Genomic DNA, 288358 nt, shown 5'->3' with positions numbered 1-288358 from the left:
GAGCACCTAACTGAAATATTCTATTAGAGTTGAAGATACAACTCCTGGTTGTTTCTAAAAGTGGGTTATATGTGGCTTGCATGCCAAAGACAAACAGAGTGATCATTGTGGGGAAGGTAGGTTGAACCCTGCCTTCCTGCTCCCACCCTCCTTGCCCCAGTATTGGATATGAGAATGACCTTACAGAATTGCTTCAGTGTGATTCAGCCATAGACAAATGCAAGCTAACCAGTTTTGCAACAGGCACAAGACCAGGAGGCTGTCCTCATGCACAGCCTAACCCGGGGTAGGAAAGCCCAGCCTAGGTTAAGCTGCGCATAAGAGCCTCCGGGATCTGCATGCCAAAGAAGCCCACCAGTTAGCCAAGGTTAAGAGCATGTTCACACCTGTAACTGCATCTAACTGCTTGCAGCTGGCTCTGAGACATTGCAGGGCTCCCAGCCAGTGCCGGGGTGCATTGTGGGAATTCTGGGAGCTGGGATGATGCATCCCAACCTTCGCACTTCCAGAGGCATCCATGTGCCCAGCCAGAGAGAACAGCAGGATTGTCTGCAGGAAGGTAAGTTCCTGCAGCCTTCCCTGCCACCCGCCCTCAAGCCCTCCCATGGGATTGTGAGAAAGGGCTCAAGGAGTAGCTGCCACTTCACAATCCTGTTACTTATAACCCAGAAGGTTCATATTCATGAGAAATGGTTAGGGATAAAATTTATGTATTTCTTTCTACAATGTCCTTATTTATTGCTGACATTTACTACCAAGAAACAAACACAAGTCTGCTGCTTGACAGGAAGCCACAACTAATCCCATCTCTCTGATGAGATACATGTTATGATACATGCATTTCAAACACTTGGATGATGTTCGCACCGTGCATTATGTTACACACAAATTCTTAAGGGCAGCATATCAAATAATTTATTTTAATGTTTTATATGCAACTTTCAGTTGCAAAATTCAATTGGCCAGTTTTTATTAACCATATTAAATGTCTGACTTCTGTCTGTAACTCAGATATGTAATTTTAACAGCACTGCATAATCCCACTGTTTTTAGCACCGTTCAGAAATCATTGGCCTATTATCTCATTTCCTGTATTCTGCATAACGAGTTCTAGCTTCTACAGTAACATAAGCAGTTAGTTCTCTGGGAGGTACATTTAGATTTTATACATGTTAACAGAATTTTTTGGAAATGTTTCTCATTTAATTTCATATTGCCATATTCTGCTCATTTGTGCTGCTGAAATAGCACCCAATAATTTTTTTGCTGCGGGAGAAGTCCACCACCGAAGTACAAGAGCAGCAAGCTCTGATTTGGTTCCCCACCCCCGCACAATGGACTGGGCTATATTTATTCTAATCAATGCAGAGGGTGTTATATACCACCAAACCCTTAACTTAAAACAGTTCTCTCTAATACTCACACATAACGTGAATGTCTTCCCCATCACAGGAGCACAGTCAGTAAAAGTAAATGTACTTTGAATGTTTTCATTTTTGTGGTTAAAAATAATCTCTCACTTTCCCTTCTAGCCATTAAGGGATTAAAAGGTGTGAAGTCCTTTTAATCCCTTTTAAAAGGTCTGCCAATTCCTGCAATGGGAAAGGTAAAAAATAATATAAAATCAAAGGAATGTCCTTTTTCCTCCCCATGGGGTGGAATGATGGTCCAAAGAGGGGCTTCAGATCCAAAATATTCTGGCTTGAAACAAGCCAGATTTCACCAATGTGTTTTTTCTTCAAGATTTCACCAAAAATCAGAAGAGTTACCCATAGTTCTTGGGGCGGGGGGAATTACACAGAGTCCTTCCAATGTGGACTTCATGTGTGCCAGGTTTTATAACTGAAATATAATTCCAGAAATATAAAAGGAGGCAAAAGGGGCATGCTGGTACCCCTTTTGATGAAAACAAAGGGTAGATTCCTCCACATGCTAGAGGAATGGTGGCTCAAGGAGCATCTTTAGTTTAAAGATCTAACCAAAGCAAAGCTCTGTTGTCCCATTCATTTCAATAGAAGAATTAATCACATGTTTAATCTTGCCAGTTGGAATCAGTGGGGCAGAAAATGGCTTAATGTGGGCAGGATTACACACATTGGTTTCACACACAGAAGCATGAGACAGATTTACTGGGTTAAAAAGAAGTGCTGTTGAGACCTTGCTTGTTTATTTCTATAGCGTAGCATTCTCTCTTTAGCTCAGTTTCATCAGAATGTGGGACGAGAGCTAAAGATCTCAAACTGTTCAAGTATAATTTAAGTCGTCAGGAAACAGATGTGCTCACAGTTTCTGGTCAGAGAAAGAATTTTATTACCTATTCAGAAGCCTCCAACCATGATGAGACCTTGGCAAGAGCAGTACACATATGTGCTTTCTCTCACTTGCCTATGCCATATTATATGAAATCATGTCAGCTTTCAAAGATATGAGTAAAACCAACACAGCATAATGAGTCATAATACATGTTTATGAAAGACTTTAGAGCTGAGCTGCACGTTACTGCCCCCATGTGCAGAGTGTTTAAAGAAAATGCTTCTGCATATTAGCATCTCCATGTAGAAGCTGTAACATAAAGTACTACTTACCACATGGAGTCTCCACACCATTGCCAAGACTTCTTGGTGGTAGCTGGCATTATTATGGCGATTCTCCATTCAGTGATAAAGTAAAGGTAAAGTGTGCCGTTGAGTCAGTGTCGACTCCTGGCGACCACAGAGCCCTGTGGTTGTCTTTGGTAGAATACAGGAGGGATTTATTATTTACACAGTCAGACAGGTGTTATTGACTGGTTTGTTTTATCCAGACATTGAGTCCTTCCCAAGGACCTGGGATGGCTGAATTTTATGGTCAATGTTGTTGCTGTTGTTATAGATATCGTCGCAGAATATAGGCTGTTCCCAGTAAAGTTGCTTTTTGTAACTGGCTGATGGTGATTTCTGTGGCCCCTATGGTGTTGAGGTGCTCTTCAAGGTCTTTTGGAACTGCACCCAGGGCGCCAATTACCACTGGGATTATTTTGGTCTTTTTCTGCCACAGCCTTTCAATTTCAGTTTGTAGATCTTTGTATTTGGTGATTTTTTCTATTTCTTTTTCGTCTATTCTGCTATCCCCTGGTATTGCTATGTCGATTATTTTCACTTGTTTTTTCTTTCTTCTCGACTACAGTGATATCTGGTGTATTGTGTGGCAGATGTTTATCTGTTTGTAGTCGGAAGTCCCATAATATTTTTGCATCTTCATTTTCTACAACTTATTATTTATTATTATTTCTTGTTTACACAGTCAGACAGGTGTTATTAACTGGTTTGTTTTATCCAGACATTGAGTCATCATCATCATTATTATTATTATTATTATTATTATTATTCATTTGATTTCTATACCACCCTTCCAAAAATGGCTCCGGGAGGTTTACACAGAGAAATAATAAATAAAAAAGATGGATCCCTCTCCACAATCTAAAAAGAAACATAAGATAGACACCAGCAACAGTCACTGGAGGTACTGTGCTGGGGATGGAGAGGGCCAGTTACTCTCCCCCTGCTAAATAAAGAGAATCACCACATTAAAAGGTGCCTCTTTGCCAAGTTAGCAGGGGTTTACCATTGTCTCCTCCCATGCAGTATGAGATGATGCCTTTCATCATCTTCCTATGTCGCTGCTGCCTGATATAGGTATATCCCATAGCCTGGGAAACATATCAGCATGGATTTGAACCGGAAACCTCTGCTTGATAATTAAGTCATTTCCCAACTGTGCCATTAGGTGGCTGAGGAGGATAAAGGTCACTACATATTATAGTCCTGACATGGAGTAGTGGTGTGCACGGAACTGCGCCTCTGCGGTTCGGCGCCAGGGGGGTGGTTCTTTAAGGGTGGGGGGTGCACTTACCCCTCCTGCTGCTTCCTCCCCCACCGGCACTCCTTTCTTTTTAAACTTCTTGGGGTGGAAGTGTACCTCCCTGGTGCCCCTGCCCGTTTTCAGCAGGAAGTGGCTGAATGTACAGCACCCAGGCCCACACGGCCAGCGTGCACATGAGAGACGTGTGCATTGTACTTCCGGCCACCTCCAGCCAAAAACGGGGGCAGGGGTGGGCAGGGAGATACACTGCTGCCCCAAGAAGTTTTTTTAAAAAGAAGCGCCAGCGGGAGAAAAGTTAAAAGAACTCAAAGAACAACCCGCCCCGCCCCCCGGTGCTGAACCTTCGAACTGCACCACGTTTGAACATGTTCTGAAGGCCTCTACAATAGCCTCTGGACTGGTTCATGCACATCCCTAACATGGAGCTGCAACAATGCACAACTATTATTTGCAGAACCAATGTTTGTTTCACAGGAGGCCATAGCATGTAGCTCAGGTTTCTGCTACCTTACATGCCTATATGAAATAATTTTTTAAAGGTATCGCAATAATCACATGCCTGTTCAAATGCTGAATTTAGTCACTTTTGTACTATATTTTTAAAAGTGAATGGAAGAAGAAAAAAATATAGAGAAGCTGCAGATACACTTATCTTTGAGAGGTTTTAAAAGCCTGGATACACATCTGGAAAATAAGGTTTCAGAAGTCTCTTCAGATATAGGTTTCAGCATATCTCTTCAGTTCAGAACTAGCTTCATGGACCCCATAGGAATTTAGGTGATGAAAATAAGCCATGAATAAACTATGCCCCTAGCCCTCGTTTCCTAGTGTAGTGAAGACTAAGTCAGTTGAATTGCATTTGCTCATAAATTGCTGGTTCCCAACTACTAGTTAGGGTGTAATCAGAGCTGAAATTTAAGTTGCAAATGAATGGTAAGTTCTTAAGTAGCAGGGGTGGCAAACTACAATTTATTGCAGCTGGGGATGATGGGAGTTGTAATTCGGCAACAGTTGGAAAGGCTTTGCTTGTCAACCCCTACTATATAGCTTCACACACACACACACACACCACACCACACCAGGGGGAAGGCTATTATAATAAACTATTAATTACTTAACCCTTTTAAACCTGTAGAGATACAGTCAATTCTACATTTTTAGACAATGAGGCTCTTCTCACGATCAGTGAGAAAAGCCTGAATGGGTTTTGCAGGGAGAGCAGGCTAAGCCCACTCTCCCCGCAGACGAGCAGTCAGACGAGCAGACATGACCGCTGGCTCTGTTACGGAGCCATTGGGGCGGGGGGGGTCAGGGGCTGCGCGACCCCCAGAAGCTCGAGCGCGCAGGGCATGCTGGAGAGACCCCTGAGCCGGGAGGCTGCTTTTAAGCCTCCCCACCCTTCTGTCATGAGTTGTCACGGCGCAGAGCCACGCGGCGGCAACTTACAATTGTAGAGCCCGGGTTAGTGGAGCGCTCATAACCTAGGCTTAGGGGAGGGTTACTTAAGCGGGTTAACTGCTTTGAGGCCACCAGGCTCGCCTGCGAGTCCGGTGGTTCTCACGGTCAGGCGAAATCAGGCTAGGCTCCCCTAGCAATAAGCATGTACACCGTTCTGAACTCCTCAGAGGAACCGCAGGATGGGAATGTGGAAGAAATAAAAAGTAAAAGTAAAATAAACCACTGGGTAAACATAGGTAAGTGGTGCACTCTCTCTTCCGCTCTCTGTGCCATAGTTTCCCCATCTCTATTGCAGGGATACTACTTCCACCCATCTTTACGGGATTGCTGTAAGAATTATTGAGATAATGAATCTGAACACTTTGAAAAATGCTTTCGCAAGTCATTTTGCCATCATTAACAAAGAAGGAACCTGTTCATTGCTGCAACAAAGAATCTGACCAGAGAGACTCTGACTGCAGTGCAAAATGAGGAGGACATAAGGTACTAATTCATGTGAGGATCAAATACGATAAAGCACATGGTGGAGAATGAGAGCAAAAGAGAAAATGTGGTATAATATTATACTTGCCTGCTTAAAATTCAGCAAGACTAAGAGATGGTGTATAGAGTTCCACACCATCTGGCAGCTGCATGGAACAAACAAAATAGAATTTACAGGTACTCTGTTGTGCGCTCTGAATAATACACTATAGTATACCAATTGTGCGTGAGAGACAGTGCAGCATTAAAAATAACTGATGTGCAGCCCTGCACTTGTAGTTTTAATTTATGTCACAGGAGTGCAGTTCTGGTTTAATTATATGGAATATGTCACGCACTGCATAGCTACATGCTACAATGTAATGTAGCTCCAGGTAAAATATATATAGCTATTTATTTTGATTTAAACTGAACTCTCTTCTCCAGTTTTCCCAGCACACCAGGCCCTTATCAGATCAAAAGGGGGGCAGAGGAATGGGGGGGGTCCCTCCCAAGAAGCAATCCTTGGGCTGAATTCTTTGTGGCAGGCTTCACAGACTTCTTTTCCCCATAAAATCTGGAATAAATAGTGTGGGCAGGTTTGTTTTTTAAGAAAAGATTAGTCTACCAAAAAAATGCTAGCGACAACATCCCCTATAATAAAAGCCTTGGTGTCCATCCGTGGACACCCAGGCGTGTGTCTGTGCCTCCCTCGGCCGTTCTGGGCATGCGCAGAGCGCATGCCCAGAACGTGCTGAGAGAGACACGACTGCCAGCACCAGGCAGCCGTGTTGGACAGCCAGAAGCGGCCGCCGCGAAGAAGCCAAGGAAGCCCCACAAAGCCAGGAAAGAGGCGGCGGGGGAAAGTGGACGCGGCGCGGCCGAGGCGGCGGCGGAGCCATGGCCGAGGCCTGGCAGCGCTGCTGAAGCCGGTCGGGGGGAAGAGGCAGCGGGGGAAGCCGGCCGAGGTGGCGGCGGAGCCGCTGCCGAGGCCTGGCAGCGCCGCCGAAGCCGGGCGGGGGGGAAACTTTGGGGCCTTTGCCCAGCCGGGGAGACCGGCTGCGGCATGGAGGCGGGCAACAGAGGCGGGAGGGGGAATGGTGGCGGGGGCCCGGAGCTCACAACTGCACTAGCACCCATTATTTAATGGGCCGAAAATCACTAGTATATAATAAAATACTATTTTGAGCTAACACAGAAATTCTTCATCCAGTCAAAAGGTTAAGTACTTGCATGTCCAGTTTGGTTTAAATAAAGCAAAGTCGGCTAATGGCTGCTGGTTTAAACTTCTGTCTTGTCAAAGGTGGACATCTCTTATCAAGCCTCCCACTGTCAGGGGGCTCCCTAGAATGCCCCACACACTAGCATGGGGCATTCTGGGACTTCTGGGGGCCAGGTGGCCCCCAATCCCCACCACCACAACTGGCTCTGTGATGGAGCCGGAAATTGTGTGGGCAGCCGATCTGGCCGCCCAGGGTGAGCTGCCTGTTCGTCTGCGGGGAAAGCAGGTGAAGCCCGCTCTCCCTGCAGAACCCTCTTAGGCTCTCCACACTGCTCATGTGGAGAGCCTTGATGAGTCTTTGTTGGGAATAAGGGGGAGTACATAGCAGCAGAGATCTCCTCTCCCTTCTGCACCCCATGGCCATCTCCCCCACCCATTACATCCAAACAGGATTATCTTTAAAGTAGGACTTGTGAGACTGTCACACAAAGGCTCAGTTTTGATTCGCTAAATACCTGCTCTCCCCTCTGTACAGAAAGAACCAGAACCCTTTCAAGTTGGTGGAGCAAGGTAGCAGTCTAATATAGTGATGATTTTTTATTTTATTTATTTTTACATTGTATATCCCACTCTTCCTCCAAGGAGCCCAGAGCGGTGTACTACATACTTAAGTTTCTCCTCACAACAACCCTGTGAAGTAGGTTAGGCTGAGAGAGAAGTGACGGGCCCAGAGTCACCCAGCTAGTTCCATGGCTGAATAGGGATTTGAAAGGTTAGAGTCCAGCACTCTAACCACTACACCACAATGGCAATGATGATGATGACAACACCTGATGAATATTTATTATTTGTTCAGCAGCACCAAGAACCTCTATAAATAGTATTGTGTAAGAAAAGAAACACAGGCCCTTCATGAAGGTTTATTATCAAAAAGTATGCATGACACAAAAGGGAGGAGGGGGGAAAGTAAAACATAAGGGAGAAGAAAGAGACCAGACAGTTAAAGCCTGAGGGATGGGGGGAACTGGGTCTCTAGAACCCATTTAAACAATGCAGTTAAAAGAGAAGCCAAGCAACCGATGACACTTCATTTCAACTTCGTTATTCTGTTCCGTGTTTCACCCTCCCGCCCGCCCCTTTCTTCTTTCCATGTTGTTTCAGCTCAACCACAACTTTTTGGATGGGTTTGCTTTTAAATTTTTACCAGCTTCCTTGGAGAAGCTCCTCTCCAACAGAGTGAATCTGACATCTCGGAGGGACCTGCTTTCCTCATTCTGTACATCTTAATTATATTCAGAAATAAATTATCTTGTTAGATACATTATTACATTAAGATGACAAGTAAATTTTATTATAAAAATGTAATGATAAAATAAAAGATATTTTATTCATGCATTTAGTCTTCTCTTTCTCCCTCTGACATTTAATTATGTCTACTGCTGCATGGTGATCTAAAACATTAATCTGGCAAATCAGCTGGAATGGTCTGTAATAGATTGCTTTCCTGTTTTGCTTTTAAGATTCCAGTTTACCAGTGACAAGTGGTTTGATGCCAAGAGCCCTAAGAAACACAAGGGGCTTGAGAAAGTTCTGTGTACTTTTCATAGTCTCAGATGTATCACAAAGTGATGTGGAAAAGTCTACTTTGGCTGGCAAATGTGTGGGCACAGATAACCAACATCCATAACATCTCTGCATGGCCTATTGCGGTAGCAATATTGTAATAGATTATTAACTCAGTACAATTCAAAATTGCTAGACTGGGTTCTGTGTTTGAGGGGCAGGCTAGTACAGAGTTCACTATAGATAACACCATCAACCAGACTATGAGTCTTTGTTGGAAATAGGAAACTTCACCTCACAGCTATATTCAAGGAAGTTAATACCCTTACTCCTCTGCAGTTGAATTCAGACACAGCTTTGGAGAACTACAGTTCACATATCTTTCGAGCATAAGGAGGAAAGTGAACACTTGTTTGAACTACACTATGGTTCTGCATTAACATATGGATTCTAGGAACTGTGGCTTAGTTCAAAACGTAGCTGGGAAACAAGCAAGGATCTGAAGTTCAATCCTAGTTTGTTATATGCCTTAGGTGAACTAAACCACAGTTTCCCAAGCTTATATGCAACACAAAACTGGTTTTCTTCAAACTGAAAACAAAAGCCCCCACTCTATCCTGTTCCAGACTGAACCAGGATCTCCACAAGTGTGCCAGACCTCAAAAAGCTCCATAGCCCAGAATTAGAACCTCAAGCAGAGGTTCTGAGCAATAAGGGCTGGACAATGTAATGCAGGAAAATGTTGTTCCAGCAAGGTGTAGCTTCTGCCTAGGGAAGGTGAATTGGCCCCTCCCCTTTCCTTGGAAAGGCTTTCTTTCTTAAAGGGGCCTTGCCAGGTTCTTCAAAAACTATTCTGATGTCACTGTGTTGCCAAAACAGTTTATCTGTGGGCTGCAAACAACATCCCTACAGCCTCTCTGAATCTCCTCATCCCCTTTTCTCTTCCACTTCTCAGCCTGTTCTTCCACCAGCTTTAAGCTAATCTAGCAACAATTTGAAACATTAGCTAAAATTCCTCTTCGTGAGATTCTTGTTAAGATTGCTAGTTAATATTGTATTGCTCTGCCTAACCAATACTTTTCCATTTCCTGTACCCCGATTTTATCCTCAATAAATCTTTAAACTACATCCACACTTCCTCATCATTTCCAAGATTTAAACCTTGCATAAATTAATACTGTGACAAACTGCTCCCCCATAGCCAAGCTGATTCCCCATGTCACCCACAAAGCATAGTAAGAGTGTTTAGCCAGCACTCTGGAGCAGTTCTAGTAACAGCTGGGAGGCCTCTAATGCAACTGGATAGGTGATCAGGGAACTCTGATGAAAGCAAGACTGTGACTTTGGGTCAAGATCGGAGTGCTGGTTTAGGTTCCCCTCATTCCTGGTGTGTGTGCGTGTGTGCGTAGTCCTAGTGGCAAGGGGGCATCTAAGATCTAGATCCAAAATTGTTTCCTCACTCTTTCATCCCCCAAGTGGGGTGTCCTGGATCTAAGTTGATGACATATTCTCCTTCTCTTTGGGGCACAAAAGGAAAAGGGGAGGAGACTCCTTGAGGCTCATTTTCATCGCAGGGAGCCATAGCTTCCCTTTACCTCTGTACCTAGCTTTAGTGTTTATGCAGAGATTAGCACTGAGAGAAAAGTGTATCACAAAGACCAAATAGGCCAGAAGGATGTTAAATACCATAAGAAAAAGGCAAGTACGATGCAATCTTAACAGAAAATTATAGCTGAAGACCATCAATGCACCTTTCGTTGTGCACATCTGAAAGACAGTGCATAGCAGCCTGTCTCTCCCCCACAACTCCTGAACTGGACCAGAAAAGACTGTGACTGCAAGGACCAAGGCCCTAAGCCCTATAAATGTGTAGGGTAGGTGGGCCAATGCCTCAAATACTGAATGGGTGCACTAAAGGGAATGCGCTGACATCTTCAATGGCTTTCCCTTAAAGTTAAATTCCCTCTGTTAACCACCCACAGATAATCCCTGAAGCAGGAAACCTGTGTCTGGGTAGTATCTTCCAGATTGCAGGAGGGAGATCACACAATGGAATGCCCCCACACAAAAGGATTCCTTTACATAGGCTAGTTGAGATGATACTTTTGAAGTGTGATTAGACCCCTCTACTGTAGAATCCTGAGGAGAGATTTGTGGTATGCAAGGACAAGTCAGTGGAGTTGAGTCAGGAATATTAATGCTTTAATGAGACAGATGTTGTTTACAGAGAGGCAAGTGCTGTCTGTCTTCAGTGCTGTTGTTGCTGGTTGTTTGTTAGCCCCGTCTCTACTCCAGAACTGGAATAAAAATAACTAAAGAAAAGATTATGCCGTCGAGTCGGTGTAGACTCCTAGCAATCACAGAGCCATGTGGTTTTCTTGGTAGAATACAGGAGGGGTTTAGCATCCCCTCCTCCTGCACAGTCTGAGATGATGCCTTTCAGCACTTTCCTGCGTCATTGCTGCCCAATATAGGTGTTTCCCATAGTCTGGGAAACACACCAGCAGGGATTCAAACTGACAGCCTCTTGCTCTCTAGGCAAGTTGCTTCCTTGCTGAGCCATTAGGTGGCTTAAAGTAACTAAAGCACCATTCAAAAGCTAGCCTGGATCAATAAGTGGATTAACCAGAAACACCACACTCAACCTGTGTGCAAATGATCATCCGAATGGAAAACCATACATTGTCTACCCTGGATTTACATAGTAAATGTAATGTAGGATTTAGAATGCCGGGTAGTCACTATCATGTGATTAGATGATTGTCCATATTGCAATGTGTGTGTCACACACACACACACACACCCCAATAACCATAGAGTTTGAATTGTAAACAGGACAGGGCCTAGGACTGGATCATTTATTTATGTAGGTAGGACTTTTGGCACAATTTTTCTTCTCCCTGCCTGAGGTGGAGAGCTGTGAGAGAGTTATTTTAATCTCTGCCGCAATAACTGACATAGGTGGAATAAATGCTGCTTACCAGAAAAGCTGTTTACAAGTTTCACTCACTGTCTGGTATAAAATAAATGTGAAAAATTATGTTTGTGCCTGTATTTTAGTTTCAAACTTTTTTTTTTTTTTTTGCTGTGAAAGGGGAAAATGGGCAGTCTTACCCACAAAGAAAAGGCCTTAAGGGTCACCCTGGTCCCTTATCTTCACTCCTCCACCTTCCAGAGCCCCACTTACAGTCTCCTCAGTCACTACCCTGCCCCCACTAGGATCTGACGGAGCATTTTGCCCAGGAAGTTGGGGATGATGGATTGACACAGAGAGGTTGCAAGAGGAGAAAGCCCAATATAGCCAGATCACCAGGCAGGTCCCTTAAGGCATAGGTCACCCCTGGTCCCTTACCTTCTCTTCCAGCACCCCATTTACAGCTACAAAAATGTGTCTTTTCATTCCCCTGCAGAAATCTGGGGTTGTGGGTTTGGAAACTGTGAGGATCCTTTCCTATAAAAGGGTCCCCCCCCCAGTTTGGAGCTCACTATATTGCTCACTATATTGCTCACTATTATCTAGCTAAAGCTATAGTGGGCCTCACTCACTCACTGATATGAAACTCCTAGACCAATGCACAAAAGACAGAAACATCTTGAGCTGGGTCTCACGATTGGTTTAAACAGAGGTTTGCCCCACTTGGATGGAAGGAGAGTGTGGGTGTTAGGTAGGTATATTCAGGATCGGTGTTTGGCTGAAGGACCATTTGGGGTGAGGGGGGATCAAGGAACAGTCCTTCAGGGTTTTGACGGACCGAAGGACTGGGAATGGCCCCCACTCGGGGGAGGTGCGACTCACAGGCTCAGATCTTTGGCAGCTTGGGTTTGAGGTGGGTAAGGCCATCCCTCAGCGGGGGAAGCCTCACGGTGAGAGGAAATCAGGACATGGAGCCTGACCGAATCAGGACTTGGCTCTTCGCCCTGGTGTGGGATGGCCCTCACTAGGAGGGGCCACCACATGGGAGGAGTACCCACACTCTGATTAGTTATGGACCTCATTGCAAGTTTGTTATCGCTGTACAATAATAAAGTGGCCCTTATTTACTCCAACTAAGCATAGCCTGTCTTCATTGGGGCCTGGGGGTGCCATGCCGCTCCCCACCCCCACACTCGCATGGTGAGGTCGGGGGGCAGACTAGTGCCTCTGGCCTCTGGGACAGGCATGGCTCCCACCATCTTGGAGAAGGCTCCACATGGCCAGGGCTGACCAATCAGGAGAGGGGGCGGGGAGGAGCTTGCCTGGCAGCGACCATCTTCTTCAGTCTCTCGGCTGCCGGGCACCCACTCACCCGGGCACCCACCCACCCTCCCAGGGCTCAGTGAGGGATAGCCGGTAACCTGCGGGGGACCAAGTAGGAATTTGGGGGGTCGTGCCAGATTGGCTTTGGATACGACCTTTTCTTGCCTACTTCTCACTGAGACTTAGGAGCTGTGTTGTAGGCAGGCACTGTAAAACTGGTCACTTGGCAGGAGAGTGCGGTTGTTGGGTAGGTAGATTCAGGATCGGTGTTCGGCTGGAGAACCATTTTGGGTGAGGGGGGTCAAGGAACAGCCCTTCAGGGTTTTGGTAGTCCGGAGACCTGGGAATGGCCCCCAGTCGGGGGGTGGCATGACTCACTGGCTCAGAGCTTTGGCAGCTTGGGTTCGGGGTGGTTTGGGGTGGGTTGGATCGGGGGAAGTGGGGGAAGCCTCACGGTGAGAGAAGATCAGGACATGGAGCCTGACCAAATCAGGACTTGGCCCTTCGCCCTGGTGTGGGATGATCCTCACTAGGAGGGCCCACAACACAGGAGGAATACCCACATTCTGATTAGTTAGGGACCTTGTTGCAAGTTTGATACCACTGTACAATAATAAAGAGGCCCTTATTTACTCCAACTAAGCTTGTCCTGTCTTCATTGGGGCCTGGGGGTGCAACATTTACTGCATCAATAAGAATTAGGCACAAATCTAAATTTATTTGCTGAATAGTACAAGACTTGTTGACATTTTTATATAGGAGACCTTGATTTTTTGCAGTTTTTTGTATCACAGTTTCTGTTATTCAAGGGTAGGTCATAGAGACCCAGTTCAGAGGCTCAAAATAACCCTATTTTGGGCTATTTGCAGTATAGAGACTTGGTTTCTTTGGTCGCACACCTAAAACTATTCTTGGCTATTCACAGTATAGAGGCCAATCTTTTGGTGTGCACTAAAACTAGGGCTATTTCCCGCTGCTTGTGGTTAGGTGCCACCTGGAAATGAGTTCTAGTGTTGGTGGCCATTTTGTGACTTTTCCACACATACCCAAAATGTCCTGAATATCAGAAGACACATTTATTCACCCAGGCTTTTAATTAGATTTATAGTTTTAATATTGGGTTTTATAGAGTTTATAATATTGGGTTTTAAACTGTTTTCAATATTTAAAATGATTTTAGTTGTTAATTGGTTTCATGTTTTAAATTACTTTAATTGTAAACCACCCAGAGATGCAGGTTTTGGGCAGTATAGAAATATTGTTTGTTAATTAATTAATTAAAGTGGATTTTTATATATTACAAGCACATTTTTCCAGACGAAGAACAATTGAACTGCCAGTACAACAACCAATAGGATTGGCATGGGCCTTTATGGGAAACTACTATGTCCTTCATGGGCATTGTCATTTGATTTCTCCTTTTCTTCAGAAAACATGTATTTTAAATCCAGAACAAAAACAAAACAAATAAAATAAAATTGCATAATCTTAAATCACTCTTATTTTGACTTAAGACTATGCATTTTTGTTTTATTTGTTTTGTTTTTGTCCTGGATTTAAAATACATGTCTTCTGAAGAAAAGGAGAAATCAAATGACAACTTTTCAGATTCTAATGAAAAGCATCTGCAAAACTATGAAATGTCAGATAGTTTGTGAATAATTTTGGTAAATAAATATATTCCCCCACTAATACTGACAAGGTCACTATCTAACTTGGTGAACTATAATATTCATCACTGAAGTGACAAGAAAATAAATGTGATCTGACTGGCAGCAATGGATAAACAGTCTCCGAAACGTTCTTCAAATGTGGTTTGTCATATACGAATTGCCACTCTTTGTCCACATTACAATGCACATACCACTTGATTGGTCTCATCTTCCTTCAGCAAACACTGTTGATGAAAGAGAACAGTGTGTTAAACAGATCAGAGCAGCATTCCCTTTAATATTTCAATTTAAATTAAAATCCAGCTTGTGCAGATAGTATGGCTAATATCTGTAATCCAAAGGAAAGTTGAATGTCTACTGGTTAATTACTAACCTGGAACTATCCTATCTCCACCTAGTGCTCTTAAGTTTTTTCCTCTTGTTCAACCTTCTGTGCATTTTGCCACTTTTACTAAAGTATGCCTCCTCACTAATCCCAGCAGCCATTTCCCCTATGAGCATCTAGTTTCAAAAGATATGGGACATGGATAATAAGATTTTATTTATTCTTCCTCCATCAGTACCCACAGTTTAGAGTTAGCTCTTGGCAAATATATATATTTTAGAAAAGCAGCGTTAAAGTAGTGAATTCCAAATCATGGCCTATTAGAGGGCATATGCAGCTCACAAATAGTACAAAAAATCAATGTAGAACTCCCAACTTGTTTAAATGGGTATTTGGAGCATGTATGCAGGGGCCATTTGGATGAACAGCTCCCACATGCAATCAAAGGACATGCCACAAGGGCATCAGGACATCCATGAAGTTCATTTCAACAGGTACACTCTCCTCATGCTCCATTCATTTCATATGTGCTACCAGAAGTATCATTTGAACCAGTCCACAGTCTAAAAAGTAGCAAGGGAGACAGAAGTAACAGCCATTGGGAAAGATACTATGTTGAGTTGCACAGGACAGTTGCTTTTGCCCTGCTAAGTTTAAGAGAGCCACCACTTGGAAAAGTGTCCCTTCTTTGCCCCAGTTAGAGGGGACAGTATTAAAGGGGAGATGAAGTGGGACTCATGCATATCCCCCAATTATAAGATGCAGAGCTGTACCCATAGCAACAGTTCATTTAGTTAACGCTGGAGAAAAACTAGATATGTGCATGGAACCTGTCTGGAGGCCCTTCATGGGCCTCTGAACCAGTTTGAAAGACTGGCGGTTCAGCCGGTTTGAAGGGGGGGAATCTTGATGAGGGAGGGTGCTCTTACCCCTCCCACCACATTTCCCACACCGGCACTGCCTTTTAAAATGGTCCAGTGGGGTGGAAAAGTACCTCCTTGCCACCCCGGTGCCTCATTGGACCGGAAGTGACCGGAAGTTGCTGCTACGCATGCACACGTTGCAACATGCGTGTGAGCGAGTGCACCTTGTGCATGCGCAGCAGCAAGTTCTGGTCACTTCCAGTCCAAGGAGGCACTGGGGCAGCAAGGAGGTGTGCTGCCGCTCTGCCGGACCATTTTAAAAGGCAGTGCCGGCATGGGAAATCTGGTGGGAGGGGTAAGAGCCCCTCCCCCATTCTTGAAGAGATCTCCCCCACCTTCAAACCAGCAGGCACTGGTTCCATGCACACCACTACCAAAGACCCAATTTTAGACATCAGACACACACCAGAACAGGCTGAAAATGGAGCCCATGTTGCTAGGTGAGGTAGCTGAAGACATCTGTAACAGGCTTTGGGATACTTTTGTGGGGATTGTGCATGTGTACACAAAATTAAAAAGGGCAGACAGGAAACAGAGAAACCCTCTCTGAGGTTTCTGCTATAGACTGGTATTTTTTCTGCTTCCTTGTAGATTTGTAACCTTTGCTTTGTTTGGCTTTTTGTGTATTGGTTTGTATTGTGTATTTTTTGTGTATTGGTTTGTGGACAAATAAAATACTAAAACTCAAACCACTGAGTGATTTAAACTGGCTCAAATGCCTTCCAGCCATCTCATGAGACGGCCTAGCTACAAGCTAAAAAATTACCCATTGCTTGAAATTAAACTCCTCTGATGAAGATATTCCATGAGTTTCTTAGGGCAGAAATACAGTGTATTATAGGATATTTAGCCTTAGTAGGTGGTGGTCTTCGGCCTCATGAAATGCTGCTTAAGACTTGTATACTGCTTTTTAAAATTGTGCCCTCCTGTCAAAATAAGCTGGAATATCATAAAAACTATCTCCTGATTTATCAGTTACTTGATCCTAGCCCAGCACAATTTCAAATATACAGAACAAGATTACACATCCCTCCACCTATTAACACAGAATGAATATCATTTCTTATCAGAATGATTTTCATTATTTTACATTTCTGCAGCTTCAAATGTAACACCTGGGGCTTTTACACACAGCAGAGTTTACCGCAAGTTTATGGGGAGGCTTTACTGCAAACTCAAAGTTGTCCCCAAACACCAACACAAATAGTGGATTTTTTTACCCTGGATATAAATCGATTTACACTGTAATGCACAGTCAAAAAACAACAACCCCGGAATTGTGTGTGAACTGCTCTCCAATAACTCGCAGGGACTTCAGGGTAAATCTAGCAGATATGTGGGGAGATGTGAGTTAAAGCGCTTCAAAAGCCCTGTGTGAAAAGCTTCGTGATGAATGGAGATTATTTCCTCTCCCCCTCCCCACAAACAAACACACACACACACTTCGCAAACTGTATTTATATGCCTAGAAGCTTTGTTACTTACCTTTCTTCTTGGCTGGAGAGAAACCTCCATTTCATTAGTACTCTGTACATGAAGAACTGAAAAGCTCTTTGACATAAGGAGAGTTGTTCTTTGCGGAAAATACCTTTATTATGAGATGTAATTCTATGATATGGATTAGGGTTATAACTTAAACCACTCATTCATTCATTCATGCCATCTCACCCGGTTCTGCAGGAGTATAAGCATAGCACTTAAAAAAATTAAATACCCCAAGATTACTTGGCAACTTATTTGTGTGTGTTTTTTCCTCCATTGCTATGGAAACAAAGTGGATATAATGCCCATCTTAATGTACACTGCGAGCAACTTCTGCTTCAGACCATTAAAAGATGTGCAATTATTTTAATAGCAGGCTTTATGACAAACTTTCTATTTTATATGAATTCTTTTTCCTATTAAGCACACCATTGATGGAGAGCAAAAAAGTGGATGATGATTGAGAATTTAGTTATAAGGGAGTACCAGAGACTGATTATCAATAAAGTTTTTTTTTAATGTACTCTCATTCCATTTCCTAGCTTTCATAGGCACAATCTTTCTGTGCACAGGCACAGTGCCTATAAGCAGAGGGATCCCTGTGGGACATAACAGAATCCTGTCCTCCCTGCTTTTCTTGACAAATGTGCAGGGATCACACTAGGGTTGCCAAAAAGGAACTTTTACAAATGACATGCGACTATTTTGGGGACCAAATGACTTCTCTTTTTTTGCATGGGTTGTGCTGTCTGAAGTTCTGGGGAGCAATTGGAACATTCTGTTGGCTCAGAACACTTTGCTCTCCTGAGCAGCTTCTCTTCCTCTGTCTCCTCCCCCTTCCTACTGACCAGCCATCCAATGGGGAAGCCAGAGGGGAGGTTCTGCTTCAGTGGCAGGTTGCAGAGTGATGTGGGTTTGCCACCTGAAGAGCTCCAAAATAAAGAACAGGCAGGGCGGCCAGCAGGCGGGAAGGCTGCTTAAACTCTCCTTTCCCCCCAGATGAGCGATTTCATGTTCCTGGGAGTGCAGACTCACCTTTTTAAAGTGGTGAATTTATTCTGTATATCATGGGGAGAGCAACTGGCCTATCCAGTCCCAGCACAGCATTCCTTCAGTGGCTGATGCTGGTGTTACCTTGTGTTTCTTTTTAGACAGTGAGCCCTTTGGGGTTTTTCTTTTAAAACCACTGTGAAAACTTCTGCTGAAAAGCTGCATATACATGTTTGTACTCATAGAGAACAGCAAGTGAGTAGTACACTGTGCATGCTCCACTGGACCAGCATGCAAAGAGGCTGGCTCAGTAGCTAGCTGGCTGCCCTACCTCACGCCAAGAGGTGAAGTTGCTGGCCTGGCTGGGAAGAACAGGCTGGGTGACCTGAGGGGGAGGAGGACAGAGGACTCTGTGTGTGGTGAACCTAACCAGGAAGTGAATTTGCTGCTCAGAAGCAGGGGCCTTGAGAACTCTGCACCTAGACAGACTGAGCAGACATAGAGCTCACTTGGTCATCAGCTTCACAGTGGTAAGCTCTATTTATTCTCAAATTATCCAATTTGTATCAAAATATGTATATCTAATACCAATAAACAAATTTATGTATTATTTATTACATTTCTATACTGCCCCATCCAAAACCTCTGGGTCGTGCACAAGTTAGGGATGTGCAAACCAGCTTGAATTGGAACCATTTTGAATTCAAACTGGTTTAGCTCAAAGGTTTGAACTCAGACCAAACAGGGCATTGCATTGGCAATGCTGGTTCGAGCTTGTTCGAGCCAGTTCGAAGGTTCTAGAGGCCATTTTAGATCTTGTTCTCCATTTTGTGTGACTTGTGTTCCTTGATTTCAGTGGCTGAGCTCTTGCTTCCCTGATTGACCAGATGAATCTGGTTCTCTGGTAGGTTCTGCACTGTGCCAATCCTTGAGAACTGGCACCCTATTGGCCAGGGGAGAGGGCAAAGGTGGGGGCTCCCAAAGGAGGAGTTTCAAATCCTATTTAAAGCCAAGCCTCTGGCCTAGCAAAATCACTCTGGCTGCAGTTGGTGCTTGCCTTCCTCTGGCCAGCTGCTGCTGTGTTTTTGTTCCCAATCCCCTATTCCCTTCTTCCTGTTTCTCTCTTCCCCTGCTTTAAACCATTTCCCCCCACTATGTGTCTGTTCTGCTTCTTTTATTTCCCCCCCGAGTGAATTAGGGAGTGAGTGAGTGTCTGTCTCCCCACCCCCACCCCGCACTCTCCTCTGGGCCAAGGGGGCCCAGGCCCTTTGGCCTTAGGCCTCTCTCTGGCCCATCCATTTCCCTAACCCAGTCCCCACTTTCCCCTCACTTTTTTGCTTTTGGTGGCTGGCTGCTGCTTTAAAATCTGTTGGCTGAGTTGAGAGCCTCCTCCTCAGCTCAGGAACCACTGCCAGTTGTTTTTATTTTATGCTGGGTTCCTTGGGGTTCCCCTCCCCCCCTTTTTTTCTCTGGAGCAGGTGCTTTTCTTTGTTAACCCTTTTCTTGCTGTGCTCTGCACACTGCCTGCTGCAGAGTCCAGAATTCACAGCAATTAAGGCGACACACAATTCTATGAATGGGGAGAGACTCCTAATGCATTGCAATGATGGGGAAAATGTCTTTTTCAAAATATTAAAAACAACAACAACAATAAATCCTACAAACTTGGGGCTGCCTGGAGGGAGTTGAGGCAACTAGACCCACTTTGGGGTACCCTGTGCCCCTAGACCCACTTTGTGGTACTGTGCCCCTAGACCCACTTTGGAGTACCCTGGCACCCGCCAAAGGGGGGAATGGGGCTGCCTCAAATCCCTATCATTCCCTATGGGAGGCACACAAAAATTGGAAAAATCTTCAGAAATTCATCAATAATCACAGAAGTGTCTGATTGCTTTGGGGTTCAGTGGGTGGTTGGCACCCCTGGGTGCCTACCACCCACCCTAGTTTTGTGCCCCTAGGTGCTCAACATAGGGAATAATGGGCCAACTTGAGCCCCCATTATACCCTATATAGGACCTTTTAGAACCAGTTCTAATTCAAACTGAACCGGGGGTGCGGGGTTCGAGCAAAACCAAACCAAAACCTACCCACCACGGTTCAAAGCTGGTTCAAATTCGAACCAAACAGGCCAAGCAAGTTTTGCACACATCCCTACAACAAGTAGGAACACAGGAAGCTGCCAATATACTGAGTCAGACCCTAGGTCCATCTAGCTCAGTATCGTCTACACAGACTGGGAACAGCTTCTCTGAGATTGTAGGCAGGAATCTCTCTCAGCCCTGTCTTGGAGATGCCAGGGAGGGAACTTCGAATCTAGATACTCTTCTCAATCCCCTAAGAAGAATGTCTTACAGTGCTCACATGTGTAGTCTCCCATTCATATGCAACCAGGGCAGACCCTGCTTAGTTAAGGAGGCACGTCATGCTTGCTACCACAAGACCAGCTCTCCTTTTCACATAGGTAAAATACAAGAACAAACACTATTTAAAACAAACAGGTTAAAACAATATAAAAACAAATTTAAAACAGTTCAGAGCAATTTAAAACCAATTAAAATATTTTAAAACCTTGCTGGGCCAGGTATAACATTTTGCATGAAATATGCAAATTGTATGCAAAGTGGAGGGTTTGGGGAGACTTTTTTGTGTGAAAAGCATCCTTTATTTCCATTTTTGGGGTGAGTTTTTCACCATCTAGACCTGGCAACCCTACACCATACTAGGGCAGGTTAGGGAACTAGAGACCTATGCACAGCTCCCAAATCTCTCTTCCAGCTAGTGCTGAGCTGAAACTTCTCACTGGGGAACTTATTGAGGGTGCAGGAGAAATTTGAGAGGTGTGTGACACCCAGCAATTTTTAAAGACCCTGAAATATTCTCTGACAGTTTCAGGGATGACTTTTCCTTTTCCTCTGAATTTGTTTTCACCATTTCTTTTAGCAGCAGCAGCAGTGCAGCTTTGCTCGGCAGCCAGCTTTTACACCGGTATTCATGATTTCTGGATTCCTGAGCTCTACTACTACGTCTGCTTACAAAAAGAAAGAAAAAATTGAGAAAAAAGGACAGCAGCTGCCAACTAGCAAATGCCCACCATCAAACTTTTGCAAAATTTATCATGCTTTCCCTAAAAATCCACAAATGCCCTTCATTTTCTCTGCTTGTGAATGGGGCAAAGAAAATGGAGGGAACATCTCTGCTTTGCAGTTCACTCATGAAGAAACAGCAGCTTCCTTTTCTTGACTGAGTGGAGATGAGAAAAGGTAGACAGGGGTACAAAGGGGCACACAGAGACCTGTTCCAAATTACTTTCAAAGTTCAGTTCTGCTGACCTTGGCCTCTAAAGTTATCAGCAGTTCAGGGACTCCCTTATGAACCTGCCAGCATGGTCAGGTCCAACATCTGAGGTCCTGCTTCATGTTTCACCTGCCACTACAGCCCTATTCAAATGGTCAGGGAATTGTGGACACTCCTTGTGTGTTTTGAAACCCTGCCCCCACCCGTGTTCACCATGACGACAGTCTGTACTTGACATTGTGGTTGCAGACATTTTCACCCCAGCATTCCCTATCATGGGGAGCATTCATCTCAAAGCACAGTCCTTGTTCAGAAACATGTTGAACTCTGGTGCAGGACGGTGGTGTGGGGGATGCAGCTAAGGAGCAAGTGGGGGCCAGAAAGACCGGGGTCATGCAGAAGGCCAGTGTGAATGTGTAGCAGCCACCAAAATGGCCACTGCCAGTGGGAAGAGGCCCAGAACGGGCCAAAACCAGACTAAAATGGCCTGAACCAGGCTGATTGGAGACGGGGGGGAGGGGAAGTGCCCGAGACCCCTCCACAGCAGCACCCCCCAGAGATGAGGAGTGTGTGTGTGTGTGTGTATGTATTCATTAGAACCCCTGGACCGGCGAGGGGGGAGGTTTTGGATCGAGTTTTAGCTGAACGGAGTCTGGTTTGGCTTGAGGCTAAGTTTGATGGAGAAGCGGCTCGATCTCGAGCTGGTTTGCATATCCCTAGTGGAGAGCGGACACTTTAAAAGGAGGAAGGCTTACCTGCTCCTCTGCTGCCCCCTGCTGCACCAGAGCAGTGCTGTTTGCATTAAGCAGCTAGGCTCTCTGTTTGCCCACCTGCATTTGCTTAGGAACAGGAAGTTCCCTGTTCCTAGCAGCTTTTGGACAACATCAAGCAGGAAATGGTGTCTGAGCATGTGAGGATACCATCTTGAGTGCTCAGCAACACTGACCACTCAAGATGGCATCCACACATGCTCAAACTCCATTTCCTGCCTGAACTTCCTGATACTAAGCAAATGCAGGTGGGCAAACAGAGGGCCCGGCTGCTTAATGCAAATGGCACTGCTCTGATACAGCAGGGGATGGCAGAGGAGCAGGTAACACCTGCCTTCCATCTTTTAAAGATCCCACTTGCCCCCAGCCCAAACGATTTGGCTGGGGCAGCTTGAAGCCTTTTGGTGACTGGAAACAGAGGTATTAAAATGCTTTAGTCACATCCCTACTATATAGGGCTTAGGTTAAGCATCACCAGAAGCATCACCTTTTCATGGGCTGACCTACACACCCCTACTTTACAGTTGCTTCAAAATGGCCACTTCAGAACCTAAGAAAAGCCCTGCTGGATCAGACCAAGGGCAACCCAGTCCAGCATCCTGCCTCATACTGTGGTGAGTCAGGTGCATCTGGGAAGCTTGAAAGCATGAAAATAAGGTAGACCACCCTCTCCGGTTGGTGCTCCCTAGCACCTAGTGTTCAGGGGCATTTCACCTTCAATCCTGATGGAAATATAGTTACCAAGGCTAGTAGGCCTTATTAGCCTTATTCACCATGAATTTGTCTAATCCCCTTTTAGAACTACCTAAATTGGAGACCATTCCCCACATCTGGCAGCAGTGAATTCCATAGTTTAATGGTATGTTGTGTAAAGAAGTACTTCCTTTTTTCTGTCTTGAATCTACGTACAGGGGCATAGGGTCCATTGGACAGAGTGGGGGCAATTGCCCAAGGCCAAGAGGGTCAAGAGGCCCCACAAGGCTCTACAGACTCATGGTCAGGGTGTGACATCCCTCCAAAAAAATGTTTCTCTTCCCCCACCCCCACCAGCTGCGTGACTCCCAGTCATGGCCAGCTTGCTGTTTCTCTTTTTTCAGGCAAGAGGACAACGACGACTGCTGAAAAAGTAAAAGGTTAAACCAGCCCAGCAGCAGCCATCTTTGATTGGTCCTCCTTAAGTTGTGCTCCTCCCCTGCTTAGCAATTCAATGCAGAGCTGGCAAGGGAGCAGGAAGGAAGCATAATGGTCACAAGGAGAGCTGGAAAGGAAAGTCAAACAAACAAACAACCCTTATCTTTTTCCCCCCCTGTGACTGTGATTTCTTCCCTCAGAAGCCAATGTGTGTTTTTCTCTTCCCCACATTCATGAAGTAAGTGTGTGTGTGTGAGAGAGAGAGAGAGATCGATCGATCGATCGATCGATCGATCGATCCCATCCCCAACTGACAGCTTGGGTGTCTCTTCCCCATCCCCAAGCCCTTGTTTGGGCTTGTGTGAGAAATTTTAAATTTAACTTTTAAAAAATGATTTTAAATGATTTGAGTTCTTTCCCAATAAGTCCTAACCCATGTGATCTTCCCCTCAGAACTTGCAATGAGTTGTTTTCCTCTCCATGGAAAGGCAAGCAGAAAGTAAGAGAGCGAGTGGGGTGGAGCTTATTGGCTGCTCGGTGGTGGTGGTGGTTGTGGTTGTGGTGGTTGTTAAATATATATTCAATTGTTTTTCAACCAAACAAGTTCTCAGAATTGCATACATAGCAGGAAAGTATTTTTAGACTAAAAAAAAAATCATTTTCAAACCTCTCAGAAGTATGCATTGAGTTATTTTCAATGCTTCTCATTTTTTATGTCTGGAAGCTAAGGGCTACCTCTGACCATAGCTAGTTTTGTTGTCCAAGCTTTCAAAAGTCACGTCCTTTCTTACTTCTCCTCATGTTGTATCCAGAGTCCTTGGAGCATCTTTGATGGGTGTGTCGGTGTGTCTGAGAGAGAGAGAGTGAGAGAGAGAGCGAGCAAACGCACAAATGGACAAATAGGAATAGGAACATTGCTAGCTATGCATATATCAGGTCACAGTAGTAGGCATATTTGTTAAACACGTTTCTGAGCTAAGGGAATATGCATGCACAAGTATGTGTTTGAAAGTCTCTGTGTTTTTATCCGTGTATAGTTTTTATGTCTGTATTTTATATATTTTAAACCAGATTTGTTTTATATTTTTAACTTCATACTTTTAACTGTCATTTTTATTATATTTTTTTAACGTTTGTAAAGTGCCTTGGGATTGTTTTTAATGAAAGGTGGTACATACAGTAAATTTAACAATAAATAAACAAACAAATAAATAAAATAAAGTGTATGCATATATGAAGAGGGTGTAATATATGCACAGAAGGGAAAGAAAGGGCATGCTAAGATGCTTGTTTTCATCATGTCCTTACAGTTTTTCTGCAAAAAAAAAAAAAAAAATGGAGGAAGAGAGAAACAAAGAAGACAGGGAACAAGGGGGCCCACCTTCATTTTTTGTCCCTAGGCCCACTCCAGCCTTGCTATGCCACTCTGCTTCAGCATTTAGCTGGCTTCTAATATTATGAGTGGGTGGGGGCACCCACCTCCCCTCCACTCGTCTCATTTCAGAGACTGGCAAATCCTGTTATTTTCCACAGAGCAACAGATAAGAAAGCAGTGAAGAATAAACTGGCTATACACTTCTTTCTACTCATATTGAATTGTTATTTATTTTATTGGCTTTATGTGTTTTATAGCTGCCTATGTCTTTTTATTATGCTGGAAGCCATCTTGGGTGCTGTTTGGAGCACAAGTGGCAAGATATAATATTTTAAGGCCTTCAGAAGAGCCTTGATGATCCATCTTTTTAGTTTGGCTTTAATATAATCTAATATTAATTTTAATGAGTTTTAATTCTGGTTTAAATGGTTTTTTTAAAAAAATAATTTTTTTATTATGTGTTTTTTATTATTATTTTAATGATCATCAACATGTAAAACCACCCTGAGTAACTTTAGGAAGGGTGCTATATAAACTGAATGAATGAACGGACGAACAAATAAAAATGAAGGTTAATTCAGCAACTGGGCTTTGTTTTTGAAGCGTATAGTGAAAGGAGTCATAGGAACATAGGGAACATAGGAAAGTGCCATATACTGAGTCAGACCATTGGTCTATCTAGCTCAGTATTGTCTTCACAGACTGGCAGTGGCTTCTCCAAGGTTGCAGGCAGGAATCTCTCTCAGCCCTATCTTGAAGAAGCCAGGGAGGGAACTTGAAACCTTCTGCTCTTCCCAGAGCGGCTTCATCCCCTGAGGGGAATATCTTGCAGTGCTCACACATCAAGTCTCCCATTCATATGCAACCAGGGCAGACCCTGCTTAGCTATGGGGACAAGTCATGCTTGCTACCACAAGACCAGCTCTCCTCATAAGGAGGAAAGGAGAGGGTTTAGGTTTTTTTGCCCTTTGTTTACTGATTGATTGATTAAGTACCATCAAGTTGGTGTTGGATCTTAGCGACCACATAACTAGATTCTCTCCAGGATGATCTGTCTTCAACTTGGCCTTTAAGGTCTCTCAATGGTGCATTCATTACTGTCGTAATCGGGTCCATCCACCTTGCTTCTGGTCATCCTCTTCTTCTCTTTCCTTCAACTTTTCCAAGCATCATGGACTTCTCAAAAGAGCTGGATTTTCGCATAATGTGTCCCAAGTATGATAGTTTGAACCTGGTCCTTTGTGCCTCGAGTGAAAATTCTGGATTGATTTGTTCTATGATCTGTTTGTTTGTTTTCATGGCTGACCATGGTATCCTCAAAAGTCTTCTCCAGCACCAAAATTCAAAAGCATCAATAATCTTTCTATCTTGCTTCTTCAAAGTCCAGCTTTCACATCCACAGAGTGATCATGGGAAAAACCATTGTCTGAACTATTCTAATCTTTGAAAGTGTGGACACATCACAGCATCAAAATATCCTTTCCAAGGCCTTCATTGAAACCCTATCAAGTGCTAGTCTGCAGTGTATTTCTTGACTGCTAGATCCTCTACTGTTGATGGTCGATCCTAAAAGGCAGAAGCTATCCACCACTTCAATTCCTTCATTGTCAATTCTGAGGCTGGTTGCTGTACCCATTGTCATTAGTTTAGTCTTCTTTACATTTAGTTTAGTTTTTGTTTACTACCTATGTCTTTTCTTCCCTTTGGTGCACAAAGAAGGAACACAGTTGTATTAATGCAATGGGATGACCACAATTTCAGGAAAAGAGAGCACAAGAATGGATGAAGGATCTCTGCAGAAACTTAATATGAGGAAAGATTACTGGATTAGTATACTGACCTTTTTGACTTTTAGCAAGTAATGCCTCTATTCAATCTAGCAGAACATCCTTTCGTGTGTGTGTGTGCGCGTGCGCGCGTGCACGCACGCACACTCACTCACTCTGAGGTCATTCACACAATCAAAAATGGTGCTCTACCCGGGTTTGGGAGCTGTATGTGCTCTCAATTTTCAGTTATGTGGAAGCAAGGTAAGAGGAAAAGCTACCCAGGTTTTCCTCCTACCACACAATCACTTCTACCCAGGTTTTCCTCCTACCTTGCTTCCTTACAACCAAAAATTGGGAGCACACACAGGGAATCATTCTTTTCTTTCTCTGCTGTGTAAATTACTTTGTGAACTTTCATTTAAAAGCAGGATATAAGTATTCTAAATAGTAAACTTACTCCCTACAACAGGCTCCACAGGCCAGTAGTAAAAATGTTATCTTCCTAAATTAGTTAGCAGTGGAGATTTTATCACTAGATTCAACAACATGGCTGACACAAAATATTAACACAGAGAAGTACTCCTTCAGACCCATTCTGAAAGCAGTTATCCACCACACTAAAAGAGTTGAGTGAATTCCTGTTCAATACCGAAGTACCTCTTCCATAGGAGGAGGAGGAGGAGGAAGAAAACCTGGAAACGCTGACCGACTCAGGTTGAAATAAACCAATTTGGGTTATAAGGTTAGTTGTCTGCAGCTGGTCTCTCTAGATGTTTCTGTGATAAACAAGGTTTTGATATAAAGCAACATATGGTGTCTAAAGTTTGCAATGCCTTTGCTGCCAGTCAATGGAATGGAATTACTGAAACCTACTCCAGAGTACGGATGGTATGAGTGGTGCAGTGCAAGTAATGTTTAAAACACCATCTACTTTTGTAAATGAAAGCTGTCAAGACTCATAGAAATAAATTGGAGGGAAAAGTAGCTCTCTTGTGTATAGCTGTGAGAGCCTGAGGGTATCAGTGCATTAAAAAAAAAAAGCCTCACAGTGAGAATGAGAAGGAGAAAAATTCTATTATGGCTGCAAAGGGGAAACAGCAAGCATTAGGTACGAAAAGGAGGAATGCTTGGATTTTGTTTTTATTGGGAAATGTGACTGCTTCAGGGCTTGGCTAACTGACCCCAGTGAGGTAGGGAAAGTCCATTCACATGGCAAGGCCTAGTAGTCAGAAATGTTGTTTCCGAATTGCAAGGACTCCTGAAAGCTATTCACATGAGCAGCCCTACCCAGGCTTGGGCTGCCCTACCTGGGTAAAGCTGCTCGTGTAAAGCACCACAATCGAGGCTGAGCCCAGCACTGCCTCCCCAGATAGCCCAGGATTTCCCTTCCCCCCCCCGGGTTCTACCTGGGTAAAAGGGCATGAGAATGCCCTTTAACCTTTTTGCAGGCAGCCGAAGCAGTCATAGGAACATAGGAAGCTGCCATATACCAAATCAGACCATAGGTCCATCTTGCTCAGGATTGTCTACACAGACTGGCAGCGGCTTCTCCAAGGTTGCAGGCAGGAATCTTTCTCAGCCCTATTTTGGAGATGCCAGGGAAGGAAATTGGAGCCTAGATGCTCTTCCCAGAGCAGCTCTATCCCCTAAGGGGAATATCTTACAGTGCTCACACTTCTAGTCTCCCATTCATATGCAACCAGGGTAGACCCTCCTTAGCTAAGGGGACAAGTCATGCTTGCTACCACAAGACCAGCTCTCTTCCCTAGTCACAGTCACAGAGTTGATTGTCTGGGGGGGAAGCTAAGTTCAACCCTGCCTCCCCACCCTCCCCACTGCAATAACAGTCATGTGAACAACCTTAAGGTTTAATTTATGCCAAAACCCATCAGAACTGAAAGTCTAAAGTAATAACAATGCCTCTGAGCATGTGCAGAGTGTAACACTTAGCAGTAAGTAACCCTAGCTTGTACCAAGACTAAAGTAGTACCACACGGTAAGAGACACAGCTCACAGGGAAGCCTTTCTAGTGTAGGGGTGTGCAATCCAGCTCAAAATTGAGGCAGTTCGAACTCATACCAGTTTGGTTTGAAGGTTTGAACCGGGTCCAGTATAGTCTGAGGTCAAGCCAAACCAACTGGGCCAGCTCAGGCCCGATTCGATGCCCCTGCTGGGCTAAGTAAAATGGCTTACTTTACAGCTTCTACTGGCGGCTGTAGTGGACATGGGGGGTGGCAGCAGTTGCCCCAATCCCCCCAAGTCTCCAGGGCTGGGCTAGGCCTGGGCTGGACCACCTTCAACCTGTTTCAGGCCTTTGTGCACGTGTGGAGGCTTTTTTTAAACCTCCGCGCATGAACATGGTCTATTTGCATAACCACGCAATTTGCATAGTCATGCAAATGATCTGTGTGCATGTGTGGAGATGGACTCCATGCAGTGCAAAAGCCCCAAACAGGCTGAAGGCAGTTCAAAATGGGCCAAAGGAGGCCCATATTGGCCCCAGATCAGCCCTGGCGACTCAAGGGGAGGCTGGTGGTGGTCAGGGAATCCGCTGCCTCTCCCCCCGCCCCGCCCCGGTCACCAGAGCCGCTGGGAGAAGCTGTCAAATAAGCCATTTTACTGATCAGTAAGTGTTTTGAACCAGGCCCAAGTCAGTTCAAATTCAAACCGAGCCGAGGGCCTGGTTCTGGGGGCAGAGCTGGTCTGGTCCAGTCTGAATCTGGTTTGCATTCAAACCAAACAGGGAAAACCAATTTTGTGCACACCCCTCGTCTAGTGTTTTGGTTTGGAGATTGTAACGACAATCTTTTACTGTCTAGCTCCCTCCCCATCTCTATCAGCACAGACACGAACTTATAGGAATAGTTCTGACTGACAAAAATAAAGAAAATCAGCATTGCCTGGAAAGACCCCAACGATGATACTTCACTGGACATGTCTCCAGGTACCAAGCCTCAAGACTGATGGTAGTGTCTAGTTTAAATACTATTTCCTTAAAAGCTGTGATGAGGAACCGAAAGAGATGAACCAGAAGTGTCTCCAGAGATCCGCACTGCTCAGAACAGTGTGGATCATGTAGACGTGCAAGCCGCATGCTGCACCGAAAATGAATGATTGCCTGGGGGGAAGCTAGGTTCGACCCTGCCTTCCCCCTATCCCCCCACCCACCCCAGAACTGATAGGAATATTTCACTTCAAAATGCTTTCAATGTTTATTTCCAACTGTGCAAAGCATCATGGGATAAGTAGTTTAACCAAGAATATTACCTGGTGTAGAATAAATATATTCAGGTGACCTAAAGCCATTTTTAGCTCAACTAGTTGCCTAAATAGAATTATTCATGGGCGGGGGGAGCATTTTTCCCTAATAAAAACTTTTTCTTTGGCAGGCAAAGCATTATCCATTGGGGGAAAGCTCTTGTCAGAAATTTCGAGTGAAGAGCCACTTCTGAACCCCATTGAAGAAACTTTCTTTGAATAGGAAAAAAGAAGAATCAGCCCTTAAGCTACTGTCTTTTACTTTACTCAGTTGAAAACTTTCCTCCTCTCTTCTGGTTCCTCCCCACAGCTTATAAGCAACAGTATTTAAACTAGAGACTACCATCCATCTTGAGGCTTGGTATCTGGAGACATATCTAGTGAAGCATCATTGTTAGGATCTTTCCAAACAACAAAAGCAATGCTGATTTTCTTTATTTTTGTCAGTCAGTGCATTGATTGCGGTCCATAGACCATAAAAGAGAAAAAAAGAAAGTCAAACCATCATGACTACAGCACCACATATGTCAGTAAAGTGCCTATAATACCATTCATATTTACCAGGAAAATGACCTAAGGAAACCCCTACCCAGGGCTGCAAATCAGTCGTTCATTAATTTTTGCGCTATGTTTGCATTAGCCTTCATCCAGCGTATTTTCCTATTCAATAGCACCAAAGGTGTAGCTTTGCTATAGGATGGGGAAAGTTGACCTTTCCTGCCTTTTAATAAAAAGGGGGAGATTCAAGCATATCATTCCTTGCCTGAAAAATATGTTGTTTGTGTATATTTTCAGTAAAGTTTAGAGTAAACCAAAAGCAGAGACTTAGGCCCTGCTTACATAAGCAGTTATGCTGGGGTAACACCACATGAATTCCGTTCCATCACTGATTTCTGTATGCATTCAGGGCTAAATTACACATTACATTAAGCAGGTGATTGTCTTGTGCATGCTTGTGTTTCTCCTAAATAGCAGCTGCAGGGAGGCCCAATCTAGACAGGGCCAAAAGGCAGCTAGTCTCAGCCAGTGGGGAGGGCCTTGCTTGGTTGTAGCCTGATAGAATAGCCACTTATGGAAGCAGTTCTGGGACTGGAGTGCCCAAACAGTTGGGCCAAGCCAAGTTCATAGTAATACCAAGCAGAGTTGTCAGACTCTGGCAAGATCAAAATCCTGTGAATCTCCGCTTCAGTGTAAGCTGGATGGCCAGGTGCATATCACTAAAAAGGGACACCAATCTGCATTTGTTAATTAGTTAATTACATTTATAAACTGCCCCATTCAGAGGCTCTGGGCAGTGTGCAATTTATAGGTATAGATGCAGATTTAGAATTACTACCATGTAAACAGAAATACAATAACCTCACTGCCATGGGGAAGATTGTAACCCAGTAACCTGTGTGCCTACTTATTGTGCTGTCCAGGTGCTAGCTTTGAGTTCAAGGCTGTACAAAATCCAACATTAAACTAACACACACTTTTTACAAAAACGACATCCAGCCTCTTCAGTGATTTTTAAACAGAATGTCAGGGCTATAGCAATTGCCATCATCTTTGTAGAAGGGCTCCTGCACCTTAAAAGCTGTGTGGCATGCTAGAATTCATAACAGGCTATCTATCTATGCGAGCATGCTGGGGAAATCTCATGACCCCAGCTCTGAGCTGCAGCACGGAGTCTGGCCCTGAGGAGAAGGGAGCAGTTGGGACAGAAGAGCCAGCCGCAAGACTATAAGGGTAATCTGAGCCTGGAGTTATTTAAGTTCTCATTCTACCTCTGGTCTGAGTGTTCATTTGGAGCTATCCAGGGTGCTGCAACCACAACTGCCTTGCTTTGTCTCCTGGATTCCCGATTGCTCCCGATTGGGCAAGGAAATCTCACCTGTTGAATGATGGCATAGAGTGTCCTATCTATGTCTAGAAGAGCATACATGTGTATAGGATTGCAGCCTTAGTTATTTTGGTACAGGGCACTTTTCTCCCCTTAAGAAAAACAGTTTAAAATCTCAAAAAAATGCTGTTTACATAGTAAACTGCAAATATTTGCTAAATAAAGAGACTTTTAGTAGTACAAAAATCCTGGTAAGAGGATTTAAATTTTTGAAGTGGCAGTAGCTCAGTTCTCAAACCAGACTGATCTGCAATTCATCCCTGTGAGTGTCCAGATCTGTGGTCAAAAAACACTGAATGATGCAGGACATGCATTGTGTATGTGTTCAGAGTTGTCATTCACATATTCCTGGGGCTGAGAGGGGGCACTGAAAACAGATTCCTGGGCTGAGCTCAGACTCACAGTGAACTCCTCCTTGTGATGGGCAAATAAGCTGGAGGACGGGGGGAGAAAGACCTGGAAGGTGAAGGTCAACAGTGCCTAGCCGGCTATTGCTTTCTGTCTCCTCTCCTCCTCAACCAGCAGTGGCACGGAAAGGAGAAGCAGAACCCATACTGTCATGGGATGATGTTGGAGGGAAGAAGACAAATATCTGGCATTCAGAGCTGGAGTCTCCTATTGGCTGGTAGTCAGCCACAAGAGGACCTCTTTACTTCATCTGACATGATTATGCTATTGTCAACGGTCACTGAGGAGTTCAGAATGACATGAATGATCAAGAGGAGCGACAATGTAGATTCACAGACCATTTCATACCAGAAGGATGTTAATCCCAGACCAGATCCTGGATAGCCATTTAAAAAGAGGACTGTCAGGCTAAATGAAGGGCATATGGCCACCCTGATAGGTCTTTTCAACCAAATTGGCATCCCATTGTAAGAGTGATGCCAATCAGGTGGGAAAGGTCTACATAACTGGCCCTGCCAACAAGTGGCCCTGCCCCAGTGGCATAAGATCACACTGCAGAGAACCAGATCCCACACCACTTGGTGCATTTCTGAAAGGGGCTTGAATCTGGCACAGTGCAGGGTTCAAGACAGCAAAAGAACTAAGTTAAAATATTCAGAAATTGTTCACATAAACAGGGGTAGGGGCGTCCCTAGAACCACTATCCCAGCCATGGTACCCTCTGAATATTGATTTCTGTAAACAATTCTATAAATAGCTCATTCTCGCTGCCCCCAACAATTCCTGCCAAAACATAGTTATATTCACTACATGTTAATAAGTACCTTTGACAAAGTTCCTCTACATTTTAACCCCATAAGTCTCTTACACATAAACATTAGGAATCTCATTGTATGGCATTTCTCCCCTCTGAGCTTTAAAGTCATTACTGAACCATAATTTCAAAAAGGAGGGTATATCAGTCAGTGTTTGGAAGTGAGCCTGCTGAAGAGTAAACAAAATCATTAAGTTGGTACATGGAATCTGAATACCTTAATCTTGAGGATATTGCCCATCCAAAGCAAAATGATGAGTCTCAATCCATACTGCTTGTGACAAGGCCCAACCTCAAAGGTACTGACTAAGAGAAGCAATTATCCTTCTACAGTGATTGGTGGGGGAGAGAAGATTATGGGATTAGTTTTGGTGATCCCCCCCCCCCGTGATCCATGACACTGGGGAACTACTTGCCAAGGCACACTTTAACATATACAGACATATAACATATACAGGCACACAGGAACAACAAACATTACTATCACATCTAAAAAGGGATGAAAAGGTCAAAGAAAGGCAGACAATTAACACAACAGCCAATTCAAACTTTTTTTTTAAAAAAAAGAGTAATAATAACACCACATTTTCTTCAGTGTTTCACTCACGGTGACTTTTAAACTCAGGTTTGTTACAATAAAACAACATGTAGTTGCTTCAGGTAACGTTTCCAGAAGGGATACCACATTCCTGGCTTCAGTCTCCCTCTCTGGATGTCATTTATTTAAAGGGGGTGAATAAAAAGAAAAGTTCCAGCCAAATGCATGGATTTCTTTGTAAAAAATGTCTCAGGCTGCCACCCCCACCCCCACAAATATATCATACTAGTGGCACAACTAGGCATTTTGGGAGCCCCCCCCCCCACTCTGCACTTCTCTCCACTCCTCAAGGGCTTCCAACTGTCCTGGGGGGCCTCTCCAGAAGCTCCCCACTCCCCTCATGCCCACCCTGCCACTGCACTGATCTTTCCCAGTTTCGCCGCCATGTGCATGGCCGGGGATGGGGAGGTGGGAGCCAAGCGGACCTCTCCCTTGGTGATGGCAGCTGTAGCTGGTGGGCCTGCCCGGACCTGACTGAGCACAGACAAGACTCTCCCACGTGTCTGTGCAGTGCAAATCACAGACTTGCAATGTTTGGGACTTGCACTGCGCAGGTGCACAGGAGTGTCTTGCCTGTGCTCAATCAGACCTACAGGCCCACCAGCTGCAGCTGCTATGGGGGAGGCCTGCTTGACTCTCACCCCCCATCCCTGGCTGCACACATGGCAGCAAAACTGAGAAAGATCGGTGTGGCAGCAGGGCGGGTGGGGGGAGGGGGGCTTCTGGGGAGCCCTGCCCCCATGGCATTTGGATGCTCCCTCCTGCTGCTGAGGATCAGACTTCATCCTGGAAATCCAGTCCTAAGAGTGCCATAATCATACACCCACAATTATGGTCCTAATCATACACCTACAGAAGCAAGTAAAGTATAGAGGCTGTCTTTTAAAAATATTTTGCTCTGCTTTGTAGTATTTAAAAGACATAAAATACAAATCTTGTGTGTTTACAATGGGTCAGTTTGGACAATACTGTCCATGCAGTCCTCCTGTCACACTACCAGGGGTGTGAGTGCACATTTCCCATCCTCCCTCCCATCATGACATTGCTTAATCACAGGGTGTGTGTGTGTTCAAACGGTTTCTCCATATGATTCAAATGTTACTTGGAGGCCCCCCCTCCCCTGCAAATTAAGCATCATCGTGCTCCACCAGGCAACCACACCACCCGGGACAGACTACAGAGGATTGGGGGGGGGCAGGGGCAATAGAGACCCTGGACTTCAGGCCCGATGTCCAGCGGTAAGAGCGCCTCTGCGTGTGAAGAGGCAGTTCAGCTCACACATAAATAATTAGGCAAAGGCATGAATGAGAGGCAGGATGAGTGCATTCACACTTCTAATGGCACAAAAGCTGGTCATCCAAACTGGCCCAATGAGTGATACTGAAATCCTAAATAATAGGCAAGTTTTGCTGTGCTCAAATGGCCACCATGCAATGTGGCAGGGGCATGCGGTAGGGCTACAGGGCAGGGCAGGCATGCAGGATGCTGGGTGGTGGCAGAAGATTTTACCAACTTTTAAAGGTATACTCTACCTTCTGCTCTTCTACCCCCTGCCACCACTGCATATGCACAATCTGGGGTGGAACCTGAAATCACTCTCTCCTCACATGCATCCATTTCCCCCTACATTAATATATATGAAAAAGGTTTTAGTCAAACAACGTAACTGCAGTATAACAGAGTTATGAAACCTGAACATTAGTACCAGTAATGTCCAAGCTGCCCTAAAACCCATCCAATGGCCAACATCTAGACAAACCCTGAGCTGATACACTAGGGGTTTTCATCTTATGAAGTGGGAGGAATTCCCTCGTGTAGATAGAAAACTGTGACAAACTGGCATAGGGATGTTCTGGATGTTCACTAAATATAGAACCTACTACTAAATATTTAAGAGATATCCTGTTACTGTGAAATGTGTGTGTTACTACATCAACTTCATTTTAAAAAACAAAAAGCCTTAGATCCATTAGCTCCCACTATATAGTACACAACCAATATACAACTGAAACAATGGATAAATTAAAAACCAATATTATTAGCCAGGCCACCTTAGTTTGACTCTGTGTATAAGCAGGAAATAATTTATAGAAAGATTTAAAGGCACCACAATCCTGCTAGGGATCAAAGCAGGTATGAGGAAAAGAATGGAGCTCATTCTTTTTGTTATTTGATTACATCCCACAGAACATACATGTCACACATCTACAATGTCTAGAAATGCCTCCTACTGATGCATAAACTAAGATGAGAGAACTGGTCCTCAGAGACCACAGTCTCAAAGCATAACAAGAAGCCACAGGAGACCATCATATAAACAGTACACCAAAGCAATCTAAATCCATTTTTCTTCATTTAAACTAAAAGGGATAACTGTGTTTAAAATGAATATCCTGAGGGATTCTCACTATAACATCAATAAATTTAAATGCAGCCTGTTATGTTCATATTTGTGAACCAAATCAATAGCAAACAAATCCCATGTCATGCTTTGACTATTTATGATCAAAATAAAATGCTGCACAAAGGTGTTTCTAACAAACCAACATTTGATCTTATTTTTATGTTCAATAATCCTCTTGGTCTTCAAAAGGCCTTTTTGTTTCCCTTACATATAAAAGATCACATACATAAAAAGTTACCATCAATTCATTATCAGTTCTGCACTGGATACAGACAGAGGTGCACCTAGATAATTTTGGAACCCAGACCTAAAGGCCTTTGGAGGCCCGCCCCCACCTCCTGCTGCAAGTTAAGCATCAACCCCCTACACACACACACAGTATTTTTAACACAAGGGTTCTCTTTATTTAGCAGGGGGAGAGTAACTGGCCTATCCACCCACAGCACAGAACCTCTGGTGACTGTTGCTGGTGTCTTTCTTATGTTCTTTTTAGATTGTGAGCCCTTTGGGGACAGAGATCCATCTTATTTATTATTTCTCTGTATAAACCGCTTTTGAAGCTTTTGTTGAACATAAGATGTAAGAACATAAATCAGGTACATTTATGCAAATATGCATTAGCAGAAACATTTCAACACACAACTTAAAATATTCCCATCCCATATGTTTCTTTCTCCACTCCCCACTCTGTCTCTAAAGCACCCGCCGCAGGTCACAATCACTTGGCCGCCCAGCACAGCATGGGCTGGCAGAGCAGCACAGCAATCATACAACCCAGGACTAAAGAGGATTTGGGGGCTTTCAGGGGGTGTGGAGGTCCTTGACTTTGGCCCCAAAGTCCAGGGGTAAGAACGCCTCTGCGTACAGTCATTTAACCGATATTATGGTATTTGTATTATTCAGGTATGCTGAATATATACTTTATCTTTACTAACTCTATGCTAACTCTAACTCAAAGTAAGTCCATCCTCTATTGGTGGCATCACCCTCTGTCTATACAGAGAAAGATTGATTTTTCCTGACTCTGATGTTCTGGATTTTTTATTTTCTGGAACTGGAAGTTCGACCATTTTGCTTCCTCATTCTGTTCTTGACAAGTGCTGTGCAACCTCATGCAGAATAATCACTTTCTATGTCCCAAAGAGTGTTTTGTATGGTAGCATACAAATTGTGTTGTTGTTCATTGCCTTTCATGTCCCCAATGTTGTGTTGTGAAAACTTATTTTGCTTATTTTAACACATGTTGTCACCATGAGCTTTTGGTCTCAATTTTCTGGACAATCATCTAATCCAGACTGACTCTCCCCACAATTACTCTGGAAAATCAAGGTGTACTTGGTCTGGGAGTTAACTTTCTGCTACATTCTCTCCTTCTCTGGAAGGTTCAACATATTTTAATTATAAACTATTCAACATATATACCTGCTTTTCTTGCTCATTATTATTTAGTTATAATATATTCTTTTATAAGTAAGTTCACTGGAGGAATGGGCCTGATCTGATCTAGTATGGTAAATCTGATATATTTGTCAGAGGCGCTCTCAACTCCAGTGAAGGGTTCTCTTAGGAGTCTTCACTAGATATGAACAAGGACTATCTGCAGTTGTTTGTATGGTTCCTTGTTTAGCAACATCAGGGATCCACACTTCCTGTCTTAAGAGTTGGGACAGTTCTACTTATGTATCTGAGTTGAAATTACATCTCTATTAACCTTTGATCAATTCATTTTTCATATGAAGTTCTTGCATGACCACCAGTTTCAGAGCCAAATCAATTGCCATGACTGGTAAGGTTGTACAATGTTTTTAATCTCCAAAAGGAAGAGAGGGAATATCTCTTTGTGTGTCTTTGGAGTGTGTGTCTGTGTTTTCTTTGGCGCAAGCTCTTCATTGTCTAGACTGCCCTTTCTGTTTCCCTATTACTTGGGAGCAAATGGAAACTGCTAATGAAAGTTGAAATCAGCTGCAAAATTTGAATGCAGCTCCAGAAAATTGTGGTTACTAGGATTAATGAATTGTGGCTATTATAATGCCTATTATAATATTATAGCTATTATTAATATGGCTTTATTAACACTAATACTGTGACTATTATAATATTATAATGCCTCTATTGTGCCTATTAGGATTAAGGGGATACTATGGGAAACATATATGCTTTTTGACTACGATCACTTTATCAGAAGTGGTGTTGGCAAATTTCATTATCTCTCAGCAGAGAGAACAGTAAATGCATGGGCGGAACTCGGGGGGAACAGCCAGGGCACGTGCCCTAAGTGCCACTGGGGAGGGGGCGCCATGCCAGTTCCTGCCACCCCCACCCCATTGCCCGCCTGCCCAGCCCCAGGGCCCCTCAGCCACTTGCCATCCTGCTTGCCTTGCCCTCCAGCTCCAGCCTAGGATCCTAGTGGCCTGCAAACTGCAGATAGCTCTTCTCTCCCCGCCTCTCAGCTGATCAGTGGGTGGGCAGGGCTTCCAGAGAGGCCTTAGTGTAGGCCTCCCTGAAGCCTGAACTCGGCAGGCCCCAAGCAAGCCAGGAAGGAGGCAGGCAGAGTTCTCTGCAACAGACTCTCTGCCCAGACCATCCAGCACAGCTTTTGCCAGGTAGACTGTGAATTCCTTTTTGTGGTTACCCCTCCCCACACACCGGGTATATAGGGATCTGCTTGCCATAGGGCTTTGATAGGGGCAGGGGAGAGAGACTGAGAAGTCTCTGAATATTTAATTTAAAACAGATTGAAAAATTTCTGGTTTTAAATTTCTGGCTTTTTACTAACTAAAAGGCCTATAAGTGGCTTGTTTCATGGCAGAAAATTACAAAAACTTCTGGAACAAACAATATTATATTTATTTATTTATTCATTCATTCACCCCTGCTAACTGGGCAAAGAGGCACCTTTTACTGTGGTGATTCTCTTTATTTAGCAGGGGGAGAGTAACTGGCCCTATCCACCCCCAGCACAGTACTTCCAGTGACTGTTGCTGGTGTGTGTCTTATGTTTCTTTTTAGAATGTGAGCCCTTTGGGGACAGGGAGCCATCTTATTTGTTATTTCTCTTTGTAAACCGCCCTGAGCCATTTTTGGAAGGGCGGTATAGAAATCAAATTATATTATTATTATTATTATTATTATTATTATTATCTAAAAGGCCTATAAGTGGCTTGTTTTATGGCAGAAAATTACAAAAACTTCTGGAACAAACAATATTATATTATATTTATTCATTTATTCATTCATTCATTCATTTATAAATGCACTTATGTTCAAGTTGTTTTGCAACCCAGAAGCTCTGAGTGAGCACTGTGAAGCATGTGTTGTGCTTTTATCTTATCTTATATTATTTTATTCTTCTTGTGTGTGAACTGCTCCCCAATAACTCACAGGGACTTCAGGGTAAATCTGGCAAACATGTGAATGCAGCTTCTCCATTCCAGAGGAGATGTGTGTTAAAGGGCTTTAAAAGCCTTGTGTGAAAAACCTCCTGGAATCAAACTTTACTGAATTTGTTCAGAATTCCAAGAAAACAAACATAGGCTCACCCTGCATGGTTGAAAGTCTCCTTTGCTAATCTGCAGCGAGGGGGCCATTTTAATAATTAGTGTTTCTAGTGTGTTCTAGGCATTAAAAGTAGCACAAATATATAGTACTCAATATATAGTACTCAATGTATAGTACTCAAATATATAGTACTCACTATATATTGTGAAGTGTGCATGTGTGTATTCAGTGAAATGTATTTCCAGGCAGCATACTTAAATCCTTGGGGGCCTGGGGTGTGTGGAGGACCTGGACTTTGAGTGGGGCTGGGGACCCATTTTAAAATCTCATCTTGGCCCATTCCAACCTTGCTATGCCCCTGGCGGTCACAACACATGGGTTTCTGCACAACACCTGCACAGAAGAGACTTCCATGTAGAAAATGTGTCTCTTGTAAACTGACCCTGAATTTTCCATCCATGACTAGGATATTTGAGAGTTAGAGTCAATAATAAAAGAACAGCACACTGCTTGTGACAGGAAGGGGCAAATTACAATGATTTCTTAGTCTGGCAAGGGCTGGTTTTGGCCCTGGCAGAACTTGGCTGTCTGCTCCTGTTGCAAATTCCTCTGCCTAGTACAACAAACTAATGTATCCTCCTCCCTCCTGGTGTCAAAGTAAGCACTAGAATGGTGAATGCACATATACCCCATCATGAGCCAACAGTAATTACAAGACAAAGGCTGGCAGGAATCATTCACTGGTTTATAGGAATCCCCCCCCCCCGCCACCTTCTTCTTCCCCTATTTTGCTCGTGGCTATTTGAGCAGGTGATCCTCTAGGACAAAGTCATGTTTTTTTGGTGTTTTTTTTTTTTAAGAATGAGATAAGAGAGAGAAAATGACACTTGGACTCCTCACATAACTCCTGACTGTTGTTCTAGGTCTGTTACAGATCATGTTTTCAGGTTTTGATCAACTACCATGTCTAGATGGTACAGTGTTCCTTTTAACAGGGATTTCCAGATATTGTTGACTACAAGTCCCATCATTCCTGTTTGGACAGGGGTGCAATTTCAGTGCTTGCCCTAGACTCTTTTTTCCCTAGATATGCCTCTGAGTAAATGACAAGAAAAGAATCAGAGTCGTTCCCAGTGAATAGGTCAGCTGCCCCCATGTGTCATGTAAGTAGTAGAGGTGTGTATCGAAGGGGTTTTGTGTTCCATTCTGAGCTCAGAATGCTCAGAACAGAATGCAAAACAACCTGAACATTCTGACCAAAACACCGGAGGGAGGAGGAACCCAGTGTTTTGAGGGAACAAGCCTGAATAATGTGCTTTAAAAAAAATTAAGATAGTGGGGCGTGCTGTGGGGTGGCAAGAGGTACCTTAAACATTAAATTAATGGAAGCTCTTAACAGGTACCTGCCTATGCACTGGTCCATGACCGTAATAAAGGACTGACTGACAGGTACCTGCTTTAACATATAATTGGGTGCCACCAATGGGGTGGTTTGAGTCTCCCAGTATTCTCTATGGTCAAACTAGAATACAAACCAGACCAGCCAGTTCACAAGCCCATGGCCTGCTTTAAATCTGAATGGAACTGTGGAAGTTGGTTTCATACACACCCCTAGTAGCCACCAAATTTTGGATGTCATTATTTATAGAAGGTCACCAGGGAGTCTTACTGGCTTGGGCAAGATAGTTTATGGGCTTGCTGGATTGTTTCTTTTTAAAAAGAAAAAAAAATTGGCATGATTCAGGAGGGATTCACACTAATTTTGAAACATGAGCACATTTTTAACCACTTGGATACTAAGTATTTTTCATTATTCAGCCTAACCTACTTCACAGGGTTGTTGTGATGAGAAACTTAAGTATGTAGTACTTAAGTATGTAGTACAAGGAGCTCTGGGCTCCTTGGAGGAAGAGTGGGATATAAATGTAAATAAATAAAAATTAAAATATATATATTATTTATTCAGCTCATAGCCTCCATCTTCCCCTTGAAGCCACCCTTCAAAACAGGTGGTTGTTGTTTTCTGCAGAGTAGATAGGTTTCCTGTACTCCCCAAATTCTCATGAATGAAGAGGCTGAAAGAAATATCCCCTCCACAATAAATTCAGCATAACTTGCAGCCTCCTGTCCTTGACATAGTTCATTTGGTGATAAGGGTGCTTGTAATGGGGCCCTTGAAAACAAATCTGATATCATTAGTTCTTTCTGAGAAATGAGTAAAATGGTATGAGAAATCAGAGTCTAAACCTTTGAAGAAAAGTTCATCAAGGCATGTGACCTGTTTGCAGAATAAATGTCAAGTCAGCAAGTTAAGTTCTTAGACACTTGTATGTGCAAGTAACTAAGTGCTTCTCCCTCAGTTTGAGGACACCTTGTCTCTGCAGGTGTAACTACTCTAGCATCAAAGGCTATAGGAGCCCAATGTCCTGTTGCTTGGCGTTGATGTAGAACTCCACTCAAGCTGAAGGACAAAACATCTGCTGCAATTCATGTCTTCCAAGCAGAATTGTATTGGGCTAGAGCTAAGGACGCACCCAGGACAGTTTTTATTTGTTTGCTACATTTTAATACTGCCCTGTCCAGAGACTCTGGGTAGTGTACAACAACAAAACAAAAAACTAACAATCACTGAAAACCATTGACTATATTGACAACAATATAAAAACAAATTTAAAAACAGTTTAAAACCAAACATTTAACAACTTAAAATCCTTGGAAGGCCAAACCAAACAAATAAGTTTTTTTAAAATATTTTTTTTTATTTAGAAAAAGCAAAAGCATCATGGTTACATCTCTTGAATTTCCAAGTTACAAGAGTTATATATAATAATACAGATAATCTAAAAGAAGGGGGGAAAGGCAAACCTCTTCCACCCTATCATTGACCTTCCCCAATAAGAAAGTTTAAAAAAAAGGAGTGCATGAACAAATACTGCAATTCAACATGGTTATTAAAAAGAAGAATCCATTTTCAAATATAAATTGAAACCTTGGAAGCCATTAAGATTTGCAAAAATTACCCAAATTAACACAAATAATCCAGTAAAAACAACTTGGTAAATAGCGAAAGATAAAGAAGAAAAAAGATATGTGCATCCCTGATGTCTAAAATCTGTAAAATGCAATTCAACATCATATTAATGGTACCATGAAAACGGATTATTGATAAAAAAGAAAGAAAGAAAGACATGAATACATCTCTGATATCAGCTTGTAAAGATTATATATAGAAGAATAATAAAAATAGCTGGGCGGGGGGGAGGGGAACCATGCAAATCTTACATAAGGGGACCTAGATTGTAAATATATAGAGGATATAAAAAGTTCAAACTGATATTAACCTATCTGGATTATACTGCAAATTAATTATGTTTTTAATGATATAGTCAGGATTTAGTATATGATAAACTATCTCTGCTACAGTTAATTTTTTGTTATTACTTGCAATATACGTTAGGATTTATATAATTTGGTTACTATTGAATTTATTAATTACATATTTTATCTACTTGTAATATCCCCTACTAGAAGCTACTAATATCCCATTAATTTTGCAGATTTCTGTTCTTCCCCGTAAGCAAGTATGCCAATCTTGTGCTTTATCTCCATCCAGAACTTAGTCTGAAAGTATATAAGGAACAGTTATATTCAAAAATGCTGAGTAGGATGATACATCAGGAAAAACATGTATCAGATTCTTCCAAGAAAACCTCCAGCTGAAAAAGCACAAGCCATTTGTATTTAATTCTTCCTTTTTGATAGATGACAATCATGCCGTTTTCAGAAGGGGAAATTCTTGAAGTAAAAAGATTTGCTTCATTAATCTTTTTATACTCAGGTATGGTTGTGATGTCTCTTGAGGAATTCTTATCTTCCAAGGTCTGCTTTCCCAATCATCATTCCGATCTAAAAATCTTCGTGTCAAATCCAAAAGTTCTAGTTTTTCTGGCCCAACCAGTTTCTCTTCAACCAGATCACATCTTGGTATGAGTGTATAGGTAAAGTCCAATTGTGCTTCAATTCAGTTAAAAAATAATAATTCCATAATAATTCTGTAATTCCAAATAATTCCATAATTCCATAGATATGATTCCAGGGCTTAGTCTGCAAATATATGAGGAGCAATTATACTCACAAATACCAAGTAATGTGGTGCCTCAAGAAATACATGTATCAGGTTCGTCCAGGAAAGCCTCCAACCAAAAAGGCACAACCCATTTCTATTTGATTCTTGAAGATAACAGACTGCTTTCAGAAGGGGAAATTCTTGAAGTAAAAAGACTTGCTTCATTAATCATTTTATACTCAGGTATGGTTGCGATGTCTCTTGAGGAATTCTTATCTGTATCTTGTCTGGGACTAAATCTGTGAGTTTCTAAAGTGAGGCAATCCGGAGGTTGTGCAGAAGAAAGCCATATTTCGTGTTCCAAAGTCTGCTTTCCCAGTCGTTATTCCAGTCTGAAAAGCTTCATGTTAGGAGTGAGAGCTAAAGGTTCTTGTTTTTGTGGCCCAACCAGTTTCTCTTCAGCCAAATCACATCTCAGTATAAGTGTATGGAGATATAATTGCTTGAAATCTAAATAAATTGCTTGAAATCTAAATAAAGATAAAATCTTTTCTTGGGGTTGTAGCGCTGCCATTCCAATTACATCTATTAATGAACCCTTTGCCCTTGTCTTAACCAAATATATACTCTAGCTTGAAGTGTTTAAAAAGGTGAATAAAAAGAAAGAGAAAAAAGAGAAAATAAAATAAAAATTCGATGGAAGAATAAGCTATCTTCAATTGGGAATTATAAGGTTAACTTTTCTTTTTCCAAAATTATGTCCCTAATTTAAACACAGATATAAACAAGCTATTAATTTCTTTGGGAATCTAAAGTTAAACCTCTGTATTCTGAAATAGATGTGATTATAATAAACACAATTCATTTCCCTATTTAAAGATAGCAAACAAATAGGTTTTAAGGATTCTCTTGAAGGCCAACAATCATCCCAAATCACGAATTTCTGCCAGTCCAGGAGCAGCTACAGAGAAGGCCTGGTTCCCAGATGTTCCAGTGGTAACTGGAGACTAACATCTCCAGATGATTTTAACGTACAGTGGGGATCATTCAGAAGAAGGCGCTCTCTAAGGTAACTCAGACCTAAACCGTTCAGGGCCTTAAAGGTAAAAACCAGCACTCTGCATTTTGCCCGGAAACACATTGGCAGCCAATGCAACTGTTTTAAAACAGCATAATATGATCTCTCCGGGTTACCCGAGACCAATCTGGCTGAGACATTTTGGACTAACTGAAGTTTCTGAACTATGTACAAAGGCAGCCAACCGTAGAGTACATTGCAGTAGTCAAGCCTGGAAGCTGCCAGCTGATGCACCAATGCTTTGAAATTGTTCTCTTCAAGGAATGGACACAGCTGTTGAGTCAGCCGAAGCTGATAGAAAGTGTTCCTGGCCAGAGCCTCCACCTGAGGGACTCCATATAATAGCTCCCATTTTGAAGAGCAACTGTCACCAAGCTCCACCATCTGGAATCAGAGATAGGAGCGAAGCCACTGCAAAGCAGTGCCTCCTATCTCTAACTCTTCCAGGCGATCCAGAAAGATACTATGGTTGATGGTATTGAATGCTGCTGAGAGATCCAAAAGAACCATCAGAATCACACTCCCTCTCTTGATTCTCTCATAGAGGTCTTCCATCATGCCGACCAAGGATGTCTCTACTCATTAGTAAAGCGAACTTTGAGCTTTTCAATTAGCTTGGATAAGCTTAATTGCATTGTATTTTTGCCTCTATATCTTGTGAGTGCTTTTGCGTTCAGTTTTTTATACTTTATAATGTTATAGATACCGTTTTATGTTCTCATTCCATTGTTCCAGCCTGTGTTAATGGGAACCAGCCCCTGATGAAGCCTACGGCGAAACAGCTCCTTATCCCAGGGTAGCTGTCGTGATTTTTCCCTGGTGTGCCCTGTCTCTCATCGTCAATCATCATCAGTCATTACAGAGCAGGTTGCTTTCTTTCTTCATATGCAGGATTCAAGATTTGAACTACATGTATTTACAACATCCTACTGAATACATTGTCTCCTCCAATTGGATTTGAGGGCTCATTGCCTGTACTGCATGCACTCTTCTATGTCTCTTTTTGAAGACATCTCAGACTGTGTTTGGACACCTGGATATATTGGTTTCTCATTCTTTCATTGCATTTTGTTATTTCATTTGGTAGTTTGTCATTGTATTTTGTTACATGCTATACAGATGTGTTTGATTATTCTTACCTGTGTTGAGAGCTGGTCATTCATTATTTTCATTATGGTTTTTTTGTTCACAGGTCTTTCATTTTCCCCCTTCTCCATTCCGTGGACCCCAGTTTTTCCCTCAACTCCATAGCCAGCTCTAAAGCCAGTTTGAAATGAGTCTAGATAATCTGTTTCCTCCAAAACTGCCTGGAACTGGTTAGCCACCACTATCTCAATCACCTTACCTAACCATGAGAGATTGGAAATTAGCCTATAACTAACCAGTGCTCAGCGATCTAGGGAGGGCTTCTTGAGAAGTGGTCTAACCATTGCCTCGTTCAGACAAGGAGGCATCCTACCCTCCCTCAGTGATGCAAAAACTAGGCCACCTCCAGTTTTGATCTCAAATGCTGATCGTTGTGGTTGATTTCAAATCCATGTATTCTCACTTAACAAAACTCAATGTTTTTGAAATAGTTGCCATGATGGGTACAAAGAGGCCTAGATAAGTGACCATTCAAAAAAATCTACAGAGGGACACCTTTTGGTTATCACAAACTCTTTTGGTTTCCTCTTGCCTTTGAAGGATATGATTGGATAGGAACATAGGAAGCTGCCATATACTGAGTCAGACCATAGGTCCATCTAGCCCAGTATTGTCTACACAGACTGTCAACGGCCTCTCCAAGTCTGCAGGCAGGAATCTCTCTCAGCCCTATCTTGGAGATGCCAGGGAAGGAACATGGAACCTTCTGCTCTTCCCAGAGCACCTCCATCCCCTAAGGGGAATATTTATTTATTTTTATTTTATTTTTTTACATTTATATCCCGCTCTTCCTCCAAGGAGCCCAGACTACATACTTGAGTTTCTCTTTCACAACAACCCTTTGAAGTAGGTTAGGCTGAGAGAGAAGTGATTGGCCCATATCTTACAGTGCTTACACATCAAGTCTCCCATTCATATGCTATCAGGGTGGACCCTGCTTAGCTGTAAGTCATGCTTGCTACCTTAAGACCAGCTCTCCTCTTCTGGATTCCTTGCAACGTTATCCAAGGTAGCCTCAGTTTCTTAAGAAGTTCGAAGGATGTGAAACTTTCATTGTATTTCCCTTGACTTTCCCAAAACTAAATTATTATTAGCATTGCAGATGACATCCTCCAGCCAATCCACAAATTGAGACATCTGATGTGGAAAGAACTCTGGAACAGAAGAAATTCCAAAAGGGTAACCTCCTGAATCAGTATCTGCCAAATGAGGTAATGAAGGTTATCAGTTTGGATGATTCCTCTGCCAAAGCATCTGTCTAAAACCCCATTCTTATATCCAATTTTGTAAAAGCTGTAGCTCCTGCTAATTGTGCCAAAGTATGCTCCACTGAAGAAAATGTGTCTCTCTCAACAAACCTATTCATTCAGTTGATCGTTCATACAAATCCTTACTTTGTCATTGGGTTTAGGTAAAAGCTCCATTCTGGCATACCAAGGCATAAGCTCTTCAGTTCTTGAGATTACTCCCAACTCTTCATTTCTGGCCAGTTCTTCTCTCAGTCTTCCTATTAATGAGGAAGTTACTCTCCTGGTGGGATTGTCACATAGGGAATTGCACCTGCTTTCAAAAGTGTATTTTATTCAGCTGATCTTCCACAGACGAAAGGGAATTTTCTCTGGCACTATGCTAAGGGTGTTTGATCTACTATTTCATCTAGCCTCTGGATAGGTTGTAATGCTTTCATGGCTGGCAGACCAAGCAATGGCATGGCAATACTCTGGACCACATACGTTTCTTGCTTCACACTCTCTCTGTGTGTATTGATATATGTGCCATATCATCTCCCCCCTCGCCAACTTTTTTTTGGGGGGGGGCAGGAGTAAGGGTTCCTTGTATATGTGGAATATAGCAGATATCTAGGATAAAGTGTGCCGTTGAGTCAGTGTCGACTTCTGGCACCCACAGAGCCCTGTGGTTGTCTTTGGTAGAATACAGGAGGGGTTTACCATTGCCTCCTCCCACGTAGTGTGAGATGATGCCTTTCAGCATCTTCCTATATCTCTCCTGCCCAATATAGGTACCAGTGGGGATTCAAACAGGCAATTTCATGCTTGCTAGACAAGTCATTTCCCCCTGCGCTATTAGGTTAGCTGTGCTTAATACACCTGTGCCTATCTTGAAAGTAACAGTGTGATCATTGAGACTTTTCTGTCATCAATCTCATAAGAAGTTCCTGCAAGTTCTTCACATTTTCATTTGATTTGTGTTCTGTCAACTCTCAACTCTCATAAGTGACTAATATACAACCACATAGTGGCCCTTGTTTTTGCACCCACGACTGCATCTGTTGCTCTAAGTCTCTTGACCTTTTCTGGCAGTGAGAAATGCAAGACTTTGTCTCTTGCCCTGTCAACTTCTTATATAGTTGGAGGCAGGATTTGACTTCTTCTGACACCATGTATCATTCAGGAGAAAGAGCAGAAACTCTTCTGTTTTCTCTCAGTGCTTACTTTCAGGGAACACAAAAGAAGTCCATCTGCTGTTTGTGACGTCATCTGATGTCTCTACTTTGCCTGGCAGTTAATTCTTTCTGCTACAGCTTCTTATTGATGGTATTAATAAATTACTTCATCTGCAATTATTGTTGGCAACAAGAACAATTGCCATAACGGCTTTCTCTTCCTCTCTCTGTTTATGAGCATATCTGAACATACAACCAAGTCTCAGATGGGTTTTTTTAAAGGCTTGTATCAAAAGGTTTCAGGCCACATCCAGAATATGCTTTTATTGATTTAAAAGAGCTTTTATATCACTACAGCTATGTAAGCAGCCTTGATGGTTTTATTATACAGAAAGGCAGGAAAAAAGTTTTATAAACAAACAAAATAAAATAATTATAAATTCTAGTTCAGGCTACAAAAGGAAAAACTAATCTTCTTTAGTACTTCATTAAAATTCATAGGGGTTGGTACAGAAAGGATGAAACTGAACAATTTAGTGCTCATTCATTTAAACAAATTAAATGAAAATATGGTTAGTATAATAGCATGCATTATATGTTTTATATATGTTCTTTCATTTAAGAAGATTAAATGGAAATGTGTTAGTATAATAGCATGTATGCAATTCAGGATTTGGAAAAAGACATCTAAATTTCACCAACAACCCCAGCCACACATGCATTCTAGGAGAAATTCCACTTCTCTTCATTGGTATCTGCTTTATTTCCGTTATACAGAAACTAAACATGAGCTACTTCCTTCTCTGAGATAATCCAAAACTGTGAAAACCGTTTTATTACCAGCAGTAATTAATAAAGATGTGCAACTCCTGCATTACCATTTCTAAAACTCTTTGTTACTTAAGCAAACCTGTTCATAGATTTCTCTCTTAGTCCTCCCCTTTGTTCTGATTGCCCCTACCTCCCCTTTTGACCTTTTCTTTCCCTACATTTTGTTCAAGATCTAACTCACATTGTTCTGTTGATAAATAAAAGCAATCTCTCTCTTGATCCACTTCCAACTTTCATTGTATTCATATCACCATAATTTCTGTACAAAAACAGTTTTAAATCATTTTGCAAAATGCTTATCTCTTTGATTTGAAAATCACCATTGCAACATTCGTTTTCTTGAGAGTTTTACCCTTAACGTTTTAACTTCTTGTAAATTAGCATCATATTTTAATTTTTCCAGTTTTTAGTTAAGATTCTGGAATAAAAGAGTGTGGTCTTGGAAGTCCCCTAAGTTTATCTGCAAAAATGAAAGTTACATCCAAAGAAGCATATCCAAAGAAGGCAGATCTGGCCACGGTTACCCACGCCTTAGTCACGTCACGGCTGGATTACTGTAACGCACTCTACGTGGGGCTACCCTTGAAGAATATCCAGAAACTGCAGCTAGTGCAAAACGCGGCAGCGAGGGTTTTATCCGGAGCTGCCCATTGGGAACATATCACCCCCATTTTGAAAGAGCTGCACTGGCTGCCGGTTCGTTTCCGGGTCCAATTCAAGGTGCTGGTTTTGACCTTTAAAGCCCTAAACGGTTTGGGCCTGGGGTATTTGGGGGACCGCCTGCTCCCAAGGGTTGCTGCCCGCTTGCCAAGGACATCTGAGGGGGCCCTGCTCCGGGTGCCAACAATGAGGGAGGCCCGGTTGTCGTGCACTCGGGACAGGGCCTTCTCTGTTGCTGCCCCCAGACTCTGGAATGCTCTCCCAGTGGCCATTCGTTCCTTGGACTCCATCACGGCTTTTAGAAAGCTTTTAAAGACTTGGCTTTTTATCCAGGCTTTTACATGATCGTTTTCTACTGCGGCTTCTCTGTGTTTTTATTTTGTTGTATTTGTTGTATTGTTTTTATGCCTGTTTTTATATGTTTTTATACTTTTAACATGATGTTTTTATTGTCTTTTTATTGTATGTTTTTAACTTTTGTAAACCGCCTTGGGGTTATCTTTTTAACGAAAGGCGGTATATAAATGCAAAAATAAATAAATAAAATAAAATATTATTAAATGCTTAAAATTAAAACCAAGTACTGTATTAAATCACAAATATAGGCAGGCTCCTGATGGAATGGCTTACAACGTAATAGTCATGACAGAAGAAAGAAGAGACAAATGAAGGAAGAGGAATCTTAGCAAATTCGGATGCACTGAAGTTACATAATAATGAGATTAAATGGCCACTGATGCAAACAATTCTGTGAGGGGAGGATCAAGTTGTCAGTCCAGCATGATTGGTCTGAAGACTCTAAAAATCTGCATCAATCTCCAAGTGAATCTTGAACATAATCCTAGATGTGTTAATACTAGCTTGCTATATTATGCTAAAATGCTAAAAATATTGCAGGGGTGGGCAGGGAATCTCCAGGAATAGCTTTAAACAGAGCTGGCAATCCATAAGGAGCCCCTGGTGGCGCAGTGGTAAAAACTGCCGCCCTGTAACCAGAAGGTTACAAGTTCGATCCTGACCAGGGGCTCAAGGTTGACTCAGCCTTCCATCCTTCCGAGGTCGGTAAAATGAGTACCCAGAATGTTGGGGGCAATATGCTAAATCATTGTAAACCACTTAGAGAGCTTCGGCTATAAAGCGGTATATAAATGTAAGTGCTATTGCTATTGCTATTGCTATTGCTATAATATTGATTCTGCCTATGCCAATGGAGAGAGCTTTGCTTCCTCACCTGTTTTTCTGATACATGCAGTGGGATGACAGCTGATGGGAAAGGTTCAAGGGAGGTCCAAACTGCAGCTAGTCCCAGCCAAGCTGAGAGTAATATCAGTCCTGACAGGCTGCATATAGGAAATTTGCTTTGGAATCAACGTCGAAAGAGACCTTAACAGAAAACAATTCCAGTTCTCTTGTGGCCGAAAACCAAAATGTTCCATAATTTAGGCATCCTCAGCAGAAATCTGACTTGCTTTGTCTTAAAAGCTACCAGGAATTTGATGATGCTGACCAATTCCAAGAACAGCTCATCTTCATGCCATCTGCTCTTTTCAGCTGATTACAGAAAAAGGAAAGTTAAAACATTCTTTATTGTGCGTAAATGGGCATATTGCTCACCAGTGCCTTTATACATCATATGTACTTCGATGCCATGCATGGAGAATTCAGGGAATTCCACAATCAAAGATGGCTACACAAATGCTCTCTGCCTATTTTTCCCCTCTAGGATGGGGCCTGAAGGAGAAAGGAATGATAGGGCAGAAAGATATTTGGGGAGACAGCAAAGAAATCTGTTCCAGTCTTTAAAAAGTAAAGCAACTTAGACAGATAGCTGGACAAATGGTTTGAGTCAATGTAAAACAGTTTCAAATGTACTCATGCATGAGATTTATAAATCTAAGGTTTGGATTCAGGGGTGGAATTCCCTCAGAAAAAGGAGATAAAGTAGCTAACAAATCTTTATTATGGTCAATGACCAGTAACCAGAAAAGTACAATACATACATACATACATACATCTTTACATTAAACATTTGACTATCTGTCATGCTGAGAATTCTTAAGTTTTATATAGCAAATGTGCCACACAAGAAAAGATAAGGGGCTGCTTTGCCACACCCCTTCTGTGGAAGGGTACAAATAAAAAGATTGTGGGTGCACATTTATTCTTAAACCCAGGAAAGAAATTCTAGAGTGTGGCCCCTACAGCATCTTATGTCCTTGCTAGACTGATCTTTACAATCATCTTCCCGCTCTTAATTTGGCACACAGATAGAAAATATGAGAGCAGGTAATCTCTCAGTAGTTAGATGTATTATATGCATGCACACGATCCCAGATTCAATCCCTGGCATATCCAGGTAGGGCAGGAAAATACCTCCCATCTGAAACTCTGGAGAGTTTGTTGGCAGTTAAGAGTGGACAGTACTGATGAACTAGTAGCTAGATGACCCAATGATCTGACTCAGTAGAAGGTAGTTTCCTATGTTCCATAAGAAAAGTTATTTCTGCTTTAGGATAGGGGCCACTTGTCCCATTGTCATTTTACTCCTTTCCCATCTTTTATCAGCATTGACCTCCTATTCCTGCAGCCTTCCTTGGATCCTTCTATTTTAGCTAGTACCAGCTACTCCCAGCTCATTGACTATTCAGTCATTATACATGTGGGCATATTGTACCCAGGTTTAGGTGTATTTGGAAAGCTATGGGGGGAAAAGGTCTCCCTGGGATTGATGCTTGCCTCTTTGGACAAGTGCTGAACCTAGGGAGAGCAGGGGGACTTGGCTATGGACCATGGCACATGGCTAGTCAGTGTACCCCCATTCCCTGTACCTGGGCAGAGTCAGAGAGGACTTGTGGATAATCTAGTCAATGCCTCCTGCTTGTTGAAGAAAACCTAGAGGAGCATCGCCAGCAGATGACTGTCCATCCTCTGCTTGAAGACCTCCAATAAGGGAGACTCCCCACACACTCCTAGGTAATTGATTCCATTGCTGAACTATGCTTACTGTTAAGAAGGTTCTCCTAATGATGAACTGAAGTCCTGTAACCTAAGCCCATTAGATGTAGTCCTCCCATCGGGTAGCAGAGAACAAAACGTTGTCCTTTTCATTTGTTTTACAACTGAATAGGACTTTAGCTCTCTCTAATTTGAAACTCCAAAACAGAGTTTCTTTGCCTTTCCCAGTAGCTGCAGAGTGAGGCATTGCAAAGGTTGGAGACAAATCCTTAGTCTTTTAGGACCAGTGAGCTCATTTGTCTATAATAAAGTGCCAGGAAATATAGATAAACATGTGGGCCCCAAATATCATCATTATTAGGATAATCATTATCAGGATAATATTATCATCCTTATAAGGACATCATCATTATTAGGATAAACTAAAAACAAGTCACAGAAGAATGGTCTCGGTGTTTGATTTTATGTAGCTTTGCCTCAGGATCAATGCTAAACAAAAGGAAAGTAGGGGAAAGAAAATGTTGGTAAATGGCAGATGAAGCTTCTATAGTGTAATGTGCTATGTTTTCAGACTGCTCTATGAAGTCTAATAAACAGGGATGTGTCTATAATTGGGTGGATGTGTTCAAAGAACATGACCCACCTGACATCTGGGAGCTACCTCTCGCCTCTCCCCACTCCTCCCCCGCCCTCCAGTGACCAGCTAGCCACTCCTTTGCTGGTTGTGCCACAGCTAGACGCAACCTGAGCCACTGTGCCACATGCAGCCGGCTCCTGGGGTGGTGGGAACAGAGGAAAGCCCTGAGCAGGGGTTTCCACCAGCCCCGAGTGGAAGCCCCCATATGAGCATTCTCATTTGCAGCCAGTTCCAGCTAGGTAGAAGCCCCCATTCGGGGGCCCTCCTTTCCCTGAGGAGCCAGCTGCACATGGAGGGGCAGCACAGTGGGTTTGAGCAGCAAGCAGCATTTCCACTGCCAGGGCAGGCTGCCCAGGTGGAGGCTGAGGTACTGGTGGCAGGGATGCCAATGGTAATGGGAGACATGCATGAAGCAGCAGGCCGCTGGTGAAGGGGGCAAACACAGACCCACCCTCACCTAGCTATGCCCCTGCTAATAAGATGAGTTTGTGCTAATTACAAAAATTGCACATTACACCAATGCATACTGGGACCGAATAGTAATGGCCACTACTCAACAATTATTTGATCTGTTTCTGGAGCTACCTAGACATATAAATCCTATACAAGGCTGAAAGCATAAAAAGTAAACTGTGGTCATTCTTATAATAGCAAGTATGGAATTTAATTTTAAATGACGCACTAGTAATAGAATCAGGTTCTGGATTATAGAAGACCATGACAATGGTTTATTCACATTATTCAAGATTGCCAAATTCTCAACAATATGTCGGTCTCTTTTTTGTTGGGGTTCAGACAAGGAAAACCAATTAGAACCATACTTATGCCTTAGCAGTTTCTGTATGGGAAGACACCAAAGCTTTCACAGAAGTCATCTCATAGAGGTCACTTTTAAAAGACAAAGTAGAATAGAAGACACAGAGGAATGATATCCTTGAATTATGCTCCTCCTCTTTAAAGAGTCTGAAAATCCTCACCCAGTTCAGATAAGTTAAACTCTGTTCTCCAAAGAAAGTTGAATTTCTTTGTTATGTTTATAATAAAGTAATCAGGAGATGCAGGAGCTGGAAAACCATTTGCATACAGAATCAAAACAAAGAGCTAACAGAAATAAGACAGCTGTAACTCAACATGGTAACAAACTGTACACAGTTCCATCTGGAATTAGTAAAACCATTTTGAGCTTTGTTTAAAAATATACTCAGCTTATTGAGCCAACACATGTCATCTCTGGAAGCCATCCTTAAGACAACTTTCATTGCCACAACACTCTTATTTACTCTCAGTTTATGGGTTAACTCCAGATATTATAGGTTAACTCCAGACATTAAGGCAATGAAGTCCAGTATAGCTTCCTGCACCAATGGAGATACCTTTAATAAGGTATATTATTATTAACAGTCAATCAGCCAGTCATCTTTATTATGGTCCAAGACCAGCATATATTATTAACAGAATATTAACAGAAAAACGTGTCATGTAGGAGGAGACTGAGTGGGTGGCTGGGTTCTTCTGAGCATCTTTCACAATGTAGCATACCATTCTGGCTACATCTGCTCTTCAGTCTGAGTATTGTAGTTATGTGACTGCACTGAGAATGCTCTGTTAATCATCTTTTGTGTCACAAAAGTGTGTCTTGGAACTGAGGGTTGTTGGAAGAGATTCTGCCTGCAAGAGTGGAATCTGCAAGGAGCCATACCAGCAAAGAAGCCTCTTTATATCAGTAAGCCAGAACAGATGAGGTGATAAAATGTTCCCTGTCCTGTAAAAGGCTACAGGGCAAGCTTACTCACTGGTCCAAGCAAGCAAGCCAGACTGTTCTAGCTGCTGCTCTTTTCTGCCTACATTTCACCTCCACCTTGTTTCTCCCTACCTTTATCCCTTTTGCCTTTCCCCATCAACTGAATAGGAGGGCCTGACATTTGGTTCTTAACAACACTACAATACCCAGGGTTCCTTTGGAAGGCAGAATGTCAGCTTTTTAAAACTGTTTACATTGGTAGTATAGACATGCCTTCTAAAATAATAAGTGGCTTCCAGAGTCTCATTCTAGCAAGGGCTCAATTTTGGTGAGCCTATGTTTTAGGGTTGCCAGATCTCTGGTTTTTGGCCTAAGGCTTGGCTTTTGGAGGGATATCTTCAGTCTTCCAAACACAACAGCCCAATCTCTGGTCACTAGCCACCTCCATAACTTCTCCCTCCCTCCACTCAAAACTGAGTCTGTACTGCAGAATTAAGCATGCACCACTCCACCTCTTCCAATTGGCCTAGAAGGAGAAAAAGAGGCAGATTTTAATGGTCAGTCGATCCAACCATGTGACATCACCAGATCCCACCTCCTGAATCTTGGATTTGAGAATGCCTCTGCGTCAACAACCCGGATATGCAGAATGGTTTGAATTAGGCCTGTGGGAGGTGGTTAGTATAGAATGCTTAGGAGATCTTTTACCATCTTCAGCTGAGAGACCTAACACCACAGTGGCTCTGCTTTCAAACAGTCAAGCCAATCAACTCTGGATCATTGTTGGGTTAAGAAGTTATGCACTGTATATTAGAATATATGCATGTTATTTGTCCAACACAAAAGTCTTACAAATATTCAGTGTCCACAATCAACTTCTTTGAAGAAATCCAAACTTCAAAATTAATCCCAAAGGTTTAGCAACTTGTTATGAACAGATTGCTAGATAGACAGGTTTATTTGAAACACCCTAAAGCAACTAAAACACAGTTGCGAGATAATATGGTGCCTTAAATTAAAAATTAATATTCTAGTACAGAATCTCCTAAGGACCCATTTATTTAAATACATTTTAAACTATTCATTTCCCAACAGAATTTGGGTGTTTTTTGTTTTTTTTACACCAGTTTGAGGCAGCACATCAAAAACAAAAGCTCTAAACATACTCAGCTATGTGTGAAGCAGCACAAAATTTGTAATACTTGTGGAATCAGAGCCTGAAATGTTTTGACAGAGTGTGAATAAGCATCCACATTCTACAGAAGTAATATTTAAATAACTATAATACAGATTTTGCATTTGGGTTTGGTTTTTTAACTGTATTGTATTTGGGTGCTGTAAATTAACTGTGCATCTTCCTCTTAAGCACAAGCCAGCCTCTAAACTTCCCCCTTCCCCTCTTCCTTTAGACTAGTCCAACGGTTCCTGACCCTGAGTCCCCAGAGATCCATTGTGGCTGTGGACGAGGGGTATTGTAGTCCAATAAATCTGGGGACCAAGGTTGGGAGCTCCTGAATTAGTAGAAAGTCTGCCATAGGCCTGTGTTTTTAACATCTTTCCAGGGTGTAACCAGAACTGCTCCCGAGTGCTGGCTAAACACTCTTATTATGCTTTTGGGATATTGTGGGGAATCAGCTTGGCTATGGTGGCGACAATCTGTTACATTATTAATTTCTGTCAGGTTTCATCTTGGAAATGAGGAAGCGTAGATGCAGTTTAAAGATTTATTTTGGATAAAATTGGGGTTCAGGAAATTAAAAAGGATTGGTTGGTCAGAGCAATGCAATCTTACTTAGCAGTCTTAACAAGAATCTCACGAAGAGGAAGTTTAGCTTAAGGTCCAAATTGTAAATAAATCAGCTTAAGGCTTGTAGTAGAACAGGCTGAGAAATGGAACAGAAAAGAGGGCATGGAGATTTCTGAGAGACTGAAGGATAGTTTACCTATCTTTGTCCGGTGGTGCATCCGGAGCACTTGTAGAATAGGGGTGAAAGTGGATATGCTTGCCAGGACAAGGCAGCAGAAAAGCAGGAGAAGGAAGAAGAAGAAAATGACATGGAGCTGCCACTCTTGACAACCTGACTGGTGTAAATTCAGGCAGACTCAGATTCAAGTGCAGGTTCTGAGGCCATGTGGCTGGGTCAGGAGTACTTGGGCTCCAAAACATGGCTGGGGGCTATGCCCATACTAGAGGAAGTGAAGCTTGTGTGGGACAAAGTTCATAGCTGCATGAACTAGTCAACTTGGATGTAAACAAAAGGAACAGAAGGATGGAAATGGCTTGGTGAAGTGTATGTGCAGGTTTGAATGAGTGACCTTAAGCTTAGCTGAGAACCAGGGTGTCTCTCCCAGGTGGGGAGATAGGTTTTTCTTAACGATTTCTCTTCCTTGGCTCTAGTCAGCTCATTAGCTTGCTGACAGAAAGGTAGGGATGTGCCATTCTTACTGGATTTACTGCAGAGTAAAGTCATCTCTTGCAGGAGAGAGTTAGTTATTCCCTCTGAGAATATGTTTTAACCTCACATATAATTTGCTAGTCACCTCTTTGATAGAGAAACAACAAGGTTTTTGGGGATGACTCTCTTTCAGTTTTTGCTATTATGACCTTGGGGTAGTGTTATTATGACCTTGCCACATATGGGCATGTGCAGAGTTTACAATCACATGAGCTCAGGTTTTCTAAGATGGAAGCTGTGGTCTTATAGTTCCAAATCCTATAGATGAGTGCTGTTTGCAGCCCCAGGATAAACTGTTTTGGCAACAAGGAACCTATGTATAATGCTTGCAATAAACACATTAAATTACCAATATCTGTAAAGGGCCTGAATCAGTAGTCAATGTTCAGACCACACCCTGTAATGCAAACATCCAAGCAAGCCAGGTTTTTGCTCTGTCCCGGCTGCTCTGTCACTATTAGTCCCACCCTTTCCCTAACAGGACCGCCAGATGCTATTCTCCATAGCTCAGCTTCAACAGTCTAAACCAGGGCTGCTCAACTTCGGCCCTCCTGCAGATGTTGGCCTACGACTCCCATAATCCCTCGCTATTGGCCACTGTGGCTGAGGATTATGGGAGTCGTAGTCCAAAAACAGCTGGGGGGCCTATGTTGAGCAGGCCTGGTCTAAACTAATGTTAGCACTGGGGGCAGGCTAAACCAATAAAAAGAGAGTTGCTGTTTTTATGTTCTGGCTATATCAGTTGTGGCCATCTGATTTAGAGGTTTCACATTTGTCCTTTATATTTTTATTAGTGTGAGTCATCTCAAATATCTCTGTTGGGCTGAGGGAAATGTTAAACTCAGTCACTGAAGTTGAACATACAACACAAACCAGAGCTAGCAACTGCCCTGGAATGAGAACCTACATTTGCAATTTAGGTTCTCAAATTAAGCATTTTGGTCAAAAGTTAATCCTGGTGAAAACTGTGCAGCTGTAGGAGCATGCAGATGTTTCCTCTATGGGCCCACCTGGGCTTGGACAATATCTCCCAGGCCCATGTGATTAAAAGAGGAGCAAGTTGAGTGCTCACACTTAATAATTTAAAACCAATAAGAACACAAATAGGTAATTGTGGCAGCAGATAGAACTAGTCCAGCAATAAGAAGTAAAGATACCCAAACAGCTGGAGAAACTAGAAAGTTCTAGAGAGAAAAGGGCTGTTTAAATCCATTGGAGAATGGTAGGCCAGCAGAGGGGTGGGGGTGGGGTGGGCAGGATAGGTCACAGTCTCTGAAAAGCCCCAATGTCAGCACTATCCCTCCTCAAAAGCTGATTGGCCTGCCATAGGTGGTAATCATAAACAACAATAAGGTAAGTATCACCTGGATTCAAAACAAATGACAAAATCCAACAAGAATCCAAACGGTCCAATAAATAAGTGTGTTAACAATCCTCTATACATTTTAAAAACAAAAGTCCAATATTATAACAACAAATATGTCTCTAGTTGTGATAGGGGCATGTAACAGTCCAAACCAATTCATTGTTCATAAAACATAATTGTGTATCTTGGAGATATAATTGAATATTTTCCAGAAAGACAAAGAGATTAATTAATAGTCCTCACACGAAAAAACCCTATTGGCCAAACAATTGGTAGTATTCAGACGTAATGGGACGGAAACTGGAGGTCCCTTCGTCTCTGGTTCCAAAACCTGAATGTCTGAAACGGCAATTGGAGTTCCAAAAACAAAAATAGACGAACGGTTTCCCTCCCCAACTGCAATAGTTACCTTCCATTTATATTGGGTTACACCAGCAATAACTGCATTTTGGTGGTGCCTCTATTATGTCCAATCCAGGGATCCTTCAGGACATTAGGAAGCCAGCACAGCCAGCTCCCCCACCTCTTTGCAGTCTTGCTGACTGCAGTCAGCAAGACTGCAGTAGATCTGATCTCAGAATGGAGAGCAAGGGGGAGAGGAAGCTTGGAACCATGGTATTGTCTGAACCAGCCCCATGTAGCCTTAAATTGAAGCCAATCATAAAAACCTCCAGTCATTATGTCATGCAACCCTGTCATATATGGAGATTAGCACTTGCACTGTGATTCCTTGATTAGTACTGATTCAATGCTCAGTTTCAGTGGTCTTTTAGTTTCTGTATACTTATCCATACTTCCATGCATATCGTTTCATGTAGAAAATGAAATACATCAGCTCACAATCTAGAAGTCTTTACATAAAGAGTACTCCATTGCTCTGATTTTCAGTTTGTGGATTATGAACTCAGGTTGGGTTGTATATAGCCATAATTACCATCTCCACATTTAAGGATGTGCACAAGTTGCGCAGGCAGCCACCGGCGGGGCGGGGAGTGGTTCTCTTAAAAAGCAAGTAAGCAGCTCCTTACCTCCTTGGCTACCACTTTCCGGCAGTGGCAGCAACTGCTCTCCAAATGGCTGTGGGCAGCTGTGGCACTGTTCTCTGCAGCCTCAGTGTGGCATTAGCACAGACATGGCCAGTGTGCATTTGTACCAGTCATGTGCGTGCCAATGCTGCATGGTGCCACTGCTGGAAAAGTGGTGGGGCAGCTGCTTACCTTCTTAAGGAAACCACTCCCGAGCCCACCAAACTGGTTTGAATATCAGCACCCAAGTCAGTTCGGCGCTTCCCATTTCCATTGAGGGACAATAAACTGCAATTATATCATGAGAGTAAAGGCCTTCTGGCAGGAAAAGCTTCAGACCTTGGTAGCGTAGCAGGACTTGCTTACTTCCTCTTGAAAACTATGCCATTTCTTGGTGCAAGTAGCTCAAGAAAGTGTTACTTGCGCCAATCCCTGGAGTGTCCTTTGTTCACCATTGTTACTGGTGTCCTGTAACCTCTAACTGTGAAATCAAACAGACCTCTTCAGGTTGCTTTTACAATTTTGCTCAACAGCATATCTGCCTCAATTTTTTCCTGCCTACCTAGGCTTCATCTGAATAAATGATTTTATTATTACAGTCAGTGACCAGCAATCAAAAGATAAAATAAAAAATAAAATTAAAGTAAAATAAAATCGAAACAGGAGGGCTGGGTATCGGGTAACAGAGCATCAGAACATATACATACAGAGGTCTCAATTAAAATTAATTAACAGCTCCTGTCTCAGTTTACATGCTGCAGCACAGAATCTTGCTACCCCAGCTGCAATTGTTGTCTACTGGTCTGCCAGAAGGAAGGAAGTATAATTACTCTTCCGGTCAAGCTGGCATGCTTTTTAAAATGTGGTTCAATCCAGGCAATGCGAATGTTCCTATAATATAAACGAACTTGTGAGATGGACTTGATATTGCCCGAACCACATGGACATAGCCGGTTCCTGAGCAGTATTCTCTTAAATCTGCTATCCAAAACAGCAGAAGGCAGGGCATTAAATTGTGCCAGCAAGAATGTCTTCCTCTGATTTAGAGTGATCAGATTTATCAGGTACACAGCTGGCTGAGGGTAGTTTGAAAAGCCACCTGGAATACAACTAAGGTATGAAGACTTAAATCAGATTGCTTCTCCATATCCACAATACATTGTTTAATAATTTATTTGGTGGCACCATGTCCCAATGAAAGCTGATACTGTGGGGAGAGGCCATATCTGCCCAATTTATCATGAAAGCTCTTACACCAATTTGAATGGAATTCATGTTTCAATACAAGGCAAGGCCTGGTGGCAAAAATATAATTTGAACCAGTAGTTAAATGTGTGAAACCACCCCTGGGCCTTGACTCTGGTTAAACCCACTTCTAGGCATAGGATGGCATTTGAAATATGGCACAAAGGAATCCAGACTGAACAACTTCCATGGGTTTGAGGTTATAGGTGGAACAGATCTGGACCAAATAACATTTGTGCCAGTATTTTGGCCTGGTATAACCTTGACAGCTGCTTGGATGAAATAGCCCCCTTTAGTGTGGAAAGTTTTTAATACAGCAGATGTACTCCTTTGTGCAGACTTCATCTGTTGTCCAGACTTTTCTGCTTCTTTCTCTAACCTATATGATGTAAAGATCATTTGACATCTATTTGAGAAGGTGAATGTTGCCCAGAGTGAAAACATCTCTCGAAAAATCAACATTGTAGCACTGGTAGCTTCCAATTTAGCAATAGGTAGCTTCCTATTTAGCAATAAAGAAAAAAATAATGCAGATACTAATGACATGAAGAAGCTGCTTTGTGACAGATTCCCTTCCACCTATAGTATCATGGGACAAACAGCCAGTTATTTTGCACCACATTAATAATTGATGTATAATTGATGTACACATTCCAGACATCACCTGTGTGGGGACTTTAAGCTCCCAATGAATATTAAAAGAAAAGCTCTTTGGAGAAGGGCCACAGTTTTCATGAATGTCACCAAGCAGTTAGGCTAGCATACAACACAGCACATTTCTCTGTTGGGCAATCTCATCCTGACATCCTTTGATTTGGGGACTTTCAGTGACAAGGAAGGACACATCCTACTTAATACCCCAAGTTACTCTTTCTCCTTCATCTTGCCCTTTGATCTCACCTCATAGATATCTCCTTTATTCTGAAAAAGATACTCTATGATTCTACCTTCGAATCAGTTGTAGTTTGTAATGAGGAGCTGGAGGGGCGTTACCAACATGTGAGTGGGAATACTACTTATCTCCTCTATTCTAAGTATAGGCTGCAGGTAATTTAGGTAGTTTTGGACCCTGGACCTAAAAGACTTTGAGGGCTACAGTAAGGAGCCCCCCCACTGCAAATTAAGCATCATCCCCCTATTCGTATCCCACATATTTATTTCCACACACCCCACCTCCTCTGTCTCTAAAGCACCTGGCACAGATCACAATCACACTCCGCCACCCAGTGCAGCACTGGCCAGCAGCAACCACACCACCCGGGACAGACTAAAGAGTAACCTAACCTATAAGGAGGTGTGGGGTCCTAAAGCAATTTCAGGGCTGATCCAGACTGCTAAGGAAAACTAGCTGCATGAGAGAGAACAATGAAAGGAAAGGCTGCCACAAATCTTATGGGATGCCATTTCCTGGAAACAAGGAAAGGCAAGGGGGCACATGCACTTTCCAAGCTCTCCCAGCTTCCTTTGCCTTCAGGTTTCTAAACAGACACAGTTGAACCGTCTTCCACAAGGTTAAGTCAATTGTCACCTGTTTTCAAAGAACGCAAATGGCTCGTTGCGCCAAACACTCATTGTTGAACACCTCTTCCCCCACCTCTCAGAACTTGCTTCCTACAGTGCTGGTTTAATGTCAAAACACAAAGTCACAAATGTGGGAAGCTGCAGGCTGGACACAACTTGAGACATACTTGATGCATTTTCATACATTCACAACTTATTGATGGTGGTACTGCTCTTTTGAATTTTATTATTTTTGTACCAACTTTAGTTGATTGCTTGTTCTCTTTAGACTTCTGAGCAACTATCTGATTATTTAATCTGCATTGGATTGTCTTGTTTTAAATTTACCTTCCTCCCTGTCTGTTGAGTCCCAATCTATAATTATTTCACTAAACCAGTGCATGGCGGGCAGAAATGCGGGGCTGGAAATGGGTGCGGATGTGTGGGGATGTTTGGTGGGTGGAACTGTGGCAGGCCTAGGCCTGGTCGCTGGGAGAGGAGAAAAGAAAATGGGGGGGTGGAGTCAGAAGCTGATGGGGGGGAGGTGGCAGTGGCAGTGTGTCATGGCTCAGACTTCATAATCAGAAGACTCAGAGCAGGAAGACTTGCCTGCTAGTGAGCTACAGTAGCAAGATTTGGCAGAGAAACCAGACTCGGGACCTGAGGATTCTCAACAGCTGTCAGACTTGAATTCTGATGTGGAAGAGCTTGGGATTCCACCTATAGTGAAACGAAGTATCAAGAGGCAGGCTCAGAGAGACTCACGCAGGTGCAGGAGATAATAGGGAAGAAAGCCAAACTGCTGACTCAGGGAAGCCCGATTGGTTCCTGGTTCTGTTGAGCCATATATATTCAACAGTCTCTCATGGCTGAGTTGCTGTTTGCAACTTCACTGGCAGCAAATACTGTGCTCTTGGAATTAGATCTTTTCCTTGTTCCAGTTTGTCTTGTCTGTACTTCCCTGTATTGTTCCCTTAATTCCTTGTTCTGTGTCCTTCGTTTGTTTCATTCCTTGTTTTGTCTTCTTCCACTTATTACTCAGTTATTGTTAGAGGGGGGTACCTAGTTTCAGTTCAGGGGACTTAATTCATTTACTGTTTTCTTTGCGAGCCTTTTACCTTCCTTCATCCAGTTTCATTGTTGCTTTCTGTTTACTCTCTCTCCGGGGGTTGTAAATCCTGTAGGGATAGCCGGGATAGCAGTTCATGACATGGTGGCGAGGAGAGGCGGCTGGGCGGGCAGCAGAGCCATGCAGGCCCGACCTGGGCTGGCCGCGGTGAGGAAGCAGCAGTGAGGAGGAGGTGGCGAGGAGAGGCAAGGTGGCTGGGCCCGGACCGGCTGTGGTGAGGCGGTGGCTGGGCTGCCAGGAAGAGGTGGAGGGCAGCGGGCAGCAGAGGAGAGACTGGGGCGGAAGGTGTGGGGGGGGAGGGGGATCCGCCAGCCCCAAAGAGTACACAGATGCTATGTGCAGGGTCGGCTAGTAGTATTTTAAAGACATTGCAAGTCCTGTAGATTTTTTTAAAAAGCCTAACAAGTATAAATTGCAAATTCAAATAAATAGCTAGATGAAACCAATATATCAGAAAAGGTTCTTCAGAGATTTCTTTAACAGACATCTAAAATGAGAAAGTGCTTCCCCCCACTCCACCCCCACCCCCCCACCCCCGAAAACAAACCTCCTCAATAAATCTTTGTTTCCTTTGGATCTCCTTGATGTGACCCTGCTGGTTAATGGGAATGAGATAATTTGAAATTGAAGGACTACTGTCATTATCTTAGACACAGACACTTTTGCTATCTATACACCAGTTCCTAATAAACAAGGTTTATAGAATGAAATAATAAATCAACATATGCATGAGGAGACGGAAATAAATGATTAATGTTATTATTTTCTCCTTAGAATTTGATAAACCCATGTATCTCCTTTGATTCCTCTCTGCAGGTCTCCATATAAAGTTGGATTAACTTCTTATGGTTCTTATAAAAAGCACACTCAGTTGGGGAGGGCATGAGCCTTTAGATATGGGTGCTCTAGTTCTCTCTGAAAAAGGTTTTCCTCATGCTGGACACGTATCAGAGATTTTATGCAAATACACACAATTATGTAGGATGGCTCACCTATTCTGGACACTGTCTAAATGCAAAAAAGCACAGTTTCCATGCACACAGTTTGCTGTCACATCTTCATTTTAAAAAACAAAACTATGGGCATTTAAAACGGACAGAACAATCCACTCCTACATGCACAGCTTGACCTATGCAGTAGGGATGCCTATAGATTCTACAGAGGCCTTTAGACCTGAGCCCCTCAGTTTCTCACTGCCCCTTACGTAGCTATGTTGGAAGGTACACGGCCATTACTGATGAAGGAAGGCCTTTTAAGTGCTTCACGTATGAGACATTAGGTGGCCTACTACCCTCCCCATTTCAGGAACACAGGCTACTTTAAACAGGTGTATTAGCCAGCAGTGTAACAGAATGAACACAGATCTACTTGGCAAAGTGGAAATTAAAATTACAGTCCAGAAAATTTGTTCTTTTCTCAGTTACTGTTTACTTGCATTACTATGAATGACTCAAAATATCTGTGTCTAGAATGAGACTGATTGCATTCTCTGGCTTTTGGTATTGAAGACTTATCATCCATCTTTTATTATCCAAAATGCCACCCTCTGCTGGCTCTATTTAGCTTTATTCAATTTAAACTTTTGTCTGCAGGAAAATCTTTTTTTATTATTATTCTCATTATACAGCTTTTGCCACACCAGTAACTTCACTTTCATCTTGGAAAATGTACCCTTTGCATCAGGGCAGGGCTACACAATTTCGGCCCTCCAGCTACTGTTAGATTAGAACTCCCATCATCCCCAGACACAGTGGCCAATAGTTATGAATGAGAGGCATTGTAGTCCAACATCTGCAGGAGGGCCATAGTTGCGCAGCCCTGCTTTACATGATTTGTAACATCTCATGACTGTAACACAACATGTAGGATTCTCAATTTTAGATACTATTTTCACCAAAACTTATGTTGTGTATCAAACACACACACACACACACACACACACACCCACCCTGAGAAGGACAACCACAGTCTTGGGTAATTACATTTTATTGTTTAGATCTCAAGTTAAATACAAATCTATGGGGCTTTTCCATATGAAATTAAAGACTAGTGCAACCAGTTTGTTATAATGTATTTGAGATGGACAGATGATTGCAAGCTAGAGTTATATTCTTTCTTGTATTATATATACATATTTGATTACACTGCACACTATTTACATTTCTAAATATATGTCATAGATATAAATCGGTTATCTGCACTGTACATTTCTTTTGTTACACATATTAGTTAATATTGCATTTAAGACAAACTGTGCCTTCAGGACCTCCCTAAGAACTCTATGAAATTAGAAATAAGGCTGAATTAATGAAGTGTCCCGATAGTTTTCCTATGCTGAAAAATATTAACTCATAAGAATATTGTATTTGATACCAACTTATTTTGATTTCCTAGTTGTAATAAAGTGGCATAAATTGGCAGAAATAGTTTTATGTAACATTTGGTTGGGATGGCACTTTACCTGAGATACAAAATTTTTAAAAAGGTATATAGGGAATACACAATATGTATATAAGGAAACATGTGCATTAAATAATATTAACCGTCTGTAAAATATCCCATTTATATAAAACAAGAATGCAAGTTATGCATTTAGGAAAGTTTGCACCCTCATTTACCGATGTGCTGAATTCTCCCCCCCGCTCCCATGCAGATCCTTTTTGCAGCATGACAGCACTTAATTTTTAAATGGGAAGCAATACAGATCCTAACTGAGCTTGGAAGACGTGATAACTCAACTCAAATGGACCTTACAGAGGAAGATTTGTTTAAATGTGCAAATTTTGTTGTCTAATAGTATCTAAGATACAAACTCCTCTAGAAAGTTTTTCATAGTTCAAAATCCTATGTAAATATGGTAATTTTTTAAAACTTGAAGTCCCACATCAATGTATACAGCAACTTATTTTTCTCTTACTAAAATTGTCATCCCCATTAGGGAATTTTGTGTGTTAGCTTTGTAAGTTCCATTATTGGAAGATGCTTTGTTAGGCACAACACTGATCAGGGAAATCAATATAACACTTGAACCATCAGAGAAATCAATGTTGAACTTAAAATAAAAACTTTAAAAAGTATTCTGATGTTTGAGAAAGACACATAGCCTACAATCTGTAGACATGATAAATCAGGCCACAGACTCTAATCCCATTTCTATTACATCATTAGTACACAACCACCTATGGAAGCTTGAGAGAAATGATGACAATGTCCACAGAAGCAGAACTGGCTTGGGGTTCCCCAAGCACAGTGAATAGAAGATAAGAATAGTGGCAGGAGAGATTCTCTCACTGATTAGTTAGTTACCTGGTATATTAAGACCTCCTAGATAGTACAGCTTCATGAGATCACCTTTATTGTCTTAGAAACCCTCAATAATGTTACCCCTATGAAAGAGGCCAAACCTGCTTGTTACAAAATTATGAGAATAACCTTATTTTACCTTAATAAAGCTAATAAGCCACCAAGTACTAGAAAATGTGGACTTGGATTGGACTTTGTCTCACAGTCAATGCTCCTAAACAATCCAAATTCATGGATAGACAAGTATAAATAGTCTGCTAGGGATTATGACTATACAGTACCTTGAGGAATTTGTACAGCCTACACCAAAAAGCATGCATCAATCACTTGTTTGGGTCAACCTTCCAAATAGGGAGCAGATAAGCACCTCTGCTGCCTGTAGTTCTGATGTGTTCAGGCAACCAAACATACAGCAGGCAGCAAGGTAACAAGTATAACTAAGTTGAAAGGCATAACAAAAAACCTAAAGGCACCCTTGAAGAATTCCTGCAAAGAAATAGTACACTAATTTAGGGTCAGGTTTATGCAATCTGAATTTAGTGGTAAAAAGCTCTTCCTGGACTAAATCTCTATCCTTCCACTTCAGGCAGTAATTGGATGACTCCATGACTGAATGCTCCTCCACAGAAATCTAGCATATCAAGCTTCAGCCTAGCTTCTCCCTGGAATGCTAGATTTCTATGCATAAGGACCTCTGATGTAGCTGAGCATTCAAATATTTGATCAACTGAAAGTAATACAGGGAAGCTTACTCCACTTGATTTGCTAATTCTACAAACTAACTCTTACAGTAGATTAATGGTTTAATATTTGCTAGAGCTTTCTATAAAGTACTGTAAACAACTTACAAGTACACACAAAAACAATTATATTCTGTTAATAATCCTGAAAGAAGCTTTGCTTCTCAGATAATTCTGCACGAAACCCTTAGTGCACATCTATTTTATGCAGCTGAATTCCTCTGATGAGTTAATGCGATAGAAACTGGCACACTTCCTTTATCTCGAGTGGCTGGGGAGTTAAGCAATCAGTCAACCTGATTGGTGTGGAGGAGAGCAGACTGGAATTGGGGAGTCTTCACCAGCCCAACCTTCCAATCCCTACCCCAAGTAGCACAAAATCCAAGCTCTTTATTCCAGATGGTAAGATATCATCTTGGTTGTTGGCCACTTAAAGTGAGTGGACTGGACATCCCAGTGTACTTGGGAACTGGCTCCTTCTAGGCTTCTCTTCCACACTCTGCTTATGTCTAGTGGGAGCTGAGGTTAAGTAAAAGATGTAGAGACTATTCTTCTCTCAAGCTTTCCTACCTTAGCAGAAATTCAAAGTAAGGCAACAATAAAATTTAAAAATAACTTATTTAGTGTAAACTAAGACTGAGTAGGAAAAATAATCCTTGCAGATAAAAAAATCCTGACAAACTTAATAGTTTTAAAGCATTTACATTATGGCATAATAATTCACATAAATTATTATGGCAGGAAAAAAAAATTAATTTTATATTTTAGTCTATGTTTCAGAAACTCTGAAGTGAAATAATTTATTAAACACTATCTGCAAACCACAGCGTATCACAACTGAAGATCCCTTGTGAACATGTACAATACAGCATTCTAGTAAATGCCTAGATGGTGCATTCCATTAAAATGTGTGTTTGGGAGTTCACTGTGTAAACAAACATTTCGTGTTTCAAACTAAAATGAATCCACACACCCCCTACATGACCTTACTGCCTGATGCCTCTGTCCTCATTTTCAATGCAAGACTGATTATTCCTATTAGCTGACAAGCACATCAGAGACCAGCAACACTTCCATCAAAATAATGAACATAATCGACTAGGAACAAGGCTCATGGAGAAAAACGGTCAGTCATTAGATACCAATGAACATAAGACACTTTCTTCATTCATATACTAACTCAATTACCAAAGGAAAAAGGGAGCACGATGAAAATGAAATTGAACTTGCATTTGTTCTGTGGGCACTGAGTAAGAATCTTCACTTTTAAGTCAACATGGTCTTCTCAATAGTTTGCTTTATCCATTTCTTTGGTAATCCACTAGTCTCACAGCATCTCAATGAACTATAAGGGAGCTATTTCATCATCATCAACCCCTGATGTTGATAAGGGAGCTATTTAAATACACAGGTGGGTATGTTAGCACAACAAGAATTTTAAAAAAAAGATATTATGCACCAACAAGCACATCATCTGCATAATGTTTCTGGTTCTTTCATCTCTTGTAGTGATTGGGGGCATCTGCAAATGCAAACTTCAGTCTGTAGGCTTCTGCAAGGAGAACACCGATTTCTTCATTTCCCCACTGCACTGTGGGCAAATTCTGTAAAAAGATTAACAATTCCTAATAGGAAAAAAAGAGAAAAGAGAAATCAGAATTTTTTTAAAAAAATACAAGTCTCAATATATATCAGGCTGATCACATTTGTTCTGCTATAGCAACCCAATGCATCAGTCATGCTACAACCGATGTTGCAACTCAATGTTACTTTGGGCTGTTTCTAAAATGACTTGATTGTGAAACATCTGTATGTCCACATAAAACACACAGCTAATAGCAAATGATTATTTTAGGAAGCATACCCATGACCAAAACCCTGACTAATCTATAATTCTAAATAAATAAGTTAATCAAGGTAGGGGAATGGTTAGATAAAACATGATTAGTTAAACCTCTCTGTCATATGGAATTTTCCAATTCAGATCTGTTTCCTCTTACTTCCTGCTATTTTTTCCATTTAAAAAAATTCTGGGTTTGAACTACACCTCTACTAAGGAGCCCAGGTCCCATGTTTGCAACAGAGATGAAGTTTGGCTTACAGTAAAGGTGTTTTCTAAGGCATATGAAGAAAGCACAGTGAATATGCCTCTTTTACTCTGAATCATTTGGAGCTTCGAACATTCATACCAAGAACTTCTAGCCCAAACAGTTTTTAAAATGTTCACACACACAAAAACAACAACCTGTAATAATGATCTACAAACATCAACTGTTGTGCAGTAACTATTTTATTATTTATATCCTTTTTCTGTAATGAATTTCACTCAAGGAAAATTGCAAACAAAACCAGCAATCAACAGGACAAGTCTGGTCTCAACCAATTATTCCAGCACTAGTTCTTAACAGAAAAATACAAACTACAATTAAAAACAATAAAACAGCAGACATCCTTTGCTTTCTTTATTGGACCGAAAATAAAAAAAAAATTAAAAAATCTAACTGCAGGTAAAAAGCACACATATCTGTTAACAAATACTGTATTTTTGTAATAACCAGTTCAAACTGCAGCATGAACTCTACCTTGAAAATAATGAGTTACATCCAGAGTGGCATTATTGCAAGAGTTAGTGCAAGTCATTTTCTCTGTTCCATAGTCCTCACTGCAGCCCCAAGTTCTTCTTAAAGCCATTCTTAAAAGGACTCTTGGCAATGGTGTGGGATGCAGTGTGAGGAGCTGCAGAAGGAGGAGGAACACCCCAGACACCAAGTAGAGACTTCAGTAAAACATCCATTCTAGATGCTACCAGTTGTCTAATCTTGTAGAAGGGAAGATTATTGTAGTGCCCACGGGCCATTGGACAACGCGGTGCAAATGTCCCTGAGTCTGGAGGGTCAGGGGACCCACAAGGGCCCAGCCACCATTTCCTATCTATTGACCTGTGGTGGCGGCAGCAGCGGGCTTCTCCCTGCCTCCCCGGCCAGCATGCGGGCTTCCCCATTCCCCGGCCGGCGTGCCAGCTTCTCTCAAGCCTGCACAGTTTGAGTAGGGAAAGCGTTGTGTGCCATGACCAAGTCTGACCAATGGAAACTCCATCTGGATATGGGAGGATCCCCCACTGCTGAGAAAGCTTGCATCCTAGAGGAAACCCAAGTTCCAATGAACAAAAGATGTTAATGCCTTGAGCACATTCAAGGTCATGAGAAGCTTCCACCTATTCAAAGTACTTCAAGACACAATCAACCTAAGTAACTATGTTCAGAGGCGCTCTTACCCCCAGACCTTGGGGCCCTGGTCCATGGCCTCCAAGGTCTGGGGGGGGGGGCTCCTGTAGCCACCTCATGCCTGCCCCTGCCCTGCCATACCTCCATGTTTTCCTCCATAATGTAAGCCACTATGCGTGCGGCGGTGTGTGTGTGTGTGAGCCGAGCAGACCTTGCCTCCCCCACTGCGTGGTGGCCGGAGCAATCGCTGGGCCTGTCCATTTGGCCCAGTGGCTCTTAATAACTGTGAGGTGCTCCAGCATGCTTCACAGTTATCAAGAGCCACTGGGCCGAATGGACAGGCCCAGAGGTCCCTCTGTCTGCTGCTGCCACAGAGGGGAGAGGCGAGGCCTGCTCGGCTTTTCCCCATGCCCCACCCCTCAGCTGCGCACATGGCAGCTTAAATTATGGGGGGGGGGAAATAGAGGTATGGCACAGAGGTACAGCATGGTGGAGTCACTGCAGAAGGCCCCCCCCAAAGCAGGTTTGGGGGGGCCTCGTGGTGGGCAGGCCTCATAGCGGGGGCAGTCTAAGCACCTCAATTACCTAGGTGAACCCCTGACTATGTTTACTTATGATAGACTGGGAACAAGAGCACCCTTTTGTTCAGACCATCAACTGTATAGACACTGAGGTCCACATCTTTTTCAAGCCCGTTACCTTAACAGGGGACTGAGTTTTCCCCACCTTTGAACTTCACACCAGCTCAAAACTCTATGAAAGATTTAGTCTTGCTGCTGCCGCTGCCACCCACAAACCTCTAACCAGGACCTGTTAAGCTGCCTTGAGAGACAATTCTCTAAGCTTGCTGACTTTCAAGAGTCCAGTGACATATGGTACTGGCTACTGCACAAGAGTTTGGGCCAGCCAGGAGCCAAATTTGCTCCAAAATTCCTCTCCTTTGAGCTGAAGTCAATAGGCTGGTTTGAGCCCTAGATCATAGGATCCATAATAATGAGAAATCACTAGCTCTGAAAATACCTTGAGTGGGACACTTGTATATGTCACCAAACATTTTGAGAATATGCCATCAACCTCTCTTAAATTCAGAATTCTCTTGAAACTGCAGATTAATTGCATTTACTGCTGGATCACATGTCTCACTTCCTGGTCTTCTATATTTCTGTCATATATTCCCTGAGATGATAAAGCCACAGTAAGAATCCCCAATTCAGTTATAATAGAAAGAGGTGGACCAAACCTACACAGCACTTGTTTCATTTCAATTATATCCATAAACCACTTTTCCAAAGTGGACTCATTACAAACAACAGGATGCCAAAATGTGTAATGATGATCTACATAAAAGGTCTCATAGTTATTAGACTATCATTCACATCTAAGTGAGTCTGTAAATTAGGAAGGTCTTCTGTGTAATCAAAGGTGTCTATAATAAGGGCTTGAGGATATTCTCTGCATTAATTATTTTCAAATTCTTCCAATAGGGTCTACAGGGCATTCGCCTCTGTCTGTTCACCAAAGCTAACTTTAACAGTATTAACAGGTCAAATTCCTTCTGTGAAGCTGCCACTGTACTGTTTGTAGCTGCTTTGAGAACAGAGCCTCTATACAGTTCAAGTGCTGAACAGATACACTATTCAAGTGCTGAGTGTTGGGACTCCAAGCAAAGCAAACTGGGTTCCTACCTATGTAATGGCAGACAATCGACATTTCACACATAGAAATTAGTCTCATTTGCCATCTATTTCATGTGGAAAGAAAACACTTGCTATTTGGGAACTGTTTCTAAAAATAAAAGAGACTATAACAAATTCTTAATATAATGAGAGCTGCAGCATAAGAAAATTTGGAAATATTTTGGAAAACGATCTCAAGATTAATCCAACTGCAATATCATTATCCTCAGTTATTGCAGTTTGAAAATGCAACAGTAACTGGAAATATAGTGCCCAGTTTAAAATAAAAACATACACAGGGATGAAATACAGATGCCACGATACAACTTGGAATGCTGTGGAGAAGGAAGCATCAGCACTGTGGGGACATGATATAGGCTGTGATAGGCAGATGAGATAGGCTGTGAAAACAATGCAAAAGAAGCAAGAAAATAAAGAGAGTGATCCTACACCAATACCTGAACGTCATCTTCAAAAAAATCTTATGCTTAATGCCACATAAATATTGTGAGCTAAATGTAAAATTTCCTAAAAGAAATATAGCATTGTGCAACCTGAACAAGTATACAAACATTTGTAAATCAGTTTTTGAGAAGTCTTTTGCAAAAACTATGTAAAACATATCTGATATGGTAAGGATATTTATTGCATTCTAACAGGTGGGAGACAAATAAACCACCATTTACAACATACATGCCAATAGTGAAGCCAAGTTAACTGGTTTCATTTACTGTTCATATCCGAACAATTCAACTGTTCACATTCAAACAATTTAATCTGGACTATGCTCCACTGAAATGTTTAAGCTGTGATGCCTATTGAGCAATATAGGAGTTTTAATTAAAATTTGTGTTTGGCGTTAAATGATTGAAAAATAAGTTCTGAGACATATGAATGGATAAAACAATCAATTCGCACAGTCTCAGAGCCCAAAATACTATAGGCATGGTGGAGCAATGGGCACAATTAAGTACTCCCACAATCAGCATATCATTAATTACATGGCAACTGTTACAAAGAAAGCCTGTTTGGGGGATCCCCGAAGTACCCCTGTACATAGTTTCGAGGCTAAAGACTGTGGTGCCCACCAGTGTTTCTCAAGACCTCATGGGACCATGAGATCTCCATTTTTAATTCACTTCTAACTTACAGGGCATATCGCTTGGTTTGCTGCCTAGGATTATTACTCTGAGGTCAAGGTTCTATTGCAGGACTGCAAAGAGAGTATCTTACCTCCAGGTGAGAAATGCCAAAACAGACAGGACTTACCTTCAGGTAAGTGTGCTTAGAATCGCAGGCTAAAGTATACACATATGCCCATGATTACTACAACAGCAGCATTTTTAAAAAAACATTTATATCCCACACTTCCTCCAAGGAGCCCAGAGGTTATGTTTATTCTCACAACAACCCTGTGAGGTAGGTTAGGCTGAGAGAGATGTGACTGACCCAGAGTCACCCAGTGAGTTTCAAAGCTGAATGGAGATTCGAACTCAGGTCTCCCTGGTCCTGGTCCAACACTAACCACTACACCATACTGACACATTACATTTGTATTACATTTTTGGAGTACACAAAGCATTTCACATGTATTGTCTTGTTACCCTTACAATAACCCTGGAAGGTAAGTAAGTAGTATCTCCATATGGCAGCTCAAGATTTGAGACAGAGGGAATGGTTTGCATCTAGTGAATTCATGGCAGAAGTGAGAGTAGAACTGGGAACGTTCTGCAGGTACATGCATAAATTCTATTTACTTCCCTTTTCCAATGGCTCCATGTATGTTAGCTGTCATTTGATTTGTTTTTACTGTAAAAATAGTTAGATTGTTTAGTATCTCTTCAAGGTTTTGATTGTGCGTTAGCTGCACAAAAGGTATGGCAAAAGCTCTATTGGAATTCAATGGTACCTGTGATGTAGCAACAGCCAGTAATCCCATCAACCAGAGAGTGCTAATGCTTGCACTTCCTGTGCTTTTAAAAATGAAATGTCTATATTATTATTGACATGTTAGTCATATCAACAAATATATGCAGTACCTATTTAATTATCTAATTTTAAAATGTTCAGAAGTTATTGCTCTGCCTTTCAATACTGCAGGATAAAAGCATTAGCCTACAATACCAAACTAAAAATACTGCTACAAAAGCAGGAGAGAAGCTTTTAGTATGAATACAATACATATTCATGAAACACTTCAAAGTTTCAAAGATATGTTGAATTAGTAGGATCTGGAGCCACATATCCTAGACATGCCATAAATCAGCATCACACAAACTACTTTTGTTAATTTACCAGTTCTAATTCTACTCCCCATTTACAATTTGCAAGAAAACCACTGATACTTGCTGCATTACTCAACATTCAGCTTCTTGAATCTTGGCAGTCTTGATTTCATGCTGAACTTCCCGGCTTTTCTCAGTGGCTGCTAAATAAACTAGAAGTCAGGGATATTTTTCCTAATACAGTGGTCCCTCTACTTACGAAATTAATCCGTTCCGAATGCACATTTGTAAGTCGAAAAGTTCGTAAGTCGAAAAGCGGTTTCCCATAGGAATGCATTGGGAACGGATTAATGTGTTCCGGAGCCTAGAAAAAAGACCCAGACCCCCAGTAAGGCTTGCAAACTGCACAGGAACATTTCTTTTCAAGAATAAACAGGCAGTAAACAGGCAGGCAAGTCAAGGAAACTGCATGTAAAATTCGTAAGTCGAGGAAACCCCATCTAAAAATTTGTAAGTCGAAAAAACCGCATCTAAAACCAGATCTAAAACTGCCGTTTGTAACTCGAAAAATACTTATGTCGAGTAGTTCGTAAGTCGAGGGACCACTGTAGTCAGAACTTACAATAGTGTTTGAAAACTTCATGCAAGCCAATTGCCCATAAAAAGAACATTCTTATCTTATTTTTAACCTCTCTTTCACATTCTATGACCTTTTAACCAATGGATCAAACAGAACACAAACATGATTCACAGAACAGATAAAACTATGTGTAGACAAAAAAGGTCAATCCACACACTGATGAGAATGGCTAGGGCTTACATGGATATGCTTTTGAGCGCTCTCTCTCTTATACGCATCCTAAAAACCAGTTTTCTATGCCATATAATAATATTCAGTAATTTGATCCTTTGCTTTCACAAAGGTTATTTTGTTCTGGTTTTGTGCCTTTTAAAATGTTGCCACTCTTTAGAACATGTCAGTATTCTGAGCTGGGACTCTGCAGTGCGACTTTTATCCATCTTCCTCAAAATTATCTCTGATCTCACAGATATGGTTCTAGAAACATTTCAAGCCTCAACCCCAAATGAAATCAGTAAATGCAGTCTTCTATAGCAGATCTGACAATTCTGTTATAGTCTGAAAAAATCTTGTCAAGATTGGGAAGAGTCAGCTTCTAAAAATAGAAAAGTAAGTGATAGTTATATAGGCCTCAACTGCCAGCTTTTAAAATTGGTCAACTAGAGCTGACAGTTCTCAATAAGGTGAAACTGAAAAGGTGACACTTTGACAGAACAATCTTCTATTAATCTTTTGATAACATAGGAAGATATATTAATTTCAGATTTTTCAGAACAAACAATTGTATGGAAGGAAATGCTTTTTAAGTGCATGAAATAGAGCCTTTTTTTGTCCCTTTTAAAATTTCATGTCATAAACTAAACAGAGCAATGTACAGCATAGGCTGGACAACAAAAAAGTTAGATGAATCTTTATCTAATAGCAATCCATTTTTACCTTTAATTGCCATTCATATTATATGTTTCATAGACTACTGTCACACCAATCTATTCTAGTCAGACAGGAAAGACTTGCTTATAGTCTAAAATGTTATTGATTTGGTAGACACAAGTGTACCTTGTTATCTAATAGGTTAGAAAGAGCATAAGATCTCTACTATTAATAATCTAATAGAAACCACCAAAACAAAGTTAGATTTTGGGGGACAATCCTAGCACTCCCTTCAGCTCTCCATAAATACTCTTCTGTATTTCTGTCCTGTTCAGGCATTATGATATACTTTATGATATCTCTTTCCTCTTTAGACATTCAAAAGTGCTGCAAAGCATTTTATCACATAATGATACCAATACAAAACACAGGGGCACTTTAAATATCACCCTAGTAATCAGAGCCACTTTTCCATAAACAACACTGCACAGTTGGAGTAATGGAGTGAACCAACCACAAAGTCTGTGGCTGAAAGCACAGGTCCAGGCCATGAATCAGGATGACTGAAGGAAAGAACCCTCTATGGTTTGATCACTTCAGTGATGCCCCAACCATGTGGAAACCACTCATGGGAAAACTAACTTTTTAAAAAGGGACCAACAATCTTAATCAACTTTATTTGGCTTATACAGGTGGACCTCACTACTCACAGTCCCAGGATCTGCGGTCCCACATATCCGTGGTCGGGCAATTGACAGCTGACCTCAGTATATGTGGTAAACAAAAGGACTTAAAACCATGTATCTGTGGTTCCTAGGTGACCAGAAATGACCTCCAAGGCAATTTCCATCTACCATTTTGTGGCTCTTTTTTTTTGGAAGGGGGGCGGAAAGGATTTCCACCATGATTATTCATAGGAAAATGGCAGAATTGCCGCTTTGTGTGGGGCATTGCTAGACAGTTGGAGACCCACAGAGCATGGCAGGGTTCTTTCAATTATTTCTTCAGTTTTCAGCCTTTTTAACCAATTTTATCCCTCCAGGAACCTAACCCCCTGATTCCCATTGTCTCAATGCCTCGTTATCTATGGTTTTGCTATCTGCGCTTCAGCTGAGAATGGAAACCCTGCGGATAATGGGGGCCATCTGTACTGGTGTCTCTAATTTACACAAAATGGCCAGCCATTCATGTTTCCCATAGCTCTCCTGTCTATTAGTTTTGATCAAATCAGGATTAACAGCAGGGGGGGGGTTGGGGGGCGGGGAAAGAAATCTGAACTTAGCTTTCAATCAAACATGATTCCTGACATCCTCAACCGAACATACACATCACAGGAGCATAGGTATATGCTTCCTGCAGAATATATTTTCATGACCAATATATCTATATTGGTTGTTTAATACAACACCAACATGGGATCCACACACATCCTGGCAGGTTTGCTACTTATTAATACACAAGTTTGGTTTAGGACTTAAATTAAACAATTAAATGAAAGTGTAGTACAAAAATGATTTTGTGTGTGCGAGTTATCTACTGAGAGTTATTCAGTGTTAGGTGAATGCTGAGTGGCAATAGGAGGTGGTAGAAGCAGGAGCGGGGCCAAGGGAGAAGGAGTCTGTCTCACAGCCTGGACTGTTTTGCTTGATAGAACATACTTTATTACTGTAATGAATCTAACATGTGTATGCCAACTGAACCAAAATAGTTTGCCGCACCAGGCTACAAAAATCCCAGTGTCATTCATGACTGCTCGGATGCTCAAGAGCCATTCATGCTGCTCGGATGCTCATTAAGTACTGAAATTAGGCTCAATGACCTCTAAACAAGAGTCGGATATTGGCACTCTGCAAACACTTGCTTGATCACCAACCATCCTGAACATACATCGATAGGCAGCTCTGTAGTATACCATCTCCCAGTCTTTGTTGGCCATATGGCTTTATGTAGAGGGCTCTGCTAGTGGTCATAAACAGCATAAAATCAAGACTACCATGGCAGCAGGATACGGTCTGTGGACAAGGATGAATGATTTCTTCTTGAACCTAGCATGGTCCTCCAACACTTAAGAAGAATGCATTTCTATGAAAATTCATGAGTCTCTTATCTACATGCCCAAAGATATAAAGAAAGCAGATTGGCTGTTGTGTGAAAGATTCTTCTTTTTTTGTGATTGCAAAAACCAACTAGGGCTTACAACAATAGACAATCTGTAACAAATGCCATTTCTGGGAGGAATTTTAAATCTAATTTGTTTACAACTGGCTAACAAAACAATCCGCATTTATGATTTTGCTTGTTTTCAGTCTTACTCTTGCAGTGTGGCAATTTTGTTGTAAGATAACAAAATCTACATGCAGCAGCATTTAGTGAACCATAAGAGACTAGAGTCAAACAAAGAGAGAGAGAGAGAGAAAGAGAGACAGAGAATTACTCCTCTTCCATCAGCTTGCCTGAAAAGAAAGGCATCTGTCAGCTCATCCCATATTATCCATTTCATACTCCAAAAGCTTTTTTGGTTTCCATTTGTCCTCTTATCAGCAACTTTGATTGAATTTGGTAGTTAAGTATACAGGCTCATGTGATTTTCATCTTCTCTGGGGGCTACATACTGATAAAGGCAATAATTGACATTGTTATTCAGTTTCTACTGAAGAAAGGAACATGGAAAGAAAACAATTTTCTTTAGAGTGAGGCGTCTCTAGTGACAGCTATGAATTACCGTCTAAACAGAACTGCTGCCAGGACATTTTAGCTGGGCAGGTCACCTAGATTGCTTAAGAAGCACAACTTCGGGTTTTTTGTCCTTTGCAAAAGGAGGCTTTTTCTGTACTGAAACAGGAAACCACATGCCATGTAATTCTTCTGTGGCAGCTATTAAAAATAAATTACACGTCACCTGGTTAGGGAAAAACATATTTTGAAATTAACCAAACTGTGCTCCTAAAAGAAAACTTCAGGTCAATAGGTTTATCCAACTGTTAAAACACAGATGAGTTGGACAAGCAATCCACACCGCAAGATAAAAAGGCCCCCTCCCCACTTTGCCAGAGATGTTCTCTGACACTTACTAACTTGTGTTACTTAGTTATGTCTAAGACAGAAGGATAATTTTGTGGAGCAGATATAGTTTAAGTAGCAAGCGGTCTGCTGGGCTGGCTCACTTGAGGCAAATTCAACTAATCAGTCCCCACAACACCCAATATTAAATATGCCCAATTGTGCCAATCCATAATAAGGTTTCTTTCTTCTAATTGTGAGCAGCTGTAGCAACTATAAGAAAATATAGCACCAAGGATTTAGTCAGATGAAGATGACAGAGTGTTTCATCTAAATGGGCTTGGCTGCCCGTTATCCTACTTGTATTTTTTGTTCTTTAAAAACCAGTTATATTTAACAAACATATATGGCATAAATATATAACATATAAAAACTTTTTTAAAAGCTTTTTAAAAATACAGAACAAAAAGTCAGTTTTATATAAATACAGAGAATTCCAGCCTACTTGAAATGTACATATGGCTCCAATAAGCAACAAGTTGTTCTGGTAAGAACTAATCTGCCCATTTTCTTTTCACTATAATCTTGATTGATTATTATGACCTTCACAAGTTAACCCACTTCAGCCTCAAATGTTCACCATCTTTAATTGGGGTGGATGACACAAACTATGCTGTTGAGGTGTCCCTATACCTGTAGCAAATTTGGTTCAAATTGGTTAGGCAGTGAGTAAAACACAGCTATCCCCTCCTACCGTGTTTCCCCGAAAATAAGACAGTGCCTTATATTAATTTTAGCCCAAAAAATGCACTAGGGCAATTAGCGGTACATCAGAAATTACTGCTAGGTCTTACTTTCGGGGTAGGTCTTACTTTCGGGGAAACATGGTAGTTTCGGCACCTCTTTGATGAAACGCCGAAACAATTCGCATTTCGGCGGGGGGCAAGCGGTAGCTTTAAAAGAAGGCACGTCTTTGCTCCTCCACCACCCCACCACATGCGCTGTCCGTTTCTCCATTCTAAAAAGCTATGCGGTGTGGCTGCTTCCCTCTTCCCAGCAGCGCGCATAGGGTGTCGACATGCACATGGCACCTGCACATTCACAGGTGCCACGTGTATGGTCAGCAACACCATACTGACCACACAAATGGCACGTGCGCATGCGCGGACACCATGTGCGTGCCAATGCCCCTCGCGCACTGCTGGGAAGAGGGAAGCAGCTGCGCAATGCTGCTTTTTAGAATGGACCACCACATGCCCTGTCCGTTTCTCCATTCTAAAAAGCTATGCGGTGTGGCTGCTTCCCTCTTCCCAGCAGCGCGCATAGGGTGTCGACATGCACATGGCACCCGCACATTCACAGGTGCCACGTGTATGGTCTGCAACACCATACTGACCACACAAATGGCACCTGCGCATGCGCGGACACCATGTGCGTGCCAATGCCCCTCGCGCACTGCTGGGAAGAGGGAAGCAGCTGCGCAATGCTGCTTTTTAGAATGGACAAAAGGACAGCACCATGGTGGGGTGTGTGTGTGTGGATGAGCAGGGACAGATCTGTGTGACTCCTTTTAAAGCTACTGCTCTCCGCCATGAAACGCTTTGTGCACATCCTTAGTACAAACTTCAGCTGGCCAATTCTCCAAAATGGTGGCTTTCCTCTCAATTGAGATGGCAGGGGTCTAATATACAGATTAGAGAGGTGGGCTCTAAAGCAAGAATTGAAATCAGGCCTATTACTCAAAAGCTTTGAAGCTAGAGAGAATCAAGGAGGGATTTCTAGGGCAAGGATTCTCAAGGCTTAAGGTCCATCCCTTTGATTCCTCCTCAAAATGCCTTTGTTCCTATCAGCCAACAACTGCCTATGCCCTGATCCAAAGCCTCACATGCTTCTTCCCCTATCACTTCAACTAATGGAAGAAAAGGGATGTGTATGAGGACTTCTGCCTTCATTGAAGTCAACAGGGCAGGAATAAATAAAGACTGTTACATAGGAACATAGGAAGCTGCCATATACTGAGTCAGACCATAGGTCCATCTCGCTCAGTATTGTCTACACAGACTGGCAACAGCTTCTCCAAGGTTGCAGATAGAAATGTCTTTCAGCCCTATCTTGGAGATGCCAGGGAAGGAACTTGGAACCTTCTGCTCTTCCCAGAGCCGCTCCATCCCCTGAGGGGAATATCTTACAGTGCTCACACGTCGAGTCTCCCTTGCATATGCAAACAGGGCATATCCTGCTTAGCTAAGGGGACAAGTCATGCTTGCTACCACAAGACCAGCTCTCTTCCCAACTGTTATACTAAATATAAGAGTCAGCACTATAAAAAGGTGCCTTTTTGCCCAGAGAGCAAGGGCGAAGTACTTGATCTAGCAGAGGTAGTAAGATCTCAAATGCAGTCACCTGATGATGTTGAGTGGAGTTCTGTCTATCAAATCTGATTGATCACATCTGAATTATCACTTGCATGGATTTCACAAATACACAATTCATTTACCATTATTCTGCTCACAGTAAGCCTACACAATTTGTCACACAAATGAACTATGATTCGGGAACTGGAACCCTAGCTTATTAGAATGGACAAACCGACAACACCAGGGTGGGGGTAGTGGAGGAGCAGGGATGGACCTGTGTGCCTGCTTTTAAAGCTACCATTTTCCACCAAGCCAGTATTCCATATATAGAAGGAATGAATGGGTAGCAAGCAGACTAGTAAGTCAATTAGGGACTAGGGATGTGTACGAACCTGTTTGGAGGCCCTTTTACAGGCCCCCAAACAGGTTTGAACACTGGCTGGTTTGAAGGTTAGACGGTGGGGTGTGTGTCTGCTTTTAAGGGCAGGGAAGGGTGTACTCCCCACTCCCCGCTGCATATTCCCTGCTGGCACTCAGTTTCCTAAAAGTCCATCGGGGCGGCAGCATACCTCCCTGCCCCCATTGCCCCCTTTACCGGAAGGAACCAGAAGTACTCGACGTACCGGCGCAAGCCGCACAAACGCCCAACGTGCACAGGCACATCTAGTACTTCCAGTTATTTCTGGTAAAGGGGACAACAGGGTGGCAGGGGGTTATGCAGCCGCCCCGACTGACTTTTAGGAAACCGAGTGCTGGCGGGAGGAGTGCGTCTTCCCCTGCCCTGCCGTCGAAATGGCCCCCGCCGGTTCTGTGCACATTCCTAGTATGGACCCACAGCAAAATTTTGCCATATATTCCTGGTGTGCATTTATTTATTGAGCCTGCGGGAGAGCATGGAGGGGAAAAACCACAGAAGTTAGCAACAAAGACTGAAGGGTCTACTCTTGCTCTTTCATCTTATGCACACACACACACACACGTACGTTTTCTGGTTTGTTTGTGGGGGTTTTGGTGGTTTTTGGGGGGTGGGTGGGTTGGTGATACTGGTGCTCAGCCCAGCTCCTTTTCATTCAGTTCTAAAGTTTCAAGAGTTAATAGCTTACGAGGGATCAGTTTAATGTTTTCATCAATATTTGCTGAGGTTGTAGGGGGAGAAAGGGATCGTGGAATAGGTTAGACCTAAAGGTGAATATTAGTTGATTGGGAGACTGTGTGTGTGAGCATGCACACATACAATGATCAGCAGATTAACAGATTTAGTGCACAACTACTCCCTCAGTTCCTCAGAAATGTTCACACACATAAACACTACTGTACATTATTGGAGATGGTGTAACCTCCCGCCGCCCTCATGCCCCACACACCTCAAATGTTTCAAATCTCTCCTTTGAAAACTCAAATGGCTGGTGGGAACTTAAGATTTTGACAACCTTCTTACTCAAAAGCAGAAGGAGTTGTGACTGTCTTAAGTATTTTTCATGTTGATAATGTATCTTGTTCTCTTTGTTCAAGCTCTTTTCTCCGCCAGTACCTAGTTCCATTAGTTCTGCCTACCTCCTTTTCTGTTAACTGCACTCTAAGCCTAAAAACATTCCATTCCATTGATTTACATGAGGTCAGTTTGGCATTCGTATTTTTAGCACCTTAGGGTTTTTCTCTTCAGATTTTTTGAACACTGACATATCTGTGAACACTGACATGTGACATATCTTTGAACACCGACATATTTTTTTGGACACTGACATGTATGCCAGTACCTCCCACACGCCTGCAAGCATTCCAGTTATGCATCCATAAGTATCATGTTTCCAGCTCTTTCAGAAACAGTATATACATGTGACTAGCATATATACACTAGTCATCACTACTAAGCACCACTGAAGTCAGTGATCAAGTTAATCATGATTAATTTATGATTAAGTCCCACTGAAATTAATAAGACTTAAAACTAACTTGCTCGGGATACTGCCCATCAGATCTACTCCACAAACACATTACATTTCAGCCCCTGCACAGGATGCTCCCAGGGGTTATTGCTGGTGTTTACCTTATGTTTCTTTATGATTGTGAGCCCTTTTGCAACAGGAAACCATCTTTATTTATATATTATTACTATTATTATCCTACGTAAACCACTTTTAAAAGTGCTATATAAATATTGACAGTAGTAGTAGGCAACCAATATAGATTAACCTGCTTTGCATATATAAAAATCAGAAACAAAGCAACTAAATCAATAGCTGCTACCATGTCACCACTGCTAATCCTTACATCTATCCTATCTACACAGTGCTCATAGCTTTCCTGTACAATTCACAGACTTGCGAAGGCCACCATATATAGGTGTTGATCCTCTATATATGGGGCCAACTACACCCCTGCTGCAAGTCTAAATGATGCTAAGTATCACTACCTAATGCACTTTAATGAGACATGGTTGACCTAACACTGCTGAGTCCAGAAAATGAAGCTATGGTTGCTAAGCTATTAGCTATGCATCTACCAAACAATACAGAGAGCATGATCTACAGAGGGTTTTGTATACACAGTCTCCACAATACGGAATACATAGGCAATCTATTATTCTGGCCATTAGAAACCCATAAAAGGATAACTGGAGATAGAACAACTCTCTTCAGTTTTAGTTTAAACAGACAGGTAAATGTTCTGGAAGTTTTCCACTTATTTTATTTTATTTTATTTATTTAAATACATTTCTATACCGCTCCAAACCAAAGTCTCAGGGCGGTTCACAATCATAAAACAACACAAATAAACAAAACATTAAAATCAATTAAAACTCCAAAAAGCTGCCTAAAATGAAAACAATTTACAGTATTTAAAATTACAAAAGCTAAAAGGCCTGGTTAAAAAGATGAGTCATCAAAGATCTTTTAAAAACCGCTAGAGATGGGGAGAGTCTTATGTCAGTGGGAAGCGCATTCCAAAGGATTATGATTCTTAAGGATTATGATTCTACTTTATTCTCAAAACTCACTCATAGCTTTTTTGGAGGAATTTTAGTACTTGCCCATAAAATCTTCTGCTACACAGTCCAATGAATATTGACTCAGAAGTAAGTCTCACTGAGTTGGATGGCGCTTACTCTATTACATATGTTTAGGATCACAGCCTTTGTAAAGAGCAGGGGGTCCAACTGTGGCCTATCTTCAAGGGTCCCCCAAATAAAGAGACTGTGTCTATCCCAAATATTCTTATCTGAGATTCTTTGGTTAGGGGTATGACTGGGAATTAGGTGAAACATTCACCCAGAGAAAAGGAGGAAATTACTTGACATACTCTTCTTAGGTAACTGCTAAGTGCCTTGAACAATATCTTGCATTGCTTGCCAATATTTTGCTATTCTACTGTAATGCTGAAAGTACTGGGTTTTTATCTTTCTATCTGGAGCTGCCTGAAAATTGTTGTGCTATAGTGAAGATTGCTTGCTAAACAATATTGAAACACATGGTGGTGGTGGGGAACACTGATCACTTAACCATGATCCAGTGTTCTTATGTGGAACCCACCTCTCCTTTTGTTATTTCCCTGACCCTCCCTGTCTTGACCCAGACAGAGGCACTGAGTTGCCTGCGCAAGTTACATGCTACTTCAAAAATGGAATTTTATTATTAAGAGCCCCATCTAGGTGGAGAGGGGGACAACTGGGGGTGTGCATATGCTGAGTCTAGAGCAACTGTTTACAGCATGAGGTTTGACAGGCATGGAAAAAACCATCTGAAAGCTATAGAGGCAGATCTATGAATCTGCATCCTATAAGAGAGGTTGTCTTTAGGAAATATGGCAGAACAATAAGGAAAGCAATCCACCTTGTCTGACTGTCTGTCTAGTTTTTGAGTATTGTCAGAGGTCAGTTTTCCTAGAGAGAGATTGTTTGGCATGCCATAATGTAATCGGCATGCGAGGCAAGTCTCCTACGCCACTGTCATCCAGGCCAGATCCAAGATGCCTGCTTTCTACACTTGCCAGCCTGAATGACTCGAACCGGAATTTCATGCCTGCCAAGTTTAGACGGGGTAATTGTGCAGTTCCCTTGCCTTCTGGAGATTCTTTCCACTTAAAAATCCTCCCCCTTTCCCCTTTACTAATTAGCAGCAGCAGCTTGTCTGGGCTGCTCAATTCCCAGAATCCTTCCCTTTCCTGAATTCCACCTTTCTCTGTGTTCATCTAAATTGGTCTTCTCTCCCTCCCTTCTCGGTTGAAACTGTTTTAAAAGTTGGCCAATGAGAACAGAGAACAGCTTACATGCATCCAACATTAGAAAGCTAGAATTGGGCTTTGAACTCTGAACACTAAACATTGTATGTAGTATTGCCTAGATGCTCCAGTATATTTCTATTTTTTTACAAATAAAGCTTAGATTTCTTCAATAGCCTTGGGTCTCTCTCTCTCTCTCTCTCTCTCTCTCTCTCTCTCTCGTCAGTCTGTCCATGAGCCACATTAGGAATTAGAATTGTGGGGGCTGCAGCACCAGACTCCTCTACACTCTGCCGCACAGTGTGCGGGTGAACCCCCGGTGGTGGTGGCCAACACTTTAATCTGCATTTTTCTAAAAGTCTTTTGGCCAAGGGTAAGTCTCATAATATTTTAAAGGGAAGCACGCGCACACACACACCAGTTTTGTTAAGGCTCCAGTGGAGTGAGTGCTCACAATCAATGCAAAAAAGTATTCAACTGTCTTATCTCTGAACTACAGAAATTTGAATGCCTTCTGAACAAGAGAAAAAACAAGGAAATGAAACTGTGAGGCTTATTTTTTGTCCATCGGGTACACATCACTTCCTGAAGAGGAAATATGCAAGCAGAGGGAAGCACATATACCACAAGATTACAATGAGACAAGATCACATACCTGTATCACCTGAAAAACAGAAATTCAGTTCATTTAGGATGTTTGGAACTATTTCAAATATGCCACCCCATTAATTTTTGTACATTCACTATAGATAGAAGGGTTGCATTATAGAGTTGGCAAGCCCAAATTGCCCACCTGCTGAGTCATGCTGGCAATTCATGCTGCTATTCTGCTATGTTTCTGTGGCTGTCACATTATGTAACGATGAGACATTCCCTGTGGTCAAAGCAAGTATAGAAATGTAGAAGAAAAACTACATGTCAAGCCAAACATCACTTGCTGCCTTGTATTCATATCTGCAATTTCAACTATAGGCAATTCTATCAATAAAGAATAGTATAGGTTTAATATCTCCCTCTAGGATTATATTGCATAGGTCTTTGTACATGAAACCCATAGCTATTATTCTTACCAACATTAATGCTGACTCTTTAGAAATCCTTTCCTAACAAAAGCAGTGATACAAGACTGTTTTTCGTGTTTAAGAACAGTAGCAAAGTTATCTACTATTGCTTATAGTGGCTTTCCACCCATTTTATATTACTACTAGGAGGTGATGCCCATTGTTGACCGAGCAAAGTGATGTTATGTAGATTACACTTATAGGAATGTTCAAAAAATTTATTTCATAATCTTTTTTATTAATTTGCTTGCAAAAGGGAACTAAAAGAACAAACATGATTTATTTCATGTTTTCAAAATTATGCCACACCATATAGCTATGAAATCTTAACTTTACATGTTGAATCCTATGGCAATGCCAAGGGTGCAGAAACATTTTCTAATGCCAACACTATCGTTAACTACAGAATGGTAAGTAAAGTATGCTGGCGAGTCGATTTCGACTCCTGCCGCCCACAGAGCCCTGTGGTTTTCTTTGGTAGAATAGAGGAGGAGTTTACCATTGCCTCTTCCCGCGCAGCTTGAGATGATGCCTTTCAGCATCTTCCTATATCGCTGCCTCCCAATATAGGTGTTCCCCATAGTCTGGGAAACATACCAGCAGGGATTCGAACTGGCAGCCTTCTGCTTGTTAGTCAAGCATTTCCTGCTGCACCACTTAAGGTGGTACAGAATGGTAGCAGACACTTAATAAAATGATGACATTTACACAGAAGATTCAATATTGTTAAAGAAAGCTTTTCTGAACCAAGCCCAGCAAAAGAAAGTGCAGGGTTTTGAATTCTACAGATTTCTTCAGAAGCTTAAAAACTATATCTAATTCAGATTTATATTATACACATACATTTTGCATTGGAAAACATTCTATAATTCGGACAAATATTGAGCCACAAAACATTTTCAATATATACAATTGATTAACCTGATGGTTAATGAATTTACAGCCAAAGCTAGTTTTTAACTATAATGACAAGAACAACAAATGTTAGCACTGACACAGCTGAAGTGGCACCTATAAACATAGCAAATGAGTCACACACAAAAAACTGTGACATATAAAATCTGCATGGTCCATTGTGTAAGTGAATTTTTCAGGTGTTCCTTTTAGAGTTAAATTGAAGAAAATCATTGGAGGTTGAAGAGGTATTATATCAGTCAAGAAAATTCACTTGAGGGGAGACATAGTATGAGAATATAACTCTGCTGGTGTATTATCTCATGTCCATCTTCTTCTTCCAGAAGTGGAACAGGCATCACTTTTGAAGCAGAGAATGACAGATCCACTAACGTCCTCCCTGCCATGTATTTTAAAAGCTGAGAAAATAATGGAGGGAAGAATTTGTGGAGGAATTGGTTTGCAGCAGACTGTATTGAAAGGAGGCAATGGGGCAAGGTTGTGATATAAAGAAAAAAGGAGGGAGTTGTTTTATTACATTGTTTCAGGACAATGGTTACTTTTACAGAAGCGGAAGGAATCTGAACTTGCTTCAGTATACTGTACTTGGCAACGTCTCAGCTGAAAGGTAACTTCTGTAAGCCACTAGTGCTATGGCCAAAGCTAAAACATGCATGCATCCAAGATAAAAACAAAAGACCAACGAAGGGCCTAAACAAAATATTAACATATCCAACATCTTCAGAAACCCAAATGCATCTGCTGTGTGACTACAATGGCAGAAGTAGCCTGCATGTTGCAATGTTCTTCACAGGGACAGAACTATGTCTTTTTTGGTCCTAAGAGGAGTCACATTACAAAAAAGGAAGACAGGATAGAGTCATAGGCTAGGTTTAGATATAATGTCAAAATGAATAGAATAAATGAAGGTATGTAATGAATCCTCACAGGGATTCATTGAGGGAAAGTTATTATACACCAAAGAATCCAAACACTTGAAAAATAATGACCACACATTTTGCTCAATAACTCCACTTCTACAAGGGCTAGAGGTTAGCTTTTTTAAAAAAATGAAAGCTGGGAATGTGGGGAAATTGATAGGAGGGATACGAATCTCAAGTTTATTCTAATCGAATCAGGCATGATTTGATTTGTACCCGAATCTAGCCAATGGACCACAGGGGTGATTTGTTTTGTCTCCAAATCACCTGAATCAGCTAGATTTGTGTACAAATCTATTTGTACCCGAATCAATTTGCACATCCCTAGTAAATACTAAAGTATAGTAAATACCTTGTTCTTTCTCAACCTTATTATTAGCTTGGCTAAATGCCAACTTGCACATTTTAGAACACCCTTGTTATGACTTTTTAAAAAAAAAGTTGATTGTTTTATTAGCTGCCAGAAGGTTCAATTTATTTTTACATGTTCAGATTTCTATAAACAAATGAAATGGTCAAACTTTCCCCTCACTCAGCACTGGTAAAGAAAATCAATATGGAACATTGTCCAAAATTGCAATTTACATATGAATAAAGTATAATTGAAACTTCATTCCTGAATCCTCAATTTGAAAAGACTCTAAAATAGCTCTATAAGGTTTTCACTTTTATCATAAAAGTAATTTTGAGAAATTGCTTTTCTAAATAAAGTAAGAAATCTATCTATGTGGTTGCTAAGAGTCGACACCAACTTGACGGCACTTAATCAATCAATCAATCAAATCAATTTTGTGAAGAAAAAACACTCAAGGAGTTACAGACAATACAGAATCACATGAAGTATAATATATTCACTACATATTTTTGGTGGAAAACAACTTTGAATTTTTCCTGCATACAGAAAAAGGAAGTCTATGCTGAAAAGAGTCTTACACATACCAATGGAGATGCTAGGTTCCACTAGGCTCTGATACTGAGGAAATCCTCTGAAAGGAAGGAGGAAGAGCAAGCTCCAGATGAAAACCCTGGCCCCAAGAAAAGCCCCTTGGATCCAACAGACCCTGAACACTAGTGTTGCCAGCAGTCCCGGGTCTTCCAGGATGTCCTGTAATTTCAGGGGAAAGTGCTTGTCCCGTCTGGGACACATTCCCACCTGTATTTGGGCAGCTGGCAGTGGCAGCCAGTGCAAGCTCAACTCCCCCATGGCTCTTTCTGTGCTCACAGTCTGCTGCTTCTGCTGAACTGCTCCACCCATCCCCCACCCACCCTGCCCAATCAGCTGTTTTGTGGGTGGGCAGGGCTTGCACAGAAACATGCATAAAGCTCCTCCTAGCTCCTACAGCAATTCCACAGCCCCCTGCCCCATTGCTGTCAACAGATGCTCCACAGCTCCTCACTACAAGCTCTCTTTTTAAGCCCCTCAGCTTCTCCCCATAACTTTGCAGCCTTCAGGTTCTCCACATCCCCCTAGCTCCACTGCACCCAAGTCTCATAGACCTCTCCCCTGAACCAAATCGACCCCATAACTCAGTCCCCCAGTATATCTTAAAAAACCCTCTCCTCCCCACATCTTCCAACTCACATTTTCTGCATATCTCTTCACAGCCCCTACTTTCAACCCCATACCTCTTCCCTGTTGCTACGACCTCCACCTCCTGACCCCACTTTCTCCCTTACTCTCCTCTGCCTCCAAACTTCACAGATACTTGCCTGCCCCCTCCTAATGCACCCCACAGCTCCCAGTTCTCCTGTCCCCTCTCCTCTCCTTACCACTAATGCTCCCCAATTCATCCCCTTGCTGCCCACTTTGAAAAAATATTTATTAAGATAGTCAATGTCTGCATAATTGACCCTACTTTTCCATAGGCAGGGCGGGCAGAGGAATGTTGTTGGTTAAAGTAAAGGAATGGGGAGTGAACTTTTAAAATTAACTGCCCAGAGACGAAAGTTTGGGTAGTATATAAATGTGACAGACAGACAGACAATCTATCTGTCTGTCTGTCTATCGGAAGGTCAAAGTTCTAGTGTGGTCTGAGATCTTCATGAATGGCCCTGCCTGGAGATGCTCCTGCCCGAGACTAAGGATGTGCACAGAACCACGGAGGTGTGGTCCGGTACTGGGGGGAGTGTGTCTTTAAGGGCGGGGGGTAGTACTTACCCCCCGCCCCCGCTGCTCTTCCCCCTCCAGCGCTGGACTTTCCTAAAACGTTCTTGGGGTGGCAGAGTTCCTCCCTGCCGCCCCTGCCCCCATCGTCTTCAAAGTTAACAAGCAGAAAAAGATGGCGCCACGCATGCACTCTTCGCAGTGCGCACGCCCGTCGCCGCTGCTGGCACACGCCACATACATAATTGTGACGTATGCAGTGTGCGCGCCGGCGACGGGCACGTGCCTCAACGGGCACATGCGTGGTGCCAGCTTTTTCTGCTTGTTAACTCTGAAGACAACAACGGGGGCAAGGGTGGCAGGGAAGAACTCTGCTGCCCCAAGCACGTTTTAGGAAAGTCCAGCGCCAGAGGGAGAAGAGCAGTGTGGGGGGGAAATAAGTGCTAAGAACCGGCCGAATTCCAGACCAGGAGGCCTTTTGTATGGCCGCGGACTGGTCCGTGCACACTCCTACCCAAGACCTCTCCCCCCCCCGCCCCTTATTTGGGGAACAGAATGTTGGCAACTCTACTGAACAGTCTGAGCTCACCCCTCCTATAGTTAGGAACACAGGAAGTTGCCTTATACATGTCAGACCATTGGTCCATCTAACTCTGTATTTCCTACCCTGACTAGCAGTGGCTTACTAAGGTTTCACGCAGGAGTCTTTCCCAGCCCTACCCTGGTTCAAACCAGGATTGAACCTGGGACCTTACCCATCCCTAATTGTTCTTTGGAGTCTTGGAACTCTGGTGATCTAGTACCTACCAGCACTATACCTGTCCCATCCATGACCCTCCCTTTATCTCCCTGGGGACCACAGGAGCAAAGTTGGTGCCAAAACAGGGTAAGCTTCAGCATTGGAGGTGGAGTGCTTGCCTGGCTGCTCAAAGCCTTCCTCTGGGAACACTCAGCAGGAGGGGGTACAGCTGCCTTAGATGGAGCAGGTGTGAGCTCCAGGAAGAAGTGGGGATCCTGGTTCCCATATAAACCTTTCATTCAGAGTGGTACCACAGCTCCATATAGACCTCCTCTTGGAACCAGCTTCAGCCATTAGCTAACACTTGCTTCTTCCTGCGCTCCTCTTCATTCTTGGCCTTTCCAGCCTTCCATCCTGGCCTGGGCTCTGATCCCAAATCCCAATCCAGCCTTGCTGCTTAAGACAAATAATCCTTGCCTTGCTAGAGCCAGGCTTTGCCAGGAGGCTAAACAGTACCCTTTAAAGTGAAACATGTTTAACTAATTGTTCTGAACTATGGTAAGGATACAGGCAAACCTATTTCAAATAGGACATAATCCAAGAGCTTTAAAGATGAGTGAGGTGCAAGGGATGTGGAGGCAAAACCTATTTACAGTGAGGGAAATAAGTATTTGATCCCCTGCTGATTTTGTCCGTCTGCCTCTGACACAGAAATGACCAGGCTATAATTGGAATGGTAGGTTTATTGTAGCTGTGAGAGACAGAATAACAACAAACAAACCCTCAAAAGCCCATTGCCCAAAAGTAAGCGATGGATTTGCATTGTAGTGAGGGAAATAAGTATTCGATCCCCTATCAACCAGCAAGATTTCAGGCTCCCAGGTGTCTTTTCACTATATGCAGGTAACGAGCTGAGATGAGGAACACCCTCTGTAAGGGAGTGCTCCTAATCCCAGCTTGTTACAGTACCTGTATAAAAGACACCTGTCCATAGAAGCAAGCAATCACTCAGCTTCCAAACTCACCACCATGCCCAAGACCAAAGAGCTGTCGAAGGATGTCAGGGACAAGGTTGTAGACCTGCACAAGGCTGGACTGGGCTACAAGACTATCGCCAAGCAGCTTGGTGAGAAGGTGACTACAGTTGGCACGATAACTCGCAAATGGAAGAAACACAAAATAACTGGCAGCACATGTACAGGCCTGTCTGCAGTTTGCCAATGCACATCTGAATGATCCAGAGGAGAACTGGGTGAAAGTGTTGTGGTCAGATGAGACCAAAATTGAGCTCTTTGGCATCAACTCAACTCGCCATGTGTGGAGGAGGAGGAATGCTGCCTATGAGCCCAAGAACACCATCCCCACCGTCAAACATGGAGGTGGACACATTATGCTTTGGGGGTGTTTTTCTGCTAAGGGGACAGGACACCTTCACCGCATCGAAGGGACGATGGATGGGACCATGTACCGTCAGATCTTGGGTGAGCACCTCCTTCCCTCAGCCAGGGCATTGAGAATGGGTCGTGGATGGGTATTCCAGCATGACAATGACCCAAAACACACAGCCAAGGCAACAAAGGAGTGGCTCAAGAAGAAGCACATGAAGGTCCTGGAGTGGCCCAGCCAGTCTCCAGACCTTAATCCCATAGAAAATCTGTGAAGGGAGCTGAAGGTTCGGGTTGCCAAATATCAGCCTCGAAACCTTTCTGACTTGGAGAGGATCTGCAAAGAGGAGTGGGACAACATCCCTCCTGGGTTGTGTGCAAACCTGGTGGCCAACTACAAGAAACGTCTGACCTCTGTGATTGCCAACAAGGGTTTTGCCACCAAGTACTAAGACATCTTTTGTGAAGGGATCGAATACTTATTTCCCTCACTACAATGCAAATCCATCGCTGACTTTTGGGCACTGGGCTTTTGAGGGTTTGTTTGTTGTTATTCTGTCTCTCACAGCTACAATAAACCTACCATTCCAATTATAGCCTGGTCATTTCTGTGTCAGAGGGCAAACGGACAAAATCAGCAGGGGATCAAATACTTATTTCCCTCACTGTATTCTATTAGAAATGAGACAAGTGGCACAGTGAATACAAGCAGTAGACAAACCCAGGGAGGGACTTTAAGGGAACATATTACAAAGAAAAACTAGGACGTAAGAAGGCGATAGCTTGAGGAAAAATGAGCTCTTTCTGTTTTCCTTTTTCTAAAGCTTTAATTTAACAAAAATCTTTAGGTCCATCAGTGATGGGTCCAAGGATTACTCTGGGAGACTCATTTTTCCCCTCATTCTTGAAGATACTCTAGGGAAATGCAACACACAAGTCAGAATAGGCCAGTCAGATTATACATCTGATACCTTACTTAGTGGTATTAATGTAAAACACTCAAACAAAATGTTTCCACCGACATAATTCTGGTGACTTTTCAACAATATTGTCTTTTTCTAAAAGTTCCACACCTAAGAGGTTGAGATTGTCAGTTTATTTGACTGCTGCCCAAGAAGATGGATTGGCCCCACCCCTTAACTGGGGAAGGCTTTGGAGAGGAGAGCTGGTCTTGTGGTAGCAAGCATAACTTGTCCCCTTAGCTAAGCAGGGTCTGCCCTGGTTGCATATGGATGGGAGAATAGAAGTGTGAGCACTGCAAGATATTCCCCTCAGGGGATGAAGCCGCTCTGGGAAGAGCAGAAGGTTTCAAGTTCCCTCTCTGGCTTCTCCAAGATAGGGCTGAGAGAGATTCCTGCCTGCAACCTTGGAGAAGCCACTGCCAATCTGTGAAGACAATACTGAGCTAGATAGACCAATGGTCTGACTCAGTATATGGCAGCATCCTATGTTCCTAAGGCTCAGTAATTCTGTAAATACTGACTCCAGCAACACTGGGATATCTCTACTTGGATTAGCAGGTCCTAAAGTGATTCCTCCAAATCAAAGAATGAAGGCAGGACTACATCCTTAAATTGTGATGAGGATGTTGACTAAGGTCACCAGGGCTCTGGGTCATAAGCTCATCACCTGAACTGTTTCCCTTGTCCCTTAGTTGAAGGGGGCATGTGCCAGTTTGGGGGTCATGACATGTGGCCAAAAATTAAAAGGAACCTCTTCACTGACCATTTTGTTTTAATTACCCTACTTGCTTCCCAGCTTGAGTCTTTGGGGAAGAAATGTCCTAGATCTCCAAATAAACTGATACATAGAAATTACTCGCTCAGCTTGAGATTCTATTATTGAGCCAGGAGATTTCTCTTTAAGGCTCCGATTCTCAAAGTGTGGGATTGCCACTGAACACTGAAATTTGACTGCTGGGCAGACGAGAAGCCTTTCCCCAACAGAGAGGAACTCTTCCTGCTTAGCTATATCTCAGCTGTATGAAAAGGAAGAGAAGGTGAGGCCAGAGGCGTAACTAGGGAAAACGGCGCCCGGGGCAAGCACTGAAATGGCGCCCCCGCGCCCCCCCAACATACTACATTATACTTAGGTTTTTCCTCACAAGCGCCCGCTGCCGCCGCCAAGCCAGGCCACTGACTGGCCGCCAGGCGCCAGCAAAGCAGGGGGGGGCCGCAGGCGGCATGGAAGGGACCGCTCGTGGGGGAGGGGGCACCGACGCGCTCCCTTGACTGCTGCAGCGCTGCTGCACTGAGCAGGAAACATTTGTATTAACAAAAAATTTTTAAAAAAATTAAAAAAAATTGGTCATGGCGGCGCCCCCCACGTGACCAGAAAAGATGGCGCCCGGGGCACGTGCCCCCCCTGCCCCCCCTATAGTTACGCCTCTGGGTGAGGCATTATACACTGTGTGGAAGGGGGAGGAACAGAGAGGATCCATCTTCCACAGGAGTATATGAGAGTGCTAATTTACAACCCCCTCATAATACAGTCTGTAAAGATGGGGATTGTTTTACAATTACCTCTCTGTATCCTCTATTGATGCTACTAACACATAATCTAATAAACAAGCTATCCGAAAAGAGACCATAATGTAGCTGAAAGCTAAGGCAGAATTGCATATCAGTATTTGGCAGAGGAACTAATCACGAGTGATGATACAATTGGAAATGTCAAATTATTTGACTCTGCAACAGGTTCATTTGCTAGTATTCTTGTCCCGACTGGTTAAAAAAAAAGTTTATTACTATGGAATTATTTGGCATTTCACAATACAGCACAACTAATCACTAAGGAATTGTGCATGTACTCTACAGAGAGATTCAGAATACAAATGTTAGGTAATTTTTTTTCCTGAGAGTAGAATTACATCTTGCTCAAGTGAACACTGATGTAACAGCTGAGCCCTAAGTGACCCGAATGCAGCTATCTCTTGTAAATGCATCCAAATGAAAGTAACTGAGGAATAGGAGTCAGAAAAATTCAGCTGCAGCTATTCATGCCAAAATATTCTACAAAACCAAAACAAACTGTATTTTGTGCAGATCACCTTGTCTCCTTACGCCCTCCTCCAATACTTTCATTTCTTATTGCTACTGCTTGGACTTTTTATCCTGTGTTGGTTCATTCAAATACCACAAGGAAAATCTTGGGCAAATACAAGCAATCTTAACTAGTATTAAACAATGTTGCTTCAATTAAAATAAAATCATTAATGGAAACAAAAACCCTTTGGTTATCCTGAATTTCATTATGCATCTTCCCATTTCAAAAATCCAGAAAGCATTCCTGGGGCAAATACCAAGAGCTGACCAGTGACATTGCAAGGTTAATAGCACTAACCTAATCATCTTAAAAATATTCAAGTTTGAAAAAGTGTCTACTGGAATCTGCATTTAGTTAAACTGCTGAACACTGCAGAAAGATGGCATTACATATTAAACGTATGCTTTATGGGATTAAAATGTTAGGATCACAGACTCTGTAGAATAAAGTGAGCTTGAAAATGAAATCTTGCATAAGCTAGTGTTAGCAGAATGATCCTCAAAGCCCTTAGGTGCACATTAGACTATACAGCTTTTGTCCTTTTCAATCCTTTGTTTTCTTTCAAACCACCTTTTGACCCTGTAATTGCTATAATTGCAGCTATTTAGAGACAAAGTGAAGTAATATGCTGGTGATATGCTTCTTAGGTTGCTATGTTACAGTGATTATCTAATTAGCTACCTGCCTGAAGTGAATAATAATGGCAGCATTTAAACAAATCGATAAAATACATCCAATCAGTTCTTGGCAGGCCTTTATGTGGATTTCATAAACACAGGCTTTGAGAACAACCATTCAAAAATATGCTTGGGCAGCTTCATATAAGGCTTCTACACAGTAAATGCTGACACATAAGACAATCTTTTAAGTGAGCCCACTTAATTGGTCTAGAAAGCAAGTTCCACTCTCTGAAAGTGTTGATAAAATACAAGTTAATATAATAAAACATTAATGCTGTTTTTGCATCTTCTCTGCAAGTAGACATAAGTACAGTAATTGTCTCTTCTTTTTTAAACCGAGCTGCAGGTTAGGTTTTCTTGCAAGAAAAATAAGATGCTAATAAAATGCAATGCTAATGCATGAACAAAGTTTATCTGGAGCATCCAAGTTTTTTAGTTGAATATTTATACCTTGCCAAATAGAACTCTGTAGAGCTTCATGGTGGCCTCCAAAATACAAACACAATCAAATCAGTATTTAAAATAACAATTTTAAAATCACATGCTTGAGTTTGGGATGTGCAAACTGGTTTGATTCAACCGTTTAGAGTAGAGTTGAACCACCTCCAGTTCGATTCAACCCAGACCGGAACTCAAAACCCCTGCTGTTTGTGGGGTTTGCAAGTGGTTTTTGTGGTGGGAGGATTAGTTCTTACTCCCTCTGGGAGGCTTCTCCAAGGCAGTGGGAGGGGTCCATGGAGGTCCCCCCTCCCCCCCAGCCTCTGTTTTGCCAGAAGCCACCTGGTTTGGGTGTTCTGTGGCCCATTCTGGGCCTTCCCTCCATTGTGGTGGACATTTTGGAGGCTGCTGTGCATGTGCAGTGGGCCCCTGCATGGCCAGGTCATTACCCAGGCCACACAGAGGTCCACTGAGCATGTGCGATGGCCTCCAAAATGGCCTCCTCGAGGGGGAGAGGAAGGCCAGGAACAGGCCAAATAATGCCTGAACTGGGTGGGTGTTTTTTTTACATAAGGCAAGCCGTCAGGGGAAGGGGGGACCTCCGTGGAGCCCCCATGGCCTTGGAGAACCCTCCTGGAGGGATAAGTACTAAGAAATTTTTTTTTTACAAAAACATTCATGAATCCCCCCCCCCACCAACTTGGGGAGTGGGGGGGGGGGCAAAACTGAACTTACCCTGTCTGGTCCCCATTCTGACTCGAACCGAACCAGGCCAGCTGGTTGTGTGCACACCACTAGCTTGAGCAACAGTCACAAAAATCTGTTACAATGCATTAGAATTCATAAGCCAGACCATCTTCTGGGATCAGGTAAGCCAATTTAAGTCTTAGCCACAAGCACCCGAGGTTTCAGAAGCACCCCCAAACTGCATATTTGATCCTTGATGGGGGTGTGGGGAAATCTCATTCAGAACAAAATCATTACCAACTTCCAAATCAGTTGAGTCTCCCACCATCAATATCTTTGTCATTTCTGGATTAAGCTACATCTTATTCACCCTCATGCAGTCTATCACATATACAAGGTGCCTTAAAGACATTCTCTGCCTCATCTGTTTGTACTGAAAAGGAGAAATAGAGTTGAAGGTCATGAGTTTGCAGTTCTGGACAACTCATCCCAGCATTTACAAATGAAAAGCATAGACAATAAAACAGAATCTTGCAGCATGCCATAGGCTATGGGGCCCTATGTTGTGGAGCAATAGTTTCCCAGAACTACTATGGAGATCTGCTTGCAGATAGGGGAAAAGCCTTGCAGATAGGAGCAAAGCCACTGCATTGCAATACCTCCAACATGTAATATAGTCGGCCAACCCAGGATACCATGATCACTTATATCAAAAGTATATGAGAAATCCAGGAGAATCAACAGGTTTACATTCCCTTCAATTTCCAGCATAAGCCATTCACCAGGGAGAGCAAGACTGTTTCAGGCACAACGCCAGGCTTCAAATAAGACTGATATGGGTCAAGATAATCGTTTCATTCATTAGTCTTTTGGGTTTTATCGCCACCACAAACCAGAATCACAGAGCTGAAAGGAACCTTGGCAGTCTTCTAGCCCAGTTCCCTGCTCCATGTACAAATCTGCTACAGGATCCATGACAGATGGCTGTCAAGCCTCTGCTTGACAGAAACACTCAATCACCTTGCTCAAATGATAAATCAGACAGTGGGTGGGTTCAGACATTACATGAAGCCAGGGTTAAGCATGGGCTCCAAGCCATGGGAACACATGCTTCCCCCTACCTTTACCTCATATGAGTTAGAAGAATCCTACTTCCAAATTGCAGTTAAAAAGAGGCCAGGATCAGTCATGAATTCAGCTTTTGTCTGAATTGCAATGTTATCTCTTACTTTAAAACTGATTATCTTCCACAGTGATGATATCAGTAAATTACTTGTAAACAGGAGCTGCAATTGTTGGGCCAAAACTAAAGTTTGGCATCAGGATAACATGAGTTGGAGAGCGGGGACCCAAACTCTGCTCTTCATGACTATTAACACAGTTTAAGAAGGTCAAGGCACTCAGGGGAGAGTGCTATCAGACGATCACACAATAGGCAGAAGTTCAAAATGGGAGGTGATCAGTGTTCTCTCTAAGGGGTGCACACATGTGTGTGCACACAAATTTTTTTTATGTCCGCTCAGTTGATTTTAGATTCCCGCTCAGATAGAATCAGGACACTCCCACTCTGAATATACGTGCACACACATTGCTTTGATACTGCTGCCCAGGACAAAATTCATTCCACACACAGATGAAAAAAACTAGAGAGAACACTGTAGGTGATTTCTTTAGCAGCTTCCAGCATGAGCCATTCTAATCGTAGATGTTTAAGTCAAACTATGTAAGTCAAAATAGTAGATGTTTAAGTCAAACAAAGTAGATGTTTAAGTCAAACTTTGATTAAGTTCAAAATCAAAGTAGATGTTTAAGTCAAACCCTTCCTATAGCATAGTCATACCAATTCTAATTAGGTTTTTAGAAGGTAAATTTAATGTAGAACATTTTTAAGTGCAGTACAACATGCCTCATGATTCGTGTGCAAGATTTAAAATTCATTTAATTTACACTGTCTATGCTTAGCTGATCACAGAGCTAAATGATGACTACCTTTGTATTCATCTCCATGACTTTGACGTCGACTTATTATCCATTTCTCTAGCTACAGCTATAATTTTGAGATTTTCACAGAACGGAAGAAAATAGATGCAAACACTTGACTATGCCAGAAGATGAAATAATTGTGCATGAAATTTAACATATTCAACATTTATAATACAATGAGGACAAATGGCTCTACATTGTAATAGTATTTAGCACAGTATAATGGTTGAAGTATAAAAGAAAGAAAGGTGCTAGGTTCAAGATGTGTATTGAGATATGCCTAGACTTATCTTTATTATGCCAGTGATTTATGGCACTTTCTGATCTCTGAAAATCAGCTTAGGTTAGATACCACTTCACTAAGCAGCAAGCTCATCGGGCCAGATTTCATTGTAGCAAAACACAAACAGAATTCTTAATACATTGTTTAATTCTATAAGCAGATCCTCCCAAAAGTTTAGAATTCTACATGCCAGATTGAAAATAAATGAATAAAACAAACTATAAAATAAAAATAAAGGAGTCCAAGCAACCATCTAACTAGGATTTTCCAAATAGGCTTTTAGGACTGGTTCGCACACATGGCTCACTTTGAATCTGAACAGGTAAACACTGGTTCACCCTCTGACAAAGGGCTTGGGAGGAGAAAAGCTCCACCTATGCAGTGGTTAAGCAGGCAGGCCTGTTTCTTGACAGTGAAGGTAATGAGTCCTGCTACCTTTATTACCTTGAAGATGATCATGGGTAACTACTTGTATGCCTAAACGTGGAAGTCCAGTGGGCCAGATTATTATAGTTCTTTGTTTCTCTCTGCCCTGGCCTCTTCTCCTCTGGAAGACATCATACTGGCAGTCTGTCAATGAGGCCACCCTGCTCCTGGCAGCAGCAGGATTGTCACTTCAGCTCAAACTATCCCCTATGGACCTGTCTGAAGCCATATCATTGACAAACAGAAAGATGACAACACGGCTATAAGTGGGTTTCCCCTCCCTTTTATCTCTCCCCCCCCCGCATGATTCCAACTGTACTGAATGAAATGCCCAGAGAATAGTCCAAGGGCACACAATGGTGTTATACTGCTGAAGTTAAGAAGGCAGCTTTGTGAACCAAGTTTCCAAAGGCACGCTTGCTTACTGAGATATTTTTCCTGAAAAACATGTTTACTTACTTGGAAGTCTTTTTCCTCTAGGATCTCCTTCTTCCATCTGACAAGAAAGGCAGCACAGACGTACAAGTGGAAGTGAGAAAAACCCTCTGGTTCAGACTGTTAAAAATAGAATATTTATACATGTGATCAGACAAGAATACTGTAGTCTACTTAATATGATGTTCTGCCATTTTTCTAGTTATATAGAAATTAATTCTCTTTAGAGGCAAAGTTGTTGTTAGATTTAATAACTGCATTTAAAAACAACTCCAGAATCAGTTTACAAATCTCATTTTTATATTGGGCAAAAAATGAAATTGCTCACCAACAAACAAAGCTCTTTTAGAATTGTCCTACTCAATCATACAAAAGGACACTGCATGCGATGTAAGCTTGTGTAATACATGGGCGGGGGGGAGAGACTCATTCCAAACAGCAAGAAGATGTGAAGCAAGAATTACTTTATCTGGTCCTCATTAAACCTTCCCAGAGATACTGAGGGATGTATGCCTTCCTAGGTCTACACTGGAAGAACTCTAGGCAGCATCCAGACTATTAGTCATAAGTAAGCACAATTAAATCAATGCAACATTAGTCATGACTAAAGTACCATTAAATTTCAATGGCTAGTCATGATGAACTTAGTCTTGATGCTTCCTTCTGTCTACAAGCTACAATAAATAGCCCTACACATACATACATACATACATACATGTAAAAAGGCAATGGGCTGGATCCACAGAATCATGAGCAGAAGGAAAGTAACTGCTAGCTGCTCCATAAACACTTGCATCTGGGTTTGTGCAAGAGTTCACACAGTGAACTGAGTTCACACAGCACAAGCTGTTCTTGTGCTTGTGAAAGAAGCTGCACTAGCAAAAGAATCTTTCAGTTTAGTTTTATTTTTCTTGTGAAGTGTTCTAACACAATGCGTAAAAAAGTCTTCCTGAAAACAGCATACATCTTTGGATAAATCCAAATATATTTAACATATGAAGGACAACTGGGAAGTCACTAATAGATTCATCCAATAATACAATTTCTATTTATGAAGTCAAGTTGTAACGAGTCTATAGTGAAGGTTCATGGAGATGACTGCATCACTACCTTAAAAAGGTTAAGACTTTTCTGAAGGACACCTACAAAGACACTATGGTCCTTGCAATGACAGCATAGAATGTTTTAATGCATGACACAATTTATCAGATGGTGATTTGAGAGTTAGCCGCCTTGCTCCTCTCTGGCTAACAAAGGAATGAACTCTGTGAAGGATGTCGCATCATATCTCCATCACAGATGAATGAGAATTCTGAAGACTAAATTATTTAAATGGCAAACCTAAGAGCTAACACAGAGCTACCTCAAGCTTTTTATAAAACACTGTGTAAATGGACATACCAGAGAGTATGGCAGGAGGAGTGCTATCAAATCATCTCCTCCTTTAAGATATAGCTGTAGCATGGACAGAAAAACCAACAAGCCAGCTATGCTAGCAGCTGCATTGGTAAGTAAAGGAAAAGATACCATTCTTGCTAAAACTGATCTCTGGGCTCTACTTGGTCTTTCTGTACCAATTATCCTATGGCAGGGTGCCAATGGACCAAATTGTTTTGAAAATGCTGATGGCAGCAGGAAGCTGGATGAAACAGATTATCTCCCCTTCACCTGTCATTCTGGTAAGGAAGTGAATTTGCTAAACAAGCCTCTGAAGGTAGTAATGGTTAAGGGCAAATACACTGAAACTCAGACTAGGTAATACAGAGATGCTGGACTGTGACCAAGGAGTCCCCACCCCTTACTCCCAACGATGCTTGCTTTGCCCTTTCCTGGACCTAAATTCCCTGGCTGGTAAAGATTTGGCTACTTTTATGAGTTTCCTGGAAAGAGCACGATGTTTTGACTGCTGCAAGGTACTCTATATGGGGCTGCCTTTGAAGTGTGACAACAAGGCTTTTAACAGGCATTGGTCACAGATAATGGACCACTATTCTCCAGCATTTGGATTTATTACATTGGTTTCTAGGGTCAAATTCTTTAAAGCCCTGCCCTGGTCCACATTATCTCTTTCTTATGACCTCAATGCATTGGTGATGTGTGCAATCACATGTGATGAGAGCAATCAGTATGATTTGGTCTTCCTGTGCCTCAGAAGAGGAACCAGGAGCAAATATTAGCAAATATTAATATAAGCAAATATTAAGGTTAATGGAGAACTTACAGATTATTTTAGTATTCAAAAAGGTACTAGTCAAGGCTGTCCCCTACCCCATTATTGTTTATATTGGTTTTGGAACTTATGTGTAGGCTGATAAGGGAAGAGACTAAAATACAAGTATTGACAATAGGGACAAAAAGATATAAATTAAGAGCCTTTGCAGATGATATAGTGTTATTTTTACAAGATCCTTTAGAATCAATTGATACACTATTGAAGATATTAGAATCATATGGGAACCTGGCAGGGTTCTATATTAACTAAAAATATGAACAAAGAAGACATTGAAAGATTTGCTCTGAGATCCAGTTTTAAATTGGAAAAAAAGGTAAATTATTTAGGAGTGATGCTTACTACAAACAATGCATTATTGTTTCTAAATAATTATATCAAAACTTGGAAAGAAATAAAGACGGACTTGAGCAGATGGAATAGACTGAATTTATCATTAAGTGGAAGAATTTCTGTTATTAAAATGAATGTCCTTCCTAAAATGTTATATCTCTTCCAGACAGTACCAATAATAAATTATATCAATTCAATGTCAATTTTTTTCCAGTGGCACAAAGATGTAAGGAATTTTGTCTGGCAAGGCAAAAAACCAAGGATAAACTTTAAAAACCTAACAGATGATAGGAAGAGAGGAGGATTTGCACTACCAAATTTTAAGTTATATTTCGAAGCGATATGCCTAACCTGGATAAAAGAATGGATTACATTAAAAAAATCCAAGATTGTTGGATTTGGAAGGATTTGACTTAAGATTCGGGTGGCATGCATATTTATTTTATGACAAGGTAAAAGTAAATAAAGAATTTTTAAATCATTATGTTAGAAAAAGTCTATATATGGTATTGTTAGAAGCAAAAATTCCACTTTGGGTATCCCCATTGGAAGTTATATCTAGAAAACAGAAAAATATGCAACAATCTTGGCCCACGTATCGACAATTGCTTGTCCTTCAAGGTGTAAAATACGAACTTAAAAAGTTAGAACATATGCAGGATTGGAATATCTCTTGGTTCCAATACCATCAAATCAATGCTTCATTTAAGTGACTGTAAAAAGGGTTTTAACCAACTAAAGTCAGAATTCGAACTACAGTTGTGCGATAAGGAAGAAAAACTTGTATCCAGGATGTATGGCCTATTACTATTGGAAGACACAAGAACGGAGGTAGTAAAAACCTCAGTGATTAAATGGGCCCAGGACCTTGGTTATAACATTGACTTGGAAAAATGGGAAAAACTTTGGATAAAAGATATAAAATTTACTGCTTGCTCTAATTTAAAGGAAAATATTTTGAAAATGATGCACAGATGGCATCTTGCGCCCAAAAAGCTGGCCGTAATCTACAAGAATATGTCAAATAAATGTTGGAAATGTAAGAAAGAAGAGGGTTCCTATATACATTTATGGTGGACATGCAATAAATCGAGAGGTTATTGGGACTTAATATATAATGAGCTTTAAAAAGTATTCAAAATGACTTTTCCCAAGAGTCCAGAATCAATACTATTAGGTATTGATAACAATGCTCTCCCAAGGAAATATTGGACCCTCTTCATGTACTTAACAGCGGCAGCAAGACTGACATTTGCGCGCAAATGGAAAGACAGTCAATGCCCGTCTAAAGAGGATTGATTCTTAAAGTACTAGAATTGGCAGAAATGGCGAAATTAACACCACTACTAAGAAATAAATTTGAAGAATTTAAAAAAGAATGGGACCCTCTTCTTGTCTATTTAAAAATACATCACAAAATGGATTTTTGTCAGGCTTTTGAGGGCTAACAACAAATGTTTCAAAAACACCCCAAAGTTGTTTTCTATATGAACTACTGGGGAGAGAATGTTTAATCTATAGGCAATATCTGGTTATTGTTAACAACACTTGTTCCAATGATGAGATGGAAGTCTTTATTGTGTGTGTTTGTGAGTGTTTGTATCATTTGTGTTGGTTCTTTTGTGTTGTGAAAATTGAATAAAAAGTATAAGGCAAAAAAGAAGAAGAAGAAGAAGAAGAAGAAGAAGAAGAAGAAGAAGAAGAAGAAGAAGAGGAACCAGGAGTGCAAGGGACCAAGGATGGCCATGCTAGTGTGACAGCAGCCCAAGGAAATGGCTAGCTAAACAACAAAGACTAAGAGCCACCCTCGTTCGATAAGGGTAGTGGCACTAAATCTGCACCCCTGTTTGAGGGACTATCCAGATATGGCAACAATACACGTCACTGATATTTTGTTGGGAGTCATCAAGATCAGTAAGTCCCCCTCTTTTCACAGAAGTTACAAATATAACCCAGAGTAATTTCTTGGGAAATTCAGGTAACAAAATAAAGCACAAAGTGCATCAGTTGCCTGGCTATTGTTTGTTTGGGTTATCTGAACAGGAGCAAGAAGCATCACTAGCCTTATGTTAATCATTATTTTCAGCCATTGAGGATCATTTCCAGAATAGGCAGCAGCCTAACCTTGCCCTTAAGGTAGATAATCCCTATAAAGGATCCACCTTTTTCTCGCAATGCAAGTGAATTTTGTGTGTGCATGTGCGCGCATGCATGCGCACCAGCCTACATAATGTACATGCTTTCCCCCTCTCCTGAGCACATATCCACATGTCTCAAGTCCAGCCAAAGACTCTGGTCATTCCTGTTGGAAGACTAGTAGCTCCAAGCCTCTTTTCCATTGTGCCTGAGTGCTTGCTGACTGCACCACTCCCATAGCAATCCCAAGTCTTCTTGAACTGGGTCACTGTAAACTTGTCTTTAATGGACCCTCAGTCATCATTTCTATAATCTGTAGCAAAGCCTATCCTCCTCCTCTTAGCCAGAGAAGGATGACCAACAACCCTTGAAAACATCACTCACTATGCAGCTGTGCAGATCTTAGGATAGCTAAACAGACTATAACTCTGTTTTTTAACTCTGCGAAATGAATATAACAACTATTTCATCTGAGGAAAAAACAGTTGTAAATTTTTTTAAACCCCTCAAAATTATTGCACAAAATACAAAAGACAGGATTAAAAGACATAGAAAATTAAATACTAATCATACAATTGAGTATCCAGTTCTTGGACCATGCAGATTAACCCTGTCTCCACTCTGTGTTTAGGGGTTCAGTTCCAGTTCAACATAACCAAGAGATTGTAGGTTCGGGTTCAGTTCCAGTTCACTGAAAACCCTCTTTGAATGGGTTTTAAAGTTTGGGTTTGGGTTCAGGTTGACTCCCTACTTTTCTGGAAGGTGTCTGGACTTCCAGAGTACTTGACTATTTGTAGCAATGTTTTTACCTCTCTGTTCTGAACATTTTCCTCCTTTACTGCTATATAGTTATGTTTTGTTGCTTTTCATTTTTGTTTTTTAAATGTGTTAAACCATGAAAGCTACTGTGAAAGCCTTTGGGCTGCGCATGTGAAGTAAATTCTAGCTCTGGTCAACAGTGCAGCATGTTGCTGGCTATTTCCCCCCCTCCCCCATTTCCATATATATTGGCCACCAGAGCAGGCTGCCTCATGATCTCATGAGGTATATTCTTCCTAAACTTCTACCTCCAGCAATGAGGAGATTGCTCACATGTGGAATAGGGAGGAGGAAGATTTACCTTTGGAAGTGCAATGTCTAACTAGTCAGACCCAGATCTTCTATCTATTATATTAATTCTCCTGGGTGTGCCTTGGAATGTGCATCCCAGAGCCCAGCTGATTGGCTGCGCAGCGGACAGGCCTGATTGGCTGAGGCACACCCAGGACGATTGGTTGCTGTGGCAGCAGCGGGCCCGGCCGCGGAGGCCAAAGGTGGCGGTGGGCCCGGCCCAGACACACAGGCAAGGCCCAGGAGGAAGGAAAGAAAGTGGCGGGGGGCAGAAGTGGCGGTGGGGAGGAGAGGCAGCTGGGCCGGAAGTGGAGACTGGGGCAGAAGGTGGGGGGGGGGGAAGAGGTAACCGCTGGCCCCAAAGAGCACACAGATGCTCTGTGCAGGGTTGGCTAGTAACCTATATTTCTATATGGAGATGAATTCTGTACAGCTCTTTGAACCATATGTGAATCAATATGTTGATAGTCTGGTTAAGAAATGAGCAAGGAGGACAATCCAATCAACAGCTCCTGCAGATGTTGGTTTGAAGAGAGACTTCAAACTGTATAAAACTATGCTTCAAAAAGTGGGTTAGCATGTCTGGATAAAGCCTGAGAAGAACCTGAGCACAATGTTCACAATAATATTTTGAGGGACCTTTACAAATAGTGACATAAGCTACAGCATATCAAAGTTTCCTGTTTAAAAGCAAAAGAAAATTGAAAACCATGCCAAAGTTCTGAATTTATTCTTGATATTTTCCTCCCTCACATTGCTTTCCAATACCATTTTCCTAGGTTCCTTTAAATTAAATCAAATAGGCCTAAGTATTCAATTCATTAAAGGAAAAATGCATATTCCCTTTAGATTTAAGAATTCATCATGGTTCAGAGATAAAACTAGGCAACAACACATTTCAAATGGATAGTCTTGGACAGTTTTGGAAATTGAGCAAAGCACCTAATGCATAATTGCCTTTCCTAACACCTGCTACCTATTACAACTTTCCATTTGCAGCCCTTGAAGTTACAAGCAGTTTCATCTTTAAATGTATAAAACTGCAGGCCAATAGCTAAAAGCTGCTTAAAAATCAAATATAAACAACGACCTTGATTTAAATATTTTAGCAAAAGAGTTTAAGACAGATGTACAGCCTTCCAGAGAACTTATTCTGAACATATTAGGCGTGACTCAGAGCGCATCATCATAGAACCATCTGTCATCATCAATAAAAATCATTTAGGTGGTTAACATCACAAATATCATATTGCCTTGCAAGAAGTTTAGTGCTTCTGTGGCCGAAATCGAAGCTATTATTTCAGACTTTGCCCTCAAGATCTCATGAATTAGTCAGAGGTTAGCTGTAGATGGGGTGGGGTGCAGCAAGAGACATAGTAGTAAAGCATTTTGTTACATTGCACCCCTCCAGTTGAAAAGGAAGTGTCGTTATCTATGGAATATGGTTTAACATTGCATCTGTTTATATTTGCACCAAAACCTATTTTCCCATTATACTAGAAGATATTTAAACTTAAAAAAAAAAATAGCTCAGAAGAAAACTTACTACCACCTTTAGATTATTTCTAATAATTTTTAAAGTAATAAAATTTTAGACCTGCAATATGAATCTTAAAGGCATCAAATATTAAACAATACTCTTTCAACTATTTTTAAAGTACCATACCATTGTGGTTATTAAATATTCAGCACAATACCAGCTCTGAATAATTTCTCATCATCAAAAATTCCTACCCTCTGAGGGCAGGAACACAGTATACTTTTGAGGGAAACTATTTTATAAGGCTACTCTAAGTAAAGGTTTATAAGATTGCTCTAAGAAAAGGGGGAATTGTATACTTGAACTGAAATAGAAAGTTAAGTGATTGCCCAACTAGATGTGATGGCCGCAGACTGGTGTGTTTAAACATTCATCTGCTTCATTCATGTAAAAAGAGGGGGGATGAGGTGATTTGAACAGCAAGCTGGGCCCACAAGTGAGGGGCACAAAACTCTCCTCCCTTCTATGTTTTACCTCCCCACACTCAGCACTCCTGGCACTGCTCTGCTCAGCAGTGAGGTAAACAGCAACCATGGGGAGAACTTCATAAACTTCACCATGTACTACTTTTATTGTTAAAACTGGACCTTCACCCACTCTTCCTGCATGATCTATGTTTAAACTCAAATTTGTCTTCATTTCCAGTTTGGCCCTTCAATTAATGATACCTGGCTCATTTCTATTTATGGCCCTTCAATTAATGATACCTGGCTCATTTCTATTTATTATTATTTCTCTATTCCACATAAAGTATCATCTTCTAAAGAGATTTTTTAGTTCAGATCCAAAATAACTTATTTTAAGGGGCTATGCTGACAGCTTGAACAAGCCTTCAGTACACTGTTATGCTCTTCTGTTGGTTCAATTGTAAACAAGATCACTTGCTGCAGGTGTATTTCATCTTCATCCTTAAACTGGCAATTAGACTGCACAATAGAGGTCGACTTCCTCTAGATGCTCATTCTCATAAGCAAGGACAAACAAAGGATTAGATACTAAGGTTATCCTACAAGACATGTGATACAATATATTATAGGGACAGCAATTCAATGTTATTATGCTATAACACAATGGCAGCAGTCAGTGGTCACAATCCCAAGGACTCCACACATGAGCAAAGAGCACTTCCATGTATGCTCCAAAGGGGTGTGTGTGTGTGACACATTTTCCCTTCTGGCTGTACGCCCTCACACTCAGCAAAGTCCTGCCATGGAAAGGAGCCTTTGGGAAAGCCCAGTGTGTGTATATTGTGTTTGGTGAGTGGCTCTTAGAACAGATGACTGTAACACCAACACCACCACGCCTCACCTCAAGGATCAGACAAGCATTGTGCCATCAGAAACCCCAGCTAACTGAGCAAAAAGGCACCTTTTAAAGTGGTGATTGTCTTATATTTAGCAAGGGGAGAGCAATTGGCCCTAGAACAGCATCCCTCCAGTGGCGACTGTTGGTGTCTACTTTAGGTTTGTTTCGTGGTTTGTTCTGATTGTGAGCCCTTTTGGGGACAGGGAACCATCATTTATTTTTCTATGTAAGCCACTTTGGAAACTTTTGTTGAAAAGCGTAAGAGTAGAAAGACTGTAGCACTTAAACATAAGTTTAACCTTAATGCTACCCATCTTTTGTGCCATGGTCTATGTTTTGTTTTTATCAAACTTAATACTTCTCTTGAATATAAAACATTATCCATTAGGTACTATCAATCCACAGAGGGGTTTAGTTAAATTACATATCTGTTTTACACCAGTATCTTGTGCGTGTTTAATATATTTTGAATAATGTTATATGTGAGGCAAGCATAAAGGCCCCTCCATCAGCTTGAGAAGGACCACCTTTCACTTGGCACCTCACCTCTATGAAGAAGCAAGTCCTTCTCCTCAGCTATTACCATCAGGCTGTAGCAGAGGATGAAGCAAAGCAGCAAAGTCCCTTCATCAGCCTGCAGAGAACCAAATGGCTTTTGTACCCTTCCCTCTAATAACTGCTCCCCCACACTTTTAATTTTGTTCTCTTTTAAAAAAAAGGATTACAAGCCCCTTTGGGATAGGAATACAATATTAATTTTTTTAAATGCTGCAAACTGCTATGAGCCTATCAGAAAGAGCCGGATATAAATCCAATAGACAAATAAGCAGACAAACATTTCATGCATTTCTCTTGCGCACATAGCGTTCTATATTTTTATAACATAACACAATACTTTTCAAAAATTGTCTTTTTATTCTAGAGTAATACATGTAAGGATAGAACTATCCTAGTTCTAGGAATATTGATTTCTGTTTTAAATTATGGCTTGTGCTAGAGTGGTGGAAAAAGGATGCCCTGTCACATACATTTGACTAGAATGAATCCCAACAGTAATTAAACAAATTCAGAATTGAATTGCTCTTTTAGATATGCTGCAAGGCTTTCTCCCCTTTTGTTAATCTTCACAAGGTAACAAAACATTCTCTTTCAAATTAAATATGTGAGAGTTTAAGCTGCTTTTAAGACTTAACTCTGTTTTATTGTGTAGGATTCAATAAACAGGATGAGGGCAGGATTGGATTTACTATTATAGTAGGGAACCTAGAGGCAGGACGTGAGGTCCTAACTATTTCCTAACCAGAAATTCTGCAGTCCAGAGAACACATTCTTACACTGACATGGCAAACTTTCCTTTAAAATTTGCTAAAGCCAAGAACAAACTGGCTAATCATAATATTGGATGTTGTACTTACACATTTCTTCTGTGAGAAACTTCAGAATGTAGGGACCGTTTGCTTGGACAGTATGAGCGCTTTCTCACGAACAGAGAAAGGGCTCAGACGGGGCAAGGGGAGGAAGCCATGAAAGGCTTAATTCCACCACAGACGAGCAGGTCCTTGCCTCTGGGTGGGCAAGAAGATTACCAGCTGCTGCTGATTGCTCTGAGGATCTGAATGTCAGGATGTGTTACCCACGTCACCTCGCACCCCGGAACTCTAATAATGCACTATGTGAGTGCGCAATGCATTATGGGGATCCACCATCCCTTCTCCGAGTTTGCTAGACATGGCTGCTTGCAGTCGCAGCTGACAGACAATTAGTACAATGAGGTTAAGTGAGTGCTTGCTCCCCTAATCTCATTTTAAAGGGAGGCTTCATAGGGGGTTTGCCACTATGGTGCCCAATCCCGGCGGTTCATACGCATGTGCAAAACCAGGCTGGGCTCCCTCAGCTGTTTTGCACATGTGTATGAATTAAAGATGTACAAAGAACCGGCAGGGGTGCATACCTTTAAGGGCAGGGGAGGGTGCACTTACACTTCCAAACATGTTTCCCCTGCTGGCGTTCCACTGAATAAGTCCCCATTGGGATGGCAACGTTGCTCCCTGCTGCCCTGGTGTCCTCCTTGGCCAGAAGTTAAAGGAAGTACCCAGTGCGCATGTGCATGCTGGGCTCGCAAGCAAGCGTAACGTGAGTGCATACATGCCTGCCGTGAGTATGCGGGCTGGGTACTTCCTTTAAGTTCCGTCCAAGGACGACATCGGGGTGGCAGGGAAGTGTGCTGCCATTGGGAGAAACGCAGTGGGAGGGCTAAGGGCAACCTCCCCTGCCCTTAAAAAGTATGCCCCCCACCTTCAAACCAGCAGAACTGCCCGTCAATCGAACCGGTTTGGAGGCCCATAAAGGGCCTCCGAACTGGTTATGTGCACATCTTTTAATATATTTTTAATTGTTACTGGTATTGTTGTGGTGTTAATCACCACTTAAGAGTCTTTGGAGGAAGTGATATACAAGACATTGTTAATTAATAAATAAGTCACTAGTATGAATAGTCTCTATGTTCCTAATAGGGTTCCCAACTAGACCTTCACTTATACAGCAGCAATCTGTACATGTTCCTATCTTTTTCAATTTCCCAATCTCTTTCAGCTGGCTATTTCCTTATATGACAGAACAACACTGGCCATATTTCTTGCCCTGGAATAGAGGGTGGAATAAACCTATACCATGCATTGTAGGTTTTCTGGGATTAGGAACAAATTTGAGTATTTTGGATTTTCAGCCTCAAGGTTGGCATATAAACAATGTTAAGAACAATGTTCACAATAGCCTCTAGACTATACCACACTGATCAAGAAAGACATTGATAGATGACAGGAAGTTAAAGTAGTTAAACAATTACTAACAGAAGTTGTTAGTAATTAAAGTATCTTGAACCAATCACAAAAGAAGAAAAGACTATGGGATGTGATACATAAAGGAGCCAAACATTCCTGAGTAATATAGACTGAAGGGCCATTTACTGATGGCCAAGTGGAAACTGAACATGGAGTGGGGCACTGAAGGAAGCGAGTGTCAAGCTCACAACCAGTTAATGGAGATCCTTGAATATGAAACTGGATCCATACATGTCAATATATAGAATTTCTATAAAATGAAAAACCACATCTGATCAAGGTCCACTTTCATAAACATTTACACATGTAGCTTCTGGTTCATGTTCAGTGTGGTAGGAACAGCACATGAGCCTGCAGGTCATTTCTGAACCTCACCAATGTGTACAACATATACACTGTAGGCATGTGCAATTGGGCCCAAAGATTAAAAGCATAATCAGGAATATTACATCCTTACATTTTCATTTGTACTTGATGGAAATTGCTTCATGTACCCCTTCAGAAAAACTAAGAGATTTTTCAACTAGACAACAAAGTTTCTAGATTCTGGCAAGAAGGTTGTATGCTCTCAGAATGAATGTAAACTCTTTTGTTTTGGAAAGATAGTGGATCTCCTGACTTGAGACTGTCAAGACACACAATGGATCGAGAATGTAAGTATACACAATTATTTTCAAGAATTATCACCAAAGTTTGATAGCTCAACATTTCCATTTGTTTTTAAAGGGAACTGACAAGTTTGTACAATGCTGTCTTTGAAAGGTAATAACTATATCATTATTTGCAAATTCCTTTGAAACGTGCATCCTGCAACTTATAATCCACCTAAGCATCAGGAATACACCTCTGCTATAACTGATTGTTCCTTCAGTGAAAAATATAGATATAAAAATATAGATATTCCCCATTGTTAAACCTGCTTCCAATCATAATGGCATTCATCAGTGATTTCCTTGTGAGCTTTTACAATGGCCTTGCTACTTGACTGCAGCCAGCTGTAAAGCTCCTTTATTCTGTTATCACATCCGCACAAGGGAATGAATGCCAAGGATTCAATAGTCCTGTTAAGGAAGCACAGTCACACAGCTGGAATAGCAATGAGCTGATGCGATTGAAGGCATCCTTTCACACTCCCTCGCTTTTACAGAATAAATGCATGGATGACCAAAAAAAAACCCCAAAAAACTTCTCAGGTGCAGTTGCTGAGGCAGATATATACGGCTATAAATAATATATCAGGTTGAGCATGTCACAGTGTTTAAAAAGAGGGGTCTGAAGTCAATATAAATGATGTAGCATCATAACAGAGATAAAACTGACAGGCCTTATTTTGCAATTGAGAAGGGACAAAAGAAAAAAAATCCTAGGCTGAACATTTTGAAAGGTTGAAATGTTAAGAAACTCAAAGTTCATACATACTAAAACATTGCATATTCAAATATTTGATGTTCTGTTTTAAAAGATGGGATGTCCAGAGATGAGCCTTCACAGTTCTTACTAATCCATGCATTTAAAACAGTCATCAGGTCAAAACAAATAAGAAACATAAATCAGAATGAGAGAGCTCACAATAATTGCTGCTGTCTCGGCACCATTTTGGGCTCTTCCACAGTTCCTACTATGAAGTCAAGACAATTGAGATGGGTCACTTATGTAATTACCAACACATATTGGGTCAAACCCTAATTCCTTGCAATGGTTACAGATAAGCAGAGCTAATGACTTGGTCCGCAGGATTAAATTTTAAAAAGTTAATTTGATAGGATTAATTGGAAACATTTGAAGCTCTGATACAGGCAACACATAAGGACACTCCATCATAAAGACAAGCCAGAATCTTTCCTAGATACCAATAGTCACAGCTCATCCTTACATCTAGTGAAATAACAAGTGCCAATAGCACTGAGAGTTAAAATGGCTACACATTTTGCGTGTATGTTAAAGAGCAAATTACCTCTGAAGACTTATAGTAAAGCCACATTAAGTGTTACATTTTACATTGCTCCTTATTGGCTATCAGCATTGAGCAAGAGTTTTCCTCGACTTTTCCACAAATCTTCCTATCTGGCAACTCGTTAAATCTTTACAAGTGTCACTCTTCTGAGATCCATTCTACTATGAGAGTAATGCATGCTTGTGTTTGGCACTGGCAAAAGCTCACAAAAATGTACCAGTTCCCATTCCTAATGGCTTTGCAGAGGTGCGGTGTGGGGGATGTCAGGAGGAGTATTACACCAGGATTCTCTTACCATAAATCAGTTCTGACACAATTTGTTGCCACAGGAAAGGATGAAAGTAACACCCACAGGTGAATTTTTAGTACTGGCATCATCATGCCTTTTCAATTCAGCTTCTCAAAATAAAGGTCACAAAATAACTAACTAACTAACCAACCAATCAACCCTCCCACGCCCACCCCCAGTGGACCTGGCTAAACAAGGGTGTCATCAATATCCCACTGGAATTATAATATTTCTCACTGAATTTGATGAAGCTAGATTTCAGCCTGGAAACCATAATTTTATAAATTATTCATTTTCAAATAAAAGTGGACTAGAAAACTCAATCATTTGTTTTAAGATTTGTGAATTTGACTTCATCTGAAAAGAATGCTTCAAATGTCACTAATGGCAGTACTTTCCCTGCTGTTTAAGATATACACTGGAGTATTTAGGCTAGCTATGAACGTTGTTTGAACATATTGCACATGTGCTAAATGGAGTTCGTCTACTCTATTATATTTGCATATAATTAGAGAAGATATTCTGATTTGGGTTGCCTTTCAGCAGCCATGCTTAGTTTCTCAAGGATGTGGAATTTTCCCCATCATTGCCTCTTTGATCCTCCCTGCTCCTCCATCCACGTTGCTTGTAATGATGGGAGAGAGCCCATCAAGCAAAGAAAAAAGTTCCATTGATCTTCTCATGTGCTTCTTTAGAAGATTTTCCCCTTTGTTGGAATTTATATGAGTTTGTTCGTGTCAAATTAAATCATACTTCCCAATTACCTACAGATATCAAATTGTGCATACACAATCCTGCCACTGAAATTAGCTGAATGCACTACTTTCCCCCCAGAGTAAGGTTTACATTGTTTTTATCTGCTTCGGCTAATACATCAGCTACACCAATTGCTAGAGAAAAATGACCTTAAAACAATGGTACATATGCTGGTAATCTCAAGGCTTGACTACTGTGATGCAGTCTACATTGGGCTGCCTTTGTATGTCATGTGGAAACTACAGTTGGTGCAGAATGCGGTAGCCAGACTGATCTCCAGGATAATCCGAAGAGTCCATATAACACCGATCCAGGGTTTGTAAGAGAGCACCTCTGTCATGAATCTTCACCCTATTAAGATCATCTGGGGAGGTTCGGTTATGGCTACCACTGGCTCATTCGTTGGCGACTTGCAACCAGTCCTTCTTTGTGGGTGCCCCAGGGATCTGGAATGCACTCCATCTTAAAATCAGAGTTTCTCCATCTCTGGCTGTTTTTTAAAAAGAAAGATGTACCTGTTTTTTCAGGCTTTTAATTTGTTTTATAATAATTGTTTTAATCATTTTATCCTGTTTTAATATTTGTTTTATTTTAAACTTATGTACACTGCCTAGGGATGCATGTCAGGCAGTATAGAAATTTGATAAATAATAAAGTAAAATAATTTTCTCAATATTTTAGCAGAAATGTTGACTATAATGATCAAATTTTAACTGCAATTGTTCTCAACAGATTTTTAACACTCGGTATTTTAATGTCTTTGGAATGGATATTTAGATGCCGTGATGTGTCTATACCTACAAAGATTAGAATCATTCAGATAATAGTTTTTCCCGTAACACTCTATGGATGAGAAAGCTGGACTTGGAGGAAGCGAGATAGAAAAAGTATTGACGCTTTTGAACTTTGGTGCTGGAGAAGACTTTTGACGATACCATGGACAGCCAGGAAAACAAACAAATGGATCATAGAACAATTCAATCCAGAATTTTCACAGAGTTCCTCAGAAATGTGGGATCCTGTCTACACATAACTAATCACATCAGTATTTCCAACCATGCAGAATGCAAATGCTTCAGGAAGCTTAAACAAACAGCAAAAGAAACAGAATGCTCCATCCCTTTAAAAAAAAAACACACACACACACAACAGTTTTATATCCATCATATTTATCTCTTTGATATCATTATTCTAATTGAAGCATAAAGGCAAATACTGATCCAGAAATTCTGAAAACTAACATGTTGGATGAACCATCATATCACAAATCTAGTCAGAAAGAATAGTGTGCGAATTCCTTTCTTTTTACTTTGATAATTGCCCCCTTTCTATTCTGTAAGTAAATTTTAAGAACATTCATGCTCCCCCTGCTATCACAGAAGTGCAGTATGTTCCTGGTGAACTGTAATGACCCAGATCCATCAGCTAAAAATGATTTTATAACAGCATAACATTGCACAGCAGTTATTTGAAGCCCCTGACTAAAAAGATGTTAATATTTTCTATACGACCTAAGTCAGCGGCTGACATCCTTTCTAAGCCAGTGACACTATGCCAGGAATATACCCCCTGTGCTGTCGAGGGGCTTTTAAGCTTTACAATGCAGAGCATAGGGTGGGGGCTATTTTTGTTGATTTCGCTTTCCCCAGTGCTGCACCACCCAAAAATATACCCGAGGGTCACAACACACTCAGGGACATATTTTTGCAGGTGTAGTGAATGGTCCCTCCTCCCCCTAAAGAGTGAACAAGAAGTGAACCCTATCTTGACTGACAGGTAGTGACCTATAGGGATCAGCCACTCACAGCACACTCACAGTACACAGTAGGTGTGACCTAGAACCAGGAAGGGCTAACAACAGATTGGCTGGCCAAGCAAACGGCTGCAACCAGGAGGACTGAAATCCTGGGAAGTTAGGACTGCAGGGACCTGAAGTCTCTACTATGGATTTGGTGAGTTCAGGAAGAAAGCCACGGCTTTGGCTTCAGGTAAGTGTTTAGCCAGGGAACCGTTTATTAGTTAGCTCATGTTAGACTTTTTACTTTCCTTTGTTGTGCTTTGCAAATCCTTACAACAGTTCTATTGCATTTTATCTGTAACGTAACAAGCTAAGAGAAACCGAGCCGGTGCCATTCCAGCAGTTTCTGTAAACTCTTAAAAGGGGCTTTTTGAATTTCCTTGCATCTATGTTCTTTGCAACTGAGTAAACACGATTTTTAAAGTGTGCTGCCCCAATATCATCCGGTGGTGCTTTTTGAAGTATTCCTGTAATTACTGAGTGTTCTTTTTACCTGTAACGAAAAGCTGAGAAAGCCTCAGATGGAAGCAGTCTGTAGTATTTTAAATGAAGTTTATATTTCCTTTTATCCTTTGCAATTTTAACCAGCCTCTTTGAGTGGATGTTTAACTTAGGAAAGCAGGGCTGGAAAGGGGTCTTTGTCTCTGGTGCAACACACATCTCAATTTGATTGCTAAGCAATTCTACCAGGTTTTCTCATCACATGTAGGCTTGCACGTGGAGGTTTTTGTGTACTTTTCCAATAGTAAAGAGAAGGACAGTCTGCCTGGACATTCACCCAAATCTTGGGGGAGGGAGGCAAATAAATCAGAGTGTGGTGGCAGAGAATCAGCTATTGATGAAACAGGAAAGTTTAAGGAACAGCCTTTGTGGATGAAAGCAAGAGAGGATGATTCAGTGTTTTTCTTCCCCTCACATGAATTTGCTTTGAGACAAAGGCTGGGTTAAATCCTGTATAGGGGGACACAGGGCAGGCCAGTATTAAGATCTAGGGATTAGCCTTAGGAGTGCACATGTGATATGTAAGTCAGATCTAACTATTAATTAGTACAGTTGAACCCACACAAAGCATCTGTGAGCTAGGACATTTTTGTTCTCCTTGCCCCCGCGCCACAGACCATTTTATTGCTCAGTGTAAGTCACCCACTCCCTCCCCACCGCTCACTCTTTCACCCCCTCCCTTCTGCTCGCTTGCTCACTCCCTGCTCGCTTGCTCACTCGCCCCCCTCCCCACTGGTTTCTCACTCCCTGCTCACTCTCGCCCCCTCCCTGCCACTCGCTCACTCACTCACTCAGTCCCTACTCACTCCTCTCCCTTATCTACATATGGAATCCCCACTACCCAACACCACAGTGCTTCTGTTCTGCTACCTCCAATTGGTAAAGCACTGTGTGGGCGGGGCTTGCCACGTATGACCTTAGTGTATGATAGATAGATAGATGTGTGAGACTAACTTAGGGTCCTTATTTTATTCAAGTGCAGGAGAATCTAGTTAATAGGGAGCTTTCTTAATTGTGGTTTCATGTATCTGTAGTCGAGTAATGGACATCTGACATCAATATACACGGGGGAAAGTCACAAAAAAGGGCGGTTAAACTCACATATCCGTGGGTTGTGGGTAGCCAGAAATGAGCTCAAAGGTCATTTCTAGCTGCCATTTTGAGTTTGGAAGCCATTTTATTCCTCACCTTTTAAAAAAGTGGGGGCCACAATTTTCAGCATTTGTTTTTTTAAAACTAGTGGGTGGCATCCTTAAATTCCTGAAGGGTAGTGGAGCACAGCAGGGCACTTTATTTGGCCTGTTTTGTCATTTGGGGGCAATTTTGGGCAGTGCAGGAATCTAAGCCCCCATGTAATGTAAAATCGTTACATTGATTTTAATGCCCTGTTATTCACAGATTTGCTATCTGCCTCCTCTGCTGCAGAATGGAACCCCCATGAATAACTGGGTTCTAATGCACTTCCTTGCACAATTGAGAGGAATTGTGTGAAACCAAACTAATTAGTCGAAGGCCTCTTCATTGGAGGATTTCAGAAGAGCCTGAAAGACCCATCTTTTTATCTTGACTTTTAATGATATTTAGTTTTAATGTTATCGTGTCTTAATTTTATTCTGCTTTTAAATTGGTTTTTTATTTTAATTTAAATCGCACTGAGCCACCTTTGGAAGGGCAGTATATAAATCAAATAAATAAATAAATAAATAGATAGATAGATAAATAATTCCCTATAACTGGAAGAAAAAACATCAAAATGTTCTGTCCTGAGCTCCTTAGAAGGGTGGCATGAAAATGTTATAAATATAATATAACTTTTAAATAGGTATTGGATGCAATTACATTATTTTATCTCCCTCTCACACACCCCAAAGCAATCCAACATCCTATTACATTAAGTGATCCAAAATATCCCCTGTAGTTCCAAAGTGCAATAATACCTGAAGAGATACTATGAAATAAACTATACATTTAACAAATCAGTCTGCCTCCAAAAATCACAATCATTAAAAAATCATGAAATATTTTGCCATTGCTTTTCATAATGAAGGGCGTTAGCAACTTGTAGAAGTGGAAATGGCTCATTTCTGCAAAGTAGAGGTTAATGTTAGGAGGCTATTCAACACCAAGGAAATGAATGCAACATACAAGGATGTGAGCTGGGATGCAAAGAGAAACAGCAGCACTAAGATACAGCTTGGATGAGATAGTAAATGCAGCACAACAGTCAAAACGATCCTAAGATTGCAAACTTGAGTCACTGATAGGACTGTTTTGTTGTTACAAATTATAGAAGGTGGGGGATGAAGAGATTGGGGTGGGAACCATGAGTAGTTTAGTTCCTTTAAATTGAAGTTGTCATGAGTCATCTAGAGAGAAAATGTCAGGTAGACAAAATGGAATGAAGTTTTGAACAATACAATCAAAATCACAAGAATACCTGAGAACGATGGGGATAAACTATAAGCCCCAACCCTGTTATTCCACTGATGAAATGCAAGCCCAAAATAAATCAGCTTCACTGTTTTCCTGCTGTGCTAAGAGGTTTATGCCAAATAAAATTCTAAGTTGTTATGAAATAAATCTATGGAATAAAAGGATGGGATTTTTCAGCATTTAGGATCACCACTTTAACACAAAAAAGTACACAGAGAATCCCTTTGTAATAGATTTCAAGCTTAGAAGCTCTTTATCCCAAGCAATATTGTATCAACCAAGTGAAATCCACATTAAAATATTCTATATTTCTAATGATTTTTATTTTCATTACATGCATAATAAGGTCACATTCAGATGATCTACACTATGAGCTATTTAGTTTTGTTTTGTAAGTTGAGACCCATCGGAGTGACATAAAATAAACAGGAAAGAATATAACGCACAAGTGTAAAAGAAGTAGGAACACAGGGTAGCAACAGGTGTTTAAAAAAATCAGTATAAGGTTTAGCTTTAAAAAAAATCAATCAGTGAAGCAGAATAATTGCAACCAGCGTAGAACATATGATAGAAAACCTAGACAAAATGGGAATTTCATCCCCTGGTGCAAGAATGACAACTGTCAGTGTTCACTGAACTTCTGTGGGGGAAAAGTTCAACAAAGATCCTCCCACAGATCACCATCCACCTAATTTCAGATAGGAGTCCGGAGTGGGACTTCCAATGATGAACAGAGTGGTTACATCATGACTAAGGTAGTGTGGACATGCCAGGAAAGTGTTCAAATACTGTGGAGAGCTTCTCCACTGCTGCTGTGCCTGCACAATGAGGACTGAAAGGGGCAGCAAATTTTATTGCTTTTTAATTTTTAAAATGGATTTTACTATTTTATATTCTATCTTCTCTGTGCATTTTCTATAATAGATATAGTATTCTTTTATTTTAGCAGGTTTTAATTTTTTAGTATTAATATATGTAATTTTGATCTATTTTAGCTTGTCTCTTTTTAAATTGCAATTATTTTTAATTTCAGCCTATTCACAATATTTTGCATTGTATTTGCAATCACCTTTATTTTTAAAATGTAACTTATAATTTGTACCTTTTATTAGCTCTTTTAGTATCACTTTCTTTTAACTTGTAATTTTATGCTGGTTTTTGACCGTAATAAAGGTTGATTGATTAGGCAGCAAATTTCAACTAACTTCTCTGCCTCTGGAACTGCCTCATGTCACCCAAATATATATATTCCCTGAGAATTGTGTGACACTTAGTGACATTTTTTGGGTGGAGCACAGCATTTCCAGAGGCAGAGCTAATTGCTGAAATTCACTGCTCCCCACCACGTTGCATGCCCAAGGCTGCACAGCTGGGGATGTTCTCTGCAGCATAGACATGTCTTCCCGGTGTGTCCATGCTGCCTTAATCAGGATTTCAGCCAGCATCTAGGCAGGCTCATGTGGCAGTAGGTGGTCCCTAAGGAACTAGAGTCCTAAGGCATTTAGAGAAGCATCAACACTTGACAGGTTGTCAGGACCTCAAGTGGGAGGAAAGGGGGGAAGTAGCAAGGCTGCCTGGCTATTCTAGGCCCCAACACAGAGAGCAAGAATTGAGTAGCTGCCTGCCAGGCTGCCATCTGAGATCTTCTTCTTCACTCCCACTCTTTTGCTCTTAACTGACTGAGACAAAGGTTCTGTGTTGGCAAGGCAGAAGGAAGCTGGAGGAAGAAACTGAACAATTTCCATATGGAACAACAGCCAGTTACATGCTCTTCTGGCAGAAATGGCACAGAGAGTTTTCAAAACCTTAGCAGAGGGGCATGTGCATGTGTACACACGTATATGTCTGAGGCTAAGAGAAAGCAAAAATTAAAAAGAGAGACCAAAAAGAAAGGTAATATATATATTGGGTTTTTGCATACCACCACCACCACCACTAAAAAAGGCTAACAGATGTCCTCCGTCTGAAACTGAAAGGCAGGATAACACACCAGAACCTGGTTCTGAAAGTCCAATAAACTACTGTTTGTTGTGAACACGACTAAAACTCCCCTCAACCCTGTACACTCCCCTCTTCCTATACATTCTCCTCTGCGGCACAGAGTTCCAACTTCATACATCCTGGTTAAGTAACAATCTTGTAGGCCATTTGAACCCAAAATTGTTATTTAAAGATCAAAATTCTGGAGTCACATCCTGGTATAGTGATTTATAAACAAGATATCTATTGTTTTAGATACAATTATTTTATATGTACACATGGATATTTTTAGTTTATATGAATATATTTTTGGTACTTTGCCATTTTTAGTTATAGCATCTTAACACATTAGATTTTTTGGTAAACAATATATGGTGATAGAATCATTGAGATTACGAAGCTCATTGGATACTTAGCTTCACTTGAGGAGAATGTACATATTTTATAGAGTTGTGGATTTCAATGATACTAGAATTGGAAATTGATGATAATATAAATTTGGGGTACAAGTCTTCATTATGGCATATTATTATGTACATTTTGACAACCCTAGAGTGGCTTTTTAAGGACATATTGTAATAGAAAGAGTGTGTGTATTGTAATATATATATATATATATACATATATATATATATATATATATATATATATATATATATATATACACATACACATATATATATACACACACATATATATATATACACACACACACACACACACTCCAGTGAATATATGATGATACTTAAAGATTGCCACTGAAGACAACTGCATACAGTTGAAACACATCTGGGAAAACCATAAGACTGATCTTATAGATATTCTGTCTTCCAATTGTGTATGGCATTGGAGTCATATGGGGATATTCATCCACACTTCTCCTACAAGTTGACAGCATGATGTTTTAGAAATGAATCATTGGACATATTCTTAGATTTAATTTTCTCAACTGGATGCACTGTGCATTTTTTAATGAGGCCTCATCTATTATCTTTTATGAACTTATTTTGTTATATGGACATATTATATTGACTTTAAGGAATCCTATCCAATTGAATTGGGATAGTTCTTAAAGTGTATGGTATATCATTATTGTATTAAAGATCAGTATTAATTATATCATTTGGATTCTCTTCTGATACAAATGGGATTTATAAACCAAAATAAAAACTGTTCCAGGTGCAAATGACACAAGGAGGTGTTGCTTAAAACTAACCAGTATGTCAAAAATCCAAGTTCCATGCTGGGGCAGAGGAGGGATCATGTGGGCTCAGGGAATACTGGGTCACATTCATGACCCAAACAAATCACCATTTGTTGTTTAACTGAACTGGCCTTAGGAGTTGCAAGTTTAGGGATAAAGTGGGGGGAAAGGGGGGTATTCATTTGGGCTATTCTGCACAAATAGATGTGATTATTCAGGAGCATCGACATGCATACAGGTACTTGTATATTTGTATATAATTACAGTGGGTATTGGAAAGAATCACCCCCTTTGATAGACCTTAAATTCTGGTTCCCTTACATCCTGAAATGAAAACACAAAGAAAATTCCCTTCACCAGCTGTACTTATCCAATGCAACCTATAACATCCAACTGAAAAACATCACAATTACAGTCCAGAAAAAGTGTCAGAAACAGAAAAGAAGAATTACTGAGATTGAAAAAGGATCACCCCCCCAATGTCAATATTTTGTTGAACCACCTTTTGCTTTAATAACAGCCTTGAGTCTGTTGGGATACTTCTCTATCAACCTTGCACATCTAGACGGAGCAATATTTGCCCACTCCTCCATACAGAACTGTTCAAGTTCGGTCACATTGGATGGAAGGTGTTGGTGGACTGCTATCTTCAAATCTCCCCACAGATTTTCTATGGGATTTAGGTCTGGGCTCTGACTGGGCCACATGAGGACGTTCACTTTTTTCTCCTTCAGCCACTGTGTGGTCAATTTTGCTGTGTGCTTCGGATCGTTGTCATGTTGAAAGGTGAATCTTCTGCCCATCCTCAACTGTCTGGCAGAGGGTAGCAGGTTTTCTTCCAGAATCTGACGGTATTTTGCCCCATCCATTTTTCCTTCTACCTTAACGAGAGCCCCAGTCCCTGAGGCAGAGAAACACCCCCACAACAGGATGCTGCCACCTCCATGCTTCACTGTAGGTATGGTGTGTTGTGGATGGTGAGCTGCGTTGGATTTACGCCAGGTGTACTGTTTGGTGTTGAGGCAAAATAGTTCAATCTTGGTCTCATCTGACCATAAGACCTTTTTCCATTTGGCATCAGCATCTTCAAGGTGCCTTCTGGCAAAGCTCAAACGAGCTTTAATGTGGCCTTTCTTGAGAAGTGGCTTTCTCCTTGCGACCCTCCCGAACAAGCCACATTTTTTCCACAACACACCATACCTACAGTGAAGCATGGATGGGGCAAAATACCATCAGATTCTGGAAGAAAACCTGCTACCCTCTGCCAGACAGTTGAGGATGGGCAGAAGATTCACCTTTCAACATGACAACGATCTGAAGCACACAGCAAAATTGACCACACAGTGGCTGAAGGAGAAAAAAGTGAACGTCCTCATGTGGCCCAGTCAGAGCCCAGACCTAAATCCCATAGAAAATCTGTGGGGAGATTTGAAGATAGCAGTCCACCAACACCTTCCATCCAATGTGACCGAACTTGAACAGTTCTGTATGGAGGAGTGGGCAAATATTGCTCCGTCTAGATGTGCAAGGTTGATAGAGAAGTATCCCAACAGACTCAAGGCTGTTATTAAAGCAAAAGGTGGTTCAACAAAATATTGACTTTGGGGGGGGGGGTGATCCTTTTTCAATCTCAGTAATTCTTGTTTTCTGTTTCTGACACTTTTTCTGGACTGTAATTGTGATGTTTTTCAGTTGGATGTTATAGGTTGCATTGGATAAGTACAGCTGGTGAAGGGAATTTTCTTTGTGTTTTCATTTCAGGATGTAAGGGAACCAGAATTTAAGGTCTATCAAAGGGGGTGATTCTTTCCAATACCCACTGTATATTCAGATTTTCCATAGCATTAGCTGCTGAATGTTTTAACTATCTATTTAAATGCGATTTTTATTCTAGTGCTCACCTTTAAACTACTTCGTATCTTCCATCAGCCTTATTAAAAATCTACAGCTCACTTAATTGGGATACGGAATGTATTGCCATATTAAACAAATCCACACTTACTATGTAACTAACAAATTATATTCAAATAAGCAGCTAGCAAGAAACCTGAGTTTATTTGACTAACTGAGTAGGACACTTGGATATTTAATAAATTAGTCCTAATAGGCCAGGTTAGCAGTTCAGGTATGTCTTAAATACATTTCAGCACTTTCGTCAGCAACTTGAAAAGCAAATTTATTTCAACCACCTGCTTTCTAATGAACTAATTACTAAAATAAAAAACCAAGTATAATATTTGCTAAATATACAAAGATTTATTCTGTACAGAATCTGAATATTCTTTGCCTAGAGATGGTGTCACATAATGAAAATTATGTTCACAATAATTCAAGCTAGTCTTAGTTCGTGAACAATAGTTCATTCTTTCTCTCTTCTCACTTAGCACAAGGTTACTGCAGTTTGCCCCTCATGATTGGTCGAGCTTTGCCAGTAAGCAGATACTTCCCAATCCAAATTCTGGGATATGAACAAAAAAGAAAAAAGGATCTGATAGGGTAGGGGAAAATGAATAAATAGTGAGCAAACAGCTAAATATTCAGGTCCATGTGCAAGCACTTTCTTACTCCTTAAGGACCACCTTTTCTCATACACTCACCACCTATCCATGCACTCAAGTCATCTTCAGCAGCTTTGCATACCTCCTCCTCACTGTCTGATAGGACCTGATCTGTGGTGGTGCCTAGAATGTCAAACTCCCTCCCAAGATAGACTCACAGTTGGCCTCCTCATTGCTAGATTTCAGAATGTATGCTCATACTGTTGTTGTGGAAAACATTGGAGATAATACACTTTTCTATTTTAACTCAACATATTGCTGTTACAAGTTTGATCTTTTGTTTTTTGTTCTTGTGCTTGGGTTTTTTTTTTTGTGGGTTTTATTTGGCAGTTTGTGTTTTGTTTGTTTTACATTTTTGTTAAATCACCATGTCGATCCCAGAGGATGAAAAGGTGAAGGTACAAATATTTCAAATAAACTTAAATGGAGGACCACCTTTTGTGAGCTCTTACATTTTTGAATGTACCGATCTGCTATACTCAGGCATGGAAGGGAACTCAGTTTTTCATGAGAGCTCTTGAATCCACAAGACATTTGGGGCAAACTTAACCAGGCTTGGAGCTGCTAAGTTATATATTAAATCTACATGACAGGAAACAGGAAATTCGCACACCTATCAGCTTGCATTGATACACTGAAGTTACTGCCATTTATATAGTGCCATCAACCAACATGATATGTTACAGAGTAACATAAGCAAACACAGAGGGCCCTGCTCTGAGGAGCTTATAATAAAAATGTTGATAGTGGGGGCAGGGGGAGAAGGGGAGCAGCCAGGGTAAACAAGAGGCATATGGGAGAAAATGAGGTTATACATACTTGGGTTTCATTTCAGTTGGGGCCCAAGGACAAGGGATAAAAGGCCAAGAGTACTCTAATTTAGTATGAATCATTTTCATACAAGCACGGAAGCACAGAAAGCACTGAGACATCCTCTCTAATAAAACGCTTGGTGTCCGTCCGTGGACGGACACCAAGCGTGTGTCCGTGCCTCCCTGCCCTGTTCTGCGCCTGTGCGAAGCGCAGGCGCAGAACAGGGCAAGGGAGACATGACGGCCGGCACCCGGTGGCCATCTTGGGCGGCCAGAAGCGGCCGCCCCGAAGAAGCCGGGAATGCGGGGAAGGAGGAGACTGGCCGAGGTGGCGGCAAAGCCGCCGCCTCGGCCAGAGGACGCAGCGCGGCCAAGGCGGCGGTGGAGCCGCGCCGCCGAAGCCGGGCGGGGGGAGGAGGCGACGGGGTAAGCCGGCCGAGGTGGTGGCAGAGCCGCCGCCGAGGCCTGGCGCCGCCGCCGCAGCCAGGCGGCTGTGAGTCCTTGGGGCCCTTGCCCGGCCGGGGAGACCGGCCGGGAATGTGAGGCGGGGGCGGACCGGACCGGCAGCGGCGCCCCCAGAGTCTGCCCGGCCGCCGCCACCGCCCACTCTCCCGCCCTCCCAGCTGCCCAAATACTCTTTCCCCGCTCCCCCCCGCAAATGATTAAGGGCCAAAACGGCCCAGAAGAATGCCTCCGCGGCCGCCGCCATGGCCGCCAACCGCCCTCCCAGCTGGCCGAGACTTCCTTACCCAAAGCAGCCCGCGACAGTCGGGCGATCAAAAATCCATTTTTTGCGAAGAAGAGAGGAGCTCCCGAACAGAGCTCCTCTCTGTGCTAAGCCAATGCCCAAACTGCTGCTATGGACGCAAAGGACGCCTATTGCGTCCTTTGCGTACATAGCAGCAGTTTGGGCATTGGCTTAGCACAGAGAGGAGCTCTGTTTGGGAGCTCCTCTCTTCTTCGCAAAAAATGGATTTTTGATCGCCCGACTGTCGCGGGCTGCTTTGGGTAAGGAAGTCTCGGCCAGCTGGGAGGGCGTGGGGGGGGAGGCCAGAGGAAGTGGGGGGGGGAACTCTCCCCTACTAGCGCCCGTTATCACAACGGGCCTGAAAACACTAGTTTTCTATATTGTTCTAAGTTAAAAACGAACTGAGGATTACAAGAAATATTGTGCATTTGGGGCAGCTACAACATAGTGTCAACATTTCTAAGCACTTATCTGCAATGGTCAGTAGAGGGACTTAGTAGCCAGTATCTCTACAGAGACCAGTTTGCCCACTTTCCTAAACAACATAGGTGTGAGAAATACAGCTAGGGGTATGCACAAACCAACAATTGCAGTTTGGTTCAAATTCAAATCAAATTTGAGCTGAACCGTGTGCTGTGGGACTGGTTTGGTCAAACCAACCAGCCCGTCTGTTTGACCGAACCAGTTCAGCAGCTCAGGCGCCTAGTATACTTTAAAAGGAAAATACAGTGAAGGTACCCCACCCCTGTAAGTGTAAAGGGGAATCTGGTGAGGAGTCCCCTTTAAAAGTAAAAGGGCTGAGGACCCTGGCAATAGTAAGAGGTGGCCAGGCAGGCATGGCATCTGTGCATGCCGGAACCACTCTACTATCATGTGGGCAGTTTTCTAAAGAAGGCAGAGTGCACGCTTGGGGCTGCGCCAAGGAAGGTGAGTGACGGTGCTGGCAGGTATGCCGGCCCAGTTAAGGTTCTTACTACCTCCCTCACCACCGCCACCCATTCCTTGTCGAACTGGTTCGGTTACGGACCAAACCACCCCTGGTTCAGTCCATGATCGAATCTCCAAACCATTTCGGCAGCGAACCATTCGCTTACACCCCTAAATACAGCACTAAATGGTATTACGAAGGTACAAAGCCACTGCTCACCTGGTATGTGTCCCAAAGCCTTATAGTGCACCGCAGAGGAACTTCTCTCATCAACAAATTATTCATCCAACGGAAAGCAAACTGAAGGTATTTCACATCATGTTGTTCTAGGTGTTTGTGGACTTGCTCTGAAAGAGACAAAACAGAAATAATTACTTTTCCAGAAAGCTTGGTACAACTATAACAACAGAAAAAGGGAAAAAGGAAAGGTGGTTCCACTGAGCCGGTGTCAGCAAAAAAGAAAACAAGTGCTAGCTTTTATTTGCAGCATGTGTGCAAAGTACACATGTAGTGAACCATACCTGTGCACAAGCATAAATATGACAAGCCTTTTAACATGCAGCCATCAAAAATGTAATGGGTAGAGTTGCATCAAGCCTCATACAACTCTGAATTTCCATCTCCCAAGCAGTAAACAAGTGTCTATCATCTAATACTCAAAGCAAATAATTACAGTTGAGAACTTTTCTTTGCCCAAGGCATTTTGGTAAAAAAATTCAAGCCTAATGAGAGAAGACTGAATGCTTAAAATAAAATGTTATAAGCAGGCAAAAATATTGTAGATTGAACAAATGCTTCAATTTAGCTTGAAACAACATTTAAATCCAAAGTGATGTAGTAAATTTGTCAGAGGTGTATGCCACAGCTACTAAAACAATTACTTCTATAGCAGCTACATGTTTATATAAAACTATTAGAAAGACTTTGAAAGTAATAAAAAGCAATAAGCTGAAGAAACTCAACTCCAGGTATGTATGTATGTACGTATGTATGTATATATGTATTTATTTATTTAGCACAATGAATTTCCCATGGGCTTGCTTCTTTCCCCCCTAACATGTTGAAAAATGGACAACTAAGTGCAAAACTTTATTTGTAATTTATTTTATAATATATGCACACAGAGAGTCAAAAAGAAAATGCATAGTCTGAAAAGATTCATTCTTCCCTTTTTATAAGTAATTGTGAACAGATGTTATTTCACTGATAAAGGTAATTTGACTGGCAATAATTCTAAATTTAAATTTTTCATATCACTGGTAGTAAGTTAGCAGATGTAATAAATGGCTCGGCAGATGCAATTATTGCCATCTTTCAGACTTAAAATATTTTTTTCATAAAATACTTATACAGCAGTTTATGATAATAAAATTATGCTAAATCTTCAAGAAATAATAGTTCTTGTAGTAAAATGAAAAGAAATAAAGAGTGGATTTGCTTTAAGAGTATTCTCAGCACTTTTGAAAACTTATACAACCCTACTGAAATTGTTGTTGAAATCTGTGTGTTCAAGTTGATTAAATAATATGTTTGCACCAACAATTAGCAAAATAATGCCATACATTCTGAAATATATCCCTGCTATCTTGGCAAAGAGGCACCTTTTTAATGTGGTGATTCTCTTTATTTAGCAGGGGGAGAGTAACTGGCCCTATTCACCTCCAGCACAGTACTTCCAGTAACTGTTGCTGTTGTCTATCTCATGTTTCTTTTAGTTTGTTAGGCCTTTGGGGACAGGGAGCCATCTTATTTATTATTTCTCTATGTAAACCGCTTTGGAAATATTTGTTGAAAAGTGGTATATAAACAGTTGTTGTTGTATATCAAGAAAAACATAGTGGGCAGGATCCAGACTAAATTAATCATGACTAAGTACCTTTAAAACAAATGAAACAAATTAGTCATGATGAACTTAAGTCCCTTTAATTCCAATGGGACTTATCATAGCTAACTTAGTCTGGATCCTGCCCATTATTTCCTGCCCATGGGGTGGGGGGGGGAATGATGCCCTCTTCTGAATGTAAAACAAAATTTCATTCACTACTTTAGATGTATCTATGAATTCACATCATTTTAACTGAATTGCCAATGAAGTTGAACATGGAAACTTCTGACTGCAAAAGAGGACACTTCTCAAAAATGAGAGGAATTGTAAAAGGAAGCTGAAAAAGGGAAGTCAGAACACATGGAGCTTATTTAAAACCAAATAAGAGAAACTCAGTTAGAATGCATACTAGAAGAAGAAAAAGTACTACCAAATCCAGAAGCATGCCAGAAGAGAAAATAAGTACAGTCAAGGAAGCTATAAAAGACAAGAAGCAACTCTTTGCAGAAGAGCTTTCTTTCTTTCAAGAAGCTTCCAGTTTGGCAGGCGCTCTTGAGAAGACAAGGCTCAGACCAGAGGAGGCAGCACATTTCTGTTTTCTTTCCCAAAAAAGGAAGCAAACAAGCAAGCAAGCAAGTAAATAAATAAATCCACAAGCAAACAAGGGGGAATGGACAACGCAGGTTTGTTAGAGCTAATATTTTCTGGGGTTTGATTTCTGGCTGGCTAGAGGGTTGTTTTTGACAGGGCAGTTTCACTTGTGCCTAGAGAGACAGTGGGTGGGAATTAGTTGCAGGTGAGTCCCAACACTTGTGGGAGGGGCCACATTCCTGACATGGCTCAGTCTGGAAGCAGCTCTTGAGTACCTCTTGAGCAGGAAGAGCTGAAAGCAGCTCTTGAGTACACATGCGCTGGGTACTTCAACTTACTTCCAGACGAGGACGACAACGAGGCGGCAGGGAGGTATGCTGCCACAACTTTCTAAATGGAGCACTGGTGGGGGAAACGCAGTGGGAGGGATAAGGGCACTGTCCCCCACCTTGAAAGGTATGCCCCCCGTCTTTGAACCAGAAGAACCACCGGTTGTTCGCACCGCTTTGGAAGCCCATAAAGGGCCCCCGAGCCAGTTCTGTGCATATCCCTACAAGCCTGCTCTAAGAGGGCAGTATTCAGATAAATTTCTGTCTTGTGAGTAGTCTCCTCCTAGAGAGTCCCTTGGTTATCTGCATTATCCTTGCAAACAGTAAAGAGAATCTGACCACACATCACGTTCAGATATGTGGGCTGAAAATGTCATCAACAAGGCCAGTTAAAGGCCAGTTCAGAAAAGATATACCACCTGGTGACATAATTAATATGTGGCCACCATTTTATTTATTTTATTTTTTGAAGAGGTTTTTTATCCTCTCATTACTTGGGTAAAAGATAATTCTGCAAACATTAAATGTGCACTTATTCCCAAAATTTCAGTGGTATTGAGCACAAACTAAAAGTTGAAGTTTCCTGACTTATAGTGAACTTTTGACCAAGTGTCCCATGTGGATTTAAAATAAAAGAATGAGATAAATAATTTCCATATACTTATAAACTCCTCTTGCACCAATTTGTGTTCTAGAGAAATCAGTGCATGAAAAATCTGTAAATACATGAAACGATATGAATAAAATATATAATATAATTACAGTATTTATTTATTTATGTTTGTTTATTATAGTCCACCTCCAACCTCAGAGGCAAGATGCCTCTGAGTACCAGCTGCAGTTACAGCATAAGAGAGGGCACGCCTTCATTTCTTGCCTTTGGGTTTCCAAGAGGCATCTAGTGGGCCACTATGGGAAGCAGGATGCTGGACTAGATGGGCTTGGGTCTGATTCAGCAGGGCAGTTTTTATATAAATTTAATATAATATGTATATTAGAACACCTAGACACACACACACACACACACACGTGTGTGTGTATTAGGGATGTGCATGGAACTGGTGGGGGCCATTCGAAGGCGGGTGGGGGACAATGTGAGGGCAGGGGAGAGTGCACTTACCCCTTCCTCCACTGGCGCTCACTTGAAAACTGGTCTGGCCGAAAGGCAGCATACCTCCCGGCCGCCCCATCCGCTCTTCGGACCAGAAGTAGGTGGAAGTAACTCGCACATGAGAGCCGGCAGGGGGAAATCAGAGGGAGGGGTAAGTGCACCCTCCCCCACCCTTAAAATTGGCCCACCCCCACCTTCGAACCCCTCAAACCGTTGGTGTTCGCATCTGTTTGGAGGCCCGTAAAAGGTTTGTGCATGTTTGTGTGTGCGTGTGTGTTTGTGTGCGTAACAACTAAGAGCTATTTTCAGTTTATACATGCAGATTGTCTCAAAAAAGAAACTGAACCACTGAATGCCATAAAACATGCAGGAAGCTAGCACATAGCACAAGTTTGCTATTTTATTCAAGAAAGTAAGTTTGGCTCTTTTGCTTTAAAATAGTCTCTTGATCAGCCAACTTTAACACACCTTAGAAAAGTAATTAAAATTGTTTTTATAATGCTTGATATTCGATTTAAACAGCTTTACTGAATTACTGTAATAATATTTCTTATAAATATTGTAAATTCACAAATCCTTTGAAATTGAAAGCTTAATCCAGAGAGTTGCAAAACAATTCCCTAAGAAGATGAGAAGAACAGATTTTTCTGAAGATCCCGCATTTATTTTACTACATATGCAGTCCTCCACAATGCAGGACTGAAGAGGAGGTGGAGGTGGGGGAACACAGCAAATGCCCAGAGCTGGGATTTATTGCAGCAACATTATGGACAAAAATTCTTTCTTGACATACAGCACTTGTAAATCAAAAACCCAGCAACCCCAGAAATTCCAACAATGTTTGTAAGTTATCCTTTCAGAATTTGTCAGCCTTTGAGAGGAACATCTCTAGAAAGCTGAAATTGTAAAGACAGTGTGGGAGGGGAGGAAGAATATGTGGAATTGAATGCACATGAAAAAAACCTTGCATATTAAACTTGTAAAAAAGAACATAAGAGCACATGTTTATATATTAATACAATATAAATAAGTAACCAGCAACACTGCAGCTTATTAACAGTGACTAGAACTCCACCATCGTGTGTGTGTGTGTGTGTGTGTATAAATAGAGCGAAGTGTGCAAGAGTAGCACACAACTGAGATGCATGAAATTTTAAAAGCACAATCTTAAATAGGACAAATGACTGAGTTCAAATTCCTGCTTAGCCATGAAGCTAACTGGGTAACCTTCGGGCAGTCACACTGACCGGCATCTAGAGTCTACATCCTAGACTAATATTGCACATGCTGAATAACATTGCAACAGGAAGTGAGCAGGGCAGGATTTCTGGAAAGTTCTGTTTCTTCTGCAGCCCTCTGTAGCTCCCCAAAACATGTCCCTGAGGGAACTGGGACTCTCCGGGACATATTTTTGGAAGGCACATAGGGCGGCAGAAGGAAGCAAGGTTGGACAAAAATCCCACTCCCCCTTGCCATCAATCTGAAGATGAAACAATGTTGGTCTGAACGTCAGCCACTATTTCAGTCTAGTCTAACTCATACAGTTGTTGTGGGGATGGGAGGGAAGACTCACCAACATGACATACACAGCCCTGAGATCCTTGGAAGAAGAGAGGGATATAAAGGGGCAAAATTTTGCAGGCATTTGAAAAGTCAAAACATCTTCAACATTGGAGAGTGCCAAGGTTTATCTTTTTATTTAACCTCTCTCTGCACCACCACATCCTTTAACAGCAGTCTGATTTACAGGCAGTAGCAGGTGATAATGCCTATCTCCTACCTGTGAAAATTTCAAAATAATTTCTGCAAATCAAGTTGTTGATAAAGGCACAACAAGCCTGGTTAAGATTCCCCACCCCACACACCATTGTGTCAGCTGTAGAAAGTGAAAAGGGGGGAGTTTGATGTAGGAAGACCAGGAAGTGGGATCTTTTAGCAAGGCCAGTTCAAGAAATTTTGGGGCCTACTGCAAAATTAGATTTGGGAGCCCCTCTGTACAGCTAATTTTCTTTCGGCTAAAGAGTGGGGAGGTTGTCAGCACCTTGATCTCTCAGCTGCTCCTCTGCTTCAGCTAAGTTGGCAACAATCTAGAACAAAATAAAAAGAACTAACAACAGCGTCCAAGCAACTTCTCCTTTCCTCACTTTTATTTGCCTCATTTTCATTGCAGGGGTCATCCAATGAAGCTGATTGGCAGGAGATTTAGGATGGAAAAGAGCAGTGACTTCCTCACACTGTGTATTATTGACCTAAGAATTCAGTGTGCAGAACATACACTTGCATTCAGAAGGTCCTAGGTTTAATTTCTAGCTGTAAGGTTCTCAGGTAGCAGAGCTGGGGAGGAGCTTCGAGAGCTGTTGCCAGTCAGGGTAGACAATACTGGGCTAGGTGGACCAGAGTCCTGACTCAGTGCAAGGCAGCTCCCTATGTCCAGGGAAAACTTATGGGACAGAGCACCTACTTTTTTGCACGCAAAAATTGACAGGTCCTTCAGCTCTCCATGGCTGGCATCATCCTCGGCTGCCCTGTGGCGCCTGCCTCTCCTCCTCTATCAGTATTATGAAGGGCCAGCCTGTCTGAAAACCCAACTTGTGAGAATACAGCTTCTGAGTCTCTTCTCCTCCTCTCCTGTTGCTGTTCTGCACAGACCCCAGTCCAGCATGAGGTCCCCGCTGCAGTTGCAGTATGCTTAAATCAGCCCTGTCTTTTAGGGATTTATAACTCTGCCTTGCAGTGTTTTTCTAGTCTCCTTTAGAACACTGTTCTATATACCTCCCATAATACATTCAGAAGGAGTGAGGAAAGCAGTATCAAAGTTTAAAAGGCAGTTGCAGCTTCTCTATCATCTGAGAAGCAGTGATACCTTTTGCACCAGCAAATTTAAAGGGGTCATTGCTGTTCAGCTGATTGAGAAGCTGCAACTGCCTTTTTAGCTTAGATACTAGCACTCCTTCTGAATATATTACAGGAGATATGGAGAACAACGTTCTAAAGGAGACTAGAAAAACCCTGCAAGGCGTCCTTATAAATTCCTAAGAGATCCCACTTGCTGGTCCTTTATAGGGTTGGAGACTGAAGCCTCCATGGGAATTTAGTATATTTCCTGGTGCTTGCTTTTTTCAAATCCATACAAGCTTCTACATCCTCCAGGAGCCTCAAACACTCTGCATACTTTTCATAAGAGACAGGGAAGGCACTCACACACTGAAGTTGCTATTGATTAATGGCAGAGCAGCAGCTGGCCCATTAACCTGGCTGTTAATTGCCATGATCTATTTTCTCAGTGTAAACTATAAACCATTGGCAGGTTTTTATTTTGTCCCTAACATTATATGCTGTATAAACAATCACCACCATGTTGGTTTATTGTGAGATGTACACTGCAGTGTTTGACCATGTGTACAAATAGGGTCAAAATACACAGGTAAACAGTGTACACACAGGAATAGTGCCTTATTCCTATCCAAACACATGCAGAGGGATCACAAAAAGATCTTCATGGGCCTCCCTTCTCCACAGCACGAAGACACCGTGCATGCCATTATCCAAAGCAGGAGACCAGCATGCTTCATGTACTGCGTCCCAGCTCCTGTTCTCCAACTTAGGGCTTAACCCAGAATATTTATTTTTACATTTGAACCAACTCCTGGCCACAGCTGGAGAACAGAGGCTAGAAATACACTGGCCTCGTGTTCCTGATTACTACTATAAACTACTAAGAATACTACTACTACTACTACTTATCACTACTACTGCCACCACCACCAGTAGTAGCAGCAATAGTAGTAGAATTGAAGCACTGCAGTATGTAGGTACCAAGGAGGGGAAAGGGAGAAAGGAGGACTTTACTTAAACCTATGGCAGGACTTCCATGTAGGGATGAGCACGAGCCTGTTCGCCGCTTCCTTTTTCAAGAGCCGGACCAACAGGCGGGGAAGTTTACCTTTAAGATACAGGTAAGGAGCTCCATAACTGCTCGCCTCCGCCCCGCCGCTTTTCCTCCACCAGCACTCAATCTAGAAACAACCACGTGGGGCTGCAGCATTGCTTCCTGCAGCCCCGTGCGGCTGTTTCTAAAAGGAGCACCAGCAGGGGAAAGCGGTGAGGTGGGGGGTGGAGGAGCTCCTTACCTGCATCTTAAAAAGGTACCACTCCCCACCCCACAAGGGAGTGCGCATACAGCTCGTGCACATCCCTATTTCCATGTGTACACTGTGGCTGCACTTACTTAAGAAGAGAAGAGAGCCTGCCAATGCTTTTTAGAGAAAGATTCCAGAGAACTATTGCTTACTAGCAGTTGTATACATGCAGTGAAGTTCCTCCTGACCTTACAAATAGCCGGGCATATTAAATATTTTGCAGTATCTTGGCTGCAGCCCTATTCCATTATGACTGATTATCTGAACGTTAACCTTTAAGAATACACAATGTCAATATCAACTATTTAGAATGTTAAACATGGGCAAGCAAATATATGATTTCCTAGGGTAAGTGCTAGTGTAAGAGAGCTTACACTGCACATAATGAAAAGATAGAATTCATTATCTCAAGAAGCTTATCCAGTATTAAGCTATTTGCAAGATAGCATTTTCTTTGACACGCACACCCCTAACTGACAGTCACTGTCACAAATATATGCTTAGTTCTGCTCGGCATCACTTTGTTCGTTAATTTAACGAACTATCAAGAGAATATATTTAGAATGGGCAAGCACTATCTCTCGAATTTCATTTAATTAAACTCTGTTCTAGCAATATGACAGTCAGCATTTCATGATGGGAATTGTTTTAAGGATGAAGGTAGAAAATGTTTCAAAGTAGCTCTGCTAAAAACATGAAAGCATAATCTAAAATTACCCTTGCACCCGCTGTAATTTATCTTTAATATTAAAGATGTTATTTTCAAAGTTGTTAATTAATTGGATTCCACAGAGAAATTATTCAGACATTCCTGATAGCAAAATGATACACAAAGGCACAAAACATAGTGCCAAAGGACAACTATAAACAACCACTGTGACTCTCCCAAATTACTACAATCATTGAGCTTAATGCAAAATGAATGCAGGCTGCCTTTTGTACATAGCCATTACTCTGCAGCAAAAGAGATTGGCATTGAATTTTGATTACACTGTCTTAATAAAAAGTAATGAAAGTGGCTCATGCTCTAGTGGCTTTTCTTTAAGGGACACACTGCAGTGAGTTTGCAAAGGCCACCATGCCACAGGTTGATGGAGGATGACACCTTGCCTGTGAAAGGCTGATTATGGTCTGGGCAGATTGCTGCATTGATATTGGCTAAGCAGCTCACAAAGCTCTTAACTAAACCCTTTCAACCAAGCTGCATTTAGAGTCTTGCTTATCTTTTAAGACTTACCATCGATCCGGCTAACGAGTTCTTCCAACATTTTCACTTTCTTCTGAATACCTGGCTGAGCAAAGGTGTAGTTATCCTAAGGAGACAAGATTATAAAACATGTATGTTGGCAGAAAAATCGACACTTTTAAATAACGCATTGTTAAAATCAATGCCACATTTCAGCATACAAGTCCTACCTTCAATCTATTTCACCTCATCAGAGTGACTAATTTAGAAATGGAAAGTAGATAACATTTCCACAAAATACAGCAATGTCTTCAAGACAAGAGCTTGTGATAACTTGGTTGAGTGTTGCAGACGTGCATTGTTGCTTAGCAAATGTGTCAATTCAACTGGGTCTCTGATTGACCTATTCAGCAGAATTTGTTTTCTGTAATGCGTTATAAATGAGAAAGAGCAACATGTCTCTCTTATGCCACATGAGGAGGGGGAGAGGAATATATTTCTGGAGTTCAGGAAAAGCACGCATGTACACACACACACACACCCCAGTATCAGGACACTGATTCATTGCTGGGATATATGTTCTCATTTCAATAAAGGGCATGATTGGCCATCAACTTGTATTGCAACATCACTTGCTTAACGCACAAATGTCTAACAATATGTAGGAATGTAATAGATGTTCCATATTCAGAAATCCCCCAGACAATCATACAATAATCAAGACATTACAAAATCCTGGAAACATTTGAGTTGACCAGTTCCATAGTACCCTAGTCCCCCCAAATTTCCCCAAATTAATTTTCTTAAGATTTTTAAAACAATACTTGACACATCTTGAAATTAATCAGATATGGCTCCTCAGGGTACATACTACAGAACTACCTTATGAGCCAATTTATGAAGATAAATACACAGTAAAAAGTTTTCCTTCTTCTAACTCTCTCATATTGGCAATGCATCTGTCTTCTTGAAGATACCATGTATGATAAGCTTAAGCATTATGAACAGCACTCTTTTAACAATAGCAATAGCTGAATGAATTCGGACAAGAAGTAATAGCTACAGATAAATTTGTAGTTGATTTTAAATGGCAAGAATAATTGTACTGCACCCCCAGGTAGATCCTTAAGATCTGGTTTATCATTTCAGTGCTTCTGAATACATGAATATATGAGCCACATTAAAGTTTGCACTCTAACCAACCACTTATCAAGTGAAATTCCAATCTTAAATCATCATCTGATTCTGCAGGGCATGTTTTAAAATCAACCTTTTGATGGATGGATGCATTTTTTTAACACTGAAGAAAGTCCTGAAAGGAACAGTAATAAAAACCATATTTTAATGCGGTCACTGAAGAGCAGCAGCAGTGAGTCAAGATGGAAAGGTACATCTGTCAATATCTTAATACTACTGGCAGTAAAGCACAAGAGTCACAATTGTTCTCTCTTCTCATAGGGTCATAAAATGTATTCACTAACAAATCCCTGTTTAAAATAAATCAAGTCCCATCTGCCTAAATGAAAACTGTCAAACTGTGCATCTCTTTTACCCACCTGAATGAAAGTTTCCTATCACTTCAACTTGAGCCAATGCATGTGTCATTCACCACAAGAAAAACACGCAAAATCCAATCCATACTAGAGCAGTCTCCATGAGCTAAGCTGATCATGTGGAGTGGCTCACAATGAAGATCAGGATAATTTTTCCATATGGACTGTGCAGATGACATGGCTGTTATACAGAGCGATTTATACCCTTCACATGGCAGTAGCCACATGATGGCGCAGCAGGGAAATGACTTGATTTTCAAGCCAGAGGTTGCCAGTTCGAATCCCCACTGGTATGTTTCCCAGACTATGGGAAACACCTATATCAGGCAGCAGCGATATAGAAAGATGCTGAAAGGCATCATCTCATATTCTGTGGGAGGAGGCAATGGTAAAATCCTCCTGTATTCTACCAATGACAACCACAGGGCTCTGTGGTTGCCAGGAGTCAAAACCGACTGGACGGCACACTTTACCTGTACTCAAATGGCAGCAGATATATGGAATGCTCAGCACAAACTATTATCAGCTGCAAGCTTGCAGGATCCTACCAGCATTTGGCCCACTAAGACACAAGCATGCTCCCTTGTTTTGCCAATTAACTTGGAGCTGGATTGGGCCTTATATCTGTCAACTTACTCATACAAGTGCAAATCTTCCTATCATGAGCAACGGAAATGACATACTGCAGAGGAATAAGGACCACTGGGAAGTTCTATCACGTCTCATCCAGAAAGAACACCACAGCAAAGGGGAGGCCAGTCTGACCTCAGCTATCAGCAAGTGAGCAAGCAGCTGCAGGGAGGTTGTTCTGTCATGTCCCAAATGCCAGCTACCCTGGGATTGTAGACGTGAGGGAATGGGCACTATGGTCCCTGCCCATCAGTCACAAAAACAAAGGGGAAAGTTGTTGTTGTTGTTTTACTTGCTTCATGGGTGTCATAACCTACCTTGAAGATCATTTGACCAAATGGTGGGATATACGTTTTTACAATTAATGAACTAAATCAGCAGTGTACTGTTGGCAGTGAGGGGTGGACTTAGCAAAGATGACTCAACTATTCCTAAACACGCAGAGTTCAAAGCATAAATGTTAGGGACTGGTGAACTCCATAACCACTCAGATGGTTTCATCAGCTGACTCAGTAACATACAGTTCACAAAATAGAAGGGCTATTGGTTTTGGATTACAACATTACATGCTACCAAAAGCGGAAAAAAGCCAGAATAGATGATTTCATCAAATTCAAAAGAAGATAATCTAACAATAGTCTCTTTAAAAAAACTCCACCCACTAATATGGAAACACAGTATTGTTTCAGTCAAATATAGCAAGATTTCATTGGTATCCACAACTAAGAAAGACTAATCTCTTAATCGGCTTCGGACATAGCAATACCGTTTCAGCTAAAGCACAATGGCTGTGTTATGAACAAAAAGTTACATTTTTTCCTTCAAATATGTAATCATTCACTAATATTGTGTGAATCCTTTCTTCCATCCTGCTTGTCATGTGCAGTCTTTTTCAACATCCTTAATGCAGTTCCAGGCCATGACATTAATCAGTTATCCCCACTGGTTAGAGGAGGGGAAATCAATTTACCTGAATGCCATCAAGCAGTTTGCTCATGCACCAGAAACTGTCAGCTTCAATGTTCTGCAATACTTCGGTAGGCAGACTGGAAACATCAAAATTTTCCACTTCTTCTTCTGTTTGGTAAAGAAAGGAAAAAAGCAAGGAAGAAGAGGCATGTCAATGAAATGTACAGAATGAACAAAAGGTTAGTCATTCACCACCACCCCAAAATATAACCCATCAAAATATATTTCTTTCATTAATGACTAAAATCACTATTTTAGGAAGCCAAAACATTAGATGATACAAGTATTAATGAATATTTGCTTCACTGTGAATTATGAAAAAATCTACATTACACTTCATTCATTAAAATAAGTTAATATGCCCTTCATTCATGCAGACTAAATATCAGAAAGGTACAGGGACTACAAAACAGACCAAATCCACTGTGATGAGTCCTGGTTCTAGTATTATTTATTTAAAATATTGCTATACTGCCCAAAACTTGCATCTCTGGGCAGTTTACAATTAAAATCATTGAAAACATTGAAAACATTTAAAACCCAATATTAAAAATATTAAAACTATAAATCTAATTAAAAGCCTGGGTGAATAAATGTGTCTTCAGTGCCTTTTTCAAAGCTGCCAGAGATGGGAAGGCATTCCAAAGTCCATTGGCAGAAACAGAAAAGGTCTGTTCCCAAGTAGCCGCCAAACGGGTTGGCAGCAACCACAGTTGAACCTCTGCAGATGGTCTTAACAGGCGGTGGGGCTCATGGCAAAGAATATGTTCTCTTAAACACCCAGGGCCTACGCTGTTTAGATTTCTATAGGTAATAACCAGCATCTTGTATTTTGCCCGGGAAACGTATTGGCAGCCAGTGTAGTTCCTTCAACACAGGAGTAATATAGTCTCTCCTAGATGACCCAGAAACCAACCTGGCTGCCGCATTCTGAACCAATTGCATTTTCTGGACTATGTACAAAGGCAGCCCCACACAGAACACATTGCAGTAATCCAGCCTAGAGATTACCAGCACATGTACCACCGTTTTGAGGTTGTTCATCTGAAGACACAGACGCAGTTGGTGTATCAGCAGAAGCTGATAAAAAGCACCTCTGGCCACCGCCTCAACCTGGGACACCAGGAAGAGGTTCGGATCCAGAAGTATCCCCAGACTGTGTACCTGTTCCTTCTGGGGAGCGTGACCCCATGCATAACCAGTAGATCAAAATAGTCTCCCAAATTCTGACCCCGCACAATAAGTACCTCTGTACTTATGTGAGAGGGAGAAAAATTTGTCTGTACTGATGTTCTTCACACCACCATACATGAATTTATAGACCTCCCTCATGTCTCTTCTCAGTCTTTTTTCTAAACTAAAAAGCCCCAGGCATTGTAGCCCTGCCTAAGGAAGATGCTCTAGGCCCCTGATCATCTTGGTTGCCCTCTTCTGCACCTTTTCGAATTCTACAATATCCTTCTTAAGATATGGTGACTACACGCAGTACTCCAAATATGGCAGCACCTTAGTTTTTATAAGGGCATTATAATATTAGCAGTTTTGTTTCCAAACCAATGATTCCAAGCATAGAATTGTTCTTTTTCACAGTTTCCGCACACTGAGTCGACACTTTCAACGAGCTGTCCACCACAACCTCAAGATCTCTCTCCTGGTCAGTCACCAACAGTTCAGACTCCATCAGCGTATAAGGGCAGTTCGGGGTTTTTTGCCCCAATATGAATCACTGTACACTTGCTGAAATTGAAGCACATTTGCCATTTTGTTGTCCAATCCCCCAGTTTGGAGAGATCCTTTTGGAGCTCCTCACAATCCCTTTTGGATTTCACTACCAAAATCCAACTATTTGGATTTCAATAGTTTGGTGTCATCTGCAAATTTGGCCACCTTGCTTAACCCAACTTCTAGATCATTAATGAATCAATTAAAAAGCACCGTTCCCAGTACAGATCGGTGGGTACCCCACTTCTTACTTCCCTCCATTGTGAAAACTCTCCATTTCTATCTATCTATCTTACACTTCTATACTGCTCTATCCAAAGGCTCTGGGCAATACACAACAAGTAAAATACAACAAGCACCATTTAAAACAAACAAAACAATATAAAAACAAATCTGAAACAGTACAAAGCCATTTAAAACCAATTAAAAATACTTAAAAGCAATTTAAAACCCTTGGAAGGCCAGGCCAAAGAAGTAAGTCTTTAGAGCTCTCTTGAAGGCCAACAACGAGCTCAGACTACAAATATCTGCTGGGAGTGTATTCCATAGATCAGGAGCAGCTACAGGGAAGGCCTGGTTCCGAGTTGCCACCAGACATACCGGTGGTAACTAGAGACAGGACTCTCTGGATGACTTCAACGTGTGATGGGGATCATATGATGGGGATCTACCATCTAACTGCTGTCCTTCAGCCAGTTACCAATCCACACATGAACCTGTTCCCTTGTGTCATGACTGCTAAGTAAGTCTTTGATGAGGCACTTTGTTGAAAGGTTTTTGAAAGTCCAGGTATACTATGTCAACTTTTATCTTTAACTTTTTAAAACCTTTTTTTAGGATCACCCTTATCCACATACCTGTTGACACTCTCAGAGAACTCCAAAAGGTTATTGAGGAAAGATTTACCTTTGCAAAAGCCATGCTGGTTCTCCTTCAGCAGGGCCTGTTCTATATGTTTAACAATTTTATCCTTAAGAATGCTTTCCATCAATTTGCCTGGAACAGATGTTAAGCTAACCGGCCTGTAATTTCCTGGATCCCCCAGATTTCTTTTTGAAAATCGGTATTACATTGGCTACTTTCCAGACCTGCGGTATTAAGCCTGATTGTAGGGACAAGTTAAATATGTTTGCAAGGAGGTCAGCAATCTCACATTTGAGTTCTTTAAGGACTCTCGGGTGGATGCCATCTGGCCATGCAATTTTTTAATTTTTAATTTTTCCAGACACTTTAAAGTGTCGTCTCTTATCACCTCTTTCAGACTCAGTTCTTCAGCCTCTGTCCCTAAGAAATTCAGTTCAAGCATAGATAGATGCTCTGTATCCTCTGCCATGAAGACAGATGCAAAGAACTCGTTTTGCTTCTCTGCAGCCTCCATATCCTCCTTAATAATCCCTTTCACTCCTTCACTGTCTAATGATTCAACTGCCTCCCTGGCAGGTTTCCTGCTTCTGATTTATTTAAATAAATTTGTGTTATTCCTCTTGATGCCTTTAGCTAAATGTTCCTCAAACTCTCTTTTTGCCTCCCTTACTGTCACCTTGCATTTCTTTTGCCAGAGTTTGTGTTCCTTTCTGTTCTCTTCGTTTGGGCAGGACTCTGAAGGATGTCTTCTTCCCCTTTATAGCTTTCTTGACTTTGCTTGCTAGCCATGCCGGCACCCTCCCATATTTGGTGGTACCTTTCCTCCCTTTTGGTATACATTCTAACTGGTCTTCTATTATTGAGATTCTTTTTAAAAACTCCATGCATTCTGGAGTGAAGTGACTCTCCTGATTTTCCCTTTCAGTTTTCTTTTCACCAAACTCCTCATTTGAGAGAAGTTTCCTCTCAAGTCTCCGTGTTAGACTTCCTTGGTGATTCTCTCCCCGCATGTATGCTGAATTTTATCAGCATTCATGCGAGTTGCAAACAATTCACTATGTCAAAGTATCAGACAAAGAAATGTTAAGATGCATTTTCTGTTTAGCTTAATTTCATTTTACTAATTAGCCACTCTGCTAAACTCCAACCTAAGGCCACAATCAAAGCAAGAATTAAGCATGCTTAAGCCTAGTGATTGGGCTTAAGTGCACCTAACTCTGTACTGACCTATAGCCATAAATAGCAATGAACAAGTTACTTTCCCTAAATAAGAGCAGAGAAATGGGGCATTTTAGAACACTTGTTGAACAGCAATGCAAATTAATGGGTTGAGCCCCAAGTCAGCAACAGAGACAAAAACAGAACTAGGTCTGTTTTACAGACTGAACTAAAAAATCAGCTAAGAAGTGTTTTCAGCCAACCTGAACTGAACCTAAAAGCTCTTGGTTGCCTTGAACCAGAACTGAACCTTTAAACATGCATCAAAACTGAAACTGCATCCAACATTTTAATTGTTCAGCTTCCTGGCTGTAGGGAAGAGCTTTCTGCTTAAGGCATAAACTCTATAAGTTCAGTCAGAAGGGGGCAGCTCTCTCATTGGTTTCTGGAAGAATCAAAAGACAATTAATTAATGGTTTGACCCAAAAAGGTTCAGGGTGACAGCCAAACCGTGCTATCATGCTATCAATACGAGTATATTTATTGTATTTATTTATTTATTTATTTTACATTTTATATGTAAAATGTTCCTGCTCTTCCTCCAAGGAGCCCAGAGGGGTGTACTACATACTTAGGTTTCTGCTCACAACAACCCTGTGAAGTGGGTTAGGCTGAGAGAGAAGTGACTATCCCAGAGTCACCCAGCTAGTATCCTGGCTGAATGGGGATTTGAACTCGGGTTTCCCTGGTCCTAGTCCAGCACTCTAACCACTACACCACACTATATCACAATTTGATAGTACCTGCATCTCACACTAAGATGTATAGGTTTTATCTTAACCACTTGTAGCATGAGTTCTACTTGTGCAAGGAGAGCCAATTTCTCCCTTTCACTGATTTCCCCCTTCCTGCCACAGCCTTCTGATCCTCAGAAAATGATTATACTTTTCCATTCCACAAGCAGAAATTCTTCCATTTGTGCTATAAGCATTTAGAATGTAGCCCATTGTCTCTAATGATGCAGAGTCCCTCAATGAAATTAATTTACAATGGCGGGGGCACATTTTAGGTATATGTGCAGGTACATTTTAGATCCAGTCTGATGACATACCTAGTATACATTTAACATAAATATTGGAAACTTGCAAAAATTATTCAAGCCTTTAAAAAGTGATTTTAGATATTTACAAGTATGGACCCAGAGGCGTAACTAGGGAAAACGGCACCCGGGGCAAGCACTGAAATGGCGCCCCCCCCCACTGTGCGCCCCCCCCGCTGCCCCCCAACATACTACATTATACTTAGGTTTTTCCTCACAAGCGCCCGCTGCCGCCGCCACGCCAGGCCACTGACTGGCCGCCAGGCACCAGCAAAGCAATGGGGGGGGCGCAGGCGGCGCGGATGGGACCGCTCGTGGGGAAGGGGGCACCAACGCGCTCCCTTGACTGCTGCAGCGCTGCTGCACTGAGCAGGAAACATTTGTATTAACAAAAAATTTAAAAAATTTTTTTTTAAATTGGTCATGGTGGCGCCCCCCACGTGACCAGAAAAGATGGCGCCCGGGGCACGTGCCCCCCCTGCCCCCCCTATAGTTACGCCTCTGTATGGACCCACAACAAAATGTTGCTTTATGTCTCTGGTGTGCATGTGTTAGTTGGGCCTGTGGCTGAGTACAGTGATACAACAAAAGTTAGCAACATAGACAGAAGTCCCTACTTTAACTTGCGTTTTACTTCATATACAAAAATCATTTTTTCTGATTTCTGTTTTTTTGTTATTGAATGGTGGTGCGGGAGGCACACTGGTGTTCAGTCTCTGATCCTTTTCATCCAACCCTAAGGTTTCAAGAATTAATAGTGGAGAAGGGGATCAGTTCAGTCTTTTCATCATTATTTGTTGAGGTTTTATGGAAGGAAAGGAATCGTGGAATAGGCTATATACTGTATCAAATGGTGAAACTATATATTTAATTCTCTTGGGACATGCGTGCCCAGGATTTGGCGGCGCAACTCTCGTGACACGCTGCGAGAGTTCCGAAGTGAGGACTGAGGAGGAGAGGGGGAAGAAAGTGCTGGTGGTGGCCGGCTGGCTGGCTGGCGGGCGGAGGAAGGTGGCGGCGGGCCACAGGCGGGAGCGAGGAAGGTGGCGGCGGGCCACAGGCGGGAGCGAGGAAGGTGGCGGCGGGCCGCAGGCAGGGGCGAGGAAGGCGGGGCGGGCCGCAGGCAGGGGCGGGCCGCAGGCGGAAGGGGGAGAAAAAATGGTGGGGGTGGGGCCCTTCTTGGCCGCCCGCCGCGGCTCTGTGTGTGGGGAGGAATGGGAGGGGAGGAGGACTGGAGATCACGGGACCGGAGGGAACGGGAAAAGAGGAGAGACCAGGGCAGGAGGAAGAGGGAGGGGAAAACAGCCGGCCCCAAAGCGCCGCACAGATGCTCTGTACGGGGTTGGCTAGTGTTAGTTTATTGTGCAACTGTGTATGTGCGTGCATACATACATACAGTGATCAGCAGATTAACCAATTCAGTGCACAACTTATACCTTCATTTCCGAAGAAAGGTCACATGATACAGTTGTCTTTATGTTATGGGGCGGGGGGGGGGGGAGATAATACCTCAAAACAAGAACTTAAGTGTGTCAAACCCCTTCACCCTTCAAGGAATATTCCTGAATTAAGAAATTTCCAAATAATATTTTGTTCAAGCTCTCCTCCCCATCTTTGACACTGAGTTTCTTCAGCACTGTCCATCTGGCTTGTCTGTTAAGTGTCCTCTGAGTTCACAGACATTCCACTTGGCTAGAGTTGCATTAAGATAATTTTGTGGTGTTTTGACCTCCTTAGGTTTATTCCCCTTCAGTATTTTGAGAAACTGACATGTCTTTGGGGTATCCTGGGCCTGCTAGTAGCTCCCTCTCACACACAGATACTCTAGTTATGTGTCCATAAGAATTCTAACATTTAAAGCTCCTTTGAAAATAGATATAAGATTTCCAATATTTCCATAATTTAAAAACACATCATCCAAGGTGGCTCACAACAATTAAACCCAAAATCAAATCAAATCATAAAATGTTAACAAAGATCAAACACACACATATGTTGAGAAACATATGCAACAGCAGTCTCTCTTGCTCACTCACACACCCAGCATCTACACATTAAAAGCTTGCCAGACCAAGAATGCCTTAAAATTTATAAAATAATCTTTAGAATAAAAAGAAACCAGACAGGACAAATAGAAAATGCTATTGTGTTTTGGATCAGAGTTGTTTAAATAGTATTATTTTTCATTTTGCCTTTTCTAACCTCAGCCTTCTAATCTCAGCTAGGGTTATTAACCTGGCAGGCCTCCTGTGTCTTAAAGAGGTGAATAATAAGTAGGAATCATCAGATGAAACCCTTTCATCTTTTGCCATGGAGATTCAATGATGGAGGGAAATTTCACTGCTGCTTTCTGGATGTTTTGCTGGCAAGCATAACTACCGGTAGCAACTATGTAGATAGTATAGAGCATTACCAGAGAAAACATAGTGGAGGTGTCCAGCAACTCCTTTTTATAGGACTAAATTGGATTACTTTCAGTTTGTGTTTCTTTAGAATGTGAGCAAATTGTTTTTTACTGTGCATCCTACAATTTGTCCCTTGCCCAACTTGGCTTATTTCATCAAGTAATTATCATCAGGGGGGTCTGGTAAATATTATAAATGCTTCTCTGAGGGAGACAGGATGCCTCCATGTTTTAAGGAGCCTATTATTAGACCACACTGGAAGAAACCTGCATTGGATCCCTCAGAGTTAGCTAATTAAAGACCTGTTTTTAATCTTCCATGGTTGGGCAAGGTGACTGAGTAGGTGGTGGCCTCTCAACTTGAGGCAGTTTTGGATTTGACTGCTTATCTAGACCTCTTTCAAACCTGCTTTTGAGTGGGCTATGGGGTTGAGTCTGCCCTGGTCAGCCTGATGGATGATCTCCAATAGGCTATCGACAGAGCAAGTGTGATTCTGCTGATCCTGTTGGATCTCTCAGTGGCTTTTGATACCATCAGCCATGGTATCCTTCTGGATCGCCTAAGGAGGGTGGGATTGGGTGGCACTGTTTTACAGTGTTTCTGTTCCTTCCTTTCTGGCAGATTTCAAATGCTGTCACTTGGAGTCTGTTGCTCTGCAAAGCGAGAATTAAAGTATGGAGTTCCACAAGGCTCCATACTATTACAACCGCTGCCCCGGGGCTCCCTGCTGAAATAATAGCATCTCCTTCTCCATTTGCTTTTAGGAAGACCCTCAAGACACACCTCTTTTTGCAGGCTTTTAACTGGAATCAATTTTAAAATTGTTTAATTTGTTTTTATCATACTGTTTTTTATTGTATTTTGTAAATTTTAACTGTTTTTAACTGTTTCATAATGTGTTTTAAACTTTGTACACCGCCTAGCGATGTACATATCAGGCAGTATAAAAATATGATAAGATTAAAAAATAAACATGGCCAGAAACCCGTACCGACCAACTAACAACAAGGGAGAAAAACAGATAAAACAGAGTGGAAAGCGGAAAGCAAAACAATTATTACTGCAAGTGCAAGTTCAACATAATCCTATTAGAAAGCAGGTCATTGTGAACACCACATTTAAACTGGCAACAGGTTGAATCTACAAATGCAGCAGCCTAAGAATTAAACAATATGCAGATTTTTTTTAAAGTAGCACGATAACTTGCATCTTTGTCAATATCAGGGTGGAAAGAATATACAGCCACTGTACAAAAATTCCCAATTACAACGTCTCACAGCAATGTCTCTCATTTCCTTCAGTTTCCTGTGGCGATTCTCATCATGCTGTCTGTGTAAGTGTAGAAGATAGCAAAATAGTTGCCTGAAGAATAACTGCTGTGACATGAAGTAAGTGACGGGCTGATCCAAGTGCTGCTGTTGCTACAAGCATTGCTATTAGCTGCTGTTTACTCCTTCACAGCCTATTATCCTATTCTTGTAAAAACCTCCTCTGAGCAAAGAAGAGTAATTCATTTAGAAAGGCTCTAATGAGATGCATTCTCCACAGGCGGCAGCAACACAACCAAATGGAAGGGGGATTAATTATAGTTTGTTACACCTTTCACTGCTATATTCTAATAAGGGTCAATAGTAAGAGTAAGATCCGTGATAGTATTTTGGTTTGTATTATTTAGTGGATTTTTAAAACCATTAGCTTCTTTGCTTGACTTCTGACTTTACAGATTAATTTTTCATTGCCACTCCAGGTTGGTCATCTGTTATTTGAACAGATTGCATGATTAAAGTTACTCTAGGGTGTAGCTCTGTTTTATCAGTAAGGGATTTGCTTGGTTAAAGACCACCTTTATGGAGGCACAATCCAAAACGCCATTCAAGAAAGGGCTTTCGATTTTCTTCTGAATGAAATTCGTGAGCATACTGGATTCCCTATGACAGGCTTCCCTGCTCAGAATCACAGATCAAATCCACAATGTACTGTCCAAATTAGTTCTAAACAATTCATAATGTCAACAAAGTGATTTATGAACAGCCTACTGCGCACAAAACCATAAACAGAAGACCATATAATTGGACTTAATCTGAACAACTTTTAAAAGAATTTTAGCTGCAGATGCAAGCTAAGAAAAGGAAATTCAAAAATGGGTTTCTAAGGCCGGGAGCTAGCACAAGGAACAATTCTACACATACAGCAGGAAAGGGGAAGAGATGGCTGTTCACACAAAAATCCTCTCCTAATTGTGTATTTGAGGAGGGCTGGAAGATTTGTTACCATGGCCCATTTTGACTTTTGATTAGCATTCATGTTCCATTTCATTCCCAAACCCCCAATAAATTGGTTCTGGAGCTATGAGTTTCTTTCAGAAAGAGATTTGCATTATTTAAAAAACATTTCAGGGTTTGGCACCTGTGTACCTTCAAGACCACCTCTCCCTTTCAACTCTGACCCGCCCTGTGAGGTCATCTCAGGTGGGCCTTTCTCAGAGTTCCTGCCCCAAGGGAGGTATGTGGGGCCCGGGTTTGTGGGAGGGCCTTCTCTGTTGCAGCCCCTTCCTTATGGAACACACTGCCTCCTGAGATTCATAATGCCCTCTTCCCTTCTGTCCTTTAAGAAGCTTCTGAAAACCTATATATTTTGCCAGGTTTTTAGTTTTTAACGTGTGTGTGTGTGGGGGGTTCTTTTTCTCCCCCCCCCACTTCTTGTCTTCATTGTTTTTTAATTTATGTAAACTGCCTCGAGTCTAAGGAAGTTAGGCGGTCAATAAATTTGCTGAATAAATAAATTTTAGCCCATCCAGTTGTGAAAGCCTGGACAAATAACAAAGCCCTACTTAAAATACCAGAGTGTTGTACCAGGCTTGTAAACTGCTACTTGTGAACAGAAAGCAATCAATCAATCAATCAATTTTTATTACGGTCTTTGACCAGCATAAAATAGATTACATTAAAACAGCATTTAGGCAGCATTAGAACAGGCTATGCCTGCCTGGAACTGTGAAGACAGTAGCAAGGTTACAAGCTATATGCTGTTATAGAGCAACTGTAAAGCTGCAGTAAACTATCTTAAAACTACAGTTTAAAAAGCTATAAAACTTTAAAATGCTATGGAGTTTAAAACAAAGACAGCAGAATTTGCTAGAAAGGGTCTGTTGTGTGAACATGTGCTATGCCTGCTTAGTTCTTGCTGTCGGTCAAGACCAGATGAATTTTACATGCAAAACTTGGCAACATTATGTGTTATAACAGGGTTAGAATCAAAGAGCAGGAAAGAAGTGTAGAATTGGCTTGAGAGGATTGATTAGTAATGGAAGAACAAGTGTGAGACGAATGTCTCTCTAGAATGGGCAGTGGTGGGGGACATGCTCTGTTTCAACTGCATCACAGGGGCATAGGCATTCCGAGAAGGGGGTCTTCCTGTATCTGCATTCTAGCTCAGCTGAAGGAAGGCACCACAATGGGTCAGGATGAAGGCCCATCTATATTTTGGAGCTTCCAGCTGCATGGGGTATACAGCAGGAGTTGTTACATACCTTAGTCTTTCATTGATGGGGAAGTTTAGGACTCTGCCTAAATTGGGTTGGTGCTCTATGTCCATTATGCACTATTTGATTAGTGTTTCTACCTGTTCGTAGTCCATGGAAAGGAAGAAGGGAGGGGAGAGTCCCAAGGATGACATTTTGTCAGAAGTGTTCATTTTCAGATGGATTGATAACTGTCCTGGAGTGTTAGTGGGGGGCTAGACCTAGTGGGAAGAGGGATACTCTTAACCAGTAATTGAGTATGGTCATCCAAACTCTGGCCTCCACTTTCACCAGTCCTGCATCTAGACATAGGCTAGCACTAGAGAAGCACTGTAGTACTTGGAGAACTGTTCTTAGGAAGTTGGACTGGACAAGATCCAATGGGGTTAATTTGGAGAAGGGGCCCAGCTCAGCACCACAGAAGAGCTGCACCAGCAACTTGGCTTCAAACTGTTTAAGAGCTGCTGGTATGTATATGTAGTGCCCTCTTCTTTATCTGAAGAATTTTAGGATTGTTGCGGCACTCCTCTGGGTGTTTGGGGCAGCATGAGAGCAGTGCACTTTTCTAATGCCAGAGGCATAGAAGACCCCCCCCAGGTATTTAAAGCATAAAACCTCCTCAAATTTGTGCCCATTTATAGTCCAGGAGTGTCTCTTGGATTTCTTAGCCATAATTTTCATTTTGCAATAGTTCATTTACAACTGGTTTTTCTTGCAATATTAGGCAAGAACCCTCAGAGCTCTTCGGAGACCTATGGGGGTCGCAGAGAGAATTGCTGCATTGTCTGCGTAGAGCAGAGATGAGATGTGTCTCTCTGAGAGTATGGGAGAGTACAAGTCTAGCTATTACATTAACTATTATTAACTGAACTTTATACGAAATAAAGTCTAGACATTATATTAATGACCCACCATGCTGTTAATATAGAGGTTAAACAGGAGTGGGGCAAGAATACAGCCATATTTGACACCTTACAGGTTGGAATGGCACTTGATAGGGGACCTTAGGGGTTGCACTTTACTTTGAAGGATGTATTATCGTGTAGGATATAGATGAGGTATAGCAGGCGCCGGTTAACTGAGGAAGCTTCCAGTTTTCCCCACAGTTTAATCCATTAGATAGAATCAAATGCAGCCTTAAGTTCTATAAAAGCTGTGTAGACGGAGGTTGTAGTGTGAGTGGAATATTTCTCAATTAGATGTTGTAGAACTAGACTCTGGTCAGTGGTGGACCACCCCTCCCTAAAGCCGGCCTGCTCCTCCACATGCAGGTTTTCTTGGTGCAGCCCATCCCTTAGTTTCCAGTGTAGCATAGAGCTAGCTGACTGTGCTGAGCAGGCTGTTGGGTCTGTATTTTGCTGTCCTTTCTGCCTTTTTTGAAGAGGGGGCCAATGACCACTAACCCCAGTCCTTAGAAATACAGGCATGTTTGCCAGTAAATGTGAACAGCAAGGCCAGGATAGGGGCCCACCAGGCTGAGTTGTTTTAAGTTAGCAATTCTCATCACTTTGATGATTTATCACATTAAACAATATTTTCATGTACCCAGCCATCACGGATGCAAAGGATCAACATGCCTATGTGGACCAGTCCTTGCTACTGGAAAAACTACCCATTTTAAAAAAAACATATTGTAATTTTCCAGTTATAGTACACTTTAAAAAAAAATACAACCTCAGTCTATAGCACATGGAGATACACATTTTAGGAAGGGGAGGGGCATTTGGACAAGGAATACAATAGCCTCTTCTTTCTTTGTTCCTCAACCATGCGCTCCCATCCTCTCCCCAAGTCAATGGACACAAATCAGCTCTGAATAAATGATTGGACAATCGTTCCAGTCAGCAATCTGCCTGACTCCCCATCTTAATGTACCTCATATAAATGTCGTGCCTAACCTAATGTACCTCATATAAATGTTGTTCCTAATAAGAAAACTGTTTCTTGTTTAGCCAAGTTATATTGCATACCAACTAGCAATATTCAAGCAAATTGGGGCAAAGAAAGGGAAAGAGAAATAAGTCCAAGTTCGGAGGTGCATATAACAAATGGAAAAAATGAGCCTCCATTTTATTTTAAAAATAAGCAATGTGTATAATACATGGGGCTTTATTCTACAGTATCTATTCAAACATCATAAAAAGGGGAAACATCTATTGTTTATATATTGATTTTAAAAGAGTTTACATAGACACCAGCAACAGCCACTGGGAGGGAAACTGTGCTGAGTTGAATAGGGACAGTTCCTCTGCTTAACAAAAACGTAAGAGCAGCTCAAGGCCCATCTAGTCCAGCATCCTGTTTCACACAGTGGCTTGCTGGAAGCCTATAGGCAGGAGTTGAGGGCATGCCCTCTCTCCTGCTGTTACTCCCTTGCAACTGGTACTCAGAGGCTTCCTGCCTTTGAGGCTGGAGGTGACCTATAGCCCTCCAACTAGTAGCCATTTAGACCTCTCCTCTATGAAGTTATTGAAACCCCTCAATGAAGTTATCCAAATAGAAGAGAGCTACTTTTAAAAAGGTGCCCCTTTGCCCAGTTAGGGTTTTCTATAGAAAACTATATACACTTGCCCAGAGATTTTAGAGAGAAAACTAAAACGTTATTCAAAAAAAATCAGTACTTCCTCACGCACATACATGTCTGTACATGCTATTAGCTGTGAGAAACAATTTTAAAACCAGTTCTGTCAATATGACAAATTGTGATCTTTTATGTCATTTAAAATGCATCATTTTAATACAATGTACCTGGAAAACATTTCGACCGGCTGATTCACACTGGAATTAGACATGGAGAGAAAGAGTGGCTACCAAAAGCAAATTAGCTTTGTCCCCACTCCTCCCCACCCCCATCACAATGTCATGTATTTTACATAGTAATACTAGATATTACACCATGTCTTATATGATCCCCACAACCAAGCTTTTGGTTGCTAATAAAACTGAGCAGTGAAGGAAACTTAACACACATCTCCATGCCACATGTTTTGCTTTACAAGACAGTACCAATCGCGAGAGGAAGAAACTATGCAGGGCTGTTGCTTTAAGCAGCAGCAGCCACCTGTCTTTCATTAAGGAAATACTTTTCATACAATAATGTTATCCTAGCTGACCGGGCACAGAACATCTGTGCCCTTAGTTCCCCCACCACCTCGTCCCACCAGCTGCCTCCTCAGGCCGGCGTGGTTTCACCTGCCAGCCTGCTGCCTCCTCAGGTCAGCATGGCTTCGCCCGCCAGCCAGCTGCCTCCCCAGACACACGTTATACAATAATGTTATACTAGCTGACCGGGCACAAAGCATCTGCGCCCCTAGTTCCCCACCACCTTATCCCACCGGCCGTCTCTGTAGGCTTTGCCCGCTGGCCAGCTGCCTCCTCATGCCTCCTCTGCGCCCGGGCTCCACCACCCGCCCAAAGCCTGGAACTTTTGTGAGTAGTGCCTCCACTCTCACGAGAGTTCTAGGACACATCCCCACGCATCCCAAGCAGCACTTCTTAGAGAAATAATTATTTAGAGAGATGCTACTCTGAATCTGCTCCAAATCATTTTATTATTTATTATTATTATTATTATTTATTCGATTTCTATACCGCCCTTCCAAAAATGGCTCAGGGCGGTTTACACAGAGAAATAAATAAATAAATAAAATGGATCCCTGTCCCCAAAGGGCTCGCAATCTAAAAGGAAACATGAGATAGACACCAACAATAGTCACTGGAGGTACTGTGCTGGGGGTGGATAGGGCCAGTTACTCTCCCCCTGCTAAATAAAGAGAATCACCACATTAAAAGGTGCCTCTTTGCCAAGATCGATTTTTAAAAACAATCTTATTGAACATTTCAGGTTCAGTATAACTGCAGTATAAAAGCAAAGTTTTGCTTCTGTAGTAGTAGGACTAAGTCACAGATGCTTAAGATGTGGAAGAGCATGCAAATAATGTAGTATGAAAGCAATTCTATTTTTAGATGCCATTTACTAAATGTCCTTGACCACTGCTCTGCAACAGGTATACTTGACTAAAAACCTATCTGACATATTTCACTGCCAATACTTAGCTAATTAAAGCATCTTTGGATAAGTGAAAGTGAATTTAGAAGGCTCCTTTAGTATGAACTATGAATCAAAGAATCATAATCTGTATTTTAATTTTTCATAAGGAAATACACAGCATGGAACAGACTGTGTTTCATTAGCATAACCTAATTACACAGCAACTCATTATTCCACAAGTCACTGTTAATACTGTTACTAGGATTATAAATATGTTTACAAAATTTGAGGGGGGTGAAATCAGTCAAGAATTACATTTTTCTACTACCCTCAACTATTAAACTTCTGTAATCAATCTGTGCTAATTACTACTGAACACAAGTTACAAAAAACAATTCTGTGGGTTCAATTAAACAGTACAAAGCTAACCCTTTCTTGGCTACAATAAAATTCCTCTCTCTCTCCCTCTCTCTCAACACCCTGGCTTCATTCCAATAAAACAATTAATGCTCCAGTTCTGGTAACATATATTGAAGTGTTCTGTTATTGCAAGAAGTATTTGTAACATTTTAATATCAAAAGTGTTCACTTTAAATTACAGCAGATAACTAGACTTGCTATTTTTGCCTTTACTGTTTGCTAACCATTATTAGTCAATGCTAGAAATGTTGCCACAGAATCTGTTAACACACCCAATCGACTTGCTTGGAAACAGGAAAAAAGTTCACTTCCTCTTTTGATGCGTCTGTAGTCACACCAATTTTTAATAGGGAAATAATTCAACCAACCTGGCCTTGCTGGATGTGGGTTGAATTCACTTTGCTCCACCTCCTCCTTTTACTGCCTTTAACTGTACATACAGGAGCCACATCTGACAGATCAACTCTTTCAGCATGATGTTCTACACCTCAAAATGTTTCTGCGTATTACTACAATAAGAGATCTGGAAAGCCAATGCAGGAACGAACTGGGCAACGGGCAGTTAGTATAGACTTTTTGAAAGCCCACAAAACTGGCACCACATCTGGAGGAAAAAAGGGTATTCTCTTAGGAGGAAGCAAAAAATAGCATGCATTATTTTGAATGCATACCTGCAGCTAATGAGCCAATATCCTTCTTGCACCATTCTTTTGTTCCTGTATATGATACTTCCCACAATTTTGGCCAAGGCATAACAGAAGAAGAGGAATGGTTTGGAGAATAAATCATTTCCATTTGCAGCAGATGCATACAACAAAACAGACAGCTGAAACAGTATGTTGGATGGTGTGTATTCAACTGTGTTTATAGAACAGCTGGAATAATATGACTAAGGGCCAGTTCTCTTTTAAGCTGATTTTACTGGCAAACCAAGAATCATGCATAAATATCTTCAAGGGACTCCATTTTCATATTTTGAGCCTATTTCTCCTTTTACAGTGCACCAACACATCTCCCCACCCATATATATATATATCACAATGAGCAGCATGTGCGGCACACTGGAGGTGCCTGGAGAGTATGTGTGGCAGGCTGGAAGTGCCTGGAGCGCAGAGTCACACAGGTGTTGTGCCCAGTCAGAGGCAGCAGCAACACCACTGCTGCGGCTGTTCCGAGTGAGGGCAGCACTGGAGCTCCAGTTGGTAGACACTCCGGACCTGCAAGATGGAGTAGGAGGCAGAAGCGGAGGAATCTGGGGCTCAGGCAAGGAGGTTTCTAGGATGAGGGGGCTATGGCAATCAGCGAAGAGAGAAATACAATACTAGTGCACAGATGCTCTGCACACGCTGGAGTGTATTAGAGTGCGTGTGGCCTTTTAAAGCCGTGGTGGTGAGGCAGGGATGGTGGCAGCGAGGGTGCCTCCCACGGGCCATCTGACTCCCAAATGCCCGAAAATGGCCCAACCTGACATTTGGGAGGAAGGAGGGCCTGAGGAAAGAACTCTTGCCACCATCTCTGCCATACAGTTGGATTACTGCATGTGGATGATTATGTGTGTACAAACACACACTATATATTTATATTATACAAATTCTATAGGTACGTGTGCATAAGCGTTCATTTTCTACCATTCCACAGCTCCATCAAAATATGAGAATTTGAACATATCTCCAAGGCAAAAAAAGGTTAGTCCAAAAGTAAAAGAAAATCAATTTTATTTCAGCACATGCATTCGTTTTTAGAACATAAGAATAGCCTTGTTGGATCAGGCACAAGTCCAGCATCCTGTTTCACACGGTGGACTACCAGATGCCTCTGAGAAGCCAACAAGCAAGAGGCAAGGGCATGCCCCCTCTTGCTGCTGTTCCCCATAACTGCTATTTAGAGGCATTTTGTCTCTAAGGCTGAAAGTAGCCTATAGTCACCAGATCAGTAGCCATTGATAGACCTGTCATCCATGCATTTGTCTAAGCCCCTTTGAAAGCCATCACCACATCCCACAGCAAATAATTCCATAGATTAATTCTGTGCTGTGTGGAAAAGGTACTTCCTTTTGTGGGTCCTAAGTTTCCTGGCAATTAGTTTCATGGGATGACTCCTGGTTCAATTGTTTGAGGGACTCTGTCTACTCCATACATAATTTTATAGACCTCTATCATGTCTCCCCGCAGTTGTCTTTTTTCTTAACTAAAAAGCCCCAGGTGTTATAGTCTTGCCTCATAAGAAAGGTGCTCCAGGCCCCTGATCATCTTGGTAGCCCTCTTCTGCATCCTTTCCAGTTCTACAATGTCCTTCTTAAGATACGTTGACCAGAACCGCATACAGTATTCCAAATGTGGCTGCACCATGGATTTGTAGAAGTGCACAATAATATTAGCATTTCTATTTTCATTCCCCTTCTTTGGTTTCATTCCCCAAATTTGGTTATCAATTTGGTTACTAGTTTTCACTACAACGCTATTAATAAACTACATGAAAGACACAAAGGCTCTGAAAGGCAATGATTTAAAAAGCACGCATAACTGTTCTGCAGTCTATGAAGTACTTCAATTCTCTGAGGTAGTGTCTGCTTCTGGGCATTTTGAAGGGAGAAAGATAGCAACTACCACTCTTGGCTGCTTACTTCCACCATTTCTTTTAGCATTATGAAACAGAACCTCTAGGGCAGCTGGCGTTATTCCCAAACTGTGGAACCCAGCCCCACAGTCAAGCCTAGGGATGTTCATGAACCTGTTTGGAGGCCCTTTTAAGGGGCCTCTGAAGAGGTTCGAACAGTGGGAGGCTCAAAGGTTCGATGGACGGGGGGGGGGTTAACTTGAAGGGAAGGGAGCACTTACTCTCCCCCACCGCATTCCCTTGCTGGCGCTTGCTGAAAAACCGGTCCAGCGGGGCAGTAGAATACCTCCCTGCCGCCTCATCCACACTTCAGATGCTACTTCCTGTCACTTTCGGTCCCCACCAGTTCCATGCACATCCCTAGTCAAGCTCGGAATGTAGTAGTCTCAGGTTGCTGAGACACTCTCTACCTCACTGGTGGACCAGAAACAATGAAAATTCTGCACTGCTCCCAATGAATTGCTCAGAGCCCTGAATCTCATCAGCAATCTCCCTCCTTTACAATCTCTTCCAGAAAGGCAGTGCAGCAGTGGAAGCACCTTCACAGAGCATGCAAGAGCGCTGCAAGCCTCATCTAGCTCTCTTATGCTTCGACCTTCATAGGTACTGTATTATAATATTAGAGAAGTAAAAAAAACCCAACGAATTATTCTTGGGGAGAGTATGATTTCTGTTAATTATCGGCAGGGTGGGGGGGGGGTTGTGGGCTTGGGCCCCAGATCTTCTAAGTAGCTAGCAACACCCTTAATCATGCAACAGTTCTTAAGAAGTGGGAATTTTTAAAAAATAGTTGCATCATCCCACAACCTCATCGCATCAAGGAGGAGCTCAGAAGAGCAGCCTCTCTTGCACAGTTTAAGTACTATGTACACCTAATCACTCAATGATCTAAGAACTATCATCAAAAAAGGTCTAACACAAATATAAACACAGAGGAAACAGTATATGTTGATAAGTTATCAAAACAGAAGTTGCAGTCCAAACAGAGTATGGAGACTTCAACAATCAATATAGCTTTTAAAATAAGTGCACTTGAATGATCAAAAATGAAACTTCAGAAAGAAGCAGGTCAGACAGTTCTTATCACACCACTATTTTCACCTCATGTGTGATATGAACTGGTATCAGCTGGAGGAAATACAAGGTTCTCTTTAAAGAGCACAAGAGTTAAGCAAACTGCTTATTATGGCTAAAAGATTTAAATATTGTAAAAATAAATACGATAACATTTTGATGCAAGCTCATCTTACGTACAACCTAGACTAGCCACCATTAGGAGCACTTCTTCTTAGTATCAGCCCCGCTGTTCTAACACCATTCCAAGAGAGGTTAATTCACTCATGTGGTCTTTCCATAAGTGTTTTGAAATTCTGTTTCACGATTACCTTTGTTCACTTTTGATTAAGATCTGTAGACAGATTAGTACTAGTCCTTTGACTTCACTGTTTACAATTTTTTTCCTCTCTCTCTCTTTCTATTATCTATATAAAAATCTGCCAAGTGAGGATAACACTCCTTGGAGCTGATAAATGAAATTTAGCAAAATTATGCTGAAATAAATTTGTTGATCTTTAAGTTGCCAGAAGATTCTCTTTTTTTTGCAGACCAACACAGTTATCCCTCTGGAAGTTGTTGCTTCATTTTATTGCTTCATTGGTTCTTACACTTTCTGTATTCGTATTTCTGATCTACTATTTTAGTTGCTGTTATTTTCTTTTATTTATAAATTGCAGTGAAACCTTGTGATGAACTTGGGTATAGAAATGTATTTTTTTAAAAAACCATTTAGTCTCAATTTCATTTCTGTTGTCAACAAAACACTATTTCTTCCTTATGAACATTCAGAGGGACCACATCCATGCAAATCATGTAGATCCCAAATATTAGTCATGGGTTTTCCCCCCAAAACCCTCTAAGTACTATCATAGACCTTAGAAGATTCCTTACATCATGTCCTGAAATATTTCCCACAGTTGTGTCTAAAGGAAGTTTGATACTTCACTTTCAAGAGATGGGCAAAGAGTTTTATTACTGGCATTAAAAGCAAGCAATATTATGTTGTCTATTTTTTGTAGGAATGGAATCTCCACAAATCAGCTGAATTGGGAGAATGGAGGCCCCTTGGCTTGAAAAGGGAAAGTGTGCCATCTAGTCGGTGTCAACTCCTGGTGACCACTGAACCCTGTGGTTGTCTTTGGTAGACTACAGGAGTATGAGATGCCTTTCAGCATATTCCTATATAACTGCTGCCCAATATAGGAGTTTCCCATAGTCTGAGAAACATACCAGAGGGCATTTGAACCGACAACCTCTGGCTTGATAATCAAGTCATTTCCCCACTGCATTATTAGGTGGCTCCCCTTGGCTTTACCATACACACAATAGTAAGTTGTGGTGTCAGAGAGACTTTCTCACCGCCACCCGCAAAGGATGGGACCCTTGGAAGACAGTTTGCTGACAGACCTCAAAATTTGGAGCTGGCACCAATTTCAGGATCCTCTTTTAAAAAGTTAAAAAAAAATTAAAAGATGCTTTCATTGAGATTTCAGAATATGTAAAATTTCAGTTTATCCAATTAAACTGAGATTTATTGACTGATACACAAATTGGTTAACAGTAAGACACAGAAAACTTCAATTTATACTGAAAGCTACTGTTCCCTTTCAAGGAGCAGCCAGCTTTCAGAACTTATTAAACTGTATTTCCAAGTCAGCCTTAATAATAGCATATATGCATATACTATTAATTCTTGGGCAACTTTAATTATGATAGAACTAGAAGCAAAAATTTGTATCATGTATGGGGGGGGCTTAATTTGTCAAAGCAAAATTACAGCTGTTTTATCCTTAGCAACAAGAATATTATAGAAAATTTTCATTCAAAACAGTACAAATATCTCTTTGCTTCTCTGTCCTAGAAAAAGAGATAATTAATTATAGCTATATAGAGACAACAGGGAGAGCTAGAAGAGAGTGCATGCCAAAACTGAGGCATGCAGTTCCCTTTGGAGTACATTTCTCTCCTCATAATTACATTAATTGCAATTAGCTTTCTACCCTTTCACAATTTTTTAAGTTCTGGCACCTGAAATATTCCTTTGGCACTTCAACTCAATTTTACTGCTGCCACCATTACTCACACACTTATTTTCCATTTGCTCCCACAACACGCTATGACTTCAACTGACATATATAGAAGAGAGGCTGAACTCATAAAAAATGATTCTAAGAAATTTGCTTCTAGAATATTAATACTGCTATTATGACATGAAACAAAGTTATGTGTAGATGACACTTCAATAATAAGTTTATTTAACCTTCAATTTTAAGCAATTTAATTTACAATCAAAAACTGGGAGAGCTCTACTTTTGCTTACAGAATGATTCAGAAGTATGTGGTAATGTCTCCTCAAAACTTCAGATTGAAAGGTTACATATTTGAAATATTCTCCCAACTTAAATCTGAAACGTTCAACCACTCAGGGCAGCCAGCGATGGTTCTGAGGGAAGTTTGGGGGGCGGGGGAAGAGGTATCTTTAAAAGTTGTTTGCATGCCATTGGTGGGGCCTCTGACGTGTGGGATGCTGGAGTGACACTGCTCCTCACTGACACTTGTAAGTGGCGGCAGCATCAGCAACAGCTTCTCCTTTTTAAAAGGTACCTCTCTCACACTCACACACCTCCACTGCCCTCAGGCCCCTCACCAGCCACTTGGAAAGATGGGTTGTTCCAGGTTGGACTGGGGTTGTTCTGTTGGAACAAATGGCTTAGCCAGTTGTTCCGATAGGATGTCCTGGTGCTTTGCATTCTGTTCTGAGCCTGGAAAACAAAACACATTCCATGCATACTCCTAATCCTGAGAGATTTTAAGATAAATGGATGCAAATGGAAGGAGGCTTATTCCTTCCTTTGTTGACTGCTCTAATGATTTAGGGAATTGCTGAGGCTCTCCTTCCCATGCTCAGAATCCCTTACACCAGGGATTCTCAATGTTGGGTCCCCAGATGTTATTGGACTTCAACTCCCATAATTCCCAACTAAAGGCCACTGGGGCTGGGGGTTATGGGAGTTGAAGTCCAATAACATCTGGGGACCCAACGTTGAGAATCCCTGCCTTACACCAACATAATCCTGTTACATCAGGATTTGCCCTTCTTTCCATCTCAGAGCTACAAGAACACTGGAGACAGCTTGCCTGTTTGAAGTCTACCCATTAAGAAGTTCTTAGCTCTTTGTGTGAGTGTTCCTTGTTCAGCCCAGAAATGGAAAGGGTAAAGAAAGCTTCTGGGACCTAGCACAATTGGTGGGTTTTTTGTTCAAATGTGGAACAAAGGACTGCTACAGCCATGTTTTGAGGCCTGAGATTTAAAAAATTCATCTAAGACTCCTAGCCTCCTGGCTTGAAAACATCTAGGCTATGATGCTTATATTTTCAGTCTTTTTGGTGCCTGTAAACTCTGTTCTTTGATATTTACTGTAAATATTTTCACTTTAATCCTCGATTGTGGCACGTTTTTACCATATTTCCCCTACCTACACCTGTTTACGGCATTTTGCTATGCAAAAGCTCTGGAGTTTAGGAGGGGATTTTCCCCTTAGGTTTCATGGAATGTCCATAAAGGCATGCCGTAACATTCCTGTGAGTGTGTTTGGAGTTCAGGATGTCTTAGGTATCCAGGCTAACTTTAAAAGGTTGGTGGTGGCAGCGAAAATCCTTTGGAAGAATCACAGGATGGTAAGGCTTGAGAACCAAGGTCTTGAATGCTTGGATCTCCATTACAGGAAGAGTATAAGAACATTCCTTTACTAGCATGATGCTTGCAGGAAGTTTGTTTACATACTCTAGAGCATGTAGAAAGATTCAAAGAATCTATGTTCCTGTTACTCTTTATTTTCCAGATGATACTGTTGCTTCCCAGGACACTTCCCAATTCTTGGGTAGTTTACCTTTTGTGGTCAAGGTACACTTCTGTAGATTGTGCAATCAGGAAATGAAAGAAAAATGAAAAGTCACAAGTCCTTGCACTTGTCTATATTTGTGAGATAGCCCAAAATAAATGAAAGAGAGGCTGTGAGCACAGATGACTATAGGTACTCTTTCTTGGATACCAGACAGAATACCCTACAGTACACTGTGCTATACTACATAATTTTACTGGCAGCCATTTGCAGTGGATCCCAATTATCGAGGCTAGTAAATCTACAGAACATGACACTGGCTACTACCTGCCGATTTTCCTAACTGTTTGCAGGGGACAATAAGTGACAACCCTCAGTAATTCAATGCAGATAAACTAACATCTGAAACTGATCAAAGAAAAGGAGGGCTGCAATGTGTTTAAGAGGTGAGCAGCCTGAGCGAGAGTTCTCAAATGGCGGTGGGGGGGGGGTGTTCTATCTTTTGATTGGGTAAATGAAATGAGATTGACAATCTACAATAATTTATACCAAAGTACACAGTGCAATATCATGATTGTACAATAAACGCGTAGGCAATAAACAGGCCCATATAAATGGGAAGCAACCACCATATTCATCACAATTTGGTTAATTGGATTTTCTGAAGAGGAGGAGATTTTGGCAGGAATAAGAAAAATGATATTGCTAAAATAAAGATACGTCTGATTTTTTCATCAATGAGACATTCTCAGAACTGATTAAGATGCAGCAAACATACAATATAAGCTTCTAGAAATTGTACTGCAACATACAATCACTGAAAATGGGCAAACAGGCAATTTGTTTATATGATTTTGGACAACTTTAAATTCTTCTAGGATAACTTAATTAGCATTTCCATGTTCTATTGACTTTGCTGTTTTCCCTTAGCAGAAAAAACGATATCAAATATTTTCTGCTCAAAATGTACTATTATAATAGCCTCTGAAATGTAAAATAAAAAATGCAGGCTTATGAATGAGATGAAAGTGACTGAAAACACCCAACGTTGTATCAGTTCATCCACACTCAGAATATTGTGCAGAAGTGTGGTTAACCAACTGCTGAAGAGAAAAAAGTATAAATAGATAATATAGGAAAAACGAGCAACTGACATTGACAGCAGAATGGGTTATCTCCTTTACAAGGCAGTGTTTAAAACAGCTGGAGTTTTTAGGGCTGCTTCCAAGAAAACCGGCTTTGTGCATGGAGATTACTCATCCAAACATATTTTCTGGAGAAGCATCCTTGAAGAGGATGTGAAAGAAATGTGACTATTGATCATGAATACATCTGGAAGTGTTCCAAATCCCATGTAACATTTCTGCAAGAAGGTGCTGGTCTTGTGGTAGCAAGCATGACTTGTCCCCTTAGCTAAGCCGGGTCCACCCTGGCTGCATATGAATGGGAGACCAGAAGTGTGAGCACTGTAAGATATTCCCCTCAGGGGATGGAGTCGCTCTGGGAAAAGCAGAAGGTTCCAAGTTCCCTCCCTGGCACCATCTCTAAGATAGGGCTGAGAGAGATTCCTGCCTGCAACCTTGGAGAGCCGCTGCCAGTCTGTGAAGACAATACTGAGCTAGGTAGGCCAACTGTCTGACTCAGTATGTGGCAGCTTCCTATGTTCTACTTGTTTTTTAAAAAAACCCAGGAATACATAATATTCAAGTCATACAATAACCCTCAGATTGATCAATATAGAGGGAGTGCGCTCACGTGGCTCTAATGCTACTGAAAAAGGTTAGAGAAAAATTTAGTGTTTTCTAAAGTGAAATAATTGCAGAAAACAGATTTCCGAGTGCCCACACAATTCTTTCATCACTTCTTCCCAGTCTACTCTAGGCTGGCTTTTTCTACAAATACCTACTGTATTTACCCAAATCCAACATGAGGTTTTTCCCCAGTCCTTTCCTGTTAAATATGGAGGTGGGTGAGTGTGTCTTGAATTCATGGTCCTTTTTCTTTTGAATAAATACAGGTATAACCTGTATTTAACCTCTATCTTTTAAGGCATTGTCTTACATTCAGAGTTGTCTTCTATTTGGGTAAATGCAGTATAAGTAAAACCAAGAGAAAAAGAAATAAAAAGAACAAGAGTCTGGGGGGAGGAGCCAAGATGGCTTTGCAGCAGCAGTCTTTGTGCTGAGCTCCTCAGCTTGATTATTATTATTTTTTTATCCCTTTTCTTCACATTATCTGAAGCTCCAGAACCCAATTATAACTGAGACATTCTATCTGTTTTCTTCTTCTGTTTTTTGTTTTGCTATCTGCCTTACTATTTAACTGTTTTACCAACAGGGGAACAATGGGTTCAAAAAACAAAAACAAAAAACCAGCCATGTACCTTGCCAGAACAGCTGAAGGCAGGAAAACAACTAAGATTGGACCAATTTTTAATGGGCAAGGACCTTGAAAGTATCACGGTTACTTTCCCTACTAGCAACAGATATTCTTCTTTGGATCAAGAGCCTGCTAAATTGGATGGAGAATTAAGACAAACAACTACAACAGCAACTCCTCCCTTCACAACAGAGATTTCCCAGGAGCCGCCTCAAAAAGCAGGTACTTTAGAGATCCTTACACATCAGACTTTCCTCATTACAGAAACTCTATTAAATCTCTATAAAAAAATTACACCAATTGGATTTGAAGATAGGGGGGTTGAAAACAGCAATGGATACTTTAGTTGACGACTTACATTAATACCCGCCGGGCTCAGGCTATAAGGAGAACATCCCAGCAGCAGGGACAAAACCTTGCACCCTATCTTACCCTTCAAAGTGCTCACTAGCTGGAAACAACTCCAAAACCCACAGAAATTCTCATAGCCTTCAGAGTAACAAAGTTGCTCTACTTATTGGTCACTGTGGGTGTGCTCGGCAGTTCTGGGGCAACTATTACTGTAGTGGTGGGGAATAGAAGAATTGGCACTGGCAGAGCAGCTGGCCGTTACAGGGGAAGGGAAATCAGTAATTTAGTAACTGTTTCCACTTCTGGCTGCCCTGACAACTCTCAGGCCTTGGGGAGCAGCTCCGACACACAGAGTCTGGCCTTGCTCCTCTGCAATGCCAGGTCAGTTCAGAATAAGACCGAAATTGTCCACGATTTGATTGTGGGTTAGGGAGCAGACCTGGCATGTATAGCTGAGACCTGGATGGGGGAGGTGTGTAGTCCAGTGTGGGCTCAGCTTCTCCCACCAGGTTACTCTGTCGTGGAGCAGGCCAGGGGAAGTGGGCGGGGTGGTGGTGGAGTGGCTGTGGTCCATAAGAATACCATTTCCCTTACCAGGGCCCCTGTGAGTCAGTTGACTTATACTGAGTACATATTTTTGAGGCTGGGAACTAGGGATAGATTGGGGATTCTGTTGGTGTACCGACCACCCTGCTGCCCAACTCTCTCCCTAACTGAGCCGACAGAGCTGGTCGCGGAGTTGGTGTTGGAGTCTCCTAGACTTTTAGTGCTGGGGGACTTCAATATCCACTTTGGGACTGGCTTGTCTGGTGCGGCTCAGGAGTTCATAGCGGCCATGACAACTATGGGCCTATCCCAATTAGTTTCTGAACCAACTCATGTTGCCGGCCACACACTTGACTTGGTCTTTTGTTCGGATCAGGGGGGTGTTCCGTGGGTAGGGGATCCTGTCGTTTCCCCATTGTCACAGACAGACCACTACCTGGTTAAGGTTGGTTTCACAGCCACAATCCACCCCTGCAGGGGTGGTGGACCTATTAGGATGGTCCGTCCCAAAAGGCTGTTGGACCCAGTAGGATTTCAAAAGGCCTTGGAGAATTTTGATGTTGGTGCAGTCGGTGATTCTGTCAATGCCCTGGTGGGAACCTGGAACAGGGAACTCATCAGAGCAGTAGACACGATTGCTCCTAAGCATCCCTTCCGAGCTGCTTCAAGCATGGCCCCTTGGTATACTGAGGAGTTGAAGGGGCTGAAGCGGTTGGGTAGGCTACTAGAGCGCAAGTGGATGAGAACTCTGTATATATCTGACAGGATGCAGCATGTGACACATTTGAAGACTTATGCGGTGGCATTGCGTGCAGCAAAAGAGATTTTGATCTGCGCACATTGCGGCTGCAGGTTCACACTCAGCAGAGCTATCCCGGGTTGTGAGGAGTTTAGTTTCTGCTTCTTCTACTTCAAATCAGTCCCCGGGGTCATTCTGCTATGATGCTTTTAATGGGTTCTTTGCCAAGAAAATATCCTGTATTCAGGCCGACTTGGACTCCACTATTTCTGCAAGGTCTATGGAGGAGGTGTCCAGCGATCCCTCTTGCAGTATTAGATTGGATCAGTTTCAATCTGTGATTCCTGAAGATGTGGACAAGCTGCTTGGGGCGGTGTGGCCTACCACCTCTTCTCTGGATCCTTGCCTGACTTGGCTGCTTCTATCTAGCAGGTAAATTGTTGGAGGTGGCCTAATATAATAAATGCATTGCTGAGGGAGAGTAGGGTGCCTCCTTGTCTGAAGGAAGAAATGTTTAGACCACTCTTAAAGAAGCCTTCCCTGGACCCATTAGCAATGGATAGTTACAGGCCAATCTCCAGTCTCCCTCGGTTGGGCAAGGTGATTGAGGGTGGTGGCTGACCAGTTTCAGGAAGTTTTGGAGGAAACTGATTATCTAGACCCATTTCAAACAGGCTTTAGAGATGGCTATGGGGTTGAGACAGCCTTGGTCGGCCTGATGGATGACCTTTACTGGGAAATCAACAGAGGAAGTATGACTTTGCTGCTTCTTCTGGATCTCTTGGCAGCGTTCAGTACCATCGACCATGGAATCCTTCTGGATCCCCTGGGGGAGTTGGGGATAGGGGGCACTGCTTTGCAGTGGTTCTGCTCCTATCTCTTGGGTAGATTCCAGATGGTGGAGCTTGGTGACAGCTGTTTTTGAACTACAACTCCCACAATAATTGTGGCTGGAGATGATGGGAGTTGTAGTTCAAAAACAGCTGGAAGGCCAATGTTCCCCACCCCTGACCTACAGCTTCATCTGACACTCCCATTTTGAATGCTGGTGGTCCCAGTATGGATAGAATACCTTTGGAGGACATCAGGAAACTTCTTAAAGATTGACTGAGTAATAGATTTTGTAGTATCCAATTGATAACATGGAATATAGCAGGCTGGTGTGCTAAAGAAAATGACTCCTCTACTATGGAATACCTAAGAAAAGGCCCAAGAGACCTGGTCCTTAGGAGAGATCGTATTAGATAGTTATGTCTCCTTTTCAACATATGCTTCAAGTGGCCATGGAAGAGAGAGACCCAAGGTTGGGTTATCTGTTAGCATCACTACAAAACTCCAAGCTAAATGTGTTAAGATGGACATCTTATCCCACTCCTTTATGGCCTGTCTCATAGAACTGAGACATTTCTCATTGCTGGTTGTTAATGTATATGCTCCTCCTCAGATGCGAAAGCAAGAACTTCGTTTGTTTTGAGCTGAATTTGAGTGTGAGAGACAATTTATTTTTTCTTTCCCAAAAGCTCTAGTAATCATTGGCGGTGATTATAGTGCCCGTATTGGTGCCAACAATGAGGTTTTACATGACAAATACCCTACATGTATACATCAGGAGATGGAAGATATCCCCTTAGAGCAGCGTACCTTCAGGGATTTGATTAGCAATTATGCGGGCTCATGCCTGATACAATCTGTTAGCAGGCTTGATATGTTTATTTTAAATGGATCTTCAGAAGGCAATTTAGCAGGGGAGTTCACATACTGGGGGGGGAGGGGAGCTAGTACGATTGATTATTTTGCAGCCTCCAAAACACTGCTAGATTATATCTTACAGCTGAAAGTTGACTTGAGGGTGGAAAGTGACCATATGCGTCCCTTTCTCGAGAAAGCAGATCTGGCCATGGTTACCCACGCCTTAGTCACGTCGCGGCTGGATTATTGTAACGCGCTCTACGTGGGGCTGCCCTTGAAGAATATCCGGAAACTGCAGCTAGTGCAAAACGCGGCAGCGAGGGTTTTATCCGGAGCTGCCCGTTGGGAACATATCACCCCCATTTTGAAAGAGCTGCACTGGCTGCCGGTTCGTTTCCAGGTCCAATTCAAGGTGCTGGTTTTGACCTTTAAAGCCCTAAACGGTTTGGGCCCGCGGTATTTGAGGGACCGCCTGCTCCCAAGGGTAGCTGCCCGCTTGACGAGGACATCTGAGGGGGCCCTGCTCCGGGTGCCAACAATGAGGGAGGCCCGGCTGTTGTGCACTCGGGACAGGGCCTTCTCTGTTGCTGCTCCTAGACTCTGGAATGCTCTCCCAGTGGCCATTCATTCCTCAGACTCCATCACGGCTTTTAGAAAGCTTTTAAAGACTTGGCTTTTTACCCAGGCTTTTACATAATCGTTTTTACTGCTGCTTCGGTGTGTTTTTATTTGTTTTGTTTTTAATGCTTGTTTGATATGTTTTTAGCTTGGTGTTTTTATTGCTTTTATTGTATGTTTTAATTTTTGTAAACCGCCTTGGGGTTTTCTTTTAACGAAAGGCGGTATAGAAATGTAAAAATAAATAAATAAATAAATATGCCCTTGACTGTGTGTGAGAGCCACTGATCATAATTATCTTTATTTTGGAGGATCCTATCCCAGTAAATGCCAACACTGCCTGCTGCTTACACATCAGATGGATCAGCAAGACTGCTAAACGTCTGAGCGATCTACTTGAGTCAGATGAATTGTTGCATCTGAGATCTAATATCTTAAAAGCTGATTCAATGAATGAAATTTTAGATTATTATCAATCACTGATTCAACATTTGCAGGGTCCTCTCACTATTGAGAGGCAATCAGCCCCCCTATCCAATAACAATAGATCTAGACCATGGTTCAACCATGATTGTGTTTCAGCCAGGAAGCAGCTGGTTAAGGAATTCAATTTATTTAGAGCAAGGAACATTTCAACATCTTCTCAATCAGTTATGGCCCCTGAAAAAACAATACAAAAATCTGATTCGCCATTTAAAAAAAAAACTGGCAATGAAAGAGTCCTGGCAACTTCTGATCCAGGCCTCTGGGTTAAAAAATTCCTCTAGATTCTGGTCGCTAGTCAGAGGGAATATAAACTCTAAAAGAGCCCAAGATTGATTCTACCTGGAATATGAGAATCCCACTTACGTGCTCATTTTATGGATGTTGCAGATGGTCCGAAAATGATAGCTGATATGGTGCAACCTCCCATCCCTGAATGGCCCCCTGTTACTCCTGGGGAGATTAATGAAATGGTTGGGCAACAAAGTTCTGGGAAAGCACCAGGAGGCAATTTTTTCCCTATTGAACTGATGAAGTCTAATTTGGCATGGTGGGCTCCAGTATTAGCATCACTCTTTACATCTATTAACCAAACTGCACGTATACCTCATGATTGGGGCTTGCCTATAACTATCCTGGTTTTTAAAAAAGGAAACAAAACTGACTCAGCTAACTATAGACCAATTAGCCTTCTCTCCATAATTGGTAAACTCTACACCAGATACTTATATTGGAAGCTCCTTGACTGGTTTGACCGAGAGAGTGTACTGGCAGATGAGTAGGCAGGCTTTAGCGCTGGATGATCTACTCTTGACCAGGGCTTGGTCCTGAGGCATTTAATTAATAAGTACAATAAAAAGCCGAGGGGTGCACTCTATGCCACCTTTGTTGACTTTAAAGCAGACTTTGATCACATTTCTCGTGATAGATAATGGATCAAACTATCAAATTCTTCAATCGACCAAAGGTTGATTTCGTTAATTAAAAATTAACACTAATTTTGTAGTGCTAAAAATTAGCACTACAAGCCCAAGTAGTGCTGAGAGGGGGGTCAGGCAGGGTTGTATATTAGCCCTATTACTGTTTAATTATTTTATCAATGGCATGGTGGATAGACTCCCTAATCTGGAATTTCACCCACAAATATTGGGCAGTAGACATTTATCCATCCTTCTCTATGCAGATGATGCTGTGCTTCTTTCACGGTCTTTGGTGGGATGAGGAAAATGTTGAGCGCTTTGGCTCACTATTGTCATGAAAACCTGCTTTCCATCAACCATCAGAAGACAAAGGTTATAATGTTTGCCAGGAAACCCATTTTGCACAAATGGCAAATTAATGGGGTTAGTGTAGCCCAGACAACCCAATATAGATATTTGGGGGTCATTTTCCAAGCGTCAAGTAGCTGGAAAGAACAAACTAATTACACTGTTACAAATGCTCAGAGATCAACCACCGCGATTCTGAGATTCTTTTTTCTCTTCTGGGATAGATATGTTCCAGCTACCATCAAGGTTTTCCAAGCCAAGGTTATTCCTCAGCTTCTTTATGGCTCTCACATCTGTATATACAGTGATTTCCGTCCACTTGAGAGGGTCCAGTATAAATTCCTTCGGGCCATCTTTTCAACCCCCTGCTGTGTGTCAAATGTTGAGTTGCTTTTGGAAGCGGGCTTGTTATGCTTGGAGTCCTGTGCCTGGACTTATATCTTCAACTTTTGGTTGAAATTGATTTATTCCCCTTCTGGCCTAGTTTCCCTAATTTTTAAGGATGAACACCCCTCTGATAGGATGCATCTAATTACTGAAAAGCTAAAATCATATGGGCTGTCAATAGAATATCTTCTCCTTCTGGGCTATAATGCTATGGTGATCCTTAAGAGGCATATTATTGATATGGAACGCCAGACAGATTTAAGCCAGGCACCAAGCCTCATTAGACTTAGAGCCACCAAGCCCTCACAAAAACCAGCTAAATACCTGTATGACCTGATATATCCAGCACACAGAAGAGACCTGACATTGGCTCGGCTGGATGTGCTGCCCTCTGCAGTACTTGAGGGTAGGTATAGGAGAGTTCTTTATTTGGAGAGACTGCCTTTTTGGAAGTGGGAATATTGAAATGGTTGGCCATGTGCTTCTGTATTGTTCTTTCTATCACGAGCTGCATTCCAAATATATTGCTCCTCTCATTCTTAGATAACCTGAAAATTCGGATGAATTTATATAAACTTATTTCTTTCTGTTAAGTACACTTGTGTCTCACATTCCATATCCGCGGATTCATGTATCTGCATTTGGGGAAAAGACACCCAACTTCAGCATATGTGGGGGGTGGGAGCGCATACTGACCTCACGTATCTGCGGGTTAGAGGTGGCTGGAAACGACTGCCACCTCGACCAAGCCACAGAATGGCTCCCATCTTTGTAAAAAAACCAAACAAAAAATAGGAAAAAACCCACCAATTTTAAGCTGATTTGGGGCAACAGCACAATTCAGGTTCCCGGTGGCCGAATTTTACAGAGGGAGCTTCCTACCTTGCTCTGCTGCTCCTCCTAACATCCACAGTCCCATAGGTTCCCCTAACTCGATATTCGCTGTTTCCATATCCACGGCTGCAGCCTGGAACAGAACCCCTGTGAATATCGAGGTCCACCTGTACATAGCTACATGTGTGTTAGATGGTTATTGTAGTAGTTATCTTCCCAAAAACTTGATATATCTTATTACAAGCAGATAACAGAAGCAGCCTACAAAAAGCGACACTTGTATTCTTAGAAATTAAACTTTTTGGTAGTTCTATGTGTATAGATCGCCATTAACTTTTCTTTTTTTTCTTTTTTTTTGAAGCAGAAAGTGGTCAAACAAGGCTATTCCTCAGCTGCCATGGAATCCACCCAGCTATTGCAATCAAACTAGGTACTAAAATGAATTGAGAGCACTTGAAGAACTTTTGTCATTCAGATCCACAATCCCCTTGGAGATGCTTAGACTACCAGACTCATGAAATCTATTTTAAAGATGACAAAGGAGTTATTCCAAGTGCTCTCTCACTTCTCCATTTTGACACTAGTGCAATAAACCATCCTTTAAAAGACAGCAGCTATGCTAGATCCCTTTTGTCAGCAGCTTTTTTATTAGCAACAATGCACTGTCCTTCCATAACCTCTCATGCATCATGTTCACAATAGGGCTATCAAACACCATTTCTATGAAAGCGTAGCAATACAGCAAATTTAAGGAAGCATAGAGATAAAAATACAAAAAGAATGGCATTTGGTAGCAACCATTTTTGTAAGGGCCAGTTTTGCTTTATAAATATCTTTACTGAAATCTTACCAAGTCCAAACAGAACGATTTAATGTACTTGTATTTCTTCAGTAAAATTGCCAAATCAGCATTCTGTTTTCTCTTTCAGACGACAGTGGATAAAGTCTCAGTTCAAACTATCCCCTGACATTTTCATGTGTCTGATTGAACTGCCATAGAAACAAGTTGCTTCCCCAGAAGAGCTATGTTCCCAGGCAAGCCTCATGCATGCTATAGATCAAATTCATTGCAGGAAACAGAACATGCTGCCACAGCTTTTGAAATTTCTCCCACGGGCAGCACAAACCTGATTTGGACACTGCACCTTTGAGCACAGTATTTCAGGACATAAAAGAGCTATTTTAGTTTGAATTTCTGCCACCAATTCTATGGGATGGCTCTGATACTTTAGAAGTTTGATCATGTGACATGTACCAGCCATTGCCAGGAATGCATTTGCGCTGCAAACAATGTATGATCCAGGCCTAGGAATGCAACTATGGAAAAAGTGTGCCAACATAATGGAAATACCTTCTACCAAGCTGAACTTGTTTCCATGTTAGAGCCAAGTCACACACTAAGCTATCTGCACAAATCTAACTCCAGAGATTATCAGGATGTGTAGTGTAGAAAAAATTAGAAATTCTAGTGACCACAGTTGCTTCAAATTGAACAGACTGGACAGAGACCAAGCACAACAGAGGGTAAGAAACACAAGCAACCTAAATGCATCGGTTGACAAATAACTTATTTTAATTAAACTATAATCTTGTTTTTAAAGACAAAGCACTGAATCAAACACAACCTAAAGGTTGAAATCTATTTTAAAGATGACAAAGGAGTTATTCCAAGTGCTCTCTCCCGTCTCCATTTTGACACTAGTGCAATAAACCATCCTTTAGAAGACGGCAGCTAGGCTTAAGTAGATTTAACATGGCCTTAACAGGACCTCAGTCTATCAGTATTATATTGGCTTCAGTGTCTACTAGAACATTAGCTCCATTGCTAGCAGTTACGGCTGTAACAGAGAACAAGAAATGCATCTACTTTTTTCTATTACTGCTATGGGAAAATGAGCACTGTTATTCTATTAAGAAGCCATCTTAGCTGTAACTTGATCACTCTGAGGTTATTAGCATTAGAATACCTACAGTAATAACTAAGATCCATAACAGGAGTTAATTATACTGAAGTCAAAGTACCAGCGAATCATAGAAGGATATATACATTTTAAACTAAGAATCTCTGTAATATATAAACTCTCTCTCTCTCTCTCACACACACACACACACACACACACACACACACACACACACACACACTCACACACACTAGGGGTGTGCACAAGTGGTTTGGAACCAAACCAGGCTTCCACAAACTGGGCCGTTCATAGGTCTGATAGCAAATCAGACTGGCTTTCAGGAAAGGGGGACCGGTCCCCAATCGAACCCCGTGCAAGGCGAACTGGTTCAGCAGTTTGTGCTGCTATGTAAAGGGGAATCTAGTGAGGATTCCCCTTTACTCATAAAAGAATTCTTTAAAAATTATTTTTAAGGGCTTGCCAGTGAGGGCGGCACGGGGGGGGGAGGGGCAGTCAGGGAGAAGCACCTGTAAAAGTAAATGATAAGGTGCTTACCAGTGGGAGTACCAAGCAGCAGCACGGCTCCGCATTCACTTGGCCTCCATACATGTGCTACCATGCAAATGGTCAGGAGAGCCTTAAAGACCCATCTTTTTAGCCTGGCTTTTAATGATGTCTAGTTTTTAATTTTAATCTGGTGTGATTTTTTTTTAATCTTAATTTTTCTTTATGTGTTTTTTATTTTAAAGTAAGCCACCCTGAGCCACTTTAGCCACTCTCTCTCTCTCTCTTTCTCTCTCAGATAGATAGATAGATAGATAGATAGATAGATAGATAGATAGATAGCCTCCATGAATGTGTGGAGGCCAGATGAGTGTGGAGCCACGCAGCCGCATGGGCTGCTGGCTCGGGGCAGTGCCACTTCTTGGTACCACCACTGGTAAGCACCTTAGCATTTACTTTTACAGGTGCCTCTCGCTGCCACTGCCCCAACCTGGTGCCGCCCTCACCAGTGAGCCCTTTAGATAGTATCACAAACCGCTGAGCCAGTTCAAGCTGGTTCAATCAAACAGACTGGGTCAGCCGGTTGGTTCAACTGAACCAGTTTGGAGACCCGCAGTTCGGTCCGAATTTGGACCAAACGGCACAAAATGGTTCGTGTGTGTATGAGCACACAAGCACACTGTATTTTTACTTTAGAACTGTATATCACACCTATAACCCAGCTGGATTATCAAAGAGGCTCATAAGAACAATGTGTAATAAATACACAACAATAAAAAGCTATAGAATAGGAAATAATCAAAGGAATCTTAGTTTTCTAAGAAGATTAACCATCAAAAAGCTGTCTAAAAACCCAGGTTTTAGTCAGTCTCCTGAAACACAGTACAGAATAAGTTTGGCTGTAGGGAGCAGATTCCACAAGATGGGAGCAGTTACTGAGAATTCTCTATTCCTTGTAGTCACCTACATTACTTCAGGAAAAAAGAGGCACTTTAACCAGGGCCTCAGATTATTTCAGAGAATATAGGGGCATATATTTATTTTTCGCATTTATATACCGCCCCATATACAAATCTCTGTGTAGTTTACAAATTAAAACAAAAACAATATCTAATTTAAAACAGTATCAACCAAATTTTAAAACAATTATGAACTAAAAACCTGATTTTATATTTGGGTGTGCTCTGATTTTGTTTGCGTGTGTGTTCCAGAACCCTGGAGCAACTCTAGAGAAGGCCTGGTTTTGCGTCACCATCAAACAAGGTGGTAACCTCCCTCAATGATCTTTATAGTCAGTGAGGTTCATGAAGAAAGCATTCTCTTAAATACCCTGGACCCAAGCCATTCAGGCTAACAAAAATAGATAATAACCAGCACTTTGTATTTTGCCCGGAAATTTATTGGCAGCCAGTATAGTTCTTTTAGAACAGGAGTAACGTGGTCTCTTCAGGTAGTCCCAGAGACCAAACTGGTGGCCACATTCTGCCCCAATTGCAGTTTCTGGAGTACGTGCAAAAGCAGGCCAAGAGAGTACATTGGAATATACAAGCCTGGATGTTACCAGAATATGCACTACTGTTTTAAAGTTGTTTATCTTCAGAAATGGACAAAGCTGGCATATCAGACTGTTGATAGCATTCCGAAGGTCCCAAGTTCCCTCCTGGCATCTCCAAGATAAGGCTTTGAGAGACTTCTGCCTGTAACCTTGGAGAAGCCACTGACAGTCTGTATAGACAATACTGAGCTAGATGGACCAATGGTCTGACTTTGTTTAAGGCAGCTTCCTATGTTCCTAAACAGGCCTATAATTGCCTGAGGGGAATCCAATGCAAATGGTCTCACAATTGCCTCCTTAAGATGAGGAGGCATCCTACCCTCCCTCAGAGAGGTATTAATGATACTAACAAAACCCTCTCCAATATCCTACTTGCTAGATTGTATGAGTCATGTTGGGCAAGGGTCAAGAGAACAAATGGCAAAGCCATCTTCTTCAAGCTGTTTGTCCACGTCATCAGGAGTCAAACTGAAAATGATCCAGAAGATAGATATTAGGATAGAACCTCTATATAAAAGCCATACACAGTTTCCTGTCCTGAGAAGTTTCAAAAAAATTAAAAAATATTAAATTCAATAGTGAATTTCTGGTAATGCTCTAAATCGAAATCAAGACAGCTGGCAAACAAACACTTAACATGGACTTGTTCCGAGGACTAAAATGAGATGCTATTATATCAGCAACCTCTTTCATCACTGCAAGACAGACAGGAGCATGCCACCTAGTACTCTCTCCAATGGGATCCATGCCCATACATCAAAGTGTCATTGTAGATGCACAGAGCAGAGTTCCATCACTTTATCAGAAAGCTCACGTTTAACTTCAACCACTCGGTAAAACAAGACATTTGACTAAATGTCAATGACATGCACTGAAAGAGTATTTTAACTGTTCATACACAAATGAACAGTTGAATATTAGGCCTGTGCATACTGGAATAATCAGAACGCCAGTGTCAGAACTGCCTAACCCCTTCACCAGGAGACATTAGATAAGGCAACAGATCCCTCTTGAACTCCTGCCCCATCTTGGAAGGCATGCACAGAATGCAGAGAAGTGTAGCCCCTTTCAGCACTTTCCTCCTAGACCTCTTAAGAAAGTGATCTGTCTCTCTTAAAATGACCTTCCAACTCTGAGAAAAGTGCAATACAGTCATACCTTGCCAACCACAGTTTTGAGTATATGCAAATAGGAAATTGTGACTGGTCTTGCCAACCGCGACCCAGATATCCACGGTTGGAAAGATTTTTTTTTAGCAATGGGTGTTCTGCTATTTTAGGAGGTTAAGCGGTTCTATCTGCTCATTCCTCTTGGTGATCTTTGCTGTCCCTTGCCAATTTAAAATGTCTTTGAATGATTTCAGGGGGCTCAAAAAATTTCCAGGGATTCAATCTGCTCATTCTTCTTGGTGACTCTTGGAGATATTACAGGATTTTTTTTAGCAGGGGGGGGGTATTTTCCCCTTTATTTTTAGGTCTTTCTGCAGTCGTGATTCCCCTAACCCAGTTTCCCATAGACTTTAATGCCTCGCCAACCATGAATTTGCCAACGGCAAGGTTTTGCCAGAACGGAACCCTGGCAGTTGGCTATACAGTATGAGTCTACAGTATTTCCTCTAAGGTGCACCCATGCACACAGGTTTTCTGATGTCCACTCAGTTAATTTTAGATCCTGCTGAGGTTGAATCACGAAGACCCCACTCTGAATGCATGTGTGCACACACTGCCTTGATACAGTCACCCAAAACAAAACTCATTCTCCACACAGATGAAAACAATTAGAGGGAACACCGGTGCAGTACTATGCAGAGGTCAGCACAGTGGGAAATGGTTCTCACATTGAAGGTTGGGGTTTTTTGGTGTTTTTTTGCCAAAGTGGCTCCCGTTTGAAAAATAGTGAAGATCACTGATCTAGTCTTTCTCCTGTACTGAGCAATTTACAGGCATAATCCTGGACATATGCACAGTTGGAAGAGGCAGATTCCACATACAGTGCAGTAGGCACAGTAGGGTAAAGAGAAGGATGCAGTGAAGGACTAGATCACCATGTCAAAGTGCAGCTAATAAGTTTCCAAATTGAGAACATTTGAGTGCAGCACCATTTATGCTGTTTGTTGCATTTATATACCACCCTATATAACATCTCAGGGCAGTTTACAATCTAATCAAAGCAAAACCCAAAAATCATATAAACAGATTAAAATTACCATAAATAAAACTTTAAAACATCATAATAAAAAAACCTGATAGAACAGAGGTGTTTTCAAAAGCAACCAGAGATGGGAAGATTCTGGTTTCATTTGGGAGTGTGCCAGAGCCTTGTGGCAACCCTAGAGAAGTCCCAGTTTTGGGTTGCCACCGAGTGAGCTGGTGGCAACCTCAACTGGACCTCCCCTGGTGATCTTAGTAGATGGTGGGGTTAATAAAGAAGGTAGCACTCTCTTAAATATCTTGGGACCAAGCCATTCAGGGCTTTATAGATAACATTTTTTAAAAAATTTAATTTACTACATTTCTATACTGCCCTATCCAAAGGCTATGGGCGGTGTACAACAACAAAAGAGAAAAACAACCATCCATTTAAAACAGCTTAAAACAATATAAGAACAAATTTTAAAACAGTTTAAAACCATTTAAAACCATATTAAAAATTTAAGAACCATTTTAAAACTTTGGGAGACCAGGCCACACAAATAGGTTTTTAGGGCTCTCTTGAACGTCTACAATGAGCCCAAAATATGAATTTCTGCTGGGAGTGCATTCCACAGCCCAGAAGCAGCTACACAGAAGGCACAATTCCTAGTCACCGCCAGACGTACTGGTGGTAACCGGAGACGGACCTCTCCAGATGACCTCAACGTGCGGTGGGGATCATGCAGAAGAAGGTGCTCTCTAAGTCATTCAGGGCTTTTAAAAGGTAATAACCAGCACTTTGTATTTTGCCCAGAAACATATCAGCAGCCAGTACAACTGTTTAAGAACGAGCATAATATGATATCTCCGGGTTATCCCAAAGACCAGTCTGGCTGCCGATTTTGAACTAACCAGCACTTTGTATTTTGTTCAGAAACTAAATGGCAGCCAGTGTCGTTCTTTTAAAATAGGAGTAATGCGTTCTCTATGGGTGGCCCGAGAGACTAACCTGGCTGCCACATTCAGCACCCGTTGCAGTCTCCAAATGATGTACAAAGGCAGTCCAACATAGATTGTGTTGCAGTGGTCAAGCCTGGATGTTACCAGCATATGCACCACTGTTTTAAAGTCATTCATCTCAAGAAGTGGACATAGCTGACATATCAGCTGAAGCTGATAAAAGGCACTCCTGACCAGCGTTCCCTCTAACAGAGATTCCCAGATGTTGTTGACTACAGCTCCCATAATCCCCATCCAAAGGCCATTGCAACTGGGGATGCTGGGAGTTGGAATGCACAACATCTAGGAATCCCTGTTAACGGGAACAGTGCTCCTGACCACTGCCAACCTGAGCTATGAGGGAGAGGTTTGGGTCCAGGAGTACTCCCAAGCTACGTATCTTATCTTTCAGGGGGAATGTAACCCCATCCAGATCAGACAGATCTAAACCACTTCCTAAGATTCAGCCTCCCACAACGAGTACCTCATCCAGCCAATTACCAATTCCAGTCAAGCATTAGAGAGGTTAAGCCATCTCCTCATGAAGCTGATATGGAGAAACAGATCTGGGTGTCATCGGCATATTGATAGCACCCTGCACCAAATCTCCTGATGATGTCTCCCAGTGGTTTCATGTAGATGTTAAAAAGCATAGAAAAAGCATACGAGATAGAATGGAGTCCTGTGGGATTCCATATAATAGCCCTCACTTTGAGCAGCAACAATCGCCAAGTGACACCATCTGAAATCTACCAGAGGGGTATGAACAGAACCACTGCAAAGCAGTGCCTTCCACCCCCAACCCCCTCAGGCTGTCCAGAAGGATACCATGGTCTAAGTGATGGTATCGAAAGCTGCAGAGAGACCCAAGAGGACTAACAGGGTCACACTCCCCCTGTCAATTACTAATTGGAGATCATCCATCAGTCTGATCAAGGCAGTCTCCATCCCATAGCCCTGACATTTTTTTTTTTAAAGTTTAAGGAGCTAAAACCTCTAAAAAAAATCATGATCACTCACAAGAAAATCAAAAGAACACCATTCAATTCTGTACGAGTTTACCAGGCCAGGCAACCTGACACATGCAGAACAGGAAGCAGGGAGGAGAGCTGGTCTTCTGGTAGCAAGCATAAATTGTCCCCTTTATTAAGCAGGGTCTTCCCTGGTTGCATTTGAATGGGAGACTACATGTGAGCACTGTAAGATATTTCCCTTAGGGGATGGGGCCACTCTGGGAGGAGCACCTGCTTGTTTGCATGCAGAAGGTCCCAAGTTCCCTCCCTAGCATCTCTAAGATAAGGCTGAGAGAAACTCCTGCCTGCAACTTTGGAGAAGCTGCTGCCAGTCTGTGTAGACAATACTGAGCTAGATGAACCAATGGTCTGACCAAATGCAAATAGTTACAAGGTCAGCTTCCTAAAAATCTAATTTTTCTACATCATAATGGTGATAGTTGCTCTTTCTGTAAAAGCCATTCAATTTTAATTTATGCATCGACAGCTTGAATATGTGAAAAATGCCTGCATCACTGAATTGCATCAAGTATATATATTGTAGGTACCATAATTTTGGGTAGAAAAGCTGCAGTGGGTACATTATTAAAAGTTGTTTATTGCTGCCCAAGGCATTTATACCAGAATTCAAGATCAAGCTGTAGTATAATTTAAGTGTTCAACACAACCGAAAAAATAATGCATTCTGTCCCCCTCTAATTACGGTGTTAACGCCAATGCAGCGTTTCTGCAATCCTTCAGCCTTTTCCCCTTACTGCAGCTTTTACACCAATGCGGCCTTTCTTCCCCAAATTACAGTATTTAGTGCTGTACTATTTTGTAACAGACCAATACAAATTTACTTATCGTGTCACAAGAATACTCTAATTATTGTTCTTTTTTCGCATCATGGGGTGAGTTCTGAAATTCCTAATTAAAGTGGGTCAAGGAATTTGAGAATTAATTAAGTTTGTGATAATAGATTCTATTTGATTCCTAGCTGTGCTTTCCAGTTGTTTCACTATGGCTCTGAATATGCTGGACACATCTCCTTGTGGGAGATTTCAGGGGACCGTTATTCAGATATTAACAAGATTGATTCCAACAGAGACTCTCACAAAGCCTTATAAGCTGCTATTACAAATTCTTGCCCTTATACAAAACATTAATTTCCCCTTTTAAAATCAAATATATAAGCTTGTTACTTGATAGTTATGAGGTTCCTTGCCTTAATATTTGTTCTGGGCTTTTAAAGCTGTGCGAAATGCTACTTCAAGTGAACAGAAAAAGACAGAGTTAAGGCAAATTTGGCGAGAATGTACAATTTGCAGGTTCCATGAAGCTCCTTTCCTCTCATAATGTGCAAGAATAAGGACCAGCTACAATCATAGGCCACTGAATGGCTCAGTGGTGAAGTAACCTACCTAGAGAGCAAGAGGATGTTGGTTAGAATCCCCGCTGGTGTGTTTCCCAGAATATGGGAGACTCCTATATCGGGCAGCAGCGATATAGGAAAGTGCTGAAAGGCATCATCACATACTGCACAGGAGATGGTAATGGTAAACCCTAGGGGTGTGCACGGAACCGCAGAGCTGCGGTCCGGCACTATGGGGTGGGTTTCTTTAAGGGCGGAGAGGGTTTACTTACCCCTCCCGCCGCTTTCCCCCCTCCAGGGCTCATATATATTGTAATAATTGTCCCTCTGAATGCAGCCTTGTCCCTCTGAATGCAGCCTCCAGGACAGGAGTGGGCGCACGCAGCAGCCACTGAGAAGAGCTCCGCCACGGAGGACGCGCCAACGCGCCCAGCCCACCCTCACTTCCGGCTCCCAGGCAACTTCCCCCCACATACAGTGTGGCCCGATGGGAGGAGGAGAAGGAAGGCAGCCACGCTGTATGTGGGGGGAAGTCGCCTGGGAGCCGGAGATGAGGGTGGGCTGGGCGCGTCCTCCCTGGTGGAGCTCTTCTCAGTGGCTGCTGGCGGCGGCTTAGAATGAGGGAGCTGCCAAGCGGAGAGGCGCTGGAGGCCGACTCCTCGTTGGGGTTTACGATGGCCATCACTAGTTAACTTTTAAAATGTGAGTCCTCACTCAGGATCTTCCCTTTGCAGAGCAGCGCGTGTGCGCCCACACCTGTCCTGGAGGCTGCATTCAGAGGGACAAGGCTGCATTCAGAGGGACAATTATTACAATATATACGAGCCCTGGAGGGGGGAAAACGGCGGGAGGGGTAAGTAAACCCTCCCTGCCCTTAAAGAAACCCCCCTCCACCCGCACCGAACCAGCCAGTTCCGAACCGGTCTGGACGGTCTGGAGGCCTTTACAATGGCCTCCGGACCGGTCCGGACCCATCTCTAGTAAACCCCTCCTGTACTCTTCCAAGAAAACCACATGGCTCTGTGATCACCAGGAGTTGACACCAACTCGACGGCACAACCAACAACCATAGAAACCTAACTCCATTTTTGTTTGTTTCATTTCCCCCCAGAGAAGAACAGCTATATTAAGTAAGAGGGGGAAAGAGAGAGAATACGTAGGACTTACTGTAAATAAAGTGCATGGTAACAATAGTTGGGAATAATAGGGCCATAATAAGCTCATGCTTAGAATTAGTGTTAGGGACTGTCAGGTTCCACAGTTTCACCAAGCCAAAACCTGTGATTGTCAGCCCCTTTCATAATAAGCTCATGCTTAGAATTAGCGTTAGGGACAGTCAGGTTCCACAATTTCACCAAGCCAAGAACTGTGATTGTCTGCCACTCAACATTCCGGACACCTCTGCCAAGTAGAGGCTAAGTAGAGCCCCAACTCTCATTTTATGTTGCTAGAAGAAAGAAAGCTTGAGGGGAAGACTGGAGCGGGTTTTTGTGTGAAACTACTCTGAGCTCAGTTGTGGTACTGAAATCAAATTCCTGAGCTCAGCCTGTGCTCAGAAGTACTCTGTTCCTTAATTCTATATGCCCGCACCCCACCCCACCCACTATTTTGCACCTGGCACCTGTTGTGCAAAAGCTTACTCCTCAAGCTTCTAGTAAGACACAAAGCAGATTCCACAAGCCTGAAGTCTTCCCAACTCTGCTCTACACTAGCAGACTAGGACCCTCAGCAACATATTTTCAGGAGGCACAGGAAGAGGGAAGTAGGGAGGTGTAAGCTGGGGTTGACATTGAGCTGGCCCGGTTCGGCCAACCCAAATTCAAACTGGACTGACCCCCAGTTCGAAGAACCAGCTTGTGGGCTGGCTCAGGTATACTTTTAAAGGAGATTCCTTGAGGGATGGCTCGGAATGTCATTTGGGAGGCCAACGGGGGGCTTGGAGGAGCCCCTGTTGCATCCTCTAAAGGTAAGGAAATTGATGGAGGCCACTTTCTTTAGCTACCCCTCATGACCTGCGCCGCCTTTACCATTAGGATTAAGGATGCCATTTTCTTGTAAAAGCAAATCCTCAATGATTCCCCTTTGCAAGTATACCCGAGCCAGTCCACAAACCGGCTTGGTCCAACAGGCCTGGCTCACACACCCCTATAGGGAAGGCTGGGGAGAGTGGCAAAAATCCCTTCAGCCCAGTTGCATGTGTGGAACATTTTTCAGCAAGCATGTTAATCTGGATGCCCTCCACTAATTATTAAAACCCTCACTTATATAGATGCAATAATAATAATAATAATAATTCTGCATCCATGAAACAGCACAATGACTCAGGATACCTCAATAGCTAGTGTTTATTGTCTGCAGGCACAAAACCCATTAGTGGGAATGCGCAGAGTCCACAAAGATGACAAAATCAAAGCATGTTTTTAAATTAAAGATTGTTAAGGAAGCTCAGAGCAGTAGTTTAGCTTTAGAACTACTATGTGAATTAGATTAGGCTGAGACAATGACTTGTCCGAGGCCTCACCATGAGCTTTGTGAATGAACAGGAAACTGACCCTAGGTTTCCTGCATTGAAGTCCAGTGGGTTACCCCCACCAACACTGGCTCTCGTCTTAAGGATCAATGTTCTGAAACAAGTAAAAGTAAGGTGATCCTTTGAGCTTGCTTTTTTAGTTACTTTATTTATTATACTATATTACTAAGTATAAATATGTGATTAAAAATAGTTAAAATACGAGGAATTGGACTTTCAGTTCCATCTATTGAGCTATATTCAGACTATTTGTTGCACTAGAGAAAGTACAAGTTATATCACGGCTTTTCATTAGTAAATTCCTTATAGTTATTTAAACCACTGCAATGCCATTCCAAAAAGCAGTGGGTTTTTTGTTTGTTTGTTTGTTTGTTTGTTTGTGGCCTCCTACAATCTCCACCAGCTTCTATTTCAAAGCAAGTCAAGGAATACAATTAGAGCTTGTGGAGGAGTGCCAGGCTAGCCCAGCAGGTCACTTGAAATAAAGCCACACAGAAGCTGTTCCACATGGTAAGCAGTTCAGAGCAATACATTGCCCTACGGCAAACTTACTAGAAGAGGGCTTAAGATAGAAATCATCAAGACTACATTGAAAGCTACTTTACATGAATGGTTTGCCAAATGAAACTGCTTCTATATGGCTGCATTTTCAACAGTTACATCCCTGCAATCTTTACATACAGTCCAGCTGTTTCATCCTCAATGCCAGTCACATTTCACTAGATTCTGCCCAGTGCTGTAAAACAGAAGTGTGTTCTTTAAAAATGTAAAAAAAGGTGCAACACTAGAAGTTTTGCACTCAAACCCGTCTAGCACAATTCCCTGGTTAAGAATACAGACTGATTTGATTTCCCAAACCAGAAACAAAGAATCACCAGCTCAAATATCTGCTCCAGTCTTTCTTCCAGCTTCCTATTTACCACTCAGCGATTAGTCCCACTGGCTTTGTGATCCAAGAGAGCTAGATCCATTCTTTCTTTCCACTGGAAAGCCAAAAGTACCTGATACTGTTCCTTCTAACAGGTATTCCCAGATGTTGTAGACTACAACTCCCAGAATCCCCAGCTGCCATGGCTTTTGGCTGGGGATAATGGGAGTTGTTGTCCACAACATCTGGGAATCTCTGTTAGAGGGAACACTGGTACCTAAGACAATTGCTTCCATCCTCTAAGCAATCCTGCAAAACATACAGCCCACGTGCCAGATCTGGCCTGCGGGAACTTTTCCCTGGCTGTCAGGCAAGTCCAATGTAAAGAGGGGAAAATGGCCAGGAAGAGTGCTTTACTGGCACAATCAACTTCCCTCTGTTCAGCAACAAATGAAGAGGATCTCATCAACAAAGTTTCTCTTCTCCAACTGCAAGGCACAGCTGTTGGTAACTGCATCATTCTTTCCTCCTCATATGCAGAGAATGATGTGACAGTCAAGAGCTTATGCCTGGCAACTGCTGCAGAACAAGAAAAACTTACTTTAAGGAAGTGATCCTTTTTACTTTGTGCTGAACAGAAAGATAAGTAAAGTGAGGTACTCTGCTGCTGCCCAAAGGCATACTAATGAGGCAGCCGTTTCTCTTTAGGGCTGGGCTTTCCTCCATTCAGGATTGCTCTCCTGTTCCTGACTAGAGAAAGAGGAAAGGAGAAAAAAACTCTGGCTTCTCATTTCAGGAAAGAAGGATGACTAGGAACTCATGTTCCTCAGGGCTGCTGGCTTTCTAAAAGTCAGAATCACTTCATTCTTACAAGGACTTCATTTAAAAAACCTAACCTACTTCACAGGTTTGTTGTGAGGAGAAACCTAAGTATGTAGTATTTAGTATGTAGTACTCTGGCCTCCTTTGAGGAAGAGTGGGATATAAAATTTAATAAATAAATAAATAAATAAATAAATAAATAAATAAATAAATAAATAAATAAATCCATCGCAAGCCTTTTCCAATGCGATTCAGTTTAGTAGCTCTTCAGAATGTTTCCGGCTGTGTGCCTAACCATAACAAAACGTCCATCATTCAAGAATTTAGAATGGTGAGAAACCAGTTTTAAAAGTTGATTTGTCTTGCTGCAGAGCAAGCCTAAACATGGTTACTCAAAAGTAAGCCCCATTCAGTTCAATGAGACTTACTCCCAAATAAGTGCACATAGGATTGCAATGTTAGGAAGCCTCTCCTGACTTTTTCTATTCATTGCTGTCCTGATCTGGAAGAAAGTCCCTTTGAAACTGGGATTTACTTCTTTAATTTAGTTTTTAGTATTTATACAATAAAGTATTTAGATGTAACCCTAACACTTTGAGGGTTTTGCTTTAATTTCCAGACATGATTTTTTTGATGGAAGGAAAGGGAGAGAGTTGTTCAGAAAAACCTAATTCTTCTTGTGAAGTAAACATGTTATTGGAATTGTGATTTCTGAAAAATTCAGAAAGAGAAAGGGGAGTCAGTTTTTAAACAATAGTAATTGAACTTTTAATGCAAAGGTAGGGAAATGTTTGCAAATAAATGTACAAGTAGATTGCGGGGAGTGGTTTAGTGTGGTATAGTGGTTGAAGCACTTCTGCCGTTCTCTTTTTTCTCATTCTTAAAGTTTTATTTTAATTTTGCTGTAATAATTTTTCATTTAATAATAATTTTAATGCAATATTTAATGCACTCAAAACTGACTTCGACTCCTGCACATCGTCATGGTTGGTTCTGGCCCACCCGGGCATTTGAGTTGTGCACCCCTACTCTAAAGGGTCACAGTGAGTCTTGAGACACAATATGATTAATAGAAACCTGGTTAAACATCCAGTCCATTGAAATGCAGTGACAGCTTTCAATGCCATTGTCACCAGTTACTACAAGCAACCATTTGAGTCACTCTCTGATCTGTTGATGGTAACTCTCAGAAAATACTTTTAACCCACTTAGTTCTTGCAATGTAAATTGGTGGTAAAGTACTTAAGATAAAACGTATTTACTATATTAATTAAATGGTCTATTTAACATGGAATATCAATTCTCTAATCACATCTCATTTAAACTTCTTATTTCAATTAACAACTCTAAAGTATACCAGCACAGATCCTACTGTTCTAGGCTCATTAGAAACATTTTCATTATCTGTCAAATGAGGGAGTAAGAGGCAGAAACTGTAAACACTCTCTGGAGCAGCCCCCTATAATACTTAAAAGAGTATTAGGGGAGTAAGCAACAGTCATTCTCATTAGTTGCTCAGTGTGGAAAAAGAGCTGCCTATGAACTGAAGCTGACAGAAGAAGGGTCTCCATGCAGATCAGTAAATGGTCAGCCTTTCATCCATTCAAGGGTAATCTGTCCTCTATTAAACAAGATCAATCTAGTTTATTATATTGATGGGGTGTGTGAAGCAAAGTAACACTGCAGTTAATGCACATCTTCAGGGAGAAAAGAAAATAGTTAGCAAAACACTGGCCACAGCTCTGAGAATCCAAACTGAGCTTGAAATGCATTGCTTTCAATTTTCTAATCCAGTTTAATGTGTCTTGAAAAATTACTAAACATGCAACTTTTCCCTCCAAATAACTTCAACCCATAAAATGTAACTTGAGGAAATCATCATACACTGCTATTCTTAAAGTAGCTGTAGTGTTAGTAACATACATAATTAACACAACTGACCTTACCTGTATATTCACAAGTGAAGACAACCAAAAAAGGAGTAACAAGATCATTAATGCCCTGAACATATCCACTGGCTGGATGACGAATTGCCCAGATAAACAAAATTCTTTCAAATATCTGTGGGGGGAAATGTAAGGAACCATGAACCAATTAAATCAGAAGGCACAAGATGTTCACAATAAAATGTAAATGAACAACAGGATACAAAATTGTCAAGCAGTATTAAAACCAATTTTTGGTTATTTAAATAAATACTTTTCAGGATTACTAGCACTATGTTAAAGTCATTCCAATATGCAAGCTAAGTTGTAATGGAACATTTGCAAAAAGTTAAATTTGTTTTCCTTCCTGCATTTCATGGGTAGGGTTCAAAGAGCTTCTTTAGATGAATATACGGGTACATGTCCAGAGGGATTTTTGAAAGCAGTCTCACATGCCATACCAGATTTTGAAACTCTGCTCAGTTTCAAAGAAACAAAGCAGTTTACTTTAAAGCTTACATAAAAGAATACATCAAGCAACATGTGGTGCTGCCCGTGTTGAATTTCTGCCTGGCCACAACCCTTCTCATCCAACAATGACCTGAAAGTAAAAGGGATAAAGTGGGTATGTGGAGTCCAATTTGCAAAGCCAGTATAATATATTAGACTGTACAAGTCTTTACTGCTTATGTGACATGAACATTAGAATGACCATATCAAGATTTCTTAATGTTTGATGTATAAAGCAAGTATTAAGAAGTTAATGCCACAAGCTTCTCAAGTCCACCTAATCAACTGAGGAGTTGTAGAACTGGAAGGCATCAACAACATAAAGCATTTAAAGTAACATTGAACATTTTGTACATGAACACGGGGACAGGATGGGGGTCTTGATTGCAGAACAATGGTGAATATATGGCTCTATGGTTATAATATTTACATCATTTTTGTTATGGCATTATCTTTTTTTTCTTCCTTGCTGACCAAACCTTTTTCTCATACCACTTGTGTGCCTAATTACCAAATTGCTATATGATTAATTAGTTCATGGGGGCTTTCTGGGTGAGGTTCATATCTTTTATTGATATTTACACATTTATATACATTCACTGTATCACTGTATCTTCCTTGTCTTCTCTGCTGATGGCTAAGAGCATGTTTGTAATCATATACGTGTTGGATAAGAGCATGTTTGTAATCATATTTATTTATTTATTTTTATTGTTGAATTTATATACCGCCTTTCATTAAAAAGAACCCCAAGGCGGTTTACAAAAGTTAAAAACATACAATAAAAAAGGCAATTAAAATATTAAGCTAAAAAAAAAAAAACAAATCTAATTTAAAAACTATAAAATACAAGCATAAAAACTATAAATGAGTAAATACACAAAGAAGCAGCAGTAGAAACAGTTATGTAAAAGCCTGGGTAAAAAGCCAAGATTTAATAAGCTTTCTAAAAACTGTGATGGAGTCCAAGGAGCGAATGGCCACTGGGAGAGCATTCCAAAGTCTGGGGGCAGCAACAGAGAAGGCCCTGTCCCAAGTGCACGACAAACAAGCCTCCTTCATTGTAGGCACCCAGAGCAGAGCCCCCTCAGATAACCTCATCAAGTGGGCAGCAACCCTTGGTAGCAGGCGGTCCCTCAGATACCCTGGGCCCAAACCGTTAAGGGCTTTAAAGGTCAAAACCAGCACCTTGAATTGGACCCAGAAACGAACCGGCAGCCAGTGCAGCTCTTTCAAAATGGGGATGATATGTTCCCAACGGGCAGCTCCGGATAAAACCCTAGCTGCCACGTTTTGCACTAGCTGCAGTTTCCAAATATTCTTCAAGGGCAGCCCCACGTAGAGCATGTTACAGTAATCCAGCCGTGACGTGACTAAGGCATGGGTAACCGTGGCCAGATCTGCCTTCTCGAGAAAGGGACGCAGCTGGCGCACTAGCCGAAGCCGTGAAAAGGCACTCCTGGCCACCGCCTCCACCTGAGCTTCCAAAAGCAGAGCCAGGTCCAGTAGTACCCCAAGCTGTGTACTTGCTCCTTCAAGGGGAATGCAACCCCATCCAGAACCAGTAAAATCTCCTCATCCCGATTGGCTCTCCTACTGACCAACAGTACCTCTGTCTTGTCCGGATTCAATTTCAGTTTATTAGCCCACATCCAACCCATCACGGCCTCTAGCCCCCGATTCAAGACATCCACCGCCTGCTTAGGATCAGATGACAAGGAGAGATAGAGCTGAGTGTCATCCGCATATTGCTGACAACTCAGTCCAAGTCCCCGGATGACCTCTCCCAGCAGTTTCATGTAGATGTTAAACAGCATGGGGGACAAGACCAAACCCTGCGGGACCCCACAGGCCAGTGGCCATGGAGCCGAGCAGTCGTTCCCCAGCACCACCTTCTGGACCCTCCCCCCAAGAAAGGACCGGAACCACTGCAATGCAGTACCTCAGATTCCCATACTCGAGAGGCAGCCCAGAAGGATACCACGGTCGATGGTATCAAAAGCCGCCGAGAGGTCCAGCAGAACCAACATGGACGCACTCCCCCTGTCTAGTTCCCGGTGTAGGTCATCCACTAGAGTAACCAAGGCAGTCTCAGTCCCATACCTGGGGCGGAAGCCAGATTGAAGAGGGTCCAGATAATCCGTATCATCCAAGACCCTCTGCAGCTGGGACGCCACCACACGCTCTATCACTTTGCCCAAAAAGGGTATAGTTGTCCAGGTTGTCCAGGTCTATAGTTGTCCAGGTTGGAGGGATCAAGGGAGGGCTTTTTTAGTAGGCTTTTTTAGTAGTGGTCTTACCACCGCCTCCTTGAGGCACGATGGCATCCTGCCCTCCCTTAATGAGGCATTAATAGTCACCTCCAATCATCTACCTGTACTCTCCCTGGCAGCTTTTATTAGCCATGAAGGGCAAGGGTCAAGAGCACACGATGTTGCCCATGCACTGTCCAGGATCTTGTCCACATCCTCAGGCTGCACCAACTGAAAAGAATCCAACACAACGAGACCAGATGATACCAGAGGCACGTCTGTCGGAACTGTCAAAACTCTGGAGTCCAAATCAGCACGGATGCGAGTGACTTTATCTGCAAAGTGGCAAGCAAACTGATCGCAGCAAGCTGTGGATGATTCCCCCCCCCCCATTACCTGGGGGGATGTGTGGAGCAATGTTTTTACCACACGAAACAGCTCTGTTTGTCTGCACTGAGCAGATGCAATGGAGGCGGAAAAAAACATTTCTTCACCGCCCCCACCGCCACGGCGTAGTCCCTAAAATGGGCTCTAGTCCGTGTTCAGTCGGATTCATCACGACTCTTCCTCCAGCATCGTTCCAGCCGTCGTCCGAGTTGTTTCATTGCCCTAAGCTCCGAGGGAAACCAAGGAGCAGATGGGGCTCCACCAAGCCGGAGAGGGCATTTAGGAGCAACCGTGTCAACAGCCCGGGCCGTCTCTCCATTCCAGAGATTGACCAGGGCCTCAACAGGGTCACCAGCTCTGGACACTGGAAACTCCCCGAGGGCCGTCTGGAATCCAAGCGGATCCATAAGCCTCCGGGGGCGGACCATTCTAATCGGCCCACCACCCCTGCAGAGGGCAGGTGAAGCAGTCAAACTAAACCCCTCCAGATGATGATCTGTCCATGACAAGGGAGTGGTCTCAATTCCCCCACCTCAGGATCATTTATTTCCCGGTCGGCAAAAACCAGATCCAGAGTATGCCCCGCCACGTGGGTAGGGCCCGATACCAACTGAGACAGGCCCATGGTTGCCATGGAGGCCATGAAATCCTGAGCCGCAACCACTAGGGGGGCCTCAACGTGAACACTGAAATCCCCCAAAACAATAAGCCTGGGGGAACCCAAGGCCACCTCCGAGACCACCCCCGCCAGCTCAGGTAGGGGGACTGAAGTGTAGCGGGGTGGTCGGTACACCAGCAGAATCCCCAGCCTATCTCGGAGGCCCACCCTCAAGGACAAGCACTCAAATCGTATATGATCTCAGAGATGTAACTTCTTCCATTTCTATTTTACTAATAAAAGCATTACCCCCCCCCAAAAAAGTAACATTGAGGGGTCCCTGATACCATTTGTATTTTATTACCACCTTTAATAGGCTTTAAAATCCTTAGGCTAGAGATACTACTAGAAAAGCATCCCACTGAAAAGCATTTCTAACTGATCTGTGAAACCAGGAATGGGGGAATGGTCTGATCTGGGATACTAGGATCTGGTCTGATCTGGGATACCAGGAATGGGGGATAGCAGTGGGAAACTGGCAATGCCCTGACAGTACAAGTCATATAGTGAACATTTGTAAACATTATGATCCAGCAGGGATCAATTAAGAATATAGGAAGCTGCCTTCTACAGAGTTAGACCATTGATCCATCTAGCTCGGTATTATCTACACAGACAATACAGTGGCTTCTCCAAGGTTGCAGGCATGAGTCTCTGTCGGCCCTAACTTGGAGATACCAGGGAGGAAACTTGGAACCTTCTGCTCTTCCCAGAGTGGGCCCATCCACTATGGGGAATATCTTACAGTGCTCACATGTAATCTATCATTCAAATATAAACCAGGGCAGATCCTGCTTAGCAAAGGAGACAATTCATGCATACTACCACAAGACCAGATCTCTTCCTTTGCCAGGAGAAAGCAACTTTTGGTAGAAGTTCTAGAGCAAATATAGTATCTCTTTGAACTTCACACACATGCATATGCATGAAATAATCTCATAGCTGAATTTAATAACTGATGGTAATACTTGCCTCCGTTACTTTGAGCTGAAGAATTAAAGCTTCTGGACTCATACGAGGAATATCTATATGAATCTGAAAGAGAAACACTTGCATTCAAAAACTTTCGTACAATCAAGAAATTGAGACACTGCAGTTATCAACTTTTGCTTTCCAATTAAAAAGTTCAAAGTATGCAGGTCTCAAGCTTATTTGGCTCTTTATAAGACTTTGCCACAGGGCTTTCTTTGCTTTCCCCCCCAAAGCATTATGCACCACATATTATAAGGACTATTCATATTGTATTAGATACACCAAATCTTATCCTACTGTAGAAAAGAGGAATATATTTCAACAATTATACCCAAATGGGGATGATACACATTAATATTTCCATGGCTCTACAAGATGCACCCTTCCTGCACAGGTAAGCATTGCACAGGTACAAACAAAGCTATTCATCTTGTGCCACGCTTTACAATTCCTGAACCATGTTAAACTCAGTTTGTTCCTGCTTTGCTAAAACTAAAAAGCAGGACGACGCTTTCAATGTGCTCTTTTGATCTATTAAATGTGAGGAATAAAAGCTGCTGCCTACACAAACTTCTTCAAAATGAAGATAAAGCACAAGAAACACATAAAAGACATACCCAGAAGGTGAATGGAAGATCAGGTTTACAGAGGAATTAACAGAGGATCAGGTTTACAGAATAACCTCTGGCTAAAGGGATCTATTTTACAGCACATAAAAGGTGTATTAACTCCCCAAGCTTTCAAAATAGTCCAGCATTTCCTTCACAAAGTCTTCCTAGAAATCTGAATTATCAATTTCCTACGATTGTCTAAAAACCAATGGTTTTCAAAATGTGTTCCTAGGAACCCTGAGGTTTTTTTGAACATATCAGAGACTTCACAATAGAGAAGATGCAGCAATGGCAGACAGGCTTGCTCACCACAACTGATCTTCCCCAGCAACACAAAGAAGAGTGTCAAGTAGATGACAACTACTAAAATGTGCTCAATTCACATTAAATAATGGAGAGAACAACCCAGCTTGGTCAGAACCAAATTAACATTCCTAAGCATAGCCCTGAATCCTCTGAAATGCACACCAATCTGGGGCATGCACACAGAAGTTCTTCAACAGATGTGGGAAAAGGTTTGCTCAAGATAGAAGGCTTGGAAACCAGTCACATCCATAACTGCCAAGTGAAGAGGACACAAGGGAAATCATGACACAATCACTGGAGAGTTAAGTCAAGCAGCCTGATCCGGTGGCCCTTTCTGTGCTTAGTACCTTCGTCTAGATCACCTCTCTATTCCACAGTCACATTTCTATGCCAACTGCAAGGAGGTGACAGCTAAGGATAAAGAGTAAGATCAGCAAGCACTCTAATGAAGCCCACATTAAAATCTGAATGATCAGATAGAAGTTTGTATTAGGATTATGTAATATTTAAATAAACATTAGAAGAGGTTAAATAACTTTATACCGTTTAGCTTAGCTAATCTACTTTTCACCAGGAATATTACTAGACATGCACGATTTATACGCCCATATTAGCAGAAAATGTTTGGATGTGATGTACATGGTCATACAGGTTATCTAACACTACTCATCGCAAAGGCAGCTCAGAAGTCTAGCACACATGTGAGTCTTCCTTACGGCACTGACATTTTTCAATTCATTCCTTCACCTGTCTGTATGTATCCTGGTGAGTTTCTTCATTTCTTGAATCATAATATTGTTCAACAAATGCAAAATACTCTTTCCGTTTTCTTTGTAGAGTGCCTTCTCTCCGATCCACATTTGCAGGCAGGTAACCCTAGAAAATGAGACATTTAAAGTTGTAGCAAATTTGCTTACCAATAATTCATGTAAAGGAAATCAACACTTGTTACTAAATACTGTATGCCCAAAATTGGCTCCGGTTACTCCCGCATCCTCTCTAATAAAAGGCTTAGTGTCCGTCCGTGGACGGACACCAAGCGTGTGTCTGTGCCTCCCTGGCCTGTTCTGGGCATGCGCGGAGCGCATACCCAGAACAGAGCAAGGGAGACACGACCGCCAGCACCCGGCGGCCATCTTGGGCGGCCAGAAGCGGCCGCTCCGAAGAAGCCGAGTAAGCGGCAGCAGGGGACACTGGCCGAGCGCGGCGGAGCCATGGTCGAGGCCTGGCTGCGCCGCCGCTTACCCGGCTTCTTCGGGGCGGCCGCGTCTGGCCGCCCAACATGGCCGCTGGACGAGGCGGCGGGGAAAACTGGATGCGGCGGTGGGCCCGAGCCGCGGGCGGCGGTGGGTGGCGGGCCCGGCCCGAGCCGCGGGCGGCGGTGGGTGGCGGGAGGGGGAATGGCGGCGGGGGTCCGGAGTGCACAGCTCCACTAGCGCCCGTTATCCAACGGGCTTAGAAACACTAGTTTCTTATAATTCATTCACCAACATAATATTTATTTTCTCTATTCATTCATGCAAACATATGACGGTGTTTTACCCTGTCAGACCATTAGTCCATTGTACATTACTGTCCACTTTGACAGATAAACACTCTACAACGTCTTATACAGAGATCTTTCCCAGCGTTCTAAGATTTTTCTAAGTGGGGATGCCTTCACCATCTTTAACACGCTACAGTGGAGTCCAAATATAGCCTAACATAGAATGGACAACCCAAACTGCAAACAAGCAAGAGCTTGAGCAACTAGCTGCAGGTCCTAATGTAATATATTCTGATGCTGGATCAGCAGTATTCAGTCATATTTTTAAAAAGAGAATGTTGGCCATGAAATAGAACTCTTTTTCTTTTTTAGAATGGCATGAAGCCATTCTATTCAATGGGTCACACCTCTCAGAATTAGAACTAAGTATTCACTACTTTTTAATAAGCAAAACAACAGCCCAAGTATAAATAAAACTGAAATGTAGGAAACTTCACAGCAGTCAAGCCAAATGTTGTACTCTAGAGCAGTGGTAAACAGAACATAAGAACATCATCAAAACATCAACATAAGAACATAAGAACAGCCCTGCTGGATCAGGCCCAAGGCCCATCTAGTACAGCATCCTGTTTCACACAGTGACCCACCAGATGCCACTGGAAGCCTACAGGCAGGAGTTGAGGGCACGCCCTCTCTCCTGCTGTTACTCCCCTGCAACTGGTACTCAGAGGCATCCTGCCTTTGAGAATGGAGGTGGCCTATAGCCCTCCAACTAGTAGCTGTTGATAGACCTCTGCTCCATGAAGTTATCCAGACCCCTCTTCAAGCCATCCAGGTTGTTGGCTGTCACCACATCTTGTGGCAGAGAATTCCACAAGTTGAATTTTTCACAAGTTGTGTGAAAAAATGCTTCCATTTGTTTGTCCTATATTTCCCGGCAATCAATTTCATGGGATGACCCCTTGTTCTAGTGTTATGTGAGAGGGAGAAGAATTTCTCTCTATCTACTTTCTCCACACCATGCATGATTTTATAGAACTCTATCGTGTCTCCCCACAGTTGTCTTTTTTCTAAACTAAAAAGCCCCAGGTGTTGTAGTCTTGCCTCATAAGAAAGGTGCTCTAGGCCCCTGATCATCTTGGTTACCCTCTTCTGCACCTTTTCCAGTTTGACAATGTTCTTTCTTAGATGTGGTGGCCAAAACTGTATACAGTACTCCAGGTGTGGCCGCACCATAGCTTTGTATAAGGGTATTATAATATGAACAGTTTTATTTTCACTCCCCTTCCTAATGATCCCTAGCATGGAATTGGCCTTTTTCACAGCTGCCGCACACTGAGTTGACACTTTCAACAAACTGTTCACCACAACCCCAAGATCCCTCTCCTGTGGTCAACCTGTGGCTGAACTCAATTCACCTCCTCCAGATGTGGCTGTACTCAACCTGTGGTCCTCCAGATGCAGCTGAACTACAACTCCCAGCCACAATAAGTTGGATAGGGATGGTGGGAATTGTAGTTCAGGAACATCTGGAGGAACACAGGTTGGGAACCCCTGCTCTAGAGCATTTCCAAATCAGATTAGACAAGACGGATGTCTCTCACACACTGTAAGGTAAGACATGCATGTTAAGGAGATCTAATGTGAATTAAGCAAATATTTGTGTACAAATGGCAAAGTACCAATACTAATGTATCCAGAAGATTCAGAAATATTTAGAAGAGAATTTGCAATCTTCAAAAGAACAAGAAAACAGTATGACAGGGTTACTCAACTTGGGCCCTCCAGCTATTTTTGTACTACAGCTCCTAGCTTCCCCAGTCATAGTGGCCAGTAGTCAGGGATGGTGCGAGTTGTAGGTCAACACCAGCAGAAGGGCCAGTTGAGTAGCCCTGGTCTATGAAGTAGGCATAATGTAGTGCTCCAACACACAATGAAACAGGCTATTAGGAAGGTTTGATAAAAGTCAAAAAGCACATCTGGAGTTAAGTAACCATTCATACATGTTTGTTGTATGCACTGCAGAAGATCTTTCCATAAAGCCATCTACAGAAAGTAAAGCATCACTATAATGATCGGGGGGCGGGGGGGGATACAAAACCCCTCCTCTAGCTGTGAGGAGTCCACTTTCTTTTTTACAAAAGCAGATTCACCCTTCCAAGGGAATATTCTGGGAGAGTAAAGTGGAAAATCCCTCCTACAAGAAGGGCTTGAGCCATCTTAGGCCTCCAAAAGCATTTAACTAGGGCAGGAACAAATAAGGAGAGACCATCTACAACAATAAATTACTAACTGGTTGTTTAAGAAAACTATAGAGGCATCAATCACTGCTTCCATTCAAGTAAACCCTTCCCCAGGAACTACAAGAGCCATGGAGTCAGATCCAAGCACTTAAACAAAATTAAGTTCCCTGACACGTCTAGCTAACTGATCCCTATCCTTCCTACATACTTCAAGGTAAGGAACTCCAAATTGATTCCCAGCCCAAGGCTGTTGGTCTTCCTTCTTCCTACAGTAGTTGCTGATCAGACCTCACTCGAAGGCCTCCAGGAAAAAAACTGAACTCTAACACACTCCTCCCCTACTCCTCTATAGGCTGTTGTCCAGTAAACCCTGCCCCTCAGTCTGGATTGGGCCACAGGGATTTAATTATCCGGGGCTTTCTTCTTTATTTGGAGATTACTCTAATTGAGGCCTAAGCCTCCTTTAAACCCAACTATCACTACAGTCACAGATAACAGTGTTCAAAGTGGCATCACAGAACTGTTAATGGAACTGCCCTGCGGTGATTGATGAACACCCCAAAATTGCATTTGGGCTTTGTGTGAGGAAATTAGCTCAGAGTGGAGCAGTTCCACAGCAGAATAAGTTTTGTGCAAAGTTTTGGTGGAAGTCAAAAGGACAGAGAGACAACTGAAACTCAAAAACAAAGGTGGTTTTATTTGAGGGCAAGGGGTACAATGAGTAAGAGAATCACTTAAAGCAATATTATTACTAAATATATGTTACAAGAGTAACCATACCACTGCCAAGAGGAAATTTAGTTTAGTGTCGAAATTAAAGTAGCTTCCAAGCCAGAGAAATGAGACTCAGAGAAACAGGCTCTTGGATTTAAGAAAGGAGAAACAGGGATAGAGGAAGTCCAGATTGGGGCACAGCAGTGATCATACAACCTCGTTCCTTCATATATTATTATTATTATTATTATTATATTTATTTATTTATTTATTTACACAGTCAGACAGGTGTTATTGACTCGTTTGTTTTATCCAGACATTGAGTCCTTCCCAAGGACCTGGGATGGCTGAATTTTATTGTCAGTTGTTATAGATATCGTAGCAGAATATAGGCTGTTCCCAGTAAAGCTGTTTTTTGTAATTGGCTGATGGTGATTTCTGTGGCCCCTATGGTGTTGAGGTGCTCTTCAAGGTCTTTTGGAACTGCACCCAGGGCGCCAATTACCACTGGGATTATTTTGGTCTTTTTCTGCCACAGCCTTTCAATTTCAATTTGTAGATCTTTGCATTTGGTGATTTTTTTCTATTTCTTTTTCTTCTATTCTGCTACCCCCTGGTATTGCTATGTCGATTATTTTGACTTGTTTTTCTTTCTTCTCAACTACAGTTATACCTGGTGTATTGTGTGGCAGATGTTTGTCTGTTTGTAGTCGGAAGTCCCATAATATTTTTGCATCTTCATTTTCTACAACTTTTTCAATTTTATAGTTCCACCAATGTTTGGCTACAGGTAGCTTGTATTTTTTGCAGATGTTCCAGTGTATCATCCCTGCTACCTTGTCATGCCTTTGTAGTCAGTCTGTGCGATCTTTTGACAACAGCTGATTAGGTGGTCCACTGTTTCATCTGCTTCTTTGCAAAGGCAGCACTTGCTGTTTGTTGTTGATTTTTCACCTTTTGCTCTTATTGCATTTGTTCTTAGTGCCTGTTCTTGTGCAGCCAGTATTAAACCCTCTGTTTCTTTCTTCAAGTTGCCATTCTTAAGCCATTGCCAGGTCTTGGTGATGTTTGATATTCCAGTTATATTGTGCAAATATTGACCATGCAGGGGCTTATTTTTCCATCCTTCTGCTCGGTTCTTGACTTGTTCTTTCTTGTAGGCCTGCTTTGTTTCATTGGTGTTGAATAGTTTCGCGTTATTGACCATTTGAAGTGCATCTTCTTCACTGTCCTTGATATATTCTTCAAGGCCTCTTTTCTCCTCCTCTACTGTTTGATGGACTTACAGCATTCCTCTTCCACCTGAGCTGCGAGGGAGGTATAGCCTATCTATCTACATAGCCTATCTACATCACTGCGGGGGTGCAGAGCATGATTGATGGTCATGATTTTCCTGGTCTTACAATCTAGCGTCTCTAGCTCTGCCTGGGTCCAGTCTATTATTCCTGAAGTGTATCTGATAACAGGTATAGCCCAGGTGTTTATGGCTTGTATGGTGTTCCCGCCATTGAGTTTGGACTTGAGGATTTTTCTAACTCTCCTGATGTATTCACTTCCCATTTTTCTTTTAACTTCAGCGTGTGCAATGTTATCAGCCTGGAGAATGCCCAAGTATTTGTAATGTTCTTTCTCTTCCAGGTTCTTGATGTTGCTTACATTGGGCAGTTCTATTCCTTCTGATTTTGTTATTTTTCCTCTGTTCATTATTAATGCAGCACACTTGTCTAGTCCAAACTCCATTGCTATATTGCTACTGAATATACGGACAGTATTTAGCATTGATTCAATTTCTGACTGGGACTTTCCATAGAACTTCAGATCGTCCATGTACAGCAGATGGTTGATTTGACTTGATGTTTTAGATGTTTGGTATCCGAGGCCTGTTTTGTTTAGTATTTGTGAAAGTGGGGTCATGGCGATTACAAACAACAGCGGGGATAGTGAGTCCCCTTGAAAAGTGCCTCTTCTAATGCTAACCTGTCCAAGTGTCTCACCATTGATTGTTAACTGTGTACTCCACATGCTCATTGCTTTTTTAAAATAAATATCTGAATGTTTTTGCTGACACCAGTTGTTTCTAAACATTTTAGTATCCATGTGTGAGGCAATGAATCGAAGGCTTCCTTGTAGTCAATCCATGCAACACTTAGATTGGTTTTTCTTCTCTTGCAATTTTCTAAAATCATTTTGTCAATCAGCAGCTGGTCTTTTGTGCCTCTGGTGTTCGGGCAATTTCCTTTCTGTTCAACTGGAAGCTGTTTGTTAGTTCATAAGTGTTGCATCACTTCATCTGCTATTATTCCAGTTAATCATTTGAACATGGTTGGCAGACAGGTTATTGGTCTATAATTACTTGGAACTGCATCTTTTGCTGGGTCTTTCATGATGAGATGAGTTTTCCCAGTTGTTAGCCATTGTTCAATATCACCTCCTTGCAAAATGTGATTGAACTGTTTTGATAGTTGTTTATGAAGGCTTGTTAGGTGTTTAAGCCAAAAGCCATGCAGTTCATCGTCGCCTGGTGCAGTCCAATTTTTAATTTTCTTTGCTCTTTCACTTATTAATTCTGGTGTTATTATTAGATCTTGCATTTGTTGGTTACATTTTTGACCTCTTTCATCCAGCCTGCTTTTTTATTATAATCTACTGGATTGTCCCATAATTTCCGCCAGAATTGCACTGTTTCTTCTTTGTTTGGTGTTTCTACGTTTCTTGCAGTTTCTCCTTCTATGCTTTGGTAGAAATGTCTGATTGGACTGGAATTGGAGATTCTGCCTGTGTTGTGTAATTCTGGCTTTGTATCTGCTAATCTTCTTTGACACTGCTGTTATTTGCTGCTTTATTATTTCCAGGACTTCTCTAATTCTCCTTGAATCTAGGTGATATTTTTGGATCAGATACTGTTTGGTGTTTTCATTCTTCAGCTTCTTGTCTTTCATATCTTTCAATTTACTAGCATCTGATCTAAGCCTGGAGATTTTATTTTCTAATCTAATCTTCCATTTAGGTGATGTACTACTTTCTTTTTTTTACAGGTCCATTGATCTTATATCTGAGCTCTTGTGTTGTTATTGTTGCTGCACTGTACATCAGTTGATTTGTTTCTTGCAAATTATTGGTTGTTATTTCTGCAAGTGCAGCATTGACATCTTTTAATGCCTGAGCAAGTTGTTTTTTGGCAACTGTTTTTAGAGCTGGAAGTCGAACCCTGGTGGTTGTTTGGTTCATGTGCTCAGTTATTTTTTGCTTTAGTTCTTGTTGCTTTTCTGTTAAACGGCATTTGGGTTTTTGAGGTGAAGGCAAAGGGGAGGTTGCCTGGCTTTGATTTTGAAACAGTTCAGCAACAGTGGCATCCTTGATTTCCAACACCTCCTCCACCTGCTCCTGAGCAACTTCTTCAGTTGGTGGTAATTCTTTTTCCATATCTTGAGCCTGTGTTGCTCTTTGCAGTTCTTCCAGCTCAACTCCTGTGAACACTTTATTTCTTATTATGAATCTTCTCTGGTCTGCTAGCCTTTGTTCTTTTATTTCTGTATCTGGATGCTTCTCTTTCCAAATTTGGAACATTCTTTTTAAATAACCTCTTCTAGTTGGACTAGACTTGTAATAGCAGATCATTATTTCCTTGTTGGCATTTTTCGTATTTTTTTTTTCCAGTTAAGCGACGTTTCTTCCAGTAACCTTGCAGTCTCCAGCCCTGGTTGCTCAACTGAAGATCCTGAGTCCTATTGCCCACTTGCCACCAGATGTCCAGGGACTCCAGCACCTGGCGCGGTCCTTGTTGACCGGGGTGATGACCGATCTGGTATAGATTTATTAAAGTTACATCTCACCATATTGTTGATGGGAGAGGCACTCTTTGTCTGGCTCCTCTGGTGAGACCTGTCCAGTATGGTTGGACCTCTGGCATAGCTCTCACCTTCCTCAGAGCACGCAAGCCCCACAACCACGCCAAGGTAGTGCCTCACTGGGGATTTTTTATTATTAAATTATTAAATTATTACTATTATGTTTATATCCCACTCTTCCTCCAAGGAGCCCAGAGTGGTGTACTACATACTGAATTCTTTTAGCTCAGGTACAACCGAAGGACCTCTTTCCTCAGCGATGGACCGGGAAGCAGCAGGCAGAGGCGGGAAACCCAAGGGGTTAGGTAGCAGAGTTAGATCCAAAAAGTGTCTGTTCTCAAGTAGCCAAACTCTGGGGGCAGCAAGGCTAGCTGAGCAGATCGGGCCAGGCAAAGGGACAGATCTGGAGGCTGGAAACGTTCTTGGCATGCAGAGCAAGACACTGCCAAGTGCAAGAGCAGGTGCCAAAGCTAGCGTCCAAGGTGTGGGTGACTCGTACTCGGAGCCAAATGGAGCACACAAGGGAGGTCACAGCAGGTCCAGAGGAGCACACTGGCTTAAGGAACCAAGGGGCAATTAAAGCTCAAATCATGTTCTGGAGGACATGATTGAATTCTTGCTTGAATTGGGTAGTTCTGGGGTACCTCAAAAAATCCCATTGTTTGTGTCTGTTGTGCTGCATTACAACACAATGCTTGAATGGGTCAATGCAAATGGAGTGATCGGACATGCAAACACTGTGGGCTTCACTTTTCAGTTAGCTAATATCCAAATGTAAATTATTTTGGTGGGGAAGGAAGATACTTGACTATGGTGTTGGGGTTTCACATGTGCTTTTCAAATTGTGCTCCTCATAACAAAGACAATTTTCCAAGAATTCATTAAAAAAACCTGACATACTTGTTCAGCAGGTGATACTGAGCTTAAAATTGCTTGTTCTAGCATGACTAATGCCAAAGGAAAGCCTTGAGAAACCACAGAAGGTTGGGCGGATGGCCGCGTGAAACAACATGATAGAATGCTGTTTTACCTTTCTACTCATAATACACGGGCACTCCTTTGCCTGTGTAAAAATAGTGACAGGAAAAGCAGCATTTTCCTTAGGCCTTCATTCTTAGCAGCAGCTAGCCATTTGTTGCTGAAAGTACAAATCTGTTGGTACACACAATTTTAAAATATCTGAGCAATTTTGTTAGCTTAAGTTATGGTTCCAGATGCAATCTGACATTTAATATCCTATCCCAGTGCTTTGTGCAAGGTTAAATATTGAATTCTAGACTGAATTTCTTGACAAGGATACATTTTCTGCAAGACATTAGTTGTCCCATTAGAAAACAATTTCATGTATGACACTAAATACAGCTTTCCCAGGGATAGCAATATTTTCCTCAAAGCAGTGATATTTGCTGTTAATCAGTTTCAAAGATTAATCGAGGCACTCTCTCTGCCAGACAGGTTTAATATCCTGTTAAGTTTTATTTTTACAACTACGAAAGCATGCATTAGCCACAAGTTTAATTCATTTATATCTCCTTTGGCTTTAGAAAACATGTTAAACTCTATTTATCATACTTCAAGGGTTCATCTGCACAAATAATAAGTTCATATAAATGTGAAAAACATGTTTTGATTCCATTTCTATAAAGCAATTGGCTATCCAAAGGACCTCTCTACTATTCTCTTCTTTTAATATATTTTTATTATGAGAAATAATAATATTGACTTGTTTTAATGACAATAGCACAGCACTGAAACAGCACTAGTCACCCTGTTGTATGACCTGTATCGTAACCTTGATGTGGGAAGCACACCTCTCTTGGTGGTTCTTGATCTCTCAGCAACCTTAGATAATATTGAGCATCCTATCCTTCTGGAGCGCTTAAGTGGGCTGGGCATTTGGGGCACTGTTCTTCAGTGGTTCCGATCCTATTTCACTGTGCAATTCCACTCGGTGTCGATTGGGGGTCAGCGTTCAGTGTCCTGGCCCCTTTCTTGTGGGGTTCCACAGGACTTGTTCCCACATTCTCTTTAACATCTACATAAAGCCTGGTCATCCATCGGTTTGGGGTAAGGTTTCATCAATATGCTGATGATACGCAGCTTTATATCTCTACCCCTGGCCAAACAGATAATGCCATCCATGTGCTGAATCAGTGCCTTGAGGCTGTCAGGACCTGGATGGGCCAAAAAAGCTCAGGCTCAATCCCTCCAAGACCGAGTTGCTCTTGTTTAATCTGTGATCTGTGAGTTTATCTCTTGACGGGGTTGTGCTTCCCTTGAGAGACACAGTTCATGATCTGGGCATCCTTCTGGACTCACAGCTCCTGCTTGAACAGCAGGTGGAGGCCATGGCCAGGGGTGCCCTTGCCCAGCTTCAGCTGTTTCACCAGTTATGGCCGTTTCTCGACCAGCAGGCCCTGGGAACAGTAACTCATGCCTTTGTTACCTCTCATTTGAATTACTGTAATGCGCTCTACCTAGGGTTGCCTTTGAAAATGATTCGGAAACTTCAACTAGTTCAGAATGCAGTGGCCCACCTCCTCATGGGTAGCCATAGATTTGATAGTGTCACACCTCTTTTACGGTCACTGCACTGGTTGCCTGTTTGCTTCCAAGTCCTATTCAAGGTGCTGGTTCTTACCTACAAAAACCTTATGGACTTAGCACCTGTATATCTCTGGGATCGCCTCTCTCGGCCAGTTGTATTTCGACCTGTGAGGTCTTCTCAGCTGGCCCTCCTTAGTGTCCCAGGCCCTGGTGTAGTGTGTGGTGCTTGGGCCCGTAGGAGGGTATTATCTGTGGCTGCCCCTCTTCTTTGGAACACTCTCCCCCTCCAGATTCACTCAGCCCTAGCTGCTTTTAAGGCCCTTAAGAGCCACCTGTTTTGCCAGATGTTTGTCCTTTAATATTATTATTTTAATTAATTGATGTTGGTATTGTTGTTCACCACCTGGAGTCTTTGGAAGAGTGATAAAGAAGAAAATTTAAAATAAGTATTAAAATGTATTTTCTATTGTACACTAATTGAAGGTGGTTTGTTACTCCGGCTTCTGAGCAAAGTACAAATGAAGAGGCTACTGTTTGCTATTTCTAAAATATAGATCAAACAATTTCCTCTGACAACTTGGGTGGGGGGGGGCATTGTTTGTAATTATTTGGTTAATTATATTTATACCCTGCTTTTCAGTCAAGAGTGGCTCCCAATGCAGCTTAGGATAAAAATCATCATCAGGACCTCTAGCCTCAAAAGGCAGGATGCCTCTGAATATCACTTGCAGGGGAGTAACAGCAGAAGAGAGGGCATGCCCTCAGCTCCTGTCTGTAGGCTTCCAGCAGCATCTGATGGGCCACTGGATGCTGGACTAAATGGGCCTTGGGCCTGATCCAGCAGGGCTGGTCTTACCATAAAAAAGTACCATTATAAGGAGGATATTTTGGATATGTATCATATTTTGAATATTTTGTATCATATTTTGGATACGTATCAGGTCTACTAGCTCTGTCAGCTGATGATAGTCCAAGTTGAGGCTCCTCTCCCAGACATAAGGAGCTGCAAGAAGGAGCTGGGTGATGGTGCCAGCTCACAAAAGCAACCCCTCACTGATCTGTCATTCACTGTTTAGGACCACTGCAATGTAAAAATATTCCGGGATGTAGTGGAAGAGAGAAATGACAAGTCCAACATGGAAGGGGAAAGTGCTTTGTTATTAAGTAAGCTTATATTTTGGGAATTTGGTTTGGGGTATAAGTACGAGCTGAAGAAAAGGACAAGGTAAAAATATTCCATGTAGACCACTTTTGCTTTGCTTCATATAGATATATATAGATATATCCCCACTTAATTAAAGGAAGACATCAAAGAACTGCCATTCTTCTTCCAAAGCAGCAACAGAGAGTGAAAGGGTGGGTCAAACTCAGCTTGAACTTCAGGACCAGATGTCAGCATTCTAAATATGCACTTTTTAAAAAATAGTTACTGCATTCTGTGTACTTAGTTTTAATTGCAAGAGACTACTTATTAAATATTCACTGTTAAGAGCTGCATCTGTATTTTGGATTATAAAGCACTAAGCCCGGAAATTTATCAGGACTCATTAGCAAGAGAGAATCTTTTAAAGACTGGAAATCAGACTTCTTCTGAAGTGAACACTTCACATTCCCCATAGATTTCTTCCCCTCAAAGAGGAAAAAACACACCAGAAAGCTGTTTTAAGCCTTCTGTCTGAAAAATTCAACAGTGCTAAACTGCTGAATATGTATCTCGGAATGTTAAGAAGCCAGCAAAAAAAACCAAAAAACTTGCTGATGAAGCAGTGCCCAAGTTCTCTAGAGTGTACACCATGCATGCACACACACACACACACAAACACACACACACACACACACACACACACAGAATGAACCCATCAAAACATTTTACCTCCCTCAGGGAAGAAACAATATAACTTTAAATATGCTAGTATCAACTACCGGACGTTCTAATTTATACTAGCACAAGAGATCATCTATATACTGTATTCTAGTGACTGAAATATACTTTTAAGAAATCTGCTACAGAAAATTTAACTACTACAAAGCTTTTGGGGGGGGGGGTTGTTTAGCACTTGTCGTGATTTACTACTCTATTCTCTTATAACAAACCAAGCTTGAAATTGAGAATAGAAGTGTGTTCTTTTTGTCACACTATTTTGGAGCGCTACTGATTAGGAAGGGCTCAAGTTAAATTATACATGCTGACAGAAAGAAAGCTATCATTATGAAACTGCAATGAAAGTACTTACAGAAAGGAGCTTCCAAGTGATTGGACGAACTGGTTTTGGAATTCCCGACCAACTCAACTTCCGCAGTTCTTCTACTCTCCGCCCCACAAAAGAGAAAGAGCAAACTTCAGTAAGAATACAGCACTAAAATACATAGGTCACGTTATGTGCTCCAAAGTCTGATATTTACATTTTAAAAGTTATATGGAATTTAAATTACTTTGCAAGCATTAACTAACATAAATATCCTCAAATTGATCAAGCATCTCATAGTCCTTGAGAATATATATGATCAATTCCAGTTTCCCAAAATGAAGTGAATAGTCCCACAACAATTTAAAAAAGAAATTCAGTCTTCTTAATCCAGTACTGGCAGCGAGCATAACAGAACAAGGGAATTTAGAGTTTCCTGGGTACACTGCTTTAATGGAAAAGGGTAAGAGATAAGAGAAGAGATTAAGAGGGTAAAGACAACAGCAGAACGGCGGGCGGGGGAAGAGAGAGAGCAAATAGGGGACTGAAGAAGCGAGTGGAAAGGGCAACTCTGAGCCAGTTCAGATGATACTTTATCACATGGTGCAGATCAGTCAAGAAAAGACTTGAGCATGCATGTCTTCCCCTATCCCACATGCAATGTCTAAATTGCATGGGTGTGGTTAATCTGAATCGTCCTGTGATATGCAGTCCAAATTCTACTTTAAAGCAAGAGAGCAAGACTTTGTGCCCCTCTATCATTTAGCCTATTTTTTCCCCTTTAACCACAGATAAAGAAACTGGGGCCTTGTGACCCAATTGCGGATACACAAAACCGCAGGTGCCAGGACCATGAATAATGAGCACCACCTGTATACCTTGTGCAATTTAGGTATATGTTTGTTTGTTTTTTAACCAACACCAACAGCACACATTGTTCTGCCCTAGTAAGTCATCAGGCATTCAAAAAATGAGAAGAATGATTTATGCAATTTGAATGCACTTTTTCCTGCACATTCAATGCTCTAGCCTTTTGAAGCACTGTTGGCAGACTGATCTCTTAAGATCTAAGTAGCAAGGTCTTATTGGACCCAGTTCAGTAACAGAGCAAACTAGTTTAGTTTGGAGGGGCAGGGGGGAAACACACCGCTGAAACGCATTTTTGATACAGGGGAACACAAACATTTACAGCTCTATACTTTGCTTAGCAGTTTCTAGCTTTGTATCCTATGCCAGAAAACCAGGTCTGTTTACAAAAGCAAGTGGGAATAAAAACAAGCATTATTTAAAGCACGGCTTTATGGGGAGCTGTTGCTTGAATATAACTACATCTCAATCTTGTAACACTCATCTTGTTTTAGAAACTCATTATGAAGTTTAGAACAGGGCATCATTGTCTTCAGGGTCCTAAAGTTCTTCACCATAAGCTCCACTGCCTGTTAAGATCATCCAGAGAGGTTCGCCTGTGGCTGCTGCCAACCCATTTGGCAGCTACTCAGGAACGGGCCTTCTCCATTGCTGCCCCTGGGCTTTAGAATGCACTCCCTGTTGAAATAAGAACCTCCCAATCTCTGGCAACTTTTAAGAAGGCACTGAAGATACATTTATTCACCCAGGCTTTTAAGCAGATCTGTGGTTTTAAATTGTAATGTTGGTTTTAAATTATTTTAATTGTGTAATTGATTTTGTTTGGATTGTAATTAATTGATTTTAATTGTTTTTATTTTGTTGTAAACTGCCCTGAACCATTTTTGGAAAGGCAGTATATAAATTAAATTAAAATAAAAATACATACATACATACATACATACATAAGGGCAGGCAACATGCGGCTCTCCAGATATTGCTGAACTACAACTCCCATCACCCTCCAGCCACAATTATAGCTGGAAATTAGAGTTTAGTTCAGTAACATCTGGGGAGCCACATGTTGCCTACCCCTGTTCTCCATAATCTCACAGAGCCCAATTCAAATACCAAGCTTCTCAGTCTTACTCTATTGAAATACATACTAAGAGACTACACATTAGGCTGATTACAGACATTATTCTAGGTATTTCAAAAAGCATTTAACCACTGTGAATTTTAACATCAATTCTGGCATGTTGAATAAATTGCACTTTCCCTGCCACAACCCTCCTTCTAAGCATCTCAAACACAATTCAGGCTAAACTACAGGAAAGAAGCCAATCCTGATACAGACAGAGAGCACTAAAGGCTAAGCAATAGTAGCTCCTTGTGTCCCACACCAAGGAAATAAAACTATAAACACAGGCTCTTGGACACACCTGAGCAATAAGGCAACAAGCCAATCCCTCAGCAGGCTCTTTCATGTTTGAATTAGGTAGTGGCTCACCTTTCTGATGTGTCATGGTACCATCTGTTAGCCAGACAGGAACCTTTGCCCTCCTCCCTGCAGGACTAGTCATAGTCTTTTGCACTCATACAACTTCCCGCGGCACATGGCTGTGATCCAAAAGGCTTTGCGAGCACTGAAATTTTTCTTTCATTTTTCAGTTCAGCAGCCCCACCCTGAAACTCCTTTTTTTGGAAAATGGAGGGCCAGATTAGCAATTTGGTACGGGTGGTGCCCTAAACTGAACTTTTAAAAGTACAAACACACCAATGTGCCGAAGGAACTGGCATGTGCTATTGTGCTACCTAAGTCCAGGGATGCAGGAAAGGTCCCAGACATGGAGATAAAGCACACCCAGCTACATGTGAAGACAAGTAGCTCAAGATTAAATCAAATTTCTCCTGAAATGTGGCTGCTTCACTACCCTGTTGCCACTGAGTGAAGTGGCATTTCATACAAAAACTATTATTGCTAACTATCTAATGGCATCTGAGGGAGACTTTTTCTAGTTACCAGCTCCTTTCTTCAGAAAGCCATAAAAGCACTACCTTCTCTTCTCCGAACCCACCCAACATTACCAAATATAACAAGCTTACTTTTTCATTTAGGATTCATATACTATTTTGAACGGAAGTAGCTCAGCTAAGACATCATTTCAATGGTTAATTTAAATATATCAATGTCTGCCTGCTTTTCAACGGACAGATTTTGCCACTCAATTTTGCTGCCCCTTGGGGGAGGCTGCAGCAAGGTGGGGGAAGGGAGAGCCCCTCCTTTTTTCTTTTTCTAAGAACTGCCACTGCACAGCAGGATGTGGGCAGTGGTGGCAGGTGTGTAGGTGAGAGGAAAGTTCCAAGAAAGGCCCAAAATGGACGGCAGATAGGGGCGTGCACTTATTTGGGAGGAAGGAGGGAAGATGGAAGGAGCTCTCCCTCGCTGCTTTAAGGTAAAGCGGGGGACTTTCCCCTTGCCCCATCACCACCCTCCCCACTGCAGCCCCATTCCATTGCCCCATTGACACTCCCATTCCACCACAGTGCCATTTTAAAGTAAAAGGACAAACTTGCCCCTTGTCCCCCCCACCTCCCCACAGCAGCCACTGTGTAGCCTTCGGTGCCCCCATCCTGCCACTGTGGCGACTTTTAGAAGAAAAAAGGGGGGGACTTTCCCCTTGCCACCCTACCCCACCCTCACTGCAGCAGTGGGGGTGGCAACTCTTTGGCCGCATATGAGCAGCAAAATGGTTAATCCACCCCTGCTCACCTGTTTTGAATTATTGACCCCCACCTTCCCCCCAGCCAGTGCAAATCAAGGTTGCCTCAAAGCACTGAAATTATAATTTTGAAGTTTACAAACTATTGTTTTAAGGGCATTTTATTTGCATTGGTCACGGTTTGTGACAGGGAAGGGGGTGGGGAAATTCATTCTGAAGAAGGTGGCTTGCAAGAACTTGTTACACCAGATCAGACTGCATATCCATTGCACAGTTTAGCATCCCAAAGCTCCCACTAAAATAAAAAAGGACCCTAGGTGCGCTTTGCTATGCACTTAAACCACTTCTTGAATTTCAGGGAGCAGAGGTGGGTTCTGTTTTTTTAAAGCTTATGGCGGGGTGTTATTTAGCTAACCTCTGAAGGAAATCAGGGGTGGGGGAACAGATTTAAATAAGCTACATTCACCTTTTCCACAGATATTTCAAACACTGACATGAATTCTAGTTAACTTAATTGTGAACATTCCCCAACTTTTCCACCTATATCCCTACACTGCCTTCTCACTATGCAGAGAGATCAAAAAGGGAAAGCCTGCCCCCGAACAGCCAAATCATCTGGAAAGGCTCTTATAATTCAAGTATTTGCTCAAATGTTTCAAAGCTTCTAATGCAAGTGATCACTGGGTTTTCCAACTGCTCTGCTAGTCATTACAGAATATTTATGAATATGTATTGTTTACCTGATATAATCTGTTTATATACATACATCCTGTTTCAACGATGGAAAGGAGGCGTAGAAGTGGGGGAGGGAGACTATGCATGTGTTGAGGAATTTTCTTGCAAATATTTAATGCTGTTTTTAAATTTTATTTAAACCGTTTGCAATCAAGCAGTAAAGTACAGAAGGAGAAGTCAAGTCAGCCACTAAAAACAAAACATAGAAGTATCATTTCTGTAAGCGCGGTATTTAATTTTCTATTTAAACCACTCTGGGACCTTTGGTTGAAGAGTGTCTATAAATATTTGTTGTTGTAGTAATAATAATAATAATAATAATGTCAAAATTATACTCATTTGTGCCCCCAGTTCACCAGGGCCCTGACCTGGTCCCAAAGTAACTGGACCCACAGACACATCAACCAACTGGAAGCATTTCTTGTGTTGTTAAATTGGACTGGTTCTTTAACCTCTTAAAGGAAGCATTCTGAACATTGGAATGTAGTGGATCAAGTTTACCATTAAAAATATCCAAACCAAACAATTTTTACAAAACAAATATATTTAGAAAAATAAGATGCTGAGTTCCTTCACAATTAAGTTATATTGAAAGTTGCCATATGAGACCGAGAGATCTTGCATTTACAGGATAAGCCAATGATAGTGTTGCATCAGCTCTCCCATACTATAGATTGCTATGAATGTTATGCTCACTCCACCCCCTCTCCTCACCCAATAAGAATCCTTCAGAAACTGTGGTCCAGCATTAGTTCCTATTCACCACCAAAGCTGATGTCACATCTTATCACTGTTTCCCCACCTCATCCAGCTATACTCAGCTCAGGGTGCTACTCTAGGCTGGGGAGGGGGAGATTATAATGTTCTACGCCACTACACGCAGCTTCATGGAACACAAGCACTGTTCAAGAGTTCTCTTCTAATGCTTTGAAATTCCAATGTTAAAAAGGAGAGACATGGAAGTGATGAACTCATCACTCTAGCAATAACTGTGCTGCCTCACTTGAACCCTGATCCACTTCCAGAAACTAAGAGGTTTACTCTCCTTTCTACCAAATGTAAAGACTAACGAACAACATTGAAAGTATTACACAGTGGCCCCCTTCAGACATAGCGTTGGACCTCAGGTGGATGAAGCTGTGGTTAGTCTGAAGCCGGGAATCACACCACAAATTTTTGATCAACTGCAGTTTAGCAGCCTCCAGCTTGTAGACAGAGAAATTCCTCCCTCTCCCTGCTCTGCCAAGGCTACATCCCAGGAAGCTCCATTCCGATCGCATCGCCAGACTGTGGGGAAGGTGTCAGCATATCAGTAAAGCAGCAGCTATTGGCTACGATGTTAGAGGGGGTGTGCTAAGTGTGCTCATGCCTTTTCAGCATTGATCACCCACCTTCAGCAAGGCAAAGTCATTTTAACCCTTTCCTCACACCACTGCCTTTGCAAGAACTCCCAAGCTTCATGATCATGCACAAGCACAATTATTGATAACCCAGGACCGCAAGGAGCATTTCCAGATAGCAATGGGGTCCTGGGGGAGAAACACAGTACAGCAATAGAGAAATCAAGGCAAGAAGGCAGTGGGTAGGAGAAGGGATGGTCCACCAGAAAAACTGATGCCATGTCGTATCTGTGTAGCTGCTCCCAGAGCCTAGCGTGGATGTCATGCAAATGAGTTGTAGCTAGTGTTCCTAGGAGCTGTTACCTGGCTGGAAAGGTGGCACCAGGAACAACCATGTGGCCACCACCTTTGGTCAGGAGTGGTCGTGCATAAAAATAAAGCAACATGCAAGCTCTCATTCTTATGATAGGGGGAACCAAGGGCAATAGAGGTGTTGCCTCTAAGGGAAAGTGGGCTTGCTCCAATGTGGCTCTGTCCCTTTAAATGCATGAACTCTACAGACGCAGCATCCCTGTTGCCATGCAGCGCAGGAGGAATAAGGAGATGGCAGACGGCAGAGCATCATCTCTGACAGGCGACCAGTGAGAAACATGGCTGCCCTAGAACAGACACATTTCTGGGCTGCTCTGAGGCAACCTCTCTGTGGGTGCAGGAGGAGCTTGCGCACGAAACCCAAGTTACAGCAGCAGGAGAATTCAGATGACACAATTATGCCTTCGAACCTTAGGGTTAAGCAGCGAAACTCACTACAAACCGAAGGTTCAAATTCAGGCTTGGAGGTGAAAATGGAGTCACAGTTGGGTGGAAAAATCTCAGCTTCAAGCACTTGGATAATCAAGAACTCAAACCTATGGCACATTTACCTCCAATTTGGCATTATGTCCTAACAGGGCCAGAATCTGCTTTTCTTTCAAATGTCAAAAAGATGAGAACTTTCAAACATCCCCAAAGAGATCCAATTCAAATACTATTATCTGCCCAGCTATGCTTTATGTAAAACAAAAAATGATTTTGTCTGAAGAGAAATGTTTGTTTCACGATCAACGTTAAAGGAACATTTCCAAAAGGTCTAATTACATACACTGCTCTTTCAATATCATTGATTTCACAGCCAATGTTCTACAGGATTTAATTAGGAAAAGGTTAATACTGTGTTGTGTCACATGGACCCTCTTTTCTCTCTCCCTCGTGACTAAAATAGTAAGTCTATAGGTAGATATTGATGGGGGGGGCGGGTTTTCTGAAAAGAGGTACCAAATTTCTTCTTCTTCGTCAAGACACTGCTAATACAAGGACATTTTAAATAGGAAACTGGTTGCTTCTTACTAAAGAATAGCTATTCCTGAATTTCATGACTACATTCATCAATGCCCAAACATGGCACACCAAGATAAATTCTACAGCATTACAGAAGATCATATATGGGTGAAGAATGTCAACACTGTGTGTCAGCAGTAACCACAGTTTACCCAGTTGAGATTTCACAGCAAACTACCGATCACACAAGCCAGAAAAGGAGGGGGGAAATCCACACAAAAAAGGGAGGAGAGGAGAGGGAGCATGTGAGCTAACTAGTGTTCCCTCTAAGGTATACACATATGTCCACACACTCACACATTTTTTGATGCCTGCTCAGTTAATTTTAGGTCCCACTCAGGTTGAAGCAGGAAGGTCCCACTCTGAATGCACATGCACACACACTGCCTTGATACTGCCACCCAGAACAAAACTCATTCCACACACAGATGAAAAAAAATTAGAGAGAACACTGGAGCAAGTAGCATTTTTAATCATGCAACCTATGCTTTGGAGCAGGGCTGCAGAACTTCAGCTGCTGGACTACAACACCCATCCTCTCCAGCCACAGTGGACAATAATTAAGGAGTTAACTGTGGCCAATAGTCAAGGAAAGTGTGGGTTGTAGTCCAACATCTGCATGAGGACCAAAGTTGTCCAGCACTGGTTTGGAGTGTCACTTAGATTAAGCTATTCATTTCCTGACTTCTCTCATTTCTGAAGTTAAAACTGGTTGGCCAGTCTGTATTATACAGACCCTTCAAGCCTGAGAAGCCTGCATGCTTATATTATATTATATATATATATATATATAATATTATACAGACCCTACCCAAAGCCTGAGAAGCCTGCATGCTCCCTTCTCTCTGAACTCCAAAAGTTGTTTTTATTCTTTGCCCTTTTAGTCTTCCTTAGCAACAGTCTAGGTCTTCTTAAGCAACATTGCCTCGCCTTTGAAAGTGTGGGAATTAATCTCTTGGCTGGTTTCAGAAAATCTAAAACTTTATTATTTATCATACTACCACATGGAACAGACTTCCAGTAATTTTCTATGTTAGCTTAAGAGGACTTGAACATCAGTTAACCCAACCTTAATAGGTATGTCTCCCATATTCTGTCCTGGGACATGCAGTTACTACAGCCACAGTCCAGATTCCATACTAGTGAGTTACCCACTCCTCACCCCCAGTCTTTGGCACAGCCAGTTGAAAACAAGCTCCACTAATTAAAATGAAAACTTCTCAATGACTGGTAATAGGATTGCAATCATGATGTCTTTAGTTTCTGTAGCAATAAACTGGAACACACTCCTGATATAGGCAAGACAGGACAAGGACTGCCAATATATAACTCATTCACTCTGTTTTCTGGTGGAGGGCTTTGGCGAAAGGCACAAAAAGATAAACCTAGATGCTGGTTTGTTATCTCACCACAGCCTAAACTTGATGAACTGTTGCTTAAATGAACTTTTATTTATTTATATTTAAAAATATATTATTATTTATAAGTGAAAACATTTAAATGTTTATTTAAAGGTTGCTTATTTAAAAGTGAAACCAAAGTTTCAGTCACTTCCCTTGTGAGTGGGAGAACACAATCCAGAAGCTTGGCTTGCTACAACTCTGTCTGTCCCCAAAACAAACCATAGGTTTTTTATGTGTGCATGCAACCTAAATGTCAAGGTTTGTCAGTATGTGTTACCCTTTACACCAGGGGTGTCGAACTCAAATCTGGTGGTAGGCTGGATTGGATTCCGAAGCACTTCTGGAGGGCCGCAACACAGCCTCACTTCTGGAGGGCCGCAACACAGCCTCACACTGCCTTCTGTTGGCCACCATCTATCTTCCTCCCACTCTTGCCCTGCCACTTAAATTAAAATTTCTTTCCCATCTTCTGGGCTAGCACTTCGTGTGCTGAAGAGTATATACAGTATATACTGGCATTAGGGTTGACAACATTCCCTATTGTCGTCAGGGTTCCATGAAAAACACACGTGAAAAAAGCCCACAAGACAATTACGCACAGAAAAAACCCCACTGTCATACAAGCGCACAAGAAAAATGCCCACACGTAAAATTGTTCACTCAAAAAAATGCCCGTGTGGGCTTTTATGACAGTGGGGGGTTTTCTGTGCACAATTTTCTTGTGGGCTTTTTTCATGTGCGTTTTTTTTTCTGGTTACCTGTTGTCAGTAGGGAATGGAACCCAGCTGGTGCTTTGGAACCAACAGGGGGAGGAGAAAGAAAGGAGCAACATGGTGGAGTGGGCATGTGGGGGGGAGGAAGGTCGGTCGGTCAGAAGGCTAGAAGGAAGGAGCTGTGTGGGCCAGATCTGGCCAAGGGTTTGACATCCTCGCTTTACAACAAGCTAGAACTACAAGTTAAGAGAAGCCCATTTTGTTTAATACAATGCTTTCAAGGAAACTCTATTACCTCAAGTTCTCAGGAATGCCTTCTTTTTACACAACAGGATAGGTCTATGTATACTTGCTGAAATGCCTACTACAGGTTAAATGCTTTTCCCCAAGAACACAGAGAGGTCTTACTTTGAAGAAAGATCTGTAGCTTACAGGAAACAGAAGTCAACAGACAGCTCAACAAAGACATTCTTTGCTTCAAGAGAAGCATAAAGAAGGGTATTCTCACACATGATGAGCCTCAGCACAATGAGCAGAGCAATTGGACAATTTAAAGGGACAGAAGGTAATATGAAATACACTATACAACTAAGGTTGTGGCTGATACCAACTCACAACTGAGAAGGAAGGGAACATAAGAATCAGCCATATATTGAAACCCATTAAGAGCCTGCTTACCTGTTACAGGTGCTCATGTGGGAACAGCCAGCTGTGGCCATTTAGAATCCTGATGGTCTCCCTCCCACAATTATCCCAAAAGACAAAGAGGGCTGGAGAGGTTTGGAGCACAGGCCAAGTGCTCTCCCATGAAAGAGGAAGAGTTCCAGCAAATCAAAGGACATAGCTCCTTGCCTAAAGAAAGGAGTCACGACACCTATCAACAAGAAACAGGGAAGATTCACTGCCTTCCCACCCCCCACCCCCAATAAACACTGAAAATTGTTGGGTTTGTGTTTTGTTTTCCTTTTCAAGCCAAGTCTGCAATGGTGAGTCAACTCCTTTCCTCCATTTAAGGAAATTCCTACTCCTTTGACATGCTGAGGCTCTCCTTTCCCAAAGGGCAGGGAAAGGCAAGGGTAAAGATCATCACTCCAAATCTCTCCAAGCTTGCCTGCCTGTTGGTATAGCTGAAGGAGAAAGACCATCAGGGTTCTGAGCAGACAGAGCCAATTGGAATGTGTAGCTAGGCTCTAGGGAGTGGTTTTTTTTTTTTTTTTTTTTGCGGTGGGGGGGAGGTAAGGCCTATGTGTATTTTAGGTCCCAATGAACTCAGTAGGGCTTACATCCAAACTACCGAACTCTAACCCATGAGTGATTTTTCTCTTCTTCAACTACTATGTTAACATTTTTCTGCAACACTGAACACAGTCTCCATTTAATTTGTGGTAAACCTATGCTGCAGAGACGGTCATCCCAACATTGTCTAACTACAATTTTATTATTGTTATGAGTATTTACATACCATTTATCAACAAAAAATTATCAAAGCAGTTTACTCACAAAACAGAAATAAGATGGTTCCCTTTCCCCAAAGGGCTCATAATCTAAAAAAAGATACAAAAAGGTATACGCCAGCAACAACCACTAGAGGGATGCTGTGCTGGGGTTGGCCAGAGCCAGTTGCTTCACCCCTGCTAAATATAAGAGACGCATTTTTTAAAAGGTGCCTCTTCACTCAGTGGGGTAAATTTGATTCAACTAAACCTCTTGACATACATATTGTGTTTGGCAGAACTTTCATCTGTGTCAAAATTTTGAATCTAGCCTTAACCAGAAGTCGCTCCCAGCTTGGGAACGTTTCAGATATCACCAACACAACTATACACAATATTTTGCTCTGAACATATAAACATTCTTCCTCTTTTTGTTAAAGCATATATCTCTGGTACCATAATGTTAAGGGGACCCACAATTTTGTGAACATGCATTATTCATCTTGTGACACAACATAGTTATTTTACTGAGATGACTGTAAATCGCTACATGAAGTAACGGCTTGCATGAACAATTAAATGATAGACATGATAAACTAGATTTATAAGCTTCACATTCTTATAAAAAACATTCCTGGCATAATTTAACTATAAAGAGCTAGAATATTCTTCCAGGACAATAGATGCATGGAACTGTAGCTCCCCCAACAGCATCTGGAAAGCCAGACAGCACATGCAGAGAATGCCTTTAATAAAGGGCTTGAGATCGCTACGGTAACCACAGCAACCAGTTTCAAAAATGAGTAATAGCTCTGTTAGGTGCTTCATTAGATTTTTTTTTTTTTTTTTTGCGCAAGCAAATACTGCCCTTAATCTTCTCAATGGAACAAAAGAGTTATTTGAGTACATGCAAAAACTGAAATATGTCAGATACAACTGTGTGCTGAAGGAGTTAAAACCTTCAGAAATAGATCTAGACATATAAAAAAGCAAGCTAGATTAGCCAACTCGGGCAGAAAGTTAGAAAATTAATAAGTAGTAAAACAGATGAGGTGGAGATGTGAAAGAAATAGAAAATAAGTGCATACCATAATAAGAAATAAAATACAGTGCATAATGTTTAGAAAATTATTAAAAGGAAATTTTAAGTACAAATGGTCATAATGGCAAATGAGAGCTAACAAAATAAGTGAAGACTGTTGATCTGCACAGCATTAATATTTCATAAAACTTGTATCCCATGCAGGTTTTCCCCCCTGCAAATATTTACAGGTGCTATAGTAGTAACTTGTATGGAACACAACAGCCCTGTTATCTGGGCAAAGAGACACCTTTTAAAAGTGGTGGCAAGGAGAGAGCAACTGTCCCTATTTAATCCCAGCACAGCTTCAGCGGCTATTACTGGTGTTTTCCTTGTGTTCTTTTTGTGAGCCCCTTGGAGGCAGGGAACCATCTTCTTTTTGCTACGTAAACCACTCTGAGAACATTTTTGTTGAAAAGCAGTATATAAAAAATGTCTTTCAAAAATGGTTAACTTTTCACCCAATCTTAATTGATGGAACATAGATAATGCTTGGAAAAATCTAGTATCAACCTTGTTTCCTTGAAAGCATTTATGTAACAACCAAGTCAATCAAATTCAGAAATTCAAATCTGTCTCCAGTCTAGCCAAACCTTGCAATAAAGTCCTGGTAACTGAAAGGTTTTAAGTCAAGAGATTCCATTGTTGTAATCTGCGCAGTTGTAGTTTTGCTCGTAAGGAGGAGTGTAGCCTACTAAGAACTGTTAGGGATCTTGGCCTTCAAAGCAAGATAGGAGAGAAGATACATTTCAGTACTGGCTTAGCAGTATTCTTTGCATTTTGGAGTCAGTTCACTGTTCTGAAGAACCTAGCTATGTAAGTGGAGCTGTTGAAACAAAGGAAAAGTGCATAACACTAGCAATTTGCTTCTATCTCATGCAGCCTCCTGCCCCCCAATTTTTTTTACATCTCCTTTAGTGCTCACCACACAAGCACTCTGAGAATTTCAAGGCTCCCCCATCGGGGGAGGGGGACTAGAAGGGGTCTCTCTCCCTCTCACACAGATTCTGCCTGCCTCTCTCCTTAGGAGTTACTGGTCCCTTGTCCTCTTCCTCCCAATTCCTAGACATTTGCCTAGAGGCTGTATACAAATGTTAAATAAATAAATAAATAAATAAATAAAATGTTAGCTATGATAAATCTAGAGACAGTTTTGAGAGGCATAGAGGGAAGTGAGGATCTTTGCAAGATATAAGGGTTTGCACCCCAATAAAGATACTATGTTTCCTGGCCAACATTCACAAGTGCTGGGTACAAACATATTTGTTTGCTGTGCAATATCTACATATTTAAAGTGTCAAACATATTTATTGGCTGACACATCAGCATCTCAATTCCCTAGTTCTACTAAAACTAAACCAGTGGTTCTTAACATGGGGTCCACCAGATGTTGCTGAACTTACAGTTCCCACCATTCCCAGCCAAAATTAATTGTGGTTCTTAACATGAGGTCCACCAATTAATTGTGGCTGGGGACGCTGGAAGTTGTAGTTCAGCAACATCTGGCTGACCTCATGTTAAGAACCACTGTACGAAACAATGTAACCTGCATTTTTGTACCGGTTACAGATGTGATCAGTTGTGCTCTGGGTCACAAACTGGAAGGCAGGGAAACTGTTCTCGCTCTATCCTGTTCACTCTCACTGTGTCATGTCATAAGCCACCTGTCTTTTGACTTAGTTTACTAGCCAACTGTTACCTGTAGTTTTCACCCACTCTCCTCCCATGTATCTTCTGCTCACACCAGAGTGGCGAGGGGACTTCAATTCCTGTATGGCTTCAGAGGACACAAAAACACAGTACATATTTTTCTTGCCTATTCCTCTCCTACAAAAAAACAAAATTCTTGTGAGGAAGCAGCTTGTTTTGCATCTTGCCTTCTCAGAAGCTCCACAGGAAGCAAAACAAAATGATGATGCTCCTACAATCAAGTCCTCTGCATCGTCCAGAGCTATGAGGTAGAGCACTTTACTGTTATTCATAACCTGCTCTCTCAGGGCACTTGGAGGGACCAGCCTAGCCTTCATCACTTGCTCTACTCTGGAGATTTTCCCTGCAAACCCTTGACACCTTGACAGCTGGCTAAGAGAGGTTCTGTTATCAGGCTTAGCTAACACAATACTCCTCAGTTCCTTTTGAGTTATGTATAGCATATATGGTCTAGTGTCCTCCAGCTCTACACTTTTCATTAAAGTACAGGTTTTATAATTAGTTTTGCACTTGTTCTAGAAAGAGCTTAGGAAAGTAGACAAGAGAACAGCAGCAAAGGAATCACTTGGGAAATTTGAAAGTGAATACTATAAGATAGGGGTAAATGAATCAAGAGTACAGATGGAACTCTGATGTCATGAGTTTAACTTGGCAGTAAAGTAAATATCAATTTTAGATTGTTACCAATAGAAAAACTGTATGACGTGGAAAGGATCAGAGGCATGATAGGGCAAAGAAATGACTAAAAAAATAAGACAAACTGGAAAAGGAGAGCTCGTAGGAACTAAAAACAAGTGAACCAATTTTCACTGCTCAGATTAAAGTGAAGAGTAAGAAATGACAAATACCATTTCTGCAGAGATAACACAAGACAAGCATTTTAAGAAGGAGGCACGGATGCACATACACATGGCAAAGGGAAAAATAAAACCCTTAATTTGTAGGACGAGAGAATTCAGTCATTGAGATGCTCACAAGAAAAGCAATTGGTTCATCAACATTCGGTCTCTATGAAATCAAACCTAGAAAGGAGAAACCGCCTCTCCCCTGAACACACACTTAAATTGGTTCTGAAGAAGAATTTGGAAGCACTGCATTAAAAAAAAAATGATAGTGAAATAAGAAAATAGGAAATTAAAAATCTGATGAAACTTTTCATCTACAAATACAAGAATAACACCAAGTCAGAGATAGTTAGTTTTGTTGTGTTAAACAGATTTCCTGAATACTGTCAAGCAATATACCATCTCAGTATGCCTTATTAATATAAAAATCATGTAGCTTCTGCATGAGAAAAATTAGTTGCTTCAAACATGCTCACAAAGCCTCCTACAGATGGACTGTAACTTGTAGCAACAATATATGCCATAAGCACTAGCTTACTTCCCCAAGTTAGTACATAACTTAGAACTGTGGTTGAGTTTGAATAAAGAGCAAAATATTTTGCACTCTTCCTCTCATATGCAAGAAGAAGAGGAGGGAGAATGCATGAGACCATGGCTTCTTCTCATAAAGGGAAGCCATGGTTTCCCGTTATGTCTGAATCAAGGCAAAACCCTTAGATTCACAAATAAGGCAAATGAACATCTTCAGGTTAGGGTCCGACTACTTCTCTTCAGCTGTACTTGAGCAATAAGTTCTCCAACACTCAGTTTTGTCTTCTTTTGTGTCTATTGATCCTGTTCTTCACAAGTACAGTGTACCTGCATTCAGATATCTGTACACTGTGTGAACAACAATGGCTGCTTTCACTTTAAAAGTGAAGCTGCATACTAGGGATGTGCACGGACTGGTCCAGAGGACATTATAGAGGCCTCCGAACCAGTTCGAATGTGGGCCGGTCCAGCGCTGGGAGGGGAGGGTCTCCCTTTAAGGGCCGGGGGGGGGGTTGTACTTATCCCTCCCGCCGCTTTTCCCCTGCCAGTGCTCCATTTTTGCAAAAAGCGGGGGGGGGGGCAGCATTCCTCTGTGCCTCCCTTGCCCCCGTTGTCTGGAAATACCGGAAGTAGCAATTGTGCATGTGCACCCTGCCGAACACATTGCATGTTGCGTGCGCACGCTGCGTGAGCGACGGCGTGCGCAATTGCTACTTCCAGTATTTCCAGACAACAACAGCAGCAGGAGTGGCAGGGAGGAATGCTGCCAACCCAAAAACGTTTCGCAAAAACTGAGCGCCGGTGGGGGAAAAGTGGCAGGAGGGGTAAGTGCAAATCCCCACCCACCCTTAAAAGGAGACCCCTGCTGGTGCCAGACCACGCCTCCGTGCACATCCCTACTGCATACAAGTCTCTCAAATGCATGGTACAGATATGAAGTGTATTGCTGCACTTATGTTCAACATCACATGTTAATAAATGCACCTGTGCACGGATCTGTACCCAAGGACACAGACTGTACGAGTATTGAACATCACATGTGACTAGGGCTTTGGTCATACATTAGGAGAAAGAGAAGCCGTAACACAACGTTATACCCAATGCTATATGAATAAGAGGACAGAATACAGGGTAGAGCAACTATTTTTCTTTGCCAGAACTTAGAGAGATCGGTTTGGCAAGTGAAGAAAAATAGAACCAATCAATTTTTCGCAGATTATTAGCCAAGTATATTGTCACAGATCTATATAGAACATTCAGGCCATATAGTTTAAAAGTTTAAAACAACCACATTGTTGATTTGGCCATTCTTCAGATGCATTGTGCCAACATGAACTGCTGTTGCTAACGACCTGACCTAGACTTGACATGACCTTTATTTTGCTAAGTGTAAATTTGACAGTTGTACAGATAGGTTTTCTAAATCTGTCCACTAAAATTTGTTTAAATTAGCTAAGCATGAAGATGCTTTCACTAGATTAAGCTGTGAAAATACCACTGTTTTCAGAGCCGACTCAAGATTTGTTTCAGTACACATTCACATTACTTAAAGGCTACGATGATTTTATCTTCCACTGTAAGCTGCCTAGAGCACATGAAAGCAGGAAACATAGCTTTTAAAATATATTTTTTTATTTATGGATGTATATTCCACATTTTCATAACAAACAATTTGCAACGTGGTTAATTCGAGCAGTTGAAAAGGGTAAAACCACTTTAGAACAGCATTTAAAGCAACAGAAATAAAAGCACAATTCTCCTACAAGTTAAAAGCTCGCAGGAACTTAGTTTAGTTTAAACTAAACTAAACTAAGCTTGCAGGAACAACACTTTTGCAGCTGCGTAGAAAGCCAACAAAGATAGAGCCAAGTGCACCTCCTTAGGAAAAGAACTGCAGAGCCTAGGCACGATTACAGAAAAGAACTTTTCTTACATCTCAACCAAACAACCAACAGATATTGGCAAGACACAGAGAAGGGTCTCCTGCTCACAAAAGTAGCAGACAAGGTAGCAGGCAGACAGACTTTTATAGGAGAAGACAGACTTTCGGATATTCTGCTTCTAATAAAAATCACAATTTTGAAACAAGAAAAAAAGGGATCCACTGTTTTAAGCATGATATAATTATGAATTCCTGTGAAAGCTGCAGCGTTAATAAAGATATTTATATACTACTTTTCAACAAAAGTCCTCAAATAAGCTTCCATAGCAAACCACATTTTATATAAAATTTATAAAAGTTCCCTGTCTCAAAAGGACTCACAATCTTAAACCAGACACACACTCAATCTCTTCAGCAGTCACTAAAGAGATGCTATGTTGGTCTGGATAGGGACAATTGCTCTCCTCTTGCTACAGTAGAGAAGCAGGCAAAAAAGGTGCTTCTTCACCCAGTTAGCAAGGTTAAGAACTGATGTTATGAAATATATTTGAGCTGTAACAAATTAAGCTTGTTCAAACAACCATAAGAGGATGGGCTGGAGGGCATGAGAGCTTCTACCCTATCTCCTCCACACAATCAGAACCGCAATTTGGGTTTGCTATCTCACAGCACACATGATCAAGGCAGTCAGTCTCCATTGCTCATATTGGAAGCTTTAAGCCCCACCTTGTCATGGATGGTCTTCCGACAGTCCCTCTGCCTTCCCAGCACGCTTTGAACTGCTAGCAGAAGGTGAAAGCCTCATTATATCAGCAGCAGCCCTCTGACTGGCCACAAAGGAACAGGAGGCAGACCTAACCCTGCTGAAGCTGTTGCATAGACTGGATCATAGGAAGTGCATTTCAGAGCAGCACTTCCATAGCTAGGACTCCTGTTGCCACAGCTCTCCATGGCTGTTATGCCCCAAGAGCTGGATAGAAAAGGTGAATGGGTTCACACAACCAAAAGGGCGCCCCCGCCCCCCGCTTACCTTGGTTAAGAGCAGAGTAGAGAACTTAGGTTACCCTAGCTTGAGGAACGTGAGCTAAAGGGATTTTTCTAAATTCACATAAGCATTAAAATAGAGGAAGCCCGGCTTTTATCCTGCTTTTGATGATTTTGTGAATGAGCTTACTGTTTCTCTAGCCAACTAAGTTCCTTAAACCATTCCCATTATTTCCTATACTGTTTATTCAATTCAAATCTAAACCTATCATATCTATGTATCTCCTTTTCCAAGAGCAAATAACTACACTGCACCCTTTCCCTCCTACTAGCTTTACAGCAACAAGCACCAGAGATCACTAACCCACTCATGGCACTCCCTTTGAACAAATATAAAATATATTACATTATACTATTTTCTGTACTCCAAACATGATTTCCATATAGTATGGAGAAACACAACTTAATATAGATTCTATGCTGTAAGGTTTTCCATGAAAAACTGAAATTAAAATCGGACTGCTGAGTAGGGGGTTTGCTAATTAAATCTTATCCTAAATTCAAGAATTCATATCACTGCTGACTTCCAATACAATACAATATGTGAAAAATTTCACGTACGTTTAGCTCACAAAGCTCTTCTCGCATGTCATTACGGTGTACAAATAATATTAACAGAACACATAATCAGATTAAGACAAACAGGTGAAGATCAGCAAATGAAGTCCAAAGAACCATATAGGGCTGTGCAATTGTCACAATTCATGTAAAAACAGAATTCAGTATTAGCATCCAAATATCCTAGCATGATCCATTCTCATTTTTTTACAAATGAGAAATTCCTAGATACTTTGGCAATGTCTGATGAACTCTTCAAAGCCAAAAGTTGGCTCAAAATGACCTCTAGTGGGCAGGGTTTCAGGGCTCTGCCCAATTTCATGCTCCTGCTCATGACTTCCAGGAGGAAATAAATTATGCAGCATAGCTAATATATACAAGTTTATTTAGTTTGCACAGCATATATGGGTTGCATAACAGTTTCTCTGGGTGCTATTGGGGGGGGGCGGAGAACAGAGTACATACAGCCCTTCGTATGAGGTGATGCTGAACATTTAAGGCAGCATACCACATACACCACTCTGTGAACAACTAAAGCTGTATGTTTTTGTTACAGCACCATATGCAGTTCAAGGCAGCTTATAGAAACACGTTATTAATAAAGGTTAAGCGTTAAATATAAGAAAAAGAAATGCGATATCACAACAGCATGAGTGAGACCTACCATAAAACTTCAGAGTCACTGATTTTAAAGCAGGAGCAGCCAATCTTGGTTCTCCAGCTGTTGAACTACAACTCCCATCATCCCCAGCCACTGGGGTGATGGGAGTTGTACTTCAGCATCAGCTGGAGAGCCAGGGTTGCCTGCTCCTGCTTCAAAGCATTTAAAAAGAGCACTGAAATATATCGCTTCACACACATGCCCCAAAAAGTGCCTATAAAACCTTCACTAGAGAACAAGTCCTATGGTTTCAGGGTTACCACAGAAAATAATCAACTCCACCCAGGCAACAGCCACACACATCCAGTTATTGTTTGGGCGTACTTACCAAGGTTTGTGTTTGGGCCAGCAAGAAGTTGCCTGAATTTATCTAATCGTGATGCCTCTCTTTCAGATAGCACAGGAACCCCTGAGGTACTGTGGTCTGTCACTCCACCCACTAGTCCAACTGTTGAGGCCTGTGGAAGGGACTGAGATCTTGGCATGGAAGCATTTTCACTAGCACTATCTAGAGCAAAAAAGTGAGAGTGGGGAGAAAAAGAATTAGCCTTGGATACTGCAAATTAGTTGAGCATTACTGGTGCTGCAAATTGTCTGATTTTATTTCCAGTACAAGATATATTAGCTGATACTGCCAAGTGAGTAGTCAGGAAGCACCTAACCGTAGCATTACCAGAGCTTTAGAAGATATCCAACAGATCAGAGTCCATGTACAAGCACTTTCTAAAGGAAAAGCATGATATAAACAGACATGAACGCACTCATATTTTAAGGCTCAGAAAGGACAAGGGGGACTTATTTCCAAGTAAACAGGCATAGGATTGTGCTATAAAGTAGATTAGGCAGAGAAAGCAATTTCAAGTTCACACAGAAAACTTCATACAGTAGCTGAGCAGGAATTTTATCCCAGATATTGTGACATCCACACCAGCTCATAAATGACCTACATACCGCGCAGCAAAACACAGGCAGTTGAGAACTTGCCCATGCTCTTGAGTGTGTGTAAACGCTGAGGCCATTGCAGAACAGGCTTGTTCTGCTCCAGCTTTAAATTGCAGAAGTACAATTGTGTGACAATTCCTCCACGGGAAATAATGAAGGTCGCATTGTACAACTTCACTTGTAGAATTGCAAGCTGAAGTGAAACAACCCCATTCTGCAACAGCCACAGCTGGGTTTATACACACACACCAGCATGGGTGGACACTAGATATGTGCACGAACCAGCTTTCAGCCGATTCAGCAGTAGGGGGTTACCTTTAAGGAGCAGGGAGGGTGCTCATCTACCCCCCACCGCATTTCCCCCACCGGCACTGTCTGCAAAACCTCTGACACGGGGCAACAGCATACCATCTTGCCACCCCCGTCAGCGTCAGACCAGAAGTCACCAGTGCACATCAGCCAGAAGTGGCCGGACCTCCGAACCGGTTCATGCACATCCCTAGTGGACACTTAACCACCCGCATTTTGCGGCACAGTATGTAGGTCAATAGTTTTTACATGATTAATGATTAAAATAGTTTTACATTAGATACAATTAAACAATTACTCTTATATTTTTCAATAAAATAGAAGTCAAATGTGCACGTCTAATCAGTATTTTAAAAATCCCATTCTGATGGTATAAGAGCACAGTAAAAGCTTAATTCTGAGAGTGCTGCATTAAATGTTAATACTAGAAAGCATTATGAAGAATTAAAGACACAAGTAGTAAAGTTATATAAATAGTTCATAGAATTATTTTTCTCTTTGTTTTGAAAGTATTTAAATACAAGTAACTCCCTGCCAAAAAACTTCCCATTTTTTACCGCATAGGGGAAAGTAGCATACCTTAGGCATATGTTTTACTAGACCCAACAGAATTAACTATGGGTTGAATTTAGCTTAGTGTCTGCACAAGCGGAATGGCACTTTCACACATGCAAGGGAAGCCTGTATTTCTGCTCATTCCCCACTACAGCAGCAGCCCTCCATGCCATGGCCCCACATTATTCCCGAGTCAGTTATTTTAGGAGGTGATGCAAGACTGAAGAGGAAGTAAGAAAGCCCCATTCTGTGAGCAGAGTGCCACTCACAGTTGTCTGGATCCAAGCCAATGACTTTCCAGTTCAAACCTATATCAGATAAGGTAAGCAGAAATCTGGGCCTCCCTTGCACGAATGGAAGTGCCATTCTACTTGGGATACTGGACCAAATTTCTTCAGCATTACACTACACCTGAAAAATCTGAAGCACTTGCATATGACTACATGGAGGTGTTTAGTACACTATGCAACCCAATTCCACTTCTAAGAAGGGCTTGCTTTAAAGCAAGTCTTACTGTCATCACTGAGCCTTACTCACATTACGTGAGTACTACATACTACATACATTACATGTATGTAGGATCTCTGCCTATAAGACAGGAGAGCTGGCTGACATATGCCACTAATTTAGTTTTCCATGTTAAGTAATTGCTCTTTGCCGACTGCTACTCATAGCCACACGGGGTGGGGGGGGGAGAATCTAAGATCTACCATTTTGATCAGTTCCATTGAAATCAGTGGGATATATTCAGAAAAAGCAGTCTGAGAACTACTCATCTTCCCCTCGCCACCCCACCACATTTTAAGTTTTGTTTTGGATGCACAATATGATCCTTTCAATCAAGGCTCAACTAAAAGCAGTCTCCTAAGCATTCAAAACCACCTGAAACGATCTGTACTCCACAGCATTCAACCAACTAGAGAAATTTCAGATGGCAACTGAATTCCCCAAATGTAATATACCTGCTGAACTTGATGCGTTGCTTTCACTGACAGATTTAACCAGCCTGTTGTCACCACATGCAGCTGAGGGCCCGTCTGAAAGCTGCTGCAGTTGGTCTTTCTCCACCTGTCCCTCCTGCAGTTTGTGCTGTTCTTGTAATTTGCTGTGATTCCGAATCACTCTGTTAGCCGTTTCCATGACTACATCGGTGTTAAGGCTTTCCGCAGCCATCGCTAACAGTTCATCATCGTCATCCCCGACATCCCAAGCATCACTTGTGTTACTTTCAAATTCTTGAAACGTGCTGACTTTCTTCAGTTTCACTGGAGTTGTTGGTGGCTTGGTTCCAGGATTCAGGCTGTTTAAGAAAAACCATGTATACAAACATCTCGTGTTGATACCTGTGCTCATGACACTATTCATCTAAAGAAACAGTTAATTCTGACTAAGGCAGACACATTTTAGTCCAAAAAGAATGCTAATGTTTTCAAGATTAGATAAGCAGGCAGCCTTTGTAAACTTCCACAATATTTGGCATACCTAGCTGTCATTTTTTAGAAGAATGAAATTTCAGTTGTGTAATGAAGAAGTGAAGAATGCTCAACCAAAAAGGTCTTCCTCTGAAGCAAAGGGTCTCCATGCACCTCTTTCTAGTACATCAAGAACAGCTCACACAAGAATACACTTTCCATAAAATACTTTGTTCTTGACAGAACAAGTTATTATTTTCAAGCACATTTCTTCCAGCTTTCTGGTACTGCCTCCCCTCAAACTTTTCTGCCTAAAAAGTAAACAACCTTTTACTTCCATAATCAGATATTCAGCCATGAGTAAAGATGTGCAGAACTGGTTCAATTGTGAACTGGTCCACTGTGAACCAGGACTGTTCAAGCAGTTTGATCACAAGCCACTGTGGACCGGTTCGAGCTGGTTTATCGGCCTGACCAGCGGGTTTGACCAAACCAGTTCAGGGAGCAGCAATTCAGTCTGAATTCAGACCAAACCATGGCAACTGGTATGTACACACCCTTTGCCCTGATTTCTGCAGCAGCATGTAATCTCTGAGAATTTCCCCCCTCAAAAAGTCTAAAATTGAATGACTGAAGCACATGAAAGATGGGATCTTGAATAACATTTTTGAACTTTTTTTGCACAATAATCATTTTGTAGGATTATCTATCATGCCAATCAGAAATTTAAGGTATTCAGTTCTGTTGATTTGCCTGCTAGTGTGGCTCAGCAGATAGACAGTTGGACTTCAAACATCTAAGACAGAAAGGAAAAATTCCTACTCACCTTGACAAGTGCCATTTTCCTTTGGTTTTAAGTGAACATACTCACTTGCTCGCTCTCTCTCTCTCTCTCTCTCTCTCTCTCTCACACACACACACACACACACACACACACACACACACGACTGCTGAAATTAAAAGGGCTCAGTCCATTCCCAGGAGCATTTTACATATTTTCAGCTCCTGCATGGGCTTTACACATGCAACTCTGCTTGTACAAAAAAACCTCCCCTGCTAGATCAGACCAAAGGGTCATTATTATGTAGCCTATTTATTTATTATTATTTATTTACAATATTTATACCCTCCAGTGCACTACTGCTCAGGGCAGCTCACTATTTCCACAGTGGCCAACCAGACGTCTCTGCAAAGCTCACAAACAGTGCATGAAGGCAAGAGCCTCTCCTGCTGTTGCCTCCTCAACAACTCTTATTGAGAGGTATACATGGGAGTCTCACCTAGTCAGTATGACTAATAGTGATAGACTTTCTTCCACCAATTCGTCAATTTTTTAGAAGTCCAGAATTGTTCCAGTCGAACTCTTCTCTAACTTCCTAGTGTTCTTCCCCTTCCCCATTATACCACATCATGCTTATGCCAAGTACTATTTTCTGGCAAGTTCTATGCAAGCCCCATTAAAGTTTATGGGAATTGAGGAAGTCTTTTTTTCATGTGCAAGCAAGACTTACACAGGAGAACTTCCCAGTATATTTTCCCCTTAGTGTTTTTGCAAGCATAATAAAAAAAAATTAAGACAAAGAAATAAGACAGGTTTTACTTCCTGCATTTCACAGACTTAGTTTCACTTGGTGTGCATTGTTTCTTCACCTTAAGCATTCTTTTTTTAAAAAAAATCTTTGCTTATAGTTTATTTTAACAGATCAAGGAAACCAGGAGCCATTTCTTTTTAAAGAGCATATATACCATTTGACTGCAGAATGAAAGTGTAAAGGGCTTGTTTATCTCAAAATACTCTTAGCTAACATCCAAAGAAGCCCATGCAATCCTGTTAACGTTCATCTAGAGTTAAAAAAATAAATCTAAATTTTATTTCAGACTGCTTAGTGGGCCAACTATTTGCATATTTACTTAAAGGAAAACTCCACTATGTCTAGTGGGGTTTACTTCCAAGTAAGGGTGCATAGGAACACAGCCTAAGGTTCAGAAAATGATTTAATAGACAACCACATTTTCTTGCTCTCGATGCCTAAATAATATTCCTCCTTCTGAAGGTGAAAGTATTTTACTAATAATGCATTTGAGCTATGTTACATTTCAGACAGGAGAAGCGTTTAAGCAGCTTCATTTTGTGTGTTTAAAAAAAGGGGGAGTACTCTCCTTAAAATGTTCTCCTTCAAATGAACATTTGCATCTCATTATAGGAAATACTGGGTAAGACTGCTGTTTTATGTAAGAGGTAAAAAGAAGCAAGAGCCACTTAGAATTTTAAAAATGTACATCCAAAATTATCAAGTATGATTCTGACAAATGGATATCATCCAGGTACACTTGTCAGGGAGCCATGATTGGCCACAGCTCCCTGTTAACGAAATACCCAGTGACAAGCCTGAACTTGTCCCCATGTCATGTGCAAAAAGGTCCTTATTATGTATCTCAAGTAGGGCAATACTTTTTATTAAGACCAATTCAAAGTATCTCAGAGTAGTCAACAAGCTTCCCAGTTCTCCAGAACTTCCTCTGGGCTGGCCATCAAGCAGGTGTGGAGGCAGTGGGTGGAGTGGGGTGAAGAGAATGTGTGTGTTCTAAAGTAAAAGGTAAAATGTGCCGTCAAGTCGGTTTCAACTCCTGGCACCCACAGAGCCCTGGGGTTTCCTTTGGTAGAATACAGAAGGGGTTTACCATTGCCTCCTCCCGTGCAGTATGAGATGATACCTTTCAGCATCTTCCTAAATCGCTGCTGCCCAATATAGTATCAGCGGGGATTTGAACTGGCAACCTTCTGCTTATTAGTCAAGCATTTCCCCTCTGCACCACTTATTATTATTTCTTGTTTACACAGTCAGACAGGTGTTATTGACTGGTTTGTTTTATCCAGACATCGAGTCCTTCCCAAGGACCTGGGATGGCTGAATTTTATCATCAATACTGTTGGTTATTATAGATATCGTTGCAAAATATAGGCTGTTCCCAGTAAAGCTGATTTTTGTAATTGGCTGATGGTGATTTCTGTGGCCCCTATGGTGTTGAGGTGCTCTTCAAGGTCTTTTGGAATTGCACCCAGGGTTCCAATTACCACTGGGATTATTTTGGTCTTTTTCTGCCACAGCCTTTCAATTTCAATTTGTAGATCTTTGTATTTGGTGATTTTTTTCTATTTCTTTTTCTTCTATTCTGCTATCCCCTGGTATTGCTATGTCGATTATTTTAGCTTGTTTTTCTTTCTTGAATACAGTTGTTGATGATGATAATGATTACATTTATATCCCGCTCTTCCTCCAAGGAGCCCAGCAGAGCGGTGTACTACATACTTAAGTTTCTCTTTCACAACAACCCTGTGAAGTAGGCTAGGCTGAGAGAGAAGTGACTGGCCCACAGTCACCAAGCTAGTATCATGGCTGAGTGGGGATTTGAACTCGGGTCTCCTCGGTCCTAGTCCAGCACTCTAACCACTATACCACACTGGCTCTTGCCACTTAAGGTGACTCTTGTGTGTTCTACTGTTACTTATATACTGCTTAACAAAAGTTTCCAAAGCAGTTTACATAGAAATAATAAATAAGATGGTTTCCTGTCCTCAAAGGGATCACAGTCTAAAAAGAAACATAAGATAGACACCAGCAACAACAAACCAGAGGGATGCTGTGCTGGAGCTGGACTAGGCCAGTTGCTTTTCCCATTAAATATGATAAACACATAAATAAAATATGATAAATACATAAATTTAAGAGAATCGCCACTTTTAAAAAAGGTGCCTCTTCACCCAGTTAGCAGGGGCTAGAGTTGAGTGTTCTTGTGGTAGCAAGCATGAATTGTCTCCTTTGCTAAGCAGGGACTACCCTGGTTGCATTTGAATGAGAGACTACATGTGAGCACTGCAAGATATTCGCACAGGGAATGGGGCCACCCCATGCATGCCTGCAGGAGCACCTGCAGGCTTGCATGCAGAAGTTTCCAAGTTCCCTCCCTGGCAACTCCAGGATAGGGCTGAGAGAGACTCCTACCTGCAACCTTAGAGAAGGCTGCCAGTCTGTGAAGACAATACTGAGCTAGATGGACCAAAGGCCTAACTCAGTATATGGCAGCTGCCTATGATCCTATAGATCTGAGTACACGCTAAATTTTCTATTTTCTATTCTGGGTACATGCTATATTTTCAACCAAGTGGGGAAATTTTAACTGCCTTCATTGACATAAGCTTAGTGGATTTGAACTTGTGGCTACAGAGGACCACACTTCTCCTTACATAATTCTGATCAACATACTGTAAGGGTCCCTTTGTTTTTTTAAACAGGTGCAAGAATAGGAGAGAAGAGCTGGTCTTGTGGTAGCAAGCATGACTTGTCCCCATAGCTAAGCAGGGTCTGCCCTGGTTGCATATGAATGGGTGACTTGATGTGTGAGCACTGCAAGATATTCCCCTCAGGGGATGAAGCTGCTCTGGGAAGAGCAGAAGGTTTCGATTTCCCTCCCTGGCTTCTCCAAGATAGGGCTGAGAGAGATTCCTGCCTGCAACCTTGGAGAAGCCACTGCCAGTCTGTGAAGACAATACAGAGCTAGGTAGACCAATGGTCTGACTCAATATATGGCAGTTTCCTATGTTCCTAAGAAAGCTTTAAAAGAATGAGTATTAACAGGTTATCTTGTTCTCTGAGATGGGAAAGCAGAGACTAAACACACAGTTCTTTGAAGCTGGCTGAAGTTTATCTATTTAAGCAAAGATCTGGCCGAAGTAAAGGTTTTACAAGTATTATCTTGTTTCACAAGCGATATGAAGTGTTGTTGCAAAGAAAGTTAACATTTAACTTGCTTACTCCTCTAATACAGCCATTAAATTAGAGAGATGCATAGAACAGTAGAATCAGAGCCAGAGGAGGAAAAAGAAAAACCTACGGGCCCCTACTAGTTTTAGACTCTTTGCTGTCCTGATGAATTAGTTTCAAAGTATAAAAAACCATTAAGAAAAAACAGGAACTACATGGAACATGTTTTCAACAGCAAAAAGACATAGATAATGTAGCACAGCTTAACAAACAAGTCCACAGGTTACTAGCACGTAGCCTAATGTTAACTTTTTAAAAAACCCTAAACCAACTATAAGACCAAAAGGAGGGGGGGGGAACTAACTTTCATAAAGCTTGCTTAGTTGATCACCTGGAGCAGATACTTACAGGTGACAAACAAGTTGTTCTTTAGAGGCCTGAGGTAGTATTTGCTCTTTAACAGTTCATAATGTGCAAAACCGGAAGTGTAAACAGCCAGGATGACTAGAGATGTGCAAACGGATTCAATTCAAATCAACTTGAGCTTCAATTGGGGTGGTTTGAGTGATTTGAACTCGAACTGAATCACTCCTAACATGGAGGGCCTGATTCGACTTCCCCAATTTGACTCAAATCGATTTGAGTGATTCGAGTGCCATTTTCCTCAAGAACAGCTGGTATATCAATTGGGGTAAGTGGCTAGACCAGTCCTCTGCTCCACTTAGCGTGTTGGACTTGGGGCCGATGCACTAAGACCAGTTCTCCCCCGAACACCAGGCCTCAAAATGGTTTTGTTTTTCCAAAGAGAGCTGGTCTGCTGATTGGGTTGGTGGATAGACGAGCCCTCTGCTCTGGACTTAACACGTTGGCCCGCCTCTGAGGACTGGTCTACCCGGTAGACCAGTCCTCTGAGGCGGGCTAATGCACTAAGTCGTTGGTGGAGGGTCAGTCTACCCACTGACCCCACTGCCATACTCACTGTGCAGCAGGGGTTTTAAGAGGTGCCTCCAGCGCCACCCTGACCCATGGATACACAAGTTCCAAGGGTATTTTTTTCACGTATGCCAAGGTTGGGGGCCTATTCCCTGACCATGGGTATGCAAAACTGTGAGGGTTGAACCCATGAATAATGAGATTTGCCTGTACCTGTTTTCATTAGTGAAATGGAGAATATGCTAATCTATGCTATAGTTCTAGTCAGACTTGTCTACTCAGCTAAAATCTTATGAATGGCCTACAAGCTCACATGCACCCTCTCCCCTCCCTTTCTGGTCTCAACCATGGTTTACCATCAGGTACACTAACCATGATTGTTTCTAACCAGCTTTCCTCTTAATCAGGGATTGCAAACTGATTTCTAATTGTGCCAGAAGGTACACACACAGTGGTGTAGCATGCTGACGCTGGGAAGGGGAAAGGAGAGAAATTAAAACCATAGCAGGGGGAAAGGAAAGGAAACTGCCCCTTATATCCCAATAATGGAAAAGAGATACATAAGTCTGCCTGCACTGGCAAAGTACCACAATTTCAGAAGTAATACTTGTCAGTGCTTAAATCCACATATTTGTTTAGTTCCTTGAGATCTTATATTTGACCAAGTATTCTACAAGTTCAGTTCCTTCCATTTCTCAGTATGCGTTTGCTCAAGCCAGTTCTATTGCACAAGAATAAAAGTTGTAGCTGCATTTAATAAAAAGTTTATACCGCCCAACCCAGATGGTTCTCTCTAGTTCACATGAACACACACAAAATTAAAACCATTTAAAAGCCACTGAAGGCTAGGCTAGGCTAAAAAAAAAAGTTTCTTTAGGGCAGGGATCCTCAGCTTTGGGCTCCCAGATGTTAGTGGACTTCAGCTCCCATAATCCCAAGCCCCAGTGGCCTTTGGTTGGGGATTATGGGAGTTGAAGCCCAATAACATCTGGGGGCCCAACGCTGAGGATCCCTGCTTTAGGGGATACTGGGATATCAGGAAGATCAGAGGAGAAAAAATGAACAATTTAAAGTGCCTGCCTCTTGGTAGGCACTTTGCAATCAGATTGAAGGACACTATAATCCAAACGCAGTTATTTTGTTCCAATATGCTAATCACTCAAAGCTTTTGGCATTGTGCCAGAGAAAAAGTTGCAGAACGTGCCATTTGTGGCTGTTCAGTTACTTCTCTTTATTTCAAGTAGGTTGAAAAATCTATTTCCTAGAACACCATCAATTGTTTAAGGGATCTTGGTGACAAAGTGATTTGGCTTTTTCCAGTACAGTAATAAGTAGATTCCCTCTATAAAAATAAGCACATTATTATTCCTTTCAGTTACATTGCCTGCCTACTTCTAAAATGAGCGAATTCCACTTAATTGCCTCTTCTGTGGGTCTTTTTCTTTCTTCCATAAATATGGGTGCTTATAAGACACCACCCCACAAATGACTTCATACTGAAGTCCACAGTAGATCCACTGGAAAATGACATCAAGACTTTCCTACAAAGTGCAAGGGTGATTTGATATGATACAAAATTCATACATATAAGCTACTCTTCATAAGAATTAGCATGCACCCACATGTAGACCATTATGTGCATTCTGCTACGTGCACATACAGCAGACTTCCACCCTTACACAGCCTAGAGCTTGTACCTTCCCAAGCAAATGGCCACAGCTTAAGAAGGTCCACAGAATGTTAGAAAACATGAGTCTTGTCCATGATCAAACAATATAAAAGAGCTTTAATTTATTATTTGTGAAATTTATATCCCAGCCTTTCTTAAATTCAAGGTGGCTAACAAAACCAAGCTGCAAAAACTGAACTATGAAAAAATAGTTTGAGGGATTAGTGTGTTCAACTTATACCTAGGCTTAGATCCTAACTCAGCCATTTAACTTGCTAGATTAACTTGGCCAATAACTTCAGCCTGACCTAACTCATAGAGTTAATCATGAGGCTCAACATGTTAATTTCGCATAAGGAGAACCAGCATTGTCATTCCCAGTTATAGACTTGCCTCAGCGCACAAAATATTAATTAAAATATGGTTTTAAATATCGGTACAATGTTCATATAACATTGGTTGGGCAAGGTGATTGAGCAGATGGTGGCCTCTAAGCTCCAGGCAGTTTTGGATGCCATTATCTAGACCCATTCAAACTGGCTTTCATGTGGACTATGGGGTTGAGACTGCCTTGGTTAGCCTGATGGATGATCTCCAATTGGCTATTGACAGAGGGAGTATGTCTCTGCTGATCCTCTTGGATCTCTCCACAGCTTTCAATACCATCAACCATGGTATCCTTCTGGATCGCCTGAGAGGGTTGGGATTGGGAGGCACTGTTTTACAGTGGTTACGCTCCTACCTCTCTGGTAGATTCCAGATGGTGTCGCTTGGAGACTGTTGCTCTGCGGAGCAAGAATTGAAGTATGGAGTTTCACAAGGCTCCATACTGTCTCCAATGCTCTTTAACATCTACATGAAACTGCTGGGAAAGATCATCAAGAGGTTTGGTGCTTGGTGTTATCAATATGCTGATGACACCCAGATCTACTTTTCCATGTCAACCTCATCAGAAAATGGCATATCTGCTCTAAATGCCTCCTTGGAGGTGGTGGTAATGGGCTGGATGAGGGATAACAAACTGAAGCTGAATCCAAATAAGACAGAAGTACTGACTGTGAGGGGTTGGGACCCAAGAGATCGTTTAGATCTGCCTATTCTGGATGGGGTTACACTCCCCCTGAAAGATCAGGTAAGTAGCCTGGGAGTGCTCCTGGACCCAAAGCTCTCCCTGGTTTCTCAGGCTGAGGCAGTGGCCAGGAGTGCTTTTTATCAGCTTCGGCCGATTCATTAGCTACATCCATTTCTAGAGGTGAATGACCTTAAAACAGTGGTACATATGCTGGTATCCTCCAGACCCAACTACTGTAATGTGCTCTATGTGGGGCTGCCTTTGTACATAGTCCGGAAACTACAATTGGTACAGAATGCAGCAGCCAGATTGGTCTCTGGGACAACACGAAGAGACCATATAACACCAGTTTTGAGAGAACTGCACTGGTTACCGATATGTTTCCAGGTGAAATACAAAGTGCTGGTTATTACCTATAAAGCCCTTAATGGCCTGGGACCAGGCTATTTAAGAGAACATCTCCTCTATCATGAACTCAACCGCCTTTTAAGATCTTCTGGAGAGGTCCGGTTGCGGTTACCACCAGCTTGTCTGATGGCATCTCAGGACTTGGCTTTCTGTGGCTGCCCCAGGGCTTTGGAATATGCTCCCTGCTGAATTAAGAGCATCTCCTTCTCAGTTTGTTTTCAGGAAGACCCTCAAGACTTTCCTGTTCTCACAAGCTTTTAATTAGAATTTTAATAATTTGTTTTATATTGTTTTAATCATGTTTTATGTTATTTTAATGTTGGGATTTGTACACTGCCTAGAGATTTACATATCAGGCGGTATAAAAATATGATTGATAGATAAATAATAAATAAATAAAATTCACAAATAATGAGCAATTAAACTGAACCAAATGGGTGAGTGGCTTGGGTTATGGAAAAGGAAATTAACTGACCCTAACTTTTACTATAGTTTGTAATATTACAAATACCATTTAACCTGATACAGCATTACAAAAACGCAAGCCGATTACAATATTCCCAATGTCTAACAGGTTCTAAGCTAAGACAAAATAGTTTTGAACTTTTTTTTTTTTTTTGCCATAATACTCAGGAAGTCAGTGGGGGAGAGGAAATAAGAAGAGTGATGTAGTCAGAAGCAGAAAGGGAAAATGACTAATAGCATTATTTCAACAAAAGCCCAAGTAGTGCAGGGATTTTAGAATATAAGCCCCTTTTCCTTTTTTTGACAACTTACGTTCCATGCAACAATGGATCAAAAGGGGGATGCTGAGCTCCATACACATGTTGAATACTAAAAAGAAGGAGAAAAATCAGTTTAGTACAATTAGACATAACTTACAGGAGGGAGAATAACACAGTTGTGCATTTGTATAACTGAAATGGACTTTCCTGTATAAGGTCACTCATACAAAGCTTTTTCTTTTTTTTTTAAAGTGTCCACCATTTGTTACTGAGAATAGTAACAGAACTGAAAAATGTATGTCAGTATTCTAGTTCATCCTTCAAGATGACCAAACCTTTAACAATACCTCTTAGCTTTGATAGAGTACTTTAGAGAATTCAAAGCAACTCACATTCATTATATCAATAATCCTTATACATATCTTAAGTAGGTCAGCATTATTAGCCACATATTGTAGTGGAAGGTGCAGCAAGAAACAAGCAAGCACCATCCAAAGGGCTATAAATAGGTTCGACAAAAATTAATCTCAATTTATGGCAGGGAGCATTGTCGTGTGCCTTAAATAGAGGCAGTTATGTAATTTTCACTCCAATAAGATGACGTCAGTCAGCTAAAGACAATAGACAACATATATTATTTGAAGACTAGATAACAATAGATTTTTTGAGAAAGCCTACAAGAGCTAGTTCATGGGCAAAGGTCTGAACTTCAAAAAAAAATCTATAAAGGTCATTCCTATCTATATTAAAGTGCTTTCAGACACTTGTTTTTTAAATCCATCCTGAAAAGTAGACCTTTGGTCTTGCAATCAGGAAATGGAAAGAGATTCACCTTTTGCCACTTTCAGAATACTCAAGTGACAAGGACAGCAGCCTACCAACCTAAAATTCCCTACCATGAAATTCATACTCTAAGTCCAGCCCAAACAATAATCTCAATTGGAAAAAGCATTTATAATGACTACATCACCATGTACACAGGTGGTGTAACCATCATCATCATCCCTATACACAAAACATACCCTGCACTTGCCAAACTCAATGGCCACATTATCCATTAGTAGCTAGATAGATCACAGCCACGTGGAGCAAACAACCAAACTTACAGTAGTCAAATACGCTGCTTGGCCGCTGCACCTCTTGCATATCTGTGGCAGGATTTTCATTTGCAATGTTTCTAAGAAAACTATTTTCTCCTGAGAAACACAGGAGAATCATTTCATCCTCCAAATATTCTAGTTTCACTTATGACATTTTAGCCCTTATCCACAGTCAAAAATAACCCTCATTTTTTACACACAAGTAGGATTTCCTATCCTCAAGCAATCCCATCGGTTACATTGGAGGCCCCCAACTTTTCCAGGTCACAGAACCTACAATAATTTAACATTTCACTTCAAGGGAGTGCAGTGATAACCTACAACATCCCAAGCATGGCTCCCTGTGTGACTGCACAACTCACTGAGAATGTGTGTTCTTAAGAAAAATTGATTTTTCAAACCTCACACTAATGAGGATCCATACTTCAACAGCTGAGTGCTCAACATTTCAGCTGAAAGGACACATTATGACTGATGTAAGGATGTTGTGACTGACTCCCAGGTCTGGGAGCTGGTCAAGTGCATTCTACAGGCCCGTCTCCTACAATCACCACATCTTTTGCTTAATTTATTGTCAGCTGTCCTTGGGCACACACACTGAGTACACACATTACCAATGTCTTCTGTCCATCCAAGTCAAACACAGATGACAACGGTTTCCTTTGTGAATGCGGTTGCATTTCTGGGAGTATGTCTGCTTGTTATATCTCATACTTTCTATACAGGGCAGCTCCTTCCTCAGGAGAGCCCCTGCCAGCTATACACTGGAGAAAAAGCTATCCCTCACCACAATCTTCTGAGGGCAGCTTCAGGTGAACACAGCCCTGCACATAAGATAACATCAGGGTTGAGGCAAAAACACACCTGTCCTAATGTCACTGGTGGATGTGCCAATGCACTGTTGGCGCATCACTTAATACGCGAGCTGGATGTTGACCTGAATTGCCCATCTACACCAGTGTTCCATCTAAGGTGTGCACACGCTCACAAGTTTTCTGATGTACACTCAGTAAATTTTAGATCCCAGGTAGAATCAGGAAGGCCCCACTCAGAATGCATGTGAACACACACTGCCTTGAGACTGATGCCCAGAACAAAACTCATTCCGCACACAGTTGAAAAAAAATCAGAGAACACACTGATCTACATAAGTTCCAAGGTTTCAGAGAGCATGAGGTAATCACCTGAAGAGGCAATTCACCTGAAGCAGCCCAAAATGTTGTTCCATGTCTGTACACATTGCTGCACAAATTGCAAGCCTACTGTCTTTGTTGCAGCCCTCCAGCTTGCTTCTCAAAGTATACAGCTCCACAGGATGTTTCTGCAACATAGCACTACTATATTTTCAAACCGTACTCCTTTGGTTTGCTTGGAGTATGTTGCAAGAAGGGACAGCGCCTCAGAAACCTGCCAGCTGCTCATCAACTGTTGTGTCATACCCAGGAATGTAGCACTGCTGCACAAACAATGTCCAGATATCTGTAATGGGTGCCAGTTTGTCAGTCACTCTTCTCACCTGCTGTTTGGCTTTGTCATTGAACCATAAATAACTTGTGATATCCTCAGATAATCTCAGCTACACTGCAGCACAGAAGTAAAAAGGCCCCAAAAGTGCCCTCCACAGTCCCTGCAGCACTTCACGATTGGCATGAAACATACCAGCCAGGAACTAGCAGGCCAAGATATACTTTTAGTTCCGTTAGGAAGCTACTGCCTACCGAGTCAGACTATTTGTCCTTTAGACATGCTCTGAACCAGAGTACAAATAAAGAGTTTGAACACAGCAGCATAGCTGGAAGTGCAGTGGTTTGTTTATGCACCTTTATGCAGGTGGGGGAATCTACCCCAAAATCCAGATGAGCATTAAAAAAAAGTATTACCTGCTAAAATCAATACACTTGTTTTACTTAAATATTTGTAGATCTCCGCAAACTTCCATCTCTGAGCAGTTTACAACGTAAAACAAAATTAAGACAAAAATAAAAACCTTAGAACAATTTAAAACCACAATCGAGTTAAAAAGCTTGAGTGGAGAGAGAAAAAGTCTTTAAGGACTTTTCAGAAGTTGTCAGAGATGGGAAGGCTCTTATTTCAGCAGAGAATGCATTCCAGAGTCTTGGGGTGGCAATACAGAAGGTCCATCCCTGAGTAGCCACCAGACAAGCTGGTAGAAACTGCAGATGAACCTCTCCGGATATCTCAACAGGTGATGGGGCTCATAGTGAAGAAACCATTCTTTTAAATACCCTGGGCCTAAGCTGTTTAGAGATTTATAAGTTATAACCAGCACCTTGTAATTTGCCCATAAACTTACTGGTAGCCAGTGTAGGTATTTTAGTATAGGAGTAATATGGGCTCTGCAAGGTGACCCAGAACTGGCTGCTGCATTCTGTACAAACTGCAGTTTCCAGACTACGTTGAAAGGCAACCTCCCCACGACAGACCATGCTAATGGGCCTCTCACCCCTGCGGAGGTGAGATGTGATTGTGAATCCAACCTTAACCAGACTGTGGTCTGTCCATGACAATGGTGAAGTCACAAGAGACCCCACCCACAGAACACCACCGTGATCAAAGTAAAAGACCAGATCAAGTATGTGTCTAGCAACATGCATCGATCCCGAGACGTCTTGGGATAGACCCACAGTAGTCATGGCCACTATGAACCACCCCAGTCAAGTTGGTGTTGAAATGAACATTTATGTCACCTACCACCATAAGCCTGGTGGAAAAGATCCAACTAAAGACACATTAGTATGATTTAGTAATGTGAACTAGTAACTTAAAGACTTGAATAAAGCATATTTTTTCCTATAAGAGACTGAATTACTGGAACTACATGCAATCTTTCGAGCCTGGATAGGCATGTACTGATCTTGAATGCTATGTGCATCTGCAGTGAGTTTATCTCTATTAACATATACCCAAACCTGATAAGAGAAGTGGCTGCTCCCAGTAACATGTTGTGCAAGAGACAGTGGCTGCAGATTATACCTGGATACATGGGTGGAGAAGCCCAAGACGAGTGTAAGAAATAAAGCACGTGCTACAGGAAGCTGTTGGAAGCAGCTATCATATCTTGTCCACTGAAAAATGCAGACATCTACTTTCCCATTTTCCTACTCCCTGGGCACACTCCACAGGCAAAACAGACATTCATGTGCCATTCAAGCCCTGGCACACATGCACCCAATAGTCAATCATCACCAGGGCCGGATGGCATCCATTCAAGAGTCCTCAAATAACTCAAATGTAAAATTGCCTACCTCCTTGCTAAAATATATAGCTTATCCCTGCAATTGGGCTCTGTACCGGAGGACTGGAAAGTAGCAAATGTAACACCAATTTTCAAAAAGAGATCCAGGGGCAATCCAGGAAGTTACAGGCCAGTTAGCTTAACATCTGTTCCAGGCAAATTGATGGAAAGCATCCTCAAAGATAAAATTGTAAAGCACAGAGAACAGGCCCTGCTGGAAGAGAACAGGCATGGCTTCTGCAAAGGTAAATCCTGCCTCACAAACCTTTTGGAGGTTGACACTCCTTTTGGAGTATGTAACAAAAGGGCCACACGTGTAAAGAACAAACCAGAACTAGCAATAAACCGTGTGCAAACAGCAAATATATATAAACATACAAATTCAGAAATTAAATAATTATATTTTTATATGTGTGTCCTAAATTCTTTAAGTATATCTCTTAATAAACATACATATTTCAAAAGAACACCAAGAAATGTCCAAAGTTACCCAGAGCACAGAATAATGAAGATGGTAAAAGTGTTCCAATCATGCTTAATCAGTATGAAGGACTGTGATGTTACAATAGAACCCCAAAACAAGTTCACTATTTCTCAAAGTACATAAATTTATAGGAAACTCCTTTTGGAGTGTCAACAAGTGTGTGGATCAAGGTTATCCAGTTGACATAGTATACCTGGACTTCCAAAAAGCTTTTGACAAAGTTCCTCATCAAAGACTCCTGAGGAAACTTAGCAGTCATGGGATAAGGGGACAAGTACATGTGTGGACTGCTAACTGGTTAAAGGACAGAAAACAGCGGGCAAGTATAAATGGAGAGTTTTCACAATGGAGGGAAGTAAGAAGTGGGGTCCCACAAGGATCTGTACTGGGACTGGTGCTTTTTAATTTATTCATAAATGATTTAGAAGTAGGGATAAGCAGCAAGGTAGCCAAATTTGCAGATGATACCAAATTCTTTCAGGTAGTGAAATCGAAAACGGATTGTGAGGAGCTCCAAAAGGATCTCTCCAAACTGGAGGAGTGAGCGACAAAGTGGCAAATGCGGTTCAATGTTGGCAAGTGTTAAGCAATGCACATTGCGCCGAAAAACCACAACTGCACATATACACTGATGGGATCTGAGCTGTCGGTGAATGACCAGGAGATGGATCTTGGGGTCGTAGTGGACAGCTCGTTGAAACTGTCAACTCAATGTGCAGTAGCTGTGAAAAAGGCCAATTCCATGCTAGGGATCATTAGGAAGGGGATGGAAAATAAAACTGCTAATATTATGATGCCCTTATTATAATGCCCTTATAGAAATCTATGCTGCGGCCACACCTGGAGTACTGCGTGCAATTCTGGTCACCATATCTAAATAAGGACATTGTAGAACTGGAAATGGTGCAGAAGAGAGCAACCAAGATGATCAGGGGCCTAGAGCATCTTCCTTATGAGGCAAGGCTACAACACCTGGGGCTATTTAGTTTAGAAAAAAGACGACTGCGGGGAAACATGATAGAGATCTATAAAATCATGCATGGTGTGGAGAAAGTGGATAGAGAGAAATTCTTCTCCCTCTCACATAACACTAGAACCAGGAGTCATCCCATAAAATTGATTGCTAGGAAATCTAGGACCACAAACGGAGGTACCTTTTCACACAACACATAATCAACTTGTGGAATTATTTGCCACAAGATGTGGTGAGAGCCAACAACCTGGATGGCTGTTCAGTTCAGTTCAAGGTTTATTACAGTCTATGACCCGCACAACAAGGAAATAGAATAGACCATGCCAGAAACATAATACCACTTATATCACAATACCCTAGGGTATATTACTGAAGCCACCAAAAGTCTCCCAATCTTAAGGCAGGAATTAATTACTACAACTCAAAAATTTATAAATAAGACAACGTTAATATACAATTGAAATAAAAACATGAACAACAATTTAAAAGATAACAGGTCAACAGTCTCAAAACGCATCAACTATACTATAACTAAAAAGCTATAGGGCAGCACTGGATTTGTTAATTAGAAGCCAACGCAATCTTCGAGCTGCCGCACAGACACTCACCACTTTCTGAGTAATGGCAGGAATACTATCCTCAAGCAGGAAGGTCACTTGTTGCCTTGGCGAATTTCCTGGGGAACGAGCTAGCAATGGAAATATTAATTCTAGATCTAAGTCCCTATAAAAGGAGCAAGGAAGCAGAACATATTCGATTGATTCAACTTCCCCATCACCACAAGGGCATAGATCAGGGATTCTCAACATTGGGTCCCCAGATGTTATTGGACTTCAGCTCCCATAATCCCCAGCTCCAGTGGCCTTTGGTTGGGAAGTATGGGAGGTGAAGTTCACTAACATCTGGGGACCCAATGTTGAGAATCCCTGGCATAGATGCTCCGCATAACGAGTCCCACTGTAGCAAACTTCAAGAACAGCAGAGGGAAGGCATCTACATCTAGCCTATGTGAATGCCAGCCTGAGCCATTTTGGAAGGGCGGTATACAAATAAAATAAATAAATAAATAAATAAATTTGGGGATGTCTAATTGTTGCAAGTAAGTTAAAGGATCAACAAGGTACCTTTTGGTATCATTACAATAAAAACCTGGGGACGTAAATAAATCTTCCTGCCGCTCCGTGTCTAATATTTTCTGTTTCACCAAGGCACAGGCTTGTTGTACTTCCATTTTAAGCAGGGTAAGCGGAAGCAACCCCAATGTTGCCAATTTTACGTTCCCAGGAGGCATGAAATGAATCTTGTAATTTAAGAGATACCAGACTACCATGGGAATTATGGATCTTAATCCAGTAAAGAATTGTAAGTATCCAATATCTAGCCTCCACCTTGACTAGACCCGTCTCCAGTCTCAATCTGGCATTAGAGACACAACGGGAGATCGAAAGTACAGCTCTAAGAAATTTAGATTGAATTCTCTCTACCTGCTGAAAACTAGATAAGGGCCCTAGCTACACACCATATGTAAGCTGAGCAAGAGATTTGGCAAGAAAAGTTTAATGGCAGAAGGTGTAAAACACCGCCCACCCCCCCTTACTCCAGAAAACCTGAGAATAGCAGATGCACTCCTCTGAGCATTCTGGGACACATAGGAAGCATGTAGCTTCGTAGAGCCCGAGGCACTGAAAGGGACCCTCAGATAGTTGAAAGTAGAAACTTGCTGAATAGGGTACCTGGATGGCTCTAAGGGGAGTTTGAATAACTTCATGGAGGAGAGGTCTATCAACAGTTACTAGTCGAAGGACTATAGGCCACCTCCCGCCTCAAAGGCAGGATGCCTCTGAGTACCAGTTGCAGGGGAATAACAGCAGGAGAGAGGGCACGCCCTCAACTCCTGCCTGTAGGCGTCCAGTGACATCTGGTGGGCCACTGTGTGAGACAGGATGTTGGACTAGATGGGCCTTGAGCCTGATCCAGCAGGGCTGTTCTTATGTTCTTATCTACCAGATTTCTAGCCTATACTCTCTTTCATACAATCCACATTTGCCTCCTGTTCCTGTCATGGACTTGGAAGCAGTGTTCTCTCTAATTTTTTTACATTTTGTTCTGAGTGGAATTATCAAGACAGTATGAGTGCATGTGCATTCTGAGTGGGGTCTTCCCAATTCAACCTGAACAGGATCTAAAATTAACCAAGCAGACATCAAAACGTTTGTGTGCATGCACATGCACTCACTTAGAGGGAACACTGCTTGAGAGGCAAGGTTAAGTATGCAAGAGCAATACAGCTTCCACCAGGGGTGTAACAAGTAGGAATGGGCCCGGACCAGTCCGGAGGCCATTGAAAAGGCCTCCAGTCAGGTCTGGAACGGTCCGGACCTGGGTGGTTCAGATAGGAGGTGGGGGGTCGCTTTAAGAGTGGCGGGAGGGTTTACTTACCCCTCCCACCACTTTCCGCTGTGGCGCCGTAATTTGTAGAGTAACTGGGGCGGCAGGATACCTCCTTGCCGCCCCTTCCCCGCTGCGGCTCTGCAAAGCTCCCAGTAATGCTTTGCGCGTGCGCATGTCAGTGACGTGAAGCGCGCACACAACGTGCGCGCACGCAAAGCATTACTGGGAGTTTTGCAGAGCTGCAGCAGGGAATGGGCAGCAGGGAAGGGGCAGCAGGGAGGTATCCTGCCGCCCCAATTACTCTACAAATTACGGCACCACAACAGAAAGCGGCGGGAGGGGTAAGTAAACCCTCCCACCGCTCTTAAAGCGACCCCCCAACCCAGTGCCGGACCGCAGTGTGGCAGTCCCGTGTACACCCCTAGTAACAAGGCTGGAGTGGACCCAGAGACAAAATTTTAAAATGGGCCCCTCACTGATACACACACACACACCACAAAATATAGTCATGTGACTTTCCTCTGGGGGGCCCCTCGAGGCATGGGGGCCCCCAGGCAGCCGCCTCCCCTTGCCTAATAGTAGTTACACCCCTGGCTTCCACTACTGCCCACAGCCAGTCTGACACACACACTCTCACAAATACCACAGCAATTTATATTTAACTCCAAGTTATTCAAACATGTTCATGAAACACTTTTCAAATCACTTAATGAAGGTCTGCTACTCATTAACATCTCTTACCATACTCCTAATGGGAAGCTATTCACCTCCTCCAATTCACTGATGTATTCTGGCCCATTCTCCACTGCTAGTTAAACCAAAGCAGTCAGCTTTACAGACTTCCTTAGTATAAATATACTAATTCTGGTTTTATTGTTTATTGTTTATTTTGTACGCCATGAGACATTGGTATGAAGCAGTATAGAAATGCAATAAATACATACAAGGGAACTGCCACCTTTTTCATGTCAGGATCCCCTGTATCTTAAACAGCACAATAGGAATGCATTCATTAGGTGCAGTCAGGCCCCTCTCTCCAAAATAAATACACATTGCTGCAAAATGTTGTATCTGCTATCACATGGATGCTGAACACACAGAAAGCTTGGCAGGGAAGGAGGAGCAGACACACTCAGCCCCACTTTCCAGAAAACCCACAGAAATTAAGCAAACTCTCAAACCTAAAGAGAAAACAAAGAGCATCCACCTTCAGTGGATATTGCTACTCATCCAACACACTGCCTCCTTTCTCTCCTGCCTGCCACAGGCTTTGCATAGCACAGTCCTATGCAAACTGAGAGGTATACTGCCCCTGGCATTTTTATTTTGCTATCTCCCACCTGGTGTAGTAGCAGTATGCTTTTAAAAAAAAAAACTGATCAAGAAATCCCTAGTTGAAGCCTCTGCTGTGAGCTCCCTACATGTCTCTGCATCGCCACTCATATACATTCAAAGAGCGGGATATAAATGTAAAAATTAATAATAATAATAATAATAATAATACATTCGGAACACTGGCCTCCCTTACAAGGTCGTTGTGAAAATTAGAATGTGGCAATACACAGAAGGTCTTTGTAGCGCTTAAGCTCTGCAGAAATGCTAGATACCAACAACAACCTCTAACCTTGCCAAACCACACTTTACCTACTCCGTCTTTAAAGCTATTTACGCTAAGAGGCCTCAGGACATCTTGCAGCACTGGCTGCATAAAGTTAGCTATGTATGTTTACTCAGAAGTTAGTCCTGTTGACAGTTCCGTAAGGCTTCTTCCCGAATAAGCTTAGGCAGAATTTCAACTTTAACACAATTCAGCGTCAATCGTCCGTCTGTCCGCCCCCTCCTCCTCCTTGACTTCAGTCCCCGCCCCGCGCCCCATCCCTTTCCCCTCACTCACCTGCCCGGTACCCGGGAAACGTTTCGCTTCCAGAACTGCTTCCTGCCCCCGTCGCTCGCCATCTTCCCATCACCTCATAACCCTTCGTCCCCAGCGCGGGAGCTACAGCGGCCTCGGATACAGGACGGCAACCTGACTAAGGACCAGACCACCACGATCGCCGTTCTCCCCGTCCAAGGCCGAGCTCTTCCGACAGACTTACTCCATCTCTATTCCTCTTCCCCCAACACCGAGCAGCGCGCTGCCATCTTGACACCCGGAAACAACCGCTCTCCCCATTGGCTACGAAAGATCAGCTGTCGCCTCTATCCAATCACAAGTACGTTTACTGCAGGGTGGGTTAAAAATACCCTGTGAATACAACGAGCCCTATTTGCGCAGGAGCTAGAACTGCAGCCAATAGAAATCCCGCTGTAGAATAATTTTCTCTTACCAGATTTCGGTGAGGTGAGGTGGCTCCGCCCCCTGGTGGGCCTTGCTAGTTTTCTGGCCCCTGATTGGCTCCTGTGGAGCTTGCTGGCGCTGTTGGACCCCGGCTGTTGTAGGATGTGTGTGTCACGCTTAGTTACTTCTGTGATGGCAGTGGCAGAAGCATTATCCTCACCCGGAGTGGTAATTATAGCACGACCCCTAAATCATGCCCTGAACATCACGACGAGAAGACCCTTTTTAAAGGGCGTATACTCGAGTTTTGATTCGTTTCCTTCCGGTATACGAATCACTTAAACGCATATTAAACTCATATTTGCTCTTGAAGAAGGAGGAAGATCTTCTTATAACTAGCTGGTTAAAAAGGAGTTGGACTTACTGTCTCGAGAAAGAACGTGCATATTGCTCTGGCTGTCAGTCCTTGCCTGCTCTTTATTATTTATTTATTCGATTTCTATACCGCCCTTCCAAAAATGGCTGAGGGCGGTTTACACAGAGAAATAATAAATAAATAAAATGGCTCCCTGTCCCCTTTTTCTTCTTCTGCCTGCACACCTGTATTACTTCTTATTCTTCTGCCTGCATAAGAACTCATCATAATTATTATGAAAGTGTTTATCACAAGGCTGTTCTTACTGTCAGCGTGCTCACTTTTATTAAGGCTGCACAGCAGTCCTAAGCGCATCTGTGTGGAAATGAGTTCCAGTGAACTATATAGAATACCACATAATCACTAAGTTAGGCATGGGCAGATGCAAGTCTCTCAAAAGTGAAATGTTTCCTCGGGAAAGGATTCATTGGCAGTGTACACTGAAGTAGTTTTACGTGCATCCTAGTCTTGTTTCGAGTTAGGTGCACTTCCGTCCATTGACATTAACAGGTTTGGGCACATCTAACTGCACAGAATGGGGCTGCGGGTAGCAGTAACCCTATCCCTAACCCTTGCAGTATAACCCTAACCCTGCTGGGATAAAGTCTGACTGAGCCCTGGGATGAAAAGAGTTTAGAAACTAATAATATTTCTTTTTTGTGCCACAGCCCAGCAGCAGCAGAGGGTAGGGGGCAGGCATGAATGAATGAGTAGCTTTATTAAGATCCTTGATGAGATGTACATACAAAGAAATAATACTACATTCAGATAAGAATTCAGTCATACGGAGTACACCAACATAGAAGCCTCATGTAGCGGCATCTAGGAAGTCAGGCTAGAAGCTAGCTGTTGGCGGATCTTAACAGCAGCCACACAAAATTTGGCAAAATTGTGGGTGATAGAAGGTTTCTTATCTGCAAGAAGGAGTGTGGCATAAAATTCAGCAGTTTGGCCAGAAAAGTGTGATAGCAGGGGAGAGGAGCAGGCATGATTTGTCCTGCTTTGCCTTCCCTCAAAGGATTTATTACAATCACCTTTGTGACTGTGAAACTGAGGCACTTATTGCAGACTAGAAATAAAATTGAATGTATACTGGATATAAATGTGTAGCTCTAGACTCAAACACATTTGAAGAGTGGAGAATCAGGTACCATTTTTAGCTAGTATCATAGTTAATCACTTCACTGATTGATTTGAAAGTTTCTAATCCTGTGTCACTCTATGAGGTCATCATACTGAGAAAGATAAAAGATAAGTTTTGCCTATTGTGGATGCTACTAAAACTGGATGAGCTTTTTAAACAGCCTAGCTTACCTTTAGCAGCAACTTGTCTCTTATTGCATGGCTCAGCAGCCGGCCTTGGGTCCCCAGATATGATTAGACACATCTTTCTTCTCTTTCTTCTCTTTCCTTAAACTTTCCCCAGCATTATGGACTTCTCAAGGGAGCAGGGTCTTTGCATAATGTGTCCAAAGTATGATAGTTTGAGCCTGGTCATTTGTGCCTCAAGTGAAAATTCTGGATTGATTTATTCTATGATCCATTTGTTTGTTTTCCTGGCTGTCCATGGTGTCCTCAAAAGTCTTCTCCAGCACCAAAGTTCAAAAGCATTAATACTTTTTCTATCTTGCTTCTTCTAAGTACAGCTTTCGCATCAACAGAGTGTTACAGGAAAAACCATTGTCCAGACAATTTGAATCTTTGTAGGTACAGACACGTCCCGGCATCTAAATATCCATTCCAAGGCCTTCATTGCAACCCTACCAAGTGTTAGTCTGTGGCATATTTCTTGACAGCTGGATTCTTTACTGTTGATGGTCGATCCTAAAAGGCAGAAGCTACCCACCACTTCAATGTCTTCATTATCAATTGCTGGTTGCTGTACCCGTTGTATTAGTTTAGTCTTCTTTACATGTGTGGTGTGTAGTTTCCTCCAAAATAAGTGGCACCGTTAATGGCAATGATAATAACCCACAGCTAAAGAATGTTCAGACTAAATGGGTAAAAATGGCATATGACCACTACCAGTAATACTTTTACTGTAGTTTGTATCATGCAGTATACATAATGTAATCCCTACCCAGAGGACTTACAATCTAATGATTGGTGTGTGAGTTTTTTGTGGCAAACAAAAAACTTGAGTTTTCTTTGGAAAATACTCATGGAAAGACCTGATTATATTCAAGCAGATTTCTGAATATACCAGAGAAATTTATTTTAATGTTACCAAGCCCCCATTCAGTTTAACCTAGGCTTATTTCTTGTCCTTCAGTTATTGTTCTGGCTTTGTAAGCTCACTATAATGTCTACTGACCTTTAATATTGGCAGATTTGTAGAGGTTATGCAATGAAATATGAACTGCCTTCAGTAAGTGAAGCTGGAGCCTAACTGGGGATAAGTGACAAGGTCATGAACAAATCGTTACTGAGTCTTAACTGGATAAATTTAAATTAAATTCATAGGTGTCACTATCCACAAAAGCCTAAAGTGCATTTGACAGTCAACAGCAATAGTAAGAGAATAAGACATAAAATATTCATTTAGTGATCTCTAGTTGATGAAATATAACTTGCTTTAATCTATGGTATCAGCTCTATAACGAGACTGTCACATTATACAAGTGTCCCTTGTTATTCGTGGAGGTTCCATTCCCGGCAATTTCCGCAGAAAACAAAACCGCAAATAAAGGAACCTTAACCCTATGGGGATTGGGGAGTTAGGTTCCTAAGCACACTGAAATGTGCTGAAAATCACAAGATAAAGCAAGAGGAAGCAGAAATAAGCACAGTACCTTGTTCTCCAGATCTTTAGCTCTCTAGCAATGCCCCCAAACACTTCAAAATCCTGCTATTTTTGTTCCTTTTTGAGATTTGTTTTGTGTGTGTGAGTGGGGGGTTGGCAGAAAAGAGCCACAAAATGGCTCAGCACTACAAAATGGTGGCAGAAAATGATGTCAGATGTCATTTCCGGCCACTCAAGGGCTGCAGATAGGTGAAAATAACCCTATTTTCACCCTGCGAATAAAGAAATTTGGTCTCTATGACCCAACCACGGGTATGCAAAACCACAGGTACAGAGACCATGGGTAATGAGGGCCACCTGTATACCCAATATCAACACATACAGATTCTGGCAAGGGTGGATGTGCAATTCTGCCATCTGGATCCCCCTGATCAGTTGCCTTGCTGATGGGTCATAAGACACTACAATCAATATACGCTCAGATAATGTTTTGAAGGCGAACAGCAGGCGTGTGGATAGGCATATTGGCGTTCCTTTTCCTCCGAAGCTTATACTTCAATTTTGCTCTTCTACTGTGGGTCTTGTTTTTTTAAAAAATGGCATTCAAAAATGCTTTCCTTTAAAAAAAAAATACTGGAGAACAGCAGCAAAAGATTTGGCTTCTAAATTCCAGTCAATATGTGAAACCCAACCCTCTACCTGCAGCATTCAGGCTCCCCACCTCCAGATTTATCAGCGTCCCAAATGTTCCTTGGGTGTCCATTCCAACAGCACAAAACTATGAAATATGAAAAATTATCCATCAGCCCCACCTTTCTACTGGCAGCCAACTCTCATCTCTCATATACATATACACCTCTCATCTTTACAAGCCATGTTAAACCCCATCGTGAAAAAAGTCACTTGAGGAGTGATCTGGCCAATATGAAATAGTAAGTAGGGCAAGGGTTGTGCCTTCTCCCCCACCCCACCACTTTTCCACTGTTCATTGCATCTTCCAAAAATACTTTCAAATGTAGAACAGCCAGCTTCTTGGAAAATGTCAAAGATTAAGGCATTTTGGGAGAATTACTGGCAACCTGGTGGTTTGTTTGTTTTTTTTCAAAATAAACTGTTGGAAAAAATGTGCTAAATTCAAACATTCAGATTGCCATATGTTATACAGTACCATCATTTTCCATAAAAAATTTATAGAAGATATGATATTTGGGTAAGAGAATGCATGCTTGAGAATGTCTTGTGCCAAAATGAAACACTGGGCTGTTGGACAGGATGCTAGCCCAGCTCAAAGTGACAGTTTCCCAGTTCTGTAGGTATATGATTGGAGATGACCCAAAGCTTATTTGGAAATGCACACTCAGAATTCCTTATTTATTTATATAATATAACAATTTCTGAAAAACAGGGACCATTTTCAAAGATGGTACAACCTTGCTTTTCAAATATAGCACACATTTTTCCAAGAAACACCTGGTTGCCACTAATTCCCCAAAAATGTCTTCACCGAGTTTTCTAAAGGCTTTTTTTCCTGATTAGTCTAGCAGGAAAAATGCCACCCAGTTGCCATTACACACACTGGAATATAATATTTGGCTGTTCAACGTGTGGCTTTCAGAAAGCCAACAGAACCTCTGTTGTCTTGTTTAGACTGGGGAGGAAAGAATGGGGAGAGAGGAAGACTTGGAGTGCTGATAAAGGAACCAACACAGCCAGCACACTAAAAAGAACAACAAACCAAATAAATGTAGAAAACTACCTTCTGCTAAATCAGATAATTGGTCTATCATCCCCTCTCTTGCCATGCTAACTGAGCAAAGAGGCACCTTTTAAAACTGGTGATTCTCTTTACTGAGCAGGGGGAGAGCAACTGGCCCTATCCATCCGCAGCACAGCATCCCTCCAGTGGCTGTTGCTGGTTTCTATCTTATGTTTCTTTTTTAGATTGTGAGCCCTTTGGGGACAGGGAGCCATTTTGTTTGTTTGTTTGTTTGTTTGTTTATACCTATGTAAACCTGCTTTGGGAACTTTTGTTGAAAAGCAGTATATAAATATTTGTCATATTCGTATTCTATTGCAGAAGTACCTAGACAGATTGGAGGGGTTCTATACCAAGCTATTGCACTCTGATACAAAACAAACCATAACCTGCACAGTAGCTAAATTTTGTGTAGCAGCAGTGAAAATACGACAACAATTGGCGCAGTCATGTTCCAGTTGGTTGTAATATTTTAATGTATTTATTGTTTGTTTCTTTAAACTCTGTATTTGATTTTTTTATCAAAATAAACGATTGATTGATCGATTGATCCATCTTGTTCAGTACTGTCTACATGGACTTGTAGAAGCTTTGTTACCTACACTTACCTACATTCATGCTACACATGTGTGTATCTATGCTTTTTTACTAACTTGGAGAAATTTGCTCAAAAGCGAATTTCTAAGCATGCAGAGGCATTCTTACCCCTGGACCTTGGGGCCCCGTTCTGTTGCCTCCAAGGTCCAGGGGGACCTCTAAAGGCCCAGGGGGACATCCTGCCACCACCCCACCCCGTGCCTGCCCTTTGGTGCCAAAACCCTCAATAATCCTAGCTGCCATGTGGGGGGGTGAGCCGAGCAGGCCTCCCCCACCCACTGGTGGTGGCAAGCGGAGCAGGAGCGACCGCTGGGCCTGATCATTCGGCACAGCGGCCCTTGAAAACTGCAAAGTGTTCCATCGTACCTGCACAGTTAGAATAGATGATGTCGGGGCTTGAGACACTCTATTCCAACTGCGCAGGTGCGCTGGAGCACCTCGTAGTTCTCAAGGGCCTCTGGTCCGAATGGTCAGGTCCAGTGGCTGCTCCCACTCCTCCCCGCTGCCGCCACCATGGGGGTGGGGGAGGCCTGCTTGGCTCACCCCCCAGCCGCACACATGGCAGCTAGTATTATTGAAGTTTTCAGTGCTGTGGTTCAGCACTGTGGGGCAGAGGCAGCTTGTTTCTGGGGAGGCCCTCTATGGAAGGCCTTCAAAAAATCCAGGTTCCTTTTTTTTGTTTACTTGTGGCGTGGGGGAGGGGCCTCCGAAGCCCTTCAGGTCCAGGCACCGAAATTACCTAGGTGTGCCCCTGCATGCATGAATAACAAACAAATCCCAGTCTAGACAGAGGTGATGCCAATGTTAGGGTGCCCCAGAGAAGCAACAGACTCAGAGGTGAAGTTTTTGAAAACAAGAAATGCAGTTTATTTATAGCACAATGTAAACGGTGGTAGTTGGCAAACCTGATACAACTGTAGCTGCTCAGAGAGGGGAAGGCAGCTCCCAGGACAAAATAAGGAAGGAGGGGGAGTGAGAGATTGAAGGCTGTAATACCTAGTGGCTGGGAGGTATTGGAACGTGGACAGGATGGGGAGAGACAGAGATTAAGGAGGGGTGGGAGAGAAAATCAAGAGCAGAGCAATACCTGTCCTGTATCTGCTAATTCACACACAATGCCAAAAGGGTGGTTTTTATCAGGGAGGATTTGGGAGGGTCCCAACCACAAAGGTGTTGTAAAAGCAGAGGGCAAGAAGAGGCAGCAAAGTGTCACTGTCAGCTTGGCACCAAATGCTCAGATTGGTGGTACTTCGCCTACCCATAGCTAGCAAAGGGGAGCACTGGATCTCGCAGGCAGTCAGGTGCAGGGATTAGTTGTGGGAAGCCCACACAGGGAATGGCCTGACCTCAGTGGCTCAGGGATTACAAATGAGAGTCCAGGGGCTCTTGGGCAGTCGAACACAGGGATTATCCCATATTAGGCCCATTGAGAAAGTGACCCAAAAATTCTGGGTTTCAAGAGTGTCCCAGATAGTCCAGGGCAAGTCTCCACACAACAAGCCCATGCAAGAAATGCTCAAAAAATGGTAATTTCAGCTCAGCTGTTCTGGTGTTTCAATGTAGTGTTTCAGTGTAGGGACTCAACAGCCCAGTGATTCAACTTAGGGAAACTGGGTGGGAAACAAACCTGTGCTCTGCTGGACAAGCCTCTGGTAACAGTAGGCAGTATATGCCACAAAACCCCCATGCAGTCCCACAGAAGGCAAACAGGTCTAGCACTTTTGTCTAGGGGACAGGACCTTTTGTAGGGTTTTATCCTCTGCAAAGTTCCAAAGGTGGGGAAACCTGCTGAGTCGCTTGAATGGCACTGTTTTACAGTGGTTCCGTCCCTACCTCTCCAGCAGATTACAGATGGTGTCACTTGGAGACTGTTGCTCTAAAAATCAAGAACTAAAGTGTGGGGTTCCACAAGGCTCCATACTGTCTCCAATGCTTTTTAAAATCTACATGAAACCACTGGGAGAGATAATCAGGAAGTTTGGTTGGGATGCTATCAATATGCTGACAACACCCATATCTATTTCTCCATACCAACTTCAACAGGAAATGGCATGACCATCCTGGAGGCAATATTGGGCTGGATAGAGTTGAATCCAAACAAGACAGAGATACTGTCTATAGGGGGTCGGGATCAGAGAGATGGTTTAGATCTGCCTGTTCTGGATGTGGTTACACTCCCACTAAAAGATCAGATTTGTAGTCTGAGAGTGCTCCTGGATCCCAAACTCTCACTGGTTTCCCAGGTTGAGGCAGTGGCCAGGAGTGCATTTTATCAGCTTCAGCTGATATGCCATTTCTGGAGACAAATGACCTTTAAATGGTTGTACATATGCTGGTAACCTCTAGGCTTGACTATTGTAATGTACTCTACATGGGGCTGATTTGTATGTAGATCAGAAACTACAATTGGTACAGAATGCGGCAGCAAGATTGGTCTCTGGGTTTACCTGAAGGGACCATATAACACAGATTCTAAAGGAACTGCACTGGCTGCCAATATGTTTCTGAACAAAATACGAAGTGTTGGTTATTACCTATAAAGCCTGTAATGGCTTAGGTCCAGGATACTTAAGAGAGTGCCTTCACTGTCATGATCCCTGTCACCTATTAAGATCATCTGGAGAGGTCCGGTTACAGTTGCTGCCGACTTGGTTGGTGGCAACTCGGGATGGGGTCTTCTCTGTGGCTGCCCCAGGGCTTTGGAACGTGCTCCCTGCTGAAATAAGAGCATCTCCTTCTCTGTTTGCTTTTAGGAGGACCCTGAAGACAAACCTATTTTCCCAGGCCTTCAACTGAGACTAAATCTTTAAATTTTAATGTGTTTTTATCTATTATTTTTATCTTTTTTGAATTTTAATGTTTTATATTATATTTTGTTTTAATTCTGTACACAGTATATAAATTAGATAGATAGATAGATAGATAGATAGATAGATAGATAGATAGATAGATAGATAGATAGATAGATAGATAGAATTCAGACATTAAAAGGGGATAGCAGGGAAATTCCAGGTACCAGACTTAGAGAGAGTATGGTAGTGTCTATGCAGAGGAAGTCCAAAACAAAAGGGCACTATTGTGCCAAATCTGCCTAATTGATTTAGGACTTGGCCATGATTACATTCTGGAGTGTTTTTTCCCTATTTCTCAGAAAACACTTTAATATTAAAGACTCTTCTGCTGTGTCATGAACTCTAGCAAAGAGAGTGGCAGTGGAGTATTGACACTCTCACTTAATTATGAATGCAGAGAATTCAGCAGGCTGGGTGCCTTGTGCTAGGCAGCTTTTATACTGGTTCAGTATTGGCATGCCTTGGCTGATTCAATCAGAGGCCAGGTTTCCCCTCCTAATACCAAATGCTTGTCAATACTCTGCTTTCATTGCTTTTAGAGGAAGCCAGAGTTTACCAAAACAGGGAGGAGAGACTGTCAGCTCTTGAGGAGCTACCTGGAAATGACATTTAACATCATGAATAATTTGGCTCCACAGGACAATTGCCAGCATTTAGCTCTGTTGCTGAACTGTGATAAAATCATTAAAGTAGTTTTGTTTGCTATAAGATCTGAATATAGTTACTGACATCCTGTCTACATTTACTAGAGGAAGTCCTATTGAAATTTAATACTTGATAAAGAAGTCCTATTGAAATGTAGTAGTTCTTCCTAACTCCCAAGTAGTACTATTAAGTAATTTGGTCAGGAGATCGGCCAGTGTTTTCAATCTTTTTGTTCCTCATGTTTTAGCAGCACATTCATTGTACTATGAACAGAGCCGTATCTAGAGAAAATAGCGCCTAGGGCAAGAACTGAAATTGCGCCTCCGTCCGAACATCTGACACTCATCTTTCAGATAACTGCTATGCTATGCTACACTAATACTATGCGGAGCACAGACATGATCTAGTTCCCACCCAAAAGGCTTGCAGTTCTATCTGCAACCCCTCAAAGGTGTAAAGGCATGAAAGAAATGCACACCTGAATGCCTGGTTTGGCTTCTCTCTGCCATCCCACCCCCATCTCTAGCATGCAACAGCAAATGAAGGCAGAGGACGCGAGGGGGAAGGCGCTGATTCTGAATGCATCTGTGCACACAGTGCCTTGATACTGCCGCCCAAAACAAAACTCATTCCACACAGAGATGAAAAAAACTAGAGGGACCACTCCCCTCCAGCCCGCCCCCCCAACTCGTTGCAGTACTGCCACCACCCCATTCCAGAACGTTAAAGGAGAGGAAAATGATGTTCTTTCAACTAGAACATGAGGACTTCTTTCCCCAAGGTATCACACATGGATTGGGTTGCAGCAGAGTAAGATCCCAAACAAAACAGAAAACCACGGGGCATGTCTGGCTCTAATTTTTTTTCCACCCTTGAGAAAACTCATATTCATAATCAATTTTTCTTCCTCTTGTCTAGTGTTCAAGAATGGGGTCAGGGTGCTTAAAGAAACCAGTTCAGCTGGGATGCTGCAGAAGAATCCCTGCCTCTTTTGCTTGCAATCAGATGCATTTTTACTAGAGCTGAGGAGGTTCCAACTTCACACACACTTACCTGGAAGTTAGCCTCACAGACCATAGTTGGATTTTCTTCGGAGTAAACACACACACAAACACACAGAGGAATCAAGTTCAAGTCCCCTTGAAGTGAATGGGACCTACTTCAGAGTAAATATGCTGCAGCTTCAACTGCAAGAAAAAGCAGATCTTCCACCCAGATCCACCCCTGCCCTTCCTCTCACAACTTCCTTTAAGTTTTTCTTTATTACAATCCCCTTTCTTCCTCCCACCACACCGTTGCCACCCCAATCCTTCTCACTTCAAGCATCCATTGCCATGGCTGGAAAGCAGAGCAGTGGGAAGAAGGAAATAATCAAATTTTGTTTACCTCTCTCTGCTTCCGCCAAATGCTTTACAGTAAAATGTCTGCTTTACAGTAAAAGAAAACAGCTCACTTTCCATGCTGAAGGTGGGAGATGCGAGGAATCTTGATGCCTCTGAACCTAAGCTCACAGGAAGCTGCCACCCCTTTTCCCTTCTTGGCTGGAAGTAGCGTGTGAGCCCGTGGGCGCTACTTCCAGCCAGTACGATCCCAGCCCCCATGCATGGGCTACTAGGACCTCCGCCAGCAACATTTGCTGGTTATTTTCAAGCAGCATTTGCTGCCTGAAAGCATCTATTCCCCTCTCCAGAAAGGGAGAGAAAGGGAAAATAGATGCTTTCAGGCAGCAAGCCTGCCTGAAATGAGAGACCGAGGAGTTTGCTTGAGCTCTAAGGCGCTCGAGGCCACACACCCCTGCGTGTGATTTTATTTTATTTATTTATTTATTTATTTATTGTTGCATTTATATACCGCCTTTCGTTAAAAGACAACCCCAAGGCGGTTTACAAAAGTTAAAACATACAATAAAAAGACAATAAAAGTATTAAGCTAAAAAATATTAAAACAAACCAAATTTAAAATCTATAAAATACAAGCATAAAAATGATACAACAGGTAAAAACACATAGAAGCAGCAGTAAAAATGATTATGTAAAAGCCTGGATAAAAAGCCAAGTTTTAACAAGCTTTCTAAAAGCCGTGATGGAGTCCGAGGAGCGAATGGCCACTGGGAGAGCATTCCAAAGTCTTTTGTGATGTCACAAAAGGGCGTGGCCATGTGCAAAGGGAGTGTGGCCTCGAGCTTCTTAGAGCCCAAGCGAGCTCTTCAGTCTCATTTCAGGCAGGCTTGCTGCCAGAAAGCCTCTATTCTCCCTTTCTCTCCCTCTCTGGGGGGAGAGAAAGGGAAATAGAGGCTTTCAGGCAGCAAACACTGCTTGAAAATAAGCAGCAAGTGCTGATCACTGGGGGCAGGGGCTCCTGGGGGTGGGGTGGGTGCCGTGCACGCTCTCCGCAGGCTCGCAGCCAATCAGAGAGCGCCTGCCCGCCCCAACTCAGAATCACACCTGCGCAAGTGAGGGGTGTGCAGCTGCGGCCAGAGGCGTATCTAGGGAAAATAGTGCCTAGGGCAAGCACTGAAATTGCACCCTTGTCCAAACAGGAATGATGGGACTTGTAGTCAGCAATATCTGGAAATCCCTGTTAAAAGGAAATCCCTGTTAAAACATTGTACCATCCAGGCATGGTTGTTGATCAAAACCTGAAAACATGAGCCATCTCTGTAAAAGACTTAGAACAACAGTCAGGAGTTATGTGAGGATTCCAAGTGTCATTTTCTCTGTCTCATATCATGCTTTTTAAAAAACATGACTTTGTCCTAGACTAGAGGATCACCTGCCCCAATAGCCACTAGCAAAATAGGGGAAGAAGAAGGTGGTGGGTGCGTGTGTGTGTGTGTGTGTGTCTATAAACCAGTGAATGATTCCTGCCAGCCTTTGTCTTATGATGACTGTTGGCTCATGATGGGGTATATGTGCATTCACCACACTAGTGCTTACTTTGACACCAAGAGGAAGGAGGATACATTAGTTTGCCACACTAGACAGAGGAATTTGCAACAGAAGCAGACAGCCAAGTTCTGCCAGGGCCAAAACCAGCCCCTGCCAGACCAAGAAATCATTGTAATTTGCCCCTTCCTGTCACAAGCAGTGTGCTGTTCTTTTATTATTGACTCTAACTCTCAGATATCCCAGTCATGGATGGAAAATTCAAGGTCAGTTTACAAGAGACACATTTTCTACATGGAAGTTTCTTCTGTGCAGGTGTTGTGCAGAAACCCATGTGTAGTGACCGCCAGGGGCATAGCAAGGTTGGAATGGACCAAGATGAGATTTTAAAATGGGCCACCAGCCCCTCAATGTCCAGAGCCTCCACGCACCCCAGACCCCCAAGGATTTAAGTCTGATATTTCAAAATAAGTATGCTGCCTAGAGATACATTTCACTGAATACACACATGGACACTTCACAATATATAGTGATATACATTGAGTACTATATATTTGTGCTACTTTTAATGCCTAGAACACACCAGAAACACTAATTATTAAAATGGCCTCCTCGCTGCAGATTAGCAAAGGAGACTTTCAACCATGCAGGGTGAGCCTATGTTTGTTTTCTCAGAATTCTTGAACAAATTCAGTAAAGTTTGATTCCAGGAGGTTTTTCACATGAGGCTTTTAAAGCCCTTTAACACAAATCTCCTCTGGAATGGAGGTTCTGCATTCACATGTTGGCCAGATGTACCCTGAAGTCCCTGCAAGTTATTGGAGAGCAGTTCACACACAAGAAAAATAAAATAAAATAAAAGCACAACACATGCTTCACAGTTCTCTCTCAGACCTTCTGGGTTGCAAAACAACTTGAACATAAGTGCATTTATACATGAATGAATGAATATAATATTGTTTGTTCCAGAAGTTTTTGTAATTTTCTGCCATGAAACAAGCAACAGGCCTTTTTAGATAGTAAAAAGCCAATAGTCAGGGTTGATGGGAACTGTAGCCAAACAGCAGCTGGAGGGCTGGAGTTGTGAAGCCCTGCCCTAAATCAAGCTTCCTCTTCCGCATCACCATTCCATCCTCTTCCACACGGGGCAGATCCCTCTTCAGGGCCAAAATCCAGCCTCCTAGCCATACATGTTGGGGCAGACAAGCTCTGTATGAGCCTCCTGGCAAGGAACTGTCTATCTTGAGCTACATCTTGAACCTCTCAAACATCTCTTGGCCCTGAGTGGACTGGCCAAGAGAGTCTTTTCTGTAGATGAGTTTGACCCAAAGACCTTTTTACCCAACTCTACCCAAAGAATATTCAAAGCAAGACAAATGTATTTTCTTTAAAATAAAACATTTTAATTTTTTAAACAAGAAATATGCTAGTTTTATTGCTGTTCTATCTCTACATCCTATTAAAACAAATATTTAATTTTTAAAAAATATATACACAGTATTTTATTGCTACTTATGTAAATAGTAGCACAGTTGTCTCTTTTAATTTGCCTTCCCCTTCTTCCTCAGCAACATCCAGCTCCCTTGGAGGAACCACGATCCCCATAGTGGCTTCCACCCTGGCCAGTCTGCTCCTTAGCCGCCTCAACTGTCCCCTCAGTGCCTTGAAGCTTTGTAAGTATTCCTGGCAGCTGTGGAGGTCTCTTTGGCCTTGAAGGAGAGAAAACAAACAGGGTGAAGGGGCCTGTCCTCCACCATGTCAGTCCCTGCACGGACTTCTAGTCCCCTTCCATGCCCAGCACAGACTCCTCCTCTCTGTCTTGAAAACCCTCCATGGCTATGTCCCCCCCCCCCCCGGTGAACTTGCACCTCGTCAGGTTGATTTTTGCTCTTCCAGCTTCTCTGTCTTCAGGAGCCACCTGAAGGTCTCCTGCTCTCTAAAACAACTTTCTCTTCCCTCTCGCTGACCCTTGGGTCTGGAACAGCCACTCAGATGTGGCCCCTCATCGCTCTCCTATCCCTCCAATGATACCTGAAAACCCACCTCCACTGCGCAGCCTTTGGCGTAATGCCTCAGTAGAGGCAGCTCCATCGGCTTGAACTGAATGCCCCTTATGCTTTCCTCTCCCATTCCTCTTCTTCCTCCCTTCTCTCTCCAAAGCCAAACTTTAGACTGTATGCTCCTGGTGGCAGGGAACTTTTGCCCATGTACATTGATAACTCTATAAGGAGGATTTGCAATATGCACAATTGTATATCATCCTCCTTGGTTTCTTGTTTCATCTCAGCTTAAACTCAAAAGGGCTGATATTTGTTTTCCTTTTAGCATTCATATTCTGCTCTTCCTCCAGCAGCTCAGGGAGGTTTATACATGGTTATTTTTTCCTCACAATAACCCTAAGAGGTAAGTTAGGCTGTGGGACAAGTGACTGGCCCAAAGTCACCCAGAGAGTTTCATGACTGGATGAGAATTCAAACCTGGGCCTCCCTGGTCCTAAGGAGGTGCAGCTGAAATACATACACATCTTTCCCCCACTTGCCCCCACCTCAGCTTCCCTCTACTTCTTCTATTGTATCCCTGCCTCTGTTTTTAGACTATAAGTTTTTTAGATTGTAAAATCACAATGAGGATGGAAAAGGTAGAGGTTATGGAGTGCTGCCTCTGTGAGACTTACGGTCACGCAGCTGATGGACCTGCATCTCTACCAAACTCTGAAGAGTTTCTTTCACATTGCTGAGGTCCGGCTCCAGAGGAAGTGGGGAAGGAGGAGGATGTGGAGAGGGGTGCAGGAGGAGGGAAGAGGTGGAGGTGGAGGGTGGGATGGAGGCAACCTCAAGGGAGGCAGAGGACAATGATGAATCAGACCCAGAGGGCTGGAGAAATGCAGCAGGGCCTGCAGGAACATCTGCAAGAGAGAAGCAGCAGGAGGTCAGCTGCAAAGGCTGACATCCTACCACACCCACCATCACTTGCCCTCACTGCTCACTCTGAGAAGTTGCTTGGATTACAGGCACTGGAGCTTGGACACATGAAAGACAGAAAACGAAGGAACACTTCAGCAAGCACTGACAACCCACTCACAGGCCTCCCCCCTGAAACCTTAGATGCAGACTCAAATCAAGCATTTCAACATGAAATAAACAAAAGAGCCGTTCTTAGCCCAGCAGCAATTTCAGGGGCATGCTGTGAACATACCTTCCCTTTCCCTGCAGCCGAACTTCACAGCGGATGAGCCTTGTCCGCACTTGTCCAATTTGCAGGTTGATGGCCTGGAGAGAACGAGGGAACTGTTGGGAAATGCGGCGAACCCTCAGTTCTGCAACAAAGAGAACAAAAAGGAAAAAATGTTGTATGTGCTGACCAGGCTGAGTGCTGGTGACTTGCAAAAAGGGCAGTGTTAGGGCTTAGTCCATCATCTGGGCTGGGTATCAAAACTGCAGCTGATCTTTGTGCTGGGTGTATACGCAAAGGGTTTCTGAGGTGTCGCAATACTTACACTGCTGGACATCGTCATGCTGTAACCCTTTGAGGAGTTCTACTTCATGCTGAAGATGATTATCAGCAATGGAAGGCTCTAGTAAGGGCTCTGACACAGAAGCTCCTTCCTTTGGAGTGTCTGTGAGGATGGCAGGACCTGGCACTGAGGTATCCTCAATGAGCACTTTCCCCAGTAGGTCACTGGTGATGCAAGGTGTTGAAAGGGGTTCTGGCATGGAGGGTTCCTCAGTGAGCGCTTCCCCCATGATGTCATTGGTGATGTGAGTTGCTGGAAGGGGTTCTGGCACGGAGGGTTCCTCAATGAGCTCTTCCCCCATGATGTCATTGGTGATGTGAGTTGCTGGAAGGGGTTCTGGCACGGAGGGTTCCTCAATGAGCTCTTCCCCCATGATGTCATTGGTGATGCGAGGTGCGGGAAGGGGTTCTGGCATGGAGGGTTCCTCAATGAGCTCTTCCCCCAGGATGTCGTTCATGATGCGAGGTGCTGGAAGGGGTTCTGGCATGGAGGGTTCCTCAGTGAGCGTTTCCCCCATGATGTCATTGGTGATGCGAGGTGCTGGAAGGGGTTCTGGCATGGAGGGTTCCTCAATGAGAGTTTTCCCCATGATGTCATTGGTGATGCGAGGTCCTGGAAGGGGTTCTGGCATGGAGGGTTCCTCAGTGAGCGCTTCCCCCATGATGTTATTGGTGATGCGAGGTGCTGGAAGGGGTAATGGCACGGAGGGTTCCTCAGTGAGGGCTTCCCCCATGATGTCATTGGTGATGCGAGGTGCTGGAAGGGGTTCTGGCACGGAGGGTTCCTCAATGAGCTCTTCCCCCAGGATGTCATTGGTGATACGAGGTGCTGGAAGGGGTAATGGCACGGAGGGTTCCTCAATGAGCGCTTCCCCCAGGATGTCATTGGTGATGAGAGGTGCTGTAAGGGGTTCTGGCACGGAGGGTTCCTCAGTGAGCTCTTCCCCCAGGATGTCATTGGTGATGCGAGGTGCTGGAAGGGGTAATGGCACGGAGGGTTCCTCAGTGAGAGCTTCCCCCATGATGTCATTGGTGATGCGAGGTGCTGGAAGGGGTTCTGGCACGGAGGGTTCCTCAATGAACACTTCCCCCATGATGTCATTGGTGATGCGAGGTGCTGGAAGGGGTTCTGGCATGGAGGGTTCCTCAGTGAGCGCTTCCCCCATGATGTCATTGGTGATGCGAGGTGCTGGAAGGGGTTCTGGCACGGAGGGTTCCACAATGAGCTCTTCCCCCAGGATGTCATTGGTGATGCGAGGTGCTGGAAGGGGTTCTGGCACGGAGGGTTCCTCAATGAGCTCTTCCCCCATGATGTCATTGGTGATGTGAGTTGCTGGAAGGGGTTCTGGCATGGAGGGTTCCTCAGTGAGCTCTTCCCCCATGATGTCATTGGTGATGCGAGGTGCTGGAAGGGGTTCTGGCATGGAGGGTTCCTCAGTGAGCGCTTCCCCCATGATGTCATTGGTGATGTGAGTTGCTGGAAGGGGTTCTGGCACGGAGGGTTCCTCAATGAGCTCTTCCCCCATGATGTCATTGGTGATGCGAGGTGCGGGAAGGGGTTCTGGCATGGAGGGTTCCTCAGTGAGCGCTTCCCCCATGATGTCATTGGTGATGTGAGTTGCTGGAAGGGGTTCTGGCACGGAGGGTTCCTCAATGAGCTCTTCCCCCATGATGTCATTGGTGATGCGAGGTGCTGGAAGCGGTTCTGGCACGGAGGGTTCCTCAGTGAGCGCTTCCCCCATGATGTCATTGGTGATGTGAGTTGCTGGAAGGGGTTCTGGCACGGAGGGTTCCTCAATGAGCTCTTCCCCCATGATGTCATTGGTGATGTGAGTTGCTGGAAGGGGTTCTGGCACAGAGGGTTCCTCAGTGAGCGCTTCCCCCATGATGTCATTGGTGATGTGAGTTGCTGGAAGGGGTTCTGGCACGGAGGGTTCCTCAATGAGCTCTTCCCCCATGATGTCATTGGTGATGCGAGGTGCTGGAAGCGGTTCTGGCACGGAGGGTTCCTCAGTGAGCGCTTCCCCCATGATGTCATTGGTGATGTGAGTTGCTGGAAGGGGTTCTGGCACGGAGGGTTCCTCAATGAGCTCTTCCTCCATGATGTCATTGGTGATGTGAGTTGCTGGAAGGGGTTCTGGCACAGAGGGTTCCTCAGTGAGCGCTTCCCCCATGATGTCATTGGTGATGTGAGTTGCTGGAAGGGGTTCTGGCATGGAGGGTTCCTCAGTGAGCGCTTCCCCCATGATGTCATTGGTGATGCGAGGTGCTGGAAGGGGTTCTGGCACGGAGGGTTCCTCAATGAGCTCTTCCCCCAGGATGTCATTGGTGATGCGAGGTGCTGGAAGGGGTTCTGGCACGGAGGGTTCCTCAATGAGCGCTTCCCCCATGATGTCATTGGTGATGCGAGGTGCTGGAAGGGGTTCTGGCACGGAGGGTTCCTCAGTGTGCGCTTCCCCCATGATGTCATTGGTGATGTGAGTTGCTGGAAGGGGTTCTGGCACGGAGGGTTCCTCAATGAGCACTTTGCCCAGGAAGTCATTGGTCATGCAAGGTGCTGGAAGGGGTTCTGGCACGGAGGGTTCCTCAGTGAGCGCTCCCCCCATGATGTCATTGGTGATGCGAGTTTCTGGAAGGGGTTCTGGCATGGAGGGTTCCTCAGTGAGCGCTTCCCCCATGATGTCATTGGTGATGCGAGTTTCTGGAAGGGGTTCTGGCATGGAGGGTTCCTCAGTGAGCGCTTCCCCCATGATGTCGTTGGTGATGCGAGTTTCTGGAAGGGGTTCTGGCATGGAGGGTTCCTCAGTGAGCGCTTCCCCCATGATGTCGTTGGTGATGCAAGTTGCTGGAAGTGGTTCTGGCATGGAGGGTTCCTCAATGAGCTCTTCCCCCAGGATGTCATTGGTGATGCGAGGTGCTGGAAGGGGTTCTGGCATGGAGGGTTCCTCAATGAGCTCTTCCCCCAGGATGTTGTTGGTGATGCGAGTTTCTGGAAGGGGTTCTGGCATGGAGGGTTCCTCAATGAGCTCTTCCCCCAGGGTGTCATTGGTGATGCGAGGTGCTTGAAGGGGTTCTGGCATGGAGGGTTCCTCAATGAGCTCTTCCCCCAGGATGTCATTGGTCATGCGAGGTTCTGGAAGGGGTTCTGTCACAGAGGGTTCCTCAGTGAGCTCTTCCCCCAGGATGTCGTTCGTGATGCGAGGTGCTGGAAGGGGTTCTGGCATGGAGGGTTCCTCAATGAGCTCTTTCCCCAGGGTGTTGTTGGTGATGCGAGTTTCTGGAAGGGGTTCTGGCATGGAGGGTTCCTCAATAAGCTCTTCCCCCATGGTGTCATTGGTGATGCGAGGTGCTGGAAGGGGTTCTGGCATGGAGGGTTCCTCAATGAGCTCTTCTCCCAGGATGTCATTGGTCATGCGAGGTTCTGGAAGGGGTTCTGTCACAGAGGGTTCCTCAGTGAGCTCTTCCCCAGGGTGTTGTTGGTGATGCGAGGTGCTGGAAGGGGTTCTGGCATGGAGGGTTCCTCAATGAGCTCTTCCCCCATGGTGTCATTGGTGATGCGAGGTGCTGGAAGGGGTTCTGGCATGGAGGGTTCCTCAATGAGCTCTTCCCCCAGGATGTCATTGGTCATGCGAGGTTCTGGAAGGGGTTCTGTCACAGAGGGTTCCTCAGTGAGCTCTTCCCCCAGGATGTTGTTGGTGATGCGAGGTGCTGGAAGGGGTTCTGGTATGGAGGGTTCCTCAATGAGCTCTTTCCCCAGAGTGTCCCCCAAAACATTGGGGAGTCCCCCAGAAAATGGTGCAACATGGGTTGGGTTTCTGGGATGACCTGAAAGAGAGGAAATAAAGCAGGAATCAGGAAATGATCGTGGCTTGTAGGCCTGATAGAAATGGCCTCCCTTTTCTGCCTAGGTTAGCCAGCTGGGAAGTAGCCTGGGATTGTGGGTGAGGTGGGCCACCCAAGGAACCAAGCAAGGAATGAAGAGGAGTACATTGCATAGCACTGACTGGCAAGACAGCCCTCACCTAGTACACTTCAGAAGGGAATGCAATGGCCAGGCTCTGTCTGCTGTACATACAAGTGCAGCTGCCTTCTACCAAGTCATACTCTTGGCTCTCTTTGCGCTACTCTGGCTGGCAGCCACTCTTGGGCAGAGGCCTTTTCCTAGCTAGCTAAAATCCTTTAACAGAAGATGATGAAGTCTCAACAGGAGACCTTGTTCATGCAAAGCAATTGTTCCACTACTGGGCTATGGGCTCTCCCTTCTGTGTGAGGAAAGAAGCTTCTCCTTTGAGCAGAATGGGAGCTGATGGTTGACATGGACTATCTCTGGTTCACGAACCAACCCCCAGTTACAGCCTCTTGTCCTAGTGGGGTGGGGGGTCTTGAAAATCTGCCTGGATGCCATAAGCAGGAAGCATAGCTGTGATCTCAGGAATGCGGGCCTGGCTCCTAGAGGTAGAAAACTGTGGTCGGAGAAAGAAAGAGTCTCTTTGGACCAAGCTCAGAGCACATTGGCCAGGAAATGTTGCCCTTGTTTTCAGGTGATCCTCCAATTCCATCTTGACCCATGTAATTGTCAAAAAATGAGATACTTTGGAAATAATTAGCTTCCTCTTCTTGAATGCAGGGAGAAAAAGACCCAGAGGATGTTTTGGGGCTGGGTGTGGGCAAAGGGTTCTTGCAGGACTTTTTCAAAAGTGCACAACCTCTAAAGGAGAATGACCAAACCTACCTGCCTGCTGCCACAGCCCTTTCCCCATCTCCTCCTCGAATGGAGGATAGCTAGATGTGACTCACAGAGCCCACCCCCCCCCCAGTCTCCTCTAACACTTTCGGCTGCATCAACAGCAAAGGATAGAGGTGGCTGAACCTGCCCTCCTGCTATCCATCCATCAGATGGATGTCTGCCTATCTCTCTCCATTGTCTAAGAGAAACAGTTCTCCAAGGAGGCTTTCCCTGGGGGTCTGGGGAGCCCTGAGGAGAAGCAGGCACTCTCATCATCCACTTACCTATCAGTGCCCCCATTTCATCTTCATCCCTGCAGAGATAAGGAGAAATATTCTTAATAGCAAATCACAGGAAAGAGAGGATCTCCTCCCCCAGTAATACTAGGGGTATTACTAGTATTACTAGGGGTATTATTAGTATGTGCCCTTCCTCTAATTTTAATTCACATGCAGTATGTCCTCTCCCCTAATCCTTCTAGCTGGCCCTGCTAATTTTGGATGATTCCATAGTTGGGAGCAGTGAATGTAATTGCCGTTGAATGTCACTCACTGCCTTTTGCTCAGAGTATTTTTCATTGAGGATTGACTGGTTGTGGCGGGGTGGGGGGTGGGCCTGCTCTCATAGTTCACAGTCATGAGGCCAGCTTTCCCACCCCTCTCCAGTGTAGTTCCCCCCCCCCACAAGGGACACATACCTGCTGTTTTGTGTTTTAAATAGGAGGGAGGCAGCCTGCCAAAGGTATCAAGGGGACAGTTGATGAAATTGGCATTTGATTCAGCAGCCAATTACTGGCATTCTGAACATGGAAAGGAGATGGGCTCACCTTGATGAGGCAATATATGCCACACCTGGGTTTGGGCTATGTCTGAACACCTCCCCCTCATCACTCCCCCCCCCATCCCTTCAGCTGGCCACACCAGAGCCAAAAGCATTAAGAGGAGTCAAGGGTAGAGAAGAGAGCAACTCACTTTGGTTCTGCCTCTGGGTGAGACCTATGGGAACATGAAAGAAGAAAAGGTTAGGCATGTTCTTGGAAATAACATGAGGGTGCTGGGGGGCAGCTTTTGAAGTCAGCTTCAACTGGTGGGCAGGATTTCCCCACAACCCCCCAAGTGGGCCCACAGGAGCCAGCCAGTAGCTCCTGAGTGATACAGCTTCACCGGTCTAGGACCTCCAAGCTTAAGAAACACAGTGGAAATCAGCCAAGCAGTTGACCTTCGAGGGCTGCCTGCATTTCAAGGAGAAGCTGTGTGGTGTGAATAGTGGTGGTGAACTTGTGACCACTGAAGTTCCCACAGGGAGCACAAACATGTGTGAACACAGCAAGCTGGGCTTCAGTTCTCTGCCCAGACAGGCTAAAACAACGGAAGGGCATCTTTAAAAACCAAGTCCACACCGCCATTAGATTTTGCTTCACCCACCATGCCAGAGACTTACCTGCAGGCCACACATGACCAACAGCCACCCATCTTGACAACTAAGCAGATAAGCTGCTAATAAACTGACAGCCGAAGACAGCCAATTTATCGAAGATGCTTCAGCTAATCTAAAATGCTGCCAAGTGAGCCTGCTGCAGAATCTTTGCAGGTTTCCAAGGGGAACCATGATGGCAGAATTCTGTGGCTGACTGTGAAGTCACAAGTTACTGTTACTGGTCATGCTGGCTCTGGTTTGAATCCAAACACTGTCTTGGGGGTGCAGCTCAAAGTGTCAGAGCACCAGGGGCGAGTCATCCCAGTCCTGCCCTCCCTGCTCCCCACATATCACTTTCCATTCATTTGACCTTCCCCTTCTGTTAACAAATTGTGAAGGAAGGGGATGCTTGTGGATAGGGGTGGGCTGCAGCTGCTGCTTGTACAGTTGGACACAAAGTTTATAATAAGCCTTGTATGAGTCCTCTGTAACATGTAAGAGGGCAAAGGCAACAGCCACATCCATTGCATGTCCCCAGCTAATTTCCCACCTAATCACTTAGATTAGATTTCCACTTGCTGAAGTCCTTTAGCTAGGAAATTTCTCTAAATCACATTCAGCACTGAGGCCCGTCTCTGTTCAGAATACACAAAAAGAAAGCTAATTAACTTGTGGAACTCACCACCTCTAGATGCGGTGATGACCACTGGCTTAGATGGCCTTGAAAGGGGGTTAGAAACATTCACGGAGGAGGAGAAATCCCTCTCTGGCTATTAGTCATGATGGCTATAGAGAACCTCCAGGTGCACAGGCAGAATCCCAGATGCTGGGGACATGCAGTGGGTGCGGCTGTTGCCTTTGCATTCTTACATGTTACAGAGGAAGCATGCAGGTTTATTATAAACTTTGTGTCCAACTGCACAAGCAGCGGCTGCAGCCCACCCCTACCCACAAGCATCCCCTTCCTTCAGAATTTGCTTACAGAAGGAAAAAGGCAAATGAATCAAAAGTGACCCAGAGGGAGGGAGGGGAAATAAGAAGGACAAAGAAAGAGGGGAAGCACACAAAAATGAAGATGGCCCACAAAGAATGAGAGGGTGCAACAGAAGGCTATAATGTACTTTTTGTATAAGGTTATGACAATGGAAAGCAAACAATTATCCCCGCCCCCTCTGTTTCTTCTTAGGAAACAACCCACATCCTTATTAAACTCAATAGGCCCAACTGTACAAAATCTTAGTTTCTGCTGCATATAGTTTGATGTACTGCACATTAAAATGAACATTGGACAAAGGGACCTCCTCTCTGTCCTCTGAAAAGACCCACCATGGTAGCTCATGGCCCCACAGGGGATGGATGAATCCCGCTAAAGATGCTACTCTTACATTTTTAGGCATTCGAGCGATTGCCTCCTTACAGCTATTATTTCTGCCACTATAGTTAAACCATATGTTGTTGTTGGAAGTGCTTTTGCTTAATGTTTTGTTGACATTCTGTCAGCTGGTATGTACCCCTCACTTCCTGCCCCTCTGGCTGCTGCTGCCACCAACAGCACTGCAATTACTCTCCAGTATATTATTTTATCAGGAAGCAAAAAGGTGTCACATAGAAATATGGAAGCACTCAGTTGCTGTTGAAAGTCACTTTGCTCAGAGTGTTTTTTGCTCGGAATGTTTTTCCTTGAGGATTGACTGGTTGGTAGGGCGGGGGGGGGCAGAGGCGCTCTTACCCCCGGACATTGGGGCCCTGGTCCATGGCCTCCAGGGGCAGACTCCAAATGGTCAGGGGGGGCCCCCTCCTGCAACCGCCTGTGCCTGCCTCGCCACACCGTACGTCCGGTGTTTTTGTTTTGTATAATTTAAGTGAGGAGTGGCAGCTGGGGAGTGAGCAAGACTTGCCTGCCTGCTCCCCCGGTGTTGTCTGAAGTGACCGCTGGGCTTGTCTATTCACCCCAGTGGCTCTTGATAACTGCGAGGCACTCCAGCGCATGGCATCATGGGCTTGTGGCAATCTATTTTAACTGCACCGGTGCGCTGTAGCACCTCGCAGTAAACAAGAACCTCTGGGCCGAATGGACAGGCTGAGTGGTCACTCCGGTCACCATCACCGGGGGGGTGGAGGCAAGTCCTGCTCAGCTCTCCCCCCGGCCCACCCCTCAGCCACACACATGCCATGGTGGCTTGAATTATGCAAAAACAAAAAAACAAAAAATAGAGGCATGGCGTGGTGGGCGCAGGGTGGCCGCTGGAGGCACCCCAATTGCCTAGGTGCATCCCTGGCACGGGGAAGGGCGGACCTGCTCTCATAGTTTACAGTCATGAGGCCAACTTTCCCACCCCTCTCCACAGAAGTTTTTCAACTTTTTAAAGAGTCCCCCCCCAAAAAATAAGTAAAAATAAAGGACATGTTTCAGGTGAAAGAATGGCATCAAAAAGAAGAAGGACCTAGGTGAGTCCAATAGAAACTCTATATTGCACCACAAGAACCCACCCGCACAAAACCTTTGCTGTATGCAATATTAAATAAATCTGTAAAAAGACATTAAGGGGACACATTCAACTGCAACCTAATATTGTAAGGATTTTTCTCAAAACATACCAAAGGATGAAAGTTGCTGGATATTTAATATATACTGTTTTAGAATTACCCACATATATACTCAAATCAATACATAAATCCTTAAAATCATCAAAATTCACATATACATACACATTAAAATAACCAATAATACCCATTATGTTAATATTTCATATGGGCTAATACATAAAATCTAAAAGCACCAACTATTCTTTCAATAATTCCTTCATTTTATAGCTTCATGAGTTCCAAACTTCCAAAAGGTGCACAAATGCAAAGAAGGGGTCACAAAACTCTATATGGACTTCTTGTCCCACATGTGCTGATGTTTTAAAATCCACATCCATAAGTAGCTTCCTCTGTCTCAAAAAGGTGATAAAACCAGCTCCACATTCTACAATGCATGTGTAAGCACTCCTTTCTGTACTGAGCTGAAAATGCCATCAGATAAATTCTGATTTTATTTATATCTATAGCCTTATTCAGATGTTAGATTATGTTCAGATGTTACAGATGCTACACATGTACACATTTTTCTGTGAATGCTTGTACATGGATTCATTTAAAAGGTGGACCTGAGCAGAGGCCCCTCAAACACAGGCTACAGATATGAAGTGTACCATTGTTTGTGCATTGAACGTAACTTGTGAATAGGGCTTATTTGTACACATAATATACTTTCAAGGACACTGATTCCAAGTATGCTTACATGGCAGTCCAAGAAGCACACTTCAATTTCCTTAAAAGGAAACAGCACTAGCATTTTTTGCTGTTTTTGTAATATCTTTTATTGACCAAACAATCAATCAAACTATATCAGGGGCTATCAATGGCCAGTTATGGAGAAGATGGCATGATTCTGTCATGAATACAATGTAGCAACACATGTATTTTGCCATAGGAATGTTTACAAAATATATAATGCATAAAGGTGGCATAAAGACACTGGTTGATACTAATGCTGACAAGCCACATGTGAATCTATGTCAGCATCCAGACTGCTGCTGCTCCATTGCACTTGTGGGAGCAGGGGCGTCTCTAGGATGGGGCAGGCAGGGCACATGCCCCGGGCGCCACTTGAAGGGGGGCACCATTTTTTAAAATTAAAAAAATTAAAAATGGCCACCAAAAACAAAATGGCCACTGTGCATGCTCAAATGGCCTCTGTGAGTCCCTAGGCCATGCCAGGCCTCGCAGAGGCCATTTGAGCATGCGCGGAGGCCATTTTGTTTTCAGTCATTTTTTAAAAAAAATATTTTTAAAAATGGCCACTGCACATGCTCAAATGGTCCCTGCGAGGCCCTAGAGGCCAGAGGGGGAAGGGGAACCTTTGCAGACCCCCTCATGGCCTTTAGGAAGCCCCTCGAAGGGGCTACAGGTGAATTGTTTTTTTAAAAGATTAATATAAGTCACTGTACACATATTCAGATTGGCACTATGTACAGAGAATCAGGGCTTGTGAATGCTGAGCTGAAGCTTATGAGCTAGGATTGTATTCATTTGCTCTTACTTTGCTTCTTGTGATAAGTGAGTTAAATATGATGTCTTAATAATATGGCTATTAATGGTGAGTTTGTCTTTGAATCAGTGTGAAATCCTTAGTTTTAAGGCCCACTGGGAGTTTCTTGCTCTCTTTCTCTTATTTTAACTGTCTGAAATACTAGAATATATTCCAAGCAGTGAGACAGTTTACTCTGCATATCCTTTAATTATTTTCAGAGTATCTGGGAAAAGTCAAATTCTCCATTTATTTTTAAAACATATGTAATAGTGATGCTATAGTGCATAGTAGAGAATTAGATAGGCACTTCTGTTTAGTTTTCCAAGTATACCTCCACATAGTATTTGGGTATTTCATGAGCTCCAGCATACTGAAATTTGTAGTTTTCTAGCATTTTTTGGTCTGGCTATGTCCACTGCCATATAGTTTTTGAAATATTAAAAGATTAACAAGCTTGACTTGTATTTTTCAGCTGATATTATGGTAAAGTTATCTGAAAGATGTGTGTCAGATGTTTGGAAAGGGGGCACAATTTCAGTGCAATTTCAGACACACAGTGGGCTTCAGAGGGAAGGGGAAGTCAAAATGTTCATTTTGACTGTCATTGGACAGTCTCCCGTGGCAGGCAGCGGTGAGTGGCAGAGGGCCCGCCTGGCGGTGCCTGCTGGGTTTGAAGTGGGGGGGATTTTCACAAAAAATAAAAAAATTTTTTTTAAAAAAATTGTGGTGGCTGAGGGAGTGGGTGGGGCATGGCAGGCACTTTGCGCCCCCTGCAACTGGCACCTAGGCCACGTGCCCTGCCTGCCCCACCCTGATTACGCATCTGACTATGAAATCGTCACTGAACAGTCAGCTAATGCTGATGAACTATGTGTTATGCACTAGTGTAAAGGGGGAAAGCAGTCAGTCAACGTTTCTTCATAAGAAAGCAATGGTGAATTGCATTTCTGTTTATGTCTAAATTTGAATCTTATAAATATATAGTTAGCATGTAAATTTTATGCAAATTTATGTCAGCAATACCACAAGGGCCCCCCTGTCGTAAGTGTCCAGGGCTTCCAAAGCCTTAAGCTGGCACTGGAGGAAGGAGCTCATACACAACATGCCAGTCCAAGGTACCGTATTTTATTCTGCCTCTATGAAAAGGGGAGAGAATGTGTAAACAAGTGCTGCCCTCCAGGCAAATGTCTGTTAATGCTCAGTGTTGCTCTCCCTAGATGAGTAATCAATGTGGGTTGTTTTAAAAATAAAAGCTTGTCACGCAAACGAGCAGTACCGTTCAGGCGTACACTTAATGCAGTGCTGTTTTCAACAGGACTTATTTCCCATCCTTAATGTTGTAATGGATCAACTGATATGGTGACACATCATGCCACAGTGGTAACCTATAGCCGCCCATTGTGTTCCAGGAAGCATTAGCCTTTGACATTCTATTAGACGAAGCAACCTTTTTCTTAAATTCTGCAGCAATTGTGTGGAAGAGGCTGGAAGATACCACACACACAGAGAAAGAAATGCTCTCAGATGAGAGGTTGGCTGAGCCAAATGGAATATACCCTCTTTCCCACATTCATCTCACTACAAATACCTCTTTATTATTAGCCTCTAGCACATGCAGTGAAAGTTCAAGTGCAGTATTATAGAATGACATTACTTCAGAGGATTGCTGAATTAAGCCAATACATTCTGCACTCAGGAGTACAAATGAGAGCAGGAACTTTTAATACTACTAGAAACATAAGCCTTTTGTGTTAAAATGATGTATTTTTAAATCACATGAAGGTTATTACAGTGGCTCCTTATCTACAATGGTCTTATTAATATGAGCTACCTAAGTAGTTTGGTTTTATCATGTGCCCTAAAAGGCAGCACTAGACCAGGAGTTTTCACACTGTATTCCAAGGAACCCTGGGAATTCTTTGAAAGTTTTCAGGCATCCGTAATAAGATCAGAAATAACAGGCAAACTTCTCTGACAGCTTGACCAATATCTTCACCATTACTTGTCTTCCCTTGGAACAACCAAGAGTGTGTAAGGTTTGAGATTCTCATGGACAACAGTGGTTAACATGGATTAGACTGACATAGGGCAACAATGAGTCCCAAGAGGCCTCAACAATGCCCTGCATGAACAGAACGTGTGGCCTCATGAGGATAGAATGCTCTGCAGTACAGTGGAGTTCTGAAGCCAATGTACAGGGGTTTTTCCATAGGGATGTGCAAAACAATTTGGGTACAAAATGATTTGTATCTGAATCTGACCAATTCAGGTGATTTGTAGACAAAACAAATCACCCCTGTCCTCAGTTGCCCAGATTTGGGTACAAAACAAATCACCTCCAATTCAGATCCAAAAAATTTGGAGATTCAGACATCTATTTTGTGGCCCAAATGGGTTGGGTGGTAGTGCCCAGTGGGTGGAAGCTACCACCCAGATTTCAAAGAAATATGTCAAAGGGCTGATTTTTAAAGAATTTTTTAAGTTTATGCTTCTTTAAGCTTTTTCCCATAGGGAATAATGGAGATTTCAGTAACCTTATAGCTCCACGTGGGGGGCACCAGGGTGGCCCAGAGTGGGTTGTGGTGGGTGGTGGTTCCCAATGGGTGCAAGGAATCTATCACCCAGATTTCAAAGGAATTAGGCAAAGTGGTGATTTTTAAAGAATTTTTGAAGTTGTCATGTCTTTGGGCCAGATTTGGGGCAGAAAAGGGGTTTCAAGGGCAGAAGAGAGGGTCATGTGGTAGTGCCCCAATGGGTGCCTAATACCATCCAGATTTCAAATAAATTGGTGAAAGGGGTGATTTTTAAAGGATTTCTGAAGTTTGTGTGACTTTAAGCTTTTCCCCCATAGGGAATAATGGGGATTTCAGCAACCCCATAACTCAACTTGGGGAGTACCAGGGTGGCCCAGAGCGAGTGGTGGTGTAGTGCACATAGGGTGCCAACCACCCCCCAAACCCACAAGCCCATGGGGCACTGGGTTTTGTTATTTCAGAGGTGTTCTGAGAGTAGATTCTCTGGTAGCAAATGAGAGTGGATTCAATGTTTGTCATGCTTGGACCCTAAACCCTGGCTAATAGCAGAGGCACCTAACAGGGTTTGCCGCCTTACTGCCACAGGGAGCCACAAGGCTCCCAGCAGTTCACACGTGCTGGCAAAACCGGGCTGGGCTTTCCTAGCCCAGTTTTGCCTGCATGTGTGAATAGCCCCACAGAGTTCCCTAGTGGGGAGAATAGAATGAGTCTGAAAATGTTTGGCAGAGGATAGAATGCATCTCTTCTGCTCTGCCAAAACTCCAGAGAGGAATGCACATTAATGGTGTGGGCTTCTTTACAAGGCAATATAATAAAATGTGCAAAAGCAGCAGAGGGAAGGAAGAGGTGAGGGAAGTAATGATGAGAGATAACATGAGTGAGTAAATGAGCTACACATACTTAAGGCTTCATTGCAGTTTGGACTTGGAGCTACAACTCAGTCCTGAAAGCTATTCTGAATGCTCTAGCTCATTTCTAGAAATATGAACTGACAAGAATTGGAGCACCTTGTCCCACCACTGAGATGGGCCATGCTTTTAGACCAGATAGTTTAGTTTCTAGGCTTCAGCCAGCATCACCTTTTAGAAGTTAATTGGTTCTTACACAAGCCTGGAATAAAAAAGAGCCTTTCCTTAAGAAAAAAAATTGTTGTTTTAATTGCCAGTGTACCAGGAAGTTCAAATAAGGTTTAGGTTCAAAGGCGTCTTTTAAAATAGTGAACTGTTTGGCAACCCTGCCTTGACCCAGTTCTTTCTATACGCTGCACAAACTTGCAGCATTGCTTAACAGGGCTTCCCATCACCTTTTTGACACCTTTCACTTCTCGTCTATTACATTCAGATCCTGTGCAGATGGATCCCTCAGCCCAAAAGGTTTCCTTAGTGTGTCTCATTTTCTTCCCCAGTTCCATTGATGGGGATTTTCTTTTAACACTCTCATGGAGCATTATTTTTATCACGTCGAGAAGTGTGCTAAATATCCCCAGAAATGCTGAGGAAATCAGCAGAACAGAACTAGCAAGCCACGAATGGGGCTTTGTTTGTCATATAAAGACATAGACTGGCAAGGAAAGGAAAGTATATGTGCCACTACAGCCTCAAGTTCTACATTATAGAACAAATGACCCTTCCGCATAAGTATCTTGTGCCCTTTCAAGATGGTGTAGGTCTGTTACAAAAAATACCCCTTTTAAAAAGTCCCCCTGTTTTTATGTGTCAAAAAATTCATTTATGTTTTGCTAATGGCGCAGCGGAGAAATGCTTGACTAACGAGCAGCAGGTTGCCGGTTCGAATCCCTGCTGGTACTATATTGGGCAACAGAGATATAGGAAGATGCTGAAAGGCATCATCTCAGACTGCACGGGAGGAGGCAATGGTAAACCCCTCCTGTGTTCTACCAAAAGAAAACCACAGGGCTCTGTGGGCGCCAGGAGTCGAAATCGACTTGATGGCACACTTTATCTTACTGACAAGCATCTGCAATGAAAATGTGAAACTTGTATAACTTTCCTTATACCCTTTCCAGCATGATATTGAAATAATGGAAAGGCGAGATCAGCTTAGTTTCTAAATCCTAAAAAATGCAATTTCAAGTTCACTTGAAAGATCTTGACAATTGCTTCAGGGTCTTTCTATCTTATTACACGAAGTGTCCTTAGAATACTGACAGAGGACCACCAGAGAATCTATGCTTTCTGGAAAAGGAATGATAGGGCAGCCAGAATATCTCAGAAGTCAGAACTATTCTAAATGGAAAAGGCTCAAAGGATTAATCTGTTCTAGTGAGACACTGAAGTACTGTAGAAATATTTCTTGTACGTATGATCATTAAAATAAGATTTCACAAGTAGCCAGAGGAAATGAATATGTCATTCATCATCATCTTTGAGAAACTTCTCTAAATTTCAATGGGGAAGAGAGAAATGTTTGAAATACAAATAAAGATTCTATAATGTTAGTACTTCCTTTCCTGCCCTGACATTTTCTTAATGAATTCTCTGAGAAAGTTAGGTGTTTGTAGAATCTGTATTTTCATATCTATTTAACTAAATTCTTCTCACATGCATTCTTAGATATATCGGTTTGTAGTTCCATATATTATGGCCAAGACAGGAATCACAAGGAGGCCATTTTGGCTCATTTCTATTGCAACTATATCATGTATGGCCTTCCCAAGATACTTGGGTGCCCGAAGGCCAAACAAGACACAGCTTTTAAAAAAATCATTTGACTTCCCATGTTTGCTTTTGTAAATAGCAGCTGCAGGAAGCCCTGATCCAGACTGCAACAGAGAGAAAGGGCTGAGACACATTGCTGCCCTCAAAAAAGCTCTTGACCAACCCTCATTTTTACTCAGAGAAACCAAAGAAGAGATGATTAATTATTTGAGCTTTTGAAAGAAGCAGTGCTGGGTCTAGTAGTAGGACAAAATGGTCCCTTTTGAGCCTTGCTGTTATTACCTCTTGAAGGAAGACTAGCAAGTGGTTTCCCCCAGAGGTCCCTGTTTATTACTTCATTATTATATCCTAATGAGAGATACCCCTGGAGGCTACTAGCAATGTAGCTGATAGAAGAGAACAGCTGGGTCTGCTAAGCAGAGTCTTGAAGATGAGGAGCCTTACTTGTATAGCACCCTGGATCAGAACATTGGAATCATTCAATTCTCCAAGCAGCCACACTAGTTATTCATAAGGACAGGGTGAAAGAACCAATGCTCACATGCTGAATTCTGTGTGATGTCTGTTGCCTGTGGTCATCACACTAGCCTAACGATAGTCCTGTTCAGGGTGCTTACAAGTGGATTTTTTTTTTTTTTTTTACAGACATGGCTTCTGAAACATTGGGTGGAATATAGGCCCTGCCCAATTATTATGTGGGTTAGTTAACAGGAAGCTTTGACTCAAGAGGAAGCCTTATGGTGAGGCAACATGAGCGCCACAACCTGAAGCAGTGAACTCTGGACACCGTTAAAGGAATCATGGGGCTATTTCTCATGGTCAGGCATCCGGGTGGGAGGGCATGCAGGGAGGAAGGCTACAGAAGCTTACCTCCTCTACAGATGACTGGGTCCCAGTTGCTGGGCGCATGGATTGCACACCCAAATGATCCGCTACTGCCCCAGGCAGTGTAGAGTTGCGGGGGCCGGGATGTATTGTCCTGGCCCCTAGAAATCCCACAATGCACCATGTGAGTGTGAGGTGCATTGTGGGTATCCCTCCGGCAACGGGCAGGAGTCCCTCAATGTCTCAGCGGGTGCTGACATATAGGCCCTGCCCAATTCAGTGAATTGGGCAGTGAAATTGGGCAGTGAATTGTCAGTGAAACAGGGTTAAGGAAGCACTCACTGCCAAAACCTCATTGAACAGCCAGGCTTCATAGCTGGGTCTGCCGCCAAGGCACCACCAGGAGCTGTGTGACTATTGGTGGTTCTCACAGGCAGCCAAGCCCACGCTTGGCTGCCTTAGCCCTAGAACAGCTTCATTGTTTGTCTAAAGCAAGATATTTTTTTTAAAAAATCAACAGAGGTGGGGCGGCAGGTACTGTCACAGCATACCTAGAACTAGTGTTGTCCCTAGGGGGACATAGGGCCTAAGACAAATTGGAGTTGTGGGGGCCCCCATGCAGACCGTTCTGAACTTAAAGGGCTAGCCAAGCACAACACAATCAAGCCTGTCTCTGCCCAGGCTCAGTCAGCATCCTGGGCTCACACCATTGCCCCTCTCTGGGTCGTCGTCCCCCCTATTGAGGCAACGTGACAATGGGGCTGGAGTCTCCCCACCTCGGTCCAGCCCTGGAGCACGGCTCCTGCTATAGCAGCTGTGCTCTGACCCAGCCAGCCCCCATGGCACACTCTGTTCGGCTGCACACAGTGATGGCTATGCCTGGCATGCCCTGCTCTCTTGGCACACATGGAAGCCAACGCTGACCATAGAAGAGTGCAGCAGCTGAAGCTGCTTCTGCATACAGGCAAGCAGAGTGCCCCACAGGGGCCCAGCTAGATCAGAACACAACTCCTGCAGCAGAAGCCATGCTCCAGGGCCACCCATGGTGGGGAGACTCCAGGCAGGAATCTCCACACCCTGCTGGCCCTTTGGAGCAGTTGCCACCGCTTTGCTTCACCAGCTGAGAGAACTCCAGATGGGAGAGGTGTGATGGTGCAGGACCCCCAATGGTGCAGGGTCTAGGGCAATTGCCTCAAGCCCCTCCCCTCCAAAAGGATGGGCCTGCCTATCACAGGGTTTCTTAACCTTGGGCCCCCAGATGCTGTTGGACTACAACTCCCAGAATCCCCAGCCACAAAGGCCATGTCTGGAGATTCTGAGAGTTGTAGTCCAACAACGTTTGGGGGCCCAAGGTTAAGAAACCCTGGCCTATGACAAGGACTGGGGAGAGTGCTTCTAAGATAATTGTGGTCATGTGCATTGCTTGCAAGAGTTGTTATTTAAGGCAGGAACATCTTGGGGAAGATTGAGCTTTCATAGAGCAACTGCTCTGTGATGTGGAGCTGGAAAGAGGAGGTGGTAATTGCCATTCTTGTTTTCAGTGGGCTACATCCAAACTAGTTAGTTATGACTAAGCACCACTGAAAATAATGAAATTTAAGTTAGTGATAACTAAGTCCCATTAATTTCAGTTGGGCTTAATCATGACTAACTGAAGTCTGAATGTTGCCTATTGTTATTATTTATTTTTTACATTTTACAGTATGAAGCTATTCTCACAATCAGTGGAAAGTGGGCTAAGGGTGCTTAGCCTGCTTCCCACTGATCATGAGACTCACCGGGCTCGCAGCCGAGCCAGGTTCAGTCCAAGTGGGTAACCTGCTTAATTGCCCCTGCCTTAAGCCCAGGTTAGCGGAGTGAGTGCTCTGCTAACCTGGGCTTTCCGATCATGAGTTGCCGCAGCGCAGCTCTGCGGTGCAGCAACTCATGTGTAGGGCCCCGACCAAGAGGCTGAAAAGCAGCCTTCCGGCTTGGGGGTCTCTCCAGCATGCACTACACGCTTGCTCAGGGCATGCTGGAGCTTCCGGGGGCCACATGGCCCCCGGTCCCCCCAGCCCCCGCCGGCTCCGCAATGGAGCTGGCAGTCGTGTGGGCTGCCGGTTCGGCCGCCTGGAGCAGACTGGCTGCTCATCTGCAGGGAGAGTGGGCTTAGCCCGCCCCCCCCCCCCCGCAAACCCCATCCAGGCTCTTCTCACTGATCATGAGAAGAGCCTGTATGTCTTATCCAGAAGATCTGAGTAATTACATTTTTTGAAACATTTCTAGAACAAGAAAATAAACTGAAGCATATTACGCCACTAATTCTATTTTAAAGATTATTTTTCCAGAACTAGTGGTAATTAAAGACTAATAAAAATGGAAAGAGAAGTCATACTTGCTGGCAATAGGCAAAGAACTGTAGATAAACTTAACACAGTTGCAGACAGATGGCCTGCTCTGCTGAAAAACAATAGTCTAAAAGTGCTTCATCTTGATAGGTCTGGATGAACCAAAGAGAACAAGATTCGTTTCCCCCGGTTCCATAGCATTGGTACAGCAGATAGTATAACCAATAGTATAGTATAGTCAATAATATAGTACAAGGAACTGTTAAAAAAAACTACTGCTGTTTGGGAGGGTAGTTGCAAATGCAAATCCAATTTGGGGTTGTGGGGGAGTTGCAAGTGGAGCACTCTTTGGGATGACTTATTGCTCTCCTTAAATCTGAACAACCATAGCAATGGAAATTCCAAGACAGAGCCTTGGTATGAATAATAGGCGTAATACAGAAAATGCAGAAAGCCAAGAATTAATAGGTGGGGTGAAGCAAGATCAGACCACAACTTGTTCAGGCAGGCCTAATGAAGACAGGAACTACGAAATTTATATCTGACTAGCTGCCATTCAGACAAGGTGGCAGAGTTGTTCAAATTCCCTGATCTCCAACACATTTCTAGCCCTTGCATACAACATAATTCCTGAAGGTCTCCTGGCCCCAAGGGCATAGTGAGGTTGGAAGGGACTCTGGGACAAGATTTGAAGATGGTTCCCCACCTGCCTTCACCACCAACCTTGTGGCTACCTGGATGGCCACAATCTGATTGAGTCAATGTGGCCACTGGCATGATGATGAAACCAAGCCAGTGTGACTGTGCTGGCTCAGTGAGGCAGGGCTGTCCTGATGCCAATGAGAACAGGCCTGCTGTAAAGGGGCCACCTGTTTTCACTGGGATCAGGGCAGCTCTGCCTTATTGGGCAACTGTGGCTATGCTGGCTCAGTGATGTTGAAGAGTTGCTGGCCAGCACAATTTGGGGCTGAGCATTCAATGCAGGGGGGAGCAGGAGAGGCAACAGATAGCACCCAGTCACCCACAGCTCCCAGAAACTCCCCCCACTCAATCGTGGCTACTGCTTGGCCACATTAATGGTCCTCTTGCACAGGAGCATACAAGGCCTTTTGTCATGGTGGTGGTTCAACTCGAACTTATTCACAGGGTATCTAATCACATCATTCTATAGGTTCCATGTGGAGATTTTTGTCTGAGTTTTCTGAGAGCTAGTGACTGATCATACATTTGCAGAGCTTTCCTCAGTTCAGTTCAATGGCAGAAGTATGGTTTGTGTTCACTCATTTCTTAAAGCCATGGAAGGAAATGAAAACACAGTGAAAGAGCACTGCTGTAATTCTGGCAGGAAAAATCCAAGCTGTATATCAGAATTCCTTTCTAGGGTTATCAAGAAGCAGAAGCCACCTTTAATGGAATGACAGAGGCTCCTTGGCTACCCTTTAAGCAGATGATTCATTATTAAGATAATCCTAAGGCAAAGGATCCTTGCCTCTCTGGAATTACTAAATACTCAGCAATAGAGATATAATAAGTCTATGAGGCTCTTCTGACGATCAGTGAGAAGAGCCTGGAGTGGGTTAGCGGGGAGAGCGGGCTTAGCCCGCTCTCCCCGCACATGAGCAGGTAGTTTGCTCTGGGCAGCTGAACCAGCCGTGCACATGACTACCAGCTCCATTACGGAGCTGGCAGGGGGCTGGGAGGAGTGCGCAAGTGCGCAGGGCATACTGGAGAGACCCCCGAGCTGGAATGCTGCTTTTTAGCAATAGCAATAGCAATAGCACTTACATTTATATACCGCTCTATAGCTGGAAGCTCTCTAAGCAGTTTACAATGATTTAGCATATTGCCCCCCAACATTCTGGGTACTCATTTTACCGACCTCGGAAGGATGGAAGGCTGAGTCAACCTTGAGCCCTTGGTCAGGATCGAACTTGCAACCTTCTGGTTACAGGGCGGCAGTTTTACCACTGCGCCACCAGGGGCTCATTTTAGACTCCCGGTCGGGTGTCTACTCGTGCGGCAACACATGAGCACAAAGACAGGGTTAGCGGAGCGCTTGCTCTGCTAACCTCGGTTAAGGGCAGGGGCAATTAAGCAGATTACCCGCTTGTAAACCACCAGGCTCGCCTGCGAGCCCGGTGGTTTACACAACCAGCAAAAATCAGGCTAGGCTCTCCTAGCCCAATATTTGCTGGTCGTGAGAACAGCCCCTATGTTTCTCAAGGTTCTGACAATGAACACACATTTTTGCATTTTTGTCTGAATCAAAATTGGAGGCTCACACACTCTTGCACCGCAAAGGTTTGTTTTACAGAACATAAGGACTAGTTGGCCTAAGCTCACCTTCTATATTTCTTCGTGTGTCACTGGCCCAGTTAGGATGTAAGGTTAAACCATGGGTAGATGAAGCTGAGGTTAATCTGTTCAGCCAAGAATCATGCTGCAGCCAATCATGCATCTGGCTTCGGAACAGAGGAACCCTTTCCTCTTCCTAGTCCACCCAGGTTGCATCCCAGCAAGCTCCATTCCGCTCATGTCAGCAGACTGTGGGCAAGGCATCCACATGTCAATAAAGCAGCGACTGGCGACAATGTTAGGGGTGGATGGCTCAGTGCGATTGTGCCTCTTCAGCATTGATCACTTGCTTGCAGCAGGACAAAGACATTTTAACCTTTTCCTCCCACCACCTGCACCACTGCCTTGGCAAGAACTCCCAAGCTACACAGTCATGTACAAGTATAATGACTGATTCCTCAGAATTGCAAGGGGCACTTCCAGGTGGCAATGGGGTCTTGGGGGAGAGATGCAGAACAGCAATGGAGAAATTGGGGTAAAGGGGCAGTGGGTGGCTGGGTGGGAGAAGGGACAGTAAACCAGAAAAATGGATGCCATGACATATCCACACAGCTTCTCTCAGAGCTAGGGCAGATGTCATGCAAATTAATTGCAGCTGGTGTTCCTGGGAGCTGTGACCTGTCCGAAAAGGTGGTGCCTGGTGAAACCTTGTGACTTTAATCAGGAGGCGTGACCTGTGTTTTATGCATCCAAACTTAAAGAGAAGGGGGAATTTCTGCATGTAGTTTATGATCGCTGCATTTAAAAGGGCAGCCATGGAGACTGCCCTTCGGTAGCGATTGCAGTGCCAACCCATACCCCACCATTGGGTGTGAATCTACAACCAGCAAATAGACTTTCCCTAGGGGGAATCTGCTTCCCGAGTTGAAAGTGAACATCCAGCAAAATGGCTTGTTGCTTCTTGCTGTGAAGATCCTTGCATACCCTTTGTGGGGGTCCTCTTTTAATCTCACTGGGGAAAGACAAACTGTCTTCCCCAGTTGGAGAGGAAGGGACTTGGGTCTCCCTCCCTCCCTCCTCCCAAAAGAGAGGATTGGGCCCCTTTCTTCCCACTTTTACTGGTAAAAGATAGACAAGCATTCTGAGTTTCAGTATTGCTCTGAGTGTCAGTATCAGGGCAGTGTGCACACATGTCTTTTAGAATTTGGCCTTCCTGGGCGGGATCTAAAATTTAAGCAGACATTTTTAAAGCTATTGCATTTGCACATAAGAATGTTTTAACGGGAACACTGCACTGCCCCTGGTGATACCACCCCTGCCTGTTGAGGACTCCCCCCCCCACACCCATTCTATCTTAGATTGACAATGGGGCAAAGGGTTGTTTAGGAAGGTAAAGAAAGAATATTGCATGCACCACTCCAAATTAGGGTAATCCAGTTAGTGGTTAATTTTCCTTTGCAGGAATGGATTCTACTGCACCAGTTTTGAATACCTCCTAAAAAGGAGGCAAGTCTATATATTTAGAACCCTTTAAAACAGATTCCAGCTTGCCATTTTTGGTGGGTAAAGCAATCATTTGTTACGTGTCCACCAGTGTTCCTTCTTGGGCATGGGCATGTGTGTGTGCCCACTAGCTTTTTGATATGCACACTGTAAATTTTAGATCTTGCAGAGATTGAATCAGGATGGCTGCACTCTGAATGCATGAGAACACACACTGCCTTGATACTGTCACCAAGAACAACACTCGTTCCACACACCAGTGCTAAGAATTAGAAAGAACACTGCTGTCCATGTCCACTTTGAAAATACAGATAATGCTCAGCCAGGCAAGGCTCCCCATGCAGTGCTGCCTAATCAGACTACACATGCAACACCTTTATCAAAATGGCTTCCTGAGCGGCTGTGCTAGATCAGGTGTTAGGTCACTGATAGGGCTCCTTGCATGTGTGCCTCTTCTCCTTTTTTAATTGGAAGCTGTCAAAATGTTTTCAATAGGAATTGTCCTGCATGCCAGGCAATGAGCCAAGTGTGGTCATGCAATCCAAGCCTCTATCCCTTTTGGCACTAAGCACACCACGAACCAACCACCCTCTTCTTCAGAGCAAGTCAGGCTTTGCCCATCAAACCCATTAGAACCCTTGCCTTTCAAATGTCAGCAAGGGGAGGAGCACCACAAAACACCTGAACAAAAATGCTCCCAGATGTATCTTGAAAAAACTGCTTTTACTGCCTGCACTTCCCTGGTGCTACTCTGACTCCTCTCTGCTGGAACAGGGGCTGGCGCTGCCCCCATCTTGCTCCTGCATCTGGTCACTGCTGCTCTCGTTTGCCTGAGGGGCTGGCAGATCTGGATGGTCCAGCAGCAGGACACCTCCCCTCAGATCCCAAATGTTGTGAAGGATGCAGCAGGCCACTGTAGCCTGTGGAACCAGCTCTTCCTCCACATCCAGCAAGGTGTAGAGGGCACATCAATGAGAGTTCAGCCTCCCCAAAGCCTGCTCCATGACCATTCTTACACTGCTGTGGTGGAAGTTGAAGTGAGCCACTTCTGAAAGCTGTATCTCTAGTCTCCAAATATCACAGGCTTGACTGCAATGCCACTGACAATGGTGTGTGTGTGTGTGTGTGTGTGTGTGTGTGTGTGTGTGTGTGTGTGTAATGAAGGTCCCAGCCCTTGGTTTTGCTGCAAGAGGGGACATCCAGAGGATTGCTGTGTCATTGTGTCTTGAGGACACCCCAGTGTACTTACTTTACTTTTCAAGGGTCATAGACCAGAGTACAAGCACTGATACAATTTACAATTTACAGTATAAGCAAGTAATCAATAACAAGAATAAAAATACTAAATAACAAATGCATACATACTACTTCTGAAATTCCCAGACCA

The 288358-nt window shown here is 42.5% G+C and overlaps 3 protein-coding genes across 7 annotated transcripts; all 3 read right to left on the bottom strand.

Moving 5' to 3' along the window:
* Window positions 1-65609: 65609 nt before the first annotated feature.
* On the bottom strand, window positions 65610-249127 carry TBC1D22A (TBC1 domain family member 22A). 4 transcript variants are annotated; one of them, XM_053256789.1, is made up of 14 exons: window positions 248800-249127; window positions 238754-238810; window positions 228682-229019; window positions 226242-226421; window positions 207080-207150; window positions 194755-194883; window positions 193091-193153; window positions 188333-188447; window positions 140723-140829; window positions 137621-137696; window positions 128608-128735; window positions 100958-101053; window positions 70265-70418; window positions 65610-69307 (listed from the first exon to the last, which is right to left on the bottom strand). In XM_053256789.1, the coding sequence occupies exons 1-14, from the start codon at window positions 248859-248861 to the stop codon at window positions 69258-69260; spliced, it is 1626 nt and encodes a 541-aa protein (XP_053112764.1). In that variant the 5' UTR covers window positions 248862-249127; the 3' UTR covers window positions 65610-69257. The 4 variants fall into 4 exon arrangements, with proteins under 4 accessions (XP_053112764.1, XP_053112765.1, XP_053112766.1 ...); XM_053256790.1 differs by lacking the exon at window positions 70265-70418 and having other exon boundaries at window positions 248800-249118; XM_053256791.1 differs by lacking the exons at window positions 70265-70418; window positions 100958-101053 and having other exon boundaries at window positions 248800-249124.
* A 13330-nt stretch (window positions 249128-262457) lies between these two features.
* Window positions 262458-268002, bottom strand: LOC128325941 (titin-like). 2 transcript variants are annotated; one of them, XM_053251877.1, is made up of 4 exons: window positions 264573-268002; window positions 264063-264392; window positions 263751-263981; window positions 262458-262785 (listed from the first exon to the last, which is right to left on the bottom strand). In XM_053251877.1, coding segments are annotated over exons 1-2 (3432 nt in total). In that variant the 3' UTR covers window positions 262458-262785; window positions 263751-263981; window positions 264063-264390. The 2 variants fall into 2 exon arrangements, with proteins under 2 accessions (XP_053107852.1, XP_053107851.1); XM_053251876.1 differs by having other exon boundaries at window positions 263751-264392.
* A 23-nt stretch (window positions 268003-268025) lies between these two features.
* Window positions 268026-271086, bottom strand: LOC128325942 (magnetosome-associated protein MamJ-like). The gene is made up of 4 exons (XM_053251878.1): window positions 270756-271086; window positions 270287-270310; window positions 269600-269628; window positions 268026-268414 (listed from the first exon to the last, which is right to left on the bottom strand). Exons 1-4 carry the CDS (start codon window positions 270785-270787, stop codon window positions 268026-268028), a joined length of 474 nt encoding a protein of 157 aa, XP_053107853.1. The 5' UTR covers window positions 270788-271086.
* Window positions 271087-288358: the final 17272 nt, after the last annotated feature.

This window comes from Hemicordylus capensis, chromosome 5 (genome assembly GCF_027244095.1).
Source record: "Hemicordylus capensis ecotype Gifberg chromosome 5, rHemCap1.1.pri, whole genome shotgun sequence".
Lineage (NCBI taxonomy): Eukaryota > Metazoa > Chordata > Lepidosauria > Squamata > Cordylidae > Hemicordylus > Hemicordylus capensis.
Note: the sequence above shows the minus strand (reverse complement) of the source record. Positions and strands in the feature narration are given on the sequence as shown.

Excerpts from the sequence above, each read along its gene's own strand:
- TBC1D22A (XM_053256789.1), bottom strand. The coding sequence starts at position 248,861 with ATGGCGAGCGACGGGGGCAGGAAGCAGTTCTGGAAGCGAAACGTTTCC. Across the intron at positions 207,151-226,241 it reads TGGCCCAAACACAAACCTTG|AAGAACTGCGGAAGTTGAGT; the intron begins GTAAGTACGCCC and ends GGCGGAGAGTAG. Across the intron at positions 140,830-188,332 it reads CTTCACTTGTGAATATACAG|AAGAAGAAGTGGAAAATTTT; the intron begins GTAAGGTCAGTT and ends TTTACCAAACAG.
- LOC128325941 (XM_053251876.1), bottom strand. The coding sequence starts at position 268,002 with ATGACCAATGACATCCTGGGAGAAGAGCTCATTGAGGAACCCTCCATG.
- LOC128325942 (XM_053251878.1), bottom strand. The coding sequence starts at position 270,787 with ATGGGTGGCTGTTGGTCATGTGTGGCCTGCAG. Across the intron at positions 269,629-270,286 it reads CACCCAGAGGCAGAACCAAA|GGATGAAGATGAAATGGGGG; the intron begins GTGAGTTGCTCT and ends TTATCTCTGCAG. Across the intron at positions 268,415-269,599 it reads TGAAATGGGGGCACTGATAG|GTCATCCCAGAAACCCAACC; the intron begins GTAAGTGGATGA and ends CCTCTCTTTCAG.